Genomic DNA, 288,358 nt, shown 5'->3' on the forward strand with positions numbered 1-288,358 from the left:
AATATGCCATATAGCTATAGTGAAAGTCATTTTCCAATGACAATCAAAAGCTAAATTAAATGTAATCCAATCAGTCCAATCCAAAGAAAAGAAGCTATGAAAGTTAAACTGATGAGGGAGGTGAATTTTTGCAAAAATATCCTTCCACAAAATGGCAGATGAAAAGCAGTCACGAAAAAGATGCAAGTGTGATTCATTATGCATATTACATATAGCACACACAGGGGAGATAAAAGGCAAAAAAACAGTCAATTTTTCAGCCACAGGGAGAATAGAATGGACAACATTCCAAAAAAGCATTTTGTATTTCGAGGGGACAGTAACCTTCCAAAGAGATTTCCACGATTTAAAGTAAGGAAAGGGATGATAAGTAGAAGAAATAAGGAAATGATATGCGGAATTGATGGTGAATTCACCCGACTTGGACAAAGACCAGTGAATGAAATCATCTAAATTAGAAACTCTAGAGATGGGGATTGCTAGAATTTCAGTCACAAAAGAGAGTGGCAGCAAATTTTTTATGGCCTCCAGATCCCAAACACCATCTCTAATAATATTACTAACAAACCAACCTGCCATCGAAGGAGGGATTGCATTCGAAATTAGCAAGTAGATAGGAGCCTTACCTACCCAATGATGATACCAAAGAGAAGTAGAAGCACCATTACCTATCCCAATTTTCATACCCGAGGCAAGAAGATGTCAACCCTTAAGAATATCCCTCCATATGGGTGAATGAGAAGATTTTGGAACACAATCAAATAATGCTGAATTTTTTAGATATTTCTCATTAAAGATTTTCACCCAAAGCTTCGAAGGGTTATTTAAAAGAGTCCAACCCAACTTAGCCATAAAACATAGATTCCAATCCCGTAATCTTCTAATTCCTAGACCACCAGCAGCAAGAGGCATAGTAACATATTTCCAAGCAAGCCTAGGACTATAATGAATACTATCTACCTTGTCCCATAAAAATTTCCTGCATCTTTGCTCCAATTTATCAAGAACAGTGTAAGGGATGAGGTTATTTTGCATATGAAAAACCGGATAAGAATTTAAAACTGACTTAATTAGGGTACATCTTCCCGAGAGATTCAAAAGCTTTGCCTTCCACCCCCTAATTCTATCCATAGTCTTATCTAGAAGGCCAAAATAATGAGAAGTTTTAAGCTTATTTGGACTAATTTCAACCCCTAGATATTTCCCAAAAGAAGTAGAACACTTAAAGCCAAAAGATAGAGAAATGCTTGTTCTAATCGAATGGTTCATACTTGATGGAAAAATCATGTAAGATTTAGCTTGGTTTAACCTCAAACCAGACATATCCCCAAAGGCATTAAGAACAGACATCATCACATTAATATTTTCAGTAGAAGAATTACCAAATAGAAACACATCATCCGCGTAAAAAAATATGAGACATGTGAATTGAAGATGTGAGCCTAATAGGTTTCCATAATTTCCTACCAACATGCTGCTCAATCATAATGGATAACCTCTCTAGACAAAGAACAAAAATATACGATGATAATGGGTCTCCTTGCCTAATACCACGAGAGGAAGAAAAAGGATCACAAATCTCACCATTCCATAATATAGATATAATCGGAGAGCAAATACAATTTAAAATCAATTTACTCAAATTAACAGGAAAATCAAAAAAATTCAAAGTACTCTCAATAAAAGACCACTCTAGGCTATCATATGCTTTAGTAAGATCTAGCTTGAGAGCACAAATGTTTTTTCCTTTTTTTTGCCTTTTTGAAAACATGAGCAATTTCCTTAACCACTATGATGCTATCCTCAATGCCTCTACCAGGGATAAAACTTGATTGAAGGGGATTTATGATTTTAGTGAGAAAAAGGTTTTATTCTGTTAGCAATTAACTTGGTTATCAACTTATAACTCGTGTTACATAACCCTATTGGTCTAAATTCCGAAATTTTGGAAGGTTTGTCAATTTTGGGAATTAGAGCAATATATGAATTATTAACACTTGCAGGAACCTCACACGAATTAAAACAATTAAGCACAAACTTGTGAATTGAGGGACCTAGATCAGACCAAAAATGTTGGAAAAAACGAGGCTGCACCCCATCAGGGCCTGGGCATTTCATGGGATTCATACCAAATAAACATTCTTTAACCTCATCTAAGCAAGGGATCCTAGACATGGCTAAACGATCAGCATCAGTGAGAGAGTAATTTGGCAAATATTCATTCTGGAAAGATATAGATGATTGCAATTTTGATTTAAAGATATTTATGAAATAATCGGTTGCCAAAATTTTTAATTTATCACAATCTTTAATCCAAATATCATTATTATCCTTAAGTGATAAAATCCTTCCTTGACTTTTTCTGATCTTAGCCAAAATATGGAAGTACTTAGTATTATGATCAGCATATTTACGCCAATTAATCCCCGCCTTTTGCGCCCATATGATTCTTTCCCTCCTATGAATATCTTCTAATTCCTTTAAAAGATTTTGTTCAAGATTACTAAGGAATTTCGAATTATTATAGGATAAATATAACTGTATACCATCCAAACGAGCAATAATTTTCTTTTTTTGTTTTTTTAAATTACCAAAAACATTCGAGTTCCACGATTTTATATTGCGACCAAAATTATCTAAACCTAACAGGAAATTAAAATTCGATTGAGACCAATTATTCACAAAAAAATTAGCAAATTCAGGATGTTCAATCCAAACCTCTTTACATCTTAGATGGAAGGGACCTTTCACAGAGGGATTACTCATATCAATTAATAAGAGGCAATGATCCGAATAATGAGTATGAGTAAGATGAAAAACCTTAGTGTAAGGGAAGACATCAAGCCAAGATAGACTCGAGATAGCCCTATCCAAACGCTGCCGTATAAGAGCTCCATCTTTTCTTGCCTTTGTCCGCGTAAAAGGAGCTATTGAACCCTAAATCCACTACCCCAGCCTTGTCAGTGAAATCCTTATAATCCTTGCATTGACTAGCTCTAAAAGGGCGGCCTCCAGATTTCTCCGATTGATTTGTAACCTCTAAGTCACCCAAAATCAGCCACGGCATATCATTAGGGGGAATAGATTGCTTGAGACGCTGCCAATCCAAATGACGCTCTTTAGGAACACTCGAGGCATGCATTCCAGTTATCATCACCTCCGGAGTATTGTTACTAAAGTGGAAAAGGCCATGAAATAAATGGCCTTGATCCGAGAATTTAAGTAAATCAACTCCATTCCTCCAAAAGATCCAAACCCCTTCTCTACGCCCTTTAGGCTCGATCACCTTATGATCATGGAACCCTAATTGAAAAACCACTTGTCTAGCACGTTGAGATTTTGCCTTAGTTTCCAAAAAAACAAAGACATTGGGATGATGAGAGTCCACTATATCCTTTGCATGAGGAATAAACTCCTCATTATTCGCACCCCGAACATTCCATACAATAATCTTCATATTTAACGCCAGTACAGAACGTTGTAGGGTGGTGTATGACGAATCACCCGGGTGTGCTTGAACCGGGATCGGGTGAAAATAATTCTCCCAATCCATCCAATGCTCCATAGCTTGCATGGGACCCACATCCTCCAACTTGATCGGAGTCATTAGCAAAGGAATTTCCGGGCAGCTGTTCGGACGAGGGTAGTAGCTCACTTGAATTTGTACACCGACTACTTCCTCCTTGGTTACGAACATGGATATACGACGACTTGGTACTTCGATGTTGTGACCTCGAGTGACGAACACCAAGGGCACGACTTCCATTATTTTTGGCAACGGCAATCCCCCTTGAACTAACAAGCGAGGTGGTGTTTTCAGCATTCTTTCCTCCCTCCTCCGAAGAGAGTCCATTAATTTTAGAGCACTCTCCATCTCCGTCGGAGGTGACGGATAACGACGGAATGAAGATGGCGGGGGAAACGATTCCATCACCTTTGTTTGTGGAAATAAATTGAGGAGCTGTTTCGAGCCCGACTTGTATTGCCTTGCATAATTCATTAACTTCGGCTCTATTGCCCCAAAATTCGGAAGGCCTAGCGTCACCTTCTCCGACGGAGGTGGTTGAGGAGGGGGTGACTTCCATCTCTGATAATTCGCTATTGGTAGTACATTCCTCACCTCCCATGGTTTGAGAGAGGGTGGTGGGGAGGGAGGGGAGTGGTGTTTGTGACTTTTTGGTTGGTTGTGTTTGTTGTGATCCATGCTGCTTTCCTGTAGCATGCACCAAGGTGGGAGGAATATTTGAGAAAGTGACTTGATTCTGAATAGGGCAAGGAGAAGGTATTTGTAAAAGAGGAATATTAGAATCATGCAAAAAATCAGAAGCAAAAGAGGAGTCATCACAAGCCATAGATGAGACTTGTTGAGGATTGCCTTTTGCATGTTGACAATTGAGACTTGAGGAAGATAAAGAATTTTTTTCTTGTAAATTCGAATTATCAGAAGGAACATCAGAAACATCAAGCCTTGGCTTAGAAGTCGAGGTGTCACTTAATGGTTTCTTTGGTAAAAAACCTCCAGAAGGTTTTTTTTGCCACCTAGTAATTGATTGATTTCCTTTTTGCTCCATACGATGCGTTTTGGAAGTATTAATCTTGGTTGGTTGACTAGAGGAATTTGGAAAGTTTTTCTTTGTTTTCCTTCTATTAGTGACCACAGTCCAAGGACCATATATCTCCTCCATATTATTATTATCAGCATTCTCTAGCATTTGGGCCGGCCTACTAAAAATAGAATCCATTTCAGTAACCGTAGAGCTTTGACCCAATTCACAATTAGGTGACATCGACCCAATACTTAAATCCCCTTCCTTCATAACACCCGTCTTATTATTAATACTTTCCACCAAACCTGAAGAAACCTTTTGATGATGATTATCCCTCACCGAATTTGATAAGTCTTGTTGTTGCTTCCCCTTATTGCCACCTCCATTCATGCATTTGGAAGCTTCGTGTCCAATCCTGCCACAAGAAAAACACAAAGTGGATAAGTTTTCATAAATTACTTGTTGCCACGTACCTCCCACCCAAACCTTTGTGATCAAGGGAAGATTGAGATCAACTTCCACGCACACACGAGCATATCTTCCCCTTGTAAGACGATCAGTTGAATAATCCACGCGAATTGGCTTTGCCACCACTCGAGCAATTTCAAACAAAGTCGATTTCTCATAATACTCCACTGGAAGTTCCGGAAAGCGTATCCAAACTGCCATGGTTTCAAAATGAGATTGATTTGGTCGAAAATTAGGCCTCCATTGAGTAATCATCAAATAGTGATCAAATATAAACCAAGGACCACCAAATAAGGCTCGCTCATAATCATCCTGCATAGAAAAACGAAACAAGAAGATGCCCTTTCCCAAATCAATTGTCTCCAAATTTCCTTTTATCTTCCACATGATTTGTGCTCTTCTTGCCATAAACTCTTGTCTCACAGAGATACCAACTACCTTACCCATAAGAGTCATTGACCACGGTTGACGCAACTTAATCAAGGTTTCTTTGCTAAATTGCACGGATAAATTACCATCAGGCGCAATATCCTCAGTATCATCCCATTCTTTTGCAGCAACCACAATTTTTCGCGCTTGTTCAAACCATTCTGACGAGGTAGCAACAACCTCTCTAAAGCTCAACACAGGATTAGAACGATTAGGAGACGCAGATTCAACAGTAGGTACCATCGAATTAGAAATTGGAATAGGAGGATCCCCCTCCATTGGAGGGAAAAAGAAGAAACTAAGACGAAGGACAAAAAACAGAGATTTTTAAACTTTCTCTCACTAAACTTTGCTTTGCTAAACCATTATTATTTTGAATGTTGATTGTTGAGTAATACAACCATTGTTAGTTATGTGATTTGGTCTTGTTTTCAAGTTCGCCCTGTATTGAGAAGTACAAAATATAGTTTGACCAACAAAAAAAGGAATATCAATAGAATAAAAGTATGTTGGGCAATCATTGAAAGGCCCTGGTCATTGTTGATTATGTGATTTGGTCATAGGCTCACAGGTTAGGGGGGAGAAGAGACATTATATAAATAGACAAATAAATACGTAGTAGTTCATGAGACTATGAGAGTTGTTTGGCCATTCATTGGATTTATCTTATAACATAAATCCATAATCATGCAATGACTACCTCTTTAGGCATCAACTACCCATTGTCATACACACTCACCAAAAACAACCATCCACCCGGTTCACCGGAGCTTAGCTCCGAGCCTCCGACTACATCCGGATCCTACTCAGGTAGCACACCTGGCTTATGGTGGGTGAGTTTCCCAACAAGAGTTTCTGCAAACGGCGAGGTTCGAACCCGAGACCTCCCTTAAGTGACATCAAGTTGCTTGCCACTTGAGCCAACTCTTGTTGGTTCCCCCTAGACTAATACCTATACTCTCGTCTTCAAAATTTTAACTGAAATTATGAATCAAATAGGCTGTCAAGAATAGCTAGTAGTTAGCATTAGAAATCTAGTTAGCAAGTTGAGAATTTACTCATTTTTGGCAATAGACTTATCTATTGTTAGTTTGTTACAATTACTATTTGTCTAAACAAGCATTGTGCCTTTTCTTTTTTCTTTGCATCATGATACTCATGACCTTAATATGTAAATTACTAAAATCAAATTACTAAGTCTCATCACTTTGTCCTCCTATGTAACATAAATATAAGGTTACAAATCCAAGGATAGATATATCATAAGAAAAAAACTTATATGTATTGCATATAATTGTTTTTCACATTTCTCATGCGTTCAAATTAACCACCATTTTACACAATAAAATTAACCACCATTTTACTCAATTATTGTTTGATAACTAGAAGATATCCGCCCGATGCACAATTTGCTTGTATTATTTTAAAATAAACATTTTTTTATATGTACTTGATGCGATAAAATTTGTTATTTTATTAGTTATACATATAATATCATTAACTTTCTTTTAAAATAAATCGTGAATTTTATTTCATTCGTTATATATTTACATAAAACTCCTAATATCAAAAGATATTAAGGAAATTCTCTTTGGTAACACCGTGTTTTTTTACTTTCTCAATGGTAAATTGCAAAAAAAACTAGGCGAAGCTACATGGGGGGCGGGTGGAGAGAAAAATATTATCTTAACTGCTGACCCCTATAAGTTTTTCAAATAAATATTATCTCCGTTTCATATTATTTGCAATTATTTGACATAAAGTAGAGAGAAAAACTGTCTAATCATTGCAAATAATATGAAACAGATATACTCCCTCCGTGTTTTTAATAAGTGTTACAATTTGACCAAATACGCCGAGGCACAAGTTTGACCATTAATTTATGTAATTATATATTAGTAAAATTATAGAAAAGTTGATATTATGAAAGATAACGAATCTAACGATGTATTATACAATGACATTTGATTTTCATATATTGTAAATTAATCAAGTCAAAATCATTATGTGCATAGTGAGAACAGTGAAAACACTTATTAAAACACGGAGGGAGTAGTAATATTTTGTTATAACTTAAGTTGTATTTAATGATTTTCACCAAAAAAAAAAGAAAAAAAAAAAAGAAGTTGTATTTAATGATTGCCGCCATAGTGGTTTGAATCCCATTGTTTGGGGTTTTAATTAGATCATAGAATCAAACCCGTTTTCACGTTAATTTTTTTATTAAAGTTTTAGTCGGCCCCTATAACTTTAAAATCCTGGCTTCGCCCCTTGGTAACATTGTATTATTGTTTACCAAAGATAATAATCATTTTAGTTAAAATCATTAACCATGGTTAGTTTTATTATTTTTTTAATAATTAACTTAAATTTAAAAAAACACCCAACCCTCCCACCAAACCAGCAACCAGCCCCTCCCTTTGCCGGCGGCGCCGCCACCCAGACCCCCTCCCCTTTTCTGGCGTCGGCGAACAACCATTCCCCTCCCCCTTCGATTTCCACCTCACTTCCCTTGAAACTGTAATCCCCCGTATTTTTAAATATATTATAAATGAAATTATATTTTATTTATAATATTTGTTTGTATTTTTCCGGAATTTAATTTCAAAAGTTTCAAATTATTTTGGGTGGAAATTATTTTTATTACAATATGATTTTTATGAACCATCATTCTATAATTCATGTCCAAACAATCAAAGCCAATCTCACTTTACATACTTGATTGGCCCATTAATTTTATGATGCTCAATCTTACAACTTACCCTACAACTCTCTCTCCTATAAATACCCCATACATCCCCAAAATTTTTCCCACACTAAAGGTTAGTCTTATTTTCTCTCCTCTTTATTTTATTTTCTTATTTTCCTTTTATTTTTCTTTTTCCTTTTATTTTATTTTCTTTTCTTTTCTTTCTTCTTTCTCCTTTCCTACGTGAGTTACTACTCACTGTTGCTGCTCAGTCCGCCGCCCCTACCTGCCGGAAACCGGCGCCGACCACCGGCGGTTTTCCCAGCCACCGCCGACCACCTGCCGTGGCCATCCTTCCCCTTATTCCTCCTTTGTTTTTTACTACTTGTTTAATTATAAATGTATTAGTTTTGGGTTTTGATTTTTGTAGTATAAAGATTATATTTTTAGTATAAAAATCATGTCTTTGATGTTTTAAACTAATAATTTCAGATTATAATTGTGTTATAAATTTTTAGATTTTATAATTTTAAAACCTAGGGTTTCAATTTATTTAAATTGGGATTTTAGGGTTCTTATGACTAATTAAATTAGGGTTTTTGTTCCTATTGTATTTATATTGATTAATTAAGCATAAAAACATGTTTTTAAGGAAGTTTTAAGAACTTTTAATCTAATTTATATTGCTGGAAATTTGGTTAAGTATTAATTTGTGATTATTGGTTGTTTTCTAGGAAGTGATTATTTCCTAGGAGACTTTTAATTGATTAAAAGTGGCACAAAAGATTGTTTATACGAGGTACGTACATGTCTACTTCGTTGTAAGTAGTATCATGTTTAGGTACTAAAGAAAAGAACTTAGTTTCATGATTAGAGAACACTTGGATGAAAATTGTTTGGTTATACATTTAGTTAATTCATGTGCTTATGTTTATGAGACATATTTTGGTGAATTGATTATGTTTGTATGGGATTATGGATGCAAACATGTTGAATTATATTGGATTAGTTATTTGTATAGAATGTTGATACAAGCATATTTTTATTGGATTGGTTTGTTAACCACATTTGGATTATTAAAGGATTGAAATTGAATGGTTTAAGTGGAATGAATTTATTAGTTATTCCACAAGGTTGTTATTTATTTTATTACTCAATCATGACTTGTTAGTATGTTGAGTAAATGTGGATTAAGCCGAAATAGCTAGGTGAGTTGACTAAGTTCAACAATTTGGATAATTTGGAAGTTTAATGAAATTAAAGGTCAATTTGTGATGTGATCATCATTGTCCTAAATAAGATTAAAAGTAAATTGATGTATGATTTTTATGTATGGTCTATTGGATTGAGTCGGCTATTAATTAAAATTGTAATCACGTAAAGTGAAACATGGATGAGAAATAAAACTCTAGAAAGCGTGCACTTCTAGAGTATTGACAATTATGGGTTGGGGTACACGGTGGTAGCCCGTGGCTTTTCAAGGCTTGTTTGTTTGATCAACATGTCCTCTTTTCTTTTGGTATTTACATTTTTATTTTATAATGAAAGTTAGATGGGATCCTAGACTAACTTTGTGAGAATGGAGTCGCGCCCATTCTTGCATCGCGCTAAACTTTTATTTTAAATGGTCATTTGGGACCAAAATGATTTGATGGATTGGACAACCTCGTCTATTGCTTACTCCAAATTAAATTAATTAAATTAAATATAAAGAGTCAAGTGTTTGGAATTGATTAACAAGTATGTTGAGTCGATTGAATTGTTTAAGTGTGGAGTCTTGATTAATAAATTTGTGTTGTATGTTTATTTACTTTAATTAGTTGAGCATGCTAGGCTTGGTATGTTGTAGCTTGTATGTACTCGGCTTTGCTGATTGCGTGCTTTTGTGTGTTTTCTTTTGGTCATGGCCTTCGCATTTCAATGACCCTGTGATGATCCAATTATTACACTTGTATTATTGGGGAGCAGTATTGCACAGGTTAGCTTGATGATGTGAAGTTCGGGGATGTGACGTACGCATTGTCAAGGGATTGGTGTGATTGAGAGTATTCGTTCTTTGTGTTGAACTTAATTATGTTTTACTATTTTAATTATGTTTTGGGATTTTGAATATTGGTTTGGTTTTAAATAAGGGCCTTATATGGTTCCAATTTGTAAGCTTTGACTTATTGATTTCTAAATTATGTTATTTTAAAGACTTAAGTTTGATTTTCCGCTGCGATACTTTGATAAAGCCTTAACGTTTTAACACGTGGCGGTAACATGCCAATGGTTCTCCTCTATTTCACCTCCCCCACCCCCGAAACCACCTGGAAACCTCCCCCACCCCCAAAACCACCTGGAAACCTCCCCCACCCAGCCCGCCACACTCGAAGAACCCTAATCGGCCCTCCCACACCCTCACAAACCGTCGGCGACCTTTCCTCCACTACCCTCCTCTCTCTCCTCTAACCGAACATTCTCCTCTTACCGCCGGTGACCCCCCCTCTCTCTCCTATGGCCAAGTCTTCTCCTCCCATCGCCGGTGTCCCCTTCCTTACCAGCGAAAAACGCCCCTTCAAATCCTAAATCGAACATAAGGAACCCTAAAATCGAGCAAAAATAACCCTCAAAACTGAGCAAAATCAAACCCAGCGAAATCAAACCCAAAAACCGAGCAAAATCGTACCCTAAAGCTTCGAAAATTTGAGGAATTAATCTGATTTCATTTAGGGAGAAGAGATTGAGAATTGGAGGATTTTCGAGGGGGATTTCAGGGTTGGGGGAGTTGGTTTCGGGGAAGGCGTGGTGGTTCAAGGGGAAGAAGAAGCGCGCGAGGGGGGGGGGGGGGTCGGCCGCCGGTGCACCGGCGAAGGTAAGGCTGGGCGCCGGCGTGGGTTGGAGCGGGGGAGGACGTGGCTGGCCGTTGGGGAGATGGGTGATTTTTTTAATAAAAATATTTCTAAAATAAATATTAAAAAAAAACTAATTAACCATAGTTAAATATATAGTTAAATTTTATCATTAATGTTATAATTGAATAATATAAAAAATTTAGGTTTACCAAAGATATTAAGATTTTTCGCAATTCACCACTGAGAAATGTAAAAACTATAGTGTTACCAAAGAGAATTTCCCATGTATTTTATATTTAATTAATTTAATTAACCTTTAAAATCTCATTCACTAATTATATTATGTGACAGTTAAATTATTTGATTTTAAGAATTAATTACAAATCTCTTATTTAATAGGCTATAGCTAAAATTTATAATCCTACCTGGTGGTTTAATTTATTTTTTCTTAGCTCTCTACAAACTCAGGATGGAAAAAACTCTAATAGGTTATATATATATATATATATATATATATATATATATATATATATATATATATATATATATATATATATATATATATATATATATATATATATATATATATATATATATATATATATATATACACTATTTTGGTTCCCCGAGCAAAGGCTGTTTTTTTTTTTCAATAAAAAAAGAGATAAATTTCTTATTTAAATGCCATATTTTAAAACATATCATTTAATACAAACAATATTAAACAAAAGGTGTACATCCTTTTGATTAAAGATATTTTGATGTAGGATACAATTAATCTTTGTAAGAGCGCAATATATATGTTATTTGGATTTTTTACTATCACTTTGAAAACCATACATGTAAAATAAAGATGTGGGTAGTTTCGGGAAATAGATTGGACTATGTGGTAGTTCTTGAAAGTGACACAAGTAGCATGGTCATAGCTTTAAGAAGAAATCAATTTGGAGTTGACCTATTTTCATGTTATAGGATGATATTTCTAGAATAAGTTGTGATTTTAATGTTTTTAATTGTGCGAATGGTTGACAGACGGGTACTATGGCCGCCCATATGGCAGCTAATTGGGAGATTGATATAATTTGGAATACTTATGTACGACAATTGATTTGCCCCAAAGTCTTCAAACTTTGACAGATCTTGATTGAAATTAATAATATCTACAACATCATTAAAAATTTATGAAAATATAACAATTACAGTTGTGTATTTTAATCAAGTTTAAAACACTCCCCGTAGCGATCTCAATGTCAAGTATCAAACCACCAAGCCTTTTATAAACTCATCTCGTCACTCCTCCCACCTCTTCACATCACTTCTCTCTCTCTCTGTCCTCCAACAATGGGTCAAAACAGCAGTGGCCTCAACCGCCAAGGCGGTTCTCCGGGAGACCGGAAATCCGACGGCGACAAAAAGGAGAAGAAATACGAGCCAGCAGCACCACCTGCGCGCGTCGGCCGAAAGCAGCGCAAGCAAAAAGGGCCCGAAGCAGCAGCTCGTCTTCCCACTGTAACCCCATTAACGAAGTGCAAGCTCAGGCTTCTCAAGCTTGAAAGAATCAAGGATTATCTTTTAATGGAGGAAGAATTTGTTGCTAATCAAGAAAGGCTTAAACCCCAGGAAGAGAAAACTGAGGAAGATCGTTCTAAGGTTGATGATATTCGTGGGTCTCCCATGAGTGTTGGGAATTTAGAGGAGTTGATTGATGAGAATCATGCCATTGTTTCTTCTTCTGTTGGGCCTGAGTATTATGTTAGTATTTTGTCGTTTGTTGATAAGGATCAATTGGAGCCGGGTTGTTCGATTTTGATGCATAATAAGGTATGTGGGTTTTTGAATTTTGTTTGTTTTTTATTGATTTGATTGATTGTTTCTGGGTAATTTGATGGTGAATTGGAAATATAGGGTTAGGGTTTGGGGAAATTTGGTTTGCTTGGGTGTTTAATTTAGGGTTTAGAGTGTAATTGGATTATGGTGTAATTCGACTTGATTATATTTGATGGTGTTGTATAATAACTACTCGTACTTGGTGGATTTGCATGATTTGGGAAAGTTTTGATTTTGGAATGATTGAATGTAAAATTATACTGATTTATAGCTTCTGAAGAACTCGAGTATTAGATTTCTAATGTTTGGTTAGTTGGGAACTAACAGATGGTTTAGTGTGCACTTGCTTAGGTTTTTGTACCAAATCCTAGGATTTCATTTGGTATAACTCATGGATGTGAGGTTGAGGTACCGCGAGCTTTACATTGTGAGAGTTGTATGTGGGAGAGTAAGATATGTTATGCAATTGAAGAATGTTGTATGGATGTGAGCTAGCAAGAAATTGCAATTATCATATATGTTGAATTGTGGATTGCTGATTTATTTGTTTTTGTAGAAGAATGTGCACAGTACATGATGTGCTTTTTTGTGAAGTGATCTTTGTTTGTGAAGAATGAGAAGGTTCTTTGCAAAGAGAATTTGTTGTTTGTGTATATCTTAGGGCTAGAGAAGTTCCTTACCGAAATTCTAGACTTTCGGGCAACGTCAATCTTATGGTTCTGGAGATTTAGTAATTTAGGTCATGAACTCATGATAATCACTACTTGGGCCAAGCTTGTTGCTTTGTAATTTTTTTCCAAAAGGGCAAAAGTATGATAAAATTTTATGTTCAATTGATCACTTGTTTCCTGTGTAAATTACTGTATACTGTGATTCGATATTAGATCTCTTGTGTTTAATGTCAATATCATGGTGTATGAGAGTAATTTTGTACTGGTTCCTATCACATGATCTTTTGTAGACCTCTGGCTTTCATGAATTATAATAATCTTTCTTGTATGGAACAATTTCTCATGTTTGATGTTAACATCATTATCATGCTATGGAAGAATCAAAGCATACTTTATGTTGTTTCCAAAGCATCATATAGTTCTGCACAAACTGATGGTTTTCCTGAAATTATTGCCTGGTCCTTAGGGATCTGATGTGGCCCCAAACTTTTTACAATTCCTAAATTTCAGGTCTTTTTATGTTTTCTGATCAGATAATGAACATAAAATAAATATATGTGAAATTGCAGGTTCTTTCTGTCGTTGGTTTACTTCAAGATGAAGTTGATCCAATGGTGTCTGTAATGAAAGTTGAGAAGGCTCCATTAGAATCATATGCTGATATTGGTGGCTTAGATCCTCAGATACAAGAGATTAAAGAAGCAGTTGAGTTGCCGTTGACTCATCCTGAGCTCTATGAAGACATTGGTATTAGACCTCCTAAGGGAGTCATACTGTATGGAGAGCCTGGTACTGGCAAAACTCTACTTGCAAAGGTATCTATACTTACCTTTGGTTATTTCCATATTGTAATAATGGATATACATTTAAATATTGTGAGAAATTCCACTTCTTAATTGTCACCTTAGTAGAGTGTTATTCACTTTCTTGTGAAGTGGCACTGTGTATTCAATCATGCATCATTTCTTAGGCTTTTGCAGAATGAATTCCTAGCAGTTAGAAACTATTGATTAAGTTTGAGGGGTAATCTGCATCCCAAGATTGTATGATAGACTTCATGATGTTTCACTTGAATCAATTCACTTGCTACTTACATGTGAGAAGTCAGCAAGTGTAAGGGAGGTGGTAAAGGGTAGACCATTGGAAAATATAAATTAACATAACGAAAGGGAAAGCATTGTCCCTGAATGACGGCATGAGATTCACTAATTTCATGAGGGGAAGTGATCTTGGCATGAAAACCATGCAAACATTTTTGTTTGTTCTCTAATTTTATGGAAAGTTACAGAGTTTTGAATAACCATATCTCTTGGCTTGTTGTACTCCCACCACATTAAATAGTTTTCACATTAATATTATTATTTATACTAGCAAGTGACTATGTGTCAATTAAAGTCAGGCTGAGCTAGTAACAGTTTAGGTTACATGGAGCCTGTCATAAGACAAGTTAAAAAAAGGGTACATGGAGGGTGACTAACCTATATGGGAACGGGGGGTAAGAGGAGAGGACTAGAGGAGAATGGCGATAGAGAAGAAAGCTAGATGAAAATTCTAGATTATGTGAATAAATCTATTTTTTGTTTTCCATTTATCAGTCAGCTTCCTCTTTCAAAGGATTTTGAGTAGTTTTTGTTCCCTCATATTGCAACGTGCGTGGGGGATTCACAGACAAATAAACCAACGGAAGGTTGTTTGAGATAAATCGCTGAAAGCTTCGTACAACGTTAATGGCTTGAGGCCATAACTCTCAATGTTTCAACATACAAATTTCTGGATACCGTCCTCTACTTAGTTCCCTCTATTTATACTACTAGACATGTACTACCACATATGGCCAAAGCCTTAATTAATACTTTTACTACTACTTGTTTGCTAGCTAAATTACCACAGTGAGATAAGATAATAGCTCCAAAGCCCCTGCCACTTAGAATACAGTTGTTAGGGTGCTTGTGCTTGCTGTGCTTGTTGTGGTGAATTGTTGCTCTGCTGCTGTGTCTGCTTTTGTCTCCTGCCGTACACCAGAGTGATTGGGGGCGGTTGTGGGCTCATTGCACATATGTTCCTCCTTTTATAGATGTTTTTAAGATCTGATCTAGCCTAGGAAGTTCTCTATTGGAGGAAAAATGCTTTGCCTTTTATCACCAGCTTTGTGAGTAGAAGCAATGGCTTGCTCCTCTTGTTTCCTCTAGTCACCTCCTATTCCCCTTCAAGTTGCGAGAACCTCTTCTTTAGGACTCTAGGAGGCATAGTCAGTAAGGCTTGCTGTGCTGCCCAAGCACTTAGTAAGGTCTTGATGAAGAGTTTACGTTTAGGTGTACAAACTGGTGCAGGTGGCTGCATAGCATGCGTTTGCTTCATGTCTGCGACCTGTTACATAGAATCTCTTGATTTTAAGAATTGTGCAGATGCCTCTCATCTATGCTTTGCACCTAGTCTCAAAGACCCGTATAGCTTTACTGCGCCATGAACTTTTACTAATGCTTGTACTCATCCGTCAGACATGCTGTTGATTGGTAGCTGATTTAAGGAATTGGGGAGTACTCATATATGAACACCCAAATTATATTGGGACTAAGGCTTTATTGTAGGAAGTATATGATCAGAAGTAGTTAACAGGACCCCTTCAGCATGCTCTACCCTTTGCCTATTATCTATAAGAGAAGTTGCTTTAAGTCTTCTTAATGCCTTTTTGTTTGGAACACAACACTGAGCCACAATTCCTCTTACTGTTGTACAAAGTATCCACTCTTGTATCAGTTGGGCAGTCATTTCTCTACACTTGCCTCTCTTTTTTTTTTTTTTTTTTTTTTTTTTTTTTTTTTTTTTTTATATCGTGGGACGAATCTCAGTAATCTTGTTATGGGTGATTTGATTGTGGATGTCTCCACTGGATTCCGGAAGAGTAGGTTGAATCTATTGGGATGGGATTCTTGAGCTCTGATATTTTTAGTTTGATTCAATAGTTTAGAGGAACTTCATCAGCACTGCAGATTAGCTAATGTTTGATGTATGAAATATCACTTTAGCACATTTTTCTTATTGGATTTAATATGTCACTAGTCACCCTCTATGATTATCTTCTATCTTTGGATTGATACATGTGTTGACCTTATGAATAGGGATTTTCTGTTTTTACCAATGACTGGGCTTCTAGTTATTTCTTAATGTGATATTGACCCATTCTTATTCACAGTCTGGCTTACTTCACTGTATCTATATGAGGATGCTTGAGGCGTCGATGTAGAAGAGTACTTTATAATATGGTTAGCTTAGGGTATTGTTTTTGCACATGGTGTCCTACTGGTGTTAAGTATGTGAGTGCAGCTGTGCATCTTGCTTGACGTCTGGTATATTTTTGCTGATATAATTTTTTAAATAACTACTTCCTTGCTCACTTCTTGTGGCATTTGCTTCTACCACTCGTCATTTCTTAGAATGTATATAATTAGCGGGGAGGAGGTTTCCCTAATGACAGTCATCGCTAACTCATGCCGTTTTTGAATTTCCTTAGGCAGTGGCAAATTCTACATCAGCTACTTTTCTACGTGTTGTTGGTAGTGAATTGATTCAGAAGTATCTTGGTGATGGTCCAAAATTAGTTAGAGAACTCTTCAGGGTAGCTGATGATCTTTCACCATCTATCGTTTTCATTGACGAAATCGATGCAGTTGGGACAAAGAGGTACATGTGGTGAACTTAAAAATGTTAATAATGTTTAGCTATGGAGATATGTTGCATATTGACCAGTTAACGATCTTCAGGTACGATGCTCATTCTGGTGGTGAGCGTGAAATTCAGAGGACCATGTTAGAACTTCTCAACCAGTTGGATGGTTTTGATTCAAGAGGAGATGTCAAAGTTATCCTTGCAACAAATAAAATTGAAAGCCTTGATCCAGCTTTACTTCGTCCTGGGCGAATAGATAGAAAAATTGAGTTTCCGCTTCCTGATATCAAAACCAGAAGAAGAATATTTACGGTACACTCATTTCTTATTCATTTATGTTAACCATTTCACGTATTTACAAATTTGTCTGTTCATACAATCTTCAATGTTGAAGTCTCATTAAATACTCTCTTTTGGCAGATTCACACCTCAAAAATGACACTGGCTGATGATGTCAACCTAGAAGAATTTGTTATGACCAAGGATGAGTTTTCTGGTGCTGATATAAAGGCCATTTGCACTGAGGCTGGGTTGCTTGCCTTGAGGGAGCGCCGTATGAAGGTTAGTTCTGATTTTCAACCTTCATTATGGACTTGAAATATCTTTCATTTTGAAGCTAAGTGACGTCTGTGAATTGATTTTAAGGAGTAAAATATTTTTCTCATATTAATGGAATTGATTCTTAATTTGAATTACTACGTATAAGATTTATAACTATTGGGCTATGTACTTTGACTGAATAAAAATGATGATCCTATTGAATATTTGAAGTCCTGAAGCATTATTTTTGATGATAAGTATCATGCGCAAATTTATTCTTGCTTGTGCTGTTTTGTACTCTTCACTTCAGCTTTTCACCTAACTGTTTATTAACCAAACTGCACATTTGTTTTATAGCCTTTTGCATAAGAAACTACCCTTATACATTTGGCTTGATTTTGCTGTTCTGATACTCTATTGTTTTGTTTTCTGGTGGCTCAAAAGGTTTTTTTTTTTTTTCCTCAGTTTTCTAAAGAATTAATTTGATTGAAAAAATATTTTGACTGAGCTTTGGTACATGTGTGGTGTATCCAGGTTACACATACGGACTTCAAGAAGGCAAAAGAGAAGGTGATGTTCAAGAAGAAAGAAGGCGTGCCTGAAGGACTATATATGTGAAAAGCCTACATCTATTATCGACTAGAGCTACATAGAACTTGTGTTTTTCCCCTTTAGGCCCTGTATATTTTTTCTTTCAAGTTATGATTATGATTTTGTTTTGTACTTTTGTAGATGTAATGTTTGCATCTATCAATGCTTAGTTTATGATCAATTATGCTCCAGCATGTCTATAAAATGATTTGCATTTTCTGCATTTCGATTTTTTGCTAGATGGATTTTGGGATGGTGGCCATGGGTGCCCCTCTATAATCTGAAAGGATTCTTGTCCATCTAATGAACTCATGTTTCTACTTTTATTTGGCACAATTCTGAAATTAGACTTGGAGACTAGAGCGTATACATAACTTTTGTTGTAGCTTTTAACGTTTTAACCAGATCTGGAAAAATAAGTTGCTTTTTGAAGTAATGTTTGTTGAAGCTTCAAGATTTGTAGTAACAATCTTGATTAATTTTGCTTATTAATACAATAATTGCTTTTCCAGAGATGTTTATTTGGCTGAGATTGGTTGCCGAATCGCAAAAGAGTACGCCAGGAAACTCTGTATTCATGGCAACAAATGAGTAATCGACTAATTGTTGATCAAAGATCGAATCAACAAAAATTCAAAATCAAGATTATCATACCTAGAAAACGCAGCTATTTTGTTCCTGATGGTACATATACTCCGGGAGTATTATAGAAATTATGCAAACTCATCAATCATGTATTTTGACAACTACAATATGAGTAAATAACTACTGTAAAATCTCTAATGCTTAATGAATATGCTCATGAAGATAGAAATTCTTCAAGACAATGTAACATCGTGAAAAATACAAGTAATACATTGTGAAATGCAAATAAAATAAAATCAGGCAATATCAAAACTTAAAAATACCAACACTCATTGGAAGAGCTTTCCTTCCAATCGAGGCTTGACTCAATTTAATTTGGATTAGCCGGAGTTTAGTAGATTTTAAATTACTTACGCTCGTAATAAAATAAATAAATATATATATATATAAAAAAAAAATGGAGCTAAAAAATTTATAACGGTGAAGCGTTAAGGCTTTGGGTGAACTTTCATATTGCAAAAGGGGTTTGGTTTAAAATCGGCAGAACTCTCTCTGTAATAGTAAACCAGCAACACCATTATCAGCCATTTCTGAAGCTCTTGGTATATTTCTCTGATTCTCTTCTCCTTATAACTTTCGTAACTCTTTGCTTTCTATCATTCGTAGCGTTCATATTCTTGATTTCTTGAATGTCTATATTCTAGTATTATACATTCTTTTTTTAATTTTCTGGGCTGCTGTCTCTGAAATTATACATAGGTTTAGATGCTTTTTGACAATTTTTTATATCCCTTTTCTTCAAATTTCATTAATATCAATATATATCTGGGTGTTTTTTATTTATTTTTTTTTATTTTTTAATTTAATAATTTAAATTGAGTTTGGGGTTTTCTGTTTTTTCATATTTTATTAAATGGGCATTCATATTTTGTACTCTAATTTGGTCAAGTATACCAAGAAATGTAATTTGAGTATGAATTATAATAAATAAATTTGGGGTTTGATCTTCTGTTTAATTGGTTTTCCCCCCTTTGTGATTTTGTTGTGATGGAATAGATTGCTATAATAATAGATTATGTCTTTGTCAAAATTTTTTTGTAGGAATTGTAAGGGAGAAAAACTGTAAAATTGGTAAAAATGATTGATGTTTGGTTTAGCAGCTGGTGTTTTAATTATTATGGAGTATTACTTGTATTTTTTTAGGGTAATCCTGCATTATGCCATATGTAATAATGGTTCTTGTTTGCATATAGCTAAAGCTTCTTCTTGCATAGCTAGCTTTAAGTCGCGGCCGAAAGAAGCATGGGTCCGCAGCAGTGTAAGGTCTGCAATGATGCAAAATCCAAATACAAATGTCCAGCATGTCTTGTACCATAGTAAGCAAACAAATGTTGTATCAACTGTTTAGGTTACAAGCTATTAGATATAACCTCCCTCCTCCACATTTGTTGTCGGTTTTTGTAGTCATTGTTGATTGTATTACGGTGTAGTTTATATTCATTTTCTGCTGATGCTTAATTATTGTGTCTTCTAAATTGCAGTTGCTCCCTTGCTTGCTTCAAGAAGCATAAAGGTATGACTATTGTTTATGGAGTTGTCCTCATTTATATACTCTGGAATTGACATTGTGTTTGGATAGCCATGGTGGAGTGAAGTGTAAGGGGGAAGGAGAGAGAAGGGATAGGAGAGAGGAAGGAGGAGGGAAAAAAGTGAATTAGCATTATCATTCCGAGTTTTTCCAACTTCAGAAGGATTTGGTTATTAAAAGAAAAAGGAAATCGGGTTCCTCCATTTCTCTTCCCTTTCCTTGCCTCCATCTATGTCTATTTATTCATATTAATGTAAATGGAATCCTCATTTTCCTTTCCCTAAAATTTCCCGTATCCAAAAATTCTGTAAAAGTGAAAGTATGTAATTTCAAGTTTGTTGAAGGTTCCTTTACAATATCTACAAGTTTTCTGTTACTTTTTAGTTAGTTGAGAAAATGAGACAATGTTTTATTTTGACAAGTGTATGTTGTGATCAGAGCAAGAAAACTTTGTTAGGGTTAAAGGTATGCTTGATGATATAGCTATGCAGTCTTTGTTTGTTGTCAAGATGATGGCTGATATGTGCTTATTTTATATGGTCAGAAACTCCTTGTGCTTCTGCGAAGTCAGTGGTGTCTGATGAAAAACCAAGTAAGAACCTGTGTATCTTTGACTACACTGATATTGATTATTATTTTGGTGTACCTTGGTGCTTACTTCTGGTAATGATTGGTTTTTCAACTGTGCAGAAACACCTATCGAAACTCCATGTTTAGCTTCTAAAGCAGCAGTGTCCGATGGAGAACCAAGTACAAATCTTTATAAACTAAAAGATTATTTGATATTGATTGTCGTTTTAGCATGTCATGGTTATTACCTTTGGTAATGAATGATCTTTTTTTTCATCTGTGCAGAAACATCGTATGCTATACCTGTATCCAGTGATAAATTACCAAGTAAGAAGTAGTAGTCTTATCAAGATCCTCTTGTTGTTCAGTCTATAATACGTAGTATATAGAATGATCTTACTTGAAGTGTGGTATAGTAAGCCCTTCCTTTGGTTGCTCTTTTTTAAAAAAATTCACATATTGCAATTTTCGCTCTTTATTTGAAATTGGTTGAATATTGTTTTTAAAATACTTCGTAGGTTTGATAAAATGTACGGTTTTTTTCATCATATACCCTGAGTATTTCGTTAATTCACCATATACCCATGGAACTTTCTAAATTCACCATATACACCTGAGATTATCTAAAATATCACCAAATGCCCTTAATGACTAACAACGTTAACCTCAGTCAGTCATTAAGGTAATTATAGTATTATACCACGTGGCAACCTGTTATTGGTTCTCTTTTAAATTACATTATTAATTAATATTTTTTTTATAAATTATTAAAAAAAAACCCTACCACCCCTTAGCCTAGCCACCTCCCCGCCACCCAGCCAAGGCCTCCCGGCCTGGCAGCACCAGCAGGGGAGTAGGTATTCTACCGCCAGCTTCGCCTGCTGCCCCTTACATCACACACCACACCAACCCACGCAACCAATCAACCACCAACCTGGGACAACAACAACAAACAAAACAGCACGCACCACCACACATCTTCCAATTCCACAGCAACCAACTGTAATAACCTTCTCACACACTACCGTACAAATTAGCCACTCCGGCTTTTCCTTTGCCATACCGCATCTTCAACAACAACCACAAGCAGTAGCAACCTATTGATTCACCAAACACCAATTTGCCATCACTTAAACAACCCTGAACTCCAATAGAAGACCCAAAGGGTTTCAGCGTGTTGTTTCGAGAGGAGAGGCCATTGAGTTTGCCGATGTAAGGGAGGGGGTTTGGGCGAGGTTGAGGGAGGAGCAATTTGGAGGTTTCAGGGATGCCGTTAGGTTTTTTGTGGGGGTTTCGTTGGAGTTTGGGGTGGGGGTATGGTGGATCAAAGGGAAGGAGGAGGGTTGGCATGGGGTTGGGGAGAGGGGCGGCGTGGGGTTGGGGGGAAGGAGCGGCGCCGGCGACGGGGGGCATAGCTAGGTGGCGGTAGTGGGGGCGAGGCCTGAGGTGGCTGGGATAAGGGGTGGTGGTTTTTTTTTTAATATTTTTTTTGAAAATTTTTGATTAATTCATTAATTAAATAATTAATTTCATAATTTAAAAGAAAACCAATTAGAAATTGCCACGTGGCTCATTTAATCCTTAATGACCAATGGAATTGACGTCCATCAGTCATTTGGGCATTTGGTGACATTGTTGTTAAACTCGAGGGGTATATGGTATATTTGAAAATTTTCATAAGTATATGGTGAATAATCGAATTACTCAAGGGTATTTGGTGAAAGAACCGTAAATTGTATTACCCCCGTTTTTATTTAGTTGACACGCTTTTTTATCACGTTTGCCAACACACTATTTTAACGATTAATATTTCTAATTCTCGACATTTTAAAATTATAAAAAGTGGATATTAATAAAATATACTTCGAGACTATTCAAATAAGATCCCACTTGATTATGTTTTATCGTAGCTATATAAATCACAAAAGCTAGGTAAAGTGTAGTTTATGAATAGTGTAAAAGTCAAAATGTGTCAACTGAAAAAAATGGAGGAAGTATTTCACTAAGGAGTATCAATATAAACAGAGAAAGCATTTGGCACTCATGACCTATTTATTTTCTTATGTTACATAACTGCATTATCATCCTGACATTGCTGTCAATGCTATATGAAGTGAGATTATGTACCATTGTACCTGAATTGTCGTTTAATATATGGCCTATTCATCTACTAATTTTTTTTTTCTTTTGTGATTTTGACAAACAGTGGTTCCTCAAACGCTTACAGAAAGACCACTCTTCATTGATGAACCATGTGAAGTCTTGGATAAAGCTAAATTGGAATCCATAGGTATGACTCATCAAGTAGACTAGAAAAGGGATACTCATGTGTAGAACTTGTCTGAAGGTCTGAGTGTTTTTGGAGATTGTCAAGTAATCCTTCAATTCCATTCCAAAATATTAGTCATTCAGCTAATTCGATATGAACCCCTCACTCTCCTAAGGCGGGGTAAGTGATTATTGATATCCGACTGTGGAATGCTTTTCGATATGATTATTAAGTCTGTGTCAAAAAGATATGATCTATTAAGTCGACAATACCAATACAACATTAAATGTTATTTCTATGTATTATTTTGGCATATAATCATGTTAATATAGTTGACAATCAGCAGTCTGGGTTTGCAATTGAAAGCTTATGCTTTACATGTTTCAATCCTTACTAAGAGCATTATTAAAGACTCAATAGATGAAATGACAATGCTGGTTTTCTTTCTTCTAAAGTTCTGTCTGACTTTTGTCCTTAATTTACGTTGTCATTAACTGGTAATGGAGTTTTTTTTTTTTTTTTTTTTTTTTTTTTTTTTTTTTTTTTTTTTTCCCATTTTCTTACTTAATTTTTTATATTAAAAATGAGAGTTTGCCATTCACAAGAATGGTTTAGATCTTTCAAGTGTTGCTTATACTTTTTAGTTCTTCAGTAGTAGCTCTCTCTGCAGATTGTTTACACCACCATCTCACTATCTAAGAGCATGATAAAGATACAGCACTACTCTGTGATGATGTTGGTTACTTAGGTTTGAAATTTTCTTGAGGCATTTATTGAGATTAAGATAGTTTTTTGAGCTCAAAAGCATTCAGAGTGTGTTATCAGAACTAATAATTAATATAGTAAATCTTATCTGTCATCCATGAAGTAGGGTCTGAATCTTTTCCATGCTGTCTAGTTATGCATATCATGCAGCTATCTTTCTGTGCATCATGTCCATCGTTAACCCAAAAGTCAAAAGTATTATTGAATCGGCATAGGACATTTTTCGTATCAAGACTTTTGGGACTGACAACTCGGGATTTACCGGAATTTTAGGCCTCTTAACACTTTTTTCCTCAATTGTTTCAGTGGCTTCTACTGAAATTCGAGATGCTTTGAAGAGTGAAGACCTCCAAAAGCTCATCTGCAGCATAGATGATTCCCCAAATGCTTTGGAAGTAAGTGAATATTATATTTTCCTGAGGCAAAAAACCCTTTGCTATTTTCAAGAGTTAAGTATTACTATTTCAAGCACTGTATAGTGGAATATGCTTATGCCTTATATCTCAATGATTTCAGGAGCTTGAAAAGATAATGGATGTAGATGTGTTCCGCATATTTTCTGACAAGGTAATCTGATAGTGCTATTTCCCTAGTCTTCCTACTACTCCCTCCGTCCCCAGTTGTTTGCCCCAAACTAAAATTCACTTTATTAAGGCTTGGGCAAAAAATGGTGCACATGGATTGACACAAATATCAATGAGTAGAGAGATAGAGAGAGTGCAAGTGGAAAAACATGCCAAAAGTAGTATGGAGCAATCTTTTAGGGACATCTAAAAAAGGCAAGTGGAGCAAACAATTGGGGACAGAGGGAGTATGACAGTAAGACTTGTCCATCCTACTTTTTAAGCCTGCCATTCGGCTGTGTCTAGGCTGAGGTTTTGTAGAAGGAAGCTCGTGGGCCATTTTGCCCTGAGTGAAGGGCCTGCCTTGGCCTGCTTCCATGCCTTCGTGACCATTTGAGTGAACTATGGTTAATATTGGTTGCTTTACTTGATTTGATTCACGAATTCTTCGTTTTAAACTTCTCACACTCAATTGTCTTGTTTACAGGTATTGTCTGCAATGAATCCCTAGGAGAGTGTATAGCCTATGTTAGTGCAATTTTTGGTGAGTTTCTCTGTAGCAACATCCAGTTTGAGCCGATGCAGATAGATGTTATGTACTTGGTCAGACTATAACTGAATCAAGATGAACGAAGAGGAACAAATTTATTGGATGTCAAGTGACCCCTTGTTTCCATTCCTCAAGAGATCATCAGCGGAAACAGTATTTTCTTGCGAGTTCAAGAGTTGTGGCGTTCTGTATTTTTTGTTAACTAGGTAATTGACTGGTTGGCTGACTATAAGGTAAAACCTGTTGGCTAAAAAAACATCGTGACGCATTAGAAGTGTTTGTGAGGTTATGTAGAAGCTTACTACCAAAGCACAATCAATAGATCAAACAAGTTGCCAAAAAGGTTGTGCATTGAAATCTTCTTGTTTTTCTATCAATCCTAATCTAAACCTGTTGTCTTGTACTCGTATTGGGGTATGTAGTACGAGTCGAGTATGTAGTTAGCTAAGGCATGTTTTTTACTCGTATGAGTGTATGATTTGTTTGGCATATAGAATTTTGATCGCGGTAAATATTTTAATGAGTAACAATTCACGTATAAGAAGGGAAAAAAAAAATAGAAAAGAAGAAAGGGAGAGGTTCCTGTCATGAACAGACATAACCATAAACATTAGCTAGAGACTTACTTTGTATAACAGTGAGCTTACCATGTTACATGTTTGTAATTCTCAAAAATTTCATATAAACATTGTTACATTACCATTGTTGTTTTTACTGTCTGCCAAAATGCTGCTGTCGAGTTCGAGTATATGAATTATGTATTAACCTGGATAATAACTAGCTAATTGGTATATCAAGCAAGAAGGCACATACAGATTCATGAAGGCAATTCTTCTCAACCTCTGCATATTCTAAGCTTTTGTTATCTTTCTGTTAGTTCAACTCTGTATTTGTTGTTTGGCATGGTGCAATGCAATCGGCAGAAAGCCCGTTTATCAATTTCTACCAACTGTAAGATATTTGCAATTGTGTTGCACTGCACCAAACAAAATCACTAGCTGAACAAAAGCAAAATTATCGATTTTTGTAGAATAACATATACATGAGACTTTCTTCACTTGTTAGTTTTGTGTTTTTTCGCCGAAGATTTGTGCTCTGATCGCTTGAGGCCAGACTCGAGGGGGGAAACAACTATAAGGCCTCATGTTACAAAAATTTGCAGGCAATAGCCTTTGGCCGTTTCTCTAACCAAAATATCAACCTGCTGCAACAGAAAATCATCTGTAAGTATTCTAAAACATCGAAAAACAAGAATTGGGTAGTAACTCAGCCTTGCTCTACTTGGTTCGATCAGATAGTTAAGCTTACGTCATTGATCATCATCGGCTTCACTTTTGCTTGTGCTTGGCCCAGGTTGGCCGTCGCTTTTGCTAGTGCTTGCTGGTTTGCTTGACCCAGGTTGGGAAACAGGTTGGTTCTGTCAACAAACCAAGATCTTTCATTAGCACAAGGCCAAACAAAGCATTACCAACATCTTCCAACATTAATACAATGTGAGAAAAATTTTCAATACATGCAGAATTTTCAGACAGTTGAAGACACAACTGGTATCTTGACACTCTTATTCATGTCCAGAAAAACGTAGTTAAGACCGAAAAACACAAAATGCTGATGGTCTGTCATGTTCTTTAGCATAGACATATCGGGTTGACATAGACGTTCACAAGTATCCCCCCAAAAATTACATATAATAGGCAGAGTTACCTGAGCTGCTTGCATCTGCATTTGCATTTGCATCATCTGCATCTGTTGGAGAGCCATGTATTGCTGATACGGGTCAGCCACGTTAGGAAGTTGTGGCAGGCCGGGACTTTGAACAGGAACTGAGCTACGGACAGAATCTGCTTGAATGCTGGTTTGGTTTACAGAGAAATTGGAAGCAGGAGAAGAAGGCATACGAATGGGCGGGACAGTGAATCTTGGAGCAAATTGAGGCCCTGCTGCAGCTGCAGGAGAGCTTGGCAAGTTAGCAGCAGGCATATTGGGTGGAAATGGCATCATCGGGCGATTCATCCCCACATCCATTCCCATACCCATCCCCATTCCCATCCCCATTCCCATTGGTGGCATGTATTGTTGCTGCATTCCAGGGTACATCATCGGAACCATCCCACATCCCATTGACATCATCTGGTAAAAATTGATCAACTTCAGTTTCACTGACACAAGTATAAGGGTATCAAAAGGAGGAATAGAGGGTAATACCTGAACTTGCATTTGCAGTGACTTCAAATATTCGATTGCCTCATCAAGCATTGAAGCTTTATCTGACTGTATTCAAGGACCAAGAAAACTCTAGTAAAATGTTGTGTGTATTTGTATATCAATTCGTTTAGCCTGTTTAATAGGCAATGAATGATAAATGACGATAATGTTAATGATAATGTACTTACATGTAACTTTGTAAGGAACCACCAAAGTTCATGGTAATGTAACTCCATCTCCAAGGATCTGTCTTCTTTCATAAACTTTCATTACCACTCAATAAATGTCACCTCAAAGGCGGTAATGAAATTTATAAAGAAAAGCACAAACTCAGGGATAATGTTCCATTAACATAAACTTTGGATGAACTTTCCTTACAAAATTATTCATACTTTTTCATTACAATCACAATTTACTACTACAACCGAACTAGCCATGTAATGATGCAAGTATATAGGAGTATAAGATTAAGTCTTTATACCTTGTTGCAACGAGGAATGAGTTCTTGCAATGCCTTCATCTTCTCATTAATTCTGTCTCGACGTCTCTGCAGTCCAACACTTGAATTATCAGAGAGGAAACTTCAAGAATACAGAATTTCTATTTGAAAAAAAACAGGATACTCACCCTCTCAGAGAGGTTGTGGACCTCTGCAGCACGAGATCTCTTCGAGCCATGTGAGCCACGGGAATGCTTCTTCTCATCGTCATCATCACCTTCAAGCTCTACATCCTTGTGTAAATTTAAATTTGCTGGTTAGTTTGTTGAAAACATAATATCATAGTGTTCAAATATATCTTATGCAGCAAAAGAAATGGAAAATGCTTTGTATGACGCAGCTTTTCAGCTTGTTTTTTTTTCTCTACCTTTTAAAAAATTTGAGATATTTTTTTCATAAAAGAATTTGTTTATATATTTTCTGTCGAAAATATACCAACAACTAAAGTTGTGACATAAAGTAAACTGAAAGAGATTACCAGACATGGCTAGCTATGCGCATGCTAACCACCCTAGTTTCATGAAAGAATTAACAAATGTTACATAAGAAAAGCCTTTGGTTTGAGTTTTCATTTAGCTTACTTATGCTTTCCACCTTACACCGAGATGCAAGACATGGAGGGTAAATGCACCTTAAGATTCACAATACTTTGTCACAGAAATCACAAGAAATTATACTATCGTTGTCCATATATCATATTATGGATACTAACTAGTTTAATTGGTTGACTCTTTCTACAACAAAAGCATTACTCAAATTTCAAATTATACAATCAACGTGTGTATTTTCAGACTGAAAGAATACGCTATCCCATTAATAACCTTTAGATAAGAGTGTGTGGAACTTCTTAGCAACCTCTACAATAAAAATATAAGCTTATTTGTGTTTGTCTAGTACAAATTACAGAGTAATATCGAATGTTCAATTTAAGCTAAACAAATTAGCCTTCTAATGAATATGCCATGTAGGAAATAGTATTAAGAAGACAGAAGTCACACACTCATACATGATATTGTCTAGTCTGAATTTTTCAAATTTGATTATAATACATTTATGTAGTAATTTAATGCAATAAAATGAAGATAACATAGCCTAGTATCTTCTTTATGAGTTTCACATAAAACGAACAATGGAGTTAGGATTCTTAGGAAAGAGCACCGTTTCTAAGTTTTGGCTGCATTTCAATCTATAGATTACATGGTTCAGCTCAATGTGTGAGGAATAAATGCTAAAAGTAGGAATGTAATTTAGGGACGAAGGGAGTACCCCTTAGCCCTTCAAAATTACAACAAGGGCACATTGATCTCAGTAAGGTTTTAGCAAAGGTACGTCCTAAAAAGAGGGCAAACACACCTTTGGGCATGTTATATGATGTAGTTTTTGATCGTCTCTAGACGAGGTTAATCATCCTGATTGGGCATATATTTCATAATAAATACAATTAATATAATCACGTGAAATCTAATTAGCTTCCTTTTAATGTCTATTTTAAAAACGTCAAATTTATTCCTACCAATTAGACATTTATGCATACAAAATTAAAGATACGAGTATATACTTTGTACATTTTAGAACGTGTCTTAGAGATCGTAAAATAAGGACAATGAGAAACTTAGATATTTTCCTTTTTTTTTTTTTTTTTTTGAAAGAAGAAAGAAAGAAGAAGAAGAAAAAAAAAAAAAAAAAGGGTGAAAAGAAAGAGGTTAAAGGATAGAGAATATATGCGGCAAGTCACACCCACATGGGCACATGAAATAGTAAGACCCATGCTACGACAGTGAAAGTGGGCCTTAACCACTTACTCAACTCCAATCCATAAACACAGACCACACGACAAATCTCACCCAAACTTTTATACTTGTCAATTACTATCCCTTAATTTTTTATATTTTTTTATACACATTCTAGTATACTACCCCTTAATTTTGTATACTACGTATTTGAAGTAAATTATCCACTTCTCTGTCTCTTAATGTTTGTCCTATATTCAATTTAAGATCTTTCGACACAAAAAAAAAAAAAAAAAAAAAAAAAAAAAAAAAAAAAAATCAATTTTTCATTTTGATCAATGAATTATACTTTAACTCTCATTTTTTTGAAAATAGAATTCACTTTAGTTAAAAATATATTTGGCCTGGGGTGAATAATTAGGGACGGAACCCTCTATCTTGAATACTTAGCGTAGTTTGACTTTCACATTATATGTACATTAATTTTAATTATATTTTCTTATAATTATATATTTATAAAATATAATTGTGTAATACTTTGAGGATAGATAGTCCAATATATACTCTATTCACAATTAGATTAGTAACAGTTGTAAATATTCAAGAACGGAGCCACAACTCTACTGCTGTCTGCTGGGATTGATTCTATTCTATTTTACTTGTACATGATTTGATAGCACCGCCGTAAAACTCACCACTCACAGTACTCATTATGACTCTCTACACATGGCACAATCAATGCTTGACATGTCAGCAACAACCTTGACCAACTTCAACCACGTATACAACAAGAAGCAATAATTCTCCATGTAAAAAAGGCATAAAGGCACCCCCCAAAAACCAATAATTAAAGTCTAAATAGGGTAAGAACTACGAAGTCAAATTTTAACATAAAAAATCACCCAAATCTGAAATAGGCTACTCCCTCCGTTTCGTCGTAACATTTTCCTTTAATATTCGTTTTACTACGTATATTAATTGCAACACTTTTATATTTGAAAAGGATCTATCATTACTTTATAATTTCTCTCTCCCGCTAATCCTACTTTCACAAATATTTTACTCCGTATTATTTATCTTTCCTACCAACCTGACTTATACTACGAGTACTTTTTTTTTTTATTTTTTTTATCTCTCCTACCAACAATAATCACTACTAGAAAACAGTGAAATAACGACGGAAATTTTCCGTCGGAAACACCCCGTTTTCCGTCGGAAAACCCGTTTCCGACGGAATTCCGTCGAAACTGGTTGTCGAAATACACTTTGTCGGAAAAACGCACTTTTCCGACGAAAATTCCGTCGGAACCACTTTTCCGACGGAAATCAGTCCGTTTGAAGGGATTTTCGGGCCTGGGATAATCCGTCGGAAATTTACGACGGACTGTATTCCGCCGGAAACTTCCGACGGAAAATCCGTCGGAAAATGCTTTAAAAAAAACAAAAAAAAAAACCACCCCCACCACCAGCCACCACCGCACATCACCAACCCCAGCACAAGCCAACCTAACCCGTATCACCACCCACTACCCCCACCACTAGCCACCACCGCACAGCACCACCACCCATTACCCCCACCACCAACCACCATCGCACAGCACTAGACCACCTTAACCAAACCTACCCAAACCAAACCTAGATCTACAACCCTAACCCAAGCCTAATTCGCCCGAACACCCCAACCTAAGCAAAACACCCCCACCAACCACCTAAAATCACCACCAGCCCCCACCGCTTCCGCCGTCGAAACCCAAAAAACCACAGCCAACCACCCTATCACCCACCTAAATCCACCACTGCCGCCATCGAAACCCAAAAAACCACAGCCAACCACCCTACCACCCACCTAAATCCACCACTGCCGCCATCGAAACCCAAAAAACCACCATCACCACCCAAAAATTAAAGGAAAAAAATCCCAACCCAACCCCTTAAATTCGAACTCCAACAGCCACCAACAACAAAAAAAAAAAAAAAACAAAAAAAATACACATACCTTAATTCGGCCACACAAAACCTTGAAATTGGGTTTACAAGGCCAAATTCGACCATGAAAACTCTAGATCTAGAGTTTTCATGGTCGAATTTGACCCGAAAACCTTTGTTTTCATCATGAGGAGAGATAAAAGGCGAAAAAGGAGTAAATTGTAGTTGATTTTAGGTGTCGTTGTTGGTGTTGTTGTTGGTGTTGTCCGTGGATGTAAAGCGGCGAAGGTTAAGATGGCGGTGGTGGTGAGAGGTAAAGAGGGGAAACAAGAGGAGAGAGAAGGGGGAAGGAGAAGACGAAGAGGAGAGAAAAGAGGGGGGAGAACGAAGAGGAGAGGTGAGAGGAGAAGGCAGTGAACAACTGAACATAGAGGAAAGAGAAGAGGAGAGAGAAGGAGAAGTGGAAAGAGAAGGAGAAGGGGGAAAAAGAAATGTGGAGGCGGAAAAAGGTGTAGGGCATTAGGGTTTTTAAAAAAGTTTTTCTTTTTTTTTTTAATTAGATTCCGACGGAAAATTCCGTCGGAATTTCTTTTTTTTTTTTAATTAGATTCCGACGGAAAATTCCGTCGGAAAGTTCCGACGGATTTTTAATCCGTCGGAAATAGTACTTTCCGACGGAATTTCCGTCGCAAAAGTCCATATATTCCGACGGATTTATTTTCCGTCGAAAATTTCCGACGGATTTCCGACGGAATTATTGAATTTGTCGGAAATATCTGACGGAAAAAAATCCGTCGGAAATTTCGTTTTTTCCGACGGAATAGTGGGTCCGTCGGAAGCAGTCCGTCGTTATTTCCCTGTTTTCTAGTAGTGACTTCATATTATTAAAAATCCTATTTTAGGCCCTACCCTATAAACTTTCTTAAACTATGTTATACTCCCTTTGGAGGGAGTATAACATGCTATACGAAATTTTACCAAAAGCATGTCAAATGGGAAACTAAAAAAATTACACTCGAATTATTTTTTCATTTTTTTATTGTTTGATTTGTAAGGGTGAAATATTTATTATTTTCAATAACTTGAAAAAAAAATCTATTACGTATTAAAAAGAAAAAATACCACATTTATCAGGAAATCAATTTTAACACAACAAAAATTGATGTAAGCAGAGAAACCTAAATTTTGGTATATTTAGAGGTGTGCCAAAATTAATTTTTAATGTGCCAAAATCATTTTCCCCTTTCAATCTCTCCTAAACCTATAGAAAAAAACTTGTACATGCTCCGTATAAACTATAATAAGATTATGGATTAATACATTTTATTATAATATTAATTTATCTAAACTTATATTAATTTCTTTAAAATTATTTTACTTGAAAATTCTAAATTAATTTTATATGAACTTATCTTATTTTATAACAACAAAACCTTAATCTCAAAATGATTTGAGGTCAGCTAACATGAATCGTCCTAAGCAATCTTATGATATGAAGAAAAGGACATTACATAATAATCATTTAAATAAACTTATTTTATTTTATCTGAATTTATTTAAATTAATGTTAATTTTTCAAAACTTATGTTGTTTGAACTTATATATATATATATATATATATATATATATATATATATATATATATATATATATATATATATATATATATATATATATATATATATATATATATAAAAGATGAAATAAACAAAGCTCTATATTACTCAATTATTAATCATACTCCCGGAATTCTTTTCCAATTTAGTATATTAACTAATGGAAATATCGGGAGGGAGGAGATAAAGGCCGCCCCATGGCGTTATTTTACATTTTTATTCTTGGATTTTTTTTTTAAAAAAAATATTTTCTTTGATAATGTTTCATTTACCACCTCCGTTAACTATTACTCTGTACGTACAACTTTGGAATTTTTTATATCTCACAAATTTACCCTAAAGTTATACATAATAATTAACAAATGTACAAGTAGTATTTTATTTTTGATATAGGAATGTTCAAAAATATTAGGAGTCGCGAAATGGTATCATTGCACCCAAATAAACTAGACAACAAAAGAGGACCCATATTCAATGCAGATAATACACTGAACCTATCTTAAATACTTGCACGACATAGTTAGTTGTGTTATCTTCTTTAATTTTTGTAGCTATATTATTGCATGATTTTTTGTTCCATCATATTCTTTACATTATTAATCTTCCTATACAAGTAATGTAACTTTCTAAAAAAAAAAAAGTTAGTCATATAATGTAAAAGTCAAATTATATGATTACTTATCTATAAACATGACGAGAATTAAGTCCATTAATGTACAATATGTATGATAAATAAAATTAGGAAAATGTTATATATAACCCTTAGGTTTACATAAAAAATAAATAAATAAAAAATTATTATCATGCATTTATAATATAATACCAAGAACATTAAATGCATATTATTAATACAAGGGCTCCATATAGCATTAGTGCATTACCCATAAAATTAACCTAATACTCACGGAATAATAATTAATCTATATGAGTACAGAGTACTTCATAGCATCCACAAGACCACAATGGTTGTATAAAAGAACCTACTAACAGTTTAATAAATAATTACTCCGTACTAGCTATATACATGCTAGATTGCTAGCCATTGTGGAGCTACAACTTTTGTAGCTAAGCCAAACTACAACCTTTGTAGCTAAGCCAAACTACATACCTCTAAGTGTCTTACTCCACCCAACACACATATTAATTTGTTTAATAATTTTTTATGTATTTGTTTGTTTGTTTGTTATTTTAATAATTTATTTATTACAAAAGGATATAGCTTACTATAGTAGAAATGGTAGCTTAAATCTTATAACTTGGAGATTAATGATATGACAACCTAAAGCCATGTAGTTAGCCATCGTGAATGCTCTAGATTATTACTTATTCCATACTTCGTTACATTAACTCGTAAAGACCTATGTTGGCCTTTCCCTCATAAACTCTTTAAGATCGGTAATCACACAATATAACTACACTATTAATATCTCGGTATATCCTTAAACACGCTCAACCAACTAATCTAGTTAACATCCAAATATTATCGACAAACCAATAACTAAAGAAAATCAAACACATCCTATATGCCAAAATGAAGAAGGTAATTAACAAACTCACTTGATCAATGGCCGTAGTAGAAGGGGTCAAAGATTCATCATTTTCTCTTCGCTTTCTCTTTCGATCCTCCGCTTCATTCTTAATCCCTTTATCCCTCGCATCTTCAGCGGCGGCCTTAGAAGGGCCGCCGCTATACCCACCCGACGACGACGACACCGTCACCTCCCCACTCCCTCCCCCCTTATCCAACACAAAATCTCCACCACTACCAATTCCACCACCGCTAGGAAAAGCAGATGATACTTCCCCTAAACTCTTCATTGTCACCAAAGCCGGTGTCGTATTCGAGTCCACCACGGTTAACTCCGGCCTCAAACTCGACGACGCCTCGGGATCTTTCCCGCGCATTCTTGAAAACATTTGAAAATTCTTAGTCGGTTTCGGGGGTGGAGGTACAGGCGGTGGCTTCACTACTACCGCTATAGCCGCAGGAGGCCGAACCTGTTCGGCCTCCTGCGGCTGTTGACGCACTACCGTAGTAGCAGCTACCGCTGGAAGTTGAGTTGGAGTTGTCTGATTATTATTATCACCTAACAGATCACTATACAAGTCCTCTAACGGGTAGTGAAGCCACGTTGCCATCTCATCTTCGGCCATGTATAACTGTTGTTGCTGCTGTTGCTGTTGTTGCTGCTGTTGCTGTTGCTGATACTGCGATTGAGTTTGTTGCGGAGTACTAGACGATTGCTGTTTTCGTTGGTTTGGAGGTTGCGCAACAACTTGACCATCTTGCCATAACAACTCCAGAATCTCGTCTTCAGCCCTGTTCACAATAAGTGACCCGTATAAAATTACACTATCAACGTGACTATTAATTCAATCAATTAATCCCGAGCTGAAAATAAAATAAAAAAATAAAAAAGCTCTGGAAAAGTTCTGTACTTGTTGTGATGGGTGACCGTAGATGATGTAGAAATCAGGTGTTGGTCGTCTTCCATTTCGAAATCCGGAACATAATAGTTCATCATGTAAGTATTATTCTTACTATACTAGTAACTTTTCTTTTATATGACTCACAAAAATTTACCTTTTTTGAAACTGCAACAAGAATAAAATAAAATTATTAACCCAAAAAAAAAAAAAAAAATCTGTACTAGAAGAGAAAAATAACATTAAATTTCGAGAAAATTGGAGAAGGTACTAGAAGAAAAGTGGTAGTACCTTGTAAAATCACCGGCATATATATATAAATACAATTTTACACTAGAAAACAGTTAAGTATAAAAATTCGCCGACTTAGTAAAATTAATCGACGAATTTTCAGAGAAAAAAAATAATCCCCTTTTTTAGTTTTTTCTACAAACGACAAATAAAATGGAGTAATAAATTTACAGAGGTGAGCAATGAGGTAAGCTAAATAGGGAACAATAATTTATTTATTTTTTTAAAAAAAATGGAATTGGAAGGTTTTTTTTTTTTTTTTTTTGGTTGTTGAACTATTTTGGTATATTTGGGGATAGAAATGAGGAGGAATAAAAAAAAATAAAAAATTGTGATTAGTTTTGTGGGTTATTTGAGCGGTGGGTGGGGGAAACTTGAGAAGAAGATAAGATTTTCTTTGTACAAAGTTAGTACATTTTTGTGTGTGTTTTTATACTCTGAACATTGTCTCTTCGAATAGGAAAAAGTTTAAATGGGAAACACGTTCTTTGCTTGATACACTGACGAAAGAGTTTTTATACCTTCGTTCTGTAAATATCACGTTTGTCTTTTTGGTAGTTTTAATTACGATTATTGTAACCATTCTGTTTAGCGTAAGTTTAGTATTCTTATATATATTTGTTTATGTAAGATGTACGGTACCTGAAACCGAACTATTTTCAAACTGGTTAGATCCAAAAAAAAAAAAAAATCCAAATCTGATCGAGAATCAATTCGAAGTTAACTCGAAATCGTTTTTACTCGGTAATTTACGATCCAATCCCAACTTGATATCGACTCATTGTTTATCTAAAATCAATCCAAAGTTAACTCAAAATCGATTTTACCCGGTAATTTACGATCCAAACCCAATTTGATATCGACTCATTGTTTACCAATAAAACTCGATAATTCAAGACCTAGATTCAATTTAACCCGAAATAAAATCTACCCGAAACCATTTAAACCTGAGAATACCTCATTTTACCCGACCCTTATTCAACCTGATCCAAAACTACCCACGACCCCATTAAACTCGACCCAAAACTTATTAGTTAATTAGCTATCGACTTATTGATTATAGTGGAAGCCAAAGGGGGATTTTAAATAAAATAAAAGTGTGGTTAATAAGGGTTATATTTAATTATTAGTAGAAGAGAGAGATTCTTAAACACTTGTTAAATAGGATTGATATATAGGAGTGAAAGATAATTAATATACTTGTATAGAAAATAGCTCAATAATGGGTTTAAAATTACATGATTGATTCAAACTAAGATCTAATCAAAACTAAATTGATTTGAACTGAAACCTAACTGAATTTACCTGATCTAAAGTTTATTAAAGCCATTTTGACCCAATTACACCCAATTAAATCCGACTTCGAACTCCCCTAAACTCGATATGACTCGACCCGAATTTGATTTGTACCTAAGCATACCTGGACCCACCTTTGACTCGAATATAATTAAACTTGATCCGACTTGATTTGGTTTGTTAGGATAAAATGACCCGTCATCACCCGATCCAAATACCTCAACCCATTGTGGGTCAACCCAAACTCCATCTAGGTACCCGATTGGACACCTTTAGATGTACTCGAGGAGAAGATTGAGAAGCTTAATTCTCGCTAATTAGAGGTGATCATGGGCCATGCTGAGCTTTGCCTAAAAATTAGCCCATTTTAAGCCAAAAACCGTTGTACAATGTCAAGCTGGGCTAGATCGGGCTAAAAAAAAAAGCCCAAATTTCCCCTTTTTTGGGAGCCATGCTAGGTTTGATCACCTTTAATTTATCACCGACATGTTAGAAAAATGGTTTCGATATATAATTTTCAAAAAGATAACGCTACATGTAATCTTTAGGGTAGAGGTGTTTGAAAATTCAAGTTGGGTAGAGCCTTAACATTAAACCTCATGCCCAAATTTTTGCAATAAGTGATCGGCTTGTCGAGCCAAAGCGGATTTTTCAAGCCCTTTCAAACGGGTTTAGGTTTTCTTTGACTAAAAAGTGTATTTTGGTTTGCCCAAACCAACCATTTTTTCAGGTGGGCTAGCGGAGTAGCACTCCAAGTCGTATTAGATCACCTTTACCTTAGGGCTATAAATATGCAAATTTTTAGCTAGTCCCGAGTCCATCCATTTCTGGCTGGTCCCTCATTTTGAAAATGAACATTTAATATAATAAAAATGAACACTTTCTTGCTACAGGATATTTATTCTTATTAAATTAAATGTTCATTTTCATACTATCATATGTTCATTCTTATAATATTAATGTTCATTTTCATACTATCAGATGTTCATTCTTATAATATTAATGTTCATTTTCATACTATCAAATGTTCATTCTTATAATATTAATGTTTACAATTTAATATAACAAAAATGAACATTTTCTTGCTATAGGATATTTAATCTTACAAAATTAAATGTTCATTTTCATATAATCTGATATTCATTCTTATGATATTAATGTTCACAATTTTAGCAATATATATTCATAATTATACTGACTCTGATTGACTGACTCTGTCACTCAATATATTAAAGTATTCCCACTTTCCCATTCCCCAACACAGTAAGCCCAACAACATCTATACAATCCGTTAAATTAAATATGAAAATAACCCACCAATTTTTTATCATCGTCTTCCTCCAAATCCACCACCATTTTCTCTCTCCAAACCTTCAAAGTCATTCTAAAATGGTGGCATCCGTACGAGCCACATCCTCCACCATATCACGTGCGGGTACCTCTAGAACTCCGCCATTGATGGGTGGAGCTCAGTGTCATCGTCGTAGACATGATGAGGTCATGTGGATCCGGCACCTAAAGACCCTATTCTCGATGTCACCGAAGCTTTCTTGGCAAATCCTTCTTTTAACAAAGTCAATGCTTATTTATATGAATAATCATTATACTGCATGAAAATAAACATCTATTTTATAAGAATAAACATCATACTGCATGAAATTACACATTTAATTGTTGAGAAATATAAAATTATTGTAAAATTAAATATGTTCAATTAAAAAATGTTCATTTTTGTTATAAGTAAATGTTCATTTTTGAACGAGAGACCATAAATATATACCTGGTCTCGAGACCATCCTTCAACAACTGCTACAAATAAGCAATTAGTATCTTTCCTTATTTGGTACAAGTATTAGTTTAGAAATACATGACAAAAATCATACGTATGTTAGCGTATGAATATATTTCATTAATACTTTTCTCTTTTAAATTCTCAAATTCTTATACATGTGTAATATTATATATGTAGCTCATAGGACTACGGGCCTGTTCACATTTACTTAATTTCAATTCAGTTCAGTTCAGTTCAGCTCTAATCAGTTCAGTTCAGTTCAACTCATAATTCCCTCTCTCATAAAATAAGCTCAATTCAGTTCAGTTCAGCTCCAATCAATTCAGTTCAGTTCAGTTTAGCTCCAATCGGTTCAGTTCAGCTCATTTCAGTAAATGTGAACAAGCCCTACATAAGTCAATAACATTTAATATCTTTGCTTATTTGGTATAAGTTAAAGAATGTATGACAAAATCACAGAGTTATATAACACTTGTAAGTTTATAAGTTGCAACACTTGTATTTACACGTAATTTTACTAACGTTAATATGTAGTACAGGAAAATGAATAAACAGTGTATTTTTATGAAAAAAAAATAAAACAAATAAACTAATGTTCAGTTGGATAGAGTTAATTAAGGTACTTCTAATTATCAATCGTGAGTGATAGAACCATACAAAATTAGTCCAAGGAGGATATGTGAATGTAATGACAACCTAAAATAAATGAGTGATCCTTTTTTTCTTCTCTTTCAAATATAAAATTATAACTACTCATTTTGTAATAACTTAATGGCGTTTCTGGGCAAGGCAGGGTATAGCAGAGCAGAGCAGATTTCAGCAAAGCAGAGCATAACTTCTAACACGCTGTAGAGCAGAGCAAATTTCAGCATAGCATAGCAGAAACAACTCAAAAGAACAGGTCATAAATATAATAATATAATTAATGTATAATCGAATGCATAAACCTAATTATATTGCATAACTCCATATTTTACCTTAAAACAAATCTTAGCTGATCCTAAATTTGAATCGAATATTCGATTTGGCCTGTCCAGCCTTACGGAGTATTTTATATTACAAATGAAACTTTTGAATACTAATAATAGAATAGTGGTGGGCAACAAGTTGTGCAAATAGGGAAAGAGACGAATGAAGTAGGATTTGACGACTTGTATTGGATGCTATTTTGGTTTGTGGTTAGTGCTGTGGTCACATTACTCGTCACTATTGCCAAATGATAAGTACTACTAGTCTACTACTCTAATAGAGTAATAGTGTAGTAAGTGTACTAGTGTACTACTACGCCGGAATTTCACTATACTTAAAATCTTGGGATTGTAGTATTGTACTAATGTGTGCACATTTTTGACTTTGCTACTTCATATTTATAAGAGTCAACTACTCACTATTTTTGTCATTTGTCATCAACAAATTTCTTTTTTTGAAACCATATATCATCACCAAAATTTCTTGGTATGGGTAGTATTTTACTTTATATGATGAGTTCTCTTTAATACAATTATCTGATTTATGTCACAAACTAATCACTTTCGGCATCGTTTTTTGTTCTTAGTTTTCAGAATTTTTTGAAAACAAAAAACCAAACCAGAAAACAAGAAAAAGGTGTTTCCATTATTCTGTTGTCAGTTTTCAAAATTATCATGTTCTTAATAAATTTGACTAATTTTTGATTCATTATATTACATATATCATATGATTTTGGAAAACAAAAAAACCAAAAAATAGAAAAACACAGCAATGCTAAACGAACCTTTAATTAACCTATAAAAACAAGTTTAAACTAGAGTCATTTTATAGATATTAACAATTTAACATCAGTTTTAAATTTCTTTTTTTTTTTTTTTTTTTTTTTTTTTTTTTTTTTTTTTTATAGGACTTACGGTTCTACTAAAAGGATAAGTTACATTAAATACTCAAGACTTGACACAAAATCACGTCTATATTATATTATACCTTTGTGGTTATATTTATACACCAAAAAAAAATGCACTCATACTCCGTGATGTTGCAAAAATTAAGGGGAAAAATATGCTAGATTGTCGTATAACGCATTTACGCGCCTGTTTTGATTTATTGAATTGAACTGAATATTTATGAGAGAAGGAAATTAAAAACTGAAATGAAATAATTAGACTAAACTGAACTGAAAATAAGCTAAAGAAAACATGGCCTTAGTATTGTAGTCGAGTTTCACACCGTTGGTAATGTAGGCACCAAATAGTGAAGGTCCATACAAGTTGTACAGTATAATGAATTAATAATGGCATCTGCAAAATTGAATTTATACCACGAGGGATTGATTGTTCCCGTAGTGTACATGTTTGATGTTTCCAGTCTTTCCAATAATTATTTTTCAGGGAAAATTTATGGGTGTCTTTATAGTTGGACTCAATGATAAGATACCCGTTATTTTTTTATCCTTTTTCTTTCTAAAAATCTTTTTCTGAAACGTTTTTTTAATTTTTTGTGTGAAAAAAAACTTCATAACATGAGTATCAAATCTGACCAGGAATTATTGAGGTTATGAATTTTAACATTTTTTTGCTTCTCTGTATAGTGTTATTATATTAATTCGCTTATTATTACTTTTTTTTTTTATTAAATGTAACACTTTGATCGTGTATATTTAACTACTTGCTAATACGCTATTATTTTAAATTTTCTATCCGTACATATAAAACATTGGTCTATTAAATAAATATTATTTATTGTACATAATAGTTCCAATTTTGTTTGTTTGTTTTATTTCATACATACAAGTAAAAAAAAAAAAAAAAACATTAATCTTGTTAAATAAAACCGTCAAAAATTAAACTTAAAAGGTACTGTAGTTTGTACCTTTAACTAAAGATAAATGAGTTTACTTGTATCCACGGACCACGATAATAGCTATGATGGGCAATTTATTTTGTGGGATTGCGACATGAGATATTTATAAAAGGTCAAAGGATCGTGTAATCGTATATGTATATGCAACATGTTTTGCAACCTGAAACCAGCCGCAAAATATCCGAGAGCTTTAACTCAAGGGGTCAATGCCTCAAATATTTTAAACCTTTCTGTAAAATAACAAGTTTTTACCTTTTTTTGTTAATAGTAATAATTAATTATGCATTAAATTAATTTTTTTAAAAGGGAAAATACAAGTTAATCCGCCAGATAAACGAATTTTTGTTAATCTGATTGCATTTTTGTAAATATATTGAAAAAGCAGGGTCATTTATTCAATATTTTTGGTGAGTTGTCTAATTACTGTTTGCCTTTTGCTTTTACTGTTTGGTGAGAAAATTACACATGTACCCCTCAACTAGTACATAAAAAGACGTATATACCTCTCCATTGCTACTTGAAAAGACAATTATACCCCCAGATAAACAAATTTTGTTTATCTGGGGAATTGACTGGGTATCCCTCTTTTTTAAATTATGCATTATACAGTAAAAATTTATATTTATATATTATATCATAAATTTTTTAATATAATTTTTTTTTTCTATAGCAATTCAAAATTTTGATCACATCTAATATTTAAAATATTGAATCACATGATCACAAATTTTGAACTATTGTACTTTGTATGTGTTTATGAATTATGAGTGACCATCGTGTACACTATGAAATCCCTACCTTTTAAAAACATTTAGTTTCAGATGATTATTAAAAATAGTTTTTGGATTATAACAAATTTATATATAGCCTCTAAAATGTTTATATTTACTTGTTTGTCTCATTAATTTTATAACCCCCTTTTCCGAACCCTTATTAGGTATAGTGTGCGGACATATACCTTTATAATTTTATGATTATATATTCTTCCTCATAAATATTACCAACAGCTAAAGTCATTATATAAAACAAAATCGAAAGAATTATTCAAATATGACATAGATATGACACGTGCATCGCACGCGTTAATTAGTCACCCTAGTAATAACACTTAAAATTTTAAACTAAGGGTCTGTTCTCATTGACTGAACTTAGCTGAACTGAACTGAATTGAGCTGAACTGAACTGAAATGAATATTTTATAAGAGAAGGAAATTAGGAGTTGAACTGAACTGAACTGAGCTGAACTGAACTGAACTGAATTGAGCTGAACTGAACTAAATTGAACTGAATTTCAACGTAAGAGAACAGGCCCTAAGTGTTTTCATGCTCCTATTCTGTTGGGTTGGAGTATATAGATGGCCCAACTTTATCTTATCTACACAAGGTCCATGTAAAGATAGTTATTTAATGTTCAATGCTCCGTATTTGAATCTTACTGTAAAGAGTAGAATGTAGGACAACGTAATGTTTTATGCTGAAAGTATAACGAAATTCATGCACCAGAAAATTACAATGAATAAAATTGGGAGCACTATCTTCCAAGTACCAATGTTGAGTAACATGACTTCAAAAAACATGATATGGTTTGCTAAAAGTAGCATTAGTAAACTGCCATTGTACGTCAATGTTAGGTCCTAATAATGTACTCCATGTACTTCTGTACTTATTAGAAGTTGTAAATTTTGTAATTTCTCATTGAGGTTCTTTTCTAATACATTTTATATGTATGCATACAACATACTCATGAACCTCATCTATAAACAACAGCACATTGTACACTTGCATGCATGATGCATACTCAAGTTTGGTTCCGAAATCATGGTATCTAAAAAGTACGGTACAAATACACCACTTAAGCAACTTTTGAATATTTTATCCATCACATACGAAGATATGTTACCAAGCAAAGCTTGGTGGAATTGGTGGGAACCTTATCTTGTGACTTTAAGGTCAAAAGTTCGAGCCCCTCCAACTACAAAATGTTTGGGAGTAGGGATTAGTAGAACTAAAGTACCCTTACCCCTAAAGCGCCTATAGTGCAATTTATCTCATATACAGGCATATACCTGCAACATTAACCAAAGCTTCACTTATAGCCTATAATGAGTACTTTTTTTTTTTTTTTGGTAAGGAGAAGGGCCCTACTAGGTCAAAACCTCTCACAGGTCTTTCCAGCCCGGGTTAAACACTTTAAAAGTAGGGGAGATGGGTAAGGGAATCCCTACCCCCATAGTGCCTCTAGTGGGGTTTGATGCAAACCTTACCACTGAACCAAACTATGCTTGGTTATAAGTTATAATTGTTGTAATTAATATAAGAAGTATTTTCAAGGCTACAATGAAATTAATATACTACCTCTGTTTCTTATTATGTGCAACAAAGGAATATTTTATATCTCACAAATAATACCTCTTTGTTGCACATAATAAGAAACGGAGGTAGTAATAAGATCGAAAAGTTAATCTTATAACAATGAAAAGAGTACGGTGTGTCGTGAAGTAAATTCACCGACTTAAAACCGAAATTCCGGCGCAACCCGGGTGCACAATTGTATTCGCCGGCACGTTCCCTAAGGTTAATACACCACTTTCACACAAAGACACTTTTGGCCTGGGTAGAAGGTTGGAGCCAAGTAACTTATGCCCAGTATAAAGTATGTATTTAAGCTTTTATTTTATTTTATTTTATTTTTTTTTAAATATTGTTTAAGCTTGTGTTTGAAGATTATGTTAAAGTATATTGAATAATCAAGAGTTGAAGAATCCAAAGGGACAAAGCTTTTATTTAGAAATAAAACCCCTTAAACCTCCCATTAATTGGGAGTTGAGAGGAAGTTACAAAGAAAAGAGGAAGAGAAATAGAAAGAGTTGGAACTTCCAATGGTCACGTAGGAGCTCCGCCCTGAGCTTCGCTCGGTGGTGAGCCCGACAGGGCAAGCTCCCGCCAAGTAGGGTGAACAAACGAAGAAAATCAGCTTCACTCTCGCGCCTGGTTGGGCGGATCTCTCCTGATTAGGCGCCCGGTGCCAAGGTTAATATTCCATTTTCTTCCTTTATTCCAACAATAACTATCTATTTTTTGTATATGGAGTATATTACTCTCTCCGTCCCTAAATTACATTCCTAATTATTTCTATTATGTGTGGAATAAATGAAAATTTAGTGACGGGAGAGTATAAGAGAAATAATGGTTAATTTATATACAAATTGCAAATGAATGATTGTGGGGTAGATGACAATTATATAATTAACAAGTTGATTAAATTATAGAAGAATAAGAAGGAATATGCCATCAAAACCTTTTATGTAACGAACATAAATCCATTAGTATTTAGTATGATTGACCATTTAAAAATAATAATAATAGTAATAATAATAATAATAATAATAATAATAATAATAATAATAATAATAATAATAATAAAAAATGACAAGTGGACCGGGCTAGCCCCTTGGATCCCATGTCCCTGTCAATAGATTGGATAAGGCAAGGCTTTGTAATTGACAAATAATAACTTGGTCTCAAGTCTCAACGTCTAATCCTCTTTAAATAGGATTTTTATGGTTAATTTATACTTTTATATGCATCAAATAAAATAGTAATTTGGATTTGCAGAGTTTTGGATCTTTACCTGTTAAAAATTTTTGGTAAAAAAACAGGAAAAGGTAAATGGATTATAACATCAACAAGTACCTTTACTTTACATTCCTTAATGATGAGACCTTTTCTTGCAATAATTTGGATAGAATCATTAATGACTTAATTTGTTTCCCAAAAGCCGTGTTTAATTTTTGCATTTTAAAAGGGAAACTAGTTATTGGCCCGGCGATGCCCCGGGTCATTATAAATTTATTACTTTAATTGAACTATATATATTTTGGCTTGTTTGTCATTGAGAGCTTAAGAGTTTTTTTTTTTTTTTTTTTTTTTTTTTTGCTTAAGTAGTTAGTTGTTTGTATGAGCTAGTTTAACCTTCCCTATAGGGTAAATGATACACCAATTCAATGTGAAAAAAAAAATATAATTGATAAATCAAATCTGTATAAATGTCAATATATATATTACGGAATACTCCATAATGCACCCTAAAACATTACTCTATAATTACAATTGTAATATATATAAATCATAAACTTTTATTCTATAATTACAATCTTATGAATCAATGCATACAAATATGGAGTAATGTTTAGTTTCTTATAAATTTTATTATTATGCAATTATTAAGGAATTACATTCCAAGCTAGGGGAGTTTAAATAGAGTGTTATATATATGAAGAATTTTTCAATTAAACAAAACATTAATATATAGAGGTTATGCATATATTGAGTTTTCAATCATTAATGAATTTGTATGATGTGGCGTCACAATATATGCCAAATGGAAAAATTGGTGACACATGGCAAAATAGCATGTCTTGCCATGAGTTTTAATAATATATATATATTGATTGATTGATATTGATGTTTATTTTAATTTCCTTGATTCAAGTATATATAAAACATATTATCAAGTATTTAAGTAGATTAGTGGTGGCTGAAAATACATGGAAATTGGTTTATTTAATAAGAACGTATTTTTCCTGTCAAAATAAAATAAAATTAAGAACTTCTTCTTTTCTAATTTGGATGGAATGAATTTCGTATTTGTCGTGAATTCAACCAAGCTAATAAACTGCGTAAAAAACTATTGAGAAAAAAAGACTAAATTGAAAAGAAATACATCATAAATTGAATTGAAAGCTAAGAATTAAATCTGTAAGAAATACGTTATTTTCTGTGACTATCGTGATTACATACAAAAAAAAAGGGGTCAAATTAGCATTTAAGACTTTGTTCTTCTGATCTTATTCTAATTTAATGAATCGTTATTTAGAAATGTTGTTGAAGTAAGTTTCATTGAATATTTGAATCGTCACAGTTATTTTCGCTAAAATAAATTGACTCATTTAAAACTCAACTAAACATAACTTTAAATTAATAATAACGATTTAAGTCACCCCTTAATTACGAAGTACTTTTTGATAATATAAGCTTTGAATACATATATTTGTTTAATTTAACATACAAGCTCGCTTATTGTCATTGAACTTAACTTACTTTTACTGAACATTTATTAAATTTTACTTTCATCTAATGCAAAATTCTTCCGTCCCTTACCAGGCCACCCAAATTTAAACACGTACGTTTGTTTTTGAATTTGAAACAAATACAGCCCGAAATTAGTCGCCTTCCAAAAACAATGTCGCCCACCACAACCGTCATCAAGGAACTTAGAAGTATCCCTAAACGACTCAAATTTGATTTCACCACCTTCAACCCAATCAATGACACACTCATAACTTACGGTGTACGTGAAGGCAGTGCGCAAATCGAATGTAAAATTGGCATTTACTGGCACATGTTGAAGCTTCAAATCTGTGAATTCTCCATCATCCCCTTTACAATGCACATCAAGGGTATCGTTAGACAAATTATTTATTACGGCTACATGGTATTCTACATATTTTGCAAAGGCTTTTGCATTGACATATATTTTGGGTTGATTTGAGATAATGATAATTGCAAGAATTAGGAGCATAAAATGTACTAGAAATCCATGTGCTTTCATTTTTCTTGTGTTGTTTGATGCTTTTTGGAAGAGAATGAATTAATATAGTTTGATGTTGTTTTGAATTTTAACACATCACATCATATATATACATGTACATATTGTTAAATGAGCACAATAATAGAAGAATTAATTAAAGGTTCGACCTAATGGTCTGTTCACATTTACTGAATTGAGCTAAATTGAATTGAACTGAACTGATTGGAGATGAGCTGAACTGAACTGAATAGAGCTAAAATGAATATTTTATGAGAGAAGGAAATTAGAAGTTGAACTCAACTGAGATGAACTAATTAGAGCTGAGCTGAACTGGACTAAACTGAAATGAACTAAACTAATTGGAGCTGAACTGAAGTGAAATTAAGTAGAAGTGAATAGGCCCTAAGTCAATTAAATTTAATAATAAGAGAGAAATTAATTGACTGGTGGGTATTGAGTAACTCAATCGATTTTTTTTGCTAACAACGAGCAATCTATTTCCATAAATGTGTTAATTTTTACTTTAGTTATGTGGTCAAAATAGGTAGGTTATATTCATACATGAAATGCATGTATAGTATAACATTCAAATACATTTATTACTTATATATAAATGAGATTTTTAGCAATAATTGAGACATTTAATTCTACATTCTCCCTCATTTGTCATGATTTTGGTTTTACATAAGTTTTATGAAATTGCTAAGTTTTGAAATTGACTTTAAGACACCTATCCATTTTCTAGTGCCCACTTTACTCATGCATTATTCAAACACTTGACTTTGACCAAAATTTGCGATTTATACGTACATAACATTAATTATAGTCCTATATATATATATATATATATATATATATATATATATATATATATATATATATATATAATATAGTTTTTTTTTTTACGGGAATTTATATATAGTTTTCAAATACCAATTAGGCAATTATATATTTATTATTTTTATTTATATTGATCTGAACAAGTGTCCCTTTTGGTTTTACCATTGATTTTGTTTTTTTAGACACTTTGGTTTCACCATTTGATATTTGATGTGGATTAAAGCCCTTTAACCTAATAAAAGATCTAAAATCACACAAGTAGAATAAAGCTTCGTTCTTGATAAGAAATTCGAACCAAAAACGAATGAAAGTAACCGGATATGACCTCGAAAACGACCACTCCTGGAACGGTTCAATGCCTAATCAAATTATCTAGACTACTCCTAGAACTAGATACTTTCATGAACAAATCTTAGACTACTCCTAGAACTAAGAATTGCACGTTCTAATTATCAAAACAACTCCTTGAATTGAAAACTAGCAAAGAAAGTGTTTAAACAAAGCTAAACAATTGTATTGAATTAATCTGATTTTCTATGACTCTAAAGGCCACGAAAATCCCTTATTTATAGACTAAAAATAAGCTAATTCCATCCGTACAAGGATTAGGACAAACTCCTAACCTTGCCCCCCCAAGTATCATAACAAAATAGGAAACTACTTCTAATTAGAATAGGAAAACTAATCCTAAACAAATTAAAAACTTTCCTAATATACTTAGGAAGTTTATAGCAATTAAATAACATAAATAAACTTAATCCTAAGTGCTTAAACCAAGAAAATCCCTCTCAAGTGAAAGGTAAAAAGTTGCAAGCAAAACTCTACAAAAAACTAAGTACTTCCTCCGCCACGCATTATGTGCAACAAACCTTGTTGCACGTTTCCCAAGATAAAATTTGTTAATGTTGATTAACTAAATGAAAGGTGTGTGCTTTAGGTTAGGAGAGAGAGTTAATGGCCACCACTACACCACCTGCCAGCAGCAACATCCACCACCACCCCACTCGCCGTTACCACGTAACCACCACCACCCCACTCGTCGTTACCACGTAACCACCACCACCTTACCTAGGCCTACCCCGTAACCACCACCACCACCACCATGATCCGAAACCCCACCAGCCAAATCGCGGAACCCCATCACCTAAGCGAAATTACGACAACGTGAAACCTCACTAGCCAATTAATCGCGAAAACCCACCACCTGAGCGACGCAACATCGCGAACCCCACCATCCACATCTGAAACCCCACCGACGCAACCAAGATCTGAAACCACCGCAACCAATCTCACCCAGTTCGCAACCACCACAAACCACCCTTTACACACTCTCTCACCACTGCAAACCCTAATCAATTTTCAGGATTTCAATTTCCAGAAGGATCGGCGACAATATCATGGAGGAGGAGGCCGGTGACTCGATCGGCGGTGGATCTCGGCGCAACAGGGGTAGGTTTGGGCGACAGAGGCGACTTGGGGGGGGGGGTTTCACGGAGACATCAATGGAGGAGAGGTGCTCAGGGGGATTCGGGGTTGGGACTGGGTGGGTGGGTGGGCGATTTCGGCTGGTGTGGATCGAACCGTCGCTGTGAGAGAAGCGCGAGAAAAATGGTGGTGGCGGTGGCAGTGGCAGTGGCAGTGGCAGTGGCGGCTACGAGGCAGGTGAGAGAAAAGTTGGTGACAATGGTGGTGGAGGTGGTTGTGAAGGAGGAGAGAGATTGGGATGGGTTTAGATGATTGATTAATTAATTTTGGTTAATATGTTAATAACATATAATCTTAATCATTTAATATGTGTTAGTAAAGTTAACTAAGGGTACATTGGTCATTTTAAGTAAAAAAAAATTACTAAAAGGGGAAAGTTTTAGTTTGTTGCAGATAATGTGTAACATCCATTTTTAGAAAATGTTGCACATAATACGTAACGGAGGAAGTATAAAATTTCCTTCTTCCTTGATAATCAAACAAGTGACCCATCCAGATGGTAGTTTTTTTTAATTATTTTTTTAATCTAAAAAAAAGATGGTATTTTTTTATATAAAAAAATGGGAGGGGTATTTTGGAAAAGTGAAATTTATCACCCAAAACCTCCTTTCACTTTATTATTACAAGTTAAGAGACACACACGATGCGTGCGTGTACAATATAAGTATTCTATCAAGCTGAATTCTTGTTTTATTCCAAAATTTGATCATAGTCTAATAAAAAAAAATTAGTGGGTTACAGATTGTTGATAAAAAAATTATTAATGAAAAAATTAAGTTTTATTTTTGTTTTAATACAGATGGTAGTTTTTTTTTTTAAAAAAAAAAAAATATGGTAGTTTTTTTTTAAAGATGGTAATTTTGTTTTTAAAAAAAAAAAAATTGAAATAGTAAATTTGGAAATGGATAAGGGCATTTTTGGAAAAGTCAAATTTATCAACCAAAATGTCCTTTCTCTTTATATAGTACTATAGATTATTATTATTATTATTATTATTATTATTATTAATATAAGTATTCTATCAAGCTGAATTCTTGTTTTATTCCAAAAATTGATCATAGTCTAATAAAAAAAAATTAGTGGGTTACAGATTGTTGATAAAAAAATTATTAATGAAAAAATTAAGTTTTATTTTTGTTTTAATAAAGATGGTAGTTTTTTTTTATTTTTTTATTTTTTTATTTTAAAAAAAAGATGGTAGTTTTTGTTTAAAGATGGTAATTTTGTTTTTTTTTTTTTTAAAAAAAAATTTGAAATAGTAAATTTGGAAATGAATAAGGGCATTTTTGGAAAAGTCAAATTTATCAACCAAAATGCCCTTTCTCTTTATATAGTACTATAGATTATTATTATTATTATTATTATTATTATTTAGACTTACAAGACCTTTTTCTTTAAGGCTAAGAGTGACAACATACCGGTTGAAAAAGCAATGGTAAAGCCATGACACAAAGAGAAAATGAAAGTAGAAGAGAAGTCCACGCTGAAAATTAAAAATCGAAATTCCACGTGGTTAGCTTTCACAAGTTTCTTACAAATGATTCCATGATAAATATGAAAATTCTAAGGTGATCACCATAAGCCATCCTATATGACATGATATAGTCCACAAAATTTAAAAAAAAGTGGGCCCTCCTTTTACTTTTCCCCAAAAATCATTTAAATCATTTCAAAAAATGATACTTCCTCCGTTTTTCTTTTATTGCACCATAAGGACTTTTACACTATTCACTTAATCTTCTTTGTCCATCTTTTGTGATTTATCCATTAGGAAAAACATAGTCATGTGGGATCTAGTTACATTCGTCTTTAAATCTACTTTTCAAATATTAATTTTTTAAATTTTTTACAAAAGTATAATTAAATATATTAATAGCCAAAGTAATGCATTGGCAAGCGTGAAACCCCTTATGGTGCAATAAAAAAAAACGGAGGAAGTATAAATAATTAAAATAATTTCAAAAAGTCGGAAACTAATATTTTTGAAAATCAGAAAATAATTTGATTGAAAGTTGTTAAAAATTAGTAGTTAAGTAAATAAAAGTACATAATACTAATTATTCTCTCATTTAGGGTTTGGTTAACACTTTTTCCCTGTCCTATGAATCTCTCAAGACGCTCACTGAATTTTGTTACCGACGGTTTCCTGGAGTTAATTGAGTTCATATTCATGGAGTCATCGTTGGCTTCCCACAATCTCTCTTTTTAAGGGTTTGTTTTATTTGACCACTCTCTCTCTCCTCTCGACCATCGGGATTCGTTTTCCGAAAACGGAAGACATCACCAGCGCTTTATTACGAAACATCACCATAGACTTTATAAACTGAGTTATTGGAGTTCACATTCATGGAGTCACCGACGGCCTACCGGAATCTCTCTTTTTAAGGCTTTGTTTTACCTCTTTTCTCTCTCCTCTCGACTAACGGGATTTGATTTTCAGAAACGATAGACATTACTAGCGTTTTATTGCATGATATGTGTAATTTTTAATTGGAAAAATACACTTTAATAATCCCAACTATTGGCGATTTACCTACAATAGTCCCAACTAACGATTATTCTACAATAATCCTAACTATGCACCCAATTTTCCTCCAATAGTCCCAAAAACCGGTTACCTGTTGAAATGGTAAAATTTTTTTTTTCTTTTTTTAAACGCCACATGTCAACATATGATTGGCTTATTTTACAAAAAAATAAAATAAAATAAAAATATCAAAAATAATCTCAGCCACCTCTCCTCCCTTCAACCACCTTACACCCACCACGAAACCCTAGGCCATGGCAGCTCCACCCTAATTCATCTCCCAACACCGTGGCTCCGCCGTCGCCCACCATCGCTTGCCCCTTCCGACCAATCGCAGCCTCACACTGCTTCTACCACTCCCCTTCCTTCTTCCTCCTCCAACCTCAAAAACCACCAGTCACCCAAAATCGCAGACCCGCCCCACCAAGGCACCAACAACCCTCCCAACCCCTAAAACCACCAGCCACGATCCACCTCCACACCAACCCCTAATTGCTCGCCTCTCGATCCTTCCGATTTCAGACGAATTTGGGGGACTTTCTCAGCATTAATCTCGATTATTTTGGTGCGATTTAGGGTTGCTGGTGGTTTCACGGGCAAGGTTTCGGGGGTGCGGCTGGTGGTGGTTTCACGAGGGGGTTGTGGTGCGGCTGGTGGTGGTTTCAAGGGGGGCTATTGGTGGTTTCACGGGCAAGGGTTTCACGGGTACGTGCTGGTGGTGCGATTTAGGTTTTTTGGCCGATTTCGGGGGTGCGGCTGGTCGTGGGAGTTGTTTCCGGCTTGGGTGGCTGGAGAAGGTGGTGTTTTAGGGTTGGGCGGCAGGAGGTGGAGGTGGTGGTTGGGCGGCAAGAGGTGGAGGTGGTGGTTTGGGTTGGCTGCCAGAATTTTTATTTTGGTTTTCTTTTTTTTTTGTTTTTTTATTTTATTTTTTTTGGAACCACTCACACGCTGACACGTGTCAAATAACCTACAATAATAGGTTGTTGACTAATGTTGACCGGTTTGGGACTGCTAGAGGAAAACTGACCTAATAGTTAGGATTATTGTAGAATAATCATTAGTTGGGACTATTGTAGGTAAATCGCCCATAGTTGGGATTATTAAAGTGTATTTTTCCTTTTTAATTTAGCAAGTTAAGAGAGTGTCGTGATGATGTGGAATCAGTTGAAGGAGATGATCTGATGTACAGAAATTGTTGTTGTTGGCGCCTGCCACCTAAACACTTGGACAACACCAACGACCTAAATTATACATAATATATTTTATTACGTTACACAATGAATGTGCCAATTGTAATTCTAATCTCACATAAAGCCCGGAATACATAAATTGACATATTAAAAACTTAGCTAACATAACTTTAAATTTATAAGAACGATTTAAGTTGCCCTTTAATTATGAAGTACTTTTTGATAGTATAAGCTCTGAATACGGGCGTGTTCGGCACTAGTGTTTAGGTAGCTTTTGAGTAGCTTTTAGCTTTTTGACTTGGTCAAAACGCTACTTGATAAAAATTAGACATGTTCGGCAAGGTAGTGGTGAAAGTAGCTTTTAGTGTTTTAAGTAGCTTTTGCCAAAAATTATAAGTTTTAATGTTGGATTAGCTGTGGGAATTTTTTGTTATTTTTGTAATTTTTTATTTATTTATTTATTTATTTTTGAAAAATAGGTATAGAATTTTTATCCAAAATTTTAGGAAATAAAATCCAATCTATTTTTTTTATCCTTCAAATTTGAAATACTGTTTTTAATACTTATCAAAATTTTAACGTTGAAATTTATTTTGATGATTATCTCATGTCTAACGTTCAAATATTATATAGCCCTATATATGACTTGATCTGACATTCTATTTTGCATTCTTCATTTCAAATCATTTAAAAAAAAAAAAATTGTCATTCCTTCACAAAAGACGTAGCTCTGCATTGCTTTGCTCTGGTAAATTTTGTCTTCTTATATGTCTTCTTAAATGATTGGTTTCTAGTATTATGAATTAAGCTTTATTGTATGTTTTTCCTATTGTAGATATTAGCATCGGGTCGAATTGTGGTTCTCATCTCCCATTGCTTTTCTCGAATTAAGGTATGAATTCATATTCTATTTTTTCTACAAAAAAACTCTTGTGGTTCTATTTAGGTTTTTTGAATTAGATTTAGATTGAGCTTCAAGTAACGTAGCTTAGCACAAGTAATATTCCATGATAAAGAAAATTCAATAAATACAATTATAATTAATAAAGTTCTGTACAAATTGCTAACTGGTGACTGGAAAAAAAAAATATATATATATAATTAATAAAGTTCGTCATCAATGCTTATTATTTCTACCACCTAATATTATTGAATTGTAAGTTGAATTTGATTAGCTATTTCAGAAATCTATATTATCATTATATGACTCAAAGTACAATCAAGTTATGAATTATGTACTTGTACTACGGTGGTCTCTAAATGCTAAAATTAAATTGTTAAATCCTAGATTGAAGGAGACAAAGTAGAGAGTAGAAAAACAGGGATTTTTTTTTTTTGTAAAAGACCAATACAATTTCATCTAAGCAACGTCATCAATTAATGGAACAAGATAAAATAAGATATCTATATTTATGTAGATAGTTATGTTTAACATATGTTAGCTAGAATATTGGATAATCAACTAGAATGTTGTACAGTTGTACTCATATAGATCACCTAGATTTAAGACTAGTGTTATGCTAGCTATGTATATAACCTTAGTATGATCTTAATCAATGGGAATAAGGAAGAATTTCATTCCTTTTTGATACACTTCTTTTTAAGGTAGCATGTATGTCTTCATATACTATACAAATTTAATATATATTAATAAATTTGGGTTTCATACTAGATGGCTTCATCTAGTAAACAGGAGGCAACTAAAGACATTTTCAAATGGAATGATGAAAACATGATGATATTGTGTGATGTATGCCTTCAATTTATTAAAGACAATGGTCGTTCACAATTTTTTAAGTGGAAGGAAATTCAAACGGAAGTTGAAAAAAGAATTGGATGAGTGTTTATAAATACAAATAGTTGCAAGCATAAATATGATACAATGAGAAAAGATTGGCGTCATTGGAAGGCTTTGAAATCAAAAGAAACTGGTTTAGGATGGAATCCGCAATCTGGTAGAATTGATGCCACGAATGAATGGTGGGATCAAAAAATTAAGGTGTGTACACATTAAATTTTAAATAGGATTATGTTATTCATTAAAATAGAATTATATGACATATTTAAATTTGATTTTTTTTTAATGAATTTGTAGGAGAAATCAGATTTCAAAAAATTTCGTCATAAGGGTATTAGTGCAAAGCTTGAAAACAAATGGGATAGTTTATTTGGAGATTCATGTGCTACGGGGGATAATGTGTATGCACCTTCAACAGACCCTGTTATTAATATTGAAGAGCAAAACATAGAACATGAGAATTATGATGAAGAGCATGAAGAAAATCCGGAAAATGGGAGTAACTTTTTTCAAAGTGACCAATTTACATCTGATTTAATGAATGATAATTTTTTCCAAAATTTTATGGAACAAGCTAAGAATTCAGTGTTACCAAATCCGGGTGGTGCTTTACAAGTGACTAATGAAGGTGCAAATGCTAGTACTCATGCTTCTAAAAAGGCCCAAAAGCAACCTATAACAAAGAATAATGTTGTCCAAATGAAGCGTAAGAGAAGACAATCAGCAGGATCAACAATGTTGTCTCATAAAATTGGTGAAATGACAGAGTGTGTTAAGCTTATGGCTCAAAGTAGCACACCTAATGCAAGTACTCAACCATCTTCATCCACAATTACTACTGCCATGCAAGTTCTCAATCTTATGGTACAAAACCATATTTTAGAGAAATATTGTGATGTTTGGTTTTATGCTATTTTTGTGATTGAAGATCAAACTAAGAGAGAGGTGTTTTTGAATATGGATGATGATGAGAGTAGGCTTAGATGGTTGCAACACTTATATTTGAGACAATTAGATAAGATCTTTTTAGGTAGTTTCGATTTTTATCATTCAATATGTTTAAAATAAGTAGCTTCATTAGTTATTTGTTACTAAATTTTATTTCGAGTTATTTGCTCCTAAAATAGTAGTGTTGGTACATGTAATTAATTTCATTTTTTAATATTAATAAATTTAGTTTAACATATATATATTATATCTATGTGTTTTGTTTCATCACTTGTTATTGAAATGTAATTACAGATATGGACATTGATGACGAGAGAAAGCGTAAATTTTGGATTGCAATAGCATATGCTATATCTTTAATATATACTTATTATTGTAAGTATATCTATAAGGAACCGTGTATGACTTCAAATTTTACGGGAGAAAAGTGGATAAGGGAAGTGCTAAATGGTCATCCTATTCGATGTGTCAATGCATTTAGAATGGAGCCAAGATTATTATTGAGACTATGTAACGACTTATCTTCAAAATATGGATTGAAAGCTAGTGGTAACATGTCTATAGTAGAGAAAGTTTGCATTTTATTATATGCACTGGCTCAAGGGGTATCAAATAGAGTTTTGTGTGAGCGTTTTCAACGATCCGGCGATACAATAAGTAGAGTTATTCATGAAGTTCTCTACTCAATCTCTAGTAGAAAGGTAAAGGGGCTTGCGCATGATATTATAAGACCCTATGATCCTAGTTTTAAAGGCGTGCCAGCGAAAATTGCCACGGATAATAGATATATGCCTTTTTTTAAGGTAATGATTTATCTAATTATATATATTTATATTTATTTATAATTATGTATATATATATCATCATTATACTTTTTTAATAGGATGCTATTGGATGTATTGATGGCACACATATAGAGGCATGTATACCTGAGGCCCAACAAATGCCTTATAGAGGGCGAAAAGGAATTCCTACATTTAATGTTTTGGCTGCATGTGATTTTGATATGTGCTTTACATTTGTATCGGCGGGGTGGGAAGGTTCGGCACATGATACTCGTGTTTTTCTTCATGCAATTGAAACCCAGAGATGAAATTTCCTACTCCTTCTCAAGGTATGCTTATAGTTTATATATTTTTTAAGAGGTAATTATAATAAAGTTTATTTAAATAAATTCTTATAATATATATAAATATATATTTAACATTGTTTGATTTGGTGCAATTAGGTAAGTATTACTTGGCTGATAAAGGATATCCAGATCGTAGAGGATATTTAGTACCGTATCCTAAGTTGAGGTATCATAAGTCACAATTTGAGAATGTACCTCCTCAAAATAAACAAGAAACTTTTAATCGTTGGCACTCATCCCTTCGAAGTTGTATCGAAGATCTTTTGGAGTTTTGAAGCAGAGATGGAAGATACTTATCACAATGTCAAAATACAGTGTTGAGACACAAATACAAATGGTGGTTGCTACATTTGCCCTACACAACTATATTAGAATTAATTCACCAACTGATCCCCTTTTTAGAGTGTTGGAGGATTACCCAGATTTTATTCCATCATTCGAGCCGCCGGATATTAATCATGCTGGATCAAATTGTGACAATAGAGAAGGTGATGGTACTGAAATGAAGGCTATTCGTGACCATATAGTTGATAGTTTATGGAAAGCTAGACGCCGTAATTATTTATTGTAATAAAACGATTTGTGTATTTTTTCATTAGAGTAACTTTTAGCTTGTTAAGCAAATAAATATTCTTACTAAAAGGTTTGTATACACTTATTCATTTTTATTTATTTATTATTTTGATAGATTGTACATTGTCCTTTCAAATGTATTTGATAGTAATCAAGAAATTGTGTACTTAACTTTATAAACCACACCTTAAATTTTGTTATAAGAATTTGACTAATAATATAATTATAATTAATGAAATAATAATTTTTTTTTATTAAATTAAATTATATAGACTCAACAGCTAGTTTACCGAACACTACTATTAAAATATTTAAATATTCACAGCTAACAGCTAGTTGACAGCTAACAGCTAGGTATACAACTGACAGCTACTACTACATCTAACAGCTACCCACACAGCTACTTTTGCCGAACACGCCCTACATATATTTGTTTAATTTAACATACAAACTTTTTGTCATTGAATTGAGCTTATTTTTACTGAACATTTATAAAATTTAACTTTTATCTAATGTAAAAATTTTCCCTACCTTGACAGGCCACCCAAATTTAAACATGTACGCTTGTTGTTGAATTTGAAACAAATATAGCCCATTATTAGTCGCCTTCCAAAAACAATGTCGCCCACCACAACCGTCATCAAGGAACTTAGAAGTATCCCTAAACGACTCAAATTTGATTTCACCACCTTCAACCCAATCAATGACACATTCATAACTTACGGTGTAAAAAAAGGCAGTGTGCAAATCGAATGTGAAATTGGTGTTTACAGCCACATGTTGAAGCTTCAAATCTTTATCATCCCCTTGACAATGCACATCAAGAGTATCATTAGACAAATTATTTATAACGGCTACATAGTATTTTACATATTTTGCAAAGGCTATTGCATTGACATATATTTTGGGTTGATTTGAGATAATTATAATTGCAAGAATTATTAGGAGCATAAAATGTACTAGAAATCCATGTGTTTTCATTTTTCTTGTGTTGTGTGGTGCTTTTAGGGGAGAAGATGAATGAAGTAGTTGTGTGGTGCTTTTATGTGGTCAAAATATAGGTAGGTTATATTCATACATGATACATGGAATGCATGTATAGTATAGTATAACATTCAAATACATTTACTACTTGTATATCCAATGAGATTCTTAGCAATTAAGACATTAAATTCTACTTCCTCCTTCATTTGTCATGATTTTGGTTTCCTTTTGGTTTTACATAACTTTTATAAAGATGCTAGATTTTGAAATTGACTTTAAGACACTTATCTGGTTTTTAGTGCCCACTATATACTTCTGTATTATTCACATACACAACTTTGACCAAATTTTGTGATTTATAAGTACATAACATTAATTATAGTTAGAGGTGGGCATCGTGCTGCACCGGGTCACTGCGGGTCGTGTCTCACCATGTCTAGTGGTGGTTCGTGCCATGCCGTGCTGAGTCGGTCACCGTGCCGCCCATGTTTGATTTTATTTATTTTTTTTTAAAAAAAAAAGATACTACCTCCGATTTTCATTAGTTGCAACTTTGAGGTATAATTTGTGAGATATAAAATATTCCAAAGTTGCAACAAAAAAAAATCGGAGGTAGTATATATATATTTTTTAATAATTTTAAAATGTATATACTCGTGTCCTATTTAAATAATTTAATTAATTTATGTTTATGTTATTTTATTATTATATTATTGTTGTACTTTTTATTATTCTAATTTATATTATTATAGTTCTTTATTATTTACATTATCTTTATTATTAATTTATGTACGTGAAGCAGCAAATGAGTAGCCGTTTTGCACGGGCCGTGCCGTGCCGTGCCTGGCGTTCCGCATGCCGTGCTAGGCCATCCACGTGCCATGCAAGCGATCCGTACTTGCGGGCCAAAGTATCATGCTGCCCGCGGGTTTGTGTCGTGCATGTGCCGAACTTTCAAAATGTGCTCTCAACACGGTCCACGACCCACTCCTCGGTCATCGTGCCGCTGGCGTGCTTGTGTACAAATTTTTCACTACACTCTAGGGTAGGTAGCTTCCCTACACCCCCTCCCCACTACTTACGTCTAAATGCCATTTTAAAAAAAAAAGTTTAACTTTCTATTCAAGAAAACCAAATATATATTTTATAGATCTAATTTTTAATTTTCTCTCTCCTATTTTTCACTTATTTTATTTTCTCTCTCCTCTTTTTTCTACATTGTTTTTTAATTTTCTCTCTCTTCTTCCATGGAGATCTCAAACTCAATTGCATTTGATCATGATTGTGAGTCAATTTTCCCTATTAGAGTTAGATTACTTGTTTCGTTTAAACATCAATGTAAGTAATTCGTATTTTAAATGATAATCAATAATCGATTTTGATAATGCTACGTTTTTCGATTGTAATTGTACGATTATAATGTTTTGATTTCATAGTTTTTGTTCTACTGATTTTAATTTTGATAATAATGCTCTGGTTTTGGTATTGTTATTGTTATTAGTAGGGGTTTTTTTTAAAATTTATTTATTTTATGAAGACTATTGTTATTAGTAGTTGATTCATAGTTTTGGTTGTATTATTCTTCTAATTTGAATCTTATTTGTGTAATTGTTTTTATTTTGTAATTTTGATTATAATCTTATTAATTGATTTTTGCCTTTCCAGTTTTGTGCGTCTAATATGAACATCTATAGTTGTTATAATTTTGCTAAACCGATTATTTTTATCACCTTGATGTGTCGTTTAAAAATAATCTTAGTTAAAAAAAAATGATCACTAGTGTAATAGTAAATGCTCAATTATGTTTAATGTATGTTTCTGTAGTAAACTATAGGTTTATTGTAGTCGTATACGAAAATATATGTTGTACATGTGAATTTCAATGATTTTCATTCTTTTAAAGACGCTCATATAAATTTTAACTAGAACATATATTAATATTTGTTCCCTCAAAAAAAAAAAAAAAATAGTTTAACATTTGTTATTCTGTTTTGTTGTAATAATGTTCAATTATGCAATTATAAATGTTCATTTATATATACACTTGTGATAATGGAATTATAAGTTTTACATGTAACTTTTAATGATTATCATTGTTTTGTAGTTTTATTAATAATGTTCAGTTATGTAACTATAGATGATCATTTATATTTTTATATATGATAATTTTACTGTAATTGATCAAATGCATTATTATAATTGACCATTATTGCTACTGTATTTGTTCATTTATTACATGTTTAATTATTGCAGTGGGACAGAGGATGCTGTTATTTTTAAAGAAGCAAGTCACTTTGATTTTTGCGGGAAACAATTTCCTTCTGAAGATGATGCTTATGAAATATATAATGAATATGCTTTTATGAAAGGTTTTGGGATCAGAGTTGGGAGGAGTAAGAGGTGAAGGGATGACTCATTTTTTATGAAAGGATTTATTTGTTCTAATAAGGGTTATAAAGATAATAAGTGTAGAAATATTAGGTCCTATGAGAGACTTGATACAAGAACCGAATGTTTAACTTTTGTACAGTATCCTATTGATCGTTCAAGTGTGTTTATGAACATATAGTGTCAAATATTCTAATGTCGTTAGTGAATGATGGTTCAAAGTCGTCAAAAAATATTAGTATTATATATATATACTATTTAAATGTTTGCTTTTGAAGGATGTGATTTGTAATAATACTTTGGGAAACAAAAAAGTTTATTTCCTTCTTATTAAAATTATGTATATCACCAAAAATTAAAATATTGAATATTAAAAATACAACTCAATTCTACACATATTATTATACACAATGAATTCTCGATCCAAAATCGAAAAATTCAAGCTAGTGTTATTGGTTGATGTTGCATGAATCCATGCATGCATTCTTGATTTCCTTATTTTTGTCGTCTTCCTTTTTTTTTTCCTTGCTATCGTGTGGTGTATCTCACTATATCCATGATTCTTTGTTTAACTAATAGACAAAAACAAGAATTTTTAGTCAGATTTGAGCAAGAATAAGTGTTGAAATGAACCAATTTTCATATGAATATGAAAATATAACAATTGAAATGATCGATATGGAAATGAATATGTATTAATATATAAAGAACATATATATGTGTAGAAATGATTGTCTATTAATATGGAATGAACAACTATTAATACAATAATGAACATATTTACATAATTGAATATGAAAATGTACATCTATTAATATATAAATGAACATGCATTAGTTTAAAAATGCCTATGAAAGATATCAATCAATAAACATGAAATATATACGTGAATAATTCTTGAAGCTATCAATATGTGATTTATCATACATGCATCTGAAAAAAAGACATATATTGAAACTCAAAATTTAACCGAGCATGAAATATTTGAAGAAGATGACCAAAATATAAATATTTATTAAAATTCTAGTAATCGTATATTAATATGTGAAAACCATATACTTTTATACGATTGAACATCTATCAAAATACAAATGAATATTCATCCAAAATAACTTTCCACTCCAAAATATGAAAAAGAATGAACATTTATATATACAATGACTATGTAGTAATAATTTCCCACTCCAAACTATGAAAAAGAATGAACATTAATACAATGACTATGTAGTAATATATAAAATGTATAATATATTTATATTAATCATCTATTAAAATGTGAATGATTGTATACTAATATATAAATGAACATTTATAAAAAAGGAAATGAACATTCAGTAAAAAAAATGAAACACTACGAACTAGTTTAATTAATGCTTACTTTTCTCCAGATTCTTTAATGTTCTTCTTTGAAACTATTTCCTTCAACTGCAACAAAAAAAAAAGGAATATTTCATTGTTCATACCCAAAAATCAACAGGTACTTGTTCAAATTACTAGTTTTAAAACGAAAATTAGTAAAAATTACTAAAATGCAATAGTTCATACTCTTTTTCTATGTTTTATACTTCAATGATGATCCTGTAACACAGTTGCAACAAAAAATTACTAAAACTAGGGTTTATACTCTTTTTCGAACTGAATATGAACAAAATCACTTACTCCTTTGACTTTCGACCTTGATTAGTTGTAGTAACTGAGCAATTTTTTTGATAATTTGTCATAAATTCATAGAAATTTTCAGATTTGAAAAAATAGATGTAGAGAGAGAAAATGTAGAAAATGGGTGAGGAGAGAGAAAGTGAAATGATAATGTCTGTTTTTTTTTTTTTTTTTTTTTTTTTTGTATATATGGGGTGGGGGAAACAGTACGGTTATTACTATGTAGTTACTATAAGTATATGGGGGAAGGGGTGTTAAACGATGAGTTTAGGGAGGGGTGTAGGGTAAGATGCCTAGACTAGAGTCTAACCATATATAATTAGTGCTTGTGCCGTGCCATTTTCGTGTCGGGCCTGTGCCGCCCGCGGCCCAGCCCGACCCATTACCAGCTCTAATTATCGTCTTGTAGGTAATTATTTATTATTAGCAACGTCTTAATGTACAGTTTCTAAATATCAATTACGGAGTATATATTTATAATTTTTACTTATTGATAATAGAATATATATGGTCAAAGTTCCATATGTTTCAACAAATGTATGTGTGCATTTATAATTTTTTTTTTTTACAAAAATACAATGATAAATGTGCATTTTCGAAAATATATTGCGATGGACGTAATTGAAAATACGTTAGAAAATCAGTTAGTGGCGCCCTACTTTTTTCCCTCCCCGCGTACGACTTTTTGTGCAACCACCTGACGGAGTCTTGTTCCACGAATTCTTCCACCATTTATATCTCTCTTTTACACTCTTTGATCAAACCCATATCACACGGCTTTACTTTGAATTTGACTTCAGATTTTGTAAATCCTCTAAAACCCTTCATTTAAGTTTAAGTCTAAGATTAAACCCAGTTACATAAATGCAGAAGAATTTCTTGGCCTAAATTCAATTTCTCGTGTTTTATGGAGTTTGAATTGACCCTGAACAATTTTCCTTTTTTTAATTTTTGTGGGTACTTCTTAGTTACTGTAAAAGTCTTTGTTTTTGATACATAATTACAAATTGTGGTTTCTGGCATTGCTCAATTACATAATTACAGAAGTTGTTTTTATGCACATAAACTGTTTGATACTTTGTTTCAGAGAATTCTTTGTAAACTGGGTTTGTTGCCTCATTTGGGAGTTTTGATTGAGTGATCATGAGTTGCTTTTTTTATGGCTCATCCCAACTCAGGAAAGCATTCAGAAGGGTTAATGGCAAAGCAAGACAACCGCCTTTTGTTCCGTCTCTATTGCCTAGAAGACCATCACAAGTTGGTGAGTATGAATGCAAATTTGTGCTCTTTCTTATTGATTATGCAATATTTTGGGTGTATATATTAATACTGCTTTGAAGTCAATTTGGTAGGTTAATGTAATGTGCACCCTACTTGAAATCAGAAGTGGATACTAAAACTTTTTTTTCTCATAAATTACATGGCACCAGATTTTTATCAATAGTCAATTCTCAATGGCAATAGTTCAGTTAGTCTTCTGTAAAATGGTTTACAGAATCAGTTTGATTTGCTACTGCTAGAGCTTAAGCAATTCAAAGCTCTAGATATTATGCTAAGAACGCGAGTTCATGACTTAATTTTAATATTTTCAACTGGTTAAGTAGCTTAATTTTTATATTTTTTTCTTCAGACGACAAAGAATCTACCATAATTGAAAATAAAGGCAGTGATCATGCCATCAAGCTACAAGATTTTACTTTTCAAGAGCTAGCTGATGCGACGGAGAACTTCAGTCCAGAGCATTTTGTGGATGTAGGCAGTTTTGGTAAAATCTACAGAGGGAAACTTAAAAACACTGGAGAGGTATTAACATGGACTTTACTATCTGATCAATTCCTATATTCTACATTATGTAAACTCAATTACTATTTTATGCAATACTTCATGTCATATGATTTCATGTTATTGAAAGACTGACATTGAATGGTTTGATCTTAGATCATAGTTGTCGAGCAACTAGACAGAGATGGATCACGAGGACACAGAGAATTTCTTTCACAGGTGTTGATGCTGAACATCCTCAATCATCCAAATTTAATCAATCTTATAGGATATTGTATGAAGGGAGATGAAAGATTTTTAGTGCATGAATATCTGCCTTTGGGGTCACTGGACCAGCATCTACATGGTAATAATTTGCCAATTTCCTTTATGCAAACATGCTAAATCTAATTTAGAATTTAGAAAAATCTTGCTTCAAAACTGTAAGTTTACGTTTAAGACTTTAAGCATTAGCCAACTTATATTAGAACTTACTCATACATGAGTAGACAAAGAACTCTCTCAGGGGGCGTTTGGTTCACAGAGTGGTATGGGGTTGGAATCAGGAATGGGGTTAAGGTGGTATCGGGTTGGAACTTGATACTTAATACCATGTGTTTGGTTTAATTCTGGAATGGAATATCTCACTTTTTTCTCCTTTTATTTGATACCTAAGGGAATGGAATGAGCCAAACCCACCTCCCCCCCAAGGTTTCTAAACCCCATACCTCATGGGTTTGAGGTATGGGTTTGAAATTCATATTTTTGACAACCAAACATATGGTATGGGTTTTAGTCATTCTAAACCCATACCTCATACCTATATTTCGTGAACCAAACGCCCCCTCACTTTTTCTTGGCACCAATGGCACACTAGTTATTGCTTCATCTGATGTTATGCTACTTTGTCATGTAACAGTCACCTATTAATTTTGCTTTATACTCTCTTGAAAATTTCAGACAGATCATCCAAGCAAAAGCCTTTAGATTGGTATACAAGAATGAAAATTGCTCTGGGGATTGCTAAAGGTTTAGAATATATACACCATAATGCCAGCCTCCCAGTCATCTACCGAAATCTGAAACCCTCCAACATCTTACTAGACAAAAATTTTAAAGCTAAGCTCTCTGACTTCGGGCTATCTAAACTTGGACCTACTGGTGAAATGAAGCATATTTCTACGAGAATAGTCGGTACTAATGGATACATTGCACCAGAGTACCAAAATACAGGTTTTTTGACTATGAAAGCAGATGTATATAGCTTTGGAGTTGTTTTACTGGAGTTGGTGACAGGGCGAAGAGCTGTTGATATCACTAAACAAACCAAGGAGCAAAATTTGGTCTCTTGGGTAAGTTTCCCTCTTATTTCATGGTAATGAAGATAAGGCTGCTAATTGATTGAAACTTTTCTACTTTTTATTCATGTAAAGACAAAATTGGAAAGGTTGGGCAAGTGTATTCAAGTTCTTGCATGTCTCGCATATTTGTTTCTTCATTGATATGAGTCATATGACTTTGAATTAGTTAAATAAAATATGGTTGAAAGGATTGTGTGTGAAATTGCATATTAAAATGGTGATGTCTTCATATTTCAACATAACCTTGTGCATCCCTCTGATAGCTGCACACTATTCGATTTCAAAGAGCTTATACATGTAACATGCCTACCTTTCAGTAACTTTTTCATATATATATGATCTATATCATATATGCTAACCCTGAAATCTTCACTCTATTTTTGATTGGGAAGTTAACTAGTTCAGTAAATATTGTTTTGAACATGTGATTTATGCTGCAATTTAACTTTGAAGCTTTTTAAAACTGAAAACTTTGAGGAATAATGTTTGCTTCTCCAATTAAATAGGCACATCAGATACTGAAGAAACCAAGTAAGTTTACAGAGTTAGCTGACCCTGTACTTCAGGGGAATTTCCCAGCTAATGGATTCAACCAAGCACTAGCGGTGGCAGCTATGTGTCTTCAAGAAGAACAAACAGCTCGACCCATGATGAGTGATGTGATCACTGCCATAATGTACCTCTCATCAGACAACCTAGATGACAGCATAAAGTCCCCTCCTCCCGAACCTGTATAGAGCATAATAGTATGGTGATCATGGAAAATAGTGTTGCAGAGCATCATCACTAGTTCATCAGATGAAGTGAGCATCATTCCGACTGAGCATATTGTAAATACAGTTTCTCTCTCTTCCATTCTCTTTTAAGATTACCTCTTGTGTATAAGCTTGTTAGGAATATGGGGGCGGTATTACCCTGTTAAATTTATCTAATATCACCCCTTTTTTATACTTGTAAACTTTTGGTGTTATTTTTCTTTTGTCGAGGCTAAAAATACCCATTAGAAACAAGAACAATGGGAGCTATGCTTGTCTTTTATCTTGCTTATTATTGGTCTATTTTGCCAACAAGGCAAATAACTATTACAAGTACTCTGTATTAACTTATCATCTCTCAAAGAAAGATTTTGTTTTAGATGTGATTGCTACATTTTTCAATTTCCTGTATGATGTAACAGATGCATTGAAATTATATTTTCAAATTTTTGTAATTGTAACAATTTTATTACTGTGTCATGGGTTATGACTGGGGATAATAGAGTTAGTAATTAATGTTAAGATGAAAGCAGGGCAATCGTACGATTATGGAGGTTAGATATAATTAAAATGCTATGATAGTTACAGAGTATGATTTGCTTTCTAGCATTATTGACACATTATTTTTTCTATGTTAACCCTAGCCAAACGCTGCAAGCTTTGAACAAACATTATTCAACTCATAACTATAAACTGACATGTTCGGAAAAAAAATAATAAAAAAAATCTTATTTATCCAACCTGAATTCAATAGGAATGTTTGTTTGACGGGTCTCCCAGGTCCTGTTAATGAATATTTAACATAACTGTTAGTACTTTGTGGCACCCAAGTTATTTTCCTTCCTCCCTGCATGACTTTCTCTGCAACTACCTTACAGTTTTCGAAAACTTCAGCATTTTCCCCTGTTATTTTCTCTCCTCTAGTCAAATCCATGCTATTTAATTAGCCTTAATTCTAATGAAGTGCTTAACCTTGATACTTGCATTGGTTCATCTATTTTTATGAACATCTACTGTTTTATTGATGGATTCAAGATTTTTTTTTTTTTTTTTTTTTTTTTTTTTTTTTAAAATAAACAGGTAAGCTAATTGGGAAACTGGGTTTCTTGCCTCAACTGGAAATTTGAACTGGGTCAGCATGAACTTCTTTTGTTGTGGTTCATCACAACGTGGTGCGTATGAAAGCATATTTGTTTTTTTTTTCTTCTTCTTTCCACTACTAATTTCATACTGCTTTGATGTTAATCATGGAAAATCTGTTAGACTATCCATGTTTGTGCTAAGAATTGTATTTTTTTATATTGTGTTGAACCTAACTGATTGCAATACATGATTCATCCTATAGCTTTTTTAATTTCTATCTGATTTATTGCGAAATGTGTGAAATATCAATATGATTTACCAATATAAGATTACTTATCTTGTGCTTATAGAGCACTATACTTTAGTCAATCGACAAATTACTAATTGTACACTTCTTATCAAATTGTTTAGACTTTCTTCAGATCTTTTTATCAATAATCTCTTATGTTCAAGAGATGATATTGAAGAGTTGATGAGCTTTTTCAATCCTTGGAAATGGAATTGCTAATTAGTTAAAGACTATATACACATGTAATGTTAGATTCTTAAATTTGAGACTTTAAGAAAACCCTCAATAACCATGACTTTGAGTAAACTAATAATGTGAGCAAAACATCTTAAACATAGATTAAAATCCGTGTCAAGTGGTATCAGAGCCAGATCAATGATAATTAATATATGGAATAGAGTTCCCTCCTTTATTTTAGTCAAAATACATTTTTTGGCAAATGCTTTCCACTAATTAAGTGCAGCTACACCATTTTGTTCTTCAGACATCAACCAGCTGAACACAGCTGAAATAACTTTCTATAACAGTGATCAGACCACCATGGTACAAGAATTTACTTTTAAAGAGCTAGCTGATGCAGCACAGAACTTCAGTCTTGAATGTCTGGTGGGTGAAGGCAGCTTCGGTAAAGTTTACAGAGGGAAACTCCAAGAAACTGGAGAGGTATTAACATGGAACTTATATTCTGCTTTTGCTTTGTCTTCTACATGGAGCCAAGTATGTTATAGTTGATATGCAATGCTTCCTATATATTCCTGTTGCTGCTGGAAGTCTGACATTGAGTTGTTTGTTCTTAGATCGTGGCTGTCAAGAAATTAAACTTGGATGGATTACTAGGACACCGAGAATTTCTTGTACAAGTGACAATGATGAGCCTTTTTAATCACCCAAATCTGGTAAATCTTACAGGATATTGTGTTGAAGGTGAAGAGAGAATTTTAGTACATGAATATCTGCCCATGGGATCCCTGCACCACTATCTGCACGGTAATATGGTCTGATCTTATGATACATTATCAGTTTGCATCACTACTGTAATTTGCTTCAGACTGAATTCACTTACGGTAGAATCTTAAATCTTATTCAGACAGATCACTGAAGCAAAAGCCGCCTTTAGATTGGCATACACGAATAAGAATCGCTCTGGGGGTAGCCAGAGGTTTAGAATGTATACACCATTCTAGTCCTCCAATTATCTACCTCAACCTAAAACCCTCCAACATCTTACTAGACTTTGATTTTAATGCTAAGCTCTGTAATTTCAAGCTAGCTAAGATTGGACCTTTCAGTGACAAGAGAATTAACCTTGAAAAGGTGATGTTGGGAGCTCAAGGCTATTTTGCACCAGAGTACAAAAAAACAGGCCTTCTAACTGTGAAGACGGATGTATATAGCTTTGGAGTTGTTTTATTAGAGTTGATCTCAGGGCGAAGAGCTGTCGATCTTTCAAGGCCATCTAAGGAGCAAAATCTGGTCTCTTGGGTTAGTCTTCCCTCATTTCTTGACTATGACTATATACATGTCTGCTCCTAGTTCTTTTCTTCATGTCATTGGTTGTAACTTTTACACTCTTTAATCAACTTTACCATAAGATTGAACTGTTGCTATCATAAATTAGTATATTAAGTAATCTCATAGTCTTAAAGCATTCAAGTCAAATGAACAATAGATAAATTTTTTGATATAGCCTAATATATGTCACAAATCCAGAAATTTGGTGCATATTTTTTCAGCAAACTAGCTCATTAAATTTTTGTTTGAACATGTGACTTATGCTACTTCTTCTTCAACTATTAGGCCCAACAGAGATTAAAGAAACCAAATAAGTTTCCAGAGCTAGCTGATCCGCTCCTTCAGTATGAATATCCAGTTAAAAGATTCAATCAAGCACTCGCGATAGCAGCCAAGTGTCTTCGTGAAGAAGCATCAGCACGACCCATGATGAGCGATGTAGTTGCTGACCTTATGTGCATCACCTCCGACAACTTTAATGACATACTTGTGTACTCGTGTAGACAGAACTTGCATTGAAGAATTAAGATCACCCTTGAGTTCAGTATAGATCAGATCATGCTTGTTTTCCTATCATTTCTATCCCACTCTCTTTGTAGTTTCTCTCTTTTTGTATGACTTCTAATCAATATACATATGTGTACATTTTGTGGATAACAAATTAACAATTATTGACAAAGATCTGTCCATGTATAAGAAGCAAAAACAGAAATATATATGAGGATTATTCTAAAAAATCAGCCTTTCAAGTTTCAACCTTAAATTGATTCAAGCCATAAATAACATAATAGAAAGACATTGTTAATGTTATGGTGCACTCTCTCTCTCTCTCTCTCTCTATATATATATATATATATTTTTTTTTTTTTTAACTTGCTTTTACAAAACAAGTTACGAGTTTGCGACAAATATGAAGAGGAAAAAAAAAAAAAAGTGGAGTCAAGTGTGAATAGAATACTATATAGAAAAAAAATTATAGAAAAAAATGACAACTCATGCACCATACAACCGGTTGTACCTTGTAATTTTAATTATAGTCCGTTGTTACACAAAATAAGTCTGATACCCCTATTGGCCATTTGTCACAATCAATAACTTTCTACCAATATGACAACTGAATGACTTGAATGTTAAGTTTCATAGCAATTTGATTAATTGACCCTGCTATTAACTAACTATTTTTTTTTTTTTTTTGGGCTCCCTAAACAAGACTTTTCTGCAACATTATGCTGAAGAGTTTTATACTCTGGTACCACGAAAACTTCAGCACCTCCTTCACCCCTTTTGCTTCTCCCCTGATAAAAACCATATTACACATATAAATTCAGGTAAGCAAATTGGTAAGGTGGCCTTTATTCATTCATTGCATCATTTAAAGTGACATACATTTCATATTATCATGAGTTGCTTTTGTTGCGGTTCATCATCTCAACTCAGCAAAACATTGAAAAGGATCAATAGCAAAGTCAGACATCCTTCTTCTGATCCTACTCTTTTGCCTAGTCAATCACAGCTTGGTGAGTATGAATTTAATTTCGCCATTTTACATATCACATAAGCTGTATGTAGGAATTCAACAATGAAAATTACACCACTTTATGACATAGTAACTTGTGTATATCAAGTGTTGCAATTTTAGTAAAACGAATAATATATTTGCAAGTATTATGTTTAAAAGAGATCGGTGAGGGCGATGATCAAAAAATTGTTGCTTGGTAGATGGAAATGAGAGAATTTGGCTTAAAAGTTGGCATGTTAGCGAACTGAAAAAAGTCATTTACCAAACATATTTGTAGTTGTTTGACTAGGTAAAAATGCCAAAAATCAACTAAGATCTTGTTTGCCAAACACGTCTTACATCAAATTTCTAGATAATTAGCTAAATCTTCTCTATGGGTTTACTTGAACTTAAGCAGTAGTGCAGTATTATTATGCTTTAGCCAATTGAAAAGCCATTAATTATACACTGCTTAACAATATTTTTAAGGGCCTGTTTTGTTCAGCTTAAATTCAGTTCAGTTCAATTCATAATTTCCTTCACTTATAAAATATTCATTTTAGCTCAGTTCAGTTCAGCTTAGTAAATAAGAACAGGCCCTAAGACCATCTTTAGATAACTCTCCTTCTACATTATTTCGCCTTCATCTTATTTGAAGTGTATATGGTTTTGCAACTGTTTTCAACTAATTGAGCATGTATATCTTCAGACAACGATGAGCCTGACACGGCTGAAAGAGCTAACAATGACAGTGGTTCACTCTTCACAAAATGTTTTACTTTTCAAAAGCTATATGATGCAACACAGAATTTTAGTCCAAAATGTTTGGTGGATATAGGCAGCTTTGGAAATGTATACAGAGGAAAACTCGAAGAAACCAGAGAGGTAGGTACAATCATGAAATAAATTCTGTTACTGTAATGCTTTGCTTCCTAACATATTAGTGTACGTCTTTGTGTTGGAAGACTGACATTGGATGGTTTAACATTAGATCGTAGCTATCGAGCATTTGGACAGGAATGGACCGCGAGGAAACAGAGAATTTCTTGTGCAGGTGATGATGTTGAGTATCCTTAATCATCCAAATTTGATCAATCTTATAGGATACTGTGCTGAAGATGGAAATGAGAGGTTTTTAGTGCATGAATATCTGCCTTTGGGATCCTTAGACAAGCATCTACATGGTAATAACTTTTCGAGTTCTTGTACATTGTTATCAGATGCAAAACCCGGCTGAAAATTGGACCTGTTATATTTATCATGCCTAATAATTTTCTTAGGAAGCTAAGAACGGGAAATTCGAAATTTGTTTCTCATGAGGGCATTTTTCGTGAATAAATCAACAACTTTTTCATTATTGTGGGCTCCACAGCTGAATAAAGTTGTTGGTTTATTTACGAAAATGCCATGTGAGAAACACGTGAGAAACTGGGGCATCCTCGCTAAGAACATTGATAATTCTCATTGAATAAACCATTTTGTTTTCTTATGTTCTAGTATTAATCTACTTAACTGAGCATTTCCTCTTACATGATAAAATAAAACTCGATTTTTCTTGGCATTTTGACATTCTTCTTGCTGATTTTCTTGAGATTGATATTTCAGATAGATCATCCCAGGGTATGCCTCCCTTAGATTGGAATACGAGAATGAAAATAGCTTTGGGTACTGCAAGTGCATTAGAATATATCCACCAAAAAGCCGCTCCTCCAGTCATCTACCGGAACCTGAAGCCCTCCAACATCTTACTAGACAGTGATTTCAATGCTAAACTCTCTGATTTCGGGTTAGCTAAGCTTGGACCTACTGATGATAAGGAATATGTTTCTGCAAGCATACCGGAAAATTTGGGCTACATTGCACCAGAGTTTGAAAGAACAGGTCTGTTGACTGTGAAGGCAGATGTATATAGTTTCGGAGTTGTTTTATTAGAGTTGATAACAGGGCGAAGAGCTGTTGACATGACAAGGCCACCTAAGGAACAGAATCTGGTCTTTTGGGTTAGTTCTCGCCTTATTTTATTCTAGTTTGCATCTTTGCAGCCTACTGAAGTACTGATTTTCATACTTACAGTTCTTTTTCCTGTCTGTTGTACGCGATTCCATACTAGATTCTATATAGAATCCTGAAGCTAACTACTTGTAGTTCTTTCATTGATGTGCTTTACATGAATTCCATAGAACTGATGAAAATTTTGGAAAACAACGTTTCTTAATTAGGCCCTTCAGATACTGAAGAAACCAAAGAAATTTCCAGAGTTAGCTGACCCGCTGTTGCAGGGGAAGTTTCCATCTCAAGGATTCAACAAAGCACTTGCAGTAGCAGCCATGTGTCTTCAAGAACAACAAACAGCACGACCCATGATGAGCGATGTAGTTGCTGCAATCATGTCCATTTCATCTGATAAAAATCTTGATGACAACATGATATCTCCTCCCCTTGAAGCCCAAGTTGAGCATAATAACTTGGAGAAGGTTGCCGATGAATTTGATCATGGAAAATAGTGTGAACTGCATCCAATTTAGTATCAGAACATCACTACTTATATGAACAATATTATTCAGACTGAGTGCATTGTTAATATAATGTCTGTTTCCTGTCTTTATAGATGATTGCTTCTTGTGTATAACAAAAATATTTTCAGAAACTAACATGTAATTTACGCTTAGTGAAAAAGTATAATGATGTATCGATATTCAATACTTGTTACTAGCTTAGTAAAAGTTGCAAATAAAAAACTAAAGACAGAAATATTAGGGTCCATTTTCATGAACCAACTCCACTTAGTTTTCCTGATTTTGCTTGCAATTAGCTTATAGTTTGCAATAGCTCTTATTAGTAACATACATGTATCATCTCTTCGTGTATAGCACAGTTTATCAGAAGTTTCACGCGTAAATGAATACTTATAACCTATGATTCTATGAACCGGTGAAACTCGCCCTGTCAAGTGAAACAGATTTTCCCTGCCAAGCTCAGAAATATAGCTCATTAGAATTTTCATATATAGACTTAAAAAAAATTTCACAACTTGCATGAACTAATAACACAATTTTATTATCGATTATCAGAATTAGTATTATTAGTGGCACCCAAGTACTGTTTTGTGCACATAAGACTTTTTTGGCAGTCTACTCTTCTTCCACAAAAATTTCAGCATCCACTCTTTTTCTTATTCTGTCAAAAATTATATGTTTCTGACATTTCTTGCATATTTCATACTTGTATTTGTTTTCATGCACATAAAACTGTTTGATATTTGAATAAACAAATTCAAGTAAGAAAATTAAAGATCATGAGTTGGTATTGTTGTGGTTCATCTCTCCAAAGGACTAATAGCAAAGTGAGACGGCCCCCTTCTGATTCGACTTTGTTGCCCGCGACAAATTCACAGCTTGGTGAGTGCCTCAACTTAGTTTCCTTTATTTTTTGACAGTAATTCAAGCTTATTTACCTATTGAATGTGTTAGAATTTATCCTAACTTGGTATTAATCTATATCCTCAATTAGGCTAGTTCGCGCTTTTATTATCTTAGTCAAATTGTGTATCTTCTGCAACTGTTTTTAACTTATCAGATAAATCTTCACCATCTAACACAGCTGAAAGAACTAGTGATGACAGTGCTCCAACCAGAAAGATACATGAATTTAGTTATCAACTGCTACTTGATGCAACGCAGAGATTCAATAAAGAAAGTATTGTGGATGTACGTAGCGTTGGATCAGTATACCATGGGAAACTCAAAGATACTGGAGAGGTATTAACAAGCTAGGACCTCATTTTCCGCTTTCCTGGCCTAGTCTGTACTCTCTCCGTTCCTAAAAGTTCTTATAAGTTTGACTTTTTTCACTATAAAACATACCAACCAGGAAGAACATTTAGAAACAGATCGAGGAAGTAGCACTTGAAGTTTAATTCATGCAATGCTTCCTGTTATATATTTTCTCAAAGTTGGAAGACTGACATTGATTTGATCTTAGGATGTATGTGTCGAGCTATGGGACCGAAATGGATCACACAAAGAATTTCTTCAACGGTTAAAATTACTGAGCTTCCTTAATCATCCAAATGTGATAACTCTTATAGGATATTGTAGTGAAGGAAATCGAAGATTATTAGTGTATGAATATTTTCCTTTGGGGTCATCCTTGTACTATCATCTATACGGTAATAACCTTTGTTCTAAACTTTTATTCTTATGTTTCTAAACACAAATTTTCATATATGTGGCTGGCCACACAGGGATTATTTGGTCGGTCAGGGGAAGAGGCTACTCGGTCAAGGTTTTTTACTCGGTCATGATTTACTTGGTCAGTCAAGGGTTACTCAGTTAATATTTTAGTGTTAGTTTGTCAGACGGTGCGGCTCCAGATACTAATTGCTTCCTATGATCATTTGTTAAGTTGTCGATTTGCATTAACAATTGAACTTTGAAATTTCAGGCAAATCACAAATGCAAGAGCCACCGTTAGATTGGAATTCAAGAATGAAAATTGCTCTAGGAATAGCCAGAGGTTTAGAGTGTATACATGCTGCAAGCCCTCCAACTATCTACTTCTACTTGGACCCCTGCTACATCATAATAGATGATGATTTTAATGCTAAACTCTCTGATTTCGGGCAATCTAAGGTTGAACCTTATGATGACATCGGATATGTTTGCACAACGTTGATTGGAGTTCCGCATGGCGGCTGCTGTGCACCGGAGTATATAGCTACAGGTCGTTTGTCTGTGAAGGCAGATGTATACAGCTTCGGAGTTGTTTTACTAGAGTTGGTCACAGGGCGAAAACGTTTGGACATCTCTAGGCCAACTAAGGAACGTAATCTGATCTCTTGGGTAATTTTTATACTCATTTCATGATTATTTAAGAAACTGCCTAATTTTCAATACAGATTCAGACTTTAACACTATTCACACACGTACCTAAACACAAGTTATATGTTACTCGTATCATTATGTTTGAGACATAGGAAGTAATTGTTAAGCCGAAAATCATTCCACTTTGGAATCTTACAGTATTTCCCTAGTTGCATCACTGCATAACTAACCTTTCACATTTTGAAGCTAACTAGCTCATTTAATTTTGAGTAAGAGCCAGCTATATCATGTAGTTTATCCTGCAAATTTATCTTTGGAATTTATTTGATCTTATTGACTTAATGCTTTTCTCCAATAATTAATTATTAGGCACAGAAGAAAATAAAGAAGCCTAAGAAGTTTCCAGAGTTAGCAGACCCACTCCTTCAGGGGAATTTTCCAGCTAATGGATTCAATCAAGCACTCGCGTTGGTAGTCAAGTGTCTTCAGTTACAAGAATCAACACGACCTATGATGAGCGATGTGGTTGCAGACATTATGTGCCTCATATCAGATAACCTTGATGACAAACGACTTGTGTAGTCGTACACTCGTACATGGATGAAGGGTGCCACTGAAGATCACCCTGTGTGTTATGCTTCACTTTTCAATTTTTCATGCTATGCAACTAGCCCACTATATATTGCTGTTCTTTGCTTGTTATAGGCTGATTGTCAATATACATGTAGCTGCCCTTCCATTTTGATGAATGAATTTTGAATCATTGTTGACAGTTGGAATTACTCACTTATAAAGTGTTAGACATAGTTGTCTCAAAACATATGTTTTCCTAACGTGTGTAGATTTTAAAGTGTTAGACATGATGTTAAAAGTTAGAACATGGTAATCGTGGTTAAAAACTAATTTAGCATATTGCTAAGACTCTAAGATTGTATGAACTACTTTCCAATTATTACAAAGTAGCGATTAACAAAATTTATTAATTTGTGCAATGGAGTAACAATTCTATCACTGAACGACGAGTTCTAGCTCACCTTGATCCCAACCCTATATTACACCCCCCACGAATTATACTTTATATTGTGAACGCGACTCAATTTGACTAGATCGATTATATCAACAATTGTTAGTGTTCCTTCTATTATTATAATGGATAGTTTCAATAACTATTTATCAACCTACATGTATCATTTCTTCTTAAGAAACACAGTTCATCAAAATTATCACATGTAAATGAATACTAACCTATGAATTGAGCAAAAAGCGAACAGATTTCCCCTGCCAACCTCAAATATATTGCTTAGAACCAGAATTATTATATTTATAGTTAGTGGCACCCAAGTACTGCTTTACCCACATAAGACTTTTTATGCAATCTACTCTTCTTCTATGAAAATTTCATGCTTTCTCTTGTCACAATTATATGTTTCCAACATTTCTTGCATATTTCATACTTGTATTTGTTTACATTCACATAAAACTGTTTGATATTTGAATTGATAGAAAACACAAATTTAGGTAAGAAAATTGAGGATCATGAGTTGGTATTGTTGTGGTTCATCGTTCCAAAGGACTAATAGCCAAGTGAGACGGCCACCTTCTGATTCCACTCTTTTGCCCGCGACAAATTCACAACTTGGTGAGTATACCTCAATGCATTTTCCTTTTTTTGACAGTATGTAAGCATATTACCTACTAGTGTTTTTTTAACTCTAAATTGAACTTGTAAGAATTCATCCTAATACTTGTATTAATATACATGCTAGATTAGGCAAGTTCGTGTATCTTTGTTGAATTGTATATCTTCTGTAACTGTTTATAACCAATCAGCTGAATCTTGACCATCTTCTTCAGAAAACAAAGAGCCTAACACAACTGAAAGAGCTAATGATGACAGTGCTCCAACCAGAAAGATACATGAATTTACTTTTCAACAGCTACTTGAGGCAACTCAGAGATTCAGTACAGAATGTTTCATGGATGAACGTAGCTTTGGACCTGTTTACCAAGGGAAACTCAGAGATACCGGAGAGGTACTAACAAGGACTTCATTTCCTGCTTTCTCCGTTTCTAAATGTTCTACTCATGCAATGCTTCCTAAGTTCCTATCATATACTTTCTTGTTGATGCAAGAATGACATTAAATTATTTGATCTTAGATTGTAGCTGTCGAGCTTTGGGATCAAAATATTCGAAATGAATCACAACAACACAAAGAATTTCTTCGACAATTAAAGATACTGAGCTTCCTTGAACATCCAAATGTGTTAACTCTTATAGGATATTGTATTGAAGAAGATCAGAGAATATTAGTTTACGAATATCTGTCTTTGACATCATCCCTGTACCGGCATCTACATGGTAATAACATTTGTTCTAAATTCTGATCTTATGTTTAAACATGAACCATCTTATGTTCTAAAAAAGTACGTGTTCTTATGATGGTAAGACGGTCTTACACAAAGGTTTCTTAGATTTCATAGCAGCCAACTACTAATTGTTACATGTGATATTATGTTACATTGTCATTTTGCATCAGCAAATAAACTTTGAAATTTCAGGCAGATTATCAAAGCAAAATCCGCCCTTAGATTGGGATACAAGAACGAAAATAGCTCTGGGGATAGCCAGAGGTTTAGAATGTATACATGCTGCCAGCCCTCCAATTATCTACGTCGATCTGAAACCCTGCAACATATTTATAGATGATGATTTCAATGTTAAGCTCTCTAATTTCTGGCTATCTAAGGTTGAACCTTATGAAGAAAACGATTATACTTGCACAACATTGATTGGAATTGGCTCTGGCGGCTACCATGCACCGGAGTATATAGCTACAGGTCGTTTGACTGTGAAGGCAGATGTATACAGCTTCGGAGTTGTTTTACTAGAGTTGGTCACAGGGCGAAAAGCTAAGGACATCTCAAGGCCAACTAAGGAACAGGATCTGATCTCTTGGGTAAATTTTATCCTCATTTCATGACTGCCTAATTTTTAATACAGATTGAAACTTTTACGCTTTTTACACACGTACCTAAACACACGTTATACAGTATGTTACTCGTACTATTATGTTTTGAGACAGAGGGAGTAATTGTTAAGCCGAAAATCATTCCAGTTCGACACCATACAGTACTTCCCCTAGTTGCATCACTGCAGTCTGCAGGCTACAGATTCATACTCTTTGCTTATTATAGCTATATCATGTAATTTATCCTGGAACTTTTTCTTTGGAATTTATTATATCAAATTGACTTTGGCAAATAATGCTTTTCTCCAATTATTAATTATTAGGCACAGAAGAAAATAAAGAAGCCTAAGAAGTTTCCAGAGTTAGCAGACCCGCTCCTACAGGGGAATTTTCCAGCAAATGGATTTAGTCAAGCACTCGCATTGGTAGTCAAGTGTCTTCGGTTAAAAGAATCAACACGACCCATGATGAGCGATGTGGTTGCAGACATTATTTGCCTCACCTCAAACAACTAACCTTAATGACTAATGACTTATGTAGTCGTACACTCGTACGTGGATGAAGGGTACCATTGAAGATCACCCTTTGTGTTATGCTACATTTTTCATGCTATGCAACTAGCCCACTTTTTTTTTTTTTTTTAATCTCCTTTGCTTGTAGGCTGATTTTCAACTTACATGTAATAAACCAACCATTTTTCATATGTGAATTGATGAAATGAATGAATTTTTTACTTATTGTTGATGATTGGAATCGTTCACTTTAATTGTCAGTTTCAACTTGACTAGATTATGTCAACAATTGTTGGTCTTCCCGCTATTTTTATAACGGATAGTGGCAGCGTGGCACCCAAGTTATTATTTCCCCTTCCTGCATAAGACTTTTCTGCAACTTCATGAAGTCTTCTACTCTTGTACATTCTTCCAAGAAAACTTCAGCACCTCCTTTTTGTTACAGGTAAATCATGAGTTGGTATTGTTGTGATTCATCATCCCGACTCAATAAAGCACTGAAAAAGATAAATGGCAAACTGAGGCAGCACCCTTCCTCTGATTTGACTGTTTCGCCTAAGAAACTTACACAACCTGCTGGTAAGAATATACAATTACAATTTCGTGTTTGAGATGATCATGGAATGGCAATATAATTAAGTGAGGCTCTACCTATTTTTATTTTCTTCAGACAAAGATGAGCCTAATAACACGGCTGAAAGAGCTATCAATGACAGTTGTCCACCTATCGCGGAAATTTATACTTACAGACAGCTAGCTGATGCAACACATAACTTCAATCGTAATTGTCTGGTGAATGTAGGCATCTTTGGGAATGTTTACAGAGGACAACTCGGAGAAGCAAGAGAGGTATATTATAAACATTATGTACCTTCATTAGCATATAACCTTATAATTTCTGACAGGTTTTTAGCTGAAGTAAAATTTGTTGCTGTTCTTTTTGGCTTTGCTGACATTGGATAGTTTATTCTTAGATTGTAGCGATTGAACATTTGGACAGAAATGGATCACGAGGAGATAGTGAATTTGATGTACAGGCGATGATGTTGAACCTCCTAAATCATCCAAATGTGATCAATCTTACAGGATACTGTACTCGAGGAAATGATAGGTTTTTAGTTCATGAGTATTTGCCTTTGGGAGCCTTAGACAAGCATCTGCACGGTAATAATCTGTCGAATTCTCTTAAGTTGTTATCTGATGCAATCCTAGCAGACAGTCAATTTTTTTGTTTTTATAAAAAGTTTAGTCATTTTGAAATTTCAGACAGATCATCCCTGCATACACCACCATTAGATTGGCACACGAGAATGAGAATAGCTCTGGGGACTGCTAACGCGTTAGAATATCTGCATAATAAAGCCAACCCTCCTGTCATATATCGCAATCTGAAACCCTGCAACATCTTACTAGATAATGACTATAATGCTAAGCTCTCTGATTTCAGCCTGTCCAAGTTTGGGCCTATTTGTGATAAGGAACATGTTTCTGTGAGAGTTCGGGGAACATTTGGCTACATTGCACCGGAATATGTGAAAAGAGGTTTTTTGTCTGTCAAGGCAGATGTATACAACTTTGGAATTGTTTTGTTAGAGTTGCTCACTGGTCAAAGAGCTGTCGACATTATCAGGGAAACTAAGGACCAGGAGCTGTCCTATTGGGTTAGTTTTCCTCTCGATTCATTTTCAATGCAAAAAGATTGCTTCCTATTCATTTCACATCTATGTTATGAAATTTTAGATGCAGACTACCTCCATCTCAATCAATTTCATAGATAGAGGTAGTCTGCATCTCAAATAAGAAACAGGAAAAACTTTTAGAGACATAAAGTATTATACATTTTCTTGCTTCACCTAAACACGAGCTATGTTACTCATGCGAGTTTGAGATGGAGGTAATCTGCATCCCAGGAGACTACTGATTCATACAGTAGTTAGTTTTTTACTGTCTAATGTGAAGCTAACTATTATTCCATATTTCATTAATAATTGTGCTTTACATGAAATCCATGCTGCAAGTTTAACTTCAGAACTTTCTAAAACTGAAACTTTTGAAAAACAATGTTTCTTATTTCCTAATTAGGCCAATCGAATGGTATTGAAGAAATCAAAGAAGATTCTAGAGTTAGCAGACCCGCTTCTGCAGGGGAATTTTCCATCTCGAAGCTTCTACCAAACATTCGCGGTGGCAGCCATGTGCCTTGTAGAAAATTTAACAGCACGACCCATGATGAGCGATGTAGTGGCCGCCATCTTGTACATTTCATCCGATGGCAACCTTGACAACACGAATAATTCTCCACTACATGAAGCCTAATTGAGTAGAGCATATTATAGGGATGAATTGCACAATACCAAAACATCATTCTTATGGACAGCAGCATCATTCTAATATGAATATATGATGCTTGTTTTCTTTTCAATCTCATTATTGCAGTATATGATTCCTCTTGTGTATAACCAAATTAAATAGTTTTCTAATTTTTAGACGTATTGTAACATATACGAGTATTCCAATAAGAGCAATAAGCCAATAACTACTACTAACCTACTTGTATAATAGATTAATAGCATACAAATTTGTGCATATGATCCTTACAAATCTAGGCCTATTGTCATGTCGTCCCATGCTTGTAACATGTTCTAATGTTTTCATGACGAGTCAGTTAGTTGTGTCCAAGGCTAAGCCTTAGTATACCCCTTGTCCCTCTATTGCTTATTGTTCTTATGTTTTCAATACTCCCTTTGTATTTTTTTTAATTGTATGTATCAACACTTCTCTAAATTGATTGGTTTTTTTAAGCGCAACTGCGCAATATACTTGAAATAATTGAACCTTTGGAGAGTCTATTATGTATACCCGGGTCATTTGCTCATTCAATCAATAAAAAAGTAAAAATATTATTTGCTCCTTTGTTGATTAAATGAGCAAATGACCCCGACTGTACAGTACACCCGGGTGTATATAACAAATTCTAGAACCTTCGCTATACTTTTATTACTTGTACAAAGTATTACGAAGTATATCTTTATCTTCTCATGATCTTCACACTTAATTTTGTCTCATTAAATGTATTGGAATGTTATTGGAGTTGTTCATAATTTTTACAACATAGCAATACAAATTTAAACCTATCAATAATTAAATTTTTCTTAAGTAATTATGAAAAAACAAATAAGTGGATGGACATTATTAAAATTTATAATACACCAAGTTGTAATTTATTATGTAGTACTTCTTCCAATCAAATTTCGTCATTATCAATCATCTATATACAATCAACACGATTATTAATTCCGAACTCATTTATGATTTTGTTAATACGGTAGTGTCCAAGTATGCCACGGCAACATAATTACCCGCCAAAACCCCCACTTAATTGGGTTTGATGATATACATTTCCTAAAATTCCTTCTTTAACCTCCCTCCATTTTTGCCGGATATTCCAGCCAACAACTTTTTGCTCAATCTCTTATTTTTATTTTTATTTTTATTTTCTCTCAAAAAAGCTGAGTCCTTTCTACTTTGATCATTTCTTTTTTCTTTTTTTGTTTAATCAAGTGTCATGTTAAATTTTTTTTATTAATATTTTGATCATATATAAATTCATGATTCATCTGGGTTGATTTATAAATTGCTGAAAATTTCTGCATTTCGCCTGAATTCTTGGTTCCAATTTTAGTTTTGATTTCTGGGTTTTTGTGGGTGTTTTGATTTTTTTTCTTTTCTCTTTTAAATGATTTTTGAATTTTCATTTTCACACCCCAAAAATCTCAACAATTTTTTGAATTTTGAATTTAAAAAACCCAAATTCTTTTTTTATCTTGTTAATTCTTTCATTATTCAATTTTTCATTATCAAACTTGAATTTGATGTTAATTTCCACTATTTTTGACTATTGAGGAAAAAAGTTTTGTTCTTTATTTAATTTCCTTTCAAATTTTGTCAATAAGAAGTATCAATACTATATTGCTAACAGCTGCATGCATCTTGTTTGATAAAAGTCCTCAACCAAAAAACACAATTTTTTTTCTTCACATTGACAAAGAAATTGTAAGATACTATCTTAAGTTTTGAATATTTATATTTCTGGGTTTTTCCAGAAAAGGGTAAATTATGGGTTGTTTTCCATGCTTTTCATCACAAAGGAGGAAAACAGGGAGGCACAATAGCAGAAGGAATGTTGCTTCGCCTCAACACGGTAAGCTTTGGCATCACTGCACCTGTGAATTGATTCATATTGTATTCCTTACATTGCCTTCTATATGTACTAATCAGATTTCTGAAGTTCAAGTAATTTTGTCAGAGTCAAGAAAATGGCAATCTTTATTTTCTGTTTTAAGTGTTAGTAGTTGCAGAACATTGCTGTTTGTTGCTGGCTTGTAATAGTTGTAAATCATCATTCATCAGTATCTTTTAGAATATGCAACAGAAGATTGGCAGATATTATATTTTAGTTCTGTTTTTTATTGCAGAAACTCAGGGAGCTAGAGAAACAACTTATAGTAAGAATGAACATAGGGAAAATAGGGACAATAATATTGCAGCACAGACATTTACATTCAGAGAGCTCGCGACTGCAACGAAGAATTTCCGTCCAGAATGTCTGTTAGGTGAAGGTGGGTTTGGAAGAGTATACAAGGGCCATCTTTCAAATGGACAGGTATGTTTTAGTTGTATGTCAATTCGTTGCGTTTTCTTCTATGATCTCACTTATAATAATTTCATTTTCTCAAGTGAACTTTTAGTTGAGCTACTTGCTTATTGTTTTAATGTTTGGTTTCAGACTATAGCAGTAAAGCAACTCGATCGAAATGGCTCGCAAGGGAATAAAGAATTTCTTGTTGAGGTTCTGATGCTTAGTCTTCTACACCATTCAAACCTGGTTAATCTCATAGGCTACTGTTCTGATGGAGATCAGAGGCTTTTGGTTTATGAATTCATGTCTTTAGGATCTTTGGAAGACCATCTGTTTGGTAATCATTTGTCCTATTATTATCACCTCAAATCTAACTTTGTATCGCATATACCTGCAGTATATTGGCTGATTTTGTGGGTGAAAAACTTGTATTATACAGATATTTCGCGGGAGCTAAGACCATTAGATTGGTATAATAGAATGAAAATAGCATTGGATGCTGCCAAGGGATTAGAATATCTTCATGATGCAGCAAGCCCTCCTGTCATCTACCGGGACTTGAAATCATCTAATATATTGCTAGAGAAACACTACCACGCAAAGCTCTCTGATTTTGGACTAGCAAAGCTCGGTCCTACAGGGGAAAATTCGCATGTTTCTACTAGAGTTATGGGAACCTATGGTTATTGTGCACCAGAATATCAAAGAACAGGTCGACTAACAACTAAGTCCGATGTATACAGTTTTGGAGTTGTTTTACTGGAGCTAATTACAGGGCGAAGAGTCATTGACACCAATAGACCAAATCACGAGCAGAATCTTGTCACTTGGGTGAGCTCTTGGTTCTCTTGACACAACCTCCCCCACCCCCTCCTCCCAGAATCAAGTGAAACATGTCTAGAATCTTAATTAATATCACCTAATTGAAAGAAGATAACTGTCTTAAACAGATAGCTCTCTAAATTTAAGAAAGATTGTTAATACTGAATTATTGTCTGTTAAACATCACAAAAGTTTGCTATAGTATCTAAGATTTCTTTTCCTAGAACGAGGAAGCTTCTTACATTATGCATTCTCTTACTTGCAAAACTTAATATGCAGGCACAACCATACTTCAGTAATCCAATAAAATACCCACAGTTGGCTGATCCTCTTCTTGATGGGGATTTTCCAGTGAGGGGCTTAAACCAGGCTGTGGCAATAGCAGCAATGTGCCTTCAGGAAGAAGAAAATGCACGGCCTTATATGAGTGATGTGGTGACCGCCCTCAATTACCTGACAGTAGACCCACATGAAGGCTATACTTCTCCTGATGGTTCTCCTGTCAGTCAATACACTGACTGTAACAATCACCAGGTCCAAGGACATCACGATCAAAGTGCTATAGAGCGCCAGAGAGCATTAGCAGAAGCCATGGAATGGGGCTCTACTCACACTGCTCTATCCCGGGCTACTAGCTATAACTCAACAGCATAAATCTTTTTTTTCATTTTTTGTCCTATGGTATGACTTTGCTAATAGCAATGCATAATGCAACCTAAGGCAGTATAACAAATTTGTTACGTAAGTGCAATGTGTGTTGGAGTTTGGATTTGCCAAATTGTGCAGTTTTTTTGTTTCGAGGATACAAATGCATATATGAGAGGGAAAGTGGTGTCTTGACAGTTGAGCTCTACATTTGTGGACTTGTTGAACTCCTGAAAGACGAATCTGTATAATGATATATGAGGGCAGAATGCTCAAATTTCTAATGGATCTTGTACAAACAGTAATAAACGTCTTTCCTAAATGTTAAAGTGTTAAACCAGTTCAATGTTGATACTACTTTGCTGCTGTGATGCCAGTGTCCTATGTTCTATACGCCAGGCATGCTGGCATGTACTTTCATATCTGATTGAATACCTTCTGCAGAGAAACAGCATAGAATGGGAAAATGGGTGGTAATTACATTCATGAGATGCTAGGTTGGAAATATAAGTGAATTTAAGAAACACTGCACAATCCCTCAAAAATAAGGAAATACAATTAATCAAATTGTTCTTTGTCATCCACCCTATAGGGCAACTTCACGCCCTAAAGGGTAGAAGCGCAGAACTAGCATGTTCGCACATAAAATATAAGGAGTATTTTCTAAACTTGTACTCGTACATAACAAATCAACAATAATAACTTAGAAAAATGTAGAGTATTGAAGATATTACACAACCAACCATGTACAAATTTGGTAAGAATTAAGAAATTAATTTCGAAGATTTCACTCAAGTACTGTACCTTTATCAAAACATGTTGATTCAAAACTTGTGAGAGACATCATAAAAATCAGACACACAATGGAACTAGTAGATGACTAACGTTAATATAGTCAACTTATTTATTTTCATATATAAAAAAATTAGACACACAACTAATTTCGGAAAATTTTAGTCAATCTCGAGTTATGTTAATAAAGTAACAAAGTAGTGGTGTACAATTTAGTATTATCACAACATATGACATGAGTCAAATCAAATTGAGCTCATGAATTTTGGGTTCGATTTAGATGATCAAGTTCAAATTCTCTCAATAACTCCTAATCGGATTATCACGTTGAGACAAAAATTATCGGTGTTATTCGGCTATTCCAATTATAATACGGATTATTACTCGTACTTATTAAGGAGTATTAACTTTTCCTGCCAAATTAAAACTAAAAACTCCATTTTGCCGATCTCAATACAATCTATCTCTAAAAACCCAAAATTGATGACTTAACTAGACTTGAAAAATACTCCAATTTCATGTCATATCATTGTTGAATAATCTGCATTGAATCAAACCCAGATCACCCTATTTTCCCTATTTTTTTCCAATTTATTCTTAATTTCTACCGACATTCTATCAAAAAAAATAATCTTTCTGATTTAGCAATCGCTTCTGGGTTCACCCAGAACAGGTGCGTACTTTAATTATTGCTAATTAAACTTGATGATTTCCCTATGTTAATCTTTGTTGAATTTATGATATTTGAAGTTATTATGTTGTAATTCGCGTAATTAATGATTTTGATGTATTGGGTCTTTAGATTTTTTATCATAAATGTATAACCCAATGCAAAAGATTTGGTTTTTTTAGTAGGGTTTCTTTGCTTTTTGCTAAATTCTGCTTGATTCGTTTTTCTGTGTATGTATTTCATTGATTTATAACCTTGATTTAACATTGTAGTATTTAGTTTTTTTGGTTTCCTTCAACCTAAAATTGATTTGTTGTTTGTGTTGGTGCTGATTTATGATTATTTAATGTTTTGAGTGTAACTTTCCCCTTTTTTTGATTAATTCCTGCTTAATTCAGGTGATAGTTGATCAATATACTTTGGTTACATCAATGATAACGAAGCTGTAGTATTTGAGTGTGACGGTAATTGGGTATTTCGGCTTGATGCTATCACAAGTTTTTGAGAGTTTTGTAGCTTAGGTGTGTGGACTATGAGAACTGAGGTTTCGAGATGGATTATAGGTTTGATATACATTGTGGCGGTGGCCGGTATTTGGATTGCTGCTAGCTACGTGGTTCAATCTGTTGTTGATGAAGGAATTTCGCCCTTCCTCATCACATACATTTGTAATTCATTGTTTATAGTTTATATCCCTCTTGTTGAAGCTTCAAGATATTTGGAAGATTATAATGGGAAACTTTGCTTTTGGCGGAAAAAACCGGAAGTTGGCTTGCAAGAATTAGCTCGTTCTGAGGAGGCTGTCCTTCTTGGGAAAAGCGATTTAGATGAGCCTGCAAGTGGTTCAAATCCCCATTTAGGTATTAGCCAAGAAGAAACTAATCTAAGCTCTATAGAATCTGGTCCTGAGTCAAATTTTGAAGAGGAAAATGATTTGCCTGGCCAAGTTAGTGTTGATAAAGATCTTGATAAACAACTGGATTCAAAGGGACGTTGGACACGCTCTAGGGTAGCAAGAGTCAGCCTATTGATTTGCCCATTTTGGTTTTTGGCACAGCTTACCTTTAATCTTTCGCTGAAGTATACGACAGTCACTGTAAGAACAAACCCTCTCATCTTTGTCCTTTCCTTTTCACTTTCTTGGATATATTTCTCTTTTTGACTATATGTTATGCTTGAAGAACATTGCATAGTGCCTAAATTGTATTTCTAATTTCTGCAGTCAAATACGATCTTAAGCACGTCTTCTAGCCTTTTCACCTTTATGCTCTCTCTGGCATTCTTGGGCGAGAAGTTCACTTGGCTGAAGCTCATGGGTGTACTTCTTTGTATGGGAGGAACAATCATTGTCAGCTTGGGTGACAAGGAAGCAGGAAAGGGCGTAATCAACTCAAATCCTATTCTTGGAGATATATTGTCTCTTTCCTCAGCTGGTCTGTATGCTGTATATATAACACTCATTCGTAAGAAGTTGCCTGATGATGAGAAAAGCGGTCAAGTTAGCATGGCACAGTTTCTGGGGTATTTGGGATTTTTCAACATGGTGATTTTCCTGCCTGTTGTGCTTGTATTGCATTTGGCTAAGGTGGAATTTTTTACCACATTTACCTGGAAGCAGTTTGGCTTGATTATAGGCAAAGGTATGTTTTCAAGTAATTTTCTTTTTTATGGTTGGTTATACATGTCTTTCTTGCATGTATGTAGTTGAAAACACATGATCCTTCTTTCATAGGCTATCTGCTTATGCATCAACTCCTCCTACCCCCCTCTCTCTCCCCCACCTCTTAAAAATATAAGTGAGATACTGCATTGATGATGACGAAGTAGATGTACAACATACATGTCTTGGCGTCTTGCAGATAGTAGTTAAAGTAAATTCCTTTGACGCATCTTGTACACAGTCTGGACTCCTGCATCACCTTTTTCCTTATTGCTCAGACCCTACTTGCCATAAATAAACTTTTCTGTTTTACAACGATGAGGGTTCAATTAAGGCCACAGGAGGCGATAAATAAGCCTAGATAGATAGGTTTAGAAAATAACCAGAGGTTGCAGGCCTTAGGGCAGTCATCAAAGTTTGTCTATTGCATACTATGACAACCTATCAGCTACCTCTATGTTTCCTTGATCTTATTATTTGTTGAGGTCAGCCAGCCATCACCACATACTCTGTATATTTTAGTTTGTAGGATTCAAAATTGGGTTTGTTACTTGGACTTGGCTACATGTCCGAGTGTCACACTGTATTTTCAAAATATACTGCTTGATTTTGGTTTGATCTAAAGGGATTTGGCCCTTGGGGGAGATGGATTCAGGGTTGCTGCATGTTTTTCAGTGGTAGTAAAAGGACAGCATAAGAGGTGTTTGTAGCTAGTTGTCATCCATGGAGGAGATGAATTAAGGAGCTTTTGTTTTTACAATTTAAATTGTGGAGAAACAGGGTTTGGCTGGGTGATCCTCTTTCAATTTTATGCTTTCTAGGGGAAAAGGGTTTTCCTTTTTTTTCTTTTTTTTTTTTTTTTCTTTTTATGGTTTTCTTATAGAATGGGAAAAGGTGAGGATGTCTCACAGATTTTTTAGTTGCTCCCGGTTCTAAGCATTGATTTATTACAATTATGTGTGACTGGAGTTGATAGACTCAAGAGGCTTATTTTGAGTTTTTTGTGTTTAAGAATAGTAATTTAGGGGAAGAGGGATCATTGTGTGTTGTGGAATAGTGTTTGTAGTTTAAGGACGAGGGTGGCCTCGGTTTCAAATATATCTGGTTCTTAGTGAGAAGCAATAGTACGATTATATGCTAAGGCCTAGTAGAGTAATCTGAAGGCTTGGTCGGATGTGATTACCGGATGTCAGATTGGTTATTTTGACCCTGTAATAGACTGAAAGTACTGCTAAATTACTCACACAAAATAACAGGAAAATAGAGAGAAAAAGATTGATTATTTGATTAAAAAGATTGATTTTTACACCCTACTGGAGCAGCGACTTTAGGTTGCAAATCTCCAAGGTAGTTTGAGGATACAACTCTCCTAATAGTGACTTGAGGTCACAAACTCACAACTCTCAAAATGATTCATTCCAAATTCTGCCTACCTAAAGCTGAAGACTATTAACCCAATAATACTAGACTACCCATTGTTGCCCTTTCCTTAGGATAGTTTATTACAGACTCGAGGAAGTTGTTTCACTGCATTCATTTCTCTTTAATCTTCTTTACCTTGGTCAGATACAAGGGTAATAAGGAGCACATCGGGAGTATTCTTGTGCAGGATAGTGTCTTTTGGTTCCTTTTCTCCTCTCTTTCAGTTGACTCATCTTTGAATAAATATACTCCTAATAAAGACTTTTGGGTGGGAACTAGTGAACCCTTGAAATTTCTTTTTAGAAGGAATCTCCCATGATTGGAAACTCGCAAAACTTAGCAGCTTACTACCTTGTTGGGAATCCTTTAGACTGATTCCTGAGTTCCTTTTGTATCCACCTTCAAAACACCAAATTGACAATCCTCCCCTTTTTCTCAATTTATTTGAAAGGCTAAGGTTCCATAACAGATGGGCTTTTAGTAGTGTTGTTTGTCTCGGAATTCTTAGTACTTGTGATGATCTGCAAGCAAACAGAACTCACCATCAGAACCATGTCTTATTAGAAATGCTCTGGTGTAGTAACTGCAGTTAACTTTGTTTTAGGTCATTTCCCTCTCCCCCCTATCCTAACCACCCTTTTAGATTTGAGGTGTCCAAAACACTCCTGCATTGGTTGAATTAGAGCACTTTGTGGCTTGGTAGCCCGTGAGTTCCAAAAAAGTTGAAACATTATTCTGATAATTATGTCACCATGTTCGAAATTTCAGGTTTGCTTGATAATGTTTTGAGTGATTACTTGTGGGCCAAAGCTGTTCTTTTGACGACAACGACAGTGGCAACGGCGGGTCTCACAATTCAGGTGCCTTTGGCAGCTTTGGTTGATACTCTGGTGGGCAACGCTCCCAATGCAATGGACTACATTGGAGCTGCAGCTGTCATGGCTGGGTTTGCTGGCATCAATATTCCTTCAGATGTGTGTAGTCAGTCCGAGGAGGTTACCTTGGAGCTAGAAAACAGAACTCACCATCAGAACCATGTCTTATCAGACACCACAGAAGAACTTTAGGTTTCTGTCAGGATAACGCGATATCTGCCAGAGTTATACTGAACACCATCCCGGGAAATGGTTCTACCATTCCATTGGAGGCAGATTTTCGCAAGATTTCAGCCAATGCTTGGCCATTATTGAACAGTTTCAACCTCTACTCAGAGTCCATTACACTTATACACTAGGTAGCCTAGTAACTATTTTTTGTGGATATAGTTCAATGACATATAGATGCTACTAAGAATTTTGTGAAATGTAAAAAGAAATATAAATATAACTAAGCCAGTGCTGGTTGATCAGCAAATTATTTACCTTGAAACTTGATTGGTTTGTGTGGCATAAAAGTGGTCACTATTCACTATGAAACTTCAAAAATCAAAATTTTAACATTAGAATGATATTTGGGATTTGGCTAAGATGCATTTGCCCTAAATCCAAATTTTACCCATTTGACAAATTAGAAAGAACACAATCCAACATTTATAAAATTTTGAGTGAACAATTGGTTAAACTGCAGTGAAAATGGTAATAACAATTGGTTAACTTTGAATTCAAATATGAATTGCTTTATTGTCTCACATCAGAAGAAACTTGAGGTGTTTTTTTTTTTTTTTTTGGTAGAGTAATTACTAGAACAGATGCTTTATTGTCTCACATTTAGATAGTCAAATGTAAAATTGAATTGTCTTAGTCAACATACTTGTTCTAATAAATGGTATTCTGTTCTAGTTAGACTTCAGACTAAGTATCTTGCTAAGTTGCTAGAATGCTTTTAATCAATTTTTCCTTGACCTGATTTGTTACAAAATTGTAGTACTTCGTATTCGGCAGACTAATTGAATTGTTTTTCTTGTGAGTTAATTGATTATGATTTAGCGGAATTTTAGCCACTCAAACTCCTTATAATTCAGAGGGTTGATAAATCTAACAAAGTTAAGTTTAGTTGATAAGTTTAATTAAATTTAAATAAGTTACATCTAAACATAAACTAGGAGTAAGTTCAGAGAGTTTCATTTTCTAGGAATTTGAATTAAAGCGTTATCAAAATGAGTAACCAATATCCAATGCAATGTGTCAAATCAGTTAATACTACACTTCAACATGGGAAAAGCTATGTAGCAATCTATAATATAGATTTAATCAAGTTAAGATTTAAAATTAATCAATAAAATGATCATAAGATACTGTTTCTAAGACATTGCAACATTTAACTTTCCATATCTCTCCATCACTTTACGAGTTGCTAGAGCAGCAGCCTCACTTGCCCTCAAAGTCCCTGTTGCCATGAGAGCAGCGAATTCTCTGGTTATCTCCTCTTGCACTTTACCTCTAGCATTACCAAGAGGGTCTTCTGCTGGATCAGCCGATGTCTCTTGTGCTCCCTTTGGCTGAACAGCAGGAGGCATTTCTTTATCTAGAGTTTTCTGAGATGTGTTAGCTTCCTCCTTTTTGTTGGATTGCTCCTGAGATTTACTATTGCTCTCAGTTGCTTTGGCAGACACATTTGAGGACTTGCTTTGACTGCTAGTAACACCTGTTGCGGCCTGTCCCAATGATGATGGTCTGAACTGAGGAGCTTGAGGAACCGCCCCTGCTTTCATTGTTGCCTCTAGTTGCTGAATCATAGGCACTGTGAACAAAGGTTGCAAAGTCTGTCAGCTTTGGTTAGATAATAGATATAACTACTATTGATAGATAAACAAATACTAGTATCAAGTATTGATATATAAACAAATATCAACTATTGATATATTTATCACACGATTTACAACTTCAGCTTTGATAAATCAATAAACTTCAATATCACAACAAAATCTCAGCAATGTACCATGACTTCATTAGCCTACATTCAGAGGGATACCAAGTATAGAACTCCAAAATAACCAGATTAGTCTAGAATCAGCTTGGATGAAATAATTTAAATGCAAACCATTTTGAAAAGACCTCAACAACAACGCCAAATTCAACAAAAAGTCAATCATCAACAATAAAATTCATAAAGGTGTTAAAACAAAACAGTGTAAATACACAAAGGAATGGTGAAGGACAGACTTGAGAAAAGAGAACGAATCAGCAAAAACAGTTAAGTTAAAAGGACACGGCAATGATATACAAGTCAATGTAATGAAATGACAACTTACATATCATAGCACCCATGGGGCTACTCATAACTTCATTAGGGAGCTGAAGAATATAATCTGGAATGGATGTTCCTACAAGAAATTGAGCAACCTCATTGCTGAAGTTGTTGCAATTGTGGGAAAGTAAACTGTAAGTTTCAGCAGTGTAACGATCACTGATTTCCTCCAGGTAACTTTCAAACACATCTTGTGGCACATATGTGATCCCCAATTCTACAACTTTCATTGGTGTCCCATATTGTGTTGATCCAGCAGTAGCATGTTGTATTCCTCCTCCAAAGAAGTACTCCTTACCATAAACTACAATTCCGGTGTGCCTGAAATTGAAAAAGTTCAAGTAAAAAAAGAAACCCAGCCAGATTTCCTATATTGCACTTTAGATACATCAAAAGATTAAAACAATCCCATCCATGGTATTTACATATTCTTTCATCCTAAATACTGCAGTGTGATACAGATGAAGGGCAAGTATAGTCCCTTCCCTCTCTAAGACATTATCGTCACAGTTTTAATTTTGGTCTGTTTTGAGATTTTTTACATTATATATAAAAAAAAAAATTAGTACCTCTGTTTCATTTTATTTGCAACGATATGACATTCACCAAAATCTAGGTAAAATTTGTTTGTGAGGGGTAAATGGACAGAGAAAAATAAAGTTGCATGTAATGAGGAGAGAGATAGAAATGAAAAGTAAAAAAGGAAAGAAGGCATTCCTTGCAAATAATTTGTAGTATCCATTTAAAGTAAATGTTGCAAATAAATTGAAACATGGGTAGGTATATCATTTTTTCTGACATAGTAAGCAGTTTCTCTCTATCTCTTTCCTCATCACATGAGTTCCTTCAGAAGCATGAATATTGAAAAAGGTTCTTATCTATCTTAATCTCTTGTTTTAGAGTTTTAATAAGTAATATCCTAGAAGATCTTTTCATCTCTCGTCTCATCACACCGGAAAGTCATTGGCAAGCAAAAGGAGAGCTTCAAAGCCACCACATATCACTACTTTTCACAAGTATTTTGTGGTCTACAACTAAAATGGTTCCTTGTTTATATGTTATGATATAATTCCTCAGCTTTTTATTAGTGAAAATGGTAGTCTACAACTAAAATGGTTTCTTTCTTTTTTTTTTTTTTGTTTATTGAAGACACTAAAATGGTTTCTTGTTAAGCATGTTATAATATGATTCCTCTGCTTCTTGTTAGTGGAAACGTTTAGACTTCAGCACTATTCCCATAAGGTAGTTTGACATCCTTTGTAATATACAATTACATAATTATAAAAACAGTCATGAAAGTTCTAGTTAGATTCATCTCAATCAGCAGATAGTGTATTTTCTGAATATCTACTATTTATATTTTTTGCCTACTATTGATAATTGAAGGTATTGCTGTTTGAAGTCATGCATTGGAAAACCATGCCTACAACGTGTCAACTATTATGAAACAAAGAAAGCACTACTATATCCATTCTAAATAGAGCAGTTGCACATCAGATATTATAGTATCGCTTATTTATTGTGATAGATCCAAGTATACAACATATTACATACCAAATAGCTTCAATGGCTTTCCCAAGAAAAGTGGTAGAAAGTTGACGAGCAAGTCCCTGGCTCAAGTCATAGACATGCAAAGTGACTCTGTGACCCTCCTGTAAGCATGACAAGTAAACAACAAGATCAGCCCCATCTTATTGCTTGAAAAATTATTACATTAATAATACTAAGCAAGAAGTGTATTTCATAGGTTGATGCCTTACTTCAGCCATCCTCAAAAAAAATCACCAACCAGAATAATCAGCCCTGGAAAAAAGACCAAAAAAATTCCATTTATCAAAGCTGCATAAGGCTCGAGCAACATCAAACTAAAAAAAAGCTAGCCGAAAACCAAACCAATGCTTCACATAACAAACCTAAAAAAATAATTAAAAAAAACAAATGTAATAACACACTTTAAGTGTGATGCCATCTAGGCTTATTAATATTAAAGAGTAGTAGAGCACCATATAGCTGAGTAAAGGCATATGGCGCAAGTCCCAAGATAGAAATGTTAACGAAAGACTTAGATTAGTTTACTAAAGAACCCCTTTTGATAATATTTTAAGGACAAATACTATGGATTGCCAAGAAATTAGTTTTTTTTATAGTTAAAAAATATACTTCCTCTGTTCTTTTGTTCTTTTTTACTTGACCTGTTTCTTTTATCACACTTGCCAATGCATAACTTTAATCATCAATAACTTTATTTCTCTATAAGTAAAAATTATAAAAGTTATATATAGTGATAGTACTTATTAAGACGATTCTAACAAGATCCTACATTAATATATTTTTCCTTACATATTATTCACAAAACACGGTCAAAGAAGGGATGACGAATAGTGTAAAAGTCATAACGGGTCAAGTAAAAAAGAACGGAGGAAATATATAACATGACTCGGAAAGACAATGACCCATAGGTTTGCAGATAAGCAGGAAAAAATCACTTTCAAATGAAAACAAACACTGGACATACTAGCATAACAGCATAAGTCATTCAGTACTACAAAACCCAAATGGCAAATGTAACAGGTATTCTACAATATGCAGACTGATTGCCTGCATAACAATGAATACAGATAAAGGATTAAGGAGTTGTGTCTCCACTTAAATCCCATTCAAGAATTAATTTCATATACCCAAAAGAAGAAATTGCCAGTTTTTAAGATCTTCACTCCATATATTAGGCACAAATGTCTCAAAGCCCTCCTATGATGTACTCCCGTTCCTAATCTATTATGAGAGAGCCAATCACTAAAAAGTACTCTTACTGCGAGAGACCCAATTACTAAGGAACTCTTATGAAGCAAGCACAATAAAGACATCTTATGCCTTATGAAAACCAAATCAGAAGTTTAACCAACCACTAGCATCCAGTAGCACCATAATACACCATAGACCTTCAAATCTAATAAATCATAGTATTTTCTGTCAATAAGATTTTGAACTACCAAAATGAATATGAGACCTAAACTTAAGACTAGAACCAATTATAAGTAAAGGACTATATTCATCCAATATTCTCTCTTTCAAACAAGGTTAAGATGTTTTTTAAAAATGCTAATATCCTCCCATCTCCGGGGAATCAATGATAGCAAGTGAAAATTAGAAATGATGCTTCAATTCAATTATCCCAAAAGTATGCTGTGTGAAAAGTGATACAAGTGCAAGGGCAAGAGCATTGGATTTTTGCTACTCCAATGCTCCACAGGATTTTTGCTACTCCAATGCTCCACATATGGCAATTGGAACTTTGGAAACTACTGACATGCATGTGTGGTTGAAAAAACTTCAAACCTGGGAGAAAAGGTGGCATCTAAGATAAGTTATAATAGGCCACTTCCCTCCAGAATTTGTTTGGTTCGAAGATGGGAAGAAGACAGCTAGATCAGGAGTAAGGTGACTTATTGTTTCCTGGCTATGCATAATTCCATAGGTCAAGTAACCTTGACGAGGAAGGGACAGTGACCGGGCCAAAAACACTAGACTTCATCAAACATTAGGAGATAAAGACACCTAATGGTAGAGAAGAAATATGTGACAAACAGCCTGTAAACAACCATTGGCAACCACACGAAACATGTGACTGAGGCTGACAGCTAAACGGATGAAGGCAATGTGGTTCTGAGAAAGATGTTAAACAACACGAAGCAAACAAAGGATGTGGGAATCCAGAAAGATTAATAGCTATTACTCTGAATAAGATTACTTCAGCCTTATTGAAAGGCTAAAAGGTGAGATTGTCCTAATACTTCAACTTCCTATAACACAATAAGACAGGGTATTTGGCAAAAAAGTTCAGCTTTCTAACTTAATCATTTGTTTACAGAAACATTGCTACTGCTTAATCTAGCAAGATTGCGACTTTAAAGCTTCATAATACTCGTAACAAATAACATTATCAATCAAAGCCAAGTTCAGAATTTCCAGCAATTCAAAATTCTGCTCACCAAATACAGTATTCAACCCTAACTCTTACAAACCTAGCAGTGAAACGATTTGCAGTTCTACTCTGCCCTAGGAACAACCGACAACCAAACATTAGTACCACAAACTCAATTCAACCAATGTCGGTTCTAGCAGCGTGCATCCATATGTCAATCCCCTAAATTATCATTATCAGATCTACAATACTCGTAATCCGTAAAATCAGCAGCTACAATTACAACAATGTGCTTTACACAAACACTGATCACACTGTATTCAATATCGTACACCATAAAAACCGAAAATCATTCACCTAAAACAAGCAAATTGTACTAATATAAACTCAAATTCGAGCAATTTCATCCCAATTCTAGAAAAAATCAATGATGAAAAAAATCAAACTAATCATCCACCTTCAATTAACTCCAAAAAATTCAAAACTTTTGATTAAACGCATATCAAAACAATTAAGCACAGATCGATCGCAACTTGCAATGAAAAAACAATTCCCTAAATATTCAATCAATCAATCTCAAATCATTGAAGCAAACCCTAATTTCAATTAAATTTGTAAAAAGAGAGAGGGAATTTACCAGAACAAGCGTTAGTTGGGGAAGAGAGAGAAAGTCGTAAGAATGCACCGCAATTTATAAATCGGATTTTAATTTGAAAGCAATTTGGGGTTATATAGTTAGTGCGAAGGAAAGTTTAGTGTATGGGTTTCTCCCATATTCTGTGACATTCTAGAAAGTACCTGACCACTTCCTTTTCGACACGTGTTATGTGCTGTTAGAATGTTAACCACGGGAAAATTCTTCGATGTGTTTTTTATGTTTTTTGTTGCAAGGAAAATTCTTGAATTGGCGCGTATTTTTTTGACATTCCTCTTCTACTTCATTACTTGTAATGTTTAGCATGTGTTTAAGACTATGAAGTAATTCAGTTTGTCTTGTGATTAGTGTCTTAATATAGGCGAAGTAATAATTTGTGTATGAGATAATGAGATTTGAGCTCATGACCTTTAAGTTACGAGGTCAAGTCATTAGTTCATTATCATTAGGCTAAGTTTTAAATTTGTTTGCTATGAATGCTTTGGTGTTGTTGATGTTAAGTGTACATCATTGGGCGTTTATAACTTGTATTGCAATGTATCAAATCAAATGTAATACCGAGTAATCATAAAAGTCAATTGTGGTAGGAAAGTAAAAGGTTCATAGCCAAGTTCTAACTATATAGTGGTTAATTTGATATAAATTGTGACTTTAATTTGACTTATATTGACATTCAATTTTGAATTAATGAACAATGTTATATTGTGTGGGTCACATCTCACTAAGATTATGATGAAACGCATATAAGTTTTATATGGAGCAAATGTGTTTTGACATATGAAACATTATATATAAAATACTCTGTATTTATCAGGTTTAGATATAAGCTTTACAGCATTCAACGTCGTTTTTGAACATTTTAATTTTAAGAATTAAGATATTTCGAACAAGTAATTGAAATTATATATCAGTGTTAAATTTTTTTTTTTTTTTTTTTTTTTGACATTTCATATAAGTTTTATATATGATGCTTGGATTTTTGGAATTTAGATACTTGTATTTTACAAGGTTTTTCACTTTTTATCAAGCTAGTAAAAAAAGTTTTTAAAAAAAAAAACGTCTTAGTTTTGCCAATTCAATTAATAAATATAGAGTACGATCTTAAAATAATTATGAGGGAATCAAACCAAGTTATACTCCAGCAACTTATATACTGTACTTGTATTTGTTCCACTACAAGCTAAGAGAATTTACTAATATACTTGGCACGGTGCACCAGCAACTAAATGTTGCAAATAACTGTTAACGGAGGTAGTATTTAGTAATTTTAATGATTATTATTCATTAATTGAGCACCCTTTGATACAACTTGAACCTGGGTATATGTAAAGATCTTCACTGCTAGTTGCAAGAGAGGTATTAATAGATCTTTGTTAGTGGGAAGCATAACCCATTTACTTCCATCATTTTATCTAACAAAAATATTGCTTCAAAAAAAAATAAAAAAAAATAAAAGGTCAATTTAGATTGAACCCCCATAGAGAAGCATACAATCATGGCCGTGGGGCATATGCAAAGTACATATCTCAAGTTCTCAACTGTAAAGAGCTATGGTTGGTCTTTCTTTTTCTCATCCTACATTTTTTACTCCGTAATTATTCAGGTTGGTGTGTATTTTTTATTTTTTTTTTTTTAGTTCTGTGTCTTGTGTTTACAAAATTATTGCATATTGCCTTTTTACTGTATACTACCGTATGTAGCTATTTTTTTTTTTTTTTTTTGAATTGAAGGACGCTAAATTTCATTAATATAAGTCATACGGCATCTACAATTGACAATGAACGATAATGGAAACGAATTTAACAAAATCAAACAAGAATTAATCGGGGAAGGGCTAAGAATCCAAATACATAAATATAACAATTCGGCATATTCTCGATTCGTTGTCTCATACAACTTTTTTAGTGGATCCGTCGTCGCTTCACAATTTTGTGAGAAAGTAAATTCTTGTGCTGATTCCGTAACCCAAATCCGAGCCATAATCAATGGTAGCCCCGCACACCCGGAGACCAAATTAAGTGCAAATAAAACCTTGTCTTTCGAAGGAGTCTGAAAAACCTTGTCTTTCGAAGGAGATCGAAAAAACCTTGTCTTTCGAAGGAGATAAACCTTTTCTTTCAAGGGAGACATTATTGTAACCTAAACAAAAAGCTTAAAAGAAAAATAAAGATTGGGGCTTTCCACCGGTGAAATCCGATGGAAGCCCCTTTTAAAATTGACAATGGAGACTAGGTTTAGGAGAGAGAAGAGAGAAAAGGAGACTAGGTTTTTTTTTTTTTTTTTTTTTTGTATGTAGTTATAATGTTATATATATGTAAAAATAAATAAATTAAACGAAGTACTAGTTTAATGTACTACGTAGTATTTTTATTTTTATTTAAAAAAAAAATTAGTATTATTCATAGTGAAACTAGAGTTTCAATACTACCTCCATTACATGTTATTTGCAACTTCTGTATTTTTTTTTATATCTCATTAAAAATGTCTAAAAGTTGCAAACAATATTGTAAACACATATGTTAAATTGTAAATATTAAGGGTCTGTTCTGATTATCTGAACTGAGTTAAACTAAACTGAACTTATTAGAGCTGAAGTGAACTTATTAGAACTGAATTGAATTGAACTAAACTGAATATTTTATAAGAGAAGGAAATTAAGAGGTGAACTGAACTAAACTGAATTTATTAGAGCTGAACTGAACTGGAAATAATCGTATCAGAACAGGCCCTAAATGAAACAAAATGTTAACTTTATTAATTTGAAAATTTGTGGGTACAATCTCTAATTGATCCCCTAATTAGACCTCCACTTTGACTTTGATTGATTCATGCGCAGATTGACTTGAATTCTTGATTGAGGGTCGTCAAGGCTTGATCTCAATCGAATATAGTTGATGCAAGATCTTAATTTGCATCACGAATTGACTTGATTTCTTGATTAGGGTCATCAACGCTTAATCTCAAGATGATATCTCAAGATGATATTTGACGTAGAGGCATGAGCTTATGATGTGCTTAATGTTTTGAAGTTATTCTTTTCTCCTTTGCTGAGGCCCACTAAGGCTAGATCTCGATTGTTCTTCTTTTTTCATGTTAAGGGTCGTCGAGACGTACTTGATCTCGTCTACGATTGATCTTCTACTCAAATGCTTGATTTTCTTCTTCTAGGCCTTAAGAGGTTTTTTGTAAGGAGGTGTAGGGTTTTGAGAAACTTTCTTTGTTTTATGATGTAGTCTCCTTGTTTCCTTCTCCTTATCAAATGGAGTAGAGAGCTCTATATGTTTATACAATAAGTGGCTCCTAGGGTTAATGTTTAATGTGTTCTGGGTTTTTGACTTGGTAATCATGGTCCATCTATTATAGTTTAACCCATTTTATAGGTTTTAACTATTAAAGTAAATGGACTCAACTAAAATGGACTAATTTAATATATTTTACCCAAAGTCAAGTAACATAGAGCCAATAATTTGACTTTTGATGACCAAAATCAAATCTAACGTGGCACATGTACAAATTTTATGTGCCTGGCCAAATCTCAGTCGGCCCTCACTTTTTTTAGTCCAATATTTGAGGGCTAGAAACTTGGACTTTGAGGGTGAGGGAAAAGGAAGGGATTCTCACCCCCCAAGTACCGCAATCGAGAAAACTCAACCTTGTAAACTTAGCTTGTAAATTAAACACCAGAACTAAAATGAAAAGGTTACAAAATATTGGATGAAATCAGTCATGAAAAGACCACTCGATCCTTGTTCTAAAAAGTTACTTAAAGCTGAAGAAATATTGTACAAAACGTGAGGGTTTCTCTCTCGAGTCATGCCTAGATTTGCGTGCGAATAATCCACCATTATGTTGCCTTAATAAACAAATATAATCTTCACATGTCAACTTATTCCACTATCTTACTCCATATGTTTAATTTACTTTTCTAAAATTATTTATAGATCACAGATGAAGACGAATTATTATTATTATTATTATTATTATTATTATTATTATTATTATTATTATTATTATTATTATTATTTATCTTTGTACGGTGGGGAGATAAGGATCCTAACCACACTTTAACCCTCACGATTTTTTTGTCTAGTATTTGCGAGTTAGACTCTTGAGAAGTTGGGATGGAGTGAGGGTGAAGGATAAGAGATCATCATCCCGGCCTCAAGTATTGCAGCTGACAAAATTTAACCTTGTAAACTTGTGAATTCCTCAACAATAGCAAAAACATAAATTAAAACTAAAAGAGAACATAATAAAGGATGAAATCAGGAATGATAAGGCCATGCACCCACATTCATACACCCACAATATTCTCGTTTCAAAAACTAACTAAAGCTGAAGGAATATGGTATATAACGTGAGAGTTGCTCTCATAAGTACGTCACATTGATTTGCAAAGCCAATCCGTATCTTACTACGTATTTTTAATTCATCTTTCTCTAAAATTGTGTACAAAAGGCAAGTTAAGACTTTTATTTATTTACTTACTTATATGGTAAGGAGAGAAGAACCACGGTCAAACCTCAACCTTCACGGTTTTGTGGTTCAATATTTGTAGACTAGATTCTTGGGAGTGAGAGGGGAGATAAAGGGATTCTCACCCCAAGTCTTTAGTTGAGAGAATTCGAGCTTGTAAACTTGTGAATTCCTCATCAATAACAAAAATTAAAGCTAAAAGACAACAAAATAAAGGGTGAAAGCAGACATGAAAAAGGCCATGCGCCACACCCATAATATTCTCGTCTAAAAGCTACCTAAAATAGAAAGAATATCGTATAACACGTGAGCATTGCTCTCCTAAATCACACCTAGATTTAAGAATCAATCCACCACTAAATTGTCTTCTTGATGAACATGAATAATTTTCACCAGCCAACAAATCCAAAATCGTGGAATAAAACACACATAAAAAAAATTTTAATTTTTTTAAATGAGAGAAAAACCCTATTAACTCTCATAGTTTTTCTATTCATTTAGTTTTAATATTGTACAACTACATATTTAAAACCACAGTTCGCAGCCAAAAGAATTCGACCTTACGAACTCGTGAATTCCTCACCAACTTCACCGATCGAGGCGATCCTTTTTTATTTGTCCTCTTGTATTAACACATATGGTGACACAGAAATGATCAAACTTTGGTACTAGTATTATTACGACGCACTAAAAAAGAGGTAAACGCAACATATTCCGAGCCTAGTAAATATCGATCAAACACTCCACCCGAACCCAACCTCTTCACACTTATACTCAAAACTCAATCGTCACAACTCTACTCAAACAGCTGTGTGTGCTGTATCCACCTCTCTTCATATCTTCCCTTATTTTTTTTCCACTTTTTAACTCCACCTTTTTTTTTTCTTTTTTTATTTTTCATTTTTCATTTTTCTTCAACTCTCTCTCAGCCCAATTTCTTCTCCACTCGAGAGCCTAATTTCACTCCTCCAGAAATTTTCTCTCTCCTCTTTCTCTCTCTTCCTTGATCATCTTCTTCTACTCTAATTCTATTCATTTCAGGTCAGAGATCTCCTCTCTTCTTCTGTGTTTAAATTCTGTTTGTTAATTTTAATTTTGTTGTATTTTTTTGTTATTATTTTTTTAATTTTTAACAAATACGTTGTGTTTTTAGCATGAATTTCGTTAATTTGTGTGTAGATCTTGTAATTAATGATGTTTAATTGAAAATGCAGTGATTGATTTCTGCTTGAGTTGAAAATTGTGTTAATTTTGCGTTTTTTGTTGTGATTTTTTGAGTAATTTTTGTGTTAATTAAATGTTAAGTGGATTATAAAAGGTAATTCTGATTATAGGAATTGTTGATTTTTTCAGACAAGAGAGAGAGATCGAGCGAGTAATAATGGCGCAGAGTAATTGGGAAGCTGATAAGATGTAAGTGTTGAGATTTATTGCTTTATTTCGTTTATGTTGACTGAAAATAAAGACTGTTGTACTAAAACATTGTTACCTTTGACCTCAATCGCTGTTGAATTTAGTCGTAGATGGATGTTTCCGTGCTATATACTCGTATACCTCGAAAAAATATATGTTAAGGTTGAATTTTGGGTGAATTTTGAGGACTTGTAGGTTTTTTTTTTTGAAGTAGTAATAATTATTGGTTGCAATTTAGATACTTGTATTTAATAAGTGGAAAAATTAATTTATTTAGATTACTTAGAATCTAATTGACATTAGTATGAGAAAATCGCGATTTTACTGCTTTGGTATCAAAATCATAGGGGATATTTGATTATAATGGGACAAAGCTCGTTAATTGCTAGATTTATTGAAGCTAAGATATGTATCGAGTCATGTTGGATATTGATCATTTACATGATATAAGTATACAAGATTTGACCATAAAAGTTAATTAAGTTTTATTAATTTATGAAGTATTAAACCAAGGAAGTACTATATAAGGAAAGTGGATTGGAAAAAAGACCTGAAATGGCTACAATTATAGTGATTCAGGATGGAGAGTGTTTCGTATCTTAAAGTAAATGTGCAAACAGTGCAATCTCCTACTCTCCCTCGAAATATTATTTTGATTAATTGGTCTAATTTGCATGGATAAATTGTTAATATATTCTTGTCCTGCAGTCATGATAAAGGTCATGCTCAGTCTTAACTTTTCAAGTAGCTTTTAGAGTTGGGACTTGCTTAAAAAATCAATAAAAATAAAAAGGTGTTTGATGAAGTAGTTTTGTAGGGTAGCTGGTAGAGGTGAGTAAGTGTTCTGGAATAGGCAAATAGCGTAAATTTATTATTTTTGCGGGCAGAGTTAGCTTTTAGAGAAAAGCACCGTCTTTTGGTTGATAAAGGGTGAACTATATTTCGCTAATCACGTGAAAAAGTTAATAATTTATGGGAGTTAACTTGACTAGAAGTTCACATTTATTTTGAGGGACTTTTAGATATTTGGATTCTGGCTCCATTAGCTATTATCGTGTACAAATTTATGGTATGAATGTTTGACTACCCGAGCAAACAAGCTTTGGATGTAAAATAGTATGCTTGCGAGTAATCAGGTTCTAAGCGACTCTAGGCTGCAATGTGTGTCTCTAAAATTATTTTTTTTTCTTTTGTAGGCTGGATGTTTATATCCATGATTATTTGTTGAAAAGAAAATTGCATAATTCTGCCAAAGCATTTATGGCAGAAGGGAAGGTGGCTACTGATCCAGTTGGTAATTTTTATATCCTTACACCAGCTTTGTCGATTAAATCATCAGCCAGTGATCAAAAGGGCATCACTATGACAATCATTTTTAATTTTCATTGTCTCATTGCAGCTATTGATGCTCCTGGTGGGTTTCTCTTTGAATGGTGGTCTGTCTTCTGGGACATCTTTATTGCTAGAACAAATGAAAAGCATTCTGAAGCTGCTGCAGCTTATATTGAGGTACCTTCTACCTTTAACCTGGCTTGTATCATTTGTGTTCTTGCTTTTGCCTGCCTCCTTATCCCTTTGCGAGTTGTTCATTTGTTTGACATAAAAGTCATGTAAACAATTGTTATTTTTTTAAAAAAATTTTGTTTGAAGTAAATTTATTTTAAATAGAATTGGATTGTGCTTTATATTTGAATATTTACCTCATCTCCTTTATGTTCATCAGAATTATTGTTTGTCGCATGGCCTAAGTGGATATGAGAGAGTGTTGCATACTTGCATGTGAAGTTTGTGTAAGAAAAAGTAGGAGATAGAGTCTTACATGAGGGTTTTGTGTAAGAAGTACTATAAGGTGTGTTGCATGTGGAATTTGTGTATGATAGAGTTTGAGAGAAAGTGTTGCATGAGGGATTGTGTGGGGTAGGAAGAGTTCAGGTGCATGTGAGGTTTAAGTATGAAAAAGTAGGAGAGAGAGTAGCATGTGAGATTTGTATGTGGAGGAAAGGTTAAGGTGGGATTAAAAGTTTGCCAAAATAGGACTAAAGCATGGAGTTAAAGAGTAACTAAAGAAATGAATATGATTACAAGGGAATTAAGGCATGGCTCATTTAGCAAATCATGATATATTCTTCATAATGGGACGATGTGACTGATGATTTCAGACCTAGGAGCTTAGATATTGCATTGGAATTTCCAAATGACAGATAGTGGTGCAATTTTTTTAAGTGAGACAAATTGATTTCTGGCATGTCAAGTATGCAAATAATGGCTAAAAAATAAGGGCTTATTAGAGAGTTTGCGCTTCTTATTGGAAATCAGACACAACAAATGAAGACTAGAGAGCAACAACAGCAGCAGCAGCAACAGCAGCAGCAGCAACAGCTGCAAATGCACCAGATGCAACTCATGCAGCAGCGGAATGCTCAGATGCAGAGAGGCGGTCCTAACCATCCTCCCCTTGGTGGTCCTGTAAACGGTGTGTAAAAATAATTTATTAAACAGTGGATGATAGATGTTGTGTTAAAAAAAAAAAAAGATAAATGACGTGTAATAAATCTCTTTCTAATTTAGTTAGATGTGTATCCAGGTATCATGGATAACAGGATGGCCCTCCTCAAATCAGCAAACAATCCGCAAGGGTAATTTTTTTTTTGGCGAAATTATCATGGATTTAGCTTAAGGTGTTATTCTCCTACTTTTTCCTAGTGTTGAAACATTATCATATATTTTGTCAATTTTGTTGATTCAGCCAGTTGATCCAAGGTAATTCAGGGGGAATGTCTGCAGCCTTGCAGCAAATCCAGGCACGGCCTCATATGACATCTGTGAGTAGTTCTAGTTAGCTGTATTCCTTTTTATGATCCATGTTCCTTCCTTTTATTTCTGCTGTCAGGGAGTTTGCCTTTGCCTTGTAACCAATGGTTTATGTGTGTAACATATGGACTGTACAGGATATCAAGAGTGAGGTGAGCATAGGTGGAGCACAGAAATCATTACCCATGGATCCTTCCTCCATTTATGGTCAGGCAATTTTGCAATCAAAATCTGGACTTGGGAGTGCAGGTCAGATTTAACATGATGTTTTGCAATATTCTCTTTTCTCTGCATTAAGTGTGATAATAGATAGGAATGAATGATCCATAAGTGAAAAGATATACTACTGTACGGGAGAGTATGAATATACTAGATCAGCTGACGCTATGCAGTGCGAGTAAAGCACTTGACGCAGCCGATAGTTTTTGCATGTGATGCTTTCATCTTATTCTAGGTAGCCACGAGGATGAATATGTCTTCAAAATAACTTCTTAGCAGCCATTTGGTACCAAGGCAATGTATTGATGAGAATGGTCATACTCTCCCTTTCTCATTATGACAATTAACATTCACACTAAATTTTTGGATTGCTCAAGTGAAGTCATATTTATTTCTGAGACAAGTCTTTCCAAAAACACCTTTCTTTAATATAAGGAATTAATTTGCAGGCTGTAGCACAAGATTTATAGTTTATTAGAATTTTGAAGAGTAATATTGATGTATGTAACATCTTAGATTTTTTTTTTTTTTTTTTTAACAAATTTTAGGATAAGCTGGGACTCCAAAATTAAAATATTAGAAAGTCATTCCAAACATCCAAAGCTAACTACCTGTCACTGTTAAAGGTCCTAAAGTAATATTCATTCTTCTTATTTTTTTTATCTTAAATTAAACAAGCCATCTAAGGTCTACAATTGAGTTATGCACTACTCTACTAGACTTTATTCTTTCACTTTCCATAAATTATACCTCAAAGATTTCATTTTTCTTTTGGGTTGATTGTAGTTTTAATCACTCAAAGACTTTAGCTACTTGTCCTTTGCTGCAAAAAAGTGACAACTTAAAGCAGTTTACCAGTGTTGAGGCCTTTTTTACTATAAAAGTGTCTTTTTGGCTACGTGATTCCTCTTCACTCTATCATGTTGATAGCAGTGTATTTGAAAGCTGGGTAGCTATCTATGTGCTAGTCGTACTCGTATTGGAGCCATGCCTTCCCGTAGCTACCCTTTCTCTGTCTGAGGATTTCTGCTTCTCTTAAGTACATTTCCTTGTGTTTTGTTTTGTCAGTACAACCAGTGCCTATTAACCCTTAATATATTGTTGAAGGCATTAATTTATAATGGCTGTTTTCAATAGTTTATGCTGTGGCATGCTGCTACTGAGATACTTATGATCCTCTCATCATCTAGCTAACTGTCAAACTAAGCTTGACAGTAACTATGATTTCTGACCTGTGTACCCTAGCTACGTCTACCTCTATTCTTATTATTCTTGGATATTACAATATTTTAATCCATCCATAGGTTCCTGATGTTTATATGATACAGTTGATACTCCATTTTTTTATTTTCATTTGCCTTGCATGAAGACCTATGTTCCTGGTCGAGGTATTGATGATTAAGTGGCAAACACTGATAGTTCATTATAAGTGGTGATTTCCTCCCTCATTTACCTATATCTGGACGGTGGCAGGACTACAATCGTAGAAAATAAATCTTTTTATATATTTAAGGTTATTGGAGTTTAATAGAGGGGAAATACAATTTCATAGGAGTACTCCCTCTGTCCCAAAAGTATCTTAGCAATTCTACATCTTCTTGGAGTTGCTGAGATTATCTTTGCCTTATCATGGAATGATGATTTATGACAAGGAGAATGGTAGGCTATTCTCTTGTACAGGAAAGCAGTGCCTACAAATAGAAGGGTTGTATGGTGCAGCTTGGCTCCTAATATTTTAAAGAATGCATACTATACTATTCTGCCTGTTTTTCTTCTGGGTTTAATGATTTCAATGTCAACCCCCCCCCCCCCCCGGGCATCTGCCTGGTCTGTCTTCATTTTCTCAGCACATTATGTCAAAGGTTATACATGTTGCCGAGGAAGTTGAAATAATGGAGTAAAGGATTTTGATGGCTTAAATTATAATTTAGGTTGTATTTTGGCACTTCTTTCTCTGATCTTGACAAGACTGATCTTCTATAAGAGGTCAAACGATCAAAGTACTGTTTTGCCCCTTTCACTCTTCAAGGCGTGTCAAACAGTTAATGAGGCCCTGGTGAAAGCGTTAATGCCCTTAGTAGATCCTTTCTACTTTAAGCAAAACTTAGCTTAATATACTTTGTCAGAACATGTACACTGTACACATTTCCTTTTTGGCAGTCTGTCTTGACTTGTGGTATTGTGGGTCATGCTCATATGACCAAACTTGCACACAGGTTCTTGGCATGGTCAAGACTCAAGACTGCTTTTTCTTATGTCATTTTTACTGTTTGAGATTGACTTGGTGATGGGCTAAAATTTTCTTATTAGTCATTCTTACCAGAATTTCACAAAGCATTTTAATTCATTGGTTTTCTATTTAGTGGGTGACACTGATAATTAATATAGCATGGCCTGTTTGTTAGTTTGTGTTTAAGCCCTCTGAATTTGAATTTCCTGCATTATTTTTTGTACTTTCAATGATACAAAGAATTGGCTTCACAGTTCATAATATTAATGAAGTTCTGTGTTCAGGTTTGAATCCCGGCATCAACAGTCTTCCTTTGAAGGGTTGGCCCTTAACTGTAAGTCCCTTCGTAAGGTCCATAGATGTGTACTATCATTTGTTTCAAACCTTCTTAGTGTAGATGTCTTGAGTTTATTAACAGGGAATTGACACCTTGAGGATGCCACAGAAGCCTCTAATTCAAAATCAAATTCTTTTGGCGGCTCAGCAGCAACAAGTCCTGTCACAGGCTCAGGCACAAAACAGCCTTGGAAGTTCACCAAGCTATGGAGATAATGATCCTCGAAGATTTAATGGTTTACCAAAGGGTAGCATGAATACAAAAGAGGCTCAATCTGCTAGAAATGATGTCTGCTCTCCAATGCAATCGAGTTCACCACAGGTTTTTTATTTTTTACCTCCTTTCAGTTGCTTGAGCTGCAGCATTAAGGCTGACATTTATGATCATTTTAGTTATATAGCATATACTTCAACACCTAGAGGCTTTAGAATCCCAATAATCATATAACTCTGGCTTACTGCTTACAAACAATATTAATTTATGCTGAATTTGATTGCCCGTAGCAAGAAATCCATGCAAAGGCTTGAGTTTAGGTGGTTTGGATGCAGAGATCAATATTTTGTCAACAAAATCTGTTGTTTGGGCATTTGCTGCTTTGTACGACATTGATAACTCTATATAACTTACTCCCCAAGCAGGAGCGGGGCTATTCATTCGGTCATTAATTTTGTCTCCACTTGTCAAGTGAATTCATTTTTTTATTTTATTTTATTTAATTTTTTTAAACTTCTCTCCAAGCCTTCCTATAAGCTCCTCTCTTTGCCTGGAGCATCTTGCAATTAAATAATATTGTAGGTCCTTTCGAAAGAGAATTAATGAAAGTAAAAAAGGATTGTAGTACAATTAATAATTTTATTATTAAATTTATGCCTGTATCCACAATCCCGTTCCCTGTAAAATATTAGCTAGAATGGATGTATGTTTCAGCAGAATTTAGGTTGTTTTTATGTGCTTATGATATTAGAGACGTGATTAATTGATTTATTCTTCATGCATGTGTATTCATAGATGAAGATGGGTCAGATGCAACAATCTTCCTCTCAGCAGCAAGATCAGTTACAGCAGCAGCAAATACAACAGGTTGTCCATTAGAGAGAAAATTATAAAACCTTTACACCCTTCATGACCCCCACCCTCCTTATTGTTCACTGTAAAGCACTTGATTTTTTTTTTTCTTTTCCCTCTACATGGCGTGTATTGAGACTATGGCATGTCATTTATCTCAACTTATTCAGATTTATCTAACCACCCTGTAAGATTTTAATTCTCAATTATTTTCTGTATCCAACAGAACAATAGAAAAAGAAAACAACATTCTTCTTCTGGACCAGCGAACAGTACAGGAACTGGCAACACTGTAGGCCCCTCACCTAACTCTCCTCCATCAACTCATACACCTGGTGATGGGATTGGACCAGCAAACAGTCTGCAGCAGGTTAACAGCATGCCTAAAAGCTTATTGATGTATGGTGCTGAAGGAACCGGAGCACTGGCTTCATCTTCAAATCAGCTGGTATGACATTTTGTTTCTTATGATATTTAGAATTTGCGTTGATGGCGGTATTGATCCTAAATGGTATGTGTGCATCTTTTTTTGAAGAATCAATGTATCTATTACTTGAAAGAGTCTACCTATTCTTGAATCCTCAATCTCTTGGATAGTTCGATGTAATAGTTAACCTTTGACTATCAGTCAAACCTAATAGCTGTGATTTAAAAAGAAAATACTTATGGTGACTTTCAGGTTATAAGGGTCATATAAGATTATAAGATGGCAATAAAAGTGAACATAACTAACATCTATCCTTTGCCCACTTACATTACTTAGTCTTCCTCATCACCACTTGCCATGATATTGTTAATTATCCATGCCAACGCAAACAAAACCACATAATATACAATGATACACACCGGCCCATCATCAAAAACTTATTCTGTACATACAGAAGGTTAATGATAAAATTGCAGGTATGGTTGTGCATTCCAGAAGCACACTTTATTATGATGTTGAGGAGGGTCATAATTCATGATTAATACTTCCTCCATTTTTTAATACTTGCAACACTTCCCTAAAATGGAACTGTCACAATACTTGCAACACACTATACATGAAAAGTTATATTAGGAAAAAGATGTACCATATCCCTTCTTTAAATCACATGGCCCTCTAAATTATACTCCTAACAACCACTCACCTCATTTTAAAGTTTATTATATCATATGAACCCCATTTTTCTTAAATACCGTGAAAAGTGTGTGTTGCAACTATTAAAAAACGGAGGAAGTATAATTTTAATTATACATCAATTCATCTATCTTACTGTCCTTGTGTTAGCTCTTTATTAGTAAGATGAACTGATAGCTACTCATTCCTCAATGAGTTGGGAAATATCATTGATCACCAATTTGGAAGATCAATTTGTGTTAGCTGATACATCACCATATGATCACCACAAAAATGCTATTTGTCAATTAGATAATTTGACCAAGATGCCATTTCTTTTGTAGGATGACATAGAGCAGTTTGGAGATGTTGGCTCTCTAGATGATAACGTGGAGTCGTTCTTGTCACATGACGGAGGAGATGGAAAGGATCTCTATGGATCCATAAAACAAAGTCCAGCTGAACCAAAACCAGAGCCCTCCAAGGGTAACTGTCTTTTGTTACTTTATTGTGCATGCTTCTGGCAATTTTTTACTTCCTTCTGATTCTCATAGAAGCTGCTGCTTTTTCAGGATTTTCATTTTCTGAAGTAGGTTGTATACGTACAAGAAATAAGGTCACAAGCTGCCATTTTTCTTCAGATGGGAAGTATTTAGCAAGTGCGGGGCATGACAAAAAGGTATGCATTATGTGTTTTATTCATCACCTGCCATTAAGTAATCAGTATCTCTGCTTAAGTGTGTTCTACTTTTTCTTTCTTTGGCTGAACATATTATACAGAATCACTAACCCTAAGACTTGCATTTCTCTATTACCTTGTCTAAATGGTGCTGACATCCTCCTGGATTAGTATTTGCAGTTGTCTAAGTTACTTTAATCATGTCAAAGTTGTATGACTTTCCTTCTGAACCTAGTGATGTGCATACAATTGAGAAGGAATATTGGTTAACTGTTTAATCCTAGCAATAAGATAAGATAAGTTGCTGTATGGATTGGATGGGTTACCTAGCTTGATTTTCAATGTTGCACTATTTGGTTATTGCCCTTTGTAAGATTGCAAATGGCTAAATTTCTAATGTGATTTCCCCCTGTAATTAGGCTGTTCTCTGGAACATGGACACTCTGCAAACAGAGAGTACTCCTGAGGATCATACACTTGTAATAACGGATGTTCGTTTCAGGCCAAATTCAACCCATCTAGCAACGGCTTCATTTGATGGATCTGTGCGATTATGGGATGCATCCAATGTCAGTTTGCAAGTTACACCAAATACTTCTTGTTTGCTCTTTGATATCTGACTAATCATTTCAATTCTATCCTTGCAGCCCAGCCATTGTATGAATGTCTATCCTGGACGAGGCAATCATGTTATGTCTCTTGATTTCCACCCTAAAAAGAATGATCTTTTTTGTTTTTGCGACAGTAACAGTGATATTCACTACTGGAGCATGAGTCCATTTTCCTGTATCCGCATGTCAAAGGTTAGTTGACTGTCCCTACATTGCTTTTCTGTAATACTGAGCCCATGCTCTCTACTTCTCTTCACCTTAGAAAGTACTTAAATTTTAAATCTGTAAAAACAAATTTATTGCTATTACCAGTAAAATTCGATTCTAATTAATATACAACAGTTAAAATCAGTTTAATCAGAAAAAATATTTTCAGTTCCAGATTTAAAAAAAAAAAGGTGAAGATAATTAGGCCTTACAATAATGTTAAAAACACATTTACTAAGCATTTACACACATACTGATTATTAGTTGGCATCAATGACACTATTCTTTTGGAATAATAGGGTGGTACTGCACAAGTGAGATTTCAGCCAAGAGTAGGGCAGCTTCTCGCAGCTGCATCAGATAAAGTTGTTTCTATATTTGATGTTGAGTCAGACAGGCCAACACACTCTTTCCAGGTTAGTTTGAAGAGCTAGCATTGGATAGTGTTACCAGTGAAGCATATGCCTTATAATATATGCACTAAATTTTGCAGTTAACAACTTAACATGCTGCATGTTTTAATGTGAGTAGGCACACTCTGATGTTGTAAACTACATATGCTGGGATGCAAGTGGAGAACTTCTGGCATCTGTCAGTCAAGATAGTGTAAAAGTGTGGTCATTGACCTCAGGAGACTGCATTCATGAGCTGTGCTCGAATGGAAATCAGTTCCATTCATGTGTTTTTCATCCCAGTTTCCCAACGCTCTTGGTGGTTGGAGGCACACGGGTAACTCCTATCCTTGAATGAAAGATTTAAGTTGCTTTTTCTGATGTGCCATTGTTTGGGATGAGGGGAATCTTACATCTAACGAACTGAAAGGAACTGCCCCCAAGCCAGTAGGTTAATAGGTTTATGAAAAACTAATCCCATTGAAAATCCCAGCCCAAAGGCTAAAAATTTCAAGGCCTAGAGAGAACATTACAAACCATCATATACCATCCCCACTCTAAAAGAAACAGATGCCTACCCAAGTTCGAATGGTTTGGTGTTGGGCGCTTTACCATTGAGGTCACACTTGATTAGTTTTAATTGTCACTATCCAAGCAGGCAAGCACACCATGATTTAAATGCTAGTATGACAGCATATATTGTCTCCAGTATTATAGCCTTACTTAGGTGTTTATTATCAGTTTTACCAATATTTGACTACTGCTACTGATCCGCTCCATCCAAAAGGACTTCAAGAGCTGATCTATGGAGATTTTTTTGCTTGCTGCTGTTTATTTTCCAGGGACTATTCTCATTTATGTGAAGAAATCATAACAATATGTGGCTCAAGTTTGATGATATTTGTCTTGCTAAAAATAAAGCCCTCAGAATTGCTTACAATAACTTATTAACTTGAGTTTTTCAATTTTGTCAGTCCTTGGAATTGTGGAACATGGCTGACAATAGGAGCATGACGGTACCAGCACATGATAATATTGTATCAGCTTTAACAGCATCTGTCACCGGAATGGTTGCTTCGGCAGGACATGACTGTGCTGTTAAGATATGGAAATAAAGGGGGATTGTGGTTAAGTTCAATACCCTTCAATCCTAACTAGTATTGTTCCAAAAGTTCATCGAAGTCTCAGAAATAAATGCTTGAGCTTCAGGATGAGAAATGTTACCCGTGCTAAATGCACTATACATAAGAGATCAGCACCCAGCATCTCAGAGTATTTAAACAGTTTGTTCAAGTAGGAGCATGGCAATGGAGGTATAGAAGCACAACAAAGACAAGTGTTTCATGAAAATTTTACTAGTATCGCCATTGATGTTTGTGTTGTAGTTTATGGTGTATTGGTCCCTTGAGCTTGAATTTTCATGTATTCTATTTTCTATCTTCCTTTATTATTTTAGTTCGTCTGACCTAGATTTCCTTGTCAATAGAATGTTGTTTTTACAACCCCGGCTTTAAAGTTGTAGAGCCCTGGGTCATCTAGCGTATTCTATAGGTGTATTAATTTAATTGCAGCACATGCTTTATGATCTGTAGTCATGTCAAAAGGATGTATTTGCTCATGTGACTGAAAACCAGGTTAAACTGTTTCTATGCTTGTCATATTGACATATTGTACGATCCAAGTATATAGAATAATGTTCTAATCTTTGATATCAGTTTCTTAGTGTAGAATATTTCTGTGTAGGGCGAAAAAGCTTCCAAGTAAAAAGCACCTTTGTAGCTAACCCAATCTATGAAGCAAAGTTGGAATAGTTTGTAACTAAAGGTTTGACACATCAAATAACCGATTAGACACCATTTTAGAGGTTAAACACTTTAAACACTCGGACCGACCGAATATGAATAGGGGAGGTTCTTTTTTATCTGTTAAAGGCTTTGCTATCTTCTGCTTAGTTTTGCTGTTTGCTGGTTGATGCATTTTGCTCAATCGAACTCATTTTTGTTGATACCTATTAATTTGTCATGAGTTATTACTTTACTTATTTTTACTATAATTTATTTCATTAAGTTGAGTAGAGCAAAGCCTAACTTTGATAGAGAAACTTAATGATATCTTTGATGAATGAAATTGAACCTATATGTGGTTGAGGTTACTTAGGTTGTGTGATTTGAAAACTAATCTCTAAAGATATGTTCAATTTAATAATTTGCTAACTAGTTCAGCGAATGTAAGTTAGTGAATGTTAATCACAGACATACTACTGCATGACCTACATAATGTAAAAGTCCCCAATTAGTCCTAGTAAAATATTGCAATTTTAATCTTTATAGAATCACTAATCCAATCAACAATTTGCTGTTAAATTATGACGATTATCCTTACTTAAGTTCTTCCTACTCCGTTTTTCTCAAAAAAAAAAAAAAAAAAAAAAAGTTCTTCCTACTCCGTAAATAATTTTGACGAATCACGAAGTATGAGCAATTTAGCATCTAAAGAATTCATTGAGGGTCTGTTCACATTTACTGAGCCGAACTAAACTGATTGGAGCTAAACTGAACTGAATTGATCTGAGCTGAAATGAATATTTTATAAAAGAGTGAAATTAAGAGTTGAATTGAACTGATTGGATCTGAACTGAACTAACTGGAGCTAAACTGAACTGAACTAAAATTAAGCTGAACTGAACAGGTCCTGAGTCAACAAGATTATTACTCGTATCTAACTAACTTAATGAAGTGAGCTAGAAACATAAAAGTTTTCGCTGTTGCCACCTCAAACACCCCCTTACCCAATCACAATAAAAACACGTCAGCACATGTCCTCCTTTATTTTAAATTTTTAATTTTTGAGTGAGCCAGTCAGGTACTAAGATTACCGACCATTTCTCCAGAATTACAATTAACATAAATAGTCCGTCAAAAACCATTAAAAAAAAAAAAAACAATAATACTCGTATAAATAAATAGATAAACTTGTTGCAACAAATTGCTAATCATTTATCCCGTCGAAAAAATTGCTAATCAAAATTGACCTGCCTTGGGTTTTCTTTACCTAAATCTTCTCCTTAATTTTCTCTCTCCTAGGGTTCTACTGTACACTTTAATTCATCAAATCAATTTCATATGTCATTTCTCAATTGTTTTTCTTCTGTTATGGCCAATAATTCTTCCAATTGCTTGGAAATTGATCATCACGAAGAAACAATTTCTGATTCTTTCATTTGCTGCGTTTGCTTGTAAGTTTTTGTGTTTTAATTTTAATTTGATTGTAATTTTCATTCGGAATTCTGCTTAATTTGAAATGATTCATGCTGCAATTACTCAGTTCCGCGAAACGATGCTGAATTTTATTTATTTTTTTTATATTTGATTTGGTGGAATTTGATATGATCATTGATTTAATCGATTGAAATTTTTGTTGTTGTTGTTGTGGACTGATTTGTTCAGTGGATGATGATGATTCTGGATTCTTCAGCATTAGATTATTGAGCTTTATTGATTAGTTTAGGATGACGTGATTGTGAATTTTGCCCCGCCAAGGTCTATTTTGTCGATGGGCTCCTGTATAAGGTGGAGTTAATTGTTTCGTGGCGTCGGGTTTTCTGCCACTTGTGTAATCTAGCATAGTTTGTAGTGTACTCCTGTGTTTGTGTTACAGTCATAGGAGTCAGGCATTGCTTAGGTTCGTTTTTTGTTTGTAAAATCAATGCATCATATGCCATGATTTGTGAAGAAGATGCCATCCAATGTTTATGAAGGACCTCTGGTTCAATCTAATATGAAATCAACATGTAAAGCGAAATTAGTTTTATTCCGCTTTAGGGACTTTGAAGACCTTCAATTAAACTTGATTTTGGGGATGCATAAGATTATCGAGCTTCTTGTTAGTAAAGATTTATCTTTTTTGTGATATATGTATTTAGGTTTATGCCTTATCCATTCCAAATCAGTTTGTAGTTGCGGTTTATGATTCAATCTTGCATAAAAATGAATATAAAGCTTTTACTTAAGTGTTAGTTGCTTTGAATTAATTTTTAGTTCATGATGTTTTCTTTACGATGTCATACATCTATAATTTAAAGATATGGTTTTGGATCAGACGTTTTGAATAGCTTTTGTTTTTGTTCTTGCAACTCTTGATTTTTATTTCCCAGTTTCAAATTTTGGTATGGAGTTGAACATTAATCTATAATGATGATGTATGTCACTTTGGTGATGGAAGAAGTTGAGTTGTTTTCAGCTTTTGATAGTATAGCCTAGTATCATGTTTATTTTCACTATATGTATATTTTTTCTGACATCTAGATTGTTATGTTGCAGAGATCTACTATGCAAGCCCATTGTGCTAGGTACAATATTTTCTTGTGTCAACATTCAAGGCAATTTAAATTCCTATTGTTCTGTAGTAATTCTTCTTATTCGTTTTTGCAGAATGTGGTCATGTTTCCTGCTTTTGGTGTGTTCATAAATCTATGGACATGGTCCATGAATCTCATTGCCCAATTTGTAGGAATCCATATCATTACTTTCCAAACATATGTGAAATGTTGCACTTCCTGCTTTTAAAGATGTATCCCTTAGCCTATAAGAGAAGGGGGAAACAAATTCTTGGTAAGACTACTTCCAAATATTGATATTTTTCATCTCACTTTTATCATTGTAATGTTGAGTTGCTTTTTTTTATTGGAAGTTTGAATTATTAATCTTCTTTGATGTCGATGATACAATTTATTCATCACTTTTCTTGTTTCTTGCAATTTTTAAATTCAAGGACAACTTGTCCTTGCTGTTTTTACTCTTTCATTTCCTATTAATATCATTACAGTAACACTTTGTTAATATACTAAGGCCCTGTTCTCTTCACCTTAAAAAAATAATATTAAGTAAAAATAATTTCAGTTAGTAAAATTAATTTCAGTTAGTAAAATTAATTTCAGTTCAGTAAAAATAAGTTCAGTTCAGTAAAATTCAGTTTTCTTAAAGAAGAATTATAATAGAAAATCAGTAAAAATAATTTCAGTTCAGTAAAAATAATTTAAGTTCAGTAAAATAAGTTCAGTTCAGTAAAAATAATTTCAGTTCAGCAAAATTAAGGTGAATCAAACAGGGCCTAAGCTGCTAAAGCTATAATGTGCACTGGTCCTATCAAAATTCACATTCGTGCTGTGTTTTTCTCCTCATATTGTACCTAACACCTGTAACCCTAGGCACTAGTGTGTGTGTGTGTGTGTTTTTTTTTTTTTTGTTTTGGGGGGGGGGGGGGGGGGTTGGGATATTTTAGGGTGCGATTTCAAATTGACCAGGTTTCTGTGTCATTTTTGTAAATGAATAATTGTAACCCAATATGGTTCTAAAGCTTCTCTATTTTATGTTTCAGAGGAAGAGACTGCAAGAAATTGCTTCTCACCTCAGCTTGATTGTGAAGAGGACAACAGTACTGATGGATCCAAACCTTCTCAAGATGCCAATGCTATGTCTGATCCGGCTTCATCCTCCTGCATCACTATTGTAGGCGAAAATTCTTCAAAAATGTATAGTAATGGTTCAGATGATATTAAGGAAAAGGATTTATCAGCTATCAATAAGGAAAAGGTTTCAAGTTGTGATGTCCTATGTCCTGCTTGCAAGGAACTTCTATATCGTCCTGCAGTTCTAAATTGTGGTCATGGTATTGTCTGATCTTCCATGCCTTTATGTCCTTTTCTCTTGTTTTTTGTGTTCGTGCACGTTTTAAACTCGTCATTAGTTGAGGGGAATACATCTATTTAATTTTCTTTGTCGTATGCTTATATTAGTTTTTCTGTGCTTGCTATTGATTTGTTAATTTTGCTTGATTGATAAACATATTATTTCATATATTTGGCCAGTTTACTGTGAAGCTTGTATAATAGTTCCGGAAGACGGAATAATCATATGCAAAGTTTGTGAGTGCCCACATCCAAGTGACTGTCCAAATGTTTGCTTGGAGTTTAATAACTTCTTGGAGGAGCAATTCCCCAAAGAGTATGGTGCACGAAAAGAAAGTGTTGAAGAGAAAAAAGCACGGTTTCAACATAAGAATCCATCCTCCTGTATGTTTTTCTTCTTTCCTCTTTCCAAGTACTTGTATTTGCAATGCTATGCTTTTAATCATAGCCAATTTCTCTTGTATCAACTTAATTACTATTAGAAAACATATTTGAAGTAGAACATATCTTAAAATGAAAATTTGTCCTTATGTTTTTAATGACAAAATGATGATATGAATTTGGAAATATTATTACTGAAATTATGAGGTTTAAGATGGGTTTAGAGATAAATATGTTGGTTTACATGGTTATGTCCGGTTATAATTCTTGCCGTACATTTATTCTCGTAAATAACCAAAGATAGTGAGGTTTTGTCAAGTTGTGGTGACTGATATCAATAAATGCAACTATCATTTCATGTTAATCAGTTACCTTCTTCTTGGTTGGTGATATGGTGTTGAGATTGTTAGCTGCATGTTTCTAATAAGGCTCTTTTCCAAAAAAATTTGGAATTTCTTTGTGAAAGTTGACTGTCTTCAATTCTTCATTTTGTTGTGATGAGCAATACAATTCCTGGAGCTTCTGATCTTTTATGTCGCTAGTATTGCTCTTTTTTTGTATCTGAAGTTAATGCTATTAGATGATGCTATTGGGCAATATGAATGTGATTGGAGAATGGAGATTTATTTCTGACATGTAATATCTTATTAGTATAGATTTAAATTAAATGATGATGACACTAGAGCAATTGACTTTTTTTTTTCATTAATTGATGGAAATTTTGCTTTGGTAATTTGGTATCTAGAAAATGCGTGGATTATATTGACACCAAATGCCACAAGTAATTTGCTAAAGTATCATAAGTAACAGCTTTACTAACGTTGAACCTTCATTAACATGCCTTGTTAAAAAGAAAATTTTGTTTCCAAGTTGACTTTTCTAGTTCATTGGTCCAGGTTCCAATTCAAAGGCATCTGCTAAAAAAAGTTTCATCACGCCATTTAGGGGCAGTGAAGACTTCATTCCGTGGTGGAATGAACATGGTTCAAAAGTCCATGCAGGAGCTGGTTGTGATTATTGTGGAGTAAGGGCCTCATTTTTGTTATCTTATTATAATCTAATATATAGGTTTCCTTTACAATATATATTTCTTATGCATGCTTCACTCATCATACTGACTCATGTGTTGTAGTATTATAGGATCCACTAGATTCCAAATATTTGGAAGGCTTTTGTCATTATCAACTGTAATTTGTATTGTGATTTCATTGCTCTTAAGTAGTTATTCCATCATACTTATATACAAAGATTCTCATTATTCTTACACTGGTCTTATTTCTTGTCAAAATAGTAAAGTGATCCGAGAAAATATATAAATGAAAATTGATTGAGGAAGTGACCATTCCAGGACATTAAATATATGCTCAAGGATCTTTGGACATCCCTTGCTATAGCTATTTTTATTTTATTCAGGTGTACTTTTGCTTTTTGAACTTGTTTGCTGTGACCTGGTTCGAAAATTTATGTTAGTAGTGGGGACACAGAAAGTTTTTGTAATTTCAATAACTTAAGTCACTAAGGAAACAACCTAAGGTTTTGAAATTGGCTTTGCTAGTAGAAAGCAAAGTTCGAAACATGAAGTACCTCTTGACCTTTTGACCTAGATCATCAAGCCTTGCTTTGTCAAAAGTAAAGTTATATAAAAGATCAAGCCTTGCTCCAACAAATTCTATTTTGAGTACAGATGATTATAATATGATGTCCTAGATTGGATGCACTTGACAACTTTATCTGTGAAATTTCATGGTACATGATGTTTTTGTTTGCACTTGATTGATTCTGTGAGATAATGAAGCATATATGGCTAATGCTCTGGTGTTTGTTTTGTATTTGCACAGATGTGTCCTATAGTCGGGGATAGATACAGATGCCTAGATTGTGTGGAGTTGATGGGATTTGACCTTTGCGGAAATTGCTATAATACACGATCCAAACGACCAGGTCGTTTCAATCAGCAACATACTCTGGATCACAAGTTTGAGCTTGTCAAGCAGCCAGACAATCTACGGAATCTAATGGTGCGCCTTGTTGGAGGACATCTCATAGATAGTTCTGGGGCTCCTGTTCTTGCCATTAGTGCTATCGAAGATCCCCCGGATGGTTGGATTGCTGTTGAATCAGTCGATGACCTAGTTAACCCAGGTAACAATGTAGCTGCTGCTGATGAGAGTCCTGGTGATATGCATGATGACACTGACACACAAGACGGTTCTATTGAGGTGGAGTTTGTTGATGCTCTGGAAGTTTCTGACCAAAATGCAGCTTCTCTTTCTCATCGTGATCATAATATCGATCAAGATGGTAACGAGGATTCTCCCTTTTAGAATATCTAACACTGGAGCCTTTGCTGCAATTTTTTGTTAGTTTTTGAATATATGCATCTTCAGTCCCCCACCCATGAAACCCGAGGATAAAGTTAGATCTTAGTTCTTGATAATTGATACGGTTCAGGACTTCAGGTCCTGCAGGGGTTGTAAATGACAATTCTATTGTTAATTTAATCAGATCTGTTGTATACTTGTATTAATTTGTAGTTGCTGCATAATTTCTAATGTTAGGAGATGTGAATATTTGGAAGAGGCAGGATTTTGGTTAGTATCCGCTTTATAAGCACTGGTGCGAATGCGAATGTTGTTGGTTCAATTTTATAGAACCTGCTACGTCGCAAGAAATCTGTAAATGTGATTCGATCTGTTTAGCAGTTTACTAACAAAGAGTCGTCTTTCTTTTTTGTTTTGTTTTGTTTTTTAATTCTAACGAGGACATACATCCAAGAGAAAGAAAGTGAAAATAACACAGAAAAACAACCAAACAAAAGCAGAAAATTCAAGGGGAAAGGGAAAACGACGAAGGGACTAAGGGCATGTTCTCTTACGTTGAAGTGAAGTTCAGTTCAACTCAGTTCAGTTCAGTTCAGTTCAGTTCAGTTCAACTCAGTTCAGTTCAGCTCAGCTCAGTTCAGCTCAGTTGAGTTCAGTCAATGAGACCAGGCCCTAAATGTGGGAAAGCCACATCTCTAGTATCCTCAGCTAAAATTCTACTTGTATTAAGTTCTAAAGGGATAAAATCTAGAAGGTGAAACAGGAGTCTTGAACAATTTCACGGTTGGCCAACCAATCTGTCACGCAATTGTCTTCTCGTTATACATGAGCTAATCTAGTCGTCCAACTGGGCTCCTTTAGCAGTTTGCGACATTGGTTTATGTCATGGGCATTTGCACCTCCTCCTATCTCATCGTTTTGCAAGATTTGCACACAAGCCAAATGTAACTCTTTTTTTAACACAACTAGAAGATATATTAGATTAAAAGGCTAAGGCCTTAATATTAACATAGTACATCCCATACTTTTTACACTGAAAATTGATTTAATTACAAAAGTTGCCAATATAATACATCCCATACTTTTTACACAAGCCAAATGTAACTCTTAAGGAAATTTTGTTATTGTTGTAGCAAATATAATTATATATATATGGTCAATTCTAAGAAATTTTTTGAAGAATCGGTAGTTGTGAAGCCGGTGAAAAACCGTTAGTTTAGTCTGATTCATGACATATTTTGTTGCTTAATTTTTATTTATTTTTTTATTTATTTTTTTTATTTATTTAAAGAAAAAGTTTATGCTTAATAGTTAATACTCACATTAAAATGTATCAAAAATAAAATTTTAGATTAAGAAAAGTGACAGCTGGATTTTGTAAGCTGAATTACTCTAATTGGGCCCGATCTGTACTCAACGTATGATTTGCATCGACCAATTTGAATTAATGTTCAACATTGATTGTCCAGTTACTGTTAAATTTTTAATAATTGTAGATTTTAATTTATTCAAATATAATTAAAATTAAGGCTAACTAATAATTAGTTAAAAGTATTAACTATGTCCCTTCAAAAAAAAAAAGTATTAACTATGTTTAGGGGTCTGTTCTCTTCAGCTTAATTTCTGTTCAGTTCAGCTCCAATCAGTTCAGTTCAGTTCAGCTCCTAATTTCTTTCTCTCATTAACAATTCATTTCAGCTCTATTTAGTTCAGTTCAGCCCCAATCAATCAGTTCAGTTCAGTTCAGTTCAATTCAGTAAATCAGAACAGGCCTTAGGTGTGGTATTCAGGATTAAATTATTGTAAGAACCTTAAAACCACAATAACTAGGTACAAAATAGATCCATATATAGGCTAACAAAAAGGTCAAATTTTAAGGTTAATTTTACTATTAAAGCTCAAATCCTACACTTGAGAACATAATGTACTTCATGCATTGGATTACTTGGGTATATATATATTTCTGTATACTTTTTATTAATCATATTTTTCATATATTTTAGCAAAATATAGAACCGCACGTAAATATAATACATTTATATGTTCCCTTACTTTAAATATTTTGTAAAGAAAAGATGGTGTTAGTTCATTTATATTTTATCTCGAGCATGATACACATCATAATCCCGTTTGTAGGATCTAATATACATATTCTAATAGTACAATTATAACATTTATAGAGGTTTTTTAATGGTGTATATTGATGAAATCCTTAGCAATAATCGACATGAGCAATAATCGTCATGAGGGATTTTTAATGGTGTTATTTATGACATGGGCAATGCTCGTCATGAGGGAGTACCGAAGTAATATGATTTATAGTGGTATATATCAAGATCATAAATGACCTCGTCTATAATGCAATTAGGATAATGAGACATATAAGACTAGAATTCTAGACATAAGCAGTTTTCACTATTCCTATAACCTATTCCAAATACTCCGTGCTTCATTTTTTTTATCGCAGTTACATGATGGTCTTGTTTGGTAAAGATCTTTTTGGAGAGCTTTTAGATTATTGTTCTTTATTAGAGGCTTGACCAATTTAAAAAGCTAATTTGGATGTTTGGTAATTAGCTTATTAAAAGAACTTTTTAGACTGTTTTTAGACTGAAAAGGCTATTTTTATAAAAAGAAAAAGCTATTTTTATAAAAAGCTCATTATAAAAGCTTTTTAAAATTCACTCATTATAATGGCCCTGTTTGGTAGTTAGCTTATTAGGGGTATAATAGCTTATTTGACTAACTTTAGCTGATTGACTAGTCAAACAAGCTAATACAAGTGTTTGGTACTAACTACTAAGCTTATTGAAAGAGCTTATTCCACTAAATAAGCTCTTTTTGAAAAAGCTCATTTTAGGAGCTTTTTCAATTAGCTTATTCATTAACTATTGTGAAATTACACTTATAACCTCATTTAATTTAAAATCCTATCTAAACTACCTACCCCACAATTAGCTTATTGGTCATTTCACATACTCAATCACCTTTAAGCTATCGGCTATTTACCAAACACTTTTATATAATCAGTTAATACAATAAGTTAGTCAAATCAGTTAATAAAATCTGCTAGTCAAAATCAGCTAACTCAATCAGCTTTAGCTTTCAGCTTTCTTCCAAACAGGGCCAATAGCTTTTTGAAATTAGCTTATTGAACAATTAGTTTTTAATTATAAATGCACTAAAACAGCTAATAATTAACAGTTATTTACCAAACACTTTTATACAGTTAGCTACTTACAATTAGCTAGCCAAACTAGCTAATATAACCAGTAAGTCAAATCAGCTAATACAATCAATTGTTTCAATCAACTACCAACTAATTACCAAATAGGGTCAATGACCAATTTCACAATTTGAATATTTTGACTAGGTATTATTTATTGAGTTTTGGAACGGAATATGTATTACATAAAAGTCATATAATCTTTACTTCAACTGGTAATATGTTTTATTGGAATTTATTTGAAAAGCAATGTCTGTGTCGAGTCATTCTTCAGTTAAAAGTAAGTCTAATGACAATTAAGTTGGCCCGGAGGTAGTAACCTACACACCATTTACATTTGTAGAATTGTAGCTCATTATTATTATTTTTATTATATTTTTGTTTGTGTAGAGAGCCACAAGGAGTACAAGTAATGAGAATCGATCCCAGGATCACCCGGAATCATGAGGGAAACTCTAATCACTTAAGGTATCCCTCACTCTCATAGCTCATTATTGTTTAAGTTCATTGATCAATAAATTAGATTAACTCCGATTGTGTATAAAATAAACATTTGGCTAGAGAAAGTTTTCAATCAATCAGTCCAAAAAATAGTGAAATTTTCAATCAACTTGATCAAAATTGAGAAAGTCTTTTTCATCATCAATAATACTTTAGTTCCTAACATTGGAAGATTTTCCACCTAAGAATTATAAGGCCTAGGTCTTCTAATTACCAATGCATATCATACATCCTACCAACATACATACAAAAATACATTTATTGAGTATTTTTTTTTTAGGTTGCCCACGCGGTTCACCGAAACTTAGCTCCGACTACATTCGGATTCGACTCGGGTAGCACACCTGGCTTATGGTGGGTGAGTCTCCCAACAAGAGTTTCTGCATACGGCGAAGCTCAAACTCAAGACCTCCCTTAAGCGACATCAAGCTACTTACCACTTGAGCCAACTCTTGTTGGTTATTTATTGAGTGCATTACACCAAATTTTGTCAAACTCGAAACCTCCCTTAAGCGGCATCAAGTTACTTACCACTTGAGCCAACTCTTGTTGGTTATTTATTGAGTGCATTACTCCAAATTTTGTTTTATTTGAAGGGTTTGTAGTGAGGGTTTGGATAGCTCCCAATAGATGTAAAGTTGGACAAAAAAAGTAAACTTTGGTAAATAAAAACCAAAAAGAAAGCAAGAAGATCAAGACCTAAATAGCGGTCAAAAATTCACGCGATAAAAAGATGGTGTTGGGCAGTATGTAGGATTATGGAATTGTGTGGGAAAGAGGGAAGCAAAGGAATCTAGCAATAGCATAGGGAACTCTGATCTAATCTAATTTTCATGCAATGCATGATTGGCTTCACCTTCACGTGTGCATACCATAATACTTCTACTATTAGTACATTATACACTTGTACACCTTATTTTTTTGTAATTTTGTTTCCTTTCTAAAGTACCATACCTTTAAAATTAAATTATAAAGTGGAAGCATCGTTTTAAAAATTTGCTCGTATTATCTTTGTTTCTTAATGTTCTTTATGTTTGTGTAATGTATTGATCAAACATTGAAAGTTATAAACTTTGTCTCTAAATTGTCATTGTTTCAAATAGCAAAACGTTATCGCATGAGATTTTGTTAGATTTTTTCAATGTGTATTTTAAAAATATTTAGATTTAATTGATTATGTTAATGGTAAAAGATGACATTGAACTTTGTGGAAATAGAATTGTGAAGAACATTAAGGAATAGTGGTTGCATAAGAGACTAACTATTAGATAATTAACTGAAAACTCTAATTTGAATTAAGGTGCGAGAAATTCTAAAATAAGAGCTAGCTAGCAAAAGAGGCATGTGTGGGACGTTTAAGCCTTCTTACAGTATATCTAAGTAAGAAAACAAGGTTAAAAATGGTAAAAGTATAGTAAGTTAGGCTTTATATAATAGAGCCATATTTTTATTTTCATGTTTGTCGAATATATACTTTAAACCGTTAATATCTTACAAAGTAAAAGCTAGACACACAATATATGATTCAAATTAAAGAAGATCTCGCATGATTGATATGATTATGGATTTCAACCCTCGATATTTCATCAAATTTTGTGTAGTCAAAACAAATATTTTAAAGTAAAATATTTCCTTAATTATGAAATTTCTTAATGAGTGATTAATAATCAAAGATAACCTTAATAAGTGGGGACCACATATGTTGACAAAAAAAAAAAAAAAGTGGGGACTACATATTGACAAAATGTATGATTTTTAAGGAGCATTATTAAAGAAGACTCTCATCTATTACAGTATATTTTTCGCTTTTGCTACCCATAATTTTATGGAAGAAGGCATTTATTTGTATTATAATACGATGGCACCTCTCCAATTCATGATCAAATTCAAGTTCATACCCAATAGTATTTTCAATATCCAATATGAATAGAATTGTCCTTGTCACAAAATTTTATTGGTACACAATGAGACTGTACTTCTTTTTTAGGAATGAGAGGGTGCTCAAGGGAACTATATATTTTAGAAAATTCTATACCTATGTGGTACAAGTAAAGATAAACAACAAGTATCAACATTAAACTTACATCAATTAGTAATTAATGATCTGTTGCATTTTCTGTCCCCGGCTTGCAATGATCTAATAACGTACACACATTATACGAGTGAACGATTCTTCTTGACACTACTACATCTGTCTCTAAATTACATTCCTATTTCTAGCATTTATTTCTCACATAATAGAGGAAAATAGGAATGTAATTTAGGGACGGAGGGAGTACTAATCTTGGGTAATAATATACGACTCTTATATTATATACAAAAATATGCTTAGATTTATTTACTTACTATACATAAGTTAGACTATTAGAGTAAGATCCATTGTTTAAAAGTTTGATGGTTCAAGTTTGAATACTAGTCTATCTTTCATCTAATTTTAGAAGTTTAGAATTTAGAATAGATTACTCGTATAATAATATGATGTTTTACGGGGCTTATGCATATTCCTTAGTCAACTAATTTAATGATGATGGCATGTGATGAGGTCACAAATGAGACAACATACACCTTGTATATGAGTAAATGAAAATCCTGAATTCTCTTGGTCTTCTATTATTTCCCATTCCTGGATAGTAATTATAGGCAAAAGCTAACGAACGTTCCGGAGATGTTAAATAAACTGGCTAAAAGTAGAAAGATTAAGGGTCTGTTCTCATTGACTGAACTCAGCTGAACTGAACTAAACTGAACTCAGTTGAACTGAACTGAATTGAGCTGAGCTGAACTGAACTGAGCTGAACTGAAATGAATATTTTATAAGAGAAGGAAGTTAGGAGTTGAACTGAACTGAACTAAGCTGAGCTGAACTGAACTGAACAGAACTGAGCTGAACCGAATTGAACTGAATTTCTACGTAAGAGAACAGACCAATCAATCAATCAAAGCCTTAATCCCAAAAGTGGGGTCGGCTAACATGAACCAAATTTGATTATTCCGTGTAGTCATCAACATAAATCTTTCTCCTCCATCCCTTACGATCCAAAACTTCATCCTCACGTAAATCCATGCACTTCATATCCTTCCTCACTCCTTCCAACCAAGTCATCTTTGGTCTCCCTCTTCCTCGTTTAATCCCTCCATGGTCCCACTCTTCCACTCTTCGCACCGGTGCACCCTCGGGTCTCCGTCTTACATGTCCAAACCAACGCAGACGATTTTCCCTTAGTTTATCTACAATGCTCGCCACACCTACTTTCTTGCGAATAACCTCATTTCTGATTCTATCTCTTAAAGTGTTTCCACACATCCACCTTAACATGCGCATTTCCGTAACCTCCATCTTTTTAATATGCTCTTTCTTAGAAGCCCAACATTCTGTACCATAGAGCAACACTGGTCGTATGGCAGTCCTGTAGAATTTTCCCTTCAACTTTAAGGGAATGCTGCGGTCGCATAACACTCCCGTGGCCGCTCTCCATTTAAGCCACCCTGACTTAATCCTGTGGGTCACGTCTTGATCAATGTCACCATTCTTCTGGATGATCGACCCTAGGTACTTAAAACATTCACTCATGGTCAAATCCTTTCCATCCAAACTCACCACTTCATTGCGTGTCCCCCTCTGAGTGCCAAAACGACATACCAAATATTCAGTCTTACTCCGACTTAGCTTAAACCCTCTAGATTCCAACCTTTGCCTCCATTGCTCCAACTTGGCATTAACCCCATCCTTAGTCTCATCCACCAAAACGATATCATCTGCGAACAGCATACACCATGGAACCTCATCTTGAATTGGTCTAGTTAATTCATCTAGAACCGTTGCAAAAAGAAAAGGGCTTAATGCAGACCCTTGATGCAATCCGATTGTAATAGGGAAATCTTTTGTCAACCCTCCGCATGTCCTCACATTTGTTGACACATCCCGATACATATCCTTAACTAGGTCTACATACCTTCGTGGGATACCTTTCTTCAACATTGCCCACCAAAGTATCTCTCTTGGCACCTTGTCATATGCCTTCTCTAAATCAATAAAGACCATATGAAGATCTTTCTTCTTTACCCTATAAAACTCCATCATTTGTCTTATCAAATGGATTGCCTCCATAGTAGATCTCCCAGGCATAAAACCAAATTGGTTATCTGAAATGCTTGTGCATGCCCTCAACCTTTGTTCAATCACCCTTTCCCACAACTTCATAGTATGGCTCATAAGCTTAATTCCTCGATAGTTAGAACAATCTTGAGCGTCTCCTTTGTTTTTATAAACCGGGACCAAGGTGCTCTTCCTCCAATCTTGTGGGATCCTTGTAGCCGTCCATATCTTGTTGAAAAGGTTTGTTAACCAATCAATACCAATCTTACCCAAACACCTCCACACCTCTATCGGTACCCCATCAGGGCCAACCGCCTTCTTAGGTTTCATCTTCCTCAGTGCAATCTCCACCTCTACTCTCCTAATCCTTCGCACATACTCCATGTTGATTTCTTCATCACTCATAGAGGTATCTCCTATCACAACTCCATTACTTCCATTAAATAATTCATCGAAGTACCCCTTCCACCTGTCCTTGATGCCCTCCTCTTGCACTAGGACCATTTGGTTCTTATCTTTGACACACTTCACCATGCCAATATCCTTCCTTGCCTCTTGTCTTCTCTTTGCCATCTTATAAATGATCCTTTCTCCCTCCTTGGAATCAAGCTTTTCATAAACCTCCTGATATGTCTTTTCTTTTGCTTGGCGAACAGCTGCCTTTGCCTTGCTCTTAGCCTCCTTATACGCTGCAAAGGTTTCATCACTCCTACATTTTCCTAAGGCTTGATAGCATTCCCTTTTTTGCTTAATTACTGCTTTCACCTCTTCATTCCACCACGAAGTATCTCTCTGTACCGAAGTTCTTCCCCTTACTTCCCCTAAGACCTCTTTGGCCACTCTTAGGAAACAGTTCTTCATTCGTAACCAAGTCATGTCCGGATCCACCTCTCCATCCCAATCCGCTTCTTCAATTACCTTTTCTGTAAAAACCTTAGCTTTTGCATCCCTTAGGGTCCACCATCTTATCCTTGGTTCTTCTTGTCTAACTTTTTTCTTCGCCTTCTCTTTCAGACGAATAGTCATTACCAATAGCCGGTGTTGGGTGACCACACTCTCCCCTGGGATAACCTTACAGTTTATGCAACTTTGTCTATCTATGCTCCTTGTGAGCAGGAAGTCTATTTGAGTTGCATTTGCTCCATTCCGAAAAGTTATCAAGTGTGAATCCCTCTTCTTAAACCAAGTATTAGCCAAAATTAAATCATATGATTGGGCAAAATCCATAATAGCTTCACCACCGGCGTCCCTCTGCCCATACCCAAAGCCTCCATGGACACTCTCATAGCCATCTCGGCTCGCCCCAACGTGCCCATTTAGATCCCCTCCAATATATAACTTCTCTGAGTGGTGGACACCCTGCACCACCTCGTCTAGGTCCTCCCAAAATTGTCGTTTCTCTTCTGCATCTAAACCCACTTGGGGAGCATAAGCACTGATAACATTCACAATCTCCTTGCCACATAGCAACTTCAGCCTTATCAACCTATCGTTCTTCCGATAGACCTCGATCACCTCTTTTGCCAACCTCTCATCGAGAACCACACCAACTCCGTTCCTAGCTCCACCATTCCTTGTTCTGTGGCTCGTTTCTTGCCCAACATACCATACCTTATACCCCAAAACCAAGCCTCGAGCTCCTTCTCCTGTCCATCTTGTCTCTTGGAGGCACATGATGCTCACGCGTCGTCTTTTCATTACTTCTACCAATTCTGCTGATTTTCCCGTAAGAGACCCCACATTCCAAGAACCAATCCGCAAACTAAATTCTTTTCTCCCACGCTCCCTCCTGATCCCAACTCCAAGCCCTTGATTATTTGACACCACAATTGGGCAATATGGCGCGTCGCTTCTGGGCGACGACCTAGCCACCCTTACATACTTATCACTGCACCCGGGTCTGGGAAGTGCAGCGCGTCGCTCAGTAGGGAACGCCCCAATGGCACGCCCTTGCTCATTTGACACCACACTCGGGCAATGTGGCGCGTCGCTTCTGGGCGACGACCTAGCAACCCTTGCATACTTATCACTACACCCGGGTCTAGGAAGTGCAGCGCGTCGCTGAGTAGGGAACGCCCCCACGAAAATATCTGTTTGGCTCATGTCATGGGATGTGACGAAGTTTTATACTGGCTGTCACTGGCCTACCGTAACCCTCCTCCTTTATCCAGGCTTGGGACTGGCAGCGGGAAACCCACTGGCGGAGTTACGTAAGAGAACAGACCCTAAATTAAAAATTAACATTAATATAATTACACCAATCAACGCGTAATTTTGTCATGCTTTCCCAAGTTAATACCATTTTAGATAATATTTTAAATGATTACGTTAACAAGATCCTTAAAAACAAGCTGCGGCTAAAGTGACATCTTCATCGAAGTCATGCAAACCAGGCCATGTCAAGGAAGGTTAGGTTTCAAGTGGTCAGGACTGGTCACACATATATTAAAAAAAGTTTCCTTGTGTGCCAATTAAGAGCTTTGACCCCAATATTATAGATGTACAGTATAGTAATCCTGAATTCCTGATTGGTAATAATGATCATATTCTTAAAACTATGACCCACCTTTTGAATTAGAGTTATTAGGAATATAAGGTTAAAAAATGTAATGCATTAATATATTATGTTATGTCCTTTGATGTACTTATTTCAAAAACTTAGCTTGTTTAAGAGCCTCGATTTGGTTCATCAAAATCTGAACTTTTTTTTTTTATTAGAACTTTTTAAAAAATATTCTTGTTTGAACTTATCTAAAATAATTTGAAGTTTATGCAAAAATAACTAATTAAATCAAAATGTAGTATTTTTTTAAAAAATATATACTTTGTCTAAACTTATTTTGTCTAATAGTCTGTTCACATTTACTGAACTGAGCTGAACTGAACTGATTGGAGCTGAACTGAAATGAGCTGAACTGAACTAAGCTGAAATAAATATTTGATAAGAGAGGGAAATTAAGAGCTGAACTGAACTAAATTGATTAGAGCTGAACTAAACTTATTGAAGCTGAACTGAACTGAACTGAAATGAAATTAAGTAAATGTGAACAAACCCTAAATTAGTCCAAATAAGATGACACAAACATAATCTAACTTCCTCTATTATTCCAAATAAGCTAACAAGTCACTTATCTCAATTATTCATTATATAGTGGCTAATTTGATTTAGGGGTGATAAATTGTTTTATTTTATTTTATTTTATTTTAATCACTTTTATACAGAATACAATATTATTGTCATTTTCTTATAATTCATTCATTGTGTGCTTATTTTTTACAATACTCTCTTTTTTTATTTTTTTGGAAAATGGTACTCCCTCCGTTTTTAAATACTTGCTCCATTTTTCTTTTTCGGCCGTTTTTAAATACTTGCTCCATTTCCTTATTTGGAATGCTTTTACTATATTTAAATCATTTCTCTCACCTAGTGGACCCAACATAAATCATATTTTATTAATTTTAAATTCTCTCTCCTCTGATTCTCCCCATTACTTTTGTTTTTTACAATTTTTTATTCTTTCACCTACCCCACTATCTCCATATTTTATTACTTTCTTTAATTTCTCCTAAAACACCGCGCATGGAGAAATGGAGCAAGTAATTAAAAACGGAGGGAGTATATGCATGCAACCATAGCTAAAAATAAAAAGAATGGACAATAAATAAACATTTATTACACCGATTTACTCGTGAATTTTCGATAAATTCCCAACTTAATACCAATAAAATACGTATATTAAATACTTATATGCAGCCCTATTACCCTTTTCGGTTTTTTTTTTAAATTTATTTGCGACCCCATTAGAAACAATCTCACTGTATCAGTGTTCTTTATATTTTGAATTGTGATAAAGTTTCACCTTAATTGATTAATAGAGTACCATTAATTTGTTGATCGTATTCATTAGTCAATTTTGTTGAAAATTATCTCTCTTTTTCTTACTTGATTCACCTAGCTCAGTAGCTTGTACCATGTACCTTGGATAACTAAAACTAATTTGACTATGCTACGGAGTGCATTCTTAATACTTGCAATACTTCTCTTTTCACATTTGTCAATGCACTATTTTAATCTTTAATATCTATAATTACCAATATGTAAATATTATAAAAAAAATAATAATAGTAAATTGTAAATCGAGATGAGTATAACAAGATCTCTTATGACAATATTTTTTCTAATCTATAAATCATAAAAGTTAGTCAAAATAAGATATGCGAATAGTGTAAAAGTCAAATTGTTGCAAATAAAAAGAAATAAAGGAAGGCCTGTTTACAAAAAAAATTTCAGTAAAAATAATTTTAGTTCAGTAAAAATAAGTTCAGTTTAGTAAAAATAATTTCAGTATAGTAAAAATAAGTTTAGTTCAGTAAAAATAATTTCAGTTTAGTAAAAATCAGTAATTGTAAAGAAGAAATATAACTAAAAATCAGTAAAAAATAATTTCAGTTCACCAAAACTAATTTCAATTCAGTTAAAATAATTTCAGTTCAGCAAAAATAAGGTGAAGTGAACGAGACCGAAGTCTATCGTTTAAATGTTTTAGTCACTTGTTTATGTTAATTGTTTTCAAAACTTACATACAAATTTAGTAAATAAACTCTTTGATGTCAGTTGTACAAAATAAACTAATTTTGACCAAACAACAACAAAAAAAAAAAAACAAATGGAAAAAGTAGCTTCCTTTTATTTCTCTTTTTTTTTTTTTTTTTTTTTTTAATATATTTATTGTGTGTGTGGTTAAGAATTAATTGGCTTTAAAGCCTTTACTATTAATTGAAAAGTTCACTAGCTAAATTTGACCAATTACCAAATAAGGGCATAAGACCATAGTAAATAAAAAAATTAAATAAAATAAAATTAATGAAGATAATTAGGTGAATGAATTATGAATGAATGTGTCATGTGTATTGTCTAGAGAGCTGATACACATACAACTATTATATGTTTTTCTTACATACAACACCATTAGAAATTTGACACATCATAAAAAAAGGAGAGAAAATTAAGAGTAAAATATAAATTGAATTATAATGGAACATGAGCCCATTATAATAGCCAATAAAAACATGACAAAGTAAGGTTGTATGTAGGGACCACATACAACAATTGTATGTGTAGCCTTTATGCTATTGTCTAACTCATGAGAGATATTGGTAACAAAGAAGATGATTGCCGTTGCATTGTTGCATGGAATAATTACCTTGGATCCTTCTACGTGCGTCAGCTTTCAGCCAATCGTCAATGGACACGTGGGGATATATCAATGGGCCATCCGGCTTGCTTATTAAAAAAAGGAAACTTTGTTACAAAGCATAAAAACCTTTTTGACTTTTATTTTTTCCTATGTACAGTACAATTTATAATTCCCATATTTACTTCCCCCCTCAAGAAAAATAAATAGATAAATAAATAATTCCTATATTTATTTATTTATTTATTTATTTATGAACTCGTTTTGTTTAATTCCAATATTTACTTTGTTTACATAAGAGAGATTAATTGTACCATGCCACCTATTCTTGTATTTTTAACCAAATGAAGTTCTCTATCTGTTTTGTACTTTCTCCGTCCCTTATTAATAGTTCTTTATGACCAATTTTAAATCCTAAAATAATAGTCTCATTTGCTTTTTTTAAAATACTTTTAATATTAATATATTTTTTTACCAAAATTCTCTTCAATTTACAACTATAATTGTGCAAATTTAACTTTCTCATATAAATTTTGTTTTTTCATGTACTTTTATTACTTTCTCTCTCTACCTTTTTGCATGCCTAACGTAAATTTATTTTTTCAATATACTTTACTACTTCTTATTTATGTTTATTAATTTCCGTGAAAATTGTCCATAAGAGACTATCAATAAGGGGACAGAGGGAGTAATAATTACAACGTTTTTTTTTTTTTACGGTTGTTTTTTTTTTTTATAATTGAAACACTTTCTTAATTGATAATACGGAGTTTTTTTTTTTTTTTTTTTTTTGAGAAAAAAAAATTATTATTCCCTCCGATCCGTCCCTTAATTACATTCTTACTTTTCTTTTTGAGTGTTTCAAATTTATAAATTTTATTTTTTGTAATGTTATAATAAAAACTTTTTTTGGTAGTATTATAATCAAAATTTGAGTTTTTTATGGTGTTATTTTCTAAAGTTTCCTTAAAAATATGGTGATTGAATAATTGATCTCTGGTATAAGTTATGAAAATATGAAATGGGTTGCCTTCTTTCCAAGGTTAGTTCATACTTGATCCTAAGCCATGTCTTTATCTCAAATAGTCACACTACTCATAAAGGCTACACATACAATTGTTGTATGTGGTCCCTACATACAACCTTACTTTGTCATGTTTTTATTGTCTATTATAATGGGCCCATGTTCCATTATAATTCAATTTATATTTTACTCTTAATTTTCTCTCATTTTTTTATGATGTGTCAAATTTCTAATGGTGTTGTATGTAAGAAAAACATACAATAGTTGTATGTGTATCAGCTCTCCACACTACTCAGCCTTTTGTTTACATCAGGATTCGAGCTGCAGGCACTGACTTGAATTTCAGGGAATGCTATCAACTTAGAAACACCAAAGTCTTATGTTATACGAGTATTACACTATTAATACCCGTGAAATTTCACCAAACGGGACCATCATTAAGGGAAGGGTGGAGTATTAATTATCTTATTAATATTTATTTCGTATTTCAATACTTGTTTTACTTTTCATTTTTCAATTGTTTTTAAATACTTAGAGCATAGGCGCATAGCCGGCAATCAACCATTTAGGGTTGTTATTAGATGAGAGAGTGTAAAAATATTATAAGCAATTGTAGAGAGAGAGAAAAAAAAAACCCTAGCCTCCTCTCTCTCTCTCTTCTCGCTCCTAAACTCTAGCCTCCATTGTCAATTTTAAAAGGACTTCCATCGGATTTTTCCCGGTGAAAAACCCCAATCCTTATTTTCTTTTAAGTTTTTTGTTTCTTAGGTTACAAAAATGTCTCATTCAAAAGAAAGGGTTTATCTCCTTCGAAAGACAAGGGTTTTTCGATCTCCCTCGAAATACAAGGTTTTTCGGACTCCTTCAAAAGACAAGGTTATATTTGTGTTCAATTTGGTGTCCAGTTATGCGAGGCTACGATTGATTATGACTCGAATTCAGGTTGCGGAATAAGCACAAGAAATTACAATCTCACAAAATTGCGAAGCGATGACGGATCCACTCAAAAAGTTGTATGAGACAACGAATCGAGAATGTGCCGAATTGTTATATTTATGTATTTGGATTCTTAGCCCTTCCCCGATTAATTTTTGTTTGATTTTGTTAAATTCGTTTTCATTATCGTTACTTGTCAATTGTAGATGTCGTATGACTTTAATTAATGAAATTGTAGAGAGAGAGAGAGAGAGAGAAAAAAAGGAGAGATAAAACAAAAACCCGGTTAAAGCTTTAACCAGGTTATTGTAACATGTTTATTGAATAAAATATTTACCCACTTTTGTAAGATTCTATACTTATTGAATAAAATTTATGGGCAACAATTGGGATACATTGGTTATAGAATGGTTGTCAAAGTGGTTACAAATGAGGTGGAAGATAGAGAAATGAATAAAATAGATGATAACTACAATGATTGTAGTTAATCATTAGGTATACCCCCATTTCATTTCCGACCATAAATACTTGTTCCATTTCCTTATTTGGAAAGTTTTTATTGTATTCAATTCATTTCTTCTCATCACCTAGTGGACCCAACATAAATCATATTTTATTAATTTCATATTCTCTCTCTTTCAATTCTCTTAACTACTTTTTTTTTTTAAAAAATAAATAAATAAAATTATTTATTCTTTCACCTACCCCATTACCTCCATATTTTATTATTTTCTTATAAAACTCCGCGCTTGGAGAAATGAACAAGTTTTTAAAAAGGAGAGAATACCACGTTTTTATAATTTTTATGTACATGAAAATGTAGATAAATACTTCCTCTGTTTCCTTTTAAATGCAACACACCCTTTTAGCATGTTTTTTAGGATATGATAAGACTAGGTAAACGAGTTACTTTATCAAAATAATTTTAACACCAAGATTATAGAAGAGTTAGGTACTACATGTATAATTTTTTTTTATTAATTTATCCTTTTATATTACTAAATCTCTTCCTCAAAGTGCGTGCCAAGAAGGTGTGTTGCATTTAAAAGAAAACAGAGGAAGTACGTTTTAAGATGCATATTGGATATCAAAAGTCAAATGTGGCAAAAAAAAAAGGAGGGGGGGGGGATTGAGGAAGTAGTTGATTTTTTTTTTGTTTGCCTCATCCGATTCACTGAAGCTTAGCTCCGACTATATATATTCATATCCGACCCGAGTTGCACATCTGGCTTACGGTGGGTAAGTCTCCTAACAAGAGTTTTTTGCATTCGGTGAGGCTCAAACTCGAGACCTCCCTTAAACGACATCAAGCTACTAGGAAGTACTCCCTCCGTTTTTAAATGCTTGCTCCATTTCTATAGGACACGCATGCCGATGCTAATCATTAATCCATGCTAATTCCGGGCCTTTTTTTTTTACCCTATATATCAACATGGTGGCGTGGTGTTCTACGCGAATCATCCACGTTAAAAGGACATTATACCAAAGCCGTACAATTAGGACTTCGATATGCTTTTATTTTATTCATCGTATTGGAGGTTTAGTTCACTTTAAAAATCCAACTATGGACGATTGACTTTTAATAATCTCAACTAAGGTTTATTATCTAATAATCTTAACCTATGCTATGTGTTTGCCTCCAATGGTCCCAATGACCGGTAACATGCTGAAAGAGTTATTTTTTTGGGGGTTTTAAGAGCCACGTGTCAACATGTGATTGACCCAAAATAAAATAAAAAACTTGAAAAAAAAACCTCCCCCCCCCCAAAAAAAAAAAAAAAAATTATCAGCCACGACCATCCCCACCGTGAAACCTTAACCCCACCTCTAACTCTGAGAATCGACCGGCCGCCCCCATAACCACCGAAACTGGATGACCGACCCTCTACAACCCCAACTAACCTAGCCCTGGCCCCCGAAACTACTTACCCAGCCACCCCGATCCCAAAAACCACTAAGAAGTCCAACAAAACCACCCATGCCGTGAAACCCTAAACTCGTCGAAAATTGGCCGATCGAACCCCTTCACGAACGAAAATGACCAGCTGGCCTTTTTAAAACCCCAACTAACCTAGCCCCAACCCTGAAACCACCTACCTAGCCACCCCGATCCCAAAAACCTAGCCTAGTTTAGGCCGATCGATTTTGGTTGTAATGAGGGGTGGCCGACTAGATTCCCACGAGGTTAGGGGAATGGTTAGGGTTTCGTGGTGTAGGGAATTTTGGATTTTTTTAATGTTTTTTTTTTAAAAAAAAAAAATTGGACCAATCACGTGTTGACACCTGTCATGGTAACCTGTTATAATAGGTCGTTGACTTGATATTGACCGGTTAGGACCATTGGAGGCAAACACATAATATAGTTAAGGTTATTAGATGGTAAACCTTAGTTGGGATTATTAGAATTAAATCGCCTAAAGTTAGGGTTATTAAAGTGTTTTTTTTATTTTTTGCAATTTGATTTGATTTGGGTGCTAAACTGCTAAATTGGACCACAAACAACCAAGATAAAAGCATCATGAGATCTAATCACATCACTCACATATAGAGCTCATTAGGGATTTAGGGGTGAAACATAAAGATAATGAAACATAGAAATACTTTAATCCGTTTAATTAAAAAGTGATACTCCGTAACAATGATTTGCGCCAACCAAAAATAAATTAAATAAAGAGATAATGATGAGGATGGATGAAGTCACCCAAAATAAATAAACATTAATTTATTATTCCGTACTTACTATAATATTCCAAAATAATAACGGGACATATTTGCTGACGTAAGCAAATAGGCGGGACTTGGCGCCAAAAAAGAAAAATGGCGGGAAAGAAATAAACAAAAAGATTCCCTTTACATTGGGGCATGCCATATAACTTTACTACGGAGGGCAAAATTAGTTGAGAGTATGGTACAATTTAAACATTGATTAATGTGCCTAAACTTATATCAAAGCCTTAATTTGGGCGCTAAAGTTAGGATTAGAGTTTGTACTATGAGGGACATTATGTTTATTCATTTTTTTGGACTTCAAAAAATTCAGGGGTTTTCCTCATTTACCCTCCTTCGCGTATTAATCACGGTTTGCTTATAACGGGGTGTTTTCTCTATTCGGAAGGCTAAAAAAGTTTTTCTCTATTTATTTGGTGAATGTGTTGATTTTAATTATTTTTAATTATCTTTTCAATAAAAAATTTTAAACAATTTTTCGATAATTGAATTTCCCTATACACGAAACTAATTTTTAATCATCATTCTTTTCCAAAGTAGCACATTAATTTATTCTATCTTTTCTCAATTTCAAATGGGAAGAACAAATTAGGGTTTGTTCTCTTACGTTGAAATTCAGTTCAGTTCAATTCAGCTCCTAATTTCCTTCTTTTATAAAATATTAATTTCAGCTCAGCTCAGTTCAGTTCAGTTCAGTTCAGTTCAGTCAATGAGAACAGGCCCTTAAACACAATCCAAGGGAGTACAAATACGGTTTACAAGGGAGTACGAATACAATTTTATTTTACAAGGATGTTATATGCAATTTAGTCATGGACTCATGGTTGATTTTGTTGTCGTCAAATTTACCCAAAATTATGGTGTTTTTGATATTCATGTTTTATATGTTATTTTATCCCCCCGACCCATGGTCATTTACATGCATATTTGAGCTCTTCTTCGGGACTATTTTTAGTACTAATGTGTGGTTTCAAGTGTTTTGTAGAGTTGACATATGTTTTGTAAAATTTTCCCGAATTTGTCGGTATTTCTTATGGTTTTTTGGCCACTATGAGATATCGGAGCTTGAAGCACATCATGACCGTTGATCGTAGCCTAAGACTGATCGTATCGGTGATTAAGGGCTTGGTTCGTGAAATTGGTCCGAGCAATGGACCAAGAAGAGGTGTTGGGCCTCGTCGTTCGAAGCCCAAGGAATTTAGAAGAGAAGCTCAAGCCACGGTCAAGGCAAAGTCGGGCTCGATCGGGCGGTTGCCCAGAAACAGGAGTGAAGAAAAAAGGCGGGTCCGATCGGGCGACCCTTCGCCCGATCTGGCGCGCATATTTGTAGTCGGTTTAGGAGTTTCGTTTTGGGCTAATCTTCGAACTTAGTTTTAATACTTTTTTGGTAATCTTTTCTTAGACACGTTTTTCATTATTCTTTCTCTCATACTCAAATTCTAGAGAGATTTTTAGTTGGTTTTTTATTGTTAAACTTAAGATCTTACCTTTTTAGTGCAATTCCAATTTTCCTCCTTTCGGTATTCCTTCTTCTCTCTTTATTGTTTATTCTCTTGCTTTGATCTTAATCATGCTTTCTTTAATTCCTTTGTTTAGTTAAGATTTAATTATATGTGAGTAAGTTTAGTTATAGGGTTTTGGGGATCCATAATTAATATGAATGGATAATTTGTTATTATTGGTTATTAATATTGCATGATAATTTCTTATTGAATTGTTTTAATTCTTTACAATTAGATTATGAATCGAGCAGATGTGATTTGATTGTAAAAGTATAGCAATATTGAATTGATGAATCGAGCAAATGTTAATATGATATTAAAGGCTACTTTCAATAGGAACTTAAATCTAGTAAATTGCGAGAGCCTGTTAGATCTATGTTGATTAATAAATTGCGAGAATCTGTTAATCATGTTATACGAGCAATGTTAATTATTGATATGTTTTATCCCAGAATATTAATTATTGGTGAACTTATGACCCTAGGCCTTTTATTAATTGAATTTTTCCTAATCTTAAATTCCGTAGTATAATTCCTTTTAATAACAACAATTTGGTTACTCAATAATTTAGATTATTTTAATTAATTAGGAATAGAAAGACTTGTTTCCCTGTGGATTCGACCTTACTTCCCTATCTACTTTAGTTAGAGGACTTAGACAATACTTTTGATTAGGTGATACGACTTCAGCCTATCAATTTTGTAGTTACGCATTAGTGAGAACTTGGACAAAATGGCTAGCTTATTAGTTATTAATCTTAGAGCTTTCAATTTGGGTATTCAAGTCGGGTTTGGATCGGGTGAAATTAGGTCTCGGGTTAAATCATGATCAAGTTATGTTGGGTCAATCTAGCTTCAGATCAAGTTCAAGTTGGGGTCGGGTCAATTTCAGTTCAGGTTATTCTGGGTCGTTCACCCTTTCGATTATAGGTTAGATTCGATTCGAGTCGAGTCAAATTCAAATCAGGTTCGGGTTAGGGTTAGGTCTAATAATTTTTTGGTCGGATAATAATCTTAATGTTGGATCATTTGGTTTTTGTTCAAGTTCAATTCGAATACTTGTCAATGTGGTCAAGTTGAACCTTTATATCAAGGTTTTATTAAACCTATATACAAGTAATAGAGAACTAATAAAAGGTATATAAGTTGAACCGGATTAAGGTAATATAGAATTGTTCATGTATATAAGCTAATCAAAAGGTATATAAAATTTTATTAAACATTGCATGACTCGGGTCAATAACAGGTAGCGTTGGGTTACAACTGTTTTCAGGTTCTAATTGGGTCTGGTTAAATTAGTTGACGATTACTATCAGGTCGGGTGCAGGTTCGAGTTCAAGTCATAAAGTACCGGATCAAATCAATTGTCAGTTAACATCATGTCGGGTTCAGGTTGGGTTGCAGGTCACTAGTTTCACCCCATTATTGTTTGGGTACAAATTGGGTTCAGATCATTGTCAGTTCAGACCAAGTTCTTGAATCGGGTCAGTTTTAAGTTCCTTGAATTTTCTTTCGTTGTTTAGTATTGTAACATATTGGATAATTGTTTTAGTTTAAAATAAACCTTTTTACAAGTTTTTTTTTGTTTTTTTTCGAAAAAAAACATTAAAGAGGAAGGAAAACTATTATGACACAATCATTTCTATTGTGAACGACATATACAATATTTTAAATGTTCCTAAAATTAGAGTATGAAACTAAGTTGTGATGTTCAACTTCAACCTACTAGCTTAGGTACTGTTCATTTCAGCTTAATTTCAGTTTAATTTCAGTTCAGTTCAGCTCCTAATTTCTCTCTTATAATTTATTCATTTCAGTTCAATATAGCTCTAATCAGTTCAGTTCAATTCCAATCAGTTCAGTTCAGCTTCAATCGGTTCACTCTAGTCAGTAAATGTGAACAAACCCTTAATGTGTTAGTGAGAAAGATAATTTATATATTTTTGGTGAATTAATAAATTCTCCCTCCGTTCCTAAATTTAAAAATATTTCTCTTTATTATATGAATATAATAAATATTACTCTGTAGAAAAGCTTCTGATAAAGAAACGGAGGGAATATTAAATTAAAGCAAGTTAGTTCAACATTTGATAAAACTATATATGGAGTACTAAGAATATTATTCATCACAATCTCTATATACATACTTTACCTTTAGTCATAAAATGACAACCATGTGTGCATTGCAAATATAGTTTTTTAAAAAAGCCAAAATATGATTATATAGCTTAATAAACCTGCTTAATAATATAGCTTCCTAATGGCATTATCCAACCTTCTAGGAAGGTTTGGCCCTAATAAGATTACGAGCAACTTTATTATTGCAATAATATAATTAAACTACATAAGACACTCACGGGAAACACGATTTGAGCTAAGAGAGATGTTAAACGCATCAACAAAGTACAATTAGGTCAATTACTCATAAATGACATTGCCCCTTGTTGCACTTCATCTTATGTTTCGATCATGTTACCATGCTTTGCTATTACTCTTCCAAGACATGGAGTACTTAATATATTCCATCACCTAAAATTCCAAAACTCCCACTTAATTAATTATACTAATTAATTAACCTTCTTTCTTAGTTAATAGATAGTTAATTAAACAACTTTATTAATGATCATATTTTTGGTAAGAAGAAAAGAAAAAACGTCAGGATCAGAGACCATTCTCGTAAAGGAAGCATTGGTCTAATTAATGCATTTGAAAATTTATATAATATAATTCAAAATTGTTACAAAGCTCAATATCTAAACGTACTAGTGGAGACTAGTTTACCCTCATTAGCAATCTAGCTAGTAATCCGTTGCACGATTTGTTATGTCAAATTGCCAATAGTCAAACGAGTTGAGGAGAGAGTGAATGTCATTGATAGATGAAATAATTGATTTGCCACAAGGTGCACCTTTACCTATATTACAAAATTCACATATACATAATATTGTTTTAATAATGCAAGAGTTTATATATACATATTGACATATCTTATACCTCATATGTACGTATATGTATTATTGCTAATCCTAACACGTGTTTTTTCTATCTATTAATCTCGATTTCTCTATGATTATCATGAACTTATGTTCTTCCCATTATTCTAGGTTTCTTGTGTATTGATGCCCTTATTCCTACACAGCCTAATCCTACCTAAAATAAATGCAAAATTTGAAAATTTTATACCTATATATCTCGAATTTACCAAATTTACTTCATTTATGATATTGTGACATACATGCATCCATAGTGATTATATAGCCAAGAATCTAGCTTGTAGCTACCTAGTCTACTACGTACAACGATCGAGAGAGAGAAGCATATGTGTGCCAATGAAGTACGTGTGTGCTATGGCTATAGCCTTCACGGAGCATGGAAATCATACACTAGATCTTATTATTGTATTATGGGCTTATGGCATACATGTTCTTTTATGAATGACGATGAAATGTGAATGTGTTTCATATATTGAATTTCATGATTTTTTTCTTAAAAAAAAAAATAAAAAATAAAATTAACTGACATCATATATTAATAGACAAACCCTATTTATACTGAGCAGAGCAGAGCAGACCATAGCATATCAAAAGAACAGGGACTTAACCTAAGCTAACAAAAGTGCACAATGTATGAACTATGTAGCGTGGTAAGATATATAATTTCACATGGAAAAAACTTTATAAATGAAGCATTGTACGAAGTATATTGTTTATGTATGTAATAAATTACTCATATAGTTTATACAATGTTTGTGAAGTGGTGTATATGTCACATATAGTGTTACATATACTCGTAATGAGAGAAATTTAAAAGTGTTATTTAATTTGCAAAAACACGTGTTGATATATAGCATGGTGCTCGTGGTGCAGATGCATCTATATAAATGGTAACCATAATCATATTCTTAGTTGTAAAGGTAGCGGTATTAGGATATTAGATTATACCAACTTTGGGTTCGAACACCATTATTGCTTTGCGATTTGAATGTAATGGATTCCTGATCTTTAAAATTGAATGCTTTATAACTATTGAAATCACAATTTAATTTTGATCTGCTTATACTGTTATCCATCATATTGCTTTATCTTGCAAGCGTGTTCACTGCGTGGCATTTACAATGATATATGTAATGTTTTATGACTCTAATACAAGCCACATTAATATTAGAAAGAATCACAATATTTACAAATATCAAATGATGTGGATATGAAATGATACCTTGCCTTGTCTTGAGTAACACTTCTCAAAACTAGGGCCCGTTCTCATATGATTATTTTCAGTTCAGTTCAGTTCAGCTCAACTTAGTTTAGTTTAGTTTAGTTCAGCTCCTAATTTCCTTCTCTTATAAAATATTCATTTCAGTTCAGTTTACTTCAGTTCAGTTCAACTCTAATAAGTTCAGTTCAGTTCAGCTGAGTTTTGTCAATGAGAACAGACCCTTAATTAACTAAAGTAATTGTCAATTCAACATACATTTAGTAGATACTAGATATAGTAATAATTGTACAATCATCATCTACTTTAAAGTTTTTTTTTTTTTTTTTTTTTTTTTTTTTTTTTTTTTTTTTGTTTAAAAAAACCATCTACTTCAAAGTTAGTTGTTATGGAAACAAAAACAACGAAAACTAAATTTAGCGAAATAAAATATTAATCTATACCACATCCATTTTTTAGATGGAACACATTGACTTTTATACCTTGTCAATATTTTGAGCTTTTATTTCTAGACAGTTAAAATTACAAAAAATTGAAATTATGTAAAGAGGAAACAATCAAACAACACCAATTTTATAATGTCAATTTTCAATACCAACAAAATTAAAATTTATTATACAATTTACGTACATCATATGACTTACCGAGCTAGGTCTAACTTAACTACGCACGGTCACAATTTTTTATTCTCGATCTATCTCACCCTCTCTCCAAATCGATGAATTATCGATGTTACTAAAGTTGCATCTATTTTTTCGAGGAAAATATAAGTAATAACAAATCAAGCTCGAATCAAAATATTAAAAGACACACCAATCTCACCATAAGTTATCACGATATCATTCCATACCAAATTAATTTCAATGATTTCATACCATTAGTTTTCCTTGCCATCCTCATAAAATAAGTTTTCTTTAGCCTCAATTAATTACCTATTAGCCAATTAATCTATTAGGCCATGTTTGTTTTAAACATTCATATAAAAAAACCATAAAATTCATATATATGATATCAACAAATCAAAATAAATCGGTATCACAATAGTTACAACTTACTAGTGTACCCAATATCCACATCATAATTATCACCCTAAGCTTATCTTTTATACATCCACGGTCCACCCTCATTATTAAAGAATTATCCTTTACAAATTTCTCACCCAATAAAAAGTCATACGACATCATCACTAATACGAAATACTTCGTATAAGATTTACACAAATTAATTTTTTTTATTCCCCAAAAAAAAACCCAAAGGAGGGAATCCAAAATTAGAAATAACAAAGACACGTGCAAGTCACGTGCATGTAAAAAAAAAAAAAACCTGAATCACCGTCACCAAACCTCCGTTATAAATACTTGGTATCACCAAAATACCGTGACACAAACCAATAATGCGTGCCGCTGTTTCCCCGTAATACATTTTTCACCTTATTATAAAAAAATAAAATAAAATTATATAACCCCTTATTATAATATTTTATTCACATTTATACTTATATTTATACAATTGATTTTCCCCCAAATCAAAAATCCCTCTTTTCTTTCCAACCCTAACTTTTAATTTTATTTTTCTCTCCATTACAAATTCCTCTTCATCCCGCTCATTTCTCCCCTCACTTTCTCTCTCCTTTTTCTCTCTCCTCCTCTCAAATCTCCATTTTCGCGCCTTCAATTTCATGAAATTCTGATCATATAATATCATAATTATAATAATAATAATAATAAAATCATGGGAAAATACATGAAAAAGGGTAAAATTACAGGGGATGTAGCAGTAATGGAAATCCCTCAATCTTCTTCTTTGGGTGTTCGTACTAGGGCTCGAACCCTCGCGCTTCAACCAAACCCTGAACTTTCTTACCTTCAGCTTCGTAGTCGTCGCCTTGAGAAGCCTCTTCCGCCGACTCCGCCGCCGGTTAATTCGGATTCGAGGAGTCGGGTTCGGGTCAACCCGGTTAACTCGGGTGGGTCCAAGAAAGGGGAAAGTGGTGTTGTTGGTGGTGGACGAGGGCGTTTTCGTCATTTTACTGATGGGGGTGATTCCGAGGATTTTCATGATCTGGGTACTGTTGAAGCTTCTTTTGGAGAGAACAATTTAGATTTTGATTCCAGAGAAAGGTTTGATTTTTTTTTTTTTTACTTTTAATTTGATTTTTCATTGATTGATTTATTTGGGTTTGTTGTGTTTGGTTTGGTTTTGTTTAATTTAATTTAATTTTAATGTTTTGTTTTTGTTGTTGAAAATTTATTAAAATTAATTGTTGAGAGTGGGATTTCTTTAAAAATGGGTAACCTATCTTTTTCCAAAAAGATGAATATTGAAAACAACACTTCTTGTTCATGTATGCCATCTGTCAATTTTTTCTTGTTTGATCTAGAATTGTCTTTAATTTTTATTTTTATTTTTGGAACTCATCAAAAGTTTTCCTTTTTTATTTTATTCTCATCAAAATAAAATATAAAGGAAATTAAAGGAGAACTTTGTTGAAAAATTTAATTTTTTTTTAAAGTAATTTTTTTGAAGAAGGTTTTTTTAATTTTTATTTTCATGGAATTTTCACATAAAAAAAAATTAGAAAAAATGGAATTTATTGGATTTTTTAAAGATTTTTTTTTAATTTTTATTTTCATGGAATTTTCATAGGAAAAAAAAAAAACTAGAAAAAAGGGAATTTATTTGATTTTTTTTTTTTTTTTTTTTTTTGGAGTAAAAAAAAAGTATTTTCAAGTGCATCAAATGTGGGGGCGAAAAGCGGAATATTTAGGCTCAATCATGTGAGTTTTGGGTTTGCACACATTTGTGAATATAAAGTATCTTCAAAAAATTGAAGCTTTTCAGTTACTACCTCAATTTAGAACCTTAGCTAGGTAGTTGTAACTTTCTCTTTAAAAAGTAAAACAATAATTCAAACTAAGGTTGCTATTGTATTTTTGTGGAATTGTATATCTGTTGTTCATATTCATAATTATCTTGTTCCGACTCCAGTCGAATGGAGTTGGAACACGACAAACCGTCTCATACAAGAATTTGTGATTTTAAATCGCCCCGATTACAAATTATAGCTTACCTATGACTTTAGGAACATTTACCGTGTTATAGCTGGCCAACCAAATCAACACAAAAATTGTAATTTTAGGAACGTCTCATTTTTGTATATTTTTTGTTTAATTCATATAATATGTCATGGGCCAAACTTTTGGATATCAAATAGAATCCAAGAATATCTCCTTTAGAAAGCAATTTATGCTTTTGGCTGTTCCTGTTCATTCAATGCATCCTCCCTCAGCTTATCTGTTTCTTTCTCTCATGGCTTTTATATGAAGCCAAATGTTTTCTAACCTTTGTGACCCGTGACAATATATCATATAAAGAATCTAAGATATAGCTCTTTTTGTTTATCAATTCGTTTCGGTGTTTGATGTTTTTGTAGGTTGGTAACGAGTTCTTTAGGCACGGTTGAATAACCCGTCTATAGGCGTTAATTGTGATATGTAGATAACATTTCCATTGACGCGGTGTAACCTTAATAGAACCATTCAATTGAATATCTTACACGCCCTTGCTTGATATGAGTACATAATTAGTTGAGCTAACTTGTTGCAGCTCGTCTGCATCGGTCTTGAGAAACAATATAGCTCTGCATGATATTGCTGCCATTTCATAATTTATATGCAATACTAAAACATGTTAGTATTGAATGGTGAAGTAGTAGTCTTAATGAATTTCATGAGTGGTTGGTAATAAATTGTGGTGTTTTAAGATTGAATTGGGAGCAAAGATGAGTGTTGAAATGTCGGCAATAAATCATTCTGCCATGTGTTTTTTGGTTCAAAATGAACCATCTTGTATTGTTGGGGACCAATGCCAAATCTGGTTAATGTACTTATGGTTATACTACGATGTTAAATTTTATTCTAATAAAAAGATAAATAGCTTCAAGTTGTCCTTGTGCTTTTCTTTATGTAATTGACTGTTTATCCTTAAAGCCTGTTTCTTTAATGTCCTGCATGAATTTGTTCTGGTCTTTGGTTTTTGACTGTTCAAGAATTGAGTTGTGGGATTAAATATGTTGTGCATTTAAACTGCAGGAGCACCCGGGAGAGCACCCCTTGCAGCTTGATTAGAGACGCTGAAACTATTGGGACGCCTGGATCTACCACTAGACCGACATGCTCCACTGTAGTAAACAACCGAAGAACTAGAAGTACACAAAGAGCCATCCCGACAAACCCGGAGATGGAAGAGTTCTTTGCCGGGTTTGAGCATCACCAGCAGAAACTATTCATTGAAAAGTAATTATTTTCGCTTTTTACTTGTTTCTTCGGGTGTTTTTCTTCTGCTGCTATGTTCAACAAATCCTGATGTTGGTCGAATTTTATATGTTGCAGGTACAACTATGATATCAAAAACGATATGCCTCTCCCAGGACGTTACGAGTGGGTACGAGTAGACAAGTAGGAGGGAAGAATCTGCAAAAAGCCAATGCACATTTCTTACAAGAAATTATGGAAAAAGGAAAAAAAAAATTAGAAAGAATGTGTAACCTGTGATTTGTAACATAAGTGCAGCTGACTAAATGTAGCCTAACCCTTCTTTATTAGGTAGCTTAGCAGAAGACTGATTTTAGCTTTTGAGATCCAAAGTGAAGATAAAATGATTCTGTAGGTTTAGAATTCAGTTTATGATGGTTTGTATACACCATTGTATTCTGTAATTGATATCATTAAATATTGTTCCGAAACCAAATGTAGTAGACTAGTAGCTTTCATGGAGTTTAATCATAATTTCTCCCCTTATTCACCCCTGCATTTCTCTGTTTTTGTTGATATATGCTGAATTACGCTTTTAATGCCGCGTGTGTTTGGGTTTGATCGTCATATTACTGGTTTAAATTACACTATCAACGCTTAATCGAGCTGTACCTGTCATAGGATATAATACTGAATACTGATGTTTTACAGCTAGTAAAGCTGCATGCAAAAAACCTGCATAAGATGTTTTATTTAGCACTTGTATTCTTTTAATATGACTTCTTTTGATGACGAAGTTAACTAAGGAATTTGAGGATGACTTCGCAATATTTTAGGCTATACATCTATATTAAATGTTGTCAAAATTTGAGTCAGAAACCTTTTACATGACATATTTGGTATCTACTCTGCATCTTTGTTTTCTTACTGTCAATCTGCTTAACTTTTAGGATACCAAAATGCTGTATTTTTTCATTAATTTTGTCTATCAGCATGTGAATCTTCCATGGACTTTATAATGTTTATAATTATCTTATTACCACCTTCTTCAAAGATGGAGGTATTCGCGACACTGCGATATGCATTGAAATAGATGGTTACACGAAATCTAGGCACAACTCAATATGTGCACGAGCTAGGCATGGCATGACATATCACAATATAGTCGGAGTTACAATTTGAGTAAATAATGCAGTTCTCCTTCCGGTTAGCTGGTCTTTTGACTGAATGGAAGTATATTGATGAAGTAATGCTTTAAAACTGTCAATCTTAAAGTAACATGAATACTCCAAATTAAAAGTCCAAATGCACCCAAATCTCCATCACTTAATATGGTACAAGCCTACATTTAATAGAGTTTTCTTAGAACTCGTGGTTAATGTTTCATTTTGGACATTTCAAGGAATAGATGTTGGATCCCCAAATATGATATGATTAATACTCCTTTGGACTAGAGACCTTATCAAGTTCATGATTCCTTTAGTAGTTATGACTTATGGAGTAGGCATGCTTTTATTGTTCTATAAGATTTGGGGCATTTCATTTCTTTTGGTCATTTTCGTAATAACAAAAATAATTAATTATCTCGAGAAAATGCTATATTCTTAATTAATAAGACATTAGTAATTCTAGTATAATAATTAAGTGTATAACATGATATTCCAATCAATGTTTTTATGCGTATATAAAGCTACATTAGTCGGTGATGTAGACGGGATTCCATCCCATGTCATAGGTGCTAACCTAGCCGATATTTACCACAAATTACATTGATATGTTAAGATAAGTTGAGATTATGATAAAGATGGAATATCTAGATTAGGATGATTCAATATTGATTAAAATGAATGAAGATCATGATAATATTCTCTAACATACCTTTTCTTAAATATAAGATGAAAGAGCTTTCAAGTGATGTATTGATTAAAATAAATGAAGATCATGATATTATTCTCTAATACTTATTCTTAAAGATAAAATAAAAGAGTTTCTAGGTGACGTATTGATTTAAAAAATAAAGATCGTGATATTATTCTCTAATACATTTTGTTAGTGATTAGATGAAAGAATTCTCAGGTGCGATATTAATAAGAGTGTGCCTCTCGTGCTACACATAGACTCGAACCTTATGGGGTAAAAAACACAGGCACAATCAAATCAAGTAAAAGTAGTATCTCATCATATAAACTCATGAATTGGCTTTGTCTTGAACCCCTTGTTTGATAAATATAAACACAACTTCTATCACACTCTCTCAAGTATAACCCCAACCACCCTCATTTTGGGTCCATGGTACTATAGTACTATTATTCTTGAATTATAACCATTGGACCATATATTATAATTATGCATGTATATATTGTACTATAATTTTTTTATTTTTTATTTTTTTATTTTTTTTACCCCCTTAATATTCCCTTGTTTTAAAGTCATTTTCAAAGTGTTACTTTCATAGCAATAATATGTGACACGAACTGTTTTGCCTTAATGAAACCAAGCTATAAATCTGCACATAAAAATCCAAACTTTAGTTGAAAGTGATGTTTTTTTTTTTTTAATATTTTTTTACCACTGTTACACTTCCGCAACTAGGGTAAACTTGTCCGCATTATTCTTGTGATTGCGCAAAATTTGTAGTAACAAGTTTTTAAAGTTGTTCAGTTGTGAAATTTATTGTAAGTTGTAACATATGGTTTTAAAATTGTTCAAATAATAGAGACTTGTTCAAGAGTTTCTACTTGGTTGAATATAATTTAGTGATCTCTGGTTCTTTGTCTTGTGAAGCTTGGACAACTTCCCTAATTTGGTTCATGAGAAGTAATGGCTATACTTTTGCTTTGCGGAGTTGGGTTTCACACTTCAAAATTGATTCCTACGTTTTTTTGTCAGCGTGTGTTTTCACTACGTAGTATTATATATGAACAGGCAAAATTTGCTTTTGAACCCCTATTTTCGACTTATCAATTCAACGTCAATCATATGGAACAAGTGGCCAAAAATTTGTTTGGTCAAGCTCTAGTGTGAGACGATCTCATGTCTGATAAGTATTTATATAATTTGTCATTACAAAATTTGATAATTGGTCATTTAATACCCTTAATTTTCAGGAGTAGCTCCTTATGATACAAGTATCTCACACAACAAATAAAAAATACATAGTTAAGCAATTAAGGACCTGAACTGAACTGAACTAATTGGAGACGAATTGAACTAAATTGAAATGTTTATGAGAGGATGAAATTAAAAACTAAACTGAACTGAACTGAAATTAAGCTGAAGAGAACAGGCCCTAAGCCCCTATCCTTCACGAGTTGTAAGAGTATTGTGTCATTGACATGGTACAACAATTATACACTTGCTAAATGCTAATTAAGCTTTGTGGTGTTCAGTGGCGGATCCAGGATTTGTAAGTAGGGGTAGCGCTGGCGCACTGTGCACTACATACGAAAAAAAACCTTCATAGCTACAACGTATAAACTCATACTCTTTATACACTATTTAGGGTATCGTCACATATATGCAACAAACAATTGAACAAACTAAGTTACCGTTTTGTATAATAGGTTGTTTTGTTGTATACTCCCTTGGTATCTTTTTTAGTGTCCCATTTTAAGTATTTACTATCACAAATTTACATAACCAACCACTTTAACTTATTTTACAAAAAAATAGTGTAAAAATACACAATTTTGACTAATATAGATGTTCTATCTATACAATCAAACATTGAGTATATAATTATGTGAAACAATAGTTGCAACACACTATAAAAAGAAGGTTTTTATGGTGAAAATTGTATTATTGCCTTTATTAAAAACACATGACCCACTTGATTAGTTGATTATACTCTTATTCTCTGAAGATAAAGTGTGTATTGCAACTATAAAGAAAAGGAAGGAATGAAGTATATATTAATGGCTAAACACACATTGGAAACACTGTTATGAAAATAGGAAGAATTTCTATGAATTGAGAGTGTATGAACCTAAATTAAATGTGAGAGCTAAGAGGCTTTTTTATAAAGTGTGAAAATAAATTAAATTAAAGAGCTAAGTGGCTTTCTTAAAGCCTTCAAAGATTAAAAATTTAAAAAAACCAAAATTTGTATGCTAGCAGCTTCGAACCCTGACCCACAAAATAATCAACTTATTACTTGTATCCCTCACCATCAAAGCAGCGCCATTCATTGTTAACATATACACAAATTAAATTTTTATACTAATACTGTTGCAGGCCTTAGCAAGTTTTTAAAGATTTTTTTTTGAAGGGGGGCACGTGCTACCCCAGGCTCCTACGTGGGTCCGCCACTGGTGGTGTTGACGTGGTACAAGGTCACAAAAAAAGTAAATCAGTCGTGTTCGATTCTAATTTCATGTCAATTTTGAATTGTTCACCAAATGTATTACACATTTACACTCAGTTAATTAAGCGTTGTAGTGTTGCCGTGGTACAAGGTCACAAAACAAGTAAATTAGTCGTGTTTGCATCTGATTTCATGTCAAGTTTGGATTTGTTCACTAAATATATCAACAACTATATGCAAAAAGTACATAAAAATATTCCCTAATTGGTTATTGATTCAAGTTCATGTAGTGTCGAATTCAAATTACTTTTTATATTTACTGATTGATATATATATCATATTGTCGTGTTGTGTCAAAGATTGTCAATTCTATTTTATTTATACTTCAATGTGCGACATACTATCAATGAGATTTAGATATATGTATACGTACAATATGTCATATGTTCAAATCTTAGCCTATTGTAACGCTCTTGTGACTCATTTGGCCGATAAAAACCAATGTGTGATGCTTTTATTAGGAGGTTCGCGTGATGGGTAACATAGATATCCAAGCCATCTGCAATGAAGACAAATAATTAAAGGCATCAAAGTAGTGGTGCATGTAGTTTTAACCAATCTATTACTGTATTTTTCCTGTTTCACTTCACTCTCTTCAAATGTTGTGCAAAGAATGGACGTTATAACGACATATACGATGGACTTGAAAAGACTATCTAAGCATTAGTAGTGCATGACTCATATATATGCCCTAATTTCTGACTTTGGTGTTTTGAGTAACAGTGTAATTTAGTATGTTCTTGAAATTTGTTATTGTCGGTTTGTTCTCAATTTCATGAAATTAAAATGCATGCATGCGTTTTTTTATATGCCTCTTATTCTTCAATTGTAACATATTTTGATGTATGAGACAGTCAATGATTATTTTGTCAATATTAATGCATGTAACTCATCATATAGTTGTCAAATTCTATGAAAATGAAAGGAAATCCCAAGGGAATTATTTAGACTATTTAGTTCACAACTCACCTACTAGTAATTTAAAGCAATTATTGTAATACTTGTTGATTTGATGCATTATGATTTGGTCCGATTTTGTCTGATTCAGTTCTATAACAAGGTTTATTTTGATGTAACTTTCCTCCAAAAAAACAAAGATTTATATTATATTAAACAAGTTTATTGTTTTAGATGTGACATTAAGTGACAATATAGTGGAATTTTAGAAGATTAAATTATATTTTTGAAAAAAGGTCTATTATTATGAATATTGACGACACTTAAACTTTTAATTTCCTTAAAAACATAAATTCTTTACCAAAGCTATATAGAGCACATACTCCATAAGTCTTTATTATACACTAATGATTAATTGGCCTGCTAGTGACAAAAGTTGAGGGTCCATTTATAATAAAAACGCAAATTTGAATTTCATCTTCTTTCTTTGTAATTTGTAATGTCTTTGTGCCTCATATGGACCAACTAACATAATCGATACTAAACGATTTGTCGTGTATTGTAGAATTGGGCCGGGGCACTTGCCACATCACATAGATCAGATCACCTGCTTGAGAGCAACTATCCATATCATGTACTGTTCTGCTTCTAATATGAATAATCACCCAAAATCCAGCTTTACTAGCGCCCAAGAGTGGTAGGATTATTTGATGCTGATTGCTACAAGTACATACCAAGTGTTTTGTTGCATTTGCATACAAAACATGCAAACAATATAATTGATAAATAAATACTTCAAAGGTATTTGAAAAATCCATAGTAAATATATTCCTATACTAAATAATAGGGAGTACTTGTATAAGATTATGATAATATTCACAATATAAAAATTTCTAATAGTGTTTAGCAATATCCATTTGATCCTATGTTAGTTCGGAAAATTTTCATTGGATCATATTTTAATTTCCGTCGATCATATTTTTGTTTGTAGAATGAACTTCCATTCGAGTTTTGAGGTGTTTGACCTCATAATAAAATATTTTGGGACTTGTTTCAATAATTAAGCTTTTTGAGGTGTTTGACATGAATCATATGATGTCAGTTGAGTTCAATCTCCCAAACGGCCAAACCCATGCATGTACATAATATAAAATCACAATTAGATTAATTTTCTGTAGTGATTTTTTAGCATTCCAAAAACCATATTTTTGACATCTTCAAAATCTCATCTCTATTGTGGTAAAAGCAAAGTGAAAGTGTTTTAATAATAACAACAATCTACACTTATAACAACCTACAATACTGTTATAAGAATAATACTCCCTTTGTTAGGAACTGAACTGAACTGATTAGAGTTGAACTGAACTGAACCGAACTGAATTGATTAGAGTTGAACTGAACTGAACCGATTGGAACTGATTGGAGCTGAATTGAATTGAAATTAAGTAAATGTGAACAGGCCCTAAGGGCTTATTCTCTTTAGCTTAATTTCAGTTTTGTTCACTTCAATTCGTTCAGTTCAGTAAATCAGAACAGACCCTAAATACTTGCTCAATTTATACTTTTTGCACTATTAATTTATCTTACTTTGACTAATGTTTATGATTTATATATAAGAAAAAATATAGTCTTGTGGGTACTTGTTGAAATCATCTCGATGAATAGATTATTAATTTCAGCTGTTAAAGTTTATACTTATTAAAAATTAAAGATATAATTGATTAAAGATTTTCATCGGCATACGTGCCCATGAACTAGAAATGGAGCAAGTATTTAAAAACGGAAGGAATAATTACACCTAAATTAAATCATTCTCTCTTTGAAAAACAAAACCTTAACCAAATTTATTTTTAAGCACATTCAAAGCTTATACTCTGTAGTCCATACCTCGTACCTAGGCGAGGAAAATAAATGTAGGCCATGCTCTTTTGAGCTTCTGGGTAGAGCAAAGCAAATTTTAGATATGTCAGCAGAGCGGATTGAGGGCCTAGTCTGTTCAGCTTAATTTCAGTTCACTTTAGTTCAGTTTAGTCTAGTTCAGTTCCTAATTTCCTTCTCTCATAAACAATTCATTTCATCTCTATTCAGTTTAGTTCAGTTAAATTCAGTTCAGGTCCAAGCACTTCATTTCAATAAATCAAAACAGGCCTTGAGTCAACATAGCAGATTTCAAAATAGCAGAGCAGCTAAGCTCTTAAGAACAGGACCATAGTAGTATGGTCCATAATAATCAGGGTTGGCTTAAAAAAAGTCATCCAATGGTAACTACTAATTCATTAAAACTTTGAAAAAGGAATTTCTTGGATTCCTTTCAGCCAAAAGGCACTGAATTGGTGAATCTAATGCTACCCTTACATTATTAGGAGTACATTACTCCATTTTTTTGAAAAAAAAAAAACAGTGTTCTCAAGTAATAGTTGGACTAGCTAGAAACTTTATAGTAGAATCTGAATTCAGGAGGTTTTGGCATTTTTATTTCTTTCCCTATTAAATTGCTGACAGACTAAAAGTCATACATAACATTATAGTTCATTTGACAGTTTTCTGCACCCCTATTATGTCATTTTTTTAAAAAAGATTTCAGTGGCTTTTTGAGTGATATAACAAGAAGTGGGCCCTAAAAATAAAAAACCTACAAGTGGGCATTTATTGTTTATTTTTTTCTCTAATTTCATAATTATTTTTACATGTATATACTAGTAAATTTTTTTTGAGGAATAATAATTTTTTTTTGAAAGATTTTACAGTAAATGTATAATGTATATAATACTAGCACCTAATCTTTCACAAATAATTTTCTTGGATTTATTTTTTTAAACATCCAAAAGAAGTCCACAATTCTTTTTTTTTTTTAAGAATAAAATTCATATTGATCAAAATGATTTTTTTTTTCCATACAACTCATGTTTATTGAGCATAATCCCTCCCAAATTGAAGATATTTAGAGGGAAAATGGAGCTCACTTCCTCCTCCCTTTATTTTCCCTCCCATCACATTCCCTTCCTTTCCTTCTTTCTTTGCTATTCAAAGAAAGCGTTAAAATTGGTGTTGAGCCTAATCACATATTTACTTTAATTATGCATAAAACCTTTAGAATGGTTAAAAAGCCTCATCTTAATATGTTAGGAAAGTTGTAATATTATGAGCTCTTTTGTATTAGGATTCCAAATAACAATTACACAGTAATTTTTCTTTTACTTTTAGTAACTAGTTCGGGTTTTGTCAGTTTTATCGATCTAGTCTTAGCATAACCGGCCTTGTCTATAGGCTTTAAATTTTATATTTTCAGTTTCGGTCCGGTCCAATCTTAGCCTGTGCATGTGATATAAGTAAACTCTTTTAATAATTCTTCTTGCTCTCACATTCTTATCCAACCCTGTTAAATTTCTTAATATGCATGTCCAGATCTAAAACGTAGTAAGATGATTAATCGGAACCAAAAAGTTTTATTTTTATTTTTTAAAGGTGGGGGTAAAGAGGGCAGGAAATGAAATAAATGCTCAAGGTTTATTTTGAAGGCTACCCTTCATTCAGCTGATGTAATTATTTCAGGGATTTTTTTCCATGTTCTAAAAAAAATGGTTGGTCCCACAAGCTTGAGTTTTTATTGTTTTACCTTAGCAAAATTAAGAAAAATAAATAAGTAAATAAAAATAAAAAGAAAAAAAAGAAGAAAGATTGATGAAAATAGAGATGAAGATATAGGCAAATTCACATGGGACCTTGTACAATTTGCCAGTTATATGATGGTGTACCTTAGTACTCCTCTGATTCATTCATCCTTGTATTGAGTACTGCTACTTTCTTTTGAGTTTTGAGTTGTATTTTTATTTTTGGGATTTGTTGATGTTGAGTTTTTACTTTCTCTGTTTCATGTTTTCAGAACTATTATGTCATGCATTCCATTTGTTTTGTAGATCAACCCCTCTTCATGATACATTTAGGGGACCATGCTATTAATTGAGATTTCAGACTACTTAAACCCTCAAAGTTCGAGTTACGGTCTCAAGTTAACTTTGTTCGATACTCATTAAAATTACGGAGTATTTTAGTTGTGAATTTAATTTGATTAGTTCTTTTCTACTTTTATTAGAACTTGAACCAATTGTTTCATAAGCTCATCGCCTTAGCATCAACATATAAGTATAATTTCTCCTCAAGGTTCAATTTAATGACGAGTCAATCAATCACGACGTAACAAACCTTGTTGTAAATTCAAGGTGGGACGAAAGAGGATAAATTTCTCCCTATTAGACTACTAGTAACACGGGTGATTGGTGCAACTCTTTTCACTTTTTTATTTATTTATTTATTTTTTATTTTTTTTTAATATAAGAAGTATTTCAGATTTTCATATTACAACTCACATGATTTAAGGTGCCCTAATTTGAACCAAAATTTCCCAAAACAATTTTTTAGGTGAAAAAAAAAGAACAAGAGGTGTAGGATTTACATCAACTACCCTTCTTCAGGAGAAAGTGTGGTGGTATACCTGTCCATTGAGCCCTCATTTGCGGAGCAAGTGAGTGTAAATCATTGTAAAAAAATTCCTATGAAAGCACTAGAGCATATATATTGTACCAAGCATATTTTATTTGACAGATAAGGGAAAGAGCACTTGCTTTACTAGAACTAGTTCAAAGGAAGTACAAAGTGGCTATCATGATGAACTCTTTTAGCAGTTTGGTAATGGCGTTTTTTTTTAGTTGGAAACTCAATTAAATCTTTACTATTAACAAGTATTTGGTAAGAAGGTTTAAGTAACAATTACCATTTATATTAAACGCTCCTTAAATTTGACTTAAATCAATAGCATAGGTCATAGTTACCCTTAAGTTTAATTCATACTCTTTAAAGTATGCTTAGGAATTATCTAGTGACACTAGTTTAAGCTAATTAAAATTGTCAATTGGGCTCACTACTTACTCCGTACTTTGTAAATTGTAAACGAACCTATAGGGTCACACACAAAGCATGAATTTGATCTATGAATTGTTGGATTAGAAACATAATACAAGCAGTTTCAGATTAGAGTGACTTGGAGATAAGTGAAGTCACTAGATAAGGAGGTTGTGTGCTTGTATTTAAGGCCATGGGAAAAAGGCCGTGGGCAAGCAGAGACAGCTGATCATAGGTTGACATGCTCTCCTTCCCTTGACACCGTCCATGTACTAGCATTAGGGTTAAGAAGGTTAGTTACTAGGCTTAATGCTTTGTAAAAGATATTATCTAAGTTACATGAAGTAATGCTCATTTTGCCTAAACTATTCAATTCATACCCAACCCAAAGAAAGACAAACCCTACCTGTGTAAGCTTTTGGGACGAGAGGATTCATCTGTTTGTATTTTAAGCTAACAGTCACGAGGAAATTCGATCATATTATGTGGGTACTTATACAGGAATCAGTAATCAGGGTAACTATCTGGAAGTTGTTTGAACCTTTACCATGCAACAAGGATAGAGATGTGCTACACATATGGACCTTGAGGTCTAAGACGACCGCCTAAAATTTTAGTTTGGATACTAAGGAACAACAAAAATTTTCCCCTCGGCTGTACGTTGTAAGGCTGAAATTTTAGACAATTGTGACTAATTTCAGACAAAGGGAGCAATTCCACACCCTGTAAAGGAAAGCTGGAATAATAATGCAAAGCAATGAAGAATTACAATACAGTCACAAGGCAGGCGTGCTCTGAGCTATTGGATTGATTACCTTCATTTAGAGGCGTAAACACAGTTGGCTGAACTATGGATAAATTTTCTTACAAACAAACAGCATTTGAAATGGTTTCTGCAATTAACAATATCAACTGATCAGGGTCCCCAAATACAGTTATAAGATTAAACAGTCTAAACTGAGATAGAAGAATTGGCCACAGAAAGCCTTTTGTCTTTGATGTCATAACATCAATCTGTGAATCTTCCTGTTTATCTGTTACAGCAGTGATTCTTAATGACAAATTTTCAGGACAGATTAGGGAGACCAAAACACTCCCATATGCACATAGATGACACAATTTCCATAATCAACCCTCCCCCACCTTCTCGAAAAACCAAAGAATGACAGGGGGAAAACGAAGAAATCACATTTTTAACCCGGGTGTGGGTGTTTATACACTGTAGTATTTGCGGTGAATCAAGCACAAAAGGGACCTTTCATCAGATCAGATCATTAATTTGTTAGCGAGGGTGATACAGCTCATTTGGTTCCTTCAAAATTTACCTCCTTTGAGTTACTTGAAACAAAGACGAGATATAGCCGTATTGTACCTTTCTAAGGAGACAAAAAACTGTTTGCACTGATGTTTTTCTCATGGAGGAGCTGAGCTGCTTGACTGCTTTGCCTCTGTCATTTCAAGTTCAATTCCGTTTGTATCCGAGACTTTCTCTTTCTCTGTCGCCATCTTTCTGATCTTATCAAGCCGTATAGCCTGCAGCTCATACCTGGCAATTAGAAGGGGATCACTTTAGTAAAGAGAATACACCAAATAAAATACAATGTACAGTATCATTAATAGTTTCCGATATGTACATATACTGTATTTCATAGATATTTTGGGTGTCTCCAAAATTTAATTTTCATTATGTACAAGGAAAGGTGTAGCTGCTTTGTTTTAAAATGTGAACCTTGAATTTAAAGTTAAGAGTTGCCAGCGTTGCTCCTAGCCATTAAAACCACACTTATACTTTGCCGCGTATGATCAAAGAAAATGGCAGCTTCAGATAGCTACTGGTAAATCTAAGAATGAGAGTATATCTTACTCTGTCACATAGCTTTTAACAAGGCTGAAATATATTCTCCAAAATTGACGTTCCTTCATGTGGCGAGGACATAATGTGTATCTTAATTGTGACAATTCCTGTTGATAAGAAAACACCTGTATCAGAAACTCAATAGTATGCAAGAAGGAATATCCATTACCCTCTTGTAAACAGTAAAGAATTTAATTAGCAGAAGCTCGCATGAGATTTGGTGTTGTTTCACTTTGATACTGTCGGCTTTGGTCTGGTAATTTGAGGCTAACATTAACTTCGACATGTTTACAGAGAAGTAGCAAACTATGCCATCAATGAGAATTTTTTTCATACTGAAAGGTTTTAACGTGGTTTGATTTATTAAAGTTCAAAAGTTTAGGTATGGTAAAATTATTAGCTCGTGTTTAATATTTTATCAGCATTAGAAGTTAAAAAATTGTTTGCAAGTATCAAAGTTCAAGAATTGGGTAAAAGAGTCTTACATAAGAAGGACGTACAGTAAGATCAGGTCATTTCTAATAGAATACAGAATGACAATTTATGAAGCATGTAGCTTGGCTAATATACAAGAATTTGAGTCAAGCATCAAGCAATTTAGGAAAAAAAAGTCATTAATCAGAAAGAGAGTGCTGTTGAAAATATGCTAAAAGTTCAAGGTAGCTTAAAACAGAACCAGAAGTCACAGGTTGAGAAAAAAAATCATAGGTTGAGGGTAAATTTTTCAAATCTCGGCCCAAATAGAAAAGAATAAATAAACAAAAAGTTCAGGAGCTGAAGAATAATTGAAAGGGAATCTGTGCAAACAACCTATCTCACATTGTTCCTATACTTCCAAGATCAATTTTCCCATAGCTTGATATCCTCAAACTATAGACAACGAGTCTGCTATATACAGTACTCGCATGATGTAAGACTGAAAAATGGATGTGAAAACAGTGTTATAAACTTGTAATAAAAATTAGATGTATAATTTGTTCTGAACTTCCTATACTAGACTTGAGTTTTGAGAAAAGAGAAAGAACTAGGAAAGCATTAGTGATGTTCTCTGATTGAAAGTGGGTGTAGTCACTTTAGTATAGTTTTAGACTGACGACTTAGAAATGAATTTCAGATTTCCATCCAAAAGAAATTATAAACAGCCAATTATAAGGGTTTCACTATAGTGCTGATATGCTCAACAAAATTATATTCGACTTCGCTCTATTCTGTAATGCAGAAAGCAGTGAGACTAGATTTGTTACATCATCAACATCAACATTACCCTAATGTTTTCTAAAGGGGCTATTTTCCAAGGCAAGGTAGAGGGTCAGATGAATGCAACCTTACTCAGGCAATGACATAGGAAGTGTTTCCGAATTGACCCTTGATCCAATGTGTGTAATGACTGTCTACTTCACAATTAGAAAAAAGAGGAGACAGCCCTCTGTAATGTAATGATACTAAAAGGGCTACGTTTAGGATCAATGAAGGATAAAGCACACATTCCACATCCTACTAATTATAAGAAAAAAGATTCCTAAGTTTGGATATTATTTTTATCAATTAGTATACCTTAACAAGTAACAGGAGCAGGCTAACGACAACGTTAAAACCTTTATGTGATTATAAAGCCTTTCTACAAACTGCAGCCCCTAAAGCTGGGAGGTTATAAGAATATTTCTATGTAGTGCCCTTGGGTCGGGCTAGCTGCTAGTTTTGGCCTTATCATATGATGAATGGTCATGTTTCTTGAATATCTGAGTTAATACATACACACTAAACCTTAAAATCTCTTCACACTTAACAACTGCGAGTATTAACCCCCGAGGCAAGGTTTGAAAAAAGCCAAAAGTTCATTCCTATAACAAAAAATCACATCTCTAAAGAATTAAAGATGTCCCAGAAAATAGCCACTTTCAAATTGAACATTCCTATATTAACCTTCATGATGCCCTTGACAATGAATCTTCAAGGATGAGTACATTGGTATGATGAAAAGGTAAAATTTTCAAATATTGATGGATATTTCTAGTAAGTATACTAAGTTAGAATTTGGCCGTTTGGGTACTTAGCTTTTAAATTTTGGGGAAATTGGGTACTAAACCTTTTATTTCAATCACTTGGCTATTGGTTTCAGATAGTGTCAACTCAATTTTTACTATTTGAAAAAATCTCCACTCAATTTTATTCAATGCATTAAAATGATCAAATGTGGCCTATAAATTAGGTAAAAGGTAAACATTGTTGAGGCAGATTTCATTTCCAACTCAATCCCTTTATACAAATTACCAAACCGGGAAAACAACTAGATGGATACAAGGAAAGAACTCCACAAGTCCACACAGCAGTAAACAGATTTTAGATGTTTTCTGCACGGAACCAAACCCAATCTTTGATACCCTGGCATATATGCAAAAGCTGTTCTTAAAAGAACAAATCAGCAATTTTCCACAGAAGACACAAAAGGGCCATCGGTCAAAAAAGGTGACTAAGCTTCGATCTTGACTATCATAATTCTAGCACAGGATTAATCAATACCCCAGCATCAGGAGTGCAGAAAATATGCTAATTTCTCTGTATACAGTACTTTTCTAATGGAAAATATAATGTTCACATCTGGGAAGCAGCGCCAGCTGAAATGGGTAAATATTCTACATACTAGCTAAACCACACGCTAGCCTACACCAAATTGTAAAGCTACCCATCTGTAACCATAAGATAGTAATAAGGGTCTAAAACCTCAATTATCTGAAACAAAATTTGAAATTGGGGTCAACATGTGCCTACATTTCACTTTGGATCTATATCAGTATATCCTCCAAAGACTGAAAAACAATTAATTTCTCCCAATTCTCCTTTTTCTGCTCTTCAAATGAGAATATGAAAGACTCAATGATTTACAAACCTAGCGCTTATTTCAAAACATAAAGGAATATGATGCAACTATGAATAGTTAAACCACCATAAGCATCGTTAGAAATCTTCCCACTTCACTGAAAGGAAAGCCTTAGGATGTAAATAAAACAAAGGGACCATAAGCAAGAGAATGATACCTCTATAATCAAACCCTAAAGAATACTACCACATCAGTTATTTAAGAAAGGAGGCACTGGGCTATTAGGAGGCAAAAAACACCTATATACATGTTAGGAATCAGCTCAGATCAGTGCTCAAAATGAAGAGACTAGACTAGGACTGAAAAGAGAAATTAATGGACGAAAAAGAGATATTAGGGAAGAACAAGTAAAGATATGACTGAATTCTGCAACGAATGCCGTGGGTAGCAAGCACAACAAGGATTGGATCACCTATGAGCGCAAAAGGAAGAAGGGGCAGCAGCTGCAAGGCCCATCAGAGGAGCCACCAAATCAAGCTAATGATTGCTGGCAGAGCCCTCTCTAAGAACGACAGCTGCTACTTATTTTGTCCTCTTTCTTTTTTGGCTGATTGTGTACATATAAGTAAAGGGGGAGTGGGAGTGTGCTAGGTAGCTGGTAATTTGTAAACCTTAAGAGTGGAGAGCATTGTGCCCTAAAGGTGCTAGTAGAGAGTAGTGGCCTCAAGCCACCTTGTTGCAAGATTCAATCTTTATTCAATGAAATAGCTGCCTTTCTTCCCTAAAAATATCATCTTTATTGCTTTCAAATTCCAATATTACAGTAAAGCACAAGTAAAACGTTACAAGTGGTATCAGAGCAGGCGGTCCTGCGACCTCCGGCACCGGCAACCACCGTCCTTCCGGACTCTGTCGATTAAAAAAAAAAAAAAAAAAAAAAAAAAAAAAAAATTAAAAAATGGTGACCTCCGCAACTCAGAGGTGCGAAGCCCTGGAAGACCAAATGACGGGGGTTCGAACCCAACTGGAGACCTTGGAGACAGCAATGAAGACTCAGGAGGAGACTCTCAAGAAGTCGATGGAGGAGGCTGTTCAACGACTCGATAATCGATTCGAGTTATTTTGGCAGCAGCAAGAAGCTCAGATGACGGTGAATACCACCACTCAAGCTCAGTTCTTCGAGGAGCTGCGAACCTTGGTGAATCAGAGAAATCATGAACAAGGGCAGGGTGGAACCTTTATGATGCGCAACTGGAATGAGTCGAACGGCGGCGGCGACAACCGGTGGAAGCCAAGGAAGCTAGACATGCCGCTCTTTGAAGGCGTATATCCCGACGGATGGATACTCAAGGGGGAGAAGTACTTCCAACACTACAACCTCACGGAGGAACAGAAGTTGCAAGCCGCCGTCTCCGCTTTAGAGGGTGATGCCCTGAGGTGGTTTCAATGGGAAAATCGAAGGCGACCTATTCCGAACTGGGATAGCTTGAAAGCGAGGGTTTTGCGACAATTTCGACCGACTCATGCCGGAAGCCTCCACGAGCAGTGGTTGGCTGCAAGCCAAGAAACCACCGTGTTCGAGTATCGTAAGCGATTTATTGAACTCTCAGCTCCGTTGGAAGATATACCCGAGACTATTATGATGGGCCATTTTATAAATGGGCTCAAGGATGAAATTAAGGCTGATGTGAGACTAATGAATCCCTTCAACCTAGAACAGGCCATGGAAATTGCGGGTCGGGTTGAAGAGAGGAATCGGGTAGGCGGGCAAAAGAAGGCACCCAACTATTTCGGGTCGGGTAAATCAATTGCAAGTGGATCTGGAGCGTCTGGATCCAAACCCGCATCTGGATCGGGTCTCATTAATACCTACGGAACTCCAACCCAGCAGGCCTCTTCATTTAAAGGGTGGCCCAAGGCCCCATCTGAATCCCAAGCCTCGGTTAACTTTCCGAGGGCCACCGGCACCGTCTCAGCCAGATCTAACGAGCCGCGGCGGTTGACTGACGCTGAGCACCAAGAAAGAAAGGCGAAAGGGCTGTGCTTTCGCTGTGATGAGCGCTGGAGCGTCGGACATAGGTGTAAGAATAGAGAGATGAGCGTCTTGTTGCTCGGCGGTGGAGGCGATGAAGGCGATGGACCTTCAAAAACGCCGGAAACTGGCTCCAGCGAAGACGAGATAGCACCAGGGGCGTCTCTTTGCTCCGTGGTGGGGCTCTCGACGCCGCGAACCATGAAACTCGAAGGTAGGGTGGGACCAACTCCGGTGGTAATATTGGTAGATCCGGGGGCAACCCATAATTTTATCTCCGATGACTTGGTGGTAGAAGCAGGGGTGCCGGTGGAGGGCGACCGTGAGTTCAGCGTTTCTCTGGGGAACGGTGACATCATTGTGGGAAGGGGCAGGTGTAAAGGGGTGAGGGTCGTTCTTAAGGAGGGGTTCGTGGTGGTGGATAACTTCCTTCCACTCCGCCTGGGCAACGCCGACTTGATCTTAGGGATCGAGTGGCTGGAGAAACTAGGACCCGTGGTTCATAATTGGAAGACTCACCTCATGAGTTTTCGAGTGGGTGAAGAGAAGGTTACATTGAGGGGAAATCCTGCCTTGGAACGCACCAAGATCACTCTCAAAGCAATGCTCCGCACCTTGTGGGGGATTATGGCTGGAAATTAACCGCGTAGAGGCGGTGGGATAAAAGACAGAAGGAGAAACCGCCGTGCCAGGGTGGTTAGCCAGTATTCTAGAGCAGTTTCGAGGGGTTTTTTCACCACCAAATGGACTACCACCGAAGCGGGGGCATGAACATGCCATTGTGTTGAGGGAGGGGAGTAACCCGGTAAGCGTAAGGCCATACCGATACCCTCATTTCCAGAAAGATGAAATTGAGAGATTGATTAAGGAGATGCTTGAAGCGGGTATCATCAAGCCGTCGGTCAGCCCATTCTCTAGCCCGGTTTTGTTGGTCAAGAAGAAGGACGGGTCTTGGAGGTTCTGCGTGGACTATCGGGCCTTGAATCGGGAAACAATTCCCGATAAATATCCTATCCCGATCATCGATGAATTACTCGACGAACTCCATGGGGCAGCAATATTCTCTAAACTCGACCTTAAGTCGGGTTATCATCAGATTTTGGTACGAGAGGAGGACACGCACAAAACAGCCTTTCGTACTCACGAAGGCCATTATGAATTTTTAGTCATGCCCTTCGGCCTCACGAACGCACCGGCCACCTTCCAAGCCCTCATGAATGAGGTGTTCCGACCGTTCTTGAGAAAGTTTGTGCTAGTGTTCTTCGATGACATACTCATCTATAGCCCTAATAGAGAGAGTCACTTGGAACACATGAGAGTAGTGCTGTCCAAATTACAAGAGCATTGCTTGGTGGCTAATTTCAAGAAATGCGAGTTTGGTCGGTCTAAGGTGGCATATTTGGGGCATGTGGTGTCGCAAGAAGGGGTGGCAGTGGATTCGGAGAAGGTGAAGGCTATGGTTGATTGGCCAATTCCACAAAACCTGAAGGAGTTGCGCGGATTTCTTGGATTGACCGGCTGTTACCGGAAGTTTATTAAGGGATACGCTCAAATTGCAAGACCACTAACGGAGCAGCTGCGTAAGGACAGTTTTGGGTGGTCATCGGAGGCTACGGCCGCCTTTGAACGGCTGAAGGGGGCAATGACTTCAGCCCCTGTTTTGGTGATGCCAAATTTCAGCAAGAAATTTGTAATTGAAGCAGATGCCTCGGGCTTTGGGTTGGGGGCTGTCTTGATGCAAGAATCGAGGCCAATAGCTTTCTTTAGCAAGTTACTAGGCCCGAGGTCGCAAGCCAAGGCTATATATGAGAAGGAATTGATGGCAATTTGCTTGGCCGTGGTTAAATGGCGGCATTATTTACTTGGACGTCACTTTGTGGTAAGAACGGACCAACAAAGTCTAAAGTATGTGATGGAGCAAAGGGAAGTGAATGGAGAGTACCAAAAATGGGTTCGGAAATTATTGGGCTTCGACTTCGAGATCCAATTCAAGCCCGGTGCGAGTAATAGAGTGGCGGATGCTCTGTCCCGCAAGGGTGGGAGTGTTTGAGAGCTGACAGCCTTGGTTTCAGTTTCAAAGGTTGATTGGGAAGGGCTAGAGAGGGAGGTGAGAGCTGATGAAGACCTTGGCAAAATTATGGGAGACTTGGCAGCAGGGCAGGAGGCTCGTGTTGGGTTCACACTCGAAGGAGATAAGTTGCTCTTTAAGGGAAGAGTGGTAATTCCGAGAGAGTCACCATTAATTTCTAAGCTTTTGATCGAATATCACGATAGTCCGGTGGGGGACACCAAGGTGAAACAAAAACTTACCTAAGATTGGCGGCCGAATGGTATTGGTTTGGGATGCGTAAGGATGTGGGAATGTATGTCAAGCAATGTGCTACTTGCCAACAAGCCAAACACTCTCAATTGCAACCGGCGGGATTGTTACAACCCTTACCTATTCCCGAGAGTATTTGGGAGGACATCTCAATGGACTTTGTAGAAGGGCTGCCCAATTCTAAGGGGATAGACTCGGTGTTAGTGGTAGTTGATAGGTTGTCCAAGTATGCGCACTTCATTGGGTTGAAGCATCCATATAGTGCCTTAACTATTGCGGAGGTGTTCACTAAAGAAGTTGTGAGGCTACATGGGATGCCTATCTCAATTGTGTCGGATAGGGATCGAATCTTCATGAGTGTGTTCTGGAAAGAGCTGTTTAGGTTGCAAGGGACGGACCTCAAGAGAAGTACCGCATACCACCCTCAAACCGACGGCCAAACCGAGGTTGTCAACAAAACCTTGGAAACATACCTACGTTGCTTTGTCAATGGTAAGCCTAAGTCTTGGAGTAAGTGGCTGCATTGGGCTGAATATGCCTACAACACAGCCTATCATGCCTCTACTGGGTTTACACCTTTTCGGGTAGTGTATGGGAGGGATCCGCCTAGACTAATCAAGGTGGGAAGGGGACAAACGCCTGTGGATAGGCTGGAGGAGTGGCTGCAGGAGAGAGATTGGGTTTTAGATGACTTGCACATGAATTTGGTTCGGGCACAACAAAGAATGAAGCACAATGCAGATTTGCGAAGGAGGGAGGAGGAATTTCAGGTAGGGGACTTTGTTTACCTGAAATTGCAACCTTATTGACAAAAATCATTAGCAAAGAGACCAAATGAGAAACTAGCTCCTCGTTTCTATGGTCCTTTCAAGGTGCTCCAACACATTGGTCAAGTGGCTTACAAGCTGGAGCTGCCAGCAACTTGCAAAATCCACCCTGCGTTCCATGTCTCTCAGCTCAAGCGCGCAGTAGGAGACCAAACAGCAAACCCTACCATACCCACCCAACTGACTGAAGAGCTGGAGCTCAGAGCAGAACCTGAAAGTGTGCTGGGTTTAAGGACTGCTAAGAACAACCCAGACATCTTGGAAGTCTTAATTAAGTGGCAGGGACTGCCCTTAATTGAGGCAACTTGGGAAGTGGCTGCCATCATACAAGAGAGATTTCCATCCTTTCACCTTGAGGACAAGGTGACTCTTGTAGGGGGGAAAGATGCAACGAATGCCGTGGGTAGCAAGCACAACAAGGATTGGATCACCTATGAGCGCAAAAGGAAGAAGGGGCAGCAGCTGCAAGGCCCATCAGAGGAGCCACCAAATCAAGCTAATGATTGCTGGCAGAGCCCTCTCTAAGAACGACAGCTGCTACTTATTTTGTCCTCTTTCTTTTTTGGCTGATTGTGTACATATAAGTAAAGGGGGAGTGGGAGTGTGCTAGGTAGCTGGTAATTTGTAAACCTTAGAGTGGAGAGCATTGTGCCCTAAAGGTGCTAGTAGAGAGTAGTGGCCTCAAGCCACCTTGTTGCAAGATTCAATCTTTATTCAATGAAATAGCTGCCTTTCTTCCCTAAAAATATCATCTTTATTGCTTTCAAATTCCAATATTACAGTAAAGCACAAGTAAAACGTTACAAATTCATGATAACCAAGGTGACTAATCACTAATTACAACCTTGCCAATCTTTTGAGAGGAATGACACTCTCCCAAACTACAAACTAATCACTCATCACAATATATAATTCCTTCCCTCTCTCTAATTAGCTCTGTATTTATAGAGCTCTCCCTCTAACTAACTAGCTTATCACCTAAGCCACTAGATCATGATGCAAGGACCTAAATCTCCACTCCTTCTTATCAATTCATAGCAATAACAAGTTAACAACTTCTTCCAAAGACAGTTTACTATAGGCCTTATGAGCTTCCAAACAAATTACATTCCTTCTTAATTTTTGGGAAAATGCAATAACATTCCTCATTAATCATCTTATCACCATCTTACAGTATCCTAGGGCCTAAATCCTCATCTCTTTACAAGAAAAAGTTTCCTAGCAGAATCAAATATTTGGTCTAGATAGCTTCCTACTGCAAGTGTTAGTGTTATCGTTATACAGAGATAACGTCTTGTTTAGCAGTATTATTACTGTTATTGAAATTTGTTCTCAATTACTTAACAACTTTGATGAGCATAAATTTTGCATTTTAATTTTAGATGTCCACAAAAAAAGATTGGATATTTAAAGAATTTGGTTTCATTTGAGGCAGTTTACTTGGTGAATTTTACTCCAACAAAATAGCAGGATTAAGATTTTTTACATAAGTCCTTCCCACAGACCTATTGCCAACTAAAGCAAGTATCTTTACCTTATTATAGCTTTCTCTGATCATGATTTTAATGTAGAGCAGTGCATACTCTCTTATTCCAAAAAGTTACCTGCTTATCTTATAGAAAACATGATATACTTTACTATAGTTGAATCTAACTGAAAGCCTAAGTTTTCCACTACTCTCACCTTCACTTCTCTCCTGGTTTTCATAGTCTTCAATTCACAATTCTAAATGTAGGCATGCATCTTACATCATATTTGCTTGTGTAAATCCTACTTCAGCAGCTTCTATTCACAATCCCATCTTTAGTTTTGTTCATTCTATCATGCTCATATATCTACCTCTAATTTTCTAGCAATGCATCTTCCTAATTTGTTACTGTGTCATTTTAAAGGCAACATTCTTGCAAGGTTTCCATCCTACACCCAAGTGTCAAGCCAATCAAAGTTTTTAGTTGTTTGTCCTATTGGGTGTCATGTGTGTGAGTTGGTGTGAGCTTACAACTGGTTGTTGAAAAAAATTAAACCCTTTAGGAAACTCCATGGATATCGCCATTAAGCTATTTTCTTTCGCCCCATTAAGATGCTATATTTGTCTAAACACCGCGTTTTCACCATCCCTAATGTTTCTACCCAACCCGAGTATCAAACTAAGCACAATCAACATACATAATCCAAAAGAATTACAACCATCACAAACAAAGGTTACTGCTCATGAAATATACCCAACAAACAACATAAATAATCTATAATCACCTTAATTTGAATTCAAAATGCACTAACATAGGAACCCATCAAATTTCATACATAAATAACAAACATAAATGATCATAATTCAATGAGATTAAAAAACAAGAGAATTTAATGAAGCATGAATAAACCTTGACTTTCGAAAGAATAATAATGGCATGCTGTTGTTGCCACTCCGATAAATCCACCCTAACTCCACCTGAAGTCGTATGAATTCCACCATTCTCTTCTTCTGCAACAACCAACCAATAAAAATTGCGCAAAAATCTTCAAACCCCAGAAAAGCAAAATTGATCAAACATCAAAATAACATAAACCCAAATCACAAAACAATTAACATTACAAAAATCGATTAAAAATAACCTGGGATTGAGAAATTCTTGAAAGTGTCAAGATTTAATGATTTGACGAATTCAATCAATTGAGAAGTAATCCCATAAAATTCATCTTCTTCAATTTTTCTGACAGTTTTATTGTGATTTGTGGAAGTATTTGAAGCTTCCAATTTCTGGGTGTTTTCATTGTTGTTGCTATTATTTCTTGAGAGGGTCCGACGAAACCATGAATACATGGCGTTGTTCTCTCTCTTCTGCTGCTTGTTTTAGATGAAGAAGAGAAGAACGATTGATGAACAACAGAGCAACTGAACAAATGTATTCAGAAAACTCGATTGGACTTGATCCATTACAAAGCAGCTAATATATTAGACTATTAGAGTGTTTATTTTCAGATCCAAATAATAATATAAGTTGGCCCAATATATTCTTACCCAACATTGTTTCCATTTTTTACCCAACATTGTTTCCATTTTTTTTTGGGGTGGGGGGTTGCTATGCAAATATGATGGTGACCCGGAGACGTGTGCATAATGCTCATTGTGCATACATTAAACATCAAGTCTAATTAATAAAAAAAAAAAAAAAAATCAAGGCTAATTTTAAGGGGGGAAAAAATGAAACAAACTTTCAATGAACATGCCTAATTACAACGACTATATATAAATAAGATGATGTTATGTTCATTAAGGGTTTGTTCATATTTATTGAAGTGAACTGAACTGAACTGGTTGGAGCTGAAATAAATATTTTATGAGAGAAGGAGATTAGGAGCTGAGCTGAACTGATTGGAGCTGAATTGATCTGAACTGGAATTAAGGTGAAGTGAACATGCCCTAAGTCTTAGTGTTCTTTGAAGATAGGCTTTTAGTAAACTTATGACATCAACAACGATTGGTCTTATAGGCCCTGTTCACTTCACATTTAAAAAAAAAAAAAATTCATATTCAGTAATTATAATTTCAGTTTAGTAAAAATAGGTTCACTTTAGTAAATATAATTTAAGTTCAACAAAAATAAGGTGAAGTGAACAGGGTCTTGCTCTCCCCATTCCTAAATAATTGACACGTTAGACTTTTTTTTTTATTTTTTTATATTTTTTTTTACTATTCAGATGCTAAATTTGATCTGACTATAATTTTAGTAACGAATATAAAAATAAATTGTAATTTCGTATCTTTGAAATGTTGTTAAACATGTACCGATTAAAGTTTTATAATATTAATGCTTTAATATTTTGCTAGTATTTAATTACGAAAAGTATATTTGATTATTGATACTTTTTGCTCAAACTATTCAACATAACAAAGATAATTAAAAGTACCAAATTTAATATAGTATAAGACTAACTAACGAAGTTCATCTTTCAAAAAAAAAAAAAAAAACTAACGAAGTTCAATTATTTGTTACAAGATTGAATGTATTGATATTAATCATGGCACCATAGTGAAAAAGAAATAGTAAATTTCTAGATACTAAAGTGAAATCATGTCAAATCTCTATTATTTGATAATATATGAGTATATATTTGACACTTTGCATTGCTCAATTGTACACGCAAACAATAACCAAATCAATATATACGTGTGTACAAATGTACAATAGTAAGTTTCCCTAGTGAATTATATTACATTATTACTCATATCTCCTTCGTGTCCAAATGTCCTGTATGTTGGATTTCGGAAAAACTCCTCAATCTAAAGTGTGTATCATTGATCAATATATATAGAGTTTTACAAATATCGTAATCCTAGTACAGATAAGAATACATAATACTTCGTTCGTATATACAATATTATCCTAATTTGCGACAAATATTATCATCACTATTAATATCTATATGTGTACTAATCAACCTCTCATGAAAGTAAATGAGAAATTTAGAAAAAGGTTACGTTACAGTTTTTGTGTGTGTGTAATTTAACTAACTGTACACAATATATTCATAGACATGGTGCAAGTGTGCATGCAAACACATATCGTGAAATTGTGAAACATAGTGCATTAATGCCCCACATTACAGCTATACTATATAAATTGGTAAAAGTCAATCATATTTTGCATGCGGATTATTTGCTTAAAATTCAACCATAAAGTGCTATAATTTCATCTTTAATTTCATGTATTCGGAGCATGCGTTTGTTTGCAATTTAGCCTTCAAAGCCTAATAAAGTGTGTGTCATCATTGACTGATGTTAATTTTTGTCAATAGCCGCATCCTATGTTTTATTTTAGTAAGTATATAGATTCTTCTGGTTACTTGAGAAACAATGACTAGAAAATACGTAATATGTGTTCAGTGTAATAGTGGTTGATCTTGAAAGCATATTATGTACACCCGGGTGTACGGTATACCGAGGTCATTTATTCATTCAATCAATAAATGAGTAAAATTATTTTTTATTTATTTGTTGATTTAATGAGCAAATGATTCCGAGTGTACGGTACACTCGGGTGTATGTAACAAATTCTAGTTGGTCTTTATTTTCGTACTACTGCATCAATATATAGTTTTTAAATGACAAAATTAATAAGCATAAAATGACATAATATTAACTAGTTGTACAATGAGTAAAAAAAAAAAAAAAAAATTCTTATAAATCATTTATATTAATGAAATATTATACCTCTAATCATGTGTTGTCTTGAATAGATCACATAAATGTCTGAATTAAGCCAACCCAACTCCACAAGTTAATACAATAATACTTGAGTTGAGAGTAGGGAGAGGGGGTGGGGGGAGAGGGTGGAGTCGAGAGGGAGGTAAAAGGATTAAGGAATTCCCTACTCCCAAACAAAAATAGTTGACGAGATTTCAGTTTACCAACTCCACCAAGCTTATTCGATATGACAAACGTATATGAAAACCACACTCCACAAACTTTTATAATTCTCTCTTATACTTATGGTATAGATAGATAGACAATTAGACATGCATCATGCATGTAAAGATAGGCCAATTGATAACTTGTCACCTTACCTTATTTTGTAGCCCCCTCTATTTTATAGCATGTATCTAAATTTATCCATTAAAGAATAATGCCATAATGGTGTCAAATAGACGAATCCAATGCGTAGGTATTTCCCCAATTAGAAGGTTATTGAACCAATTACAAATACAAGCCATGTGTTATGTGTATGCAACTTAAGTTAATTATCCTTCTTTAGCCTTCTCATTATGCATGCATTCCCCACTAGTTTATAAATGTGGGGAAGCCAATTTGCTCGTTTGGTAGCTTAGAAAAAATTTAGAGCCTCATAAACTCTCATTAATATGCCAATCTATGTCTCAACCTCTATAATATTCGTGGGCCAACTACCATTCTCATCCTATTAATAATAATAATATTCCATTCATATAATTTTGATGTGTTTAAATTGTTGTCTCGAACACCCAACAAATTCGTACATATCGATAATGAAATATATGATAAAGAAATGTAATTCTGTTCGTTTCTTTTCTTTGGATTAGAACTAATTTAATTATTCAAATGAAACAATAAAAGCTAAAACGTTCTCTCATTTTATTTTCCCCATTATGCATATATATGAGCACATTTGAGAATCAATTAGTTATGGGACTCTTTGAATTTTGTTCTGATCTCTTGATAATACAACGCTTAGCTTATATATATGTATATCTCTGTCACTTGTTTAATTATGAGAAATATAATTTCATTGTAACAATTATTGAGATTTAATAATGATTGAGAATAAGGTATAGTATTTTGTACATTTTATTATATTTTTGTGTTTATATATAGTACATACATCATTTAATTAAGGTTCTCTATACATAATACACATTGATATAGGATTTTTATAAAAGAAATGGGTTACTAGACACCAAAATTAGAAATCCAGATCCAAATTTCTTGACCTCAAATGTCTCCTTAGGCCTAGTGGGATCGAACGAACGTCCCCAACTTCAAAGTTAGAAGGTTTTAATTCCGATCCGAATTAAGAAAACTTTTAGTTGGTACGGTAGTAGTCATTAGATCATGAGTGATTGATTGATTTATGGACAATGATTTTATGTTCATAATAATTAAATATATATTGTATGAATAACAAAAATAGGATGATAAATCTATACTGACTTATGCGTTACTTTTGGGTCAAGCAACTAATAAGGAGTACATAACAAGCAAGTTTTAATCCAATCAAAATTTTCACACCCCTACCTGCCATATTACATCACTTATGATCACTAAAACTCAACTCATGCATTAGCTTAGCTAACTTAAGGAGCTAAAATCTCATCATTTTTAAAATTGCATGGGAAAATGAATGAACTATTTCTCCCCTTTTCTGGATCAATTCAATCACACGACTAAGACATCCAAAAGACCTAAAAAGTAGAGGGAAATCAAGTTATATATATTGAAGCAAGCAATACTCAAATGTTAACATTTTCACCTTCTACTATTGCTTGATCTAGTATTCTAGTCTCTTCCTTTAGCTCTTTAGTTCTCTCACTCACTTGCATGTTGCATGTTATTATACAACTTGAAACCTTTATTTTAATTTGTTCTTTAGTCGATCAAATTTGTGAAGACAATTTCGATCAAGAATTGAAGCCGGAAGTTTTACTATAATGAAATTTGGGAGGAAAGTCGATCTACACAATTTTTTTAAGGAATTCAAGCCTAATGACGAAGATAAAAATGTCAATTGGGATCATGATCGACTTCTATGCCCCTTTGTTATAGCATTACTATATATGATGTTCATGTTGGAACCTAAATGTTGTACTGTTGTTGGCCTTATGTTACCTTGCTTACAACATGCCACAAATTATATATATAGGAAGAGATATGACGAACCTTCATGTGTCTATCAAGAACTAACATACTAGGGTTGTCACGGGCTTTCATCTTATAAAAATTCTTCCTAATATCACTCAATCCCAAAGGTATGATGATCAACCCTAACTACACTTATCAATCCCAAAGGCTTTCATCTTATAAAAATTCTTCCTAGTATCATGTAGCTTAAAGTTACAAACACTCTAGAGATAAACTTAAGAGGTGGGGAGCAACCCTTGCAACTAACCCACCTATACTATCATCAATATATGTATACATCATCATTTAATTATATTGTATGGTATGAATATATGTAATGATTATAATGTAAGAAAATACACTTGTTCTCACTATGATAGCTTTAACGGTGAGATTAATTATTCTTTTCTTACTCATAAATTAAATGGATTTTGTATTGATTGCGGATATCTTTAAGGACATTCACTTAAACCAAATAAAAAAAAAATATATTAATACACATTATGAAAGAAAAACACGGAGTATTATTTTAGTAGCTCAATAAATATATCGATCTAACTTAAATGCTCGAAAGTTGAAGATCTAGCCGACTGTTCTAACCTTCTATCTTAGGATAATGTTCAACGTATCTTACTTGTAGAGTTCGTACGACATGATTGAGTATTGACAATATTTATACAACAAACTTAAAAAAAATGAATTATTGACATTTGACTAATGGAATATGAATATCATCGAATTTGGCATTCTTAATAGCCTCTTAGATCTGTTATACTCCATTAATATGGGCTGGGCCCATTGGGCCAGCCAAGATAATGATTTCGGGCCCACAGTAATGAAGGTGGCTGGTAATCATAGTATATTATATTCTCCACATATCACAGCTCTCTCTAACCACAATTTTCCTCCTTTCTTCTCCTTTTTATGACCTTTTCAACAAATTGTTACCTTTTTCATACGAAAAGTAGGAAAAAAAAAAAATAATAAAATCAAATAAAGCCTAAACTTTTGCTTATTTTGCAAGATTATTGTTTCTTGTTTTACATTAATTTACTGTTTTGTTACACGGATTAATATAGTTGTTTCAATTGTTTGGTTGAAAAATTTGCAATTAAAGATATTTTGCAAGATTATTGTTTCTTGTTCTACATTTATTTTTACTGTATTGTTGCACGAGTTAATAGTTGTTTGGATTATTTGGTTGAAAAAATTGCAATTAAAGATATTTTGCAAGGTTTTTTTATTTTTTATTTTTTTATTTTTTATAATTTTAGCTCAGTACATTTCAACTTCAATCAGTTCAGTTCAGCTCCAATCAGTTTAGTTCAGTTCATCTCAGTTCAGTAAATGTGAACAAACCCTTGTTCACTTGTTTGGTTGAAATAATTTGAATTAGAGACATAAACACGGATGACAATTTGAGTATGTGACACCAATAACAATTATTTTATTATATTTCATTCGATATAATGTTAACACTTAATAGTAGATGATAGAGTATATGTTAATATTCTCTAGTATTAATAAGTTTGTATTAACATATATTCTATAATACGGAATAGTGATGTAATATTGTAATTAAGATATTACATTTCCATTATTACACATTCTATGTCAAATAAACTACTCAACATTTGTAATTATAGATTGAACAATAGTAAGTGATTTAAGTTGTATGTCTCTTATATATAGGACATCATTATTAGTCATATATACTTTTTCATCAAGGTAAACAAAATTTTTCTTGTGTGCCCCATGTGCACAATAATTTTACGTTATGATGTTCTACATATATTGAAATTTTTTTAATGAACTTTGAGATTTTTTTTTATTTTTTTAATTTTATTTTTTTTATAACTATTATAAGATACACGGAATATAAGTTAACATAAATTTCCCCCAAAAAATGTTAAGTTAAATCAGTGTTTTAAAAACTCATCTTTATATGATATATGAATCATCAGCTAGTAAGCATTAAATGATAAACAATTTACCTCCTCCGTTCCAAACTCTCAATCCCGTAAACCAATAAAATTAAGACGTATGATCAATTATTCAAGTTCATGCTTAGAGTAAATAAGAAGCTTATAACATGATATGGGAGTGTAGAGGATTATAAATAGGGTAATGATTAATTAATCATAGCACTCATATTATCTATTAGAGCATTACTAATTACCCTATAACAAACCATTAAAAATGACAAACTTCTTATAGAATGCTAAATTCACTCCTTAATTTAAAAATTTAAAAAGTTGAATAATCATTGTCTTAGCATGAAATCAAGGAGACACTCTAAATTATCTAATCCATTAATAAAATCCAATATTTAAAACTAATAATCCTTCAAAAACAAAAAAACAAAACCTCTAATCACGGGGCAAATTTGTCAATTTACAAAAAAAGTGAAGGTACAAAAATGTGATCATCATTTTGTTTTTTCACCTTTCCATAAAGACAAAATTAAAAAAGCATAGGTTATAATTAATTATATAAAAAAACTATAGGTTAGTATAAATATATAATAATGTCAAACCCCCACTCCCACAACCCATTTTAACTACCTTTTTTCCCACAAGATTTGACTTCCTTATCTTTGCCCTTTTTTGCGCTTCTTTAACGGCATTTTAATTTTCATTATAATTTCCCTTAAATATTTCAATCTGATCGATTTTTTTAGGGAAATAAATTGTTTACATTTTGATGATGAGAAGGATGACCCACCATTTTATAGGGCCATTAGTATGGCCAAGAGTAATCTTTGCCTTTGATGATCACCACCTGTTCGACGAAACACCCCAACGACCTAACCCCCCACAACAACAAAGCCGTAGTCTCAAAATGATTTGGGGTCGACTAATATGAATCGTCATTAAAAAAAAAAAAAAAAAAAACCGGGAATTTTTTTTAATGAATTAACAAACATCTTCACCTGGGTTTTTGTCTTTGTCTTTGTTTTTGCTGAGTTTCTCTGTTTCTTCCTCATTTCACTCTCTTTAGCCCCACTTTCACTGCCACTATCTTTTCTGTCTTCTAACTCAAGAATCCCATTTCTGTTTTTCCCTTCATTTTCTCTCTTTTCTTTGTTATTCTTCATCTTCTTCTTTGTCAATGGACCGCGCTGATAGGCAGCAACTTCCCTTGTCTAAAAGCTCGCGACAGCGTAGTAATGAATGGTTTGTTCTATACCGCCTTTCTTAATAAGAATTTTTTTTTTTGGTGCTACAAAAAGTTTGAATTTTGATGAGTTTAATCTATTTTTCCTGTAAAAAGTTCAGTTTTTTCAATTTTAAAATTTTAATGGAAATTGAGTTGAAGTGTTTGAGTATAATTTCAGCTGAGCTGATCATGTTAATTTTCTGGGTTTAATCTGTTTTTTAATGGTAATTATTTATATCTTCAAAATTCTGATAATTTTTTCTTTTTTTTGATGAATTTTGGTTAATTTTCTCTTCCTGCTTTCATCTTCTTTATGCTTTCTGAAGATCATCCCTTTGAAACTTCTTATTTTTCTGGGAATTTCGACGTTTATTAGCTTTAGTTTTAGAGTTGTCAATAAAATTAAGGAAAATTCAAAGATATAACCAAATGTGTAGTTACATCATGGTGTTGGAAGTGAGATTTACTCAAAAATGAATATGTTTTGTTTTCGAGTAAAGGTCAAATGGGGCGGTTGATGGAAGAAATTCGATTTATTTGGTTTGGTCAATTACAGGACCACTAGAATTTTGGTATAGAGTCTAGCATCACACATTGTAAGTCAAAAGCATTTGATACACCGAATTTGACACCACCCTTGCCTTAAACATCTATTGAAAGGTACATCAGTCCACACCACACTTAAGGCATTAGAAGCTAAGTCATGTAATTTGTTAAGATAATTATGTGTTTGACAAACGATTAGTTGGTTCTGCTATCTCTGATGTACTGAATTACTGATTTCAGTGTTGTCAGTACTTTTTATTTTTTACAGTACAACCTTGGTTGTGATCCCTAAGAATTGCTGCTTTTCCCAAATTTCGAAGTTTGATCAGTTTCTTCGATTAGCCAAAATGCTGTTGATATGGTTCAGGTGATTGAGAAGTCATGGAAATGCTGGATTTAGTAGGGTATATTTCAGCTCTAGTATCCCTCTCTAATAAGTCACAAACTCACAATTGCGAATAATTCTGATTGTTGTTGAACCTTATTCTTCAAGTTCATACATACTTGCAGACAAGTGAATAGTCATTTTCCTAATTTCTTCTTTCTAAGGGAATTGAACCTTTTGTGATTGTATTTTTCTTGATATCTTCGTTCAATGGTTCCTTCATTTCTACGGCAAAGACTCTTAATGAAGATGCATTTCCTTCTATTACTATCTCTTGTTGCTTGCTTTCTACTACTATGTTGTACCATTCCACTCTTATTGTGTTCTTTTTCTTTTCTTTTCTTCAATTATTATTTAATATTCGCCACATAAATTTCTCTTTGTTTTATGCTCTAATCTATTGATTTAACAAGTCCATGGCTTCTCAGGCATGTTATTTAAGGTGATAGAGAGTAATAATTCGAAATCTATCTTTATTGACTAGTGGTATTTAGAGCTGTCTTTTTCGGGTCATCAATGAATATACCTCCTACTCCAACTTTGTTTTTTCATAATGTTGAAAAACAGTTTTCTGAAGAAATTTTTTTCTTAAAACAGTTATTCTTTCATATACAGCATCACCATGACAATTGTGTATATACTTAGTTACTAATGCCCTTTTTGATTGAATGGTGTCTCAGTAACTCTAGTCTTAATTTTCAGCTCTAACTGTGTTAAACTTGCTTTCTTGTTGTAGGATATTTAGGGATGTTCCCAGTGATATCATTATAGAAGTTCCTGGAGGGACTTATGCACTTCATAAGGTGAGCTTCTGACATCAATGGTCGTCGTGCTACTCATCCAAGTAGTAACTTAGTGTTTATGGAACTCTTCCTGTATACATCCTCCCTTTCTTTACACCACGCGTTCAGAACATTAAAATTAATACTAGCTGAACATTACAAATCTAGAGAATTCAGCCTTGCTCCTGACACAACGTTTACAGTTGACATATTTTGCTGGGCTCATGACTAATTATACTTCATGCATAATTCTGATGATTATTTATATGTATTCTAATTAGGTGCTCTAGTCATGCACAATTCTGATGCATAGTCTGCTGTCTTATATGCAGTTCCCTTTAGTCTCTCGTAGTGGGAGATTACGCAGGTTAATAGCTGATTGTCGAGATTCTGATAAGTCAAAGATTGAGCTTCTCAACCTGCCTGGAGGTGCTGAAACATTTGAGTTGGCAGCAAAGTTTTGTTATGGCAATAACTTTGAGATCACACCAGCTAATGTTGCCCAGCTCTGTTGTGTCTCTGATTACCTTGAAATGACTGAAAGTTACTCGAAAGACAGTCTTGGATCTCGAGCTGAAGAATACCTTGACAGTGTAGTCTGCAAGAACCTAGAAATGTGTGTTGAAGTTCTAAAGCAATGTGAAAACCTTCTCCCACTGGCTGATGAGCTGAAAATAGTAGGCAGATGCATTGATGCTATAGCCTCTAAGGCATGTACAGAACAAATTGCTTCAAGTTTTTCAAGGTTGGAGTACAGCAGCTCAGGGAGGCTCAACTTAAGCCGACCTGCTGTGAAATGTGATGGTGACTGGTGGATTGAAGATCTTTCAGTCCTTCGAGTAGACATGTATCAGAGAGTCATATCAGCAATGAAATGTAGAGGGGTTAGACCAGAGAGTATAGGCGCTTCACTTATAAACTACGCAGAAAAAGAGTTGACAAAGAAAGCCAGCCTGTGGAATGTCTCTGGTCAATCAAGACCAGATGTTATTTCTGGGGCTGGTAGCAATGAAAGAATTGTGGTTGAAACAATTGTCAGTCTATTGCCAGTAGAGAAGCTCGTCGTGCCACTTAGTTTCCTCTTTGGCCTTCTTAGGAGTGCTATTCTGCTAGACTGTTCTGTTGCTTGCAGGCTTGATCTAGAAAGAAGAATTGGATCCCAATTAGATATGGCCACTTTGGATGACCTTTTGATTCCTTCATTTCGCCATGCTGGAGACACTCTATTTGATGTGGACACGGTTCACAGGATCTTGGTTAACTTTTCCCAGCAAGATGATAGTGAAGAAGAATTGGAAAATGTTTCTGTTTTTGAATCAGAAAGTCCTCAGTCACCTTCACAGGGTGCCCTATTCAAAGTCTCAAAGTTAGTGGACAATTACCTTGTTGAAATTGCCCCGGATGCAAACCTCAAGCTTAACAAGTTCTTAGTTATTGCTGAAGCTTTGCCAGAACACGCGCGCACCATTCATGATGGACTATATAGGGCCATTGATGTTTATTTGAAGGTAAATATCACAAATTATGCATGGACAATAATGTTTTCTGATATGAACGGAGTAGGACTTACTGTCATCTTTGACTGCACCTTTTCCCCTCAAATCTGTTGGAGTTGCATAAGGGCATTGTTCATATAGCAAGAAAATTATACTAAATAACAAATACAGAACATTTGACTTAATTTAATTTTCTTATCATTGCCTTCAGATGCTTGAATTATGTCTAATATATACTGGTGTTCATTATAGATATAGGCTAACAAAGCCATATGCCATAGTACCATGTAGGCATGTACATTGAATTCACCTCGCTTGATAGCCTAATTAGATGCATGCTGCATCAACCTGACCAGGATTGTCCATGTAAAGTATTGAAATGATGAATGACTTATCTTCTTTCGTATAAGCAGGCACATCAAGGTTTATCAGATGCAGAGAAGAGAAAGCTTTGCAAGCTGATTGACTTCCAAAAGCTCTCACAAGAAGCAGGGGCGCATGCAGCTCAAAATGAGCGGCTTCCTCTACAGTCAATAGTCCAAGTACTCTATTTCGAGCAGCTAAGACTCCGAAATGCCCTAGGTTGCTCTTTTCCTGAGGAGGAACCTAAGCCGATGTTCCATTCATGGCGTGTCAATAGTGGAGCTCTCAGTGCATCAATGTCTCCCAAAGACAACTATGCCTCACTAAGGAGGGAGAATCGAGAGCTAAAGCTCGAGCTGGCTCGTATGAGAATGAGACTCAATGATTTAGAAAAAGATCATGTTTGTATGAAAAGGACCATGCAAAAATCTGGTTCTCGAAAATTTATGAGCTCTTTCTCAAAGAAGCTCGGGAAGCTAAGCTTCTTCGGACATAGTTCTTCCAGGGCATCAAGTTCTCCTACTCCTTCAAGACAGTCACAGAGGACAGATTCTAAGGTTACTGATAGAACATATTAATGTTATAGTGCGACGAGCAATGCAAACAGGATTTCAATGGGGTTTCAGTTCCATTTTCTTGCCTGTTACTTGCCAACCTCTGCCCTCAGAATTTTGTATATGAGTTTGTGCTTTTAACTTAGTGATAACACTTATTTTTCAATTTGAGAATGTTACAAAGAAATGGAGATCCTGTATTGACTTTGCAGAATCTCTCTTATTTTTGGTATATATATGCACAGTTGTTATGAACATATTTAAGCAGTGAAGCAGGACTGTACCTTATATCCAATGCAATCTTATATTTCCTCAGGTTATATTTACTTGAATCATATTCTATGGCACATAAAATTAGCTAACAAATTAATTATGTAGTAAAATAAAAATTAGTACCAGTAAAAAGGAATAGTTGGGTTACTAAGGTTTAAACTACTCCATGTATATTAAGCTGTTAGTTTATTTTCACTAATTTCTTCTTTATATGGCTACCATTGTTACCAAGGGAGCAACGATGCGGAGAAATATGAATAAGATAAATCAAAATGATGCAATAAAGAGCAGTGACAAATCTAATATGAAGAGAATGTTTAGAAAGGTTTCAATCAATCAATCAATCAATCAAAGCCTTAATCCCAAAAGTGGGGTCGGCTAACATGAACCAAATTTGATTATTCCGTGTAGTCATCAACATAAATCTTTCTCCTCCATCCCTTACGATCCAAAACTTCATCCTCACGTAAATCCATGCACTTCATATCCTTCCTCACTCCTTCCAACCAAGTCATCTTTGGTCTCCCTCTTCCTCGTTTAATCCCTCCATGGTCCCACTCTTCCACTCTTCGCACCGGTGCACCCTCGGGTCTCCGTCTTACATGTCCAAACCAACGCAGACGATTTTCCCTTAATTTATCTACAATGCCCGCCACACCTACTTTCTTGCGAATAACCTCATTTCTGATTCTATCTCTTAAAGTGTTTCCACACATCCACCTTAACATGCGCATTTCCGTAACCTCCATCTTTTTAATATGCTCTTTCTTAGAAGCCCAACATTCTGTACCATAGAGCAACACTGGTCTTATGGCAGTCCTGTAGAATTTTCCCTTCAACTTTAAGGGAATGCTGCGGTCGCATAACACTCCCGTGGCCGCTCTCCATTTAAGCCACCCTGACTTAATCCTGTGGGTCACGTCTTGATCAATGTCACCATTCTTCTGGATGATCGACCCTAGGTACTTAAAACATTCACTCATGGTCAAATCCTTTCCATCCAAACTCACCACTTCATTGCTTGTCCCCCTCTGAGTGCCAAAACGACATACCAAATATTCAGTCTTACTCCGACTTAGCTTAAACCCTCTAGATTCCAACCTTTGCCTCCATTGCTCCAACTTGACATTAACCCCATCCTTAGTCTCATCCACCAAAACGATATCATCTGCGAACAACATACACCATGGAACCTCATCTTGAATTGGTCTAGTTACTTCATCTAGAACCGTTGCAAAAAGAAAAGGGCTTAATGCAGACCCTTGATGCAATCCGATTGTAATAGGGAAATCTTTTGTCAACCCTCCGCATGTCCTCACATTTGTTGACACATCCCGATACATATCCTTAACTAGGTCTACATACCTTCGTGGGATACCTTTCTTCGTTTGAAGTTTAGAATTCCAAAGTAATGGTAGTGAGTTCAATTCCGGAGTACAAATCGCTTGTAATATCAAAATCACACTGAAAAATTGGGGGGGGGGGGGGTGGGGGGGAAAGAAAATAAGGTAGTAAAAACACCAAATAACCAAAAAGAAGCTGAAGAAATTAGGCACATATCCTACTGATCCCTCCCTGCCCTGAGAAATTTCTAATTGGTAGGGAGTGGCTCCATAAATACTATATTCTTATCGACGATCAATTTTGTTTCCTCACGAGATGGCCACCTTACAGTTATTCAGCTGATTGCTTGGTGTAAAAGCGCATGGCAACAGCGAAACCCAAGATGAGGAGCGGGACTAGGAACTGAAGGATCTTGATAATGAACTCCGGAGTCTTATCATGGTTGTATTGTGGTTGTTTTGGTGGTGTGTATTTGACCTTGGTAGGTATGGTAGCGGTATCAATGTCACCAACATACATTTCGTCCATCATAGCTCTGGCAGTGCTGCTGTGACCCACATCTTCAAAATCATCGGTTGCATCTTTTCCTGCATACCAAGCACATATTATTATGATCTCCTTCTTAGCAATCAGAAGCCACAAGGCAATGATGCATCAGTATAGAATTTCATACTGAATTGACAAAAATTTCTTCTATTCACAGGCTCTCAGTCTCATCTACCCATCTCGTCAGGATTTAGTTCATTGAGTATGTCGATCAATTTAAAAGAAAGCTTTTTAATGTCTAAAGAAGTCTGCCATGCAGTAAGATGACGTGTTCTTAAAATTACTGATAAAGATTTTGTGTAATAGTTCCACTCTAATTAACATAATATTCCTATTACATGTAGAGCTAAGAAAGTCAATGCATTTGCTTCCAATTCCAGCCTTCCTGCTCTATATAACCAAGAGTCCAAGACATCTAACAAGAAAAATGAAAACCTCAAAATTTAAATTGCGCATAAATGGACTATTTGACTAACCTGTGGCAGACAACAGAACCTCATCACCACCAGGATGGTCTTCCAAGAACTTTGTCACGTTATATACCTTTTACAGCACATGTAAAAACCTTAGAAACTTCAAAAGATACAGTCGATGCCCAAGGATAAAAGATGCATGTTTACAGTCACATGTCAAACATAGATGTCTCAAAGGAAAAGCTTCTACTGAGTCTAATGTAGAGTCCCTGCACAACTTATGCCTTTTTAGTTCTTATAGCTGCCACAAAAATCGACCGCCAATAACCAAGACAGGGGAATGATCCAAAACAATTAAACCAAACAAATTACTACTCCTTCCCCCTCTTCACAGATCAGACAACCCAAGGATTGACCTCACTTATTGCCCCATGATATGGGTTTCGACATTCTACTAAAACCATTTGTTACCCTTTTCAAAGAACTTCCACATTCAGTATTTGGTAACAAATCCACACCACCATTTAAACAGCCCAATAAGAGGGAAGTGATACAAAGTGATAGGTTATCAAAAGTCAAGACAAACTAGACAGTTCAATCAAGAGGTTTTTGATGAACTTATAACAATACAGGGATGAAATAATTGACGATTTAGACAAAAGATTTTAATTAGAATGCTAAGATTATAGAGCTAGACTGATGACAACAATTTCCCTGATGTAATTCAAATTCTCGGTTCGACCTGAATATAACCCTTGATCATTCTATGTTAGAAAAGATACAGGAATATAATGCATACACAGAAATCTACTTTATTTCAAATGCTTCTTTATTATTTCAATTTTGCAATATTTTACAAAAGTAGAATATTCAATCATTTTATTGAATCTATATACTATGCCAACATTCTAAATTGAATTGTACCCACAATTCGACCAATAACAAGCATACAAACAAAACAATCCTGAATCATCATATCATAAGTTCACAATTATTTGAAAATTTAAATTAAGGATCCCTGAACCAAAAGCATAGATCAAACTGAATTTTCAAATTCAACCCACTACGGCACTACCATACACTTGACATATATTTAAAAACAATGATAGTCATAAAAAAATACGAAGTATATCAAATTAATAACAAATCGAGTAGCCAAACCATAAAAATTCATCAACTAAACATAAATCAAATTACAATTTCAAGATCAACCCCTTATTATAATACCCTTAAAAAACGAATACTCAAATCATGAATCCAATTCAAACAAATAAATGATCAATTCAATATAATTATCTAAAAGTTCAGAAATTTAATCAAGATTAGAAAAAAAGATTAAACCTTTCCGCTAATAACAAGCCAACAATCCTTAGGATTGCTATGTTCAGAAACCTCAGCTAAAGTGAAGACCTTTTTTTGATCATCCATTGGATTTGATTTCAATCAAACAAATTGTAAAACAAAAACAACCCCTTTATCTGAGAAAATAATCCCAATTTGTAAAAGATTTGATTTTGATGGAGAAAAATGGCAAAAGAGTGGGTGGGTGAGTGAGATTTGAAAGTTGAAGATGCAGAAAAAATAGAAAAAGGGTTGGTGGGCCGATAAAGAAAGAACAAAGGAAGTTGAATGGGTATTTACCCGTTAATTAGAGGGTAGGTGAACCTCAATTAGCTTTTAATTTGATCAAATTCTTAAATAAATCTGGTTCACACTAATTTGTTGTGGACCATTAACATTAGAGACCAAATGATTGTTTTATTAATAAAAAAATATTCACTATATTAAAATAAATGTTATTATGTTGAAATAAAAGTTATTCTGACATTATAAAAGCTATAAAAGTTTAATTTTTTTAATGAAATTTTTTAATTTAATGGTCAATATGAATATAATGCCAGTTACGTACTTACGTGTGAATAAACCTTAAGTCCACAATAATATTATTGTGAACCAGGTTCACGCAAGATTTTCTGTACCAAATTGTGATGTTTGATGTTGGGGGCTAGATAGTGAAATTTTTTACCTACACCCTCCTTTAGCTATTGTTGTCTACTCTCCCCATGTAGCTACGTCGTTTTGATCATTCTTGGCTTTTTTTTTTTTTTTTTTTCCTGACTTTCCTTCTTTTCTATTAATTTTCCTTACTTATTGTTCAAGCTACCTATATATTTCAATTTCAACCTAATTTTTGTATTTTTGTCTCTTTTTGTTCATTTTCTCTCTCTAGATTGTTCCTGTTTCTCTCAATTATGGATGAATTCGTGATTCTAGATGTTGATCGTGATTGTGAACTTCAGCATTCTTCGATTTCCGAGTTTGATCGTGATTGTGAAGTTGTTTTTCCGTCTTCTACTGGATTGCTGAATTCATTTGTTGATTAATGTAAGTTGTTTTGATCATTTTTGATTTTGATTTCGTTGTTTTATGAATGTAATTAGTTTGATTATGATGAATGTGAGTTGTTTTGATTAATTTTGTTTCTGTTTTAGTTAATTAATGAATTTGATTAGTTTGATTATGATTAATGCTAGTTTTTTGAATTGATTTTGCTTTTGTTTTAGTTGTTTTATGATTTTGATTTGTTTGATTAAATTGTTTTTGTTTTAGATCAATTTAGTCTCTGTTTTAGCTTGATTTTGAGTACTGTGATTTTGATTTCTATTTTATTTTTATTTGTTATATAATTATTTGACTGTGTTTTTGATTTAGTTTTATTTGTGATTTTTGATTTTGATTGTTGATTACGGTACTGTGTGTTATTATTTTGAATAGTTGAATGATTTAAAATGGTCATTATCAATTACATAAATATTCAGTAATTTATTTTATTTAAATATTTTGATCATATTGATTATGCTAAATGATCATTTATATATGTACTGCTTTGTATTTGTACATATCTGTTATTTATTATGTTCATTTTTAAAAACTTATGCAGTGGGTACTAGTGATGAAATTATGTTTGAAGAGGCAACTAAATCAGAGTTACTTTATAAAGATTTTAATTCTGAAGAAGAAGCTTATGATATTTATAATGAATATGCTTTTAAGCATGGATTTGGGATTAGAATTGATAAAAGTAAAAGTCGAAATGATGGCTCTTTGAAGATGAAAAGATTTGTTTGTTGCAATGAAGGTTGGAAGGATGAGAAGGCAAAGAATAAAAGGACTTATGAGAGACTTAATATAAGAACTGGCTGTTTGGCTTTTATTCAGTTTAAGATTGATATTTTAGGGTTATGGACATGTACAAAGCATTACATGAAACATAATCATCATATGATTCCTCTTGAAAAGAGACATTTGTTAAGGTCTCAAAGGAATGTTTCTAAAGAAAATTTGCAATTCATGTCTACATTGAGGTGTAGTGGAGTTAAAATTTCTGCAGCCTTGAGGGCAATGAAGAAGGATGTTGGTGGCTCTCCTAATTTAGGATTTACAGCACCGGATGCTTATAATGCTTTATCTGCTGAAAAACGAGCTTTACTTGATGGTTGTGACAGTCATCAATTGATCAAATACTTTGCTAAAAGACAACTTGATGAAGCTGAATTTTACTATGACTTTGAACAAGATGAGGATGGGTGTTTAGTTAACTTTTTTTGGCGTGATGGTCGGATGAAGAGAGATTATGATTATTTTGGAGATTTGCTGGTCTTTGATACCACGTATAGGACAAATAAATATGGAATGATTTGTGCTCCATTTGTTGGTATGAATCATCATGCTAATAACCTCATGTTTGGTATGGGTTTTATTTTCAATGAGTGAACCGAGTCTTTTGTGTGGCTTTTTGATACATTCTTGAAATCTATGGGAAACAAAAGTCCTATCACAATTATGACATATCAAGCTCAAGCTATTGCAGCTGGTATTCGGAATGTATTTCCTCCAAGTGTGCATCATCGTCTTTGTGTTTGGCACATTGAGCAAAATTCAAAGAAGCATATTGGGGCTTTGAGAGCTTTGGATGGATTTACAGATTTGATTGGTTATTTGCTCAAGTATTGTGAAACCCCTGCTGAATTTGAACATTTTTGGAAAAGGTATTGACAATTTTTTTAATTATAATATGTATTTTCAAGTTTGTTTATTTTAGTTATATAATATGATCATTTAGTTTTGTATATATGTACATTTTATGATATAATTTTTTCATTTATACAATATCTAATGATCATATGTTTTATGCAGAATGTCAATGAAATATAAATGTGAAAAAGATGATTGGTTGTGTGATTTGTACAAGATTAAAGAGATGTGGTGTCCAGCCTATTCTAAGAAGCATTGGTCTGGTGGTGTTTTATCATCTCAACGAAGTGAAACTACAAATAAATCTGTTTCGGAAAGGCTTAATAAGACCCAAGGTTTGTGTGACTTCTACCATGTTTTTCTTGATGTTATCTCTGAGTGGAGGAGCAAAGAGAATGGAAATGATTTTAATACATTGAGGGGTAATCGTCATCTTGCTTTTGCTCATATTAGCATTTTAGTTCATGCTAAGTCTTTGTACACCATTCAAGCATATATTATTTTTGAAGAGAAGTTCATTAAGGGTACTGCTTATGAACATTCTGATGCTGGTCTTCATTTTCCTGAATATTCATACCATTTATGGAGATCTGGTAAAGATAAGATTAGGCATGAAGTTGTTTTCAACAAGGAAACTCATGCTATATGCTGCACATGCATGTACTTCAGTGAAATGGGATTGTTATGTTCTCATTCTCTTCGTGTATATCATTTACATTGTGTACCTAAGATTCCGGATGAGTATATTATGAAGCGTTGGACCAAGGCTGCAATGTGTACTCATACTACTGTTCATAAACCTTCTTCAAGAACTAATTTGGTGTCCTCTACTGTTTGGAGGTCGCAAATATTAAGGAAGTTTGTGAAGTTGGTAACTAGTTGTCAAAATTCTTTGCCTGCAAGAGCTGAAGTTGACCTCTATTTTGATATTTTAAAAGACAAAGTTGAGAGTGTTAGGGGCACAATTGATTTCAATGAGGCTGCTGAAGGTGTTGAAATTGTTGATCATGAAGTTAATGATCCTCCCAAAAAACGACCTGTTGGTGAGAGAAATGTTCGGCCTAAAAGTACTGTAGAAAAGGAGTTTAATAAAGCTAGGGGTAATTGGAGGAAGAGAAAGTCTTTATATACACCTTACATGAGGGCTAAAGGTCAATCAGGAGTTCAGGTACTATTGAACATAAAGGTTTTTATATTTGATCATTTTATTTGATACTAATGTTTATTTTTTTTGTTTTAGGAATTTGATGATATTGGACTTCCTGTTTCTTATGCTAATTCTATGTGTGATTCTGATGAACTGGTTATATTGAAAAACCCACCTTCTAAGGTAATATTTTTATAATGTTTTTTTTCCTAAATTTGTTCATTTACGTTTTTATGAATGATCATATTTCATGTTTTTATAATTTAGGTTGCTAGGAAGGCATCTTCTGTAGAAAAAGATCCTTATTGTTCTAATGACTTTGATGAAAGTATTTTTAATGGTTTTAATCAGGTATTTGTTTTTTTAATTCTTTTTATTTTAAAAATTATTGGCATTATGTAAATATAATTTTTGTTTTCTTGTTTTGTTGGTTAATTGTAATTTTTTTATATAGGTTGCTGTTGAAAGTTCTTTTGGATCCAATATATCTTTTGATGAAAATATTTCTGCTCTTGCTAAGGTTTATTTACTCTTTTTAAATGTCATTTATAATTTTTTTTATGTATATTTATATTTATTATAATGCTTAATATTTTTTTATCCAGGAGAAGGATTTAAATTTTTCAAGTAATTCTTATGCTTCTTCAAGTGTTCCTCCAAGAAATGTTCAAGTTTCTGCAAGAAATGTTCAAGTTTCTGCAAGAAATGTTCAAGTTCCTCCAACAAATGTTCAAGGTCCTTTAAAAAATGTTCAAGTACCTCCAAGAAATGTTCAGTTACCTCCAAAACATGTTCAAGTTTTTGTTCCATCGTCAAGAAGCATTGAAATTACAGCTTCTTCAAACGATGAACAAGTTCAAGGCACTCAGCGTGGTGGTCAACATGTTTCTTATAAGTATGATAGGTTTTTAGCATTTTTTGATACTAATGTAGCTAAGAGGTTGGCAAAAAATAACAAGTAAAAACTTGTTTTGTTGAACTATTTTGCTCCACTTTAATATTTTGTTGCAAGATATGTAATTGAACATATTTGATTTTTGTAATGATCATATACTCTATTGGTAATGAACATTTTTATTATTTTGTTTTATTAAGTATTTTATATTCAAGAATAAGAGCACATTTATAAAATTTGCAATTTTCATATAAACTGTATCTTAAAAAGATAAAAATATTGTTTGCATTCGACTAACCATAAGAAATATAACATAGAATACTTTGTGAAAAATAAAAAATCTATATGTCTATATTTAAATATTGATCATATGCATATTTGAAAATGAACATGTGAAATTAATCCTTTGCAAACTTTCTCGCTTTTCTTCTATTTATCATTACTTCAGTGTTTTCTTCAAATAGCATCAGCTCTGCTACGTATTGTATCCTCAGCTTTCTAATTTGGTTCACCTGTTGAACAAAATAAATTAAAATGATTATTATTTTGTACCTTTTTTATAAATGAACATTCTATATTATATAATTGAACATTTGGTATACTTACATTGTTTGGTTTTAAATCACATATCCAACTTTCATTAGGATCACCAGTGAATGTTTCCATGTGCTTCATAATGTATACACCACAGTTTGTATGATCCTCGTTGCTACGCCATTTCATCTTCTCCAAAACAATTTTGTACTCTTCAATTCTATCAGCATCTTCATACCTAAGGTGTTTCATGTATTCTGCCATTCCCTTCAGCTAATAAAAGCAATAGTAAAAAATACTTAGAATTTGGCATTGTGTAGAATACATGAACAAATAGAAACAGAAACTGATCATTTAGCCAAACCAAAATGAACATAATTACTCACCATCATTTTTGGTTGCTCTTCATACTTTGATTGGACTGAGATATGTTGAGGTAGTTTCCTATTGTCAATAATATGAATTTTCTCTTCCATATGATTGATGCACAATAGAAAAAAATGCTCAGAAGTTGAAACTGGGAAGAAAACCTGAACAAATATTATATTGTTATTGATCATTTTACTATTCATAAATGAACATTTTTATTAGGAACTTTATGGCAATACCTGTTTGTATCCAACAAGGCTATCAATCTTATTCATTTTCAACTCATTGTCAATTCTTTCTATGAAGGCATGAATTCTTTTTTCCATGGATGAACCTTCTCTACAAACTCTATTTGTACACATAATGTGCTGTTGAAATAGTAACAATGATATACAAAATTAGTGAAAATTTTGTATAAAATAATCATATAAAACAACACTTGGTATAAAAAAAGAAGTAAAACTAACGTGAAGCATTGTTGAAAAGTAAATTTTGCTTTTTGGCTTTTTATGATTAAGAACTCTTGCCCAGCCATCAATCACACAATTTGTTACTTGAACATCATCTCCAAGTGTTTTCATTTATTTTCTATTGATGAGATTCAAGCCATCATAATATAAAAGTGCACTGTAATATGAACATTTTGTAATATATATTTGAACATATTGTTAGATAATATATTCCACTTTAATTAAATTAAAGTAAGTATTTACCTTTCATCTTCACCACTGAGAGCAAAGTCTACTACAATTTGGTTCATTGTTTTCTCATCTTTGAATAGGTCTTTGTACTTGATCATGTATGGAGATCGGAAAGCATGAGGAATTGTTTGCTTTTCACGTTGAGGTCTTGATGTTCAACAAATGTACTTTAGTTATATTAAGAACATTAAATGAACAGTTAAATGTATATAAATAAATTTGAAATTATACCTTTCAACTTTTTCCTTTCCAGCCTTTTTACTCTTTTCTGCAATTGGGTTTTTCTTTTCATCATTCCTGAACATATTAAACAACACAATTGAACATTTAGTAATCTATAAATGTTCATTATAATTTAACATTGAAAACAAATGAATATTTACTTATCTGAAAATGTTTATTACTATTCAAAATTGTTTACCTGTCCATGAGTTTCCCAGATGAATCTTTTTCCTTGTTCTCACTGAAATATCAAAGGTAGTTAGTATGTACATACATGTACAATCATACAACATTAAATGTTCATTCTTAATAACCTCTTGAAAATACCCATCATTTTTAAACATTCTTATATTGGAAAAGTTAAAAACTTTAATTACATAATTTAAATATAACTATTATACATAATACTAATTGTTCTTAGCAAAATAAATTACCATAACACAAATTGTTCTTAGCAAAATAAACACTACTTCTTCATCCCCAAAATAAAACACTAGCCTTACTTAATATATATTTATATTGTTTTAAATATACATATCCACTTAATACATCTCGAAAGTTTGGTGAGGTTTTTCATATTACCCATGTCCTCCTTGTTTGTCTTTTTCCAATACATCTTCATTCTTTCCTCCTATGCTCAATTTCAAATCAGGAGGAACTATAGAATATCCCTTCTTTGGATCACCTAGAAAAAAAAAAACACTTTTAATTATGTGAAAATAAACAATTTCTTGTATTTGTAAATTATCATTATACTTATTTTATATGACTATCTTATACCTGAGGCTGAACTTCCTTCATTACCCTGTTCAACTGGTTCTATAGCAGAGGCTTCTTTTCTTTGTTCTGTAAAATATGTTTAATTTATTTTACAAATTCAATTATTGAAAATAAACAATTATAATGAAATATACTTGTAAATGATAATTATATTCATTATATATGAACATCTTTTACCTGAGGCTGAACTTCCTTCATTAGCTTGTTGAACTGGTTCTATAGCAGAGGCTACTTTTCTTTGTTTTGTAAAATATGTTTAATTTATTTTACAAATTCAATTATTGAAAATAAACAATTATAATGAAATATACTTGTAAATGATCATTATATTCATTATATATGAACATCTTTTACCTGAAGCTGAACTTTCTTCAATAGTCTTTTCAGCTGCTGTTGTAGCAGGGGCTACATTTCCTTTATCTGTAATATGATCAATTTATTTTAGACATTCAAATATTGAAAATGAAAACTATGATTATTAAGTATGAACATATTGAACATATAGCAGATGTTCCTTCATTAGCCTTACCAGTTGATCCTGAAATTGTTTGCATTGGGGGTTCAATAATCAAGGCCTGTGTTGAAGAACTAGGACCTGTTCCTGTTTTGAATTAAATTTTGTTACTTAAACAAAGTTGATAAATTAAAAGCGATGACATGATGCTTAAAAAAGAATATAATTTGTATTTACCAGTCGCTGGAGATGGTGGAGTTAAATGGAAGGCAAATGCTTTTCGTACATCATAATCCTGCTTTTTCCAGTTTCTAGTTTTGTTCAAATTAGCTGCTTCCATGAGATCTTTTTCTATTTGAGCAATTGCATTCAAGAACTCCTCTGATTCATAGAACTCTTCATCTTGGCTTAGGATTGATTGCTCCCTTGTAGCCATTCTTCCTAAAACTTCATCAACTTTTTTCACCAAATGACTCTCTGGAAATATTTCCTTTGCCTTTATCAATTTTCCTGAAAGTCTTGAAAGGTTTGTACTAGTCTCTTTCACTAGGCTAACAAAATCATTCAAGAAAACCTATATTGCAAATCAAATTATAAGAATTACTAAAATAAATTTATTATAAATAAACTGAACATTTATGTCATTATTATTGATCATTTTTCTAACCTCTGGACTTTCTTCCTCTTTTACAGCAATTCTAGGTAAGATTTTACCTCTACCAAATCCCAGTTCATACTCTATTTTTAACCTCTCAAGAACCATGTCTCTTTTCCAAACAGATATAATGGGGAATGTTCTTGGAGGCCGTTTGTCCAACCTTTGAACCCTATCAAAGTAAAACAGCTACAAGACAAAATAGAAAATGTACATCAATGAAAATACAAATGAACATAATCATAAAATGAATGATCATTTTACATATTATAAATGAACATTTTATAAAACCATATATTACCATCAGAAATTGCAGAGGGCCTTTGTAGAACCCCTTTCCATTCTGCTTTCTCCAATCAACATGACTCTTTATTAGTGAATCAAAGACATACTGACACCAATTTAAATTTCTTATTTTTTCTTTGTCCATCATTGAAAAAAGAAACTTGAAATGACATTGATTGTTTGATATGCACTTTATCATGCAGTTCACAGCAACTGCTAAAAAATTGGTTATGAAATGTTCACTTGGTGGTCTGTTGTTCTTGAATTTGTCATGTATGTATCCATTCACAATCTGTAAAGCAAATGAACAAGACAATTACTATTAATGATCATTTAGTGTATTAAAAATGAACATTTAAAGAAATTAAGTGATTATACCTGACTCACTGATGGAGTCTTTCCTCCCCATGACTTTCTCCATTTCTTAAGAAATTCTGCATATTCTTCACTAGCTTTATCAGACTTTGCCTCAACAATTGGAATTTCTCCCGTAGATAATCCATATACTACCCTCACATCCTCTACCTCAACTTGAATTTTTTCATTCTTTGGCAATTCAAAATTCTGACTATTCTCTTCGAAACTATCCAATACCCAGTTACAGAATTTTTGATCAAGTTGTGGTAAATTGATTTCAAGAAGTGATCCTAAACCTATATCAACAATTTCTTGTTTTTCGGTTTTTGTCATCTTATTTACCCATGCTATGAACTTTACATGTCCCCCCCTTTTTGATGATCTTTCTTCCTCAAACTCCTCTTCCTGAATTTCCTCAATCTCATCAGTTTCACCTACCAAAACTATTTCTGTTTTCATCTTTTTTTTCCCTCTTCCTTCACTCTTCTGTTGATTATACACTACTAACTTTTTCTCCTCCTTCTCAGTTTCTGCCTTAACTTTCTTTGGCCCCTTTTTCATTACCTTTTTCTTGTTTGATTTTACTTCAACTTCCTCCTCCTCCTCCTCCAATTCATCATCTTCATCATCTTCATCATCATTAAGCTCTGTTTCAGCTTTGTAGACCGAATCTTCACTGTCATCACCACTGTCAGTGGAATCTTCATCAAAAGGATCCTGAGATGGTTCATCAGATGGAACTTCCTCTATTTTTTTCCTCTTCCCAGCAATCTTCTTTGCAGGGCTGACAACTGAAAATGAATATAAATTTATTAACTATTAACATTTAAGTTATTGAAAATGAACTTTAATAAATTAAATTTAACTAAATAAATAAATATGAACTTTTACTATATATGATCATTAAGTTTTTTGCAAATGAACATTAATAAAGATCATGATTATACTAGATTTCTTAGCAATTTTCTTTGTTCCTCCTGCTGGTGTGGGAGCAGACCTCTTTTTTCCTGATTGAACAACTTTTTCAGCAGGAGCACCTGGTTTCTTTTGAATAGGACTAATATCTGCAGCAGTTGTCCTTTTGCCTCCTACATAAAATAACATAAATGATCATTTTTTAAAAACAAAATGTTCATTTTTTAAAACAAAATGTTCATTTTCAAAAAGTAAATTATTCTGATATAAAACATATTGAATATTTACCTTTTTTTAACTATTTTTTCAGCTGGAGCACCTTGTATCTTTTGAATAGGACTAATATCTGCAGTAGTTGTCCTTTTTCCTCCTACATATAAATAACATAAATGATCATTTTTTTAAAATAAAATGTTCATTTTCACAAAGAAAAATGTTCTTTTTTATTTAGATATTAAAATGTTCATTTTCAAAAAGTAAATTATTATGATATAAAACATATTGAATATTTACCTTTTTTAACTATTTTTTCAGCATGAGCACTTGGTTTCTTTTGAATGGGACTAATATCTGCAGTAGTTGTCCTTTTTCCTCCTACATAAAAATAACATAAATGATCATTTTTTTAAAACAAAATGTTCATTTTCAACAAGAAAAATGTTCTTTATTTATATAGATAATAAAATGTGCATTTTATCACCTTTTGCAGGAGTTCCAGATTGTTTTGCTTCAGCAAGAGCAGTTGTCTGTTTTTGTTTTGGTGAAATTTCCTTGACAGCAAGTTGTGATTGTGAAGCTTGAGATAGGACATTTGCAAAATTTAGATTATGTCAACTAGATAATGACATTTCTAAAACATTTTATGTTTACAAATTTATATAAAATATATATACCTTTATCTTTGCTTCTTGTAACTCTACCAATTGACAGCTCCTCTACCAAAGGGGAATTCTTTTTTCCCACTCTTCTTGCAACCATTTTAAAATTTGTTTTCTTCTTTGTTGACCCTTCACCAGGATCAATTGAATCATCATGACTATCTGATTCCGTTTTTTCATCAATGAGGTCAGTCTCATCCTCAATAATGAAATCATCCAATATTTTCTTTGCTGCATTTATTTTAGCATGTAATTTAATAGTTATGTCAAATAATCACATACAGAATATTAAATGAACATTTATGTAAAAACAGATAATATGTTCATTTTATGAGATATCATTGATCAATTTATATAATAAAGATGAGCATTTTACCTTGAGTATCTTTAACATTTTCCTTTTCATGGCTCTGGCTCTTTGGAATATCTTCTGAATCCTTTTGTTCATCTCCTACAATAGATACATGTTCACACATTAAAAATAGACAAATAAACAATCACACACAAATGTTCAATTTACTTGTTATGTTTGAGCATTTTACCTTGATTATCTTTAACATTTTCCTTTGGAGGGCTTTTTTTCTTTTCATGGCTCTGGCTCTTTGGAATATCTTCTGAATCCTTTGGTTCATTTCCTACAATACATACATGTTCACACATTAAAAAAAAGACAAATAAACAATTTCATACAAATGTTAAATTTACTTATTATGTTTGAACATTTACCTTCAATAGGTTTTTTTCCTTCACCTTCCTCTTTTGACAGCTTCTCTACAGGTTTACCTTCCTCAATTGATTTCTTCTCATCATCAACTTTTTGTTTTTTCTTTTTTGTTGATTTTAACATCAGATTCTTCTTCTGCAGCTTTTGAAGAATTTTCTGAGTTGTTTTTGAAAAATTAGGATTTTTTCTTGCATCATGTTGCTTTGCTTCCATTTTACTGTATTATTTTCATATAATTCTAAAAATATTAGTATATAAACAGCATAAAAATTGAAACAGTTGATTATGATGTTGTAGAATGTATACCTCTGTATTGTTTTTTGATGTTCTTCAGGAGTACTGTGTACACTGACTGATGAATCTCTGAAATTAGTTTATTTATATATGTCAATGTAAATAATAATGAAAATGTTTATATTATATAGTGTTAATGAACATTTATTATTCTATGCATACTTACTCCTTGTTCATGGGTTTTTCTACATCATGAACCATAGGAGTTTGTTCTTTCTTTTCTTCATCACTGAAAGGCAAAAAATTGTAACTGTATAAATCAATCATTTGTATTTATGTAAATGATTATTTAATGATTTTAAAATGAACATTTACCTTTTCTGTGATTTATCAACAGTAGTTGACATCTCTTGATTTGTTTCTCTGCATTGTTTTTAAGTCCAATTGTTTAATTAAAATTGTTTGAAATAGAAAATGTACTTGAAAATAATGGTTATATTTTACATGTTAAATTTTAAAGATAGTATTAAAATTTGATACCTTATTGGTTGATTTGTCTCTGGCCTTGATTTTGACATTATAAAAGTTACCTTGATCTTTTTTTTCTCACTAGAATTTTAAGAATTATTTCAGAAAACTGACATGTATATAATTAGTTATGGAAATAAATAAATTACATAAATTAACTTACTTGGGGTCTAACATTTTTCTATCAATATATGGTTCCCACCAACTACTATGGTCTTCTTTTATTTCATTGGAAATAATTGGCTGCATAATCTCTTGTTCAATTTTAGGTTCAGAATTTCCATCTCTAAATTTCATCATGTGTTTCACTTTACATGGTTCAACACTACAATATCAAAAGTTTCCATCAATATATCATTTTTCATGCATATTTATTTAGTTTTACAACACAAATTGTAATTGATCATTTTATAAAATATAAATGTTCATTTTTCTTAATTACAGTGATTTGCATTTTAATAGGAAAAAAGTATCATATTAATATATTTGTTCATAAGTTTACAATAAAATGTACAATTTTATATATGTTTTCATAAATGAATATGTACATGTTCATAGTTTTGCAGTAAAATGATCATTTATATATGTATAAATGTGCAAGTACAAACATGTATATTTATGTAATTAAAAATCAATATTCAAATGTACAACTTCAAACAGGTATATGAACATTTAGTAATTCAAAATTGATCATTATACCCTTGAATTGAAGACATTTCTTTTTCAGGAGGACCACTGGACGCTATTATGTCTTGCAAAAGTTTAGGATCAACCAGAGGATCTTTGTTTTCTGGTTGCTCGTCCTGCTTTTGTTTTCTGCATAACACATTATACAAATTAGTACTTTTCAGTAGATTTTTTGTAATGCATGTTCTTAAAATTGTTAAAATTGTTAAAATTGTTCACTTACAAAGCTTCAGGATCTTCTTTGTCGTCTTTTGGATCTTCCTTTTGTGTTCTACCAAAAAATTAAACAAATGAACTTGCAATTGAACAAAATTTCAAAAAATTAGGGTTTAATTGCAAAAAAATTGCCCAAATACTTACGATTCTGATTTTTCAGTAGATTTTTGTAATGCATGTTCTTCTTGTAGAGTACTCATTGTTGATCGGTTGTAACAAATTGCAGAAATTAGTATGAATTTTGCTTGTTCATACGTTTGATGAGAGTGAAAATGGAGAGAGAAAATGGAGAGAGAAATTATGAATGAAGAAGAGTGTAGAATATGATCAGTTTTTTGATATATTTTTTTAATTCGTATATATATGATTTTTTTGGGTGGGAAGTTGCATTTACTTGCAGTTACCGTGGGAAGTGGATGGTAACTGCACAGTAATTGCATGTGGTAAGGTTAATAAGTTTACTCTAGTTAGTGGGGTGTGGTTAGTTGGGGAAGGGTTTTTCAGTAATTTCAGGGGGGGAGTAGATATTACTAGCCAAAGGGGGGTGTAGTGAATAGGAATTAGGCTAGATAGCGTGGAAACTTCTAGTCTTAATAGGCTTATACGAGTACCTTGCTTAACAAGACTTGAACTCAAGACCAACAAGTTTTAAGTTACAAGTCTTACCATCTTAGCCATTTATTAATTGTGTTTTTTTATCCAACAAAATTATAGTTAACTTAGATAAGTTAATTGATTTTTTTTTTAATTGGTATTTTATTATACTATTTGTTTACATTATGTAGTGATTGAGTTTGACAACTAAAAAATGTTTATAGCAAGACTTAAACTCGAAACCAACATGTACAAACTAGTAACCCGGGGCATCGCATGGGCCACACACACTAGTTTTACTTTAAAAGGAGAGGTGGATGAAATTCGAACCTGTGACCTTCGTATCACGCTGATTCTTGATATTATGTTAAAGGACCAATTCAACCAAAAGTTAATGGTTGAAGTCTAAGAATATGTTTTATATAATATCATACTCATTATATGTACAACTCCCTCCGTTTTTAAATACTTGCTCTATTTCTATTTTTTACACTATTCATTTGTCATACTTTGACTAATGTTTGTGATTTATACATAAGTTTAAATATAGTATTGTGGGTACTTGTTGGAATCATTTTAATGAATAGATTATTAATTTTCAATTGTTAGAATTAATACTGATTGATAATTAAAGATATTGTGATTAAAGAGTATCATCGACATGCGTGTCCAAAAGAAATAGAGCAAGTATTTAAAAACGGAGGAAGTATTTTCTTTATAACCGGATTATAAGTGAGTGACTTCGTGTTTGAGTTTGTAGGATTTCAGCTATGTACTGTGGAATAAGGTTTATTAGAAATTTAGCTTACACGAAATAGATGGGAACAAATGTCTTGGACTTGAACAAAGGCTACAAAGCCAATATATGTGTCAATATTTCATTGCTTGCATTGATATTGGGCCTAATGGATCGCTTATGGTGATAAATCGAGAGAACGATTCTGAATCAACTAAAAAGGTCATGCTCATTACCACATGTCCACAAGTTAATTAGTTGGCCAACCCCGAAATTATTTAGATTTTTCAATTTGTTATGAAATTACAGAGAAAGAGGAGAAATTAGGGAGAATAGATCAGTCTATATTATTCCATATAGCGGGGATATATATATACACTAGGGTATCCTACGCGCGCGATGCGCCCGAAAAAGTTAGCTCTTGCATAGAAGTTGTATTAGCAAGTAGTTACACCTTTGGTTTGGGTGGTAGATCTGGTAGTTTCAATACATACTATTTGGTTATGTGCCTATATAGTGGTTTTGTAGAAATATAAAAAAGCCACCAAAATCTTAAATGATAATTGTTTATGCTAAATTTCGTCAAGTAGGATTTGATGTGGGATACTGGCTAAGGATCAACTAAATTAAAATAATGAGCATGGAATGCGAAATGTAAATAACAGAAAAATAAAGGGAGAGGGAGGAGACATGATATGGTGACGCGGAAAACCCCAATGAAGGTGGGTAAAAACCGCGGGTGGCAATGAGGCCACCAATCCACTATAATATGGGCATGAAGCCAAACATTACAATTACAATGTATACGATAATTATAGAAATATACGGAGCTAATTACAAGTAAACAGGAAGTATGGACTTTGTACGTAGTATGGCAGGGTGTATATGGCGTAATAAGCTAAGTAGTATTGTGAAAATACATTGCAGTAGTGGTCTTTTAGGAGAGTGGTATTGGGATTAAAATATAGTAGTTGAGCAATGACACTTTTAGTGGAAGGTCCATGTGGATGGAGGTTGGAGAAATTGCATGGGAATAAAGGAGTAGTATGTTTAGGAGGAGGTTATGTACGTAGGATGTGTCTTCTTCATGGGAAGAGGGCTTTCCTATTTATAGAGCTTCAATGTAGCAGCACCGTGGTTGTGAGATACTTTGGGTGGTTGTTGCATGATTTCCTCAACCACATCCTCAAATAGTGGGAGTAGCGGTTATTGCTTTTACTTGGTCTCCAATGAACTTGGACTTGCTTAGAGTTTAGATACGTATTAACAACCTTGAAGAATTATTCTTATTGCCCCTCTGTCTCTCCTTGATTCTAGGGAGCACTCGTAACTATCTTGACCCGGTCTTGTAGCATCGATCGTTGACTATCGTTATCGGTGAACCATTGTACAAAATTACCCCATAACAATAATTATTTTTAAAATCCTCAAAAGTTTGACGGTGTTATTTCAAAATTATTATTAAATAATATTTAATTGATTTGCATCCCTTCATATCTTAATCTAGTTTAGAACTCTTAATTGATTTGCATGATTTAATAATACTTAACGTATTTTTCTTCAAACGAATTTTTTGTGAGCTTGGTCATACGGAGTAATAATATGTGAAATGTTCGTTGTAGCTAAAAACTTAATAATGTAAGTTCAATGTTCTACGACCATCTAATATCTATATCTATATCTAATAATAAAGCAATAACCACTTAGTTATATTTTTCCTCTTAAATTCTCTCCATATTTAATACATTTTTTTTTCTATCATCGATTTCCTTCGATTTTAGGATTTTAAAGTTATTTATACCTCTTGATAGCATCTGCTCAAATATCATTATTTAATATGAATGTCATTTAAATTCCACGTTGTTTACGTGCGTACCATCAAATAATGTACAATTAAAAAGCTAATAAACAACAACAATATTTGTAATAATTAAAGGACAACAAAATTGTAAATAAGAAGAGCAACCACGAAGGTGTAAAAATAAATCATCTCGTGGTAATAAACAAAGTCTTCGTACATACAATTTTTTTTCCTTTTTAAATAACAATAATAACATATGAAGTACAAAACATTATAATTTTTTTATTTAAAAATAAAAAGGCATTACAAGTTTTTGTTAAAAAAAACTTTGTATTAATTGATGGTATGTTTAATGAAAAAAAAAAACTAATTAAATATATTAATGAGAGTAAACATAATAATGAGAGTAAACATATTAATGAGGGTAAAAAAGTAAATATACATTTTTGTACACAATTTTATACATATTTTTAAGGGTATATTTGGTAGCACACTATTCCTAAGAGTTATTTTCTACTTTTTATAAAGTAGGGATATATATATAAAACTAGGGTTTGCTTAGATAACAATAAACCCTAGTTCTAGAACATTCTAAAATGATAAAGGACGATAATGGATATCCATACAATATTTCGTAACACTCCCCCTTGGATGTCCATTATCGAAGACTTTGCCTCATTAAAACCTTACTACGAAAAACCCTGTGGGATAAAAACATAGTGAAGGAAAAAAAGTACATTATTTTTCGTAATACGCTCGAGATGCTGCCTCATTAAAAACCTTACCGAGAAAACCCAATTTGGGACAAAACCATGGTCAAGGGAAAAAGAGTGCAGCGCGTATTTTCTTCCCCTGATGAATACATAACTTGAGATCTTCTAGTGCCGCAACTATGAATCCAATATGTTTGGATATCTTCTCATATGTAGTAAATAAAGTATCATTCGTTGATCTTCGACTCTCCTAAGCTGAAGTTGCATATTCAATTCTTCAAGTCTTCACATGAACATGTGAAGTGTCTTCATTTCACCATACATGTGTTTATCTCTAATATCATTATTTCAAACCTCTGTTTAATAGTTGATTTAAAATTAAACTTATGCGGTTATGACTTCTTTTGGAAGTCGTTAATAATAAATATTGATGATCATTATTTGATCAAACATTCATTAATACGAGTAATAATTTGATGACAAAACTTGATATTATTAGTATCATTCTTCTCATATGAATTATAATATAACACATGTAATTATTGATGTGTCCGTTTTATATAGTATTTTACCCCCGTCCCTTGGTCGTAATTAGTAGTGTTTTTGGCTCTTTAGAGCCACTTTTATTACTAATTGGTGTTTTCTAGTGTTTTCGTAGATTTGGTTGACTTTTGCAGGGATTTATGCTTTTGGAGTATTTTCCCGAGATATTTAGGAGCAATCACGAGCATTGGAAAAGCACGACCAGAGTTTATAGCCCAGGGCCGGTTAGAGACATCGAACCGGTGATTAAGGGCTCGGTAGAGGTGATACCGGGGCGTTTGGACCGAGTATTCAAGACCCAAAGAGGAAACCCAGATTGGCCCGAAGTATTGGAGCCCAATCGAAGTCCAAATATTGGCCCAAATGAGCCGCCCGGCCAAAAAGGCTGGCGCCCGGAGGCGCGCCCGGCCGGGCGGGAGGAGCGCCCGGTGACGCGCCCGGCCGGGCGCGAGATTGCTATTAGAGGTGAAAAAAGGCGCGCCCGATCGGGCGGTGCCTCGCCCGATCGGGCGCGTGTATATTTAGGAGACGATTAGCGTCGTTTTAATTTGTTTTAGTTTAGGATTTTTGTACGGAGTATAAATACTCCTCCGTAATACGATTTTAGGACCTCCTCTTCTTCTTCTATTAATCTTTTCTCTTAGACTTTCTCTCTCTACTTAGTTTTCTCTCTCTAAATTCTCTCCCTAAACCTTTGTTCTTATTCCTTTGATTAATTCCAGATTTATTTTGGTGACGATTTCTTTTCCCTTAATCTTAGTTATTTATTTTATTCCTTTGATCATGATTTATTTTATTGCTTTGTTTAGTTTATATCTAATTATGTGTGAGTAGTTTAATTTCTAGGGTTCATGGGGATCTAATAAATAATATGAAGGGTAAAATTATTGTTGTTGATTATCAATGCTAGATTAATTTCCTATTGATTGGATTAATGCTCTGTGACTAGATTAGGCCTATCTTTTATGCATGAGTTTGACAATATTGATTCAAGAATCGAGAGATGAGAATTAATGTTTAGGTCTAGTTTCAATAGGCGAGTTAATTTATAAATGGTTAAGTCAAGAATCGAGAGATGAGATTTAATACCGGTAAATTAATTGTGTGATTGTAATAAGTAGCGAGAGCCCTTTACAATCTGGTTAATTGATGCATTGATGATTGACTATTATTGATTGTTGGTATTGCATGATGATTTCTTATTGGATTGTTTTAATGTTTTACAATTGCGGCTTGTAAAAGTATAGCAATATTAAATTGATGAATCGAGCAGATGTTAATTTGATATTAAAGGCTATTTTCAATAAGAACTTAGATCTAGTAAATTGCGAGAGCCTGTTAGGTCTATGTTGGTTAATAAATTGCGAGAGCCTGTTAATCATGTTATTTATGCAATGTCAATGATTGATTACCCTATTTTACCTCGGAGTATTATTTATTGGTGAACCTATGCCCTAGATCCTTTCATATATTATTTTCTCCCTATTCCTACTCTTTTTAGTTTAGCTTCTTATTCATTCATAAATATTGGTTACTTAAATAATTTAGATTATAATATTTAATTAGGAGTAAAAAGACTTGTTTCCCTGTGGAGTTCGACCCTACTTCCCTATCTACTGTAGTTAGTGATTTAGGTAATTATTTTTGATTAGGGGATACGACTTTACCCTGTCAAAATTTGGCGCCGTTGCCGGGGAAACGGTTTTATTTTTATTTCTGATTGTTTTTGTAGTCTAGATTATTTCTCTTTTGTCTCAGAGAGCGTTAGTTCTCTGAGACAAATCTCATATTTGCTTCTAGTTTTTGTTTATGCCCAGGTGTTCCAGATCAGGTTATATCCCATTCGATCCTGAGATCGAACGTTCCTTCCATAGACAGAAAAACTTCTACAAGCAAATCCTGGCGGATTCTGGTGATAACAACAATAATCACCGCGATCCTCCAACTGATTCTAGCGATTTAGAGGCATCATCAGACACAGAATCAGAGATGGCGGCTCCAAAGAAGCTTAGTGATTATTCACAACCAAAGCTTACGGATTTTCCACATCTCACCCCTACTCCGGCTCTTGATGGAGTTCAATTTGAGATCAAGCCCCAATTTATAACGATGATAGAGAGGAAACAATTCAGTGGAGCCAAGGGTGAAGACCCGAATCTTCACATTGCCGACTATTGTCAATATTGTAACACCATAAGGCAAGCCGGGGTCACTCAAGACCAAATCAGGGAGATTCTCTTTCCCTTTTCTTTAACTGGAAAAGCTAAATTGTGGTTTAATGGCTTAAATAGAACTACACTTGGTATAACTGACTGGGAAACTCTTGTTTTGAATTTCTATAACAAGTATTATCCTGCAGAGAGAACAGCAGTACTACGGAGTGCGATTCAGAACTTCGCCCAAGAAGCCGATGAGTCCTTATATGAGGCTTGGGAGAGGTTCAAGGACTTACAGAGAGAATGCCCTAACCATAATTTAGCACAATGGCAGTTAATCCAAGCCTTTTATAACGGCATTGGAAATTCTTCTAGAATAATTTTAGACTCTGCAGCTAGTGGGAGATTTATGAATCTTAATGTTGATGACGCAGGTCAGGTTATTGAAGATATGGCGATACATAATTCCCAATATGGGAATCCCAGAGGATTTTCTAACAAGGGGAAATATAGCGTAGAATCTGTATCCTTTTTGCAAGCTCAACTGACCTCTATTTGTCAAAAATTAGATAATCTGAGCACTGCTAACGTAGCCAATGTTTCTGCGATTAATAATAATTCTAATGAGGCTTTCTGTGAAAATTGTGGTATTGTAGGTCATTGGGAGCAGGATTGCAGGAGTTCCGTGGAGCAAGTTAATGCCTTCCAAGCTTATAGGCAGAATAACCCATACTCCAACACTTACAATCCTGGGTATCGGAATCATCCATACCTTTCCTACCAGAGCACTAATGTTCAAAATCCACCACCACAAGAACCACAGGTGCCACAGCAACAACAGCAGAAATACTATCATCCCAATGCTAGCCAGAAGAATCAACCACAACAACCCCCCTCATCTTCAGACCCTTCTTTGGGGGAAATTAGAGCAATGTTGGTTAATATGCAAAAGCACATGGAGAGCAGAGATGCGACAATTGATCAAATTCTAGCACATAACAAAATTGTAGATAATCAAATTGCGCAACTCTCCGCTACTCTACAAGCACGCCAACAGGGAGCCTTGCCGGCACAGCCGACTAGGCCTACGGATCAAGCATTTGCAATTACTCTAAGGAGTGGTTCAAACTATGAAGGGCCCTCTGTGCCCAGAGTTGATGAACCTATTTTATTAAATAATGCTAATCTTGATTCCATTAAACCAAACAATGTAGTTGCTAGCCCTGCAGGGCTAGCGGATAACACTAACATATCTAATTCTACATTGCAGGGTAAAACTCCGGAGAAGGTGGCTACTCCAGACAAAGAGAAGGATGCTCAAAAGCCAATTATCAAACTTCCTTTCCCCAATCGTCAATTGAAGACAAATTTGGATAAGTAGTTTGGTAAGTTCCTGGAGGTGGTTAAAGATTTGAAGGTAACAGTTCCCTTTACTGAATTGATCACACAAATCCCCTCATATGCAAAATTTATGAAAGAAATTTTGACGAGAAAAAGGTCTATTAGTGAGGTAGAGACAGTAGCTTTCACTGCAGAGTGTAGTGCCGTACTTCAAAATAAGTCTCCACCTAAATTGAAAGATCCGGGTAGTTTTTCTATCCCTTGTCATATTGGTAATATTCTGATTGATAATGCATTATGTGATTTGGGTGCTAGTGTTAGCGTCATGCCATTATCTGTGTGTTCTAAGTTGAATATGGGTAAATTAAAAGCTACCAATATAACTCTGCAAATGGCCGACCGTTCTTTCAAATACCCCCTAGGTGTTTTAGAGGATGTACCCGTTAGAGTAGGTAAATTTTATATACCTGTAGACTTTGTTGTTCTTGATATGGCTGAGGATATGCAAACCCCAATTATTTTGGGTAGACCATTCCTTAACACTGCAGGAGCAGTCATAGATGTTAGAAGTGGTACGCTAACACTATCTGTAGGGGACGATAAAGTGGTTTTTAATCTGAATAATACCCTCAAAAGCTCCATGACCGAGGAGAAATGTTTCAGTGTTAATGTGGTTGTAAATTATTCTAATAAGCCCCAAGCTCTTGAAAAAGATCCCTTGGAGGCGGTATCTTGTGTTGCATCCCTTTCAGATGAGATAGACAAATGGCAGAAGGAAGTCGATGCAATAGAAAGAGCACTCTACAATGTTGGTCTTGGTTTCGAGGATGAACAAGTGGAACCGATAGAGCAAGTTGTGCGAATCGAGCCTACGGTAAGTGTTCCGCCAGATCGAGTTGCAAGTGTTGAACACAATGACAATTTGAAGCAGCATTCGATCGAAGAAGGGTTTTTAGTGCGTAGCATTGAAGATCCCCCAGTCCAAGTCATGGAGGATCCACCAGATAAGGCGACTTGGCGTCCCACAGGTTATGTCAGGAAGCCGCATCGCAGCCTAAACATCGCTAGACCGGGTGAGAAACCACCCGATCAAGCGTTAGGCCAAGGGTCTTAGGAATTATACTTGGTAAGAAGGTCGTGCGGGACATAGATAAACCAGCGCTTTGCGGGAGGCAACCCGTATTTTTAATGTTTTTAGACCAGTTTTTCTTTTCGTTTTCTTAGGTGAGGAGAGATGAGGGAATTTAATGAGTTTTTTTTTTAGTATTTGTACAAGTTTGAAGGAAAAGAGTTAGACAACTTTTTGAGAACAGAAGGAAATTAGCTCTCCCCGATTTAGTCTCGGGCCCGACCGGGCGAAGCTCGCCCGATCGGGCGCGAGAGCAGGGCTTCAAAAATAAGAAATTTCGCCCGTCCGAGCGAGAGCCGCCCGACCGGGCGCGAATTTTGACGTTTACGGATTAATTTGTCCGCCCAATCGGGCAAGCCTCGCCCGACCGGGCGCGAGAGCAAGATGGAAATCAGGTAGTTAGATCGCCCGACCGGGCGAATGGCGCCCGACCGGGCGCGAGCGAATAAAGAATTTTGCATAGTCAGATCGCCCGACCGGGCGACTGGCGCCCGACCGGGCGAGAGCTAAGTTCCGCGTCTCTTCTTCTTTCTTTCTTCATTTTTTCTTTCCTCCATTACTTTCTCTCTCTAAAACTCAAATTTTCTCTGACTTCTCTCTAAGATTTCTCCTCCATTACCAATCCAAATTCAAAACTTTTTATATATTTGTGATCCTCTCTTCATCCTCTCCACTCTCATACAAAAATTTTTCAGTTTTAATTCAAAATATTTTCGACCCATTTCTCTACATGGCTTCAAAGAGGATAAGATCAATTTTTGGTGGGAGCTCCAGCTCGAGGGAGGAGTACGACCCAGATTTACAGCTCCCGTATTGGCGGACGATCCGGATCGTGAGCCGGGAACAGAAAGAACGATTGGAGCATTTGGTCGGTCGTGAGGTAATCCCTTCGCGGTGGTTACACCGCCCTACCTTGGAATCATATGGTTTGTTTGATTATGTTAAACGATTTTTGAATGATATTGGCATGAGAAAATTCATTGACATGCATTATCCTACATACCGAGAACTCACATGTGAATTTTTGTCCACTTTTCATGTTGTTAGTAGTAGGAATGGGTCTAATTTATTTTTCAGGTTAAATAATAGAAATATTAGTTTAACATTTGTTGAATTCTGTAAAATTTTTGAATTAAATTCTGAATTATCTCACCAGTGGCATGAAGATTATAAAATGGGTGATTTATATTTTGCTTTGACTGGTTTACCTGCCCCCGACCCCCAACATGCTAGTACCAAACCCATTCACCACCCTGTCCCGAAAATCTGGCAAAGGTTTGCGGGATTGTGTTTCTTGGGTAGGGCCGAGCCTCATAACGCTCAAACCAACGAACTAGCTATAATAGGACACTATGTATACGGGTTCGGGAAATTGAACATAGGCAGGTTCATAGTTCATCACCTGAGTCGGCATGCCACAGCCAGCACCACTTCCAAGTCCCCTATCCGTTTAGGTGGCCTTATCACTCGTTTAGCGGTGAAAAAGGCCGGTTTTGTAGTAGACGGACCCCACCAGCTGACTAACTGTGGACCAGATACCTACATGACTGCTAGGTATTTTGAGGATGTGGGGTGGGTTAGGCCGGATAGTGAGCAGACACCCTTTTGGTGTATTCGGACTGGGAACGAGCAACCTTTGCCCATTTTTCCTCTTCCCAGTCCAGACTTGACCGCTTTTCCCCCAGGGCAACTTTCTTATACTTATGATGCTTTAGTTGCCAACGCTAGGGGGCAGACACCACCACCATCAGTTCCACCACCTCAGCCCCAGCCCGAGGTGGATTTCTCTCCACCTCGTATGTCCCATTCCGTCCCTCATGTTGACTCTGACCCAGTTTGGGATTTTCAGAGTATAGGTCAGGCCCTAGGACGTATTGAGCATGCACAGACTGACCTTAGGAGGATGGTGGGCTCTATTGACCACAGGTTAGGGTACCTAGAGAGGAACCAGGGTAGAGCTCTCTACCCTATGTACGATGATTATGCTCGTCGGGGTAACATTCTCGACGACGCTATCCACCCTGACTGGTTTCAGCCTCCACCCCAGGGATACGGTAGGGATCCCACTGCCCGTGGTATTTACTCTGACTATTCTTCCTTTTTCGGGTACGGGCAGGACATTCCTTTCGGGGGGACCGGCGGGGGGGAGTTTTCACGCTGACTATTTTGGTGGTAGCTCTTCTGGTGCAGGTGGTGCAGGTGGTAGTGGAGGTGCGGGCTTCGGCTCGATGGACGAGGATGATGAGAACTAGCTATGCTGGGCTAGTTTCTGAGCCAATGAGGACATTGTCTGATTCTGGCTTGGGGGAGATTTTGGTTTGGTATTTTTCTTTTTCTATTTTCTTTTATTTTTGGTGTGTTTTCTTAGGTTAGATTTTTTGCTTTCTAGGTTAGCTTTATTGCTTTATTAATATATAAAATTGAAAGTGCAGCTGGTACTCAAGAAGGGGGGGGGTTGAATTGAGTACAGGGCAGTGTTAAGAATTATTGGATTTTCTTCTCTATTTATGTAAGGGGACCAGGCGATGAACTGGTCCTGCAGCGGAAACAGAAAATTCAATAAATAATCAACACAAAGATTTAACGAGGTTCAGCTCAACTCTGAGCCTACGTCCTCCACTACCCTAATTACTTTTATTAATCAACTCTGAAAAACAAAAGCAATTACAAATGATCACACTCGTGATCCCCACACCTAACTCTAGGTGTCACTTCGCACTTGAACTCACAAGAACTTGCACTCACACTCGTAAATGCTACCCAATCACTAACCTCTTAGTGATTCAATACAAACCCTTTGTTTCCCTCTAAATGCTTCCACTCAAAGCTTACAAGAGATAATTACAAAACAATTCTTACTGTGTGCATAAATAGTTTGTAAGAGATGAACTAACTATTTCCCTTAGAGTGTATTTCGAGCTTTCAAAGATAGAGAAGTTTTTCAGAAAAGCTCACTCGAAATTCTGATCGAGTTTATGCTTTTATAAGGTTGGGAGATGAATTCTTTCATGATCTTTTCAGATCATAACTTAGGAAAATAGAATATCTTTTATTTTGTAAATAAGAGATATTCTAAGATATTATTCTACTTTCCATAAATGGGTAGAATAATATATTCTAAGTTATATGCGAAATAATTCATCTCCAACTCTGCATAAACTGAATCAATTAGTTTAGTAAATATTCTCTAAGGATAGGAAATATATATTCCAGAAAATATTTACTGAACTAATGTCCAGGTTCACGAAACAAGCTACGAAGCAGCTGTTTCCTAACCTGTTAGTGTCCTAGAGATCAGGTCAACTTTTCCTGATCTCTACAACACTAAATATTCTAAGTAAGGGATACAGATAGCTTACGTACAAACATCCATGCACACTTAACATTATAAAGACTACAAAGATCAACTATCCTAATCTGAGAGACTTCATAATCTTCAAGTCTTGACGGCCTTCCTTGATAGAACATTCTGATACATATTTCTTGAATGCTTTGATTCAAAAGGACTTCATATTGCCTCAAGTACTTGGGATAGCTGTTCCTGTTCAAAATGTCAGTTGATATGATATAAAACCAACAAGAACCAGCTTAGTCAGCTGTTTGTCATCACTCAAAACCTTAAGTGACTCAACAAATTCCCCCTTTTTGATGATGACAAACACTTTGAAGTTTCCTGCACCTGCTCGTTAGTGAGAAACAGCAAAGTAAAGAAAGTTCTAATCTACACTTAAGAAGACAAGACTTTCTACTAGACTTTTTACACAAGGGATATCTTGTGTAAAAGACTTATGACACTGATGACTGACCAGGATAGCCATCTTTATTTAAAAGAAACAACTTGTTTTTGGATTTTTGGAAAAAGACACTGAAACAGTTAGTTAATCTAACTGTTCTCTCTATTTTAACTTGTTTTTGTGATTATCTGACTCAAGGAAATAAAAGACTCAATCTAATTGTCTAACAAGGTCTTTTCAGAAACTTCAACCTGCTTTTCCCCCTTTTGGCATCATTAAAAAGCATTCAAAAAATAGAATTGCACACCAAAATATCGCAAGTAAGCCAAAAATCAGTAGTTTCAACCACTGATCAATCTCAATGCTGCAGGTTAGCACAAACAGGTTATTCAATCACATGAAACAGAAAAAGCTTAAAACTGTTCAGGATTACACACCAGAAGGTTAGAAACATAATAGAAACCACACTGCATGAAAAACAGTCTAGCAGTGTGGGGGAACAACAAATATTATGGCAGTTAATGGAAGGGGAGGGGGAGACTGAAGTGATCATTCATCATCATCTTCATCCTCTTCTTCATCCTCTGGGTTGATCTCCTCCTCGAAGTCAGAACCTTCCTCAGCTGTCTTTTCTTCTTCCTTCTTCTCTTTTTCCTCTGTCTCTTCTTCTTCTTCCTCATCAGATTCATTTTCCTCTTCTTCAGAACCCTCTCCTTTTTCAGCATCAGGACCCTTCTCACTGGAGGATTCCTCATCATCCGTCTCAATGATCCTACAGTGTGTAGAGTCAAACTGCATCCCAGACTCTGGGGGCAACAGGTGATCAATCACCCTGCAAATAGTGAGGAATTTCCTGTTGTTCATAAGCTTATCAAGCTTCCTTTCTTCTTCAGCCAGCACTAGACTGGCAGCCAACTTTATGATCCTCTCATCCTGCCTTTCCAACTTGGCAAGAAGCATTGCCACATCCTCAGGATTTATTTCCTCCTGGTTCCCTGCATCCCTTGGGCTACTTTCTTGACCTACAAAAGTCAGCCTCTTTCCAGAGTAGTCAATCTTCTTTTGAGTGAGTATTTTCTTGGAGAACAACTGAAGACTCACCACTTCACCAGAAAAAGAAAACTTGGGATTCTGCTCCTTGATGATTTTGCAGATAAAGGAACCATAAGGCAGGGAGTTGTGGGATGAAGCATGGCAGTACAACATGTGCTCCATCATTAGAGCAGGCAGATTAACCTTAACCTTTTTCAGGATCAGATAGATCAGAACCATGTCCATGATCCTAACAGTACCTCTGCCTTGACCTTTGGGCAGAAAGACCTTCAAACACATGGAGTGAAGAACCAACATAATTGCCTCCCTAAAGTCACTAGGGGAACCAGCTTCTTCCTTCTTTCCAAAAAAAAACTGAGTAACCTCCTCAGGTGTTACTCCTCCCATTAGGGGCCACCCATCACTGCTATATCTACCAAAACCATCTCTAGGTATACCCAGCAACTCAGATAAAACAGACTCAGAAACATGGACAATACTACCAGAAACAGTTGAGGCCACAGACATATCAATGTTTTGCTTCAGATTAACAAAGAACTGACGAACAGGACCAACAAAAGCATCATTTAAATCATTAAACAGAGACATCCATCCTTGGAACGCAAGAAGTTCCTTAACTTGACTCAAAGCAGGAATATCAAAATATTCATTCTCAACACCACAACCAGATAACACAGTCCTAGAACTTAAAGAAGTTGCACCAGTACTGGGGTTAACAGGTTGTTTACCTTTAGCAGCCTTGGAGATACGGGAAACAGATGATGTTGCTTTCCTTTTCTCTCCTCTCTTAGACTCAGATGGTGTAGTCTCCTTCTCTTCTGAGCCCTTAATGACCTTTGAAGCAGCCCTAGTCTGCCTTTTCCTTACAGAACCAGTAGTGGTACCAGCAACCACCTTGGTCACCACTACATCTAGATCCTCCTCCATCTTCTTGTCCTCCTTCTCCTCATCCAATCCTTCATCAGCCAGTTCCTCTAACTGTTTTTCAAGTTTCTTGGCTATCTTTTTAACAGGTTCCCCCTCAGAAGGTGATTTGGGGTTTGAAGAAACGGTTTCAGTTATTTGAGTGAGGGTTTCGATGGATTTCTCTTTTGGGGCCTTTTTGGATTTGGATTTTTGTGGAGAAGGGGTTAAAGTTTTAGTCTTTGATGGTGAGGCAGGTTTTTCCTTCAAGACATTCTCTTTTGAAGGAGATTGTCTCAAGGGAACGGCCTTGATGGGTTCAGTTTCAGAGGGGATGATTTCTGGTGTTGCTTGTGAAGGAGTCTGCTCAGAGACGTTCATAAGAACATCCTTGATTGTTTCTTGAGATTTTGACGAGGGGGAACTAGCCAAACTTGCTTTGGAACCTCCTTTCCTTCCTCCTTTCCTTCCAGTTCCAGCCTTTCTCACCATTGTTGCTTGTCTAAGCTTCGAAGAATTGATCTTGTGTAGAGAGAGAAGTTGAGAATTTTTGATGAATGATGAATAATCACGGAGCAAGGAAAGGGAAGCAAATATATAGCAAGAGGAATTATAGAGACAATCAGAAATAAAATCAGAGAATCAGAAGATATTTGGAAGTTATTTTAATTTGGAAATAACTTCCATAAATGAACAACTGCCCATAATTGCAACTGTCAGAACAAATTGCCGTTGGAGGAAAATAACTGCCATATTTAAAAGATTTTAAAATCAAATAAGAATAAAAAATATTTTCTCACGGTTTAATTTGAAATTAATTTCAAAATTAATCCGTTTGTATTTGCTGCTGTTTCCTCTGCTGGTAGGGTTACTGAAACAGTTGCTCATCTGTTCAATATGGCCTTCAATCCTGAAAGTGATTAGCTGCAATATTGCTCACATAGAGATAAGCAATTAACATTGAGATAATAGACAGATTGCAAAGGTATGATGCACGCACACATTTAAAGAATACTTAATTAGCCAATCATTGGGGAAAACAGCTGAGAGAGGTCTCTTAGTTTGACCTAGTCAGACCTAACATGACTCTAAACTTGCAGAAAGACTCTTTACCCAATGGCTTAGTGAAGATATCTGCAATTTGTTCTTCACTGTTGCAAAAACTCAGCTCTACAAGACCTTTCTCAACATTATCTCTTAGGAAATGATGTCTTATCTCAATATGCTTTGTCCTGGAATGCTGCACAAGATTCTTAGAAATGTTAATAGCACTTGTATTATCACATAAAATAGGTACATTTTCATAGAAGATACCAAAATCTTTCAACTGGTTCCTTATCCACAACAGCTGGGAGCAGCAAGCTGCAGCAGCTATGTATTCAGATTCTGCTGTGGATAAAGCAACAGAATTTTGTTTCTTTGATCCCCATGAAATCAAGCAGGGACCTAAGAGATGTGCCATACCAGATGTGCTCTTTCTGTCTACTAGGAATCCAGCATAATCTGCATCTGTGTATCCTAATAGTTCAATTGAACCACCTTTGGGGTACCATAAGTACATGTCATCTGTTCCTACTAAGTATCTAAATATTCTCTTGACAGCCTTTAGGTGAGATTCTTTGGGATTGCTTTGAAAACGTGCACACAATCCCACAGAAAACACTATATCTGGCCTACTAGCTGTCAAGTAGAGAAGAGAACCAATCATACCTCTAAACAGTGTAGCTTCCACACTCTCTCCTTTATCATCACTGTCTAGCTTTGCATTTGTAGGTATTGGAGTTGCATATGATTTACTGTCTTGCAATCCATACTTCTTGATTAGTTCCTTTAGATACTTCTGTTGATGTATCATGATCCCATCAACTGTTTGCTTGATCTGCAATCCTAGGAAGAATCCTAGTTCTCCCATCATGCTCATCTCAAATTCACTTTGCATCAGATCTGCAAACTCACTACACAAAATTTGATTAGTAGCACCAAATATTATATCATCTACATATATCTGTACTACGATCAAATCAAAATTTCTGGTTTTGATAAAGAGGGTCTTATCAACCGTTCCTCTTCTATAGTCATGTTCCATCAGAAAGTTGGACAGCCTTTCATACCAAGCTCTAGGAGCTTGTTTAAGACCATAGAGCGCCTTGTCCAGCTTATATACATGATTTGGGAATTGACTATCAGCAAAGCCAGGGGGCTGCTCAACATATACTTCTTCTTTCAAATAACCATTAAGAAATGCTGTCTTAACATCCATTTGAAAGAGCTTAATGTTCTTATGAGCAGCAAAGGCAATCAAGATCCTTATTGCCTCAAGTCTAGCTACTGGGGCAAAGGTTTCATCATAATCAATGCCTTCTTGCTGATTATAACCTTGCACGACCAGTCTAGCTTTGTTTCTGACTATAGTACCCAGATCATCCAATTTGTTTCTGAAGACCCACCTGGTACCTATGACTGACCTGTTCTCAGGTCTTGGCTCAAGATTCCACACTTTATTTCTTTCAAATTGATTTAATTCATCTTGCATAGCCAAAACCCAATCAGGATCTTTTAAAGCCATCTTGTAGTCAGTTGGTTCTATATTAGATAAAAATGAGAAAAATGCACAAAAGTTTTCATAAACTACTCTCCTAGTCTGAATGCCTTTACTGATATCACTCAGAATTTGTTCAGAAGGATGAGAAGATTTATATTTAAAAATGCTAGATCTAGGTGCATTCTCATTTAATCCATCAGAACCATCATGCATCCCTGGTTCATTTGTGCCATCGAATTGGTTTTGCGCAGATGGACCAGTATGCTGAGATGTTCCCCCTACCTCCCTTACCTGGGTGGAAAACTTGTCCTGAAAGTTTTCTGTTCCCCCTGAGGTGTTGCTTTCTCCATTTACTTGGGGGCCTTCATCTCCATCCTCATGAGTATCCACTTGTTGAGGATCTCCTTCATTGTGACCAAGTCCTTCACCAGCAGCATCTGGTGAACCAGTATGTGAACCTGGTTTTTCTAAGGAGACATCAGTTGATTCTCCTGTAAAATACAAAAGTCCTATCTCATCTAAGTCATCAACCTGCACATTCTCACAACACATATTAAATTCATCAAAGACTACATGAACACTTTCTTCAACACACAAAGTTTTCTTATTGAATACTTTATATGCCTTACTGTGAGAAGAATAACCAAGGAAAACAGCTTCATCACTTCTTGGATCAAATTTATCCAAGTTGTTCTTACCATTATTATGCACATAACACTTACAACCAAAGGTTCTGAAGTATGCTATGTTTGGTTTCCTTCCTCTAAGAAGTTCGTATGGAGTCTTCTTCATTTGAGGCCTTAACATCAACCTATTTAACATGTGACAAGCTGTATTTACAGCTTCTGCCCAAAAAGACTTGGGGAGACAACTCTCAATGAGCATTGTTCTTGCCATTTCTTCCAAAGTCCTGTTCTTCCTCTCAACTACTCCATTTTGTTGAGGAGTTCTTGGGGCAGAGAAATTGTGAGAAACTCCATGTTCCCTGCAGAACTCTATGAAGCTAGAGTTATCAAACTCTGATCCATGATCAGATCTTATGGCAGCCAGTTGATGATTGATCTTGTTCTGAACCTGCTTTACTAATACAATAAACTCATCAAAAGTTTCATCTTTAGAAGACAGAAATAGAATCCATGTGTATCTGGAATAATCATCAACAATGACACACACATATCTAGAACTATTTCTACTTTGGACTCTCATGGGTCCACATAAATCAATATGAATAAGTTCTAGAGGTCTGCTGGTACTGATAGTTTTCTTTGGCTTAAAAAAGGATTTGACTTGTTTCCCTTTAGCACATTCTTCACAAACTCTATCTGCTTCAAACTTGATGTTAGGCAGGCCTATCACCAATTCTTGAGACCTGAGTTTGTTAAGAAGTCTAAAGCTGACATGTCCCATCCTTTTATGCCAAAGCCACTGGTCCCTATCAGAAACAGCACTCAAACATATGGACTTGTTCTCAGGGATTTGGTTTAAATAAGTAATGTAAACGTTTTCATGTCTGAATCCCTGGCAGACAAGTTCATTTGTTTGCAAATTCACTATGTGACAAAGGTTGTCTTTGAACTCAACTTTATTACCTTTATCACATAATTGTGAAATACTCAAGAGATTATGTTGTAAACCATCAACATAATATACATCACTAATAGCATGGGAAAGTGACTTACCAACCTTACCAATTCCAAGAATGGTACCTTTGCTGTTATCACCAAAAGTCACCTTTCCCCCTTCATGAGCTGTAAGTGAGAGAAACTGTTTCCTATCCCCTGACATGTGTCTTGAGCAGCCACTGTCCAAATACCAGTAGGTATTGTCTCTCACTTCAGCCTGCACAGGAAAAATTCAAACGTTAGCTTTAGGAACCCAAATCTTTTTGGGTCCCTTTCCAACAACAGATTCAAGCAAGTCTTTTCTAACCCAAATCTGTTTAACATTTTTCTCATTTTTATCCAATCTACTTTTCCTGTCTTTACACTCATATTTCTTATGGCCATTCTTGCCACAATGATAGCACACATGCATGTCTTTCGCTAAGACATACTTACCTTTCTTATACTCCTGTAACCATGTAGTATCTCTGGGAGACCAGTTCCTCCTGTTCCCCTTCCCAGTATAACCAAGTCCCCTTCTACCACTGTTTCCAGCAGTTAAGGTTAACTGGTTCAATGAGTTCTGGGATTGGAGGACTTTATCCATTCTCTTCTTAAATTCTATGAACTCTCTGTCCTTTAAGTTCATTTTCTCATGCAGGGATAAATTCTGGTCAACAACTATCTCAAAGTCAAGCTTAGCTCTTTCAAGCTCAGCTTGCAATTTTGAAATACTTGAATCATGCAAAACTACAGAATCACATGAATTAGTCTTTCTAAGCTGGGCTAACTCAACCTGCAAGCTACAAATTTTAGCTTCACATTCATCATGCATATTACTAGAAACAGTTTCAGAACTAGTACTTTTGCTGTCCTTAACTAGGACATATGCTTTATATAGTTTCTCTACATCATCAACTAACAAGTTGAATCCTTCTAACAGTTTAGACCTATTTAGAACACTTGCCCTAGATTTTATACTATCAAAGTCGTACAAGTCATCATCACTATAATCAAGCACGTTAATGACACAACTTGTAAACTGTTTCTCACATTCATCATCACTGTCATCACACAAACCCATATCAGATTTTATTCTCTGAATTTCAAGTTTGCTTTGATCTAAAGCAATCTCTAGTTCAGCCACTTCCTGTTTCAAGTTAGCACAGACACTTTCCAACAAATCACAACTTGAATTAGCAATATCATATTCTTTAGACTTTTCTTTAAACTTTCTCTTAAAATTATGATAAGCAATTCCAAGTTCTAAACATTGATCTAAAGCACTACTAGCACATTCCATCAAGTTTTCTCTATCATAAAAGAGCATATCCTTTTTGATCTGATCAATGTTTACCTGATGTTGATCCAAGGGGTGCTTCTTTGCCATGAGGCAGTGGACATCTGAGCTAGTTCCTCTGCTGTTCCTGGTACCTTCTTCTGAACTTTGATTCAGTATTGCTGTCATACATACATCTGACTGACTTGAATCATCTCCCTCTTCATCACTGTCTGTATCTCCCCAGACAGCAGCAACCATGGCCTTTTTGTAGGCCATCTTGTCTGCTTCCTTGGACTGGTTGTCCTTCCATTGAGGACAATTCTTCACAAGGTGTCCCTTCTCACCACACTTAAAGCATCCTGTTGTAGAGAAGTTGTTAGATTTTTTATTTGATGCATTATTAAACTTACCCTTGATGAATTTTCCCTTCTGGTTTCTGAAACTTCTTTCAAACCTTCTAGCCATCATTCCTATCTCATCATCCTCATCTTCGACTGTTCCCTTTAGAGCAATTCCTTTTGCTGGTACCTTCTCTGTCTTAGATCCAACCAGCATTTCATGGGTCATGAGGGAGCCTATCAACTGTTCAACTGAAAGAATTGAAAGATCCTTTGCTTCATAAATGGCTGTAACCTTGGGAGTCCATTCACCTGTCAAACTTCTCAAAATCTTTCTAACAAGATCTTCATCAGTAAAGCTTTTACCAAGAGATTTTAAATCATTTACAATAGTCATGAATCTACCAAAACAAGTATTAATATCTTCATCCTTAAACATATTAAAAGATTCATATTTTGACATAAGTAAATCAATTTTAGACCTCTTTACCTCACTGGTACCCTCAAAGGCAAGTTCAAGGGTATCCCAGATCTCCTTGGCAGTGGTGCATGCTGAGATCCTGTTTGTCTCATTCTCAGCAATGGCCTGTTGCAGTATCGACATAGCCTTAGCATTTTTCTCCAGCTTTTTGTAATCAGTGGAGATGTATTCATCTTCAGCCTTTGGGACTAGCTTCCCTTCTGGATCAGACTTCTCAATGGTCAAGGGACCATTCTTAACAACCAACCAGCATTCATAATCAATGCCAATGATGATGTTCTTGATTCTGTTCTTCCACCATGCATAGTTCTTCCCATTGAACTTTGGTGTCTTGTTGTCATATCCCATAGCATTCATTTCCTGAGTACTCATGATCTACTTCTCTAGGTGTTACCCTTACAAGAAGCCGAGGCTCTGATACCAATTGAAAGTGCAGCTGGTACTCAAGAAGGGGGGGGGGTTGAATTGAGTACAGGGCAGTGTTAAGAATTATTGGATTTTCTTCTCTATTTATGTAAGGGGACCAGGTGATGAACTGGTCCTGCAGCGGAAACAGAAAATTCAATAAATAATCAACACAAAGATTTAACGAGGTTCAGCTCAACTCTGAGCCTACGTCCTCCACTACCCTAATTACTTTTATTAATCAACTCTGAAAAACAAAAGCAATTACAAATGATCACACTCGTGATCCCCACACCTAACTCTAGGTGTCACTTCGCACTTGAACTCACAAGCACTTGCACTCACACTCGTAAATGCTACCCAATCACTAACCTCTTAGTGATTCAATACAAACCCTTTGTTTCCCTCTAAATGCTTCCACTCAAAGCTTACAAGAGATAATTACAAAACAATTCTTACTGTGTGCATAAATAGTTTGTAAGAGATGAACTAACTATTTCCCTTAGAGTGTATTTCGAGCTTTCAAAGATAGAGAAGTTTTTCAGAAAAGCTCACTCGAAATTCTGATCGAGTTTATGCTTTTATAAGGTTGGGAGATGAATTCTTTCGTGATCTTTTCAGATCATAACTTAGGAAAATAGAATATCTTTTATTTTGTAAATAAGAGATATTCTAAGATATTATTCTACTTTCCATAAATGGGTAGAATAATATATTCTAAGTTATATGCGAAATAATTCATCTCCAACTCTGCATAAACTGAATCAATTAGTTTAGTAAATATTCTCTAAGGATAGGAAATATATATTCCAGAAAATATTTACTGAACTAATGTCCAGGTTCACGAAACAAGCTACGAAGCAGCTGTTTCCTAACCTGTTAGTGTCCTAGAGATCAGGTCAACTTTTCCTGATCTCTACAACACTAAATATTCTAAGTAAGGGATACAGATAGCTTACGTACAAACATCCATGCACACTTAACATTATAAAGACTACAAAGATCAACTATCCTAATCTGAGAGACTTCATAATCTTCAAGTCTTGACGGCCTTCCTTGATAGAACATTCTGATACATATTTCTTGAATGCTTTGATTCAAAAGGACTTCATATTGCCTCAAGTACTTGGGATAGCTGTTCCTGTTCAAAATGTCAGTTGATATGATATAAAACCAACAAGAACCAGCTTAGTCAGCTGTTTGTCATCACTCAAAACCTTAAGTGACTCAACAAAAATACAAAAAAAATTGAAAAATTAAAAAAAAATTTCAAAAATACGTTCCAATGAATTATAAATTATGCTTCCCTATGCCCCTTACTTTAGAAATTTGTTTTGATCCTTGGTACTTGATGATGGGCATTGTGGATTAGTTGATCATGATATGATGTTTGATTGCTTGAAACCTTTACATGCGTCAATTTTGTCCAACTACTTGTGAATATAGTGCTTGACTAGTTGATTTGGTAAGGAATGTGTGATAGTTCCATAATTCCTGGTATGTCAATGAATTTTAGTATTGGTTTGCTACTATTAGTAATATTTATATGATTCATTATTATGCACATTGTGGAGGACGAAGACATTTGTTCTTTTAGGTAGCCTCCAGATATTGTAGATACATTTGTTCCCTTCTTGCTACCCATGTTGTTGCCTCGACTTTTTATTGTTTATTAGCCACATTACAAGCCTATTTTGCCCCATTGGTTACTAGTCCCAAGCTTGGCTTGGGGGAGCTATTAGTGAGTGAGGTGAGGGAGTTTGTAGTGTACTTAATATTTGCACAATTTGGGTGGGCTTTTGAGAAGTTGTTTTGTTGTTGATCATGTTTATTTTTGATGAGTTTGAGAGTTATATTTTCTTGAAAAATAAAGCATGATGTTATGAAAAAAATAGAAGTTCAAAGAAAAAAAATGTAAAAAATAAGTGAACTTCAATAGAAAAAAAAAAAGAAAAAAAATGTTCAAATGTTCTAGTTAGAGGTTGATTCAAAAGAAAAAAAAAATTTGAGCTTCAATGAAAAACTCAAGTTTGGAAATAAAGTTTGATTATTCACCCCACTTCTTCATTATTATATTTTTATGAGTGAAATTGTAAGAGTTGGATTTATTTATTATGATTGGAGTATATTTGGTTGATGTTAGAGTTGGTTATGTAGGAGATGTATGATCATTATTTATTTCGATCATGGGTTTTATTAGGATATGGCTCCTTTAAGCATAGCTTTTCTCTCACTTATTCCCAAATTTATCCTACCCTTTACCCTAGCCTTACATTACAAGCTGTAAAGACCTTCTGACCTTTGTGCATAGAATTGTATGAATATGAAAGTGTTGTTTATCAATGCAAGTTATGATTTGGCATATTTCGAGTCGACTAGTAGGATTGAGCATTCATTGTTTTTATACACACGAGAGTGTGAGTTGGGAGGGCATTGTTCACATTAAAGGGGTGGTTGGAGAGCGATCGAGTACATCTTTTACTCGCCACATAAATGAGAGTCGAGTGTGTGAGCACTAGTCTTGAATTCTATATGCTCTTGTGGTTTTCTCTGTTTGACAATTGTTAGGGAAGATAGGTAATTGGATGGTTTTTGATTGGTTGACTCTGAAGCGTGTTTATTTGATTTACCCTGGATCGTTTGTGCTTGATTTTTACTTATTGGGGTGAAGCATATTTATTGATTCATTGATGAGATCTTTGCTTAGGGACAAGCAAAGGTTTGGCTTGGGGGAGTTTGATGTGTCCGTTTTCTATAGTATTTTACCCCCGTCCCTTGGTCGTAATTAGTAGTGTTTTTGGCTCTTTAGAGCCACTTTTATTACTAATTGGTGTTTTCTAGTGTTTTCGTAGATTTGGTTGACTTTTGCAGGGATTTATGCTTTTGGAGTATTTTCCCGAGATATTTAGGAGCAATCACGAGCATTGGAAAAGCACGACCAGAGTTTATAGCCCAGGGCCGGTTAGAGACATCGAACCGGTGATTAAGGGCTCGGTAGAGGTGATACCGGGGCGTTTGGACCGAGTATTCAAGACCCAAAGAGGAAACCCAGATTGGCCCGAAGTATTGGAGCCCAATCGAAGTCCAAATATTGGCCCAAATGAGCCGCCCGGCCAAAAAGGCTGGCGCCCGGAGGCGCGCCCGGCCGGGCGGGAGGAGCGCCCGGTGACGCGCCCGGCCGGGCGCGAGATTGCTATTAGAGGTGAAAAAAGGCGCGCCCGATCGGGCGGTGCCTCGCCCGATCGGGCGCGTGTATATTTAGGAGACGATTAGCGTCGTTTTAATTTGTTTTAGTTTAGGATTTTTGTACGGAGTATAAATACTCCTCCGTAATACGATTTTAGGACCTCCTCTTCTTCTTCTATTAATCTTTTCTCTTAGACTTTCTCTCTCTACTTAGTTTTCTCTCTCTAAATTCTCTCCCTAAACCTTTGTTCTTATTCCTTTGATTAATTCCAGATTTATTTTGGTGACGATTTCTTTTCCCTTAATCTTAGTTATTTATTTTATTCCTTTGATCATGATTTATTTTATTGCTTTGTTTAGTTTATATCTAATTATGTGTGAGTAGTTTAATTTCTAGGGTTCATGGGGATCTAATAAATAATATGAAGGGTAAAATTATTGTTGTTGATTATCAATGCTAGATTAATTTCCTATTGATTGGATTAATGCTCTGTGACTAGATTAGGCCTATCTTTTATGCATGAGTTTGACAATATTGATTCAAGAATCGAGAGATGAGAATTAATGTTTAGGTCTAGTTTCAATAGGCGAGTTAATTTATAAATGGTTAAGTCAAGAATCGAGAGATGAGATTTAATACCGGTAAATTAATTGTGTGATTGTAATAAGTAGCGAGAGCCCTTTACAATCTGGTTAATTGATGCATTGATGATTGACTATTATTGATTGTTGGTATTGCATGATGATTTCTTATTGGATTGTTTTAATGTTTTACAATTGCGGCTTGTAAAAGTATAGCAATATTAAATTGATGAATCGAGCAGATGTTAATTTGATATTAAAGGCTATTTTCAATAAGAACTTAGATCTAGTAAATTGCGAGAGCCTGTTAGGTCTATGTTGGTTAATAAATTGCGAGAGCCTGTTAATCATGTTATTTATGCAATGTCAATGATTGATTACCCTATTTTACCTCGGAGTATTATTTATTGGTGAACCTATGCCCTAGATCCTTTCATATATTATTTTCTCCCTATTCCTACTCTTTTTAGTTTAGCTTCTTATTCATTCATAAATATTGGTTACTTAAATAATTTAGATTATAATATTTAATTAGGAGTAAAAAGACTTGTTTCCCTGTGGAGTTCGACCCTACTTCCCTATCTACTGTAGTTAGTGATTTAGGTAATTATTTTTGATTAGGGGATACGACTTTACCCTGTCAAAATTTGATAAAAGAAAATAGAAAAAGAAAAATACCAAACCAATTATATACGCTAATCATGGTTCTTTTGGACCATAAGAAAATATTGTCACGCATAAGTGATCCATTGATATTCTTTAGACGTTTCATAATTAACTACACAATAATTTTTCAACGAATACAAATAGTAAATCTCACTAACTCTTATATATATACTCAAACTTCAGGTTGAGATGTCAATGATGTAGTCACATAAAATTTTCAAGAGTTTGATAATTGTAATATTCAAAAATTTGTAGGGCTGGTTATTTAAATACGTCGTATATAAGTTTTTCAGGAACTCTTCTTACATGATTCATAACATGTTATTAAATCGACGTTTTCAATAATTTCATCACAACTATAAGCCCATTGGAATATAATTTTTCTCTGTTATTTTCCTTCAAAGTTACAAATACGTCATACTATATATATTTTGAACAGACATTCACATATACCACAATTATTATATAGAACTAATGCATCAATATGAGATATAGAAAACAAAATATATAATGAGTAATGCATCTAACAACTTTCAATATATGCAATGAATAATCCATTAATTTATGACTCACACATGTATATGAACATACATAAGACTCTAAATAATGCAAGACACTGTACATTGTGGATTTTAAAATCCATATTTCATTGGACTTCTGGTCCATGATAAAATTTAATTATTATCATTATGTCACATTAAAATAGACATATATTCCAAATCCCTTATTCACTAGTCCATTATATCATGCATATGCATATTATTTATCGATTCCATTGTGTACCGGTATCATAAAATTCCTATAACGAATATTTTGCATGCTATTTTACTATGATATCTGAATGCATTTCTCATTGGCACCATCATAACTTTTCTTACATAATAGGCCAACTATTATAATAATTCAGATATCTATACCACATATTAAGGGTATTTCTCACACTTTGGTATTAATATACTATTACTATACTTTAAAAGTATCAACTGCACTATCTTGTCGTGTATCGCATATTTATATTGGAACCGATCATACAAACTACACTTCAGGTGCAGTGATTTAAAGTAAATTGGCAAGATCTATCTTAATGTATGCACATAATATCATTATCACTGTAATCAAAATATATCTCTCTATTCCTCTAGATGGGTCATAAAGGTATTTAAATCAAATCATAGATGTGCAACATATGTTGATACAAAAGTTGGCATGTAACTTTACAAAGTATCCTTAGAGGGATCAACTATTTATAGTATTATAATTTTGCCAACTTACTTCAATTCTTCCCCCTAAGTTGGTAAAATATATCAAATATTGGGGCAATTCTTCACCAACTTAGAATATAATTTCATGTGCATCAAATTTTATCTAGTAGGATAATCATATATATTCAATAAACACTACAAAATTAAGTCAATATAGCATCAACTAAAATTTGTTGCTATTCATAAAAAATTTGTTGCCAACTCTATTTAGCAACGGGTTGGAAACAAAAATTTGTTGTTGCTAAAAGGCTTGTTGTCATGGGATTTTGGCTACCAGTTACAAAGCAATTTTGTTGCAATATTGCATCCATTTAAATACGGTTTCCATGATGGTTGCTATTTTTGGTGCATTCGTTGCCAACTTTGGCAACAGATTACCATTTGTCATTGCTAAAATTAGCAACAAATTATTAATATTAGTTCCGTCAACTTGGCTCGACTTTGCATGTAAGGCTCTTTGAATCCCCTGTCTCAAGAATCGCAGTTGGTAGGAGTCGAACTTGTGACCTCAAAGTCACACGGTGAATATCTTACCAACTATACAAAGTACCATTTGTTTACTTCTATACATATAATTTATAATAAGTGAACGAAATATTAGAGACGAAATTGAAAAATTTGTCTCTAAATTAGGGACAAAATAAAAAAAATCCGTCTCTAAATTAGAGACGAAATTGAAATTTGTCTCTATTTGATGTCATTATAGCAACAAATAATAAGAAGAGTGTCTTCAAATAATTTTATACATAATAGCAAAAACTGAACTACATATAAATTAACAACAAAATGTAACACAATTTGTTTCCAATGGCAACAAATAAAAAAATACGTTATCATCTAGCAACAAAAGTTTAGACGACTTGTTTCTAATGGCAACAATTCAAAAATTCATTGCCTTTGTTTGTTTCTAAATCAATACAAATAAAATATTTGTTGTCATAGTTTGTTACTACATGGCAACAAGAGAAAAATATGATGCCATCTAGTAACAACTAGTAAGACAATTTGTTTTAAATATCAACAAATAGCCATTAATTATTAAAAAACAAAAGCATAAAATGTCGCTTTTAATTAGGCAATGAAAAAATTATATTTGTTGCTATTTAGCAACGTTTAAAAAAACTGTTGCAAAACTTAGTTGCTAAAAAGCATTTATTTTTGTAGTGAAAGTTCTATCTTTTCTGGAGAATAATGAAATTTTGTTCTCTTCTAGAGATCAATATTAATAGGGGGTAATAAATTGTGCAGTTGCTAATTTCTTATATTTCTTATTTTATTCCTTATGTGTTGACATACAATAGACCTAATCAAGAGAATTGCTATACAAATATAAACTTTCTTGTAATTTCACTAGGTGGTGATCTTCGGGATCACTAGAAACATTGATAGTAATACTAGTTACTTAAAATTTTCACATATAACTTGTACGTGGTGAGCTTCTGGTCATCTAATATTTGTCAACATATAAATTATTCTAGTGAACTTCTGGTCACCAATTATTCAGAAAAAACAATATATTATCTCTTGAACTTTTCTTTTTACACAAACTATTAAAAATCGCAATCTAAAAAAAGCTCAATCTCAATGTTATGTCTTGCCATTCAATTTATTTCATATATTTAACATGAGATAGCGTCAGCACATTATTTCTTTCATATCAAATGAAACTTCAGGTTTTCATAATGGGAATTTATTAAACCCGGATGACCTAATTTAATTATCACATCCAATCACTTCTCTAGATTTGAACTTTGGTCAGTTTTCCAACACTAGTGATCAATTTATTAAACTTATTTCATGCATGGCCATGAATGTGATGTGATATTAGAACACCAACATGTGTTTCTTTATACAATTGGCAAGACAACCAACTAATATTTTATCCAATAATTAGTTATATATACTCTGCTGGAGTTTTGACTATAATCTTGATATATGTTAATTAATCTTGTTGGATATTTCATATTGTTTTGGAGACTTTTATATAATCATGAGACATATTGATTTTCCTAAAAATGATTTTATTCTAGAAATGTAAGGGATTATCATTTCCTCAAATTTGTCATTGTCAATAGTTGCTCCATTCCTTTTTCCGAAGGTTCTTCTTCTTCTTCTTCTTATTATTATTATTATTATTATTATTATTATTTAATATATTGGACTACAACGCTTTCAGCCGTGCTTTAGGTTTCATTAGTAATCGATGTCCTTCTGGGACAATAATTTTAATTGGAGCATTTACAACTAATAATGATCAATGACATTCATTTATTTACATCCATCTTCAGGATGGTGTCATATTAATGTTAATGACCACCAATATATCATACAATATATGCACTACTGACCATCAATATATCATACAATTCATGTTTAAGGATTATATATAATAATGAAATGAATAATATTTCCCCCTAATAATCCTTGCATGTGGGGATATGAAATAATTAAGTCATCCAACTACCTTGAAGTCCCTTGCACTTAAACCATAAATTCTTTTGGTAATGTCATGTATCAAGCAAAGAAAAATATTCTTATAAAACTCTTACTTGTTCCACTTGCCCAATTATATTAATCTTTATGTTGAAAATTCAGTAAACTATGGGCATAATACATTCTTCAAGTAATTTGCTCAAAATAGCATGTTTAATTAATTTTTTTGAACTCATAACACTATTCTTTGCTCAAATACTTATGAACTTTTTCATAAGTTAGTTATATTACTTATATATGATCAAGAAAACAACATACAAATATACTTGTTAATTATTTAATAATCATGGGATTTCTCATTCATTTCCAAAAATGGGGTAATAAGTCTCGAATGACATATATTAGAACACATTAATTTTGTGAACGGAGAATAATCCAGTCAACATACTTTAAAAAACTATTAGACATTTCTAAATAGTTCTAGAAGGATCCATATAATTTAAGGAACTTCAGGTTCATATGTCCGAGAATTCTATGTTCAATTTACACATCATTCCCATAATCCAACTTCATGCAGGCATATAATATCATATATAATCTATTTTAATCACACATCAATAACTTTTTCAATATAGAAATCATGTCAGTACATTTTATGATAATATCAACTTATAAGGTTGTTAACATACATGCCATGTCAGCAAAATGAAGAAAAACAACTTAGATATTTCACAGAATTCACTATATCAAGGTCATATATAAACTTATGTAGTGCATAATTCAGTGTACACATCAATCATAGTTTTATAACTTCTATGCATTATGCTCTTCATAGTTAAAAGAACCCTATGCATCACAATATGTATATGACATGTGAATAAGAAAATCATAACTAACATCTTGGATAAATAACATATATTATGTATAAATCACTAAAACAGATTTACTACCCCATATAAATAATCACAAGTATTCAAGAAATAGAGGTTCAAACTTCCTATTTTTTATTTTATTTTATTTTATATTTTTTTATTTTTAGGGAGAATAGATCAGTCTATATTATTCCATATAGCGGGGATATATATATACATACAATATAACTAGGGTTTTCTTAGATAACAATAAACCCTAGTTTTAGAACATTCCAAAATGATAAAGGAGGATAATGGATATCCATACAATATTTCATAACACTATTAAAATTATGTTAATAATGTTCCGATATAGTTTAGTCGACGTTAGAGCGAGGAGGATGATAGGGGTGTGAGTATGTGACTATGCCACGCTTCATTCCTCCGTACGTAGGTGTCGTATGTTTTTGTTATTTTTCTTTTATTTTGCTTTGTATTTCATTTGGAAAAAAATATACTTCCTCTGTTCTTTATTACTTGACCCGCTTTGACTTTTACACTATTCACCACCCCTCCTTTGACCGTCTTTTGTGAATAATATGTAAGGAAAAATATATTAATGTATGATATTTTTGGATCCGTCTCAATAAGTACTATCATAATATATAACTTTTATAATTTTTACTTTTGGAGAATTTAAGTTATTAATCGATCGTTAAAGTTTTGCATTGGCAAGCGTGATAAAAGAAACAGGTTAAGTAAAAAAGAACAGTGGAAGTATACCAAATTGAACTTGGCAATGGATGATAATGAATATCGTTGAAACAAGGTATTTGAGAATGAACTAGCATTAGTGCATTGCCATGAATACTGGCATAAGATTTTCTTCACACCTTTTGTAAATTATTCTCAATATAAAAAAAATCATCATGTAAGACTTGAATTCTTCGATTCATTTTAATGAATAGTTTATTGATATTTTTTTTTACTAATATGCAATTATAGATAATTATGGTCAAAGTAATGGATTGACAAATGTAAACAACAACATTTAAAAAGGAAGAACAAAAAAAATTGGAGTAGTAATGTAATTGTCAACAGTGTTGAATTAATAATATCATCAACCATATTGTTCTAAAAATGTAAACTTAGGTATCAATGTATCATTAGTGAAATAGTGAGCTTCTTTACAAAGAAAACTTATACTACCTCTGTTACATATTAGTTGCAACTTTGGGGTTATATTTGTGAGATATGTAACAGAGGTAGTACGATCATTTTTAATTTTTTGGCAGTATATACAATTATTACTGGTTCCTACTATTTACCAACATTTCACCTGCTTAAAATAGTTATTAGGATTTAGGATGTGATTGCCAAGATTAAGACAAATGGTAAGTTGAAAGACTTTACCAATTTTGTATATTTCTCCTCCTTTTCCCTACTAAAAAAGTACGAAATATATATGTGAGAACACTCTTTATGTTTTAAATTTTTACTCGTATGTTCTAAATTTTAAATATGATGTTCTAAACTTTTCCTTAGGTGTTCTAAAGTTAAATCAAATGTTCGAATTAGTTTCACATGTTCTAAACCATAAATTAGTTAAGTTTGATGTCATAAATTTTAAATAACTTGTTCCAAAATTTTAACTTATATGTTCTAAATTTTAAAATGTGTGTTCTAAGATTTTTAACTATATGTTCTAGATTTTAAGGCGTATAATCTATTTTTTTACTCGTATGTTCTAAATTCTTTAATCACACTTTCTATATTCTATATCAGTTTGTTCTAAATTTTTATTCACATGTTCATAATCTTAAATCAAATGTTCTAAATTTTACTCATATGTTTAAAATTCATAAAGCAAATTTTATAAATTTTTAATCACTTGTTCTAATTTTTAAATCAGATGTTCTAACACATATTACTCACACAAATATTCTAAATTATTACTCATATGTTCAAAATTTTAATTTGAGTCATATGTTCTAAATTTTAACCCGCATGCTCTAAATTTTTACTCACATGTTCTAAATTTTAGATCAGTTCTCATATAAGTATGAATTCTCACATATGGACCTATTCTCACCGGATCCCTCATATATATATATATATATATATATATATATATATATATATATATATATATATATATATATATATATATATAATATATATATATTGTCCAACCTCTATGATGCAATAAATAAATAATAATAATAATAAAAAAACGAATGAAGTATGTTATCCTACCTCTAAGGCGGCTCTAAGAAACAAGGTTTGTTCAAGGCCCGATCGGTTGAGAGTAAACTACACAGCCTACACTTTCCTCTCTTTACCCCAACCGATTGTTTGCTAGCTAGTCTAAGATTTCATTCCTCCCATGTACATGTTAAAGGATCAACTCAACCAAAAGTTTAAGTTGATGGTTGAAATCCAGAAATATGTTTTATACTCTATGAGTACATATATTCATATAAATAAATCAAACTTGTACGTTTGCAAATAATCAAGTTTATATTACAAACTACAACTATTGGTGATGAGAAATTGTTATCAGTCCACATGTATTACTATTTACTAAGGTTGGAGTCACGGTTTTTTCATGTTTACTTAAAAAAAAAAAATTCCCATCATTTCTGAATCATGTTGGGCATTTATATTATTGAATTAGTCCATTGATTTTTTTTTTTTTTTTAATTTTAATTTTAATTTTTTGGGTGTCATTATCATTGCACATAATTTAACAAAGCTGAAAAAGATAGGGAGAAAAATAAATTAACACCCAATTTAAGAGAAAATTTGAAAATAAATTTTTATAAAGAAAAAATGGGACATGTAAATTTACAGAATATGCAAATATTTAGTGAGCAAGTAAATTGAACGATTTCCCTAAAAATTGTTTAAATCAAAATTAATTCCCACTTTGCATTGTTTTAAAAACTTATTCCCTAAATATTGTCCACGTAGGATAGAGTATAAGCTTAGTTTTTTTTTTTTTTTTTTTTTTTTTTTTTTTTGGGTCCTATATAGAACAGCAATCGGTGATAGCGGTTTTACAATTACAACCGCAATCGTTGGTAGTGGTTGTATTTGATGAACCAATATTGCTATTAAGTATTGCTATTATTGAAGGTTCTTTCTGCAAATTAATTTAAGGAAATTTTGTGTAAAACTATTCTAAAGATTTGCTGATTTGTCAACAACTACCCTTTTTAAAAAATATTGTTTAAAACTACCCATAAGATGACAAATGTTTGTCTAGCACTACCCATAAACGGTTTCCGTCCAATTGAGTCGTTAGTGGGACCCACTCCTACGGTTTCCCACTCAATTCTCTCCTCCTTCATTACTTTTCCTCTAAATTCATCCAAAAATCTAAATCAACACAATTTATCACTAAATTAGGAGATGTTTTAAGCTATTGTTTCAATTCTTGGCATATTTAGTTGGTTTAGGGTTTTTAATTACTTCAATTAACATAATTAAGGATTCAATTAAGGGTTTATGACTTCAATTTGAGGATTTTAACTTCTAGGGTTTATGGCTTGAATTGAATTAAGGGTTTTGCTTATTTCGTTAATTAATATAAAAATTTAGGGTTCTAATTTGAGAAATAAAAGTTAGGGTTTTTTGCATGTTCAACATAACAATTTATAATTCAAAAACCACGAATTTCACATTAATTACTACATTTTACCTCGTTCATCCTTGTTTTCGTTTAGTATTTTTCAGCATTTACTTTGCCCTTTCCTTTCACCATTGATAGTTTCACCCTCTGACATGTAATTACCCAAAGCAACAAGAAGATGAAGAGAAAAGTGAAAGACAACAAAGAAAAGGGTTATAGGCCTTGTTAATTTTCCAAATGGGGATGAATTTGGAGTTTTACTTAGGTTAGTTTAAGATGGTGAATGGTGGAAGATAATAGAAGAGGAGTGAAAATGGAGGGAAAGTATAAAAAAGAGAGAGATAGTTGAGGAGGGGAGTTGTTTGGGTGGGAATCCGTAAAAATGGGCCCCACAAACGGCTCAATTGGACGAAAACCGTTAATGGGTAGTGTTAGACAAACTTTTGTCATCTTATGGGTAGTTCTAAACAATATTTTTGAAAACGGGTAGTTTTTCACAAAATGATCTATCTTTAAGGTAGTTCTACACAAAATTTCCTTAATTTAACCGTCCCACTAAATATCAACTCATCATTTTACATGTAATTATCTACAAGTTTTTTTTACAACCCCTATCACCTGAAAAAAAAATTGCAAAGAAATTAAAATAGGAAGTAAAAAAAATACATGGGAATTGAAGTTTTTGAGGTTGAATGCTGAGACATATATGTTGAGATATTCTCCTGAATTCATACTTTTATGAAATTACCCAGAAAATCAAAACAAAATTACAATTAAAAATTGGTTTTAGAGAGAGAAAAAATAGAGAAGATCTAAGAAGAAATAAGAGGTTTTAAAACTCGAAATTCTTTCTTATACTATTTCCTCCTTTTCTTCTTCTTCCTATTTCTTCCGTACAATCCCTTAATTTTCTACTCTCTTTCTCTTTCTCTCTCCTCCAAAAACTTTATGAATTTCCCTCCCTTTTTCAACCCTTTTACCCAAATTCATTGATTTTTCCTGCAAAATTGCAAAACCCAGTTTCATCATTGTAATTTACTCTGTATCATGTAAATGTTAAACGCTATTACCAGTTACGGTTCTATACTTAACCAAAAAAAAAACCCTAAGCCAATACCCAATCCTACGTGGACACTATTCAGGAAATAAGTTTTTAAAACAATGGGAATTAATTTTGATTTAAACAATTTCTTGGAAAATCGTTACAAGTAAATTAGTGACAAAAATATATATAATTTTGTTTAATTATAAATTTCATTTTTAAAATAATTAAGCACACCACTTTCAAAATGAGGAAAGAATAGCAAAAGGTGTAAAATGACTCTAGAGTTGGTGAATAACACACTTTTTGAGCTCCTATACTTTATTTGTTTTAAATATATTTTCTCTATTTATAAGGCTCTATTTGTTTTGATAGAAAATATTTACTTAAAACGTGCACCACGTAGAGAGGAGAGGAAAGGAAGGAGAGAAGAAAAGATGAGGTGGCTATGATGCCCAAATCAACGATACCTGGACGTGCATAACTTGATGAGGTCACAATATTGAAGTTAATATATTACAAGATCAATTAAGAGGAATATCACCTGAAAATACAAATTAAAGAATGTACTTCGCATGATAATTTAGCCAGCTACTAATTAGTGTTATTAGGGGTATCTATACCTATATACTTTTTTTTTTTTTAATAAAATTGATTCATAAATAAAGTCATACGATATCTACAAAGAGATTTAGATCTAATGAATACATAATAATTAAATCAAATAAAAACATTCCATAAGCAAAGCTATGATCGTTGTTGCAAATCGTACATTCTTCATACCCTCTTTCATATCGTTGTGATTTACAGCCTTCATTGGCTAGATTGTAGCCCTGCAGAAAATTTCCGTCTAATTCGCTAGATTGTAGTCGACATATTAACCTCTTTTTCGATCTCGCACAAAATTTTACCCATGAAACAACTCTATAACAATCCATAAAATAAAAAAGCAAATCCTCCCTCAAAAGAGAGAAGAAAAACCCGATCTTTCGAAGGAGCCAAATCTTCCTAAAGAAGAAGAAAAACCCTGTCTTTCGAGGGAGAAATATTCCTCTTAGAAGAGGAAGAATTATTATTATAAACCTAAAACAATAGAAAAAACACACAAAAACAAACAATTGGGGCTTTCCACCGATAAAAATCGATGGAAGCCCCTCCAAAATTCAACAATGGAGGCTAGGGTTTTAGAGAGAGAAGAGAGGAAAGAGAGACCTATATAATTTCTTCGTTTCTTTTTAGTTGACACGTTTCTTTAGTCACATTTGTTAATTCACTTATTCAATCATTAATATATTTAATTATCGATAAGCAAAAAATAATGAAAAGTTGATATTTTAAAAGTATATAACGTGACGAATCTAACAAGATCCCACATGACTATATTTTTTTTTATTATGTATAAAGCACAAAACATGGTCAAAGGGAGGTGTGTGAATAGTGCTAAAGTCAAAACGTGTCAATTAAATAAAAACGGAGGTAGTGTTAAAAAGCGTTCCTAAAATCGTTTATGTGCCATGTCATTCCCCTCTCATAGCATTGTGCTACATCATCACTTAATGACATGTCATTACCAATTAACAAATCATTCCAAATATTATTGATAGATTAGTATTAAAAAGCATTTGATGGGTTTTGAACACTAGACCTTGAAGATACAAGATCTAACTCTTTACCATCTTAGCTAATAATAATTCAAGTCATCCATGCAAATAAATATAACTATAAATGACACGCACCAAACAATTAAAAAGAAAACAAGATAAGCAGTTTGAAAAAAAAAATTATGAGGAATAAAATCAACATTTCTCAAACAATAGAGTATTAAAAATTGCTTTCTATACTCTTTGTTAATTAGTAACATTATGTTTAACATATATGCGTAACATATGTAATGGATAATAATATATTTCATAAAGAAACAATTTAATCAAAGTGATAACCCGGTGCAACACTCGGGTTGTACACTAGTTATAAGTTATAAAGACGGAAAATGTGATTATAAATAGAGATAATCTCAAACTGAAAAGATTCACAAACAATTAATTACATTATTAAGTTGTTAATCACAAATAATTTAAAGAATGAATACTAATTAAGACTTAAGATGATGGCGAGCAACAATTGTCTTACTCTATTCTTTGCGCTCTTTCTTATCCTGACTGTTGTTGTTGAGGCTCAGAATTCTGAAGCTGGTAATGTTTCTAATAAAACTTGTTATACCATTAATATTTCTACTCTTGATATATGTATGATTTGCAAAGCTTGGTATTGTGGTTAGGGTTTGCATCTCCCAACCTTGAGGTTATGCGATCAAACCTCATTAGAGATCCTTTGGGGTAGACATTCCGTATTTCCTTACCCTTCCACCCCTCTCCCAAAGTGTCTAGCCCGCTAATACGGGCCGGGAGGATCTGTGAAAGATTCCGGCCCACTAGGCCCTTCTCCTTACCGGAAATATATATATATATATATATATATATATATATATGTATGTATGTATGTATGTATGTATGCATGTATATATATATATATATATATACTTGTATTTTTAGCTATTAAATACCAAGTAGTTTTTGGTTTAGCTGGTATGTATGGGTTTCACTATATGACCTTGAGGTTTAAATGTATACTTTTGCTTTAAAGAGTAGAGGTATATAGAGAGTAAGAGATGTATTAGTAGATTGTGGGTAAAATAAATAAATAAATAAATAAATAAATAAATAAAATTAAAATTAAAAAAGAGATGTATTGATTGAGGTTGAGCCGTTGAGGTGATAGAGTAATGGTATCGCTCTCACCTCAATATCCCTGAAGTCTAAGGATCACACCTTATGGGCTTATGGGATTCATTTGAGGGGATTTCCCTACAATGTGGGTTGTAGCCTTGTAGGTGATAAAAAAAAAGTTTGTCATAAAAGGAATAAAGCAAAAATGAGTAAAATTTAGACAAACGGAACAGAAATTAGCATTAAATGTAGGAAAATTTGTAAATATTAAGTCAACTTTTTGGCCGTCCGCTTTTATTACGTCAACCTTTTGATTATTTCTGAACACGTCAACCTTGTAGTAGCATTAATTTTTATTACGTTAAAATAAAAAATGACTTGCAAAAATAGGTTAATTGCTTGCATGGCGGTAAAAAAAGGCTAATTTTTTCAATTTTCCCATTTTTTATCGTACTTTCTATTCCACCTTTTTCCATCCTTCTTCTTTGTTCTTCTTCCCCATATTTCCTCTTTCAATTCTTACTTCATCTTCTCCACTCTTCCTCTTCATTCCCAAGAACTTAAAATCTTCAATTGTTTAATTCTTGTATTTGCTGTCTCCAGTCAGAAATTTACAAGAACCATATATAGTCAAACTAGTTTGAAGGTAGAGAATAACTTTGATCACAAAACCTCTTTATATGTACAAATAGTGCTTGTATTTGATGTTAATCCCCTTATATCAATATGAATAGACAATTCACATACTTAAAATTGCTCCAAAGTGAATTAGTTGGCATTATTAAATGCTAACTTTTATTTATTTTTTGGTTTAAAAATGTTAATTCATTTTTTTATTTCAAATTTTAGAAATTATTAAGGGCTTATCCGGTCACCGGTAAAAAAACGTAATAAAAATTAATGCTATTACAAGGTTGACGTGTTTAGAAATAATCAAAAGGTTGACATAATAAAAGCAGATGGCCAAAAGGTTGACTTAATATGTACAAATTTTCCTTAAATGTATTAGACTGAGGTTGAGGTTTATACGTACGCAAAATATAGTGACCTTAATTTTACATAATAACCTTATTTATAACATAATAAAATTTATTAAAGCTTGTATGACCTTTAATATTATTGTGAACCTGAATTACGACACTAAGCTGAACATAGTGATCCTATTTTTAACATAGTAACTTTTAATATTCATATTAACTAGTATATAAAAAACTTCATTAAAAAAAAATTGACCTCTTATAGCTTTTATAACTAGCATAGTGCCCGTGCGATGCACAATTTATAAATCAAATTATTAAACCCATAGGAAAAATAAAAATAAAAACAAAGGTAATTCATTAAAGGAACGTTATTTGAATAGTATTTTATGTTATTTGAATTTCTTTTAATTTTTATAATGTTATTTTATTAATTGAAAAATAATTGAATAATACTCCACATAACTATATAAGAAGTGGAGTAATTTATTTATATCCCCCGTTGAGAAAAAACTAAAATTTTCTTATCATACCATCCGCATCAGTAGCTACAATCAATCTAATATATACATGTTTTATTTACCCGTCGCACTCATTAAATCTATAGATACAATAATAACCTTATATTTGACCTACCAGAACACATATTTTCCTAAGTTAAGTATTGTGCCAAAAACTATATATTATATAATAGTCATATATATAACCAACAGCTGATTAAATATAGTATACAACACAAATACTTCGTATATAGGTAAGGATACTGATAATTTTATATAAATAAAATATACGGAGTATATATTACTAAGATTTATCCCTACCTTAATTATAAAATGGTTAACAAAACTCTTATAATAGTGCATGGACATTTATATATCTAAAAATGTTCTTTTTACATATATTTTCCCCCATTTAATTTAAAAGCCTTAAAATTGTCTCTTGAATTCGTTAAATTGATTTAAAAGGTTACGTTGATTTCAATATTTAAAGCCATTCACTATTTTCATTTCCTTTTGTTTTAATTTTTTCTATTTAGAATTTATTAGACTATTAGGTTTCAAGATCGAAGTCAATATCTTTTTACCGTACAATCACTAAATCAAAGTCGCTCAACTAAAGTTTTGGACATTGCATAGCTACACAACATCCAACACATTTAATGATTACATGCAAATAATTTTAATAAAACTACGCATTCAATATAAGTTATTAAACAATTTAACTATATATACATTTTGATAGGTTTATATCTTTCATATTAACAAAAATTTACAAATGTTATTATTATATTTTGAAAAAAAATTTAGACTTTGGAGTTTTGTATAAGATAGATAAAGGATAAGTTAATTCCCGTCATATATGCATTGAGTTTTGGGTGTTCTATCCAGTTCACCCTTTGGGCTAATCTAGATTTGAGGATTTGTTCTAGGCTATTAGGTTCCACTCCCCTTCCGATTGTTGTTGCAGGGGAGTGAACACAGGTCCTCCCTACCAAGTGTAGTCTCAATCACCACTACACCAACAACCAAACACTTGGTATGGAGGACACGTGTTATAAAATATTATATACATATACTTTTTTATATTATAAAAAATATTATATTATATAAACATACTATTATACTTAAAAGTATTATTATGTATAAAACAACATAAATTATTGCACATAATTGTTGTATATCTAGTTTAGTACATGAGCAATGCATGATTTTTAAATCAAAATGTTAGTTTTTCTTAAAAAAATTCATAAGTAATAGCATTGTTAATACGAATATTACAATTTAAAACACGAGTAATAGTTATAATACATTTTATATCTATCCTTTCTCCGTCAAATGTCTAATTCAATTTAACCTTTATTCTTCTTGTTTAGATTAATTATTTTTAGTTTTTTTTTTTTTTAAATGCAAGAAAAACAAAAGGTCATTGTAAAAGACATTGTATAGAAAATAAAAGGCCGATTAAAATTAAATTTTTGTTCAAGATTATGTATTTTTTTTCCTAGACAACATTTCGGCTCACCATTCAGTATTTGTCAAGGAGTACAACAAACGATAAAAGTTTTTTACACTATTTTGTATCTTTATCAAAAACTTTTGTATTCAACTGATTACTTGAATTGAATTTAGGATAACTTGTAGACTATTTTGGGTAATATTTATCAATAAAGCATAAATAACTTTTATTCATTACAGGGTAGCTTTTATAATAGGTGCACAATATTTTATTGTACATCTGATTTTTTTTTAAATGTTTGTATTGATTTCATAATTGACGTCAAACTAAATTCTATCGATTTTATTTAATTTTCATAAAAAAAAACAATATTAGCCTTTCAAAATACGAAATATTTGTTTCTTTAATTATTCCACTTTAATCATATTGCTTCAAATTAGTTATTATTCTTTAACTTGACTATAAATAAAGATTGGAAAGACTTTATGGATTATTTGTAGTATTGGAAAGTATATATTTATTATAAAAAAATTAAATCAATATTTATGTTAGGAAATCATGAAAATTTTATACATATATAGAAACTTGCTTTTATTGTTTGAAGTTTAACAAAAATAACTATGCTTGAATATGTAAACAGTAATTATATAAATATATTTTATACTTAAGATAAGCATATGATCTTTTTTTTATTAATAAAAATTGACCTCTTATAGCTTTATAATGCTACAATGGCTTTAGTATCAATATAATAACCTTTATTTTAATATAGTGATTTTTTTTTATTAATAAAACAACAATGTCTCTAATATTAGCGGTCTACAATAAACTAGTGTGAACCAGATCCATTTAAGAGTTTGTATATTTCAAGATCTTATTACTTATTATTACAAATCAAATCACAAAAATAAGTTCAGATCGGATTAAAAAAAAAATACAAAATTCTGATCATATTGCATTGTTTTATATTTTGATTTTTTATCGTTAAATATCTTTAATTCAATGAATAAAATTTAAATAAATATTAGTACAATTTTTTTTTAGGGTATTAGTACAAATCTAATAAGCCCTCATTTGATATTTCTTTTTTTTTTTTTTTTGATAATTTTTTTCCTTATAGATTAATGTATATATAAGTTTTGTCAAATCAAATAATTCATATAATAAAAACTGAATTCAGACAATATCATATTAGTAAATATAACATACTCTCTCATACAATACGTACATTTTACCCTACACAATGTTTCTTGTTCATCCAATATTTTTGTATACACGTTCAATTTATTCATCCCTCCTATTTAGGATAATCGCTAGCTAATGAATCCATTATATTAATCCATACGCATTATGCACGTGTTTAATAAAATATTTTTGTGATTATATTGATAGTTACAACAATCTGTCACAACTCACAAGGACAACAGTAAAATGACCGGCGATTGCAAAAGCAAAGCAGCTTGTAAAGCCGCCTGCTTGAATGAGGACGACATTGATGCGTTCACCGGAACTTGTATACAAGAATTCACTACTCACAAGGTTAAGGGTGAATGCCGTAAAGGTACACCTATGGATGTCATTACAGGCACTGAACACACGTATTGTGATCCAGATACAACCGTAAGGAAAAATCTTCCTACTAAAAGATGCGTCTTGTTGACCTTAAGTTTTGATGATGACTCAAGGAACCTAAGAAAACCCATATAAGTTTAACTTCCGTTTTTAGCTTTGATTGATGACAGGTTTATGCAACGAAATTCTAGAGTAAGAATGGAGCATGGAACGAGGTCTAGAGATATGATATGGAAGGATAAAGAAGACAATAAGAAGTTAAGTTCCTTGAGTGAGGAATTGAAGCTCCAGAGTCGAACCTTCATAGAGTCTCAAGGAGTCTAAAGTATTTTATCGTTATTTTAGACAGGCTTCTTGTATTTATGTTAAGTACAATGATAATTGATAGGATTTAAGTGGATTTAATTTTATATGATAAATATTTTATTTTCCATATTTAACTTTTTAATTTCGAAAAATATCTTTTAAATTAAAATATCTTAGCTTTTTGTTAAAAAGATTTTCTATTTTATCTATGTCTATCTTCTTGGAAAATCTGACTTGGGAAAATATTCTTTTGAGTGTGTGCTTTACTTAGTCAAGGAGGTTGAGAAGAATTAGGAAGCAGCAAAACCATTTCCTGATAAAATGTTTTAGCTTGCTGCCCAAGCTCCCACGAACTGCACTTCCTGGTTTTATGGAAGTTGTGGCTTAGTGGAGGTAAAGGCAAACGACAGTTTTTAACTTCCTTCTCCTCTTATAAATAGACTTGGTTTTCTGTTGAGAGAAACACACTTGAGCATTACAATCTTTTAGCTTTCGAAAAGAGTCATAATCCACTAAGTCCTTGAGTGTCTTTATTCTTAGCATTTTAGAGTTTAATCTTGAGTTCTATTGGGTTAGAGTTTGGGTAAACTCTAGAGTGTTTATTGCTTTGAGTGAAGCAAGGATAAAGATAGAGTAGGTGTGGGTCTTTTAAGGGGGTAGACTGTAATACCCCAAATTTTAGAAAATATTTTGGAAAGTTCCTAATTTATTTAATTTGGAGCCAAAATGAATTTTAAATTTTGGCGCCAAATATAAGTATTTAATCATTTGAATAATTAATTATTTTCGGATTTCTAAATTAACAATATAGATTTAATTATCTTTTAAAGGTCGGTTCATATTTTATTATACTAACTATCTCAAGAGAGATATCTAATATACATTATGTATTTAACTAAATTTGATATTATCTAAAATATTTATTTATTCAATTATTTTATTATTATTTTTGTTTTTATTAAAAAAAAATAAAAATAAAATTGTGAAACGTGAGCTGATGGTTTTGAGTGATTTTATCACTTTAGTTTGTTGATAATTACATTTTAACTTAACCTCTAATTCTCTTCTTCATTATCTCATTTTGTTCCTATCTTCTTTCTCCCAACCATATGTATATCCATTTAAATTTTTTTATCTTTTAACCCAACTATTAATCTAGACTTAATTTAGTTCAAGTACCTTAACAAACCCAAAAAGTTATCACATTTTCTAGTAATCATATCAAACCTTAAACTCTATCCTTTCTACACCCTCAACACTATAAATAGACCCTTAATTCTTCCCACTTACTCACACAAAAAATCAGAAATTCTCTTCTCACGCCCTCTTTTTCCTCTATCTAGCTTAAATTAACTCCGCAAACCGCAACCAAGTTCATGCCATCAAACAACTACCTCGTCGTTGTCACCTCACTGCCGTACTACTGCTGCTTCTGCCACTCATTGCTGCCGTGACTTGCTGCCAGCAAGTGCGTACAGTTGCACCTTTACTCCCTCCTTTAATTTGCCGCATAACAACAACAAACAGAAAGAAAATTGAACTTTGCTTCCTTTGTCCACCATTATGACTATTATTACCAATATTTATAGATTATTATACAAATGCTACTTTTGATACTAACATTATAATTTTAATACTATTGTCACTAGTTTTAGTATTAGTTATAATAAGTTATAAAAGTTTCGATTGATAAGGATAATATTTCGGTAGTTCATGCACAATAGAATGGTGTTTATAGTTTTGTTTTATTTTATTAACCTTATATTAATTAAGGTTATTTTATTCATGTAGGAAGAGTCCCTCGATCGTGGTCAAGGCTAATAGTCGTACCTTATTGCTCTCGTGATCAAGGTACGTATAGGCGTTAGGTCTTTGATACAATTTTGAATGCGTGTTTTGGTAAATATTTGTTTTAATGATTGTTTGAATAAATGTTACAAATGAATATTTAAGTAAATGATTTTCATGACGAGTTAAAATATATAATTTTATGATTTGAAGGTTTGATCTCTAAAAGTGTTGATCGATTTAATAAAAGTTGCTTGATTTATAAATCACTTGATTTGATTAATTTGCAGCTCATTATGAGCCTGAGTATTTGATATTTTAATTGTCCCTCTACCCGGGACTGGTTAAGTAAGACCATGAGCTTTGTATGATCTGGTCTTTCCTTGAATATAGTTGTAGGGAATATTTCAAGTATTACCCCAAACTTGAACCCCACTGTGATCATACACTAAAGTACGGTGGCATCCAAAGGGAAAGAAGATAGAGCAAAAGAGTCTCCAACAAGTTTTAGGAACTTGTAAACCGTTCACGAGGTGAAGGTTACATCCCTTAATGATCTAGGAGATCGTTAACTCCAATAGGTCTGGAACCATGACTGGAAGTTCGGGGATGAAGGTACAAATCCAACCTAAAATAGATTGAACCTGCTCTAATAATAGACATCTACTTTATTCTGATCGTATTCATGTGCGCTTTCTGACTAACATGCAATCAATAGGTTTAGCCCTAAACCTGTTTATCTATGTTGGTTAAATATTAATGCACAAATAAATCTATTATTGGCGATCACTTGAATTATAATCAAATTAACCCTAAACAAGATTATTAATTATCTTATTAAGCGTGATTACAAGTAAAAATTCCCTTTAAACATGCATAAAAGGTGTGATCAAGCAATAACAAAAAATAAATATAATCAAGCAACATAATAATAATCATAATAACAAATTATAATTAAAATAATCATAATTAAAATAATCATATTAAAGCATAATAATAGCAAGACGCTAGGCATGATACTAACAAGATTAATAACAAACCCTAGCATGTGACTAAACATAAAAATCAAAACTTTAACCCTAACATGATACTAACATGAATATTAGGAAAGAAAATAGGAAGCATCACATGAATCACAATTGTCATATTTGATATTAGAAATTATAGTTGTTACCCTAAACATGATACTAGGAACTTATTGTTGTCATTCTAAACATCGAATTAAGAAAAGCATCCTAACATGACATTAGGAATCATAGTATAACCTAGACATGATTTCTATATCATAATAACAATGCAAACAATTAAAGCACTTACTTGGATGCTTCGTATATCTTTCTAATAACAAAATACACACGTCAGTAACTTCAAGGAAAATATAAAATCAAAACAATCAAATTAAATAATTGAAAGAGAGATTAAGAAAGTTTAGACTAGATTTGAGGCTAAACCCTCAGAAATTAAAACCTTTCACGTCTAGGGCGAAGGAAACTTCGAACTTGGCTAGGTGTGTCTAGATCTTGTGAATGTGGAATTTTGTATGTGTAGACACCCATTTGTGTCTCCCAAAAACCAAATCAAGTGATGAGTGTCTTTCACGTCGAATCATAATCGAATGAAGTGAAAGTGTGGAAAGTTTAGTGTTGCGGATAGTTTTAATTTATTTTCTCTTCTATCTTTTTTTGAAAACCTATTTTAAGAAAACAACCAATCCATTTTGGTTGGTCCATGATATGGGTCCAATAGTAGTGTAGTTGGATAGGGCTTGAAAAAAGCTTTCCAACGATATATTATAAGCCCAATTCCGATGAATATTGAGGAAGTTATGACCAATTTACTGAACTGAGCCCGGTTTGAGCCTTATGTGCGGCCTAAAGATCTAGAGGAGGGCCTAACATGGATTTATCATTACTAATGTAATTAGGAATGGTTTTGGGCCTTCTAGATTCTTCTAGAAGGTTCTTTTCATTCCTAATTCAATTAGCATTGATAAATTGACTTTTTGTTGACTTTTTAGAGTTTAAATTAAAATCAAGGAACATTTTTGAGGAAAAATACGATTTTATCCTCCTGTACGGCAATTTCTATCTGATTTTAAGAAAATGCGTGAATTTCTGAGTCAGCGTTTGGCGCCAACTTAGTTTTTTGCGTCAGAACTTTGTTTTTGATATTCTATCTTTTTGGTTGATTTTCTCTATAAATAGCGTGCTAAAAACTCCGTTTTGATTCACCTACAATCATAAAATTTTCATTAGTTTTCACCAACTCTCATCAAGATTCTCTTGATTTCTCTCTCTCTCTTTTCTAAACTAGCCTTTTCATAAATATAAAAATTCCGCATTCATTAGACTTAGATATACCTAGCCATATTCGCCCTAGACGTGAAAGGTTTAATTTCTTAGGGTTTGGTCCCAAATCTCTCTTTCAATTATTTAATTTAATTGTTTGTTTTATTATTTTCCTTGAAGTTACTAACGTGTGTATTTTGTTATTAGAAAGTGGTACGAGGCATCAAAGTAAGTACTTTAATGGTTTTTATTGATATTATGATGTAGAAATCATGCTTAGATTGTTATTTTGATTCCTAGTATCATGTCTAGGGTAACTTTAATATCAAGTATGATTGTTATGATGTTTCCAATTTCTCTTACTAATATTTATGATGTTAGTATCATGTTAGAGTTAAATCTTTGATCTTTATTGCTTAGTGACATGCTAGGGTTTGTTATTAATCCTGTTAGTATCATGCCTAGGATCTTGCTATTATTATGCTTTAACATGATTTATGATTATTAATTATGATCATGATTATTTTAATTATGATTCATGATTATGGTTATAACTTTATAATTATTATTATTGTTATTATGATTATGTTGCTTGATGCTAATTTTATTGTTATTGCTTGATCACGCCTTTATTGCATGTTTAAAGGGAATTTGTACTTGTAATCGCGCTTAATAAGATAATTAATAATCTTGTTTAGGGTTAATTTGATTATAATTCAAGTGATCGCCAATAATAGACTTATTTGTGCATTAAATTCAACCAACATAGATAAACAGGTTTAGGGTAATCCTATGGATTGCATGTTAGTCAGAAAGCGCACAAGAATAAAGTAGAGGCCTATTATTAGGGCAGGTTCAATCTCTTTTAGATTGGATTTGTACCTTTATCCCCGAACCCTATTTGGTTCAGGACCTTATAGAGTTGACAATCTCTTGGATCGTTAAGGGGTGTAACCTTCACCTCGTGAACGGTTTACAAGTTCCTAAAACTTGTTGGCGACTCTTTTGCTCTATCTTCTTTCCCTTAGGACGCCACCGTACTTTAGTGTACGATCACAGTGGGGTTCAAGCTAGGGGATTAATGCTTGAAATATTCCATACAATTTTTGGCGACTCCACTGGGGAGAATTTCTATTTTAATTCCTGAATTTGTTTCGACAATGATTTAGAATGAGTGGATGAAACTCGAAACGTTCTAAGTATTTCATGTGCGTAATTTTGATTAAAATTATTGTCATATGCATAAAAAATATCTCATTGGAAAGACCATCCGTAATGAGTTAAAACATAGGATTTTACACGTAGGAAATTTGAGAAATATCTTTCACAACTAGGATCGAAATAACACTGCGCGAAACTGGAAAATTTTATCGACCACAGAAAGTTGCTGAGGCATGTAGGAATTAGCATCAGTGACCAGAGCATTGGCGCTAGACATTTAACTGTAGCGCCAGACGACAGGCTTGTCGCCAGGCGCTACAGCTAAAACCTGGCGCCAATCTCTGTTTGCTGGCGCCAAATTCTTCCAATACCGAGCCAGGAATATGCGTTCTAATTTCGACCAGTTTTTCGTATTGTTTGCTTGATCCTACTTCCTGATTGAGTTTTTCTCACTTTTCTGAAACCCATATGTGTTCTAAATATGGACATAACCCTATGGGAATTCATGCTCCATCTACCTGATTGAACGCTCTGAGCAACAAAGGGTACATCCGATAATGTTGAATTCACCAAACCATGGAAGCGAGTTTTTCTAAACTCGCGGTGTCCCATCCACTCGCGCCAACCCTTCACGGTTAGGCTTCCGCCCGGTGCATCCGGACAATTAACCATGGACCCTCTATTGACTAAACCATATCCCGAACCTTAGAGAACTAGAGCCATGGTTAGGATGCAAACTCATTGCATCATATTGTGCCTACTTGACTAATTGTGCATTATTTGTTGTGCATATACTATGTTTTTTTAACCGTTTGTTTGACTTGTGTTGAGATTAAATAAATTAATGACTTAAAGAACTTTGCCTAATTAATTAATTAATTAATTTGAGTAAATAAAGTCTAATATTTTAACCAGAATCGACCTAGTACGACTTTAGGCATACCCCTGTTGATTAATAACACCGAAAACAGTTCAAGGTTGAAGCTCCAGCATTGGCGCCAAAGTCTGAACTATAGCGCCACTCTGTGGAGTGTGACACCTGGCGACATCTCTGTCGTCTAGCGCTACACTACACAGTGTGGCGCCAGTCTTGTCGTTTTGGCGACAGTTCGATTTATTGCTCGAGTCATCACCTTGTGTCTAATTAACCAGTTTACTAATTAATTCAGTTAAATTTTACTGTCAATAATACCTTATTAAGTCATTAATTGAGTCTAGTCACATAGTCTAGCCACATGGTCATGACAGGAGTCTTAACATATCACCTACACTCACTAGTCTTAGCACACACTTTGAGTACACATCACCATGACCATGTCTTAGGTTCATACATGAGTCGGTCTTTCCGTCATTTGAGTTGGGGGTACATTCTATTCCTAATTCTTCATATCCTTCCATCTACATTATTTTCCTTCACATTCTATTCCAATCTTTCTTCATTTCCTCCATCCATTGCATGTTGAATAAAGTTTGAGTCAAATAAATAATTAACAATAAATATCCCCAAATTCCTTTTCCACAGTACTTGGTCGAGGAGAGAAGGGTGATTAATCAAGGACAACCTCTTTATTCAAGTCTCACTTTTTGATAAACCAACTCGTCAAAAGAGGAAGGCTAAAAAGATAATGGCAAGTCAAGAAGAGGTCAATGAACTTAGGAATCAATTGAATGACGTGACTGAGGTGTTAAAGGCTTTAACCCTCAAAATTGATGACCTTGTGAAGCAACAACAAATGAACCTCATGCAAGAAAGTTTGAGCAAGCTATCTAGTGACTATAAATTTCAGGGCATTAATTCACAAGGGGTCTCGCTGGACAAGGAACTTCTTCTACATAAGTTCAATGCCACTGACATCCCAAAATTCAAGGCAACATATAACCCTTACTTTCATCTAAGAGATTTTGAAAATATAATGAACATTAAGGGTATCGATAAGAAGGTTTTCCCCTCTCTGTTCTCAATATCTCTTGAGACCGTTTGCCAGCAATGGTTCTTTTCTCTCGAGAAAGAAAAAACCTCCACCTGGGAGTCCATAGCAAACGTTTTCATAGATAGATATAAGTGCAACATCCAAGATGAAACAGACAATAGACAACTCGAGATGTTAAAACAAAAAGAAAATGAAGGGTTCACTTCTTTCTTCAACAAATGGAGGGAAACTTCCGCTAATATGGTCAAGGCTCCTATCGAAAAAGAATATGTGAGGATGTTTATCAAGAATCTCCAAGGGAAGTATTCAAGGCACTTAAAGTACCAACACAACTTGAATACTTTCAAGGCTGTGTATAACATAGGCATTGACATTGAAGATAACCTTCTGAAAGACAATAGTGCGAAAGGAAAGAAGAACGACCATCCTTCTTCTTCCTCTCCCATTAATGAGGTACATGCTACCAACACCTCTAAATTGCGAATCCAAAGGTCAAAAAGAGTGTTCACTCTACTTGGTATGAGTTATGAAATAGCTTTCGAGAAGCTACATCACAAAGGACTAGTCATGCCCATAGGGCCCATCAAAGATCTAGTTCCAGAAGCCAGGCCACCCAAGTGGGACCCTAATAAGCACTGCAAATATCACCAAGGAAAGGGTCACGACATTGAGGAGTGTTGGAAACTCAAAGAAGCTATCCAAGATCTGATCGATAACAATGAAACTTCCGAGATTCTAGCCATCAAAGAAGATCAAACATCCTTTGATCCATCACTTCTTATCACACCTGTAGGAAAGCCCATGATCGAGACAACTTATATAACCTCTCTCGATGAAGTGGCCATGATTGAGGAGGATGAAAGTCTTTTCTTAGATAATACCAGGGAAGACTCGTCAAGTCTGAAAGAGGACGTTTGAAAACTGCAAGATGTCGTTGCCATGCTCTAGAAGATGGTAGAAGGATTAGAAAATCGGGTGATGGTCATCGAACAAAATCCTCGTCAAGGGTTTAATGAAGAATTCAATGCTCCTAAGCCACGGGCAAGACAGATCATTGAAGAATACACACCAATAGGAATGACTTACAATGAAGCTTTTGACTGTCTTCACGATCAAGGTCTTATTCACTCCATTGGTCCCAGTCAAGACTTTCCACCTGAAAAACGTTTTCCCAATTGGGATCCAAATTCCTATTGTCGATACCATAGAGGTCGCGGTCACACTACCGAAAAGTGTCTCGCCCTCAAGGATTGTGTTCAAGACTTCATTGATTAAAATCTCCTTCATGTTCCTCCGTGCGACAAGAAGGCCAAGGTTAGTAACGATAGTAACAGTGGCTGTAAAGGGAAGAAGAACGACTATCCTTCTTCTTCCGAAAACACCTACTCTAGTAACAGTGTTGGTACTTTCTACCTTAATGAGATCTTAGCCATGGATAATCGAGGATTTAGAAAGCAACAAAAAAAGGATTTTACCCCTATTGGAATTAGCTACGATGACGCTTTCGATCGACTCCATGCCAAGGGACTCATTACTCCTATTGGACCTCTTCAAGATCCCCCACTTGAGAAGAGATTGCCTAGTTGGAATCCAAATGTGCGCTGCAAGTACCATCAAGGTAAGGGTCATGCTACTGAGAGCTGTTGGAAGCTAAAGGAGGATATCCAACATTTGATTGATAATAACAATCTTCCCATACCTCCAGTTAACAAGAAGGGCGAGTGATGATAAAGCAAACAACACAAGACATGAGACGAGCTTCAACGACGAGATTTCATGACATCTTTTTTCTTTTTCTTTATTTATCCTTTCCCCAATAAGTCTAGCATAGACACCTTTCTTTTCCCTTAGATTAATTTTGTAGATTCTTTCTTTTCCCCTTTTTAATAAAATGAACATTTTATTCTCTTGCATATGATCATTGCATTGCAAAAAAAAAAAAAAAAAAAAAAAAATCCATGTCAAACTAAGCACAAGGTATACCAATGTATGATTTGAGGCACCCCTTGTAGCCACATCATATTACCTTTCACCTTTCTAATTTACAATCCTTTCTTCATAAACCACTTTGAGCCTTGTCTAACAATAGACCTTTCATTTTTTCAACCCATATGTACCTAACTTTGGGATGGGATGGTGTGCAACTTATGCAATTCTAAAAAGCTTGAGTGATTTCAAAAGATCAAAATAAATAGAAAGCAATATCAAAAAAAATAAATAAATAAAAGTGTACAAAAGGGCAAGTGTTCCAATGTCTTTGATACGAAAGTATCTTCGATAAGAATACGTCTCAGATTGCGTCTCTTATCGAGTGCTCGGTACCGTGCCTGATAAACATGAATGCCAAGTGAGTGATAGACCGCATGATTGGGATTGCCCACACTTATAAAAATGAAATAAATGCTAAAGCAAAAAAAAAAAAAGAGCTAAAAAAGAGTAGAAAGCCTCAAGCATAAAAATACAAAGATTCAAAAGCAAGGTTACACACCTTGGGGGCCTATCTAGGGTCTTGAGCCTTTATCCCTTTCTTCTATAACCTTTAGCCTAACCACGTTACAACCCTTAAAAAGACCTTTTTGAGGTTGTAGGGAATAATTTCAAGCCTTTAAAATCCCACTAGCTTGAACCCCACTGTGATCATACACTAAAGTACGGTGGCATCCAAAAGGGAAGAAGATAGAGCAAAAGAGTCGCCAACAAGTTTTTAAGGAACTTGTAAACCGTTCACGAGGTGAAGGTTACACCCCTTAACGATCCAAGAGATCGTCAACTCCATAAGGTCATGAACCAAATAAGGGTTCGGGGATGAAGGTACAAATCCAACCTAAAAGAGATTGAACCTGCCCTAATAATAGGCCTCTACTTTATTCTGCTCGTATTCATGTGCACTTTCTGATTAACATACAATCAATAGGATTAACCCTAAACCTGTTTATCTATGTTGGTTGAATATCAATGCACAAATAAACTATTATTGGCGATCACTTGAATTATAATCACAATTAACCCTAACAAGATTATTAATTATCTTATTAAGCGTGATTACAAGTACCAAATTCCCTTTAACATGTAATAAAGGTGATCAAGCAATAAAGAATAAATAATGTATCAAGCAACATAGTCAATAATAATTATGAATAATAATAATCATCATAATAATAATATTCATAATCATTATAACAATTATAATCATAATCATGTTCATGTTAATATTAAAGCATAATAAAAATAGCAAGATCCTAGGCATGATACTAACAAGATTAATAACAAACCCTAGCATGTCACTAAGCAATAAAAATCAAATCTTTAACCCAACATGATACTAACATGAATTAATATTAGGAAGAAAATAAAAGGCATCATAACAATCATATTTAATATTAAAAATATCCTAGACATGATACTGGGAATATCATAATAACAATACAAACATGATTTCTACATCATAAAATTAATCAAATCAATTAAAGTACTTACTTTGATGCCTCGTACCTCTTTCTAATAACAAAATACACACGTTAGTAACTTCAAGGAAAAATAATAATCAAAGCAATTAAATTAAATAATTGAAATAGAGATTTGGGACCAAACCCTCAGAAATTAAAACCTTTCACGTCTAGGGCGAAGGCAACTTCGAATATGGCTTGATGTTTCTAGATCTTGTGAATGTGGAATTATTTATTTGAGAAAAGGCTAGTTTAGAAAAGAGAGAGAGAGAGAATAATCAAGAAAATCTTGATGAGAGTTGGTGAATGAAAAAGGGGAGATATGACCTCTATTTATAGGAAAAAAGAGGGTCGAAGAATTAAGAAAAGAATCCAAATTCGAATCGAAATAAAACTCGTAGACAACAGTTTTTGCGGATTTTGTTTTTATCATATCTTTTGATCCAGAAATTGGAATAAGATGAATAAGATGTCGTTGGAAAGATCCTGAAGTCTACTTTCTAACCCAATTGAAATTAGATTGAAATATGTTGTAGAATAAAAGATATGAACGAAATAGTGAGACGGTATCAGTTTTGGATAGAGTTTGATATCTTATTCATATCTTTTTCGTTATAGCTCGGAATTATTATTATAATATATCATTGGAAAGATAATTTCAAGATCTATCCAACCATATAAAATTTGGATAAAAAATATGAGGCACGAAAATAATATCTGACAGTCTTTGAACATGTTTAAATCCGAATAGAATTAGGACTTTAAAAAAGGAAAGTTTTATAAAAAAGGAAAGTTTATATTTAAATCAAATTCCTTAATCTTAACTTTTCAAAAAAGGATAATTAAGATATTTTAGAAACTTATAGAAGATTCTAATCAATCCTAATTAGTTTAGGAATAGGATTAAACCTTTGGACCCTCCTCATGATCATTGGGTCGTAGGTAAAATCCGGTTTGGGCCCAGTTTAGTATTTTGGCCATAACTTCCTCAATATTCATCGAAATTGGGCTTATAATATATCGTTGGAAAGGTCTTTGCAAGCTCCATCCAACTACACCATTATTGGACCCTTATCATGGACAAAACTAAACTGGAATGGAGGTTTTCAGAAAATAGAGTGGGTTTTCGAAAACAGAAAGAAAGAGAAAAGAAAATAAAAGCTTTCCGCAACACTAGAATTTTCCACACTTTCGTTTCATTCGATTATGATTCGACGTGAAAGGTACTCATCACCGGGTTTGGTTTTGGGGAGACACAATTGGGTGTCTACAGAAGCCCCCACTTTGACTGAGTTTGGAGAAACGCAAGTTTCGAAAAACAAAAGTCAAAGTAGCGATAGGGACGGAGAATGATTCAGAACGTTCTGCGATCCTAAATCAATCTTGTAACGCCGATACCTGCAAAACAATGTTAGTTAAACAGATAAAAGAGTTAAGAAAGGCGTATCTTGCACCGTCGAGCACACGTCTCTGAAAGTAACCAAATGTTGCTGTGATGACCTCCTGCAAGCTAGAGAATGCCATCCCGCTTGAAAACTGCTACGCCTTGTAACTGCTTCCAAATTAGAAGATTGGTTCGCCTGAAACTATCCTTCCCGCTATGATAATATTCCACGTCCAAGGGAATATCATCGAGAATTGTTTCTCTTGAAATAATTCTCATCCGCATTATTATCATCTTCCATGCCTCAAGAATTATGATCGAAGACAATTTCGCCCTGAAATTACCTTCAGTTGTTCATGACAACTTTCCGCCGAAGATATCTTCTCTTGAAGTCATCCTCATTTGATGCGATAATTTCCCAAAGGAAAATACCGAAGATCCACGCCTGTCGATCTTTAAAAGTTTGCCTGAACTTTGCTCTTGCTATGCCTGTACGTCGGCGCTCTTTGCTCTTGAACCTGTATGTCGGTGCCCTTGCTGTGATGACAATCCTCTTTTCTTTGGGAATAGTTGCCAACACAACTCTTGTATGATGTATGACAATCCGATTTAGGGAAAGTTGTCAATGCTTCGTAACAATCCATCCTTGGAAATGTTGCCACGATGAAGCGACAATCCGTACCTCGGAAAATTTGCCAAAATCCAATTTTTGGAAAAAGTTGCCAATGCTTCGTAACAATCTTTCATAAGAACTTTGCTACGATCGACAATCCACATCTTGGAATATAACTCTTGAAATCTATCCACCTTGGAAATTTGCCAACGTTATGCGACAATCCTTTTGGGAAAATATTGCCACTATTGACAATCCGCGTCTTGGAACATTTGCAAAAAAGAGTCGACCGACAATCCACTTCGGGAAAATTTGCCACTTACTGAAATGAATGACAATCCACGTTTAGGAACTTTTGCCGAAATTTATGATGAGTAGAGACCTACGACAATCCTTTGGGAAATTTTGCCATAGGAAACTGGGTGTATGACAATCCAATCTCGGAAAACTTGCCAGCGATGTATGAATGTATGACAATTCGAACTTGGAAAAACTTGCCAATAAAGAAGGAGCTCGACAATCCACGCTTGGAAACTTTGCCAAAGATGACAATCCAATCTTGGAAAAATTGTCGTTGAAGAAGATGCACGACAATCCATTTTTGGAAATATTGTCAGTTGGGGATGACAATCCAATTTTGGAAAACTTTGTCGTTTAACAAGAATGCGCGACAATCCATATTTGGAAATATTGTCGTTTAAGTGCTTGCTTTTGAACCGATGCTTTGGTGCTTGTAATGGGCTAATACTTAGGCGCTTAAGCTAAGTGAGACGATCTTTCGTCAGGTCGATCACTTAGACTGTAATCAAACCGACTACTAAATCATGTAAAATTGCTTATAGGGGCTAACTGGCGTACCAAGGAACCCGAAATTGCTGTATGAGGTCGAAATCACCTTTCCGGGAGGCTTCGAGCTCTGTCGTTGCTGAAAAGATTTAGCGCCAGGCGCTGGAGTAGGGTCTTCCCTATTCTGCTGCACCTGTATTTATTTTTTACTATAGAACTTTGCCAATCTCTTTAATTATCTTAGGGTTGACCTAAGGCTTAATGTTGCTTGACTCATCGACTTGACACGACTCAAGGTATAAACTTGACTCGCTGATTGACTGACTCGAGGTTGACTCGACTCGAAGTGTAATGACACATTTATTAGACTCAAATCAAAGTGATATGACACGCCATGACTTGTGTGTGCATTGTAATATGATCGTGCGACTCGAAAATACAGAAAAGTAAAAAATTTCCGTCATTTTTATGGAGGGTACCGACTTTCTCCCGAAAAAGAAAGACGCGAAAAAGAATCGAAAGTGAAGTTTGAAGATGCATGTTGAATGAGCTTAGTCAAATGTTGTTTGATACTATCTCTCAATGTTCAAGGATTAATTTGTCCTAGGCTATCTCAACTGTTGACTCCATGATGAAAGTATTTGGGTAACTTAGGCACGGAGGCTAAGCACTTCATACTTCGTGATGCAATGACAATTATGAGTGATAAGTGATTTTGATATGATAAGGCATGCTTCAATGTTAAGATTTCATGACAAAGGGTTCCTAAGGGAAGTATATTTGGTCATGTATATATCTGTGCAGTGTGTGAAAGTGACACTAAAGCTAGGCCGCAAGAGCTAAGTGTGTGGAAAAATATATTATTGAAAAGAGTCAAATGGTGGTGACTCTTAGGCTAGGTAAGCTAATAATATAGGGATCAAGCCCCCAAGTCTAGCTCTAAATGAATAGGGATGAGTATTGGAGATCCCTTGATATGATCATGGTGTAAGTGTGTGAATGCATGTTTATTACGGCCGCACCTCGATGTGAGGTTGCCTACGTATCCGTTAGGAATCAGGCCGAACGTAGCTCTAGCCGAACCTCGTACAAGTGTGTATACCTCAAAAAAGGTCTTTTTAAGGGTTGTAACGTGGTTAGGCTAAAGGTTTAAAGAAGAAGGGGATAAAGGCTCAAGACCCTAGATAAGCCCCTAAGGTGTGCAACCTTGCTTTTGAATATTTGTATTTTCATGCTTGAGGTTTTCTACTCTTTTTTTTTTAGCTCTTTCTTTTGCTTTAGCATTTATTTTATTTTAATAAGTGTGGGCAATCCCGATCATGCGGTCTATCACTCACTTGGCATTCATGTTTCTCAGGCACGGTACCGAGCACTCGATAAGAGACGCAATCTGAGACGTGTTCTTATAGAAGATATTTTCATATCAAAGACATTAGAACACTTGCCCTTTTGTACACTTTTATTTATTTATTATTGCTTATTTTTTGCTATTGCTTTCTTTTGAATTTGCTCAAGCTTTCTTTAGAATTGCATAAGTTGCTCACCATCCCATCCCAAGGTTAGGTAGATGTAGGTTGAAAAAAGAAGGGTCTATCGTTAGACGAGGCTCAAAGTGGTTTATGAAGAAATGATTGTATAATTAAAGGGCGAAAGGAGATATGATGTGGCTACAAGGGGTGCCTTAAATCATTGGTATACCTTGTGCTTAGCTCGACATGGATTTTTTTTTTTTTTTGTTTTTTTTTGTATATGATGCAATATAATGAAATGATCATATATAAGGAAATAAATGCTCATTTTATTAAAAAGGGAAAAGAAAAGAAAAACTACAAAAATAATCTAAAGGAAAAGAAAAGGTGCCTATGCTAGACTTATTGGGGAAAGAAAAGATGAAAAAGAAATAGAAAAAGAGGCCATGAAATCTTGTCGTTGCAGCTCGCCTCTTGTCTTGTGTCATTCGCTTCATCATCACCCAGTCTTCTCGCTAGCTAGAGGCAATGGGACCTTGTTTGCTTCTATGAGGTCTTGAATGAGATTTTGAAACCTGTAGCATTCATCAGTGGTATGACCGTTTCCTCGATGGTACTTGCAATAGGAATTTGGATTCCATCTCGAAGATCGATTTTCTGGTGTTGGATCCTCGGTAGGGCCAATAGGTTTGATTAATCCTCGATCATAAAGACGATCGAAAGCAGCATCGTAGGTCATTCCAATGGGTGTGAACTCTCGCCTGGGTTTCCTTTTAGATCCTTGATTGTCCATGGCTAAGACATCATTATGGTCAAAGGTACTAACATTATTACTAGAGTGGGCGTTTTCGGAAGAAGAAGGATTGTCGCTCTTCTTTCCTTTCCAGCCACCGTGGTTGCTATTATTAGTAGCTTTTTGCTTTGCGAGGTCATCTTCGATCTCGATACCTACGTCATAGACGGCCTTGAAAGTATTCAAGTTGTGTTGATATTTTAAGTGCTTTGAATACTTTTCTTGGAGATTCTTGATAAACATCCTCACGGATTCTTTTTCAGTGGGGACCTCAATCATCTTGGCGGAAGTTTCCCTCCACTTATTAAAGAAAGAAGTAAAGCCTTCATTCTCTTTTTGTCTTAGCATCTCAAGTTGTCTATGGTCGGTTTCAACTTGGATATTGCACTTGTACCTATCAACGAAAGCATTCACTATTGATTCCCAGGTAGAGGTTTTTTCCTTGTCAAGGGAGAAAAACCATTGTTGGCAAACAGTTTCAAGAGATAGTGGGAACAAAGAGGAAAAAACCTTCTTATCGATACCCTTAATGTTCATTATTGTTTCAAAAGCTCTTAGATGGAAGTAAGGGTTATCTGTTGCCTTGAATTTGGGGATGTCAGTGGCGTTGAACTTATGTGGAAGAAGTTCCTTGTCCAGCGAGACCCCTTGCGAACTCATGCCCTGAAATTTATAGTCACTAGATAGCTTGCTTAGACTCTCTTGCATGAGATCCATCCGTTGTTGCTTCACGGGATCATCGACCTTAAGTGTGAGGAGCTTCAGTGTTTCAGTCATGGTAACCAATTGGTTCCTAAGCTCATTGACTTCTTCTTGAGTTGCAATTATCTTTTTAGCCTTCCTCTTTTGACGAATCGGTTTATTAAAAAGCGAGACTTGAATAAAGCGGTTGTCCTTGATTAATCGCCCTTCCCTCCTCGACCAAGTACTGTGGAAAAGGAATTTGGGGATACTTATTGTAATTATTTGACTCAAACTTTATTCAACATGCAATGGATGGAGGAGGTGAAGAAAGATGGAAGAATGTGAAGAAAGATTTAGATGGAGGGATATGAAGAATTAGGAATAGAATGTACCCCCCAACTCAAATGACGGAAAGACCGACTCATGCATGGACCTAAGACATGGCCATGGTGATGTGTACTCAAAGTGTGTGCTAAGACTAGTGAGTGTAGGTGACATTTTAAGACTCGTGTCATGACCATGTGGCTAGACTATGTGACCAAGACTCGATTAATGACCTGACAAGGTGTTATTGACAGCGGAAATTAACCGAATTAATTAGTAAACTGGTTAATTAGACCCTAGGTGATGACTCGACAAATAATCCGAACTGTCGGCCAAGCGACAGAACTGGCGTCACAATGTGGTGATTGGCGCTAGACTTTTTAGTAAATGTTTGACGCTACACACCATACAGTGGCGCTACAACTCAGACTTTGGCACCAACATTGGAGCTTTGGTCTGGGACTGTTTTCGGTATTATTAGTCAACTGGGGTATGCCTAAAGTTGTACTAGGTCAATTCCGATTGAAAAAATAGACTTTATTGACTCAAATTAAATAATCAATTAATTAATTAATTAATTAATTAGGCAAAGTTCTTTAAGTCATTAATTTTAGTCTCAACACAAATCAACAAACGGTTAGGAAAAATCACATAGAGTATGCACAACAAATAATGCACAATTAGTCAAGTAGGCACAATATGATGCAATGAGTTCGCAACCTAACCATGGCTCTAGTTCTCTAAAGTTCGGGATATGGTTTAGTCAATAGAGGGTCCATGGTTAATTGTCCGGATGCACCGCGCAGAAGCCTAACCGTGAAGGGTTAGCGCGTGTGGATGGGACACCGCGAGTTTTAGAAAAAACTCACTTCCATGGTTTGGTGAATTCAACATCTCAGATGTACCCTTTGTTGCCAGGAGCGTTCAATCGGGTAGATAGAGCATGAATTCCCAGAGGTTTATGTCCATATGTAGAACACATATGGGTTTCAGAAAAGTGAGAAAAAATTCAATCAGGAAGTAGGATCGAGGAAACAATATGAAAAACCGGTCGAAATTAGAACGCATATTTCTGGCTCGGTATTGGGGGAAATTGGCGCCAGCAAATAGAGACTGGAGCCAACTTTTAACTGTAGCGCCTGGCGCCAATACTGGCGTCTGGCGCTACGGCTAAAAGTTTGGCGCCAAGCTCTGGCCCCTGACGCTACTTCCCACATGCCTCAGCAGCTTTCTATGCTCAATAAAATCATCCAGTTTCGCGCGGTGTTATTTCAGTCCTAGTTGTGAAAGACATTTCTCAAATTTCCTACGTGTAAAATCCTATGTTTTTTACTCATTACGGATGGTCTTTCCAATGAGAACCTTTTTATGCATATGATAATAATGTTAATCAAAATTACGCACATGAAATACTTAGAACTTTTCGAGTCTCATCCACTCATTCTAAATCATTGCCGAAACAAATTCAGGAATTAAAATAGAAATCCTCCCCAGTGGAGTCGCCAAAAACTGTAGGGAATAATTTCAAGCCTTTAAAATCCCACTAGCTTGAACCCCACTGTGATCATACACTAAAGTACGGTGCATCCAAAAGGGAAGGAGATAGAGCAAAAGAGTCGCCAACAAGTTTTTAAGGAACTTGTAAACCGTTCACGAGGTGAAGGTTACACCCCTTAACGATCCAAGAGATCGTCAACTCCATAAGGTCATGAACCAAATAAGGGTTCGGGGATGAAGGTACAAATCCAACCTAAAAGAGATTGAACCTACCCTAATAATAGGCCTTTACTTTATTCTGCTCGTATTCATGTGCACTTTCTGATTAACATACAATCAATAGGATTAACCCTAAACCTGTTTATCTATGTTGGTTGAATATCAATGCACAAATAAACTATTATTGGCGATCACTTGAATTATAATCACAATTAACCCTAACAAGATTATTAATTATCTTATTAAGCGTGATTACAAGTACCAAATTCCCTTTAACATGTAATAAAGGTGATCAAGTAATAAAGATTAAATAATGTATCAAGCAACATAATCAATAATAATTATGAATAATAATAATCATCATCATAATAATATTCATAATCATTATAACAATTATAATCATAATCATGTTCATGTTAATATTAAAGCATAATAAAAATAGCAAGATCCTAGGCATGATACTAACAAGATTAATAACAAACCCTAGCATGTCACTAAGAAATAAAAATCAAATCTTTAACCCAACATGATACTAACATGAATTAATATTAGGAAGAAAATAAAAGGCATCATAACAATCATATTTAATATTAAAAATATCCTAGACATGATACTGGGAATATCATAATAACAATACAAACATGATTTCTACATCATAAAATTAATCAAATCAATTAAAGTACTTACTTTGATGCCTCGTACCTCTTTCTAATAACAAAATACACACGTTAGTAACTTCAAGGAAAAATAATAATCAAAGCAATTAAATTAAATAATTGAAATAGAGATTTGGGACCAAACCCTCAGAAATTAAAACCTTTCACGTCTAGGGCGAAGGCAACTTCGAATATGGCTTGATGTTTCTAGATCTTGTGAATGTGGAATTATTTATTTGAGAAAAGGCTAGTTTAGAAAAGAGAGAGAGAGAGAATAATCAAGAAAATCTTGATGAGAGTTGGTGAATGAAAAAGGGGAGATATGACCTCTATTTATAGGAAAAAAGAGGGTCGAAGAATTAAGAAAAGAATCCAAATTCGAATCGAAATAAAACTCGTAGACAGCAGTTTTTGCGGATTTTTTTTTTATCATATCTTTTGATCCAGAAATCGGAATAAGATGAATAAGATGTCGTTGGAAAGATCCTGAAGTCTACTTTCTAACCCAATTGGAATCAGATTGAAATATATTGTATAATAAAAGATATGAACGAAATAGTGAGACGGTGTCAGTTTTGGATAGAGTTTGATATCTTATTCATATATTTTTCGTTATAGCTCGGAATTATTATTATAATATATCATTGGAAAGATAATTTCAAGATCTATCCAACCATATAAAATTTGGATAAAAAATATGAGGCACGAAAATAATATCTGACAGTCTTTGAACATATTTAAATCCGAATAGAATTAGGACTTTTAAAAAAGGAAAGTTTTATAAAAAAGGAAAGTTTATATTTAAATCAAATTCCTTAATCTTATCTTTTCAAAAAAGGATAATTAAGATATTTTAGAAACTTATAGAAGATTCTAATCAATCCTAATTAGTTTAGGAATAGGATTAAACCTTTGGACCCTCCTCATGATCATTGAGTCGTAGGTAAAATCCGGTTTGGGCCCAGTTTAGTATTTTGGCCATAACTTCCTCAATATTCATCGGAATTGGGCTTATAATATATCGTTGGAAAGGTCTTTGCAAGCTCCATCCAACTACACCATTATTGGACCCTTATCATGGACCAAAATAAACTGGAATGGACGTTTTCATAAAATAGAGTGGGTTTTCGAAAACAGAAAGAAAGAGAAAAGAAAATAAAAGCTTTCCGCAACACTAGACTTTTCCACACTTTAGTTTCATTTGATTATGATTCGACGTGAAAGGTACTCATCACCGGGTTTGGTTTTGGGGAGACACAATTGGGTGTCTACAGAGGTATACACATATTTGTACGAGGTTTGGCTAGAGCTACGTTTGGCCTGATTCCTAACGGATACGTAGGCAACTTCACATTGAGGTACGGCCGTAATAAAAATGCATTCATATTCACATTCACACTCCATGATCATATCAAGGGATCTCCTATGCTCATCCCTTTTCACTTAGAGCTAGACTTGGGGGCTTGATCCCTACATCATTAGCTTGTCTAGCCTAAGAGTCACCATCATTTGACTCTTCTAAAATAATATCTTTCTACACACTTAGCTCTTGCGGCCTAACTTTAGTGTCACTATCACACACATCACACATACATGACCAAATATACTTCCCTTAGGAACCCTTTGTCATGGAATCTTAACACAGCTTTGAAGCATGCCTTGTCATATCAACATCACTCATCAATCATAATTGTCATTGCATCACGATGTATGAAGTGCTTAGCTTCCGTGCCTAAGTTACCCAAATGCTTTCATCATTGAGTCAACCATTGAGATAGCCTAGGATGGGTTAATCCTTGCACCTTGAGATATAGTATCAAATGACATTTGACTAAGCTCATTCAACATGCACCTTCAAAAACTTCGCTTCTTTCTTTTTTGCGTCTTTCTTTTTCGGGAGAAAGTCGGTACCCTCCACAAAAATGACGAAATTTTTTTTCTTTTTTGGCATTTTCGAGTCGCACGATCATATTACCATGCACACACGAGTCATGTACACGTTGAGTCATGTCGTGTCATATCACTTTGATTTGAGTCTAACACATGTGTCAAAAACACTTTGAGTAGAGTCAACCTCGAGCCAATCACAGTGAGTCAAGTTTATGCCTTAAGTTGTGTCAAGTCAATGAGTCAAGCAACGCTAAGCCTTAGGTCAACCCTAAGATAATTAAAGAAATTGGCAAAGTTCTATAGTAAAAAATAAATACAGGTGCAGCAGAATAGGGAAGACCCTACTCTAGCGCCAGACGGAAACATCTGGCGTCTGGCAACAAAGTTCAGCGCCTAGCGCTAGATCACAGCGTCTGGCGAGAGAGTTAATTCTTGGCGCCAGAGATATTTTAGCAGCGACAGAGCTCAAAGCCTCTTAGAAAGGTGATTTCAACCTCATGCAACAATTTCAGGTTCCTTGGTGCGCCAGTTAGCCCCTATAAGCAATTTGACATGATTAAGTAGTCGGTTTGATTACAATCGCAATAAGTGATCGACCTAACGAAAGATCGTTTCACTTAGCTTAAAGCGCCTAAGCGTTGGCTTATCACGAACATAATGGTTCACAAGCAGCAAACCGCCGACGTACTGGCATAACGGAAGCAAAGTTCATGCGAGCTTTAGAGATCGGCAAGCGTTGGTCTTCGGAAATTTTTCTTCGGAATATTATCATCAAAGCTCTTTTGTTCAGAGACGCGTGGACAATCCTTTCAAGCTCTTTTGTTCAGAGACGCGTGGACAATCCTTTCAAGCTCTTTTGTTCAGAGACGCGTGGACAATCCTTTCAAGCTCTTTTGTTCAGAAACGCGTGGACATATCATCAAAGCTCTTTTGCTCCAGAGACGCGTGGGCATATCATTCAAAAGCTCTTTTGTTCAGAGATGCGTGGACATATCATTAAAGATCTCCTATTTTCAAGCTCTATTGTTCAGAGACGCGTGAACATATCCAAAAAAAGAAGGTCTTTGTTCAAAGACGAGTGAACATCGAAACAGCAAGATGGCGTTCCATAGATTGTGGAGAGTTGTCACAAACAACTGAAGGTGATTTCAAGCGAAGTTGTCTTCGATCATGTTCCCTTAGACGTGGAAGATGGTCATAAAGCGGAAGAAGATTGTTTCAAGCGAAGCAATCTTCGATGGTATTCCCTTGGACGTGGAATATTATCAAAGCGGAAGAGGATCGTTTCAAGCAAAGCAATCTTCAATATTGGAAGCAGTTACAAGCGTAGCAGTTTTCAAGCGGGATGACATTCTCTTGGCAGGAGGTCGTCAAAACAAGGATACAGCAGCAAATCGGTTAATTTCAAAAACGTGTGCTCGACGGTACAAGATACGTGTTTCTTAACTCTTTTATTTGTTTTAACTAACGCTAGTTTTGCAGGTATCAGCGTTACAAGAGTGATTTAGGATCACAGAACATTCTGAATCATTCTCCCTCCCTATCGATACTTTGACTTTTGTTTTCGAAACTCGCGTTTCTCCAAACTTTGTCAAAGTGGGGGCTTCTGTAGACATCCATTTGTGTCTCCCTAAAACCAAACCCAGTGATGAGTGCCTTTCACGTTGAATCATAATCGAATGAAGTGAAAGTGTGGAAAGTTTAGTGTTGCGGATAGTTTTAATTTCTTTTCTCTTCTCTTTGTTTTTGAAAACCTATTTTAAGAAAACAGCCAATCAATTTTGGTTGGTCCATGATATGGGTCCAATAGTAGTGTAGTTGGATAGGGCTTGAAAAGAGCTTTCCAACGATATATTATAAGCCCAATTCCAATGAATATTGAGGAAGTTATGGCCAATTTACTGAACTGGGCCCGGTTTGAGCCTTATGTGCGGCCTAATGATCTAGAGGAGGGCCTAACATGGATTTATCATTCCTAATGTAATTAGGAATGGTTTAAGTCTTCTAGATTCTTCTAGAAGGTTCTTTTCATTCCTAATTCAATTAGCATTGTTTAATTGACTTTTTGTTGACTTTTTAGAGTTTTAATTAAAATCAAAGAACATTTTTGAGGAAAAATACGATTTTATCCTCCTGTACAACAATTTCTATCTGATTTTAAGAAAATGCGTGAATTTCTAAGTCAGCGCCAAACGCCAGCTGTAGCGTCTGACGCTTTCTTTTCTTCCTTCCCCCTGTCTCAGTCACTTCCTCAACCACCTTTTCCTCTTCCTCCTCCTGAATATCCTGCACCACTCCCTCTATGATCCCAGTAGCTCTCTCCTTTTCCCCCTCAGCTATAGCACCTACTTCCTTTGGCCTCTTATCTTTTTCTTCCAACACAACCTCAAAACATCCATCTACAACCTTCATCTTATGATTTTCAAGGAAAATGGGCTGCATGTACACGGTGTTTTTGAGGGGCAGGGGTTCTTTATCAACGAAGGAAATGCCAAAGCTTTCAAAGACATAGGTGAGAAGGTTACCATATCCCACATTCCATCCTTTTGGAACACAGTGAGAAAGGTGTTGGATCATGATGGAGGGAAAATTAATTTGGATCTTTTTGGCTAGGCAATAGATGAGAACAGAGTCAAGCTTGTTGGCACTGTCTCTCTTTTGGGTGCGAGGGATAATATCATTGAAAACAAATTTTAGCAGAATTTTGTCAAGAGGGGTTAGGTCATTGTGATTTATGTAGGTTTCCTCCGGGTCTCCACCTAGAAACTCTACTATCTCATCAATATTTGCATCAGGAAGAGGGTTCCTTATCACATTACTCTTAAAATAAAAGTCATATCCAGTATTAGGAACATCAAATAACTCAGCCAAGTACATCGCATCAAACTCAATTTCTTTTTCATAAACACAGCAACGAATAACACCTTTAGAATATTTGAAACTTTTGCAAAAATCCCTCATAGAATCAACATACATACTCCGATTAAAGAATTCACTCAACAAATTCACCCAATTTTGAGCCTCAATTAAATCAAGCAATTCATACAACTTAACAGACTTACACCAAGGAAGATTAATAGCCAAACCTGTCACAAAGTGATCACTGATCTTCTCTTGCCGTTTCATGGCTGCTGGCTTGTCTCGGTAATTGACCCCTAGTTCCAGAGCTCTTTCTTCTTCTTCTTGCATGTCATCGGACTTCCTTTTTCGAGAAGACTGGGATTTGGTAGTTGAATCCACTTTTGGAGGCTCTTGGTCATCAATGGGGTTAATTTCCGGTGGGATTTCCATGGTAATTTCTGGAATTGGGTTTGTGTTAAGGTCGGCTTCAATTTGGGTTTTTGGAGAGGTAGACATTGGAGAGTAGTTTTGATCTGAGTGATGAGAGAGAAGGTAATTTTTGTGTGGTGTAAATTTGTGTGAGGCTGACATCTTTTATGGTGGAGGTAAATTGGTGAAGTGAGGTGTCGCTTGGGAGGTGAGGTGAATTTAGTTGATTTGACACTCATATTTATTGCTTAGGGAAACGCAAACCGTGTTTCAAGAGAGTAGTGTAAGTGGGCTACTTTTTGAACAAAAGATAATGATGAAATTAGATGCATTCATCCGATTTATTTGTGTTTAGATAAAAAGAATTTGGAATTTCGAAAGATAGATAAACACAACAATTTTATCTTTTGAATATTATCAGTAAAGAACACTTGCAAATACAACTTGATACACGGAACAAATCAACAAGGCTCATGCAACCAATTTTGGACTTTTCATATTCTATGTCTTTCAAATTTACATGCCCTTAGTAAATATTACTCCTGCTTACAACCTGTCTTAACTATGTAATTAAACATATAACACTTGTGCACAGTATACAACAGATTAAGCATGTCACTTTGAGCTTCATACCTGAGGGAACTTGATGCATTTTTCTCAGTATAACTTAATCATCCCAAGTTCCATTCTCATCTTCTCATGCCTTTCTCTATTCAAGAGTTTTGTTAATATATCTGCAATTTGATTGTCAGTTTGGCAGAAATCTAATTTAATCAAACCCTTTTCAGCATTATCCTTAAGGAAATGATGCCTTATATGAATATGCTTAACTCTTGAATGATGGACTGGATCTTTAGATATGCAAATTGCACTAGTGTTATCACAGTAGATAGTAATGCAATTAAATTTAATACCAAAGTCACGTAACTGTTGTTTTATCCAGAGGACTTGAGAGCAACAAGCAGCTGCTGCTACATACTCAGCCTCTGCAGTAGACAATGCAACAGTATTTTGTTTCTTGGAACCCCAAGAAACTAGACAAGAGCCAAGGAACTGAACCATACCTGAGGTGCTTTTCCTATTGACTAGGTCACCTGCATAGTCAGCATCTGTGAATCCTTTAAGCATAAAGTCATCACTTCTAGGATAGAACAGACACAGGTCATCTGTTCCTTTGAGGTATCTCAAAATTCTCTTAACAGCCGTTAGATGTGATTCTTTAGGATTAGACTGAAATCTACCACACAATCCAACACTAAAAGAAATGACAGGCCTACTGGCTGTTAGATATAGCAATGAACCAATCATACCTATGTAAGTGGTTTGATCCACACTTGTTCCTTGTGGATCCTCATCAAGTCTTGTTGCTGTTCCCATAGGTGTATGATTTGTCTTGGCATTCTCCATGTTGTACTTCTTCAGAAGTTCCTTGACATAATTTTGTTGGTGAATCATTATTCCTTCAGCTGTTTGATTTATTTGAAGTCCAAGGAAGAAATTTAATTCACCCATCATGCTCATCTCAAATTCACCACCCATTAGCTCAGCAAAGTACTTGCAAAAACCATTGTTAGTAGCACCAAATATAATATCATCTACATAGATCTGCACAACTAACAAATCAGTTTCTCGAGATTTAAGAAAAAGAGTTTTGTCTACTTTTCCTCTTTTGAAATCATTTTTCAATAGGAACTTTGAAAGCCTTTCATACCAGGCTCTTGGAGCTTGTTTAAGCCCGTAGAGAGCTTTATCAAGCTTAAAAACATGATTTGGAAATTTAGGATTTTCGAAACCTGGAGGTTGTTCAATAAACACCTCCTCATTTAAGAAACCATTTATAAAAGCACATTTCACATCCATTTGATAGAGTTTGAAACCCATAAAAGAAGCAAAAGCTACTAGGATTCTAATAGCTTCTAATCTAGCTACAGGAGAAATGGTTTCATCGAAATCAATACCTTCCTGTTGGTTGTAGCCCTTCACAACCAATCTAGCCTTGTTCCTTACAATGGTGCCATGTTCATCAAGCTTGTTCCTGAACACCCATTTGAGCCCAATAACTTTCTTTCCCTTAGGCTTTGGCTCAAGGTGCCAGACTTTTTTCCTTTCGAACTCATTGAGTTCCTCTTGCATGGCCACTATCCAATCAGCATCTCCCAAGGCTTCTTGATGATTTCTTGGCTCTAGGATGGACAGAAAAGCATGGAATGCACAGTAGTTCCTCATTTGTGATCTTGTTTGCGTTCCTTTTCCTATATCACTGATTATGAGATCAGTTGGATGGGAACCTTGATACTTGAATGGCCTGGGTTGAAATTCCCTTGCTGGAACTCCAATTTGAGGAGCTTTTGGTTCTGTTCCTTCTGCTTCTTCTGCTTGTTCCTCATTTACCTGTTCATCGGGTTGAGGAACCTCTCCATTTTCTTGATGGTCCTCTTCTGGAGTAGGTTGCTTTTCCCTGGTTTGCTTCTGAGTCTCTTCTTCATCCCTGTCTCTAATCAATCCAATTTCAAAATCATTATCTTCTTCTTGTTCCTGTACACTCACAAATTGGTTAACTTCATCAAAGATTATATGAATGCTTTCCTCAACACACATTGAGCTTTTATTGTAGACTCTATAAGCTTTGCTATCAGAGGCATATCCTAGAAATATAGCCTCGTCACTTCTTTCATCAAATTTCCCTAGTTTTTTCTTACCATTATTATGTACAAAGCACTTACAACCAAAGGCTCTAAGATGAGATATGTTTGGCTTCCTTCCCCTGAATAGTTCATAGGGAATCTTGTTGATGATACTTCTGATTGTTACCCGGTTAATGATGTAGCATGTTGTATTCACGGCTTCAGCCCAGAAGTTCCTTGGCAATCCACTTGCAATCAGCATCGTTCTAGCCATTTCCTCAAGGGTTCGATTCTTCCTTTCTACAACTCCATTCTGTTGGGGAGTCCTTGGAGCTGAGAAGTTATGATTCATGCCACTTTCCCTGTAAAACTCATCGAATCTTGAGTTCTCAAATTCAGTTCCGTGATCTGATCTGAGATGGACTATGGAGTGACCACTGATTTTCTGTATTTTCTTGGCAAAGGCAACAAACTCGTTAAAAGTTTCATCTTTACTAGCAAGAAAAATAACCCAAGTGAATCTAGAATAATCATCAACAATAACCAAAACATATTTCTTGCCACTCCTGCTTTGAATTCTCATGGGACCACATAAATCCATATGGATTAATTCCAAAGGTTTTGTAGTTCTCACTATTTTCTTCAATTTAAAAGATGACCGAACATGCTTGCCTTTCACACATGCATCACAAACTTTGTTCTGTAGGAACTTGATAATAGGAAGTCCCACAACCAAGTTCCTTGACCTTAGCTTGTCCAGTAATGAAAAGCTAGCATGTCCAAAACGTTTATGCCATAGCAGGGGATCATCTTCAACAACACTCAGACATGTAAGGTTGTTCCTTGGGATTAAGTTGAGGTCAACTGTATAAGTGTTCCCTATTCTAGTTCCTTCTAGAACAACCTTTCCTGACTTGTTGTTGATGATGTTGCAAGAGTCAGAAGTAAAACTTACAGAATTTCCTTTATCACAGAATTGTGATATACTGAGCAAATTGTGCATTAAGCCCTCGACCAGGAACACATTATCAATGGAATGAGATTTTGATCTACCAATTTTGCCTTTTCCAATGATCTCGCCCTTTCTTATTATCCCCAAAGGTTACTGTTCCTCCAGGGTAGTCTTCTAGTGAGAGGAATTTTGATTTATCACCTGTCATATGCTTTGAACAACCACTGTCGAGATACCACGAGTTGTTCCCCCTCACTAGGACCTGCAAGAAAACTAAGCATTAGGATCAGGAACCCAGGTTTCCTTGGGTTCCTTAGACGTGGATGCAATATCAATTTTCTTGACCCACACTTGTTTTACATTTCTTTTATCAGCTTCTTCTCTTATCCTACACTGTCCATAGAGATGTCCAGTCTTACCACAAAAAGTGCATACCTTCATGATAGGAAGCTCAACATATTTCTTTTGCTTACCTTTCTTCTTGGTCATATAACCAAGGCCTTCAGTTCTTTTTCCTTGAGCTTCAGCTATCCACTTAGGTATGAATTTTGGGTTAATACTTCTATCCTTTCTAGCATTTAGTTCCGATTCAAGTTGATCCTTTTGGGTTTTTAAAGTAGCAAGCTCATTTTTCAAATTTTCAAAATCAACATTGAATTTAAGCAGCTGATCGCTTGAGGAACTGCTAGAACTGATATCAGAATTCATGAGCTTATACTGAGTTAGTTCAACATTTAGAAGTATACTTTCATTCTTAATTCTATCAGCTATCTCAGTTATGTGTTTGTATTTAAAATCAAGTTCTCTTAGTTTGCTTTGAGACTTGGCATAGGCTGTTTCCAACCAAGCACCATGCTCTTTGCAAACCTTAAGAGCTTTTTCACATTTATTCAACTTCACACATGTATCTCTAAAGAATTCTTCTTCTTCTAGACATATATCAATTAAGACATCTTTAGAGAGAGTTTTAAGTTGTTTAGGATCAAGAAATACCTCTTTCTGGAGTTCCTCAAGGTAAGCTTTTTCATCATCTGATTTAGCCATCAAACAAAGATTGGCCGTCTCCTCTTCTGGTTGGTCATCATCTTCTTCTTCACTCTTGGAGTCTCCCCATGCTGCTATCATGGCCTTCCTCATGTCTGACTTTTGATAATTTGCTTTGCTGAATTTTTCCCTTCCCTGTTCCTTAGCCTTTCCTTTTCCTTTATCACTTTCCCAAAGGGGACAGTCTCTGATAAAGTGATCTAGAGATCCACATTTGTAGCAGCTGTAGTCAGGCTTTGGATTTGAGGTCTTTTTACCGAAGTTCCTTGAGGTTCGGCCTTTCTTGAACATCTTTTTTAATCTTCGCACAATTAGGGAAGCCTCATTCTCGTCCACTTCTGAGTCTTCCTCCTCATCAGCCTTAAGAGCCAATCCTTTGTTCCTCATGGGTTCATTGTTGACTCCAAGGTGTAGCTCATGAGTCATGAGAGAACCTGCTAGTTGTTCAATATTGAACTTTGTAACGTCCTTCGTTTCCTGAAGGGCTGTCACCTTAGCTCTCCATCTCTCATCTTGTGGAAGACTTCTAAGAACCTTCCTAACCTGCTCATCTGTAGGAATCTGTCTACCAAGGGAAACCAACTCATTTATGATGTTAGTAAAACGGGTTAGCATCTCTTAAATGTTTTCCTTAGGCTGCATTTCAAATCGTTCATACTTAGACATAAGTAGATCGATTTTTGAGCGTTTAACCTCATTAGTTCCTTCATGAGTAATCTGCAGCAAATCCCAGATTTCCTTAGCGTTCTTGCACCCCATAACACGATTGTGTTCGTGAGGTCCAAGTCCACAGTGGAGCAATTTCACAGCCATAGCATTTATTTTCATTTTATCAAAGTCCTCTTTTTCATATTCGGACATAGGCTTAGGGATTACCTCATTCTGAGCATTAGTTTTGGTGACTTCGAAATCACCAACCTCGATGACCCTCCAGACTTGGTAATTCTCTGCCTTGATAAAGATCTCCATGCGGTTCTTCCAGCAAGTATAGAACTTGCCGTTGTGAAAGTGCAGCTGGTACTCAAGAAGGGGGGGGGTTGAATTGAGTACAGGGCAGTGTTAAGAATTATTGGATTTTCTTCTCTATTTATGTAGGGGGACCAGGTGATGAACTGGTCCTGCAGCGGAAACAGAAAATTCAATAAATAATCAACACAAAGATTTAACGAGGTTCAGCTCAACTCTGAGCCTACGTCCTCCACTACCCTAATTACTTTTATTAATCAACTCTGAAAAACAAAAGCAATTACAAATGATCACACTCGTGATCCCCACACCTAACTCTAGGTGTCACTTCGCACTTGAACTCACAAGCACTTGCACTCACACTCGTAAATGCTACCCAATCACTAACCTCTTAGTGATTCAATACAAACCCTTTGTTTCCCTCTAAATGCTTCCACTCAAAGCTTACAAGAGATAATTACAAAACAATTCTTACTGTGTGCATAAATAGTTTGTAAGAGATGAACTAACTATTTCCCTTAGAGTGTATTTCGAGCTTTCAAAGATAGAGAAGTTTTTCAGAAAAGCTCACTCGAAATTCTGATCGAGTTTATGCTTTTATAAGGTTGGGAGATGAATTCTTTCGTGATCTTTTCAGATCATAACTTAGGTAAATAGAATATCTTTTATTTTGTAAATAAGAGATATTCTAAGATATTATTCTACTTTCCATAAATGGGTAGAATAATATATTCTAAGTTATATGCGAAATAATTCATCTCCAACTCTGCATAAACTGAATCAATTAGTTTAGTAAATATTCTCTAAGGATAGGAAATATATATTCCAGAAAATATTTACTGAACTAATGTCCAGGTTCATGAAACAAGCTACGAAGCAGCTGTTTCCTAACCTGTTAGTGTCCTAGAGATCAGGTCAACTTTTCCTGATCTCTACAACACTAAATATTCTAAGTAAGGGATACAGATAGCTTACGTACAAACATCCATGCACACTTAACATTATAAAAACTACAAAGATCAACTATCCTAATCTGAGAGACTTCATAATTTTCAAGTCTTGACGGCCTTCCTTGATAGAACATTCTGATACATATTTCTTGAATGCTTTGATTCAAAAGGACTTCATATTGCCTCAAGTACTTGGGATAGCTGTTCCTGTTCAAAATGTCAGTTGATATGATATAAAACCAACAAGAACCAGCTAGTCAGCTGTTTGTCATCACTCAAAACCTTAAGTGACTCAACAAATTCCCCCTTTTTGATGATGACAAACACTTTGAAGTTTCCTGCACCTGCACGTTAGTGAGAAACAGCAAAGTAAAGAAAGTTCTAATCTACACTTAAGAAGACAAGACTTTCTACTAGACTTTCTACACAAGGGATATCTTGTGTAAAAGACTTATGACACTGATGACTGACCAGGATAGCCATCTTTATTTAAAAGAAACAACTTGTTTTTGGATTTTTGGAAAAAGACACTGAAACAGTTAGTTAATCTATCTGTTCCCTCTATTTTAACTTGTTTTTGTGATTAACTGACTCAAGGAAATAAAAGACTCAATCTAATTGTCTAACAAGGCCTTTTCAGAAACTTCAACCTGCTTTTCCCCCTTTTGGCATCATTAAAAAGCATTCAAAAAATAGAATTGCACACCAAAATATCGCAAGGAAGCCAAAAATCAGTAGTTTCAACCACTGATCAATCTCAATGCTGCAGGTTAGCACAAACAGGTTATTCAATCACATAAAACAGAAAAAGCTTAAAACTGTGCAGGATTACACACCAGAAGGTTAGAAACATAATAGAAACCACACTGCATGAAAAACAGTCTAGCAGTGTGGGGGAACAGCAAATATTATGGCAGTTAATGGAAGGGGAGGGGGAGACTGAAGTGATCATTCATCATCATCTTCATCCTCTTCTTCATCCTCTGGGTTGATCTCCTCCTCGAAGTCAGAACCTTCCTCAGCTGTCTTTTCTTCTTCCTTCTTCTCCTGTTCCTCTGTCTCTTCTTCTTCTTCCTCATCAGATTCATTTTCCTCTTCTTCAGAACCCTCTCCTTTTTCAGCATCAGGACATCTCTCACTGGAGGATTCCTCATCATCCGTCTCAATGATCCTACAGTGTGTAGAGTCAAACTGCATCCCAGACTCTGGGGGCAACAGGTGATCAATCACCCTGCAAATAGTGAGGAATTTCCTGTTGTTCATAAGCTTATCAAGCTTCCTTTCTTCTTCAGCCTGCACTAGACTGGTAGCCAACTTTATGATCCTCTCATCTTGCCTTTCCAACTTGGCAAGAAGCATTGCCACATCCTCAGGAGTGATTTCCTCCTGGTTCCCTGCATCCCTTGGGCTACTTTCTTGACCTACAAAAGTCAGCCTCTTTCCAGAGTAGTCAATCTTCTTTTGAGTGAGTATTTTCTTGGAGAACAACTGAAGACTCACCACTTCACCAGAAAAAGAAAACTTGGGATTCTGCTCCTTGATGATTTTGCAGATAAAGGAACCATAAGGCAGGGAGTTGTGGGATGAAGCATGGCAGTACAACATGTGCTCCATCATTAGAGCTGGCAGATTAACCTTAACCTTTTTCAGGATCAGATAGATCAGGACCATGTCCATGATCCTAACAGTACCTCTGCCTTGACCTTTGGGCAGAAAGACCTTCAAACACATGGAGTGCAGAACCAACATAATTGCCTCCCTAAAGTCACTAGGGGAACCAGCTTCTTCCTTCTTTCCAAACAAAAACTGAGTAACCTCCTCAGGTGTTACTCCTCCCATTAGAGGCCACCCATCACTGCTATATCTACCAAAACCATCTCTAGGTATACCCAGCAACTCAGATAAAACAGACTCAGAAACATGGACAATACTACCAGAAACAGTTGATGCCACAGACATATCAATGTTTTGCTTCAGATTAACAAAGAACTGACGAACAGGACCAACAAAAGCATCATTTAAATCATTAAACAGAGACATCCATCCTTGGAACTCAAGAAGTTCCTTAACTTGACTCAAAGCAGGAATATCAAAATATTCATTCTCAACACCACAACCAGATAACACAGTCCTAGAACTTAAAGAAGTTGCACCAGTACTGGGGTTAACAGGTTGTTTACCTTTAGCAGCCTTGGAGATACGGGAAACAGATGATGTTGCTTTCCTTTTCTCTCCTCTCTTAGGCTCAGATGGTGTAGTCTCCTTCTCTTCTGAGCCCTTAATGACCTTTGAAGCAGCCCTAGTCTGCCTTTTCCTTACAGAACCAGTAGTGGTACCAGCAACCACCTTGGTCACCACTACATCTAGATCCTCCTCCATCTTCTTGTCCTCCTTCTCCTCATCCAATCCTTCATCAGCCAGTTCCTCTAACTGTTTTTCAAGTTTCTTGGCTATCTTTTTAACAGGTTCCCCCTCAGAAGGTGATTTGGGGTTTGAAGAAACGGTTTCAGTTATTTGAGTGAGGGTTTCGATGGATTTCTCTTTTGGGGCCTTTTTGGATTTGGATTTTTGTGGAGAAGGGGTTAAAGTTTTAGTCTTTGATGGTGAAGCAGGTTTTTCCTTCAAGACATTCTCGTTTGAAGGAGTTTGTCTCAAAGGAACGGCCTTGATGGGTTCAGTTTCAGAGGGGTTGATTTCTGGTGTTGCTTGTGAAGGAGTCTGCTCAGAGACGTTCATAAGAACAACCTTGATTGTTTCTTGAGATTTTGACGAGGGGGAACTAGCCAAACTTGCTTTGGAACCTCCTTTCCTTCCTCCTTTCCTTCCAGTTCCAGCCTTTCTCACCATTGTTGCTTGTCTAAGCTTCGAAGAATTGATCTTGTAGAGAGAGAAGTTGAGAATTTTTGATGAATGATGAATAATCACGGAGCAAGGAAAGGGAAGCAAATATATAGCAAGAGGAATTATAGAGACAATCAGAAATAAAATCAGAGGATCAGAAGATATTTGGAAGTTATTTTAATTTGGAAATAACTTCCATAAATGAACAACTGCCCATAATTGCAACTGTCAGAACAAATTGCCGTTGGAGGAAAATAACTGCCATATTTAAAAGATTTTAAAATCAAATAAGAATATAAAAAATATTTTCTCACGGTTTAATTTGAAATTAATTTCAAAATTAATCCGTTTGTATTTGCTGCTGTTTCCTCTGCTGGTAGGGTTACTGAAACAGTTGCTCATCTGTTCAATATGGCCTTCAATCCTGAAAGTGATTAGCTGCAATATTGCTCACATAGAGATAAGCAATTAACATTGAGATAATAGACAGATTGCAAAGGTATGATGCACGCACACATTTAAAGAATACTTAATTAGCCAATCATTGGGGAAAACAGCTGAGAGAGGTCTCTTAGTTTGACCTAGTCAGACCTAACATGACTCTAAACTTGTAGAAAGACTCTTTACCCAATGGCTTAGTGAAGATATCTGCAATTTGTTCTTCACTGTTGCAAAAACTCAGCTCTACAAGACCTTTCTCAACATTATCTCTTAGGAAATGATGTCTTATCTCAATATGCTTTGTCCTGGAATGCTGCACAGGATTCTTAGAAATGTTAATAGCACTTGTATTATCACATAAAATAGGTACATTTTCATAGAAAATACCAAAATCTTTCAACTGGTTTCTTATCCACAACAGCTGGGAGCAGCAAGCTGCAGCAGCTATGTATTCAGATTCTGCTGTGGATAAAGCAACAGAATTTTGTTTCTTTGATCCCCATGAAATCAAGCAGGGACCTAAGAAATGTGCCATACCAGATGTGCTCTTTCTGTCTACTAGGAATCCAGCATAATCTGCATCTGTGTATCCTAATAGTTCAATTGAACCACCTTTGGGGTACCACAAGTACAGATCATCTGTTCCTACTAAGTATCTAAGTATTCTCTTGACAGCCTTTAGGTGAGATTCTTTGGGATTGCTTTGAAAACGTGCACACAATCCCACAGAAAACACTATATCTGGCCTACTAGCTGTCAAGTAGAGAAGAGAACCAATCATACCTCTAAACAGTGTAGCTTCCACACTCTCTCCTTTATCATCACTGTCTAGCTTTGCATTTGTAGGTATTGGAGTTGCATATGATTTACTGTCTTGCAATCCATACTTCTTGATTAGTTCCTTTAGATACTTCTGTTGATGTATCATGATCCCATCAACTGTTTGCTTGATCTGCAATCCTAGGAAGAATCCTAGTTCTCCCATCATGCTCATCTCAAATTCACTTTGCATCAGATCTGCAAACTCACTGGGTGGAAGACTTGTCCTGAAAGTTTTCTGTTCCCCCTAAGGTGTTGCTTTCTCCATTTACTTGGGGACCTCCATCCTCATGAGTATCTACTTGTTGAGGATCTCCTTCATTGTGACCAAGTCCTTCACCAGCAGCATCTGGTGAACCAGTATGTGAACCTGGTTTTTCTAAGGAAACATCAGTTGATTCTCCTGTAAAATACAAAAGTCCTATCTCATCTAAGTCATCAACCTGCACATTCTCACAACACATATTAAATTCATCAAAGACTACATGAACACTTTCTTCAACACACAAAGTTTTCTTATTGAATACTTTATATGCCTTACTGTGAGAAGAATAACCAAGGAAAACAGCTTCATCACTTCTTGGATCAAATTTATCCAAGTTGTTCTTACCATTATTATGCACATAACACTTACAACCAAAGGTTCTGAAGTATGCTATGTTTGGTTTCCTTCCTCTAAGAAGTTCGTATGGAGTCTTCTTCATTTGAGGCCTTAACATCAACCTATTTAACATGTGACAAGCTGTATTTACAGCTTCTGCCCAAAAAGACTTGGGGAGACAACTCTCAATGAGCATTGTTCTTGCCATTTCTTCCAAAGTCCTGTTCTTCCTCTCAACTACTCCATTTTGTTGAGGAGTTCTTGGGGCAGAGAAATTGTGAGAAACTCCATGTTCCCTGCAGAATTCTATGAAGCTAGAGTTATCAAACTCTGATCCATGATCAGATCTTATGGCAGCCAGTTGATGATTGATCTTGTTCTGAACCTGCTTTACTAATACAATAAACTCATCAAAAGTTTCATCTTTAGAAGACAGAAATAGAGTCCATGTGTATCTGGAATAATCATCAACAATGACACACACATATCTAGAACCATTTCTACTTTGGACTCTCATGGGTCCACATAAATCAATATGAATAAGTTCTAGAGGTCTGCTGGTACTGATAGTTTTCTTTGGCTTAAAAAAGGATTTGACTTGTTTCCCTTTAGCACATTCTTCACAAACTCTATCTGCTTCAAACTTGATGTTAGGCAGGCCTATCACCAATTCTTGAGACCTGAGTTTGTTAAGAAGTCTAAAGCTGACATGTCCCATCCTTTTATGCCAAAGCCACTGGTCCCTATCAGAAACAGCACTCAAACAGATGGACTTGTTCTCAGGGATTTGGTTTAAATAAGTAATGTAAACGTTTTCATGTCTGAATCCCTGGCAGACAAGTTCATTTGTTTGCAAATTCACTATGTGACAAAGGTTGTCTTTGAACTCAACTTTATTACCTTTATCACATAATTGTGAAATACTCAAGAGATTATGTTGTAAACCATCAACATAATATACATCACTAATAGCATGGGAAAGTGACTTACCAACCTTACCAATTCCAAGAATGGTACCTTTGCTGTTATCACCAAAAGTCACCTTTCCCCCTTCATGAGCTGTAAGTGAGAGAAACTGTTTTCTATCCCCTGACATGTGTCTTGAGCAGCCACTGTCCAAATACCAGTAGGTATTGTCTCTCACTTCAGCCTGCACAGGAAAAATTCAAACGTTAGCTTTAGGAACCCAAATCTTTTTGGGTCCCTTTCCAACAACAGATTCAAGCAAGTCTTTTCTAACCCAAATCTGTTTAACATTTTTTTCATTTTTATCCAATCTACTTTTCCTGTCTTTACACTCATATTTCTTATGGCCATTCTTGCCACAATGATAGCACACATGCATGTCTTTCGCTAAGACATACTTACCTTTCTTATACTCCTGTAACCATGTAGTATCTCTGGGAGACCAGTTCCTCCTGTTCCCCTTCCCAGTATAACCAAGTCCCCTTCTACCACTGTTTCCAGCAGTTAAGGTTAACTGGTTCAATGAGTTCTGGGATTGGAGGACTTTATCCATTCTCTTCTTAAATTCTATGAACTCTCTGTCCTTTAAGTTCATTTTCTCATGCAGGGATAAATTCTGGTCAACAACTATCTCAAAGTCAAGCTTAGCTCTTTCAAGCTCAGCTTGCAATTTTGAAATACTTGAATCATGCAAAACTACAGAATCACATGAATTAGTCTTTCTAAGCTGGGCTAACTCAACCTGCAAGCTACAAATTTTAGCTTCACATTCATCATGCATATTACTAGAAACAGTTTCAGAACCAGTACTTTTGCTGTCCTTAACTAGGACATATGCTTTATATAGTTTCTCTACATCATCAACTAACAAGTTGAATCCTTCTAACAGTTTAGACCTATTTAGAACACTTGCCCTAGATTTTATACTATCAAAGTCGTACAAGTCATCATCACTATAATCAAGCACGTTAATGACACAACTTGTAAACTGTTTCTCACATTCATCATCACTGTTATCACACAAACCCATATCAGATTTTATTCTCTGAATTTCAAGTTTGCTTTGATCTAAAGCAATCTCTAGTTCAGCCACTTCCTGCTTCAAGTTAGCACAGACACTTTCCAACAAATCACAACTTGAATTAGCAATATCATATTCTTTAGACTTTTCTTTAAACTTTCTCTTAAAATCATGATAAGCAATTCCAAGTTCTAAACATTGATCTAAAGCACTACTAGCACATTCCATCAAGTTTTCTCTATCATAAAAGAGCATATCCTTTTTGATCTGATCAATGTTTACCTGATGTTGATCCAAGGGGTGCTTCTTTGCCATGAGGCAGTGGACATCTGAGCTAGTTCCTCTGCTGTTCCTGGTACCTTCTTCTGAACTTTGATTCAGTATTGCTGTCATACATACATCTGACTGACTTGAATCATCTCCCTCTTCATCACTGTCTGTATCTCCCCAGACAGCAGCAACCATGGCCTTTTTGTAGGCCATCTTGTCTGCTTCCTTGGACTGGTTGTCCTTCCATTGAGGACAATTCTTCACAAGGTGTCCCTTCTCACCACACTTAAAGCATCCTGTTGCAGAGAAGTTGTTAGATTTTTTATTTGATGCATTATTAAACTTACCCTTGATGAATTTTCCCTTCTGGTTTCTGAAACTTCTTTCAAACCTTCTAGCCATCATTCCTATCTCATCATCCTCATCTTCGACTGTTCCCTTTAGAGAAATTCCTTTTGCTGGTACCTTCTCTGACTTAGATCCAACCAGCATTTCATGGGTCATGAGGGAGCCTATCAACTGTTCAACTGAAAGAATTGAAAGATCCTTTGCTTCATAAATGGCTGTAACCTTGGGAGTCCATTCACCTGTCAAACTTCTCAAAATCTTTCTAACAAGATCTTCATCAGTAAAGCTTTTACCAAGAGATTTTAAATCATTTACAATAGTCATGAATCTACCAAAACAAGTATTAATATCTTCATCCTTAAACATATTAAAAGATTCATATTTTGACATAAGTAAATCAATTTTAGACCTCTTTACCTCACTGGTACCCTCAAAGGCTAGTTCAAGGGTATCCCAGATCTCCTTGGCAGTGGTGCATGCTGAGATCCTGTTTGTCTCATTCTCAGCAATGGCCTGTTGCAGTATCGACATAGCCTTAGCATTTTTCTCCAGCTTTTTGTAATCAGTGGAGATGTATTCATCTTCAGTCTTTGGGACTAGCTTCCCTTCTGGATCAGACTTCTCAATGGTCAAGGGACCATTCTTAACAACCAACCAGCATTCATAATCAATGCCAATGATGATGTTCTTGATTCTGTTCTTCCACCATGCATAGTTCTTCCCATTGAACTTTGGTGTCTTGTTGTCATATCCCATAGCATTCATTTCCTGAGTACTCATGATCTACTTCTCTAGGTGTTACCCTTACAAGAAGCCGAGGCTCTGATACCAATTGAAAGTGCAGCTGGTACTCAAGAAGGGGGGGGTTGAATTGAGTACAGGGCAGTGTTAAGAATTATTGGATTTTCTTCTCTATTTATGTAGGGGGACCAGGTGATGAACTGGTCCTGCAGCGGAAACAGAAAATTCAATAAATAATCAACACAAAGATTTAACGAGGTTCAGCTCAACTCTGAGCCTACGTCCTCCACTACCCTAATTACTTTTATTAATCAACTCTGAAAAACAAAAGCAATTACAAATGATCACACTCGTGATCCCCACACCTAACTCTAGGTGTCACTTCGCACTTGAACTCACAATCACTTGCACTCACACTCGTAAATGCTACCCAATCACTAACCTCTTAGTGATTCAATACAAACCCTTTGTTTCCCTCTAAATGCTTCCACTCAAAGCTTACAAGAGATAATTACAAAACAATTCTTACTGTGTGCATAAATAGTTTGTAAGAGATGAACTAACTATTTCCCTTAGAGTGTATTTCGAGCTTTCAAAGATAGAGAAGTTTTTCAGAAAAGCTCACTCGAAATTCTAATCGAGTTTATGCTTTTATAAGGTTGGGAGATGAATTCTTTCGTGATCTTTTCAGATCATAACTTAGGTAAATAGAATATCTTTTATTTTGTAAATAAGAGATATTCTAAGATATTATTCTACTTTCCATAAATGGGTAGAATAATATATTCTAAGTTATATGCGAAATAATTCATCTCCAACTCTGCATAAACTGAATCAATTAGTTTAGTAAATATTCTCTAAGGATAGGAAATATATATTCCAGAAAATATTTACTGAACTAATGTCCAGGTTCATGAAACAAGCTACGAAGCAGCTGTTTCCTAACCTGTTAGTGTCCTAGAGATCAGGTCAACTTTTCCTGATCTCTACAACACTAAATATTCTAAGTAAGGGATACAGATAGCTTACGTACAAACATCCATGCACACTTAACATTATAAAAACTACAAAGATCAACTATCCTAATCTAAGAGACTTCATAATCTTCAAGTCTTGACGGCCTTCCTTGATAGAACATTCTGATACATATTTCTTGAATGCTTTGATTCAAAAGGACTTCATATTGCCTCAAGTACTTGGGATAGCTGTTCCTGTTCAAAATGTCAGTTGATATGATATAAAACCAACAAGAACCAGCTAGTCAGCTGTTTGTCATCACTCAAAACCTTAAGTGACTCAACACGTTGAACATAGGAGGCCTCTGTGTTGAGTATCCTTCCTCGAGCTTCTCATGAGTATTCATTTTCTCCACGACCTTTCTTCTTCAGGGTTTCCTGATTTTCCTAGAAGTTAGGCTCTGATACCAATTGTTGTTTTGAAGAATATTACAAGAAGGGGGGGTTGAATTGTAGTATGAGAGATTAGCCAAACTTTTTGCGGAATTAAAATTAAGTTAGCTAAAGGAACTGAAAGATTAACTAAAGGAACTAAAGAATGCAAGAGAGATTTTACGTGGAAAACTCCTTGGCCCTAACAAGGAGAAAAACCACGATCACTTGGGATTTTGGGAAAATAATCTTCACTATAATAGGGAAAATGATCCTATTACAAGCTAATGACTCAAACTCAAGTTCCTCTACGAACTTGAGACCCTGAGGAACTAGTCACCCAACTAGTTACTCTTCTCTTCTCTTTCTCTCTTCTCACTTCTCTGTTCTCTCTTCTCTTTCTTTTCTATTTATTTTCTCTTTCTCACTTCTCTTTCTCATCCACAAATGTTCACTCGAACTTTCCCATTCCCAAATTACAACTCGAAAGAAAAACAAACTCTAGTATAAGAACATTAAGAACACTCTTATAAACTTGTGTGGAATTTGACTCTTAACTCGGTTTGAAGCTTGAAAACTTATGTGAGCAAGGGTGAGATTTTCCTTCTGAAATTAATGGCTATTTATAGATCATTATACGCTTTGGAAAATCCTCTTTGTGCAGCAACACCATTACGCCACTATTCATACCCCCTAAGAAGATCATGTCCCTATAATTAAGGAACCAAGAACTCCTTAATGTGCAAACCCATGACTGAAGAAGAACATGGGAGAGTAGGCCGCAAGCTTTGGAAAACATGGGAGATTTTATTTTGTAAAAGATATTTTCCAAAAATTAGAAAAAGAAATAAAATAAAATCTTTTTAATTTGAGAAAAAGATAAACATTTAAATGATAACAGTTTTCCTAAAAACTAGCATGCACATATTTCATCTTTTAGACCAATTCCACACAGATTTTTCGAGTGCCATTTAATATCTTATACTTACATAAATCCTAAAATATAAAAATATATTTAGTCTTCATGTTCTCTGATGAAGCTTCTACTCCGAGGCTTCTGTTCCTTGAGAGGAACTTCTCTTCTCTTATGAGGCTCCTTCTATGAAGCTTCTGTTCCTTGAGGGAACCTTCTCTTCTCCAGTCTTTATTTCTGAAGCGCCAGTTCCTGTGAGGGAACTCTTCTTTATGGCTAGCTATACTTCTGGCCTTCTTGTTCCTCATGGTAATTTTACAAGACACTTCATTCTTCTAGTCTTTGTAACTGAGTACACACTTAAACAATCAAGCACTTATTAGTTTGTAAGTAAGTGAGGTTATGTCATCATCAAAATCATTAAGTCCAACAGGTCCCAAATCTCTCTTTCAATTATTTAATTTAATTGTTTGTTTTATTATTTTCCTTGAAGTTACTAACGTGTGTATTTTGTTATTAGAAAGAGGTACGAGGCATCAAAGTAAGTAATTTAATGGCTTTTATTGATATTATGATGTAGAATTCATGCTTAGATTGTTATTTTGATTCCTAGTATCATGTCTAGGGGAACTTTAATATCAAGTATGATTGTTATGATGTTTCCAATTTCTCTTCCTAATATTTATGATGTTAGTATCATGTTAGGGTTAAATCTTTGATCTTTATTGCTTAGTGACATGCTAGGGTTTGTTATTAATCCTGTTAGTATCATGCCTAGGATCTTGCTATTATTATGCTTTAATATGATTTATGATTATTAATTATGATCATGATTATTTTAATTATGATTCATGATTATGGTTATAACTTTATAATTATTATTATTGTTATTATGATTATGTTGCTTGATGCTAATTTTATTGTTATTGCTTGATCACGCCTTTATTGCATGTTTAAAGGGAATTTGTACTTGTAATCGCACTTAATAAGATAATTAATAATCTTGTTTAGGGTTAATTTGATTATAATTCAAGTGATCGCCAATAATAGACTTATTTGTGCATTAAATTCAACCAACATAGATAAACAGGTTTAGGGTAATCCTATGGATTGCATGTTAGTCAGAAAGCGCACATGAATACGATCAGAATAAAGTAGAGGCCTATTATTAGGGCATGTTCAATCTCTTTTAGGTTGGATTTGTACCTTCATCCTCGAACCATATTTGGTTCAGGACCTAATAGAGTTGACGATCTCTTGGATAGTTAAGGGGTGTAACCTTCACCTCGTGAACGGTTTACAAGTTCCTAAAACTTGTTGGTGACTCTTTTTCTCTATCTTCTTTCCCTTTGGATGCCACCGTACTTTAGTGTACAATCACAGTGGGGTTCTAGCTATGGGATTAATGCTTGAAATATTCCCTATAGTATGCAAAAGGGTGTGTTTAGAAAAGAGAGAGAGAGAGAGAGAGAGAGAGAGAGAGAGAGAGAGAGAGCAAGCTTTAGCTTAGAGAGAGAAGAGAATTAGAAAACTAGAGAGTTGATGATAGTTGTTGATAATTGATGATTGAAAACGGAGGTTTTAAGAGGCTATTTATAGAGAAAATTAGCCGGACGGATAGAAAAACAAATCAGAGTTTCGAGGAGAATAAAACACTATTAGCGCCATACGCTGGACATTAGCGCCAGGCGCTAATAATCAGTTTCACGCGTTTTCTTAATTTTGATAAAATTTAGCCGTACAGAAGGGCAAAATCGTATTTTCCTTAAAAACATTCTTTTATTCTGACTAAAACTCCAAAAAGTCAACCAAAGTCAATTTAGCAATGCTAATTAAATTAGGAAAGAAAACAACCTTCTAGAAGAATCTAGAATACTAAAATCAATTCTAATTGCATTAGGAATTATAAACTAATATTAGGTCCTCCTCTAGATCATTGGGCCGCATATAAATATCAAACCGGGCCCAGTTTAGTAATTTGGCCATAACTTCCTCATTATTCATCGGAATTGGGCTTATTATATATCGTTAGAAAGCTCTTGTCAAACCCCATCCAACTACACTATTATTAGACCCTTGTCATGGACCAAACCATACTGGATTGACTGTTTTCTTAAAATAGGTTTTCAAAAACAGAGAGAAAGAAAAGAAATAAAAAAATTATCCGCAACACTAGATTTTCCACACTTTCACTTCATTTGATTATGATTCGACGTGAAAGGTACTCATCACTGGGTTTGGTTTTGGGGAAACACAAATGGGTGTCTACAATAGTAGAACTTGCTTGGGGGGTGTGCACACTTAGGTGAGGAAAATTAGTTTAGAAATATATCAAAAAAAATTGAGAAGTTTATAAATTGGAAATCTGTTGGTTTGAATAGCTTTTATTGATGGATATTACTACCCTTGGAAGGTTTAAATTTTAGAAAGTGACTTGTGTCAAGTTAAATTTAATTGGTTATTTCAAAAGTATGTTTGCCTAATAAAAGTATTTACGTGCCTTGCACTTTTACGTACATAGCGTTTTTGCTAATCTGTTTTCCTTTTTGTTTTGGTTCGCCCTATTTACCATTACTGGTAAGCAGTCTTGATTTCGGAGTTGTAAGTTTTGGGACGAAACTTGTTTTAAGGAGGGTAGATTGTAATACCCGGATATTATACGACTTTATATAATATATTTTATAGAAAAAAAATAAACAAAGTAATTTTTAATTCCTATTTTATGTTTAGTAGAACTCTTGTATACGAACTATAAATCATCTTAAACCCTAATAAAGTTATTGTATTTTTTTTTAAAAAAGAAGCATCCGTTTTAGTTTCTTGTGTGTGGGATTTGTTAACGAAACCCAAAATTGATTTTTGTAAAAAGTTTCTATTTGATTCTTCTTCATTAATTTTTGTTTTATTCTCTAATATCCATCATCATATGTATTAATTGTATTTGTATTATAAGATTAAAAGAGAAGGTGAACAATATATTTGGGAAATCAAAGCCGTGAACTGCAAGATTGCTAACTTATTTCATCCCTTATATCGTACTTCGTATATGATAGTTCTATTGCTGTTCATTGAAAGGTAATCATGCTCGGCCCTTTGGAGTTGTTTGATCATATTAATTATTATATATAATCACACAAAAATTTTATTGGAGATGTTTGTGATATACTTTTGTACTATTATGTGCAAATACTATGATTTGTTGTTATTCGTATGATGATCAAATTTTGTGTATATATTGGTTAATATGTCGTGATATATAATTTAATTGTCGTATTATTTTGTTATATTATTGATGATATTGATTGTGTTATAATTTATAGGGGTTTTTAATGTTGTTTCTATAGGGAGTATTGTTATATCGAGGTTTTAGGGTTGCTAATGCGGAGTATTATTTTGGGTTGAGATTTAATTAATTT

General features: G+C 34.4%; 20 protein-coding genes, 1 non-coding gene and 1 pseudogene across 28 annotated transcripts; 14 read left to right on the forward strand and 8 right to left on the reverse strand.

The window, feature by feature from the left end:
• Positions 1-702: 702 nt before the first annotated feature.
• On the reverse strand, positions 703-2,766 carry LOC145625361 (uncharacterized). The gene is made up of 2 exons (XM_081678422.1): positions 1,922-2,766; positions 703-1,474 (listed from the first exon to the last, which is right to left on the reverse strand). Exons 1-2 carry the CDS (start codon positions 2,764-2,766, stop codon positions 703-705), a joined length of 1,617 nt encoding a protein of 538 aa, XP_081534548.1.
• Positions 2,767-2,866: 100 nt separating this feature from the next.
• LOC145625362 (uncharacterized) lies at positions 2,867-3,457 on the reverse strand. Its single transcript, XM_081678423.1, has one exon. It carries the CDS (start codon positions 3,455-3,457, stop codon positions 2,867-2,869), a length of 591 nt encoding a protein of 196 aa, XP_081534549.1.
• An 8,751-nt stretch (positions 3,458-12,208) lies between these two features.
• On the forward strand, positions 12,209-18,485 carry LOC145624192 (26S proteasome regulatory subunit 4 homolog A). The gene is made up of 6 exons (XM_081677180.1): positions 12,209-12,788; positions 14,035-14,280; positions 16,977-17,146; positions 17,227-17,443; positions 17,552-17,692; positions 18,206-18,485. Exons 1-6 carry the CDS (start codon positions 12,309-12,311, stop codon positions 18,287-18,289), a joined length of 1,338 nt encoding a protein of 445 aa, XP_081533306.1. The 5' UTR covers positions 12,209-12,308; the 3' UTR covers positions 18,290-18,485.
• Positions 18,486-19,329: 844 nt separating this feature from the next.
• On the forward strand, positions 19,330-25,555 carry LOC145624194 (uncharacterized). 3 transcript variants are annotated; one of them, XM_081677184.1, is made up of 10 exons: positions 19,330-19,449; positions 20,101-20,223; positions 20,389-20,420; positions 20,980-21,027; positions 21,126-21,185; positions 21,291-21,332; positions 23,212-23,295; positions 24,346-24,434; positions 24,556-24,606; positions 25,090-25,555. In XM_081677184.1, exons 2-10 carry the CDS (start codon positions 20,150-20,152, stop codon positions 25,111-25,113), a joined length of 504 nt encoding a protein of 167 aa, XP_081533310.1. In that variant the 5' UTR covers positions 19,330-19,449; positions 20,101-20,149; the 3' UTR covers positions 25,114-25,555. The 3 variants fall into 3 exon arrangements, with proteins under 3 accessions (XP_081533310.1, XP_081533311.1, XP_081533312.1); XM_081677185.1 differs by having other exon boundaries at positions 19,337-19,449; positions 20,122-20,223; XM_081677186.1 differs by having other exon boundaries at positions 19,345-19,449; positions 20,126-20,223.
• A 332-nt stretch (positions 25,556-25,887) lies between these two features.
• LOC145624193 (transcription factor PIF1-like) lies at positions 25,888-36,135 on the reverse strand. 3 transcript variants are annotated; one of them, XM_081677183.1, is made up of 9 exons: positions 35,847-36,135; positions 35,568-35,723; positions 34,686-35,448; positions 27,985-28,089; positions 27,839-27,904; positions 27,358-27,423; positions 26,857-27,282; positions 26,461-26,569; positions 25,888-26,356 (listed from the first exon to the last, which is right to left on the reverse strand). In XM_081677183.1, exons 2-8 carry the CDS (start codon positions 35,651-35,653, stop codon positions 26,462-26,464), a joined length of 1,620 nt encoding a protein of 539 aa, XP_081533309.1. In that variant the 5' UTR covers positions 35,654-35,723; positions 35,847-36,135; the 3' UTR covers positions 25,888-26,356; position 26,461. The 3 variants fall into 3 exon arrangements, with proteins under 3 accessions (XP_081533309.1, XP_081533308.1, XP_081533307.1); XM_081677182.1 differs by having other exon boundaries at positions 25,888-26,353; positions 35,568-36,135; XM_081677181.1 differs by having other exon boundaries at positions 35,568-36,135.
• Positions 36,136-63,669: 27,534 nt separating this feature from the next.
• On the forward strand, positions 63,670-67,100 carry LOC145616766 (putative serine/threonine-protein kinase PBL24). The gene is made up of 5 exons (XM_081671497.1): positions 63,670-64,141; positions 64,511-64,683; positions 64,819-65,008; positions 65,602-65,993; positions 66,509-67,100. The coding sequence occupies exons 1-5, from the start codon at positions 64,024-64,026 to the stop codon at positions 66,737-66,739; spliced, it is 1,104 nt and encodes a 367-aa protein (XP_081527623.1). The 5' UTR covers positions 63,670-64,023; the 3' UTR covers positions 66,740-67,100.
• A 180-nt stretch (positions 67,101-67,280) lies between these two features.
• Positions 67,281-70,268, forward strand: LOC145625364 (putative serine/threonine-protein kinase PBL24). Its single transcript, XM_081678424.1, has 5 exons — positions 67,281-67,311; positions 68,614-68,792; positions 68,927-69,116; positions 69,217-69,611; positions 69,927-70,268. The coding sequence occupies exons 1-5, from the start codon at positions 67,281-67,283 to the stop codon at positions 70,158-70,160; spliced, it is 1,029 nt and encodes a 342-aa protein (XP_081534550.1). The 3' UTR covers positions 70,161-70,268.
• Positions 70,269-70,858: 590 nt separating this feature from the next.
• LOC145616775 (putative serine/threonine-protein kinase PBL7) lies at positions 70,859-73,824 on the forward strand. Its single transcript, XM_081671506.1, has 5 exons — positions 70,859-71,158; positions 71,849-72,024; positions 72,131-72,323; positions 72,745-73,139; positions 73,359-73,824. The coding sequence occupies exons 1-5, from the start codon at positions 71,041-71,043 to the stop codon at positions 73,641-73,643; spliced, it is 1,167 nt and encodes a 388-aa protein (XP_081527632.1). The 5' UTR covers positions 70,859-71,040; the 3' UTR covers positions 73,644-73,824.
• Positions 73,825-74,434: 610 nt separating this feature from the next.
• On the forward strand, positions 74,435-76,544 carry LOC145625365 (serine/threonine-protein kinase PBL27-like). The gene is made up of 5 exons (XM_081678425.1): positions 74,435-74,537; positions 74,716-74,897; positions 75,121-75,307; positions 75,583-75,980; positions 76,332-76,544. Exons 1-5 carry the CDS (start codon positions 74,435-74,437, stop codon positions 76,542-76,544), a joined length of 1,083 nt encoding a protein of 360 aa, XP_081534551.1.
• A 3,353-nt stretch (positions 76,545-79,897) lies between these two features.
• Positions 79,898-81,761, forward strand: LOC145625366 (putative serine/threonine-protein kinase PBL7). Its single transcript, XM_081678426.1, has 5 exons — positions 79,898-80,024; positions 80,116-80,294; positions 80,420-80,609; positions 80,712-81,106; positions 81,528-81,761. The coding sequence occupies exons 1-5, from the start codon at positions 79,898-79,900 to the stop codon at positions 81,759-81,761; spliced, it is 1,125 nt and encodes a 374-aa protein (XP_081534552.1).
• Positions 81,762-82,098: 337 nt separating this feature from the next.
• LOC145625367 (putative serine/threonine-protein kinase PBL25) lies at positions 82,099-85,808 on the forward strand. The gene is made up of 7 exons (XM_081678428.1): positions 82,099-82,105; positions 83,549-83,646; positions 83,724-83,823; positions 83,921-84,108; positions 84,232-84,421; positions 84,524-84,915; positions 85,186-85,808. Exons 1-7 carry the CDS (start codon positions 82,099-82,101, stop codon positions 85,558-85,560), a joined length of 1,350 nt encoding a protein of 449 aa, XP_081534554.1. The 3' UTR covers positions 85,561-85,808.
• Positions 85,809-86,743: 935 nt separating this feature from the next.
• On the forward strand, positions 86,744-91,628 carry LOC145616780 (putative vacuolar membrane protein YML018C). Its single transcript, XM_081671510.1, has 4 exons — positions 86,744-87,016; positions 87,412-88,109; positions 88,236-88,653; positions 90,864-91,628. The coding sequence occupies exons 2-4, from the start codon at positions 87,546-87,548 to the stop codon at positions 91,160-91,162; spliced, it is 1,281 nt and encodes a 426-aa protein (XP_081527636.1). The 5' UTR covers positions 86,744-87,016; positions 87,412-87,545; the 3' UTR covers positions 91,163-91,628.
• Positions 91,629-92,260: 632 nt separating this feature from the next.
• Positions 92,261-97,954, reverse strand: LOC145616786 (uncharacterized). The gene is made up of 5 exons (XM_081671516.1): positions 97,841-97,954; positions 95,042-95,084; positions 94,836-94,933; positions 93,286-93,602; positions 92,261-92,774 (listed from the first exon to the last, which is right to left on the reverse strand). The coding sequence occupies exons 2-5, from the start codon at positions 95,048-95,050 to the stop codon at positions 92,335-92,337; spliced, it is 864 nt and encodes a 287-aa protein (XP_081527642.1). The 5' UTR covers positions 95,051-95,084; positions 97,841-97,954; the 3' UTR covers positions 92,261-92,334.
• A 5,064-nt stretch (positions 97,955-103,018) lies between these two features.
• On the forward strand, positions 103,019-115,106 carry LOC145624196 (transcriptional corepressor LEUNIG_HOMOLOG-like). 2 transcript variants are annotated; one of them, XM_081677188.1, is made up of 19 exons: positions 103,019-103,375; positions 103,688-103,747; positions 104,944-105,041; positions 105,147-105,256; positions 106,064-106,220; positions 106,332-106,383; positions 106,494-106,569; positions 106,696-106,807; positions 109,292-109,341; positions 109,453-109,665; positions 110,353-110,424; positions 110,636-110,857; positions 111,853-111,994; positions 112,081-112,187; positions 112,607-112,756; positions 112,835-112,990; positions 113,305-113,421; positions 113,537-113,734; positions 114,372-115,106. In XM_081677188.1, the coding sequence occupies exons 2-19, from the start codon at positions 103,716-103,718 to the stop codon at positions 114,510-114,512; spliced, it is 2,205 nt and encodes a 734-aa protein (XP_081533314.1). In that variant the 5' UTR covers positions 103,019-103,375; positions 103,688-103,715; the 3' UTR covers positions 114,513-115,106. The 2 variants fall into 2 exon arrangements, with proteins under 2 accessions (XP_081533314.1, XP_081533313.1); XM_081677187.1 differs by having other exon boundaries at positions 103,021-103,375; positions 109,426-109,665.
• A 1,266-nt stretch (positions 115,107-116,372) lies between these two features.
• On the forward strand, positions 116,373-122,043 carry LOC145616794 (E3 ubiquitin-protein ligase PRT1-like). The gene is made up of 7 exons (XM_081671524.1): positions 116,373-116,632; positions 117,717-117,745; positions 117,828-118,007; positions 118,774-119,064; positions 119,264-119,467; positions 120,361-120,488; positions 121,303-122,043. Exons 1-7 carry the CDS (start codon positions 116,520-116,522, stop codon positions 121,786-121,788), a joined length of 1,431 nt encoding a protein of 476 aa, XP_081527650.1. The 5' UTR covers positions 116,373-116,519; the 3' UTR covers positions 121,789-122,043.
• Positions 122,044-146,664: 24,621 nt separating this feature from the next.
• On the forward strand, positions 146,665-150,014 carry LOC145624197 (cyclin-dependent kinase inhibitor 3-like). Its single transcript, XM_081677189.1, has 3 exons — positions 146,665-147,323; positions 149,295-149,498; positions 149,595-150,014. Exons 1-3 carry the CDS (start codon positions 146,935-146,937, stop codon positions 149,662-149,664), a joined length of 663 nt encoding a protein of 220 aa, XP_081533315.1. The 5' UTR covers positions 146,665-146,934; the 3' UTR covers positions 149,665-150,014.
• Positions 150,015-160,492: 10,478 nt separating this feature from the next.
• Positions 160,493-172,369, reverse strand: LOC145616804 (uncharacterized). Its single transcript, XM_081671530.1, has 4 exons — positions 172,078-172,369; positions 171,846-171,946; positions 161,480-161,577; positions 160,493-161,161 (listed from the first exon to the last, which is right to left on the reverse strand). Exons 1-4 carry the CDS (start codon positions 172,283-172,285, stop codon positions 161,029-161,031), a joined length of 540 nt encoding a protein of 179 aa, XP_081527656.1. The 5' UTR covers positions 172,286-172,369; the 3' UTR covers positions 160,493-161,028.
• A 7,407-nt stretch (positions 172,370-179,776) lies between these two features.
• Positions 179,777-184,427, forward strand: LOC145616811 (BTB/POZ domain-containing protein At5g48800-like). Of its 3 annotated transcripts, none has more exons than XM_081671537.1 (4): positions 179,777-180,012; positions 181,663-181,729; positions 182,041-183,216; positions 183,618-184,427. In XM_081671537.1, the coding sequence occupies exons 1-4, from the start codon at positions 179,948-179,950 to the stop codon at positions 184,143-184,145; spliced, it is 1,836 nt and encodes a 611-aa protein (XP_081527663.1). In that variant the 5' UTR covers positions 179,777-179,947; the 3' UTR covers positions 184,146-184,427. The 3 variants fall into 3 exon arrangements, with proteins under 3 accessions (XP_081527663.1, XP_081527675.1, XP_081527670.1); XM_081671549.1 differs by lacking the exon at positions 179,777-180,012 and adding an exon at positions 180,316-180,945; XM_081671544.1 differs by lacking the exon at positions 179,777-180,012 and adding an exon at positions 180,958-181,368.
• A 1,454-nt stretch (positions 184,428-185,881) lies between these two features.
• Positions 185,882-188,327, reverse strand: LOC145624198 (cytochrome b5, seed isoform-like). The gene is made up of 3 exons (XM_081677190.1): positions 188,039-188,327; positions 186,761-186,827; positions 185,882-186,325 (listed from the first exon to the last, which is right to left on the reverse strand). Exons 1-3 carry the CDS (start codon positions 188,123-188,125, stop codon positions 186,069-186,071), a joined length of 411 nt encoding a protein of 136 aa, XP_081533316.1. The 5' UTR covers positions 188,126-188,327; the 3' UTR covers positions 185,882-186,068.
• A 622-nt stretch (positions 188,328-188,949) lies between these two features.
• Positions 188,950-190,471, forward strand: LOC145625368 (protein FAR1-RELATED SEQUENCE 5-like). The gene is made up of 2 exons (XM_081678429.1): positions 188,950-189,028; positions 189,639-190,471. Exons 1-2 carry the CDS (start codon positions 188,950-188,952, stop codon positions 190,469-190,471), a joined length of 912 nt encoding a protein of 303 aa, XP_081534555.1.
• A 17,599-nt stretch (positions 190,472-208,070) lies between these two features.
• LOC145625904 (small nucleolar RNA R71) lies at positions 208,071-208,177 on the reverse strand. Its single transcript, XR_014110799.1, has one exon. It is a non-coding gene; the product is annotated as a small nucleolar RNA R71 (small nucleolar RNA).
• A 69,828-nt stretch (positions 208,178-278,005) lies between these two features.
• On the reverse strand, positions 278,006-278,656 carry LOC145625369 (secreted RxLR effector protein 161 pseudogene; annotated as a pseudogene).
• Positions 278,657-288,358: the final 9,702 nt, after the last annotated feature.

This window comes from Chenopodium album, chromosome 3 (genome assembly GCF_948465745.1).
Source record: "Chenopodium album chromosome 3, dcCheAlbu1.1, whole genome shotgun sequence".
In the NCBI taxonomy this organism is placed as follows: Eukaryota; Viridiplantae; Streptophyta; class Magnoliopsida; order Caryophyllales; family Amaranthaceae; genus Chenopodium; species Chenopodium album.

What these genes read in the sequence shown, in the direction of transcription:
- LOC145625366 (XM_081678426.1), top strand. Translation starts at nt 79,898, where the DNA reads ATGAGTTGGTATTGTTGTGATTCATCATCCCGACTCAATAAAGCACTG. An exon ending in CTTAGACAAGCATCTGCACG is followed by an intron (nt 80,610 to 80,711) that starts GTAATAATCTGT and finishes TTGAAATTTCAG; the next exon opens with ACAGATCATCCCTGCATACA. An exon ending in ACCAGGAGCTGTCCTATTGG is followed by an intron (nt 81,107 to 81,527) that starts GTTAGTTTTCCT and finishes TTTCCTAATTAG; the next exon opens with GCCAATCGAATGGTATTGAA.
- LOC145625368 (XM_081678429.1), top strand. Translation starts at nt 188,950, where the DNA reads ATGGATGAATTCGTGATTCTAGATGTTGATCGTGATTGTGAACTTCAG. An exon ending in TTCCGAGTTTGATCGTGATT is followed by an intron (nt 189,029 to 189,638) that starts GTGAAGTTGTTT and finishes AAACTTATGCAG; the next exon opens with TGGGTACTAGTGATGAAATT.
- LOC145624196 (XM_081677187.1), top strand. Translation starts at nt 103,716, where the DNA reads ATGGCGCAGAGTAATTGGGAAGCTGATAAGAT. An exon ending in TGCAATCGAGTTCACCACAG is followed by an intron (nt 109,666 to 110,352) that starts GTTTTTTATTTT and finishes GTGTATTCATAG; the next exon opens with ATGAAGATGGGTCAGATGCA. An exon ending in TGGTGGTTGGAGGCACACGG is followed by an intron (nt 113,735 to 114,371) that starts GTAACTCCTATC and finishes CAATTTTGTCAG; the next exon opens with TCCTTGGAATTGTGGAACAT.
- LOC145616794 (XM_081671524.1), top strand. Translation starts at nt 116,520, where the DNA reads ATGTCATTTCTCAATTGTTTTTCTTCTGTTATGGCCAATAATTCTTCC. An exon ending in TTCATTTGCTGCGTTTGCTT is followed by an intron (nt 116,633 to 117,716) that starts GTAAGTTTTTGT and finishes GTTATGTTGCAG; the next exon opens with AGATCTACTATGCAAGCCCA. An exon ending in ACATAAGAATCCATCCTCCT is followed by an intron (nt 119,468 to 120,360) that starts GTATGTTTTTCT and finishes TCATTGGTCCAG; the next exon opens with GTTCCAATTCAAAGGCATCT.
- LOC145616780 (XM_081671510.1), top strand. Translation starts at nt 87,546, where the DNA reads ATGAGAACTGAGGTTTCGAGATGGATTATAGGTTTGATATACATTGTG. An exon ending in TGAAGTATACGACAGTCACT is followed by an intron (nt 88,110 to 88,235) that starts GTAAGAACAAAC and finishes TAATTTCTGCAG; the next exon opens with TCAAATACGATCTTAAGCAC. An exon ending in TGGCTTGATTATAGGCAAAG is followed by an intron (nt 88,654 to 90,863) that starts GTATGTTTTCAA and finishes TCGAAATTTCAG; the next exon opens with GTTTGCTTGATAATGTTTTG.
- LOC145616766 (XM_081671497.1), top strand. Translation starts at nt 64,024, where the DNA reads ATGAGTTGCTTTTTTTATGGCTCATCCCAACTCAGGAAAGCATTCAGA. An exon ending in TAGAAGACCATCACAAGTTG is followed by an intron (nt 64,142 to 64,510) that starts GTGAGTATGAAT and finishes TTTTTTCTTCAG; the next exon opens with ACGACAAAGAATCTACCATA. An exon ending in AGCAAAATTTGGTCTCTTGG is followed by an intron (nt 65,994 to 66,508) that starts GTAAGTTTCCCT and finishes CCAATTAAATAG; the next exon opens with GCACATCAGATACTGAAGAA.
- LOC145625361 (XM_081678422.1), bottom strand. Translation starts at nt 2,766, where the DNA reads ATGAGTAATCCCTCTGTGAAAGGTCCCTTCCATCTAAGATGTAAAGAG. An exon ending in TCGGAATTTAGACCAATAGG is followed by an intron (nt 1,475 to 1,921) that starts GTTATGTAACAC and finishes ATGATTGAGCAG; the next exon opens with CATGTTGGTAGGAAATTATG.
- LOC145625365 (XM_081678425.1), top strand. Translation starts at nt 74,435, where the DNA reads ATGAGTTGGTATTGTTGTGGTTCATCTCTCCAAAGGACTAATAGCAAA. An exon ending in CGCGACAAATTCACAGCTTG is followed by an intron (nt 74,538 to 74,715) that starts GTGAGTGCCTCA and finishes TTAACTTATCAG; the next exon opens with ATAAATCTTCACCATCTAAC. An exon ending in AACTCAAAGATACTGGAGAG is followed by an intron (nt 74,898 to 75,120) that starts GTATTAACAAGC and finishes ATTTGATCTTAG; the next exon opens with GATGTATGTGTCGAGCTATG.
- LOC145616804 (XM_081671530.1), bottom strand. Translation starts at nt 172,285, where the DNA reads ATGTATTCATGGTTTCGTCGGACCCTCTCAAGAAATAATAGCAACAAC. An exon ending in CAAGAATTTCTCAATCCCAG is followed by an intron (nt 171,947 to 172,077) that starts GTTATTTTTAAT and finishes TGGTTGTTGCAG; the next exon opens with AAGAAGAGAATGGTGGAATT. An exon ending in GTTAAAAGCTATGTGACAGA is followed by an intron (nt 161,162 to 161,479) that starts GTAAGATATACT and finishes TCTAATTGCCAG; the next exon opens with GTATGAGCTGCAGGCTATAC.
- LOC145624197 (XM_081677189.1), top strand. Translation starts at nt 146,935, where the DNA reads ATGGGAAAATACATGAAAAAGGGTAAAATTACAGGGGATGTAGCAGTA. An exon ending in GATTTTGATTCCAGAGAAAG is followed by an intron (nt 147,324 to 149,294) that starts GTTTGATTTTTT and finishes TTTAAACTGCAG; the next exon opens with GAGCACCCGGGAGAGCACCC. An exon ending in CAGAAACTATTCATTGAAAA is followed by an intron (nt 149,499 to 149,594) that starts GTAATTATTTTC and finishes TATATGTTGCAG; the next exon opens with GTACAACTATGATATCAAAA.
- LOC145625364 (XM_081678424.1), top strand. Translation starts at nt 67,281, where the DNA reads ATGAAAGCAGGGCAATCGTACGATTATGGAG. An exon ending in CCTGCACCACTATCTGCACG is followed by an intron (nt 69,117 to 69,216) that starts GTAATATGGTCT and finishes AATCTTATTCAG; the next exon opens with ACAGATCACTGAAGCAAAAG. An exon ending in AGCAAAATCTGGTCTCTTGG is followed by an intron (nt 69,612 to 69,926) that starts GTTAGTCTTCCC and finishes TTCAACTATTAG; the next exon opens with GCCCAACAGAGATTAAAGAA.
- LOC145625367 (XM_081678428.1), top strand. An exon ending in AACATTGCTGTTTGTTGCTG is followed by an intron (nt 83,824 to 83,920) that starts GCTTGTAATAGT and finishes TTTTTATTGCAG; the next exon opens with AAACTCAGGGAGCTAGAGAA. An exon ending in AGCAGAATCTTGTCACTTGG is followed by an intron (nt 84,916 to 85,185) that starts GTGAGCTCTTGG and finishes CTTAATATGCAG; the next exon opens with GCACAACCATACTTCAGTAA.
- LOC145616811 (XM_081671537.1), top strand. Translation starts at nt 179,948, where the DNA reads ATGGACCGCGCTGATAGGCAGCAACTTCCCTTGTCTAAAAGCTCGCGA. An exon ending in CGACAGCGTAGTAATGAATG is followed by an intron (nt 180,013 to 181,662) that starts GTTTGTTCTATA and finishes TTCTTGTTGTAG; the next exon opens with GATATTTAGGGATGTTCCCA. An exon ending in GGACTTATGCACTTCATAAG is followed by an intron (nt 181,730 to 182,040) that starts GTGAGCTTCTGA and finishes TCTTATATGCAG; the next exon opens with TTCCCTTTAGTCTCTCGTAG.
- LOC145624192 (XM_081677180.1), top strand. Translation starts at nt 12,309, where the DNA reads ATGGGTCAAAACAGCAGTGGCCTCAACCGCCAAGGCGGTTCTCCGGGA. An exon ending in GCAAAACTCTACTTGCAAAG is followed by an intron (nt 14,281 to 16,976) that starts GTATCTATACTT and finishes GAATTTCCTTAG; the next exon opens with GCAGTGGCAAATTCTACATC. An exon ending in GATGCAGTTGGGACAAAGAG is followed by an intron (nt 17,147 to 17,226) that starts GTACATGTGGTG and finishes AACGATCTTCAG; the next exon opens with GTACGATGCTCATTCTGGTG.
- LOC145616775 (XM_081671506.1), top strand. Translation starts at nt 71,041, where the DNA reads ATGAGTTGCTTTTGTTGCGGTTCATCATCTCAACTCAGCAAAACATTG. An exon ending in GCCTAGTCAATCACAGCTTG is followed by an intron (nt 71,159 to 71,848) that starts GTGAGTATGAAT and finishes GTATATCTTCAG; the next exon opens with ACAACGATGAGCCTGACACG. An exon ending in CTTAGACAAGCATCTACATG is followed by an intron (nt 72,324 to 72,744) that starts GTAATAACTTTT and finishes TTGATATTTCAG; the next exon opens with ATAGATCATCCCAGGGTATG.
- LOC145624198 (XM_081677190.1), bottom strand. Translation starts at nt 188,125, where the DNA reads ATGGATGATCAAAAAAAGGTCTTCACTTTAGCTGAGGTTTCTGAACAT. An exon ending in GGCTTGTTATTAGCGGAAAG is followed by an intron (nt 186,828 to 188,038) that starts GTTTAATCTTTT and finishes GTGCTGTAAAAG; the next exon opens with GTATATAACGTGACAAAGTT. An exon ending in GGTTCTGTTGTCTGCCACAG is followed by an intron (nt 186,326 to 186,760) that starts GTTAGTCAAATA and finishes CTTGGTATGCAG; the next exon opens with GAAAAGATGCAACCGATGAT.
- LOC145624193 (XM_081677183.1), bottom strand. Translation starts at nt 35,653, where the DNA reads ATGATGAACTATTATGTTCCGGATTTCGAAATGGAAGACGACCAACAC. An exon ending in CTACTACGGCCATTGATCAA is followed by an intron (nt 28,090 to 34,685) that starts GTGAGTTTGTTA and finishes AATTTACACAAG; the next exon opens with GATGTAGAGCTTGAAGGTGA. An exon ending in CACTGCAAATGCAAGTTCAG is followed by an intron (nt 27,283 to 27,357) that starts GTATTACCCTCT and finishes AATTTTTACCAG; the next exon opens with ATGATGTCAATGGGATGTGG.
- LOC145625362 (XM_081678423.1), bottom strand. Translation starts at nt 3,457, where the DNA reads ATGAAGATTATTGTATGGAATGTTCGGGGTGCGAATAATGAGGAGTTT.
- LOC145616786 (XM_081671516.1), bottom strand. An exon ending in AAAGCCATTGAAGCTATTTG is followed by an intron (nt 93,603 to 94,835) that starts GTATGTAATATG and finishes TTTCAATTTCAG; the next exon opens with GCACACCGGAATTGTAGTTT. An exon ending in CCCCATGGGTGCTATGATAT is followed by an intron (nt 92,775 to 93,285) that starts GTAAGTTGTCAT and finishes CTTTGTTCACAG; the next exon opens with TGCCTATGATTCAGCAACTA.
- LOC145624194 (XM_081677184.1), top strand. Translation starts at nt 20,150, where the DNA reads ATGGGTCCGCAGCAGTGTAAGGTCTGCAATGATGCAAAATCCAAATAC. An exon ending in AGTGTCCGATGGAGAACCAA is followed by an intron (nt 21,186 to 21,290) that starts GTACAAATCTTT and finishes TCATCTGTGCAG; the next exon opens with AAACATCGTATGCTATACCT. An exon ending in TCCGCATATTTTCTGACAAG is followed by an intron (nt 24,607 to 25,089) that starts GTAATCTGATAG and finishes TCTTGTTTACAG; the next exon opens with GTATTGTCTGCAATGAATCC.